The sequence below is a fragment of the Pinus tabuliformis genome, chromosome 2_2 (genome assembly GCF_031772625.1).
Source record: "Pinus tabuliformis cultivar Carrire ecotype Pingquan chromosome 2_2, CPIR1, whole genome shotgun sequence".
In the NCBI taxonomy this organism is placed as follows: domain Eukaryota; kingdom Viridiplantae; phylum Streptophyta; class Pinopsida; order Pinales; family Pinaceae; genus Pinus; species Pinus tabuliformis.
Window position 1 is genome coordinate 413386546 of NC_142300.1, and position 288358 is coordinate 413674903.

Consider the following 288358-nt stretch of genomic DNA (forward strand, 5'->3'; position numbering starts at 1 on the left):
TACACCATATCACCCACGGGCGAATAGGACAGTCGAAGCTTTTAACAAAATTTTGGAGAATGCATTGACAAATTTATCTAATGCGTAGTGGAATGACTTGCATGTGCACATACATGTAGTTCTATTGGCCTATAAGACAACTTGTAAGAAGCTGATAGAACAAACATTGTTTAGATTAGTCTATGGGGTTGAAGCAGTTGTTAGAGTCAGTATTTGCTTACTGTCGTCAATGATTATAATTGATCTTTTCATATTCCTTTTAGGTGTCCCACTCAGATTTTTTTATTATCATTCCACTAGGTCATGCAAAAAAATTAGTCACTGATGGTAGTCCTAGTCCAAATACATCACTCTTCCCTAAATGTGATTACTTGCTGGCATAGCTTCATATCTTGTTGAATATACATCATCCATAAAGTTATTTTTTATCATGCCATTTTTATCAGTCATGAGGTCATTATGTCATCTTGAAATTCAATCCTTCAAGGTCTCATTAGGTCTTTTAGGGTTTTTCAATGTTTCATTAGGTCGTTAGGGTTGCCAAGATTCCATTCCATTACATAAGACCCACAAGTAAAGGGTGATCAAATAACATCCCTTCAGCATGTGAAGATGATTTGTAAAGAGAAATGCTTATTTCATTGTGTAATTTTATGTCTTTCAAATGTAATACTTTCACCATCCCAAGCTGTTAACTCAGTGTTTCGAAGATTCTAGACCATCAAAAGATCAATTTTTCAAAGGAAATAGTCAAGTGAAAGGGTAAAGTTTCAAAGGGTTAAGTGCATGCCAAAGGGAGTTGTCTTTTCCCAAGGGTGTCCAAATCATCATTTTCCACAAGCACTAAACCATAATTTCCTCACCCATTGAGCTAGGGTTGGCTATGGAATCAGAGACATATGAGTATGTGACGCATAAGGGAGGTCATTTCAGCAAGTATGAGGCCATTCCAATTCATACACATCATGTATGCATCATTTTTCAATAAGTCAGTCCAAGAGACAAATCATTCGCCACACATAGGGCCAGTTTTTCTTCAAACTATGTTTTAGACCAAACAGGCATGAATTTGGAAAATGTGAGAGAGGCTTTTGTCAATAATAGGCCAAGGATGAAAAACCTCCTTCACTTTTTTCATGATTTTAGAGAAATGTCAAAAATACAGTTGCTACAAGAGAGAAGCTGCAATTCTACAGTGAATTTGGAAAAATCAATTTTTCTTCTAGCTAGATTGTCCAAATGACTAGAGATAAATATATTTTCAATGCAGTATCATGATCTCAATTTAAGGTTGAGGAAGACCTCCAAAAGTTTCCTGCAAGGCAACACTTCATTTTTGCACCCTCATTTTGCACTTTTTGACTAGTCTTGGGAGAATTGACTTTTTAGGGGTTATAATTGATCATTTTCAATGCTTGATAGGTCCATTTTGTAGCCAAGAGAGAGACCTTTCCAACGAGCTATCATGGTATCAATTTGGACACAGGGAAGGTAGTCAAAATCAACCTTCAATTTGGAGGGTGTGTTTAACCAGGATGTTGCACACTGGGTAGAGTCGCTGCATGCATGAGTGTGGTGCTACGCATTTGAAAAGTTGTCTAGTTTTTCACTATTTTGTCCCAATTTTCACTTTCACCTTGGAAAATCATGATTTTATCCTTGTAATTGATCAATTGAATGCAATTATGATGCTTCTAGATCTTACTAGGGTAGATTCATCAGGTGAAAAAAGTTCATGAGGTGTAATGTATCAATTTGTTTGGATTAGGGATGAGTCACTTTGACGACCCTATTTTCTTGTTTGCAGTTCAGATCTTGTTAGAAAAATCTCCTCTTCTCAGGGATTTGGCCCCTTGAGCTTAGGATAAGTTTTTTGGAGTCTATATGATGCTTTTCCTCAGTCATTGTATGGGTTGGATTGAGTGGAATTGCTTAGGCTTTGATAGACATCATTTTATACAAATCACAGCAGGAGATTAATGAAAAATTGCAGCTATTTCTTTGGGATACATGTGGTATGATGTTAAGTTCATTCTTCATCAATCATTTCATTGCTTTTAAGTGGATGTTTTCAAGTTGATAGGTAGAACCCATAACATTTATGCTCTGTTTTTGGGAAAATATTCACAGTCTATGTTTTCTTCAGTTTAGGAAGAATCCATGTTTGCTTGCATTCTCTTCCTAGCTCCTCACCTGTATCTTCACCTCAACCATCAAAACCTAAGGTTATGATCATTGTACCTACCTTGCCCCATCGAACACCCTACATTTTTGACCTAATTTCCTTGCCCTAACTGTTTGGCTCCTCCTGATTTAGCAAAACCCTCCAAAATCAAACCAAAACCCTGTGCTACTATACCTAGCCTAATATCAGTTTCTAGATCTAGTCAATTTGGCTGAGATACTGATGGAGAGAGCCCTCTCCTAGCCTAGTACGGCTAGCTACTTAGCTAAGCATGGTTTTTTGTTACCCTAGCATTGCCTTCCTTCAGCCTGAGGTTCAATCCAGGTGCTAACAACAGTCATGCCTATGGAATACATTGTGCCTAGTCTGTGCATAATATCTTTGATGGATATGGCTGATCCTGAGGCCTTGGAGGAACGGCGTGCGTAGAAAGTGGAGTTAGAGGAAGAATGTTTCCTAGCAGGATTCCACCAGCAAGTGCAGAAGGAATGCGAAAAAGCATGACATTATCTCCATATCAAGCTTCACACATTCAATGTAAATGATCTTGTGTTGTTATATGATAGTAAGTTCACTAAATTTCTGGGTAAATTCTAGATGCATTGGTTAAGACCATATATTGTCAAGGAAATTACAAACGATGGCGTAGTTCATCTCGCGAAGCTGCATGGGGAGCCATTCCCAGGAAGAGTGAATGGGGGTAGGCTGAAGCTATATACATGGGGATCTTGCACAATGACTATATGGTAGTAGGACATTCTTAGTGCTCCAGGCAGTTACAAGGGAGTGTGGGACTATAAACTACACTGCCCGATTTGGAAGAAAAAGCAGCGACCACACTGCGAGAGAATTGATTAGGGTGTACCAGTTGAAGCTATGCTTAGAACGTTGTGCCATGTAGGAGGGTGTCATGCAGCCCAACAAGAAAATGACCATTGGAGTTACTATTCATGATGTGAAGGTTAAAACACAGTTAAGAGGAGCGGTGAGGAGGCAATTAAGGCGAAAACCTTTGAAGATCTACCTACAAAGCAACATTTATTATCAGAATTTGGGGGAATGGTTGGATTTGAATTCAAATCCCCCTATAGATCATGCATGCTGGTCCAACTGAAAATGCTTTGCATTTTAAGAATTGTTGGAGCATTTTGTTGTCTCACGCATATGAATCGAACATTCTAGGAAGAATTTGTGATGCACCACTCATTTGAAAACCATTATGTAGTAGCCCAAGAGTGTTTAATTGAGAAGATGACTGGTACTAACCCCTTCAAAGCCCTAAGTTCAAAAGTGGCTATGTCTGACACGTCAGGCCCCAAGGTCACTAGTATGGAAGCCAAACCCATTGTGCCTATGATGCCAAGGTCACCTAGGCCGAAACAGACTGTGACAAAAGAAAAGAAGCTCACCATGAAAGAAAATAAATTAGGTGTAAAAGAAAAACAAAAGAATCTAGTGCAACGCGAATGCGACCAAGGAAGCATACAGAGGCACAACCGAAGGGGAAAAAGGATAAGCAACCAGAAAGAGTGGTGGATTTAGAAGAAGAAGAGTACCAAGGTGTTGAAGAACTCGATGCCGAGGGAATTGAGCCTATCTCTATGCTACCTGAATACATCCCTCTGTGGAAGGGAAAAAATAAAGTCACCAAGGATCCTTATTCGAGAAAATTTTGGGCATCCACTCCCCTGCTGCCAGAGCAGGTCACATTTGAAGGACCTCAGCTTGCACGCATCCTGCTGTTGAAAATGGAGGACTGGGACCTCACAGATATTGTGCCACATGATATTGATGAGCAAGAGTTGTCAGAGTAGGGAGGAGGCAACGGTGAGGAGCAAAGCACTCCTTCCATCCAAAAGAGGTGCGGGCAGGAACAGAAAGGTGGACAGTGAAAGAAACACAATTTTGATAAGCATACACATATTGATCCCATGGTGCTAACAGAGGGCGATCTTGATGAGATCATGGACAAGATACAGGACACAATGATGGAGGTGCTACAACAATTTTAGTATAAATACATTCAGACGTTAGGTAGTGTCCAGAAGTATCTACACAAGCTGTAGATCTAGGCACATAGGATTCAGGTGGATGTCAAGAAGGAGAGCAGCGCGCAAGAGAGTCTGATGTAGGGTAGTAGCACAGTAACAGATATTGAAAGGACTCTAGATCTTAGAGTCTTTCCTTTTCTAGAGGAGTCATTCCATGTGGAATTGGATGAGGATTGCTCTATGCTCAACACAGTGAAGGATATGGGACTGAACCTTGCCGCACTACCACTCCAAACCCTTCATGTGTTGCATCACGTGTTCTCATATGAGTTGAATATAAAATAACAATGCACGCTCACCATAAACATCTATCTAAACACCATATACTTGTGAGGATTCCTACCATAATTTGCAAGGGAGGAATTCTATGTCTTCAAACCTGAATTCCCTTAAGGCAAGGCATTGCCTAGATTTCCAATTCTCTAAGAATAGAGAACCAAAGTTGAGCGTGAAGCTTATAAGAGACCATAAGATAATTAAAGACTCTAGTAAACTTGCCTTATATCTTATCAAATTCTAATTAATGGTAGGAGTTGTCACCACCATCATATTATAGTATTATCAATTACCACGCTTCCCCTGGGAAGCTCAACATAATGCAATCTTATACATATGTAGAAAACCATAGGATTCTCACATTTTTATTTGAATACCAATTATCTATAAGTGAACCCTTGTTAGTATACAACACATGTATGAATTCCCTATGATGTGAAGTAATTTATATTAACAAGGCAATGAGCCATCATAATTATAATTGTATCAACTAACTAAGAAATCTCAATAATAGGTTAATAGAGGGACGTTAGGAAACCAATCACATTCATGTGATTAACCCTAAAATTCATTAAGACATTAATATGCACAAAATAAAGAAAATACAACACAACAATAATATTTTGGATCATATCTAACAAGTGAAATCTCATGGTATAATTTATCAACTATCAAAACCTTTGTTGGAAACCAGGACAATAATGAGAGTTGGGGTGAATCAGTATTGTAGAAATTTTACCAAATTAAAACTTTATTTTACTTCGTTTTCATCATTATATACTTCAAAAATAAATAAAATAACCATAACAAATATTAATGTCAGCAATAACAACAGAACAAACAAGAATAAGTAACTTTCATAACTACTATTCTATTCATTCATAGGGAAAGCTACAACTTGTTGTTACAATTTCTTTGGCTACAACTAGCAGGAAGTTACAACTCCTTGATTTATTAGCTACAACTAAATGGAGCTAAAGCCCTAACTATTCTCTAGCACCCACTAGAAGGAGCACCAACCCTTGATCAATGAGATAAAATTTACTTTAGATGCTCATTGTTCAATTTTTCATCCATTTTCAGACTAGGATCAATGACTACCTTTTTATTTCAAAAAAAAAAGTGAATCCCTTAAACACCAACACCTTCAAAAATATTTGATCACTGAGAAAGAAACACATTCAACAATTTTTGATTGCTAATGAAGACACCATACCAACACCTCACTACACCAGAAGCCCAATTTCAAAATGCTTGTTCTCTGTTGGCTTGATGGGCCTTAACCCAAGTTCAGCATTAGCCAGCCAAGAAAATCCCTACACTACTAGCACTTTTGGAATTAGTTTGCGAAGCGCGAACTAAAGTCTCACCCAAAGTAATATGGGGGGATGCAGGAACCAAGTTTCTGCACCCTAAGATGGTCGTGATGTCGAGCTTATACCTTAAACCCTTCCTTCACGCAGATCGATAAGCCTTTAGGGCTTATCGATGTACTTTCTCTTTGTCTCTTAGAACCTCCTCGAAGGTATACGATTGTCCTTCACACAACCCTAACTGGTGACTCGGGTACTTACACGCCTTTTTTATTGCATTATTGTATGATTTCCTAAATTATCTTAAGTGTTTGCCATATTTACCATGCAATTAAGATTATCTTCGCATAAACATAAGTTCTTATTTGCATTCATATAACATATAAAAACATATATATTCGCACATCAAATTAGCATTATAACATAAACCCGGAACTTAACATAACATAATCACATGTGATTCATAGAGGAAAAACATATAGTAATTTCAGAATACTTCTCTTTATTAATGATTCAGATCTCCAATATAGACTCTATCTACCCTGCGCACACAGTTGTAGGGGTCTACACACTCAATTGCGAACTTCTACCCTATGCCTCTGCGCACTCAACTGCAAAGCCTCTTCCTACACTAAGACTCTCACTCTTAGCTCTTCATAGACTCATCAAAATCTTCTACTTCACTGACTTCTCCCGTTAGAATCCTCTAAGACCTCCTTTTTATATAATCCTATGGTCCACGGACCAAGGGTAGATCTCTAAAACCGACACAACCTATCTAGACTAAGGGAGGAAAGACCCTTTTTACCTTGATATCTTCATGCTCCACGACCACAAAATGTGGAGACTCTACATTTATTTATACAACTTTGGGCCTTCTGCCCCAAAACTTGGGCTTTTAACCCCACAATTGACCCCGAAGGGACCCATTCCCAACAGGCCCCTAACACAAACATGGTGACTCACCCTTTAGTCACTCTACTAGTGCAGAGATCTTGTCACGAAGACCTCCTAGCTCGACTTAGGCAATTGCTACCTCGGTAGTTCACTATGTTGTCACCTACTTCATTTCCTCGACCAACTGCTCTATTGCTAGCCCTATGCTGTCTGACTTAATCTTCTTCTGAGTCTCCTGTAGACTAGCTAGCTTGCCTTCAATAGTGGCCGTGATCAGGTTGACCTCGTCCAACGAAGGCTTCAAGCGAGCCTTCAACACATCTTCCTTTTGCTTAGCTGCATCTACCTGCTCTTTCAATGCCTTGGCCTTGTTAGGGTCCCACCCCAACCCCCTTATTTATGTAATAGGATTGAGTCATAGTTATAGTTAAGTAAGGAGTCAATAAAGCTCATATTAATAATTGTAAGTGGTTAACCCGCATTTAATGACGGGACCATAGTTAGTTGCAAGTGGGCCATGGTATTATATAGATGGTATTAATAAGAACCATGGTATTGCATGTATGAATCCTATATAAAGGATGGAGACTCCCTGCGAGGAGCATCGTGTCTTATTTTGTAATCGAGCTCAGCTCTATTGGAGGTTGCCCCCTCGAAGAGGCAAGTGAACATTGCTTTCTGAATAATAAAATACTTGCTATTATTGCTCATTGTTCTATGTTCTGGGTATATTTCTTCACATATTTGGTATTCTGGTATCATCTTGCAAGTTAAGAGCATAACAAGTGGTATCAGAGCGCTTTCCAGGGCCAGTGGGGTCTCCAATTTTTAGCAATTTTTTTTATATCTAGAGACGTGTTTCAGCATCTCTAAACCACGGGATCTGTTTTTGAGCGCATAAACCTGCCAATTTGGGGAGGTATTCATGTAGGAAATACAAGAGGTGGTCACACTTGTTGGATTCCCGTGTAACCCCTATGGGTACCCCTTCGAGTAGTAGCACATTAGACAGAACCGTGCATGGACTATCTTCCAAGTACCCTCTGGGTATATCGGAAGCCCCCTAGCTCCCTTGGTAACCTTGCCATAGATAAACCATCGGCCGTCTTGCTGCTACAGTACACCGAGAACAAAACTCGGAGAGATTACTCACGTGTACGATAGGGTAGTCGAGTTGTACGGCTAAGGGTACGGTTGATCCTCCTTGGTTAGTGCCCTGAAAAATTGCGTTGAGTACTACTGTCAAACGCTTATGTATATTGCGATCTATAGCACCTGACACTCCTAGAGACCATAGTTACCTAATATATCTTTGGATCATACATAATCTTTGCCAGATTAGATCTTGCAAGTGGGGTTTTTGTCACCACAGTAGCAATCAGTTCTGCCATTTAGATCTACCAAATCAGCGATTCAGATCTCTCAAATCCATCATATCCGCAATAGTAATTAGTTCCATCGTTCAGATCTCTGAGATCCATCAGATCCACCATCCAAATCTAAGTAGTTGTGTGGGTTCCTATACCTGGGCATGATTTTCGCAGGACTTTTGGTAGCATTGACATTTCTGGGATTCGACTACTGCAATATTCCTAAGGAAGGAGTAAAACTCCATTCGGAGTATAAAAAAAAAAAATTCTAAGACCCCCCAGGGTGCTTATTGGTGACTTAGCCCATAAGAATTAGGACGACAAGCTGAGCAAGGTGATACCATTCAATTTTTAGTGCCAAAAAAATTCAGGCGGTCCCAAATTTCAAGCACATCACCTAGTGCATGGTACAAACTAGAGCTCAAGCAATGGCGAATGAGAGGATGGAAAGCCTTGAAACAGCCTTGAAAGACATAGTGTCGCACCTGAAGGAATTAAATGCAACACTCTCTAAGGGCAAGGCAGAGGCATGTGAGGAGGCATATATTGGCACTGAACACAGTGAGGGTGATTCTAGCCAGTCCCTTCACCTCTTTGGAACCCACCAACAATCCCATCCGTGACCACCCAAGTTGGACATGTATAAATTTGATGGCTCTCACCCGGCCGCATGGATAGCACAAATGGAAAAATATTTCAATCTCAATTACATCCTGGATAATGCCACTTAGCTTGGTGTGGGTATCATGTACTTGGACAATGAAAGATGGCAATGGTGGCAATGGCATCAACCTTGCTATGGAAGGCCCTTTACTTGGGAGACATTCAAAAAATCTCTTATGGATCGCTTTGACCATGAATCTACCTTTTTGGGTCATCTAACTAAGCTCCAATAGATAGGAACAATGGATGAATATATTACAGCCTTTGAAGCCTTAGCTTTCTGCACTGGAGGTCTACAAGATGAATTCTACATGGAATGTTTTGTCAGTGGTCTTAAAGAAGCCATACAAGCCCACATCCAACTGCACCACCCTAGCTCATGGATACAGGCTTGCAGGATAGCTCGTGAAGTAGAATGTGTGTTAGCGGACCAATCCAATCGCCCACATTTCACCGCCAAGGGTTGCCCCCCACAGGCTCAAAGCACTACCCAAACACTTAAGGTTCAAAAGGTGTCACCTGAAGAAATGGAAGAAAGAAGAAAGCAAGGATTATGTTACTACTGTGATGAAAAATACTCCCCCAGGCATAAATGCAAGGAGCCCAAATTCTTTCAAATTGATGCTAATGATCATAGTTCATCGGAGGATGCCACACCACTTGAGGAACCAAAGGAGGAAGAGGAGGAAAACCATCAGTACAAGGTACCTGAAGAACCAGTTATCTCGCTATACGGTTTGCCAGGGATTTCTTCGCCTCAAACTCTCAAAATCAAAGGTTTTATTAAGCATCACCCAGAAGTAGTCTTGTTTGATAGTGGAAGTACACATAATTTTATCCATCAAAGAGTCACGGAAGCAATGCAATGTTTTGTACTAGCAATTTCTATCTTCCGGGTCGAAATTGCTAATGGGGGAACAATGAAATGTGAAGGCCGCTATGAATATGTCAAACTTCAAATGGGGGATTATCAGTTAAAGACCCACATGTTTGTCATACACATGGGAGGGTGTGACATTGTCCTAGGTACTGAATGGCTTCACACACTTGGCCCAATCACAATGGATTTCCAGGAGTCATATATGAGCTTTAAGCACAACAAACACACACATACCCTCCGTGGACTCCAGGCAGGAACTTCCTCAATCATCAGCTCACATCGGATGGAAAAATTGTTAAAAAAGGGTCACCATGGAGTTATAGCTCAATTTAATGCCATCTAGGCCTTCGAACCCAATTCTCTTCAGATTCATCCTGAGATGCAACAGATCTTAAATAACCATCTGCCAGTCTTTGACAAGCCTCATGAGCTTCCACCCTCAAGAGGGAAACATGATCATAGCATCACTTTGGTCCCAGGGGCCCAACCACCAAATGTGTGCCCATATAGATATCCATTCACCCAAAAGAATGAAATAGAAAAAATAATCAAGGAACTTTTGGAAGTAGGCGTCATTCGTCCCAGCATTAGTCCTTATTCATCATCGGTGGTCATGGTGCTCAAGAAAGATGGGGAATGGCGTATGTGTCCAGAATTTAGGGCCCTTAATAAGTTGACTGTAAAAGATTAATTTCCCATCCCAGTTGTCAATGATTTGTTGGATGAACTAAATGGGGCTCAATTCTTCACTAAGCTTGATCTTCGTTCAGGCTACCACCAAATTTGCATGAAAGAAGTCGACATTCAAAAGACTGCTTTCCGAACTCATGAAGGCCATTATGAGTTCCTGGTCATGCCATTCGGTCTTTGTAATACCCCATCCACTTTTCAAAGCCTTATGAACCACCTGCTGTTGTGGGGAAAAGTATCCAACACGAAATGACCCTATCCCACTCTAAGGGTGATAGTTCCTTAGCAACAGCCGAAGCAAAGCTATCTAAGATTACTTCTTTATGACATGCAAAAGAGGAAAGGAAAAGATCCACTTACCGATGTCTTGCGCAAATGGTCGATCCAATCTTCTCTCTTTGCCGCTTGCTCCCAACTCCTTGTCTTCTCACGGGCCCAGCTACACAAGATCCTGCAAACAAGATGAGAAAAGGAAACTACAAGAAGCATGCATTCATAATTGATTCAAGGATTAGCATAAATCAAATACGCAAGTAAGACAACACATCATTGAAACACATGCGGATAGAAGAACCTCAAATGCTTTATTAATAGAAGAAAGTAAGGTTCAGGCGGTGATACAACCATAAGAGGCCCAATCCAGCATCACCTTCCCGATGGAAAGAAATCTCCTCTTCACCTCCCTCAAGCAATCACCCAATACTCTCAACTGTAAACCAACAACAATTCTTTGCACAAAATTCCGCCTCCAGATCCCATGGGATGAGATCCTTATATAGAGTTTTGGAGTGAAGATAAGTCAGCTTGATGTGTGACTGTTGTCCTCTTCAACCCCAGTTGTTCTTTAGTTCTTGAGTCCACTCGGAGATTCTACCTTCCACTTGGAGTTTTAGAACCTCTTTACTCATCATTAGGCGAATCTTCTGATCCAAGTGTCAATTTGGAAGCTTCCTGGGCATTGACACATTGAGGAAAGATTCCTCCACATGTCCAAATTCGCTCAGCGCAGGTAGCCTTTGATGAAGTTGACATTCAGCGCAGGTACACCATGGAGCAGTTGACATTCAGCGCAGATGCCCAGTGGAGCAGCTGCTTTGATCCAAAATTGACCTGTTTTTGAGTGTTTTTCAGTGGAGAACTGATCTGAAGTGCTGTGGTTTGCTGACCTTGTTCCTCTAGGGGTAGGAAAAACATGTTTAGGGACTTTGGATCCCTCAGATTATTGACATTTCATGCTCTATGCTGTAAGGCACAAAAATGTCTATAACAGTTGCCCCCTAAAGTATGAGGTCGTTTATAGGGTGAAATGCTTTATTAGGAGGATCCGAAGTTTATTCAATCGTCGGGAGGTGACCTGTAACAAAATACAATACAATACATTATTTTTCATACTGCTTTCATGATCTAGCTGATGCGGGCATTTCCCATGCTCAGCTTTATAAATACATTTTCTGTACATAAACAGACAATCGTCTGATAGTAGACTGATAATTCTCTGCTTAAATTATCATCCTTTTAGTAGGATGATCATCTGTTGCACATGTCTATGTCTTTATCTCCTGAATATATATCGCAGCCCGGATGGATGAAACTAGATCCAGGGTCTTCAAACTTGTCCGATCTTCACTCTAAGTACAGGTCGATCCATGTGAGAATTTCTTGGAGTCGAACATGGAAAGACATCGCTTGATTACCAGTCAATGATGTAAACTGTTAACAAGCGCGAGAGGAATCACCGATAATGATGATGACCCTCAAGGTACTGCAGCACAATTCACGTGGCATGAATATAGGATTTGGCGTCGAACACCACGCAAAGTCTCCCGGTCGAAGGTCATTAATGTATACCTGTCGCCGGAAGTGAGAAACTTGCCATTGAGGCATGCAAGCTTCAAAGTACTGAGGGGGTGTTCCTAGATCAACTTCTTGGATAATGAGCTGATGTCGACAAGAAGCGACCTGTCAAAGGAGGGCCTTAATGAATCCCACATCAGTGACACGGAACGGAGCTAGTAATTGTGATGATGGTGAAAACGATCTGTGAAATATGATTCAGGGTGGCGGTCATGAAAGGATGAAAGATGATGTATGGCAGTGGATGGGACCCGGTTGAAACTCTCTGAATGACATCTCTTGAAAATATAACGACATTGATGTGATGGATCGGTAGCATTACCCCAAATGTGGATGGTATGGCGAGACCATGGTGAAGGGACCGGTGAATGAAAACAACCCAACCCAATGTTTTTACGGAGGCAAAAGTGTCATGTTCAAGAGCGACTTGCTACCATTAAGCTTTGAGGTTCTCCCAATTTTTCCCCAGTCATTTCTGACCAGTACCTCTTTATTTTTGTCAAGCTTGAGGAGGATAACATATGCTTGTTCTATAACCTGCCCTTCGGGCAAGCCCATCGCTATGTTTTAACGAGCCTAGCGATAGGGAAACTCGTTCTCATCTAAAGACAAGTTTGTCGCTATTTAATGTTTTTAACGAGTCTAGCAACAAAGACAACTCGGTCCTTTTCATTTTTAGAGAGTCTAAAAAGGTACGTAAAGTTAACTCCAAAGGTCCTTTTTCGTCATCTAATCCCTTAAGTCCGAAAAAGTGTAAAATAATACAGAAGGGATGAGTGTTCGATATCTTTATCGAGCCGAACTAGACAAGCGCTCGATCTTTTTGTGCAATAATCCCTCAGGTCCAAAAAGATTAAAATTTAGAGGAGGGATAGCTCTTTCGGTCCTTTTAACGAGCTGGAAGGCCAAAACTCGGCAAACTTTTCATTTTTTACGAGTCAGTGAAAAGAGCTCAAAGAAGACTCGTATTTTGAGGAACGAGTGATAAACAGGGATAACAGCAGATTCTAGGTACAGGTTGGAATTTTCCAATCACGACAGTGTCACAAGGATGGCTAGGTGAAATCACTCTTCACAGCTGTTCCTCAAAATAGGTAAACAATCAAGTGGATGTGAATGATCGGCCAAATGAAAAGTGGAGGTGACGGTGCAAACACGACCAAGGCTTTTTATGGCTGATGAATTTACGGTCTCAAATGGTTATTTACCGGTTCATTTTTTCTGGATGAGCTTGAACTCTGGGGGAAGCTTGCTCACATGTGCATTTATTTTTTAACGAGCATGAACTCTTGCTAAAACTGCTCGGTTTTGCGTTTATTTTTTAACGAGCATGAACTTTGCCAAAACTGCTCATTTTTGCGTTTATTTTTTAACGAGCATGAACTTTGCCAAAACTGCTCGTTTTATAAGATCAAATTCATATTTTACCATGACTAGCCTTTTCTTTTTCAGAGATAGTACTGGTTCAGATGAAAGGCTAGTTGACCAAAGTAAAGGACGGGAAGCTGAAGAATTTTGGTTTCGGTTCAGTTCTGACTGCCTTCACTTTGGAGAAGATACCCCTGATGCAACCTCAGTACATTGCACTCGACTTGCCTTCTCCCACTGAGCCACGCATGCATAGGTGGGTTGAACACATGCCCAGACATGCAGGTCAATCTCAGATTACCTTTACTGACACCTTCTTTAGGTGGTTCGAGCGGCAGGATATGGCCTTTTCCGAGTATCCATATATTGGTATGGATTTCCGAGGTGATCCGGATTTGGTGCTACCGGATGGTGAGTAGTGGGGCGATCTTGGTAAAATCTTGACCTTATCACTGTTTACTGTTTCTTTATTTATAATGTCCCTGTGCTTTACTCTATCAAGACTCTAATCAAACTCATGTGTGCATGCAGATGTTGGTCCTGTCCGTCCAGCAGTTCGTCCGAGAGCTCCGGCCGCTACCCCAGTAGGGGAGGCTCCTAGGAGAGCTATTCTCCGTGACCTTGACTTGGCCGAGACTCTTGCAGCTGTGCAGGAACAGGTCGAGGGTCTTACCCTTGGGATTCCGGATGTACGGATCGACGAGTTGCCTCTACGATTGCAGCGACATACTGCTGGTGTTCCTAGACGATGGACTCGTCTTCTGCGCATGATTGCACAGGCCGTGGCATGTTATCATGAGCATCACTAGGCTAGGGTGCCCCCCAGCCGTTTTTGAGTTTTGGGGTCATATGACCGATTTTGTCTTGGTTACAGAACATTATATGTAAACCTTTAAACAATTATATATATTTTTGATTTTCGGGGTTTATTCCAGTTTTTATGTGATCCATGTATGAAACATCAATGATGCTTCTCTTTTTATCAATTTTGCAAATGTCTATCTAACACATAGTTTGCTAATGAGTCGGTTAATGTGTTTAAGTTTCTGGAAATGTGTTGATATTGGATAAAATCAAACTGTCTTTCCAAGATTTTAACTCTTAGGAACTTGTGATAAATAGCTGGATTTCGGACAGAGTAGGTACCATTGAGTTGTAGTACCACGAGCTGTGAGTCTAACCTGACGACTAGCCGGCGTATGCCATGGGTGATGGCATCAGAGAGGAGCTCTATCAACGCGCTATACTCAGCGATGTTATTCGTTGATTGACCAATACATACCCCCCTGAAACTCACTAACTCGCCGCTTGGGTCAAAAATGGCCCATGCTGCAGAGGATAGGTTCCTTGAACTACGACTCGCTCCGTCGGCATATCCAACCCACGGTTCCAATGGATTTGACATCTGCAATAAGTGTAAAAAGCGGATTACTTAAACCGAAACAAACGCTCTAGCGAAAACAAACATGTAACAAAAGCATACAGGTTACTATTAGGCATAGTAACGCTTAAGGTACAACCCGTTGCGGGGTTGTGCCAGTGGAATCCCGTCATAATCTACCAACTCGTAGGCTCCTTTTGCTAATACACTCTTAACAATATAAGGGCCCATCCATAAGGACTTAAATTTTCCAGCTCCCAATTTATCGGATTCTTGGTCATAAAGCAAGACCAAATCACCTTCTGAGAAGACACGAGGTTTGACATTTTTGTCGAACTGCGCCTTGACTTGTTTCTTATGGGCTTCGTTAGCCAAAGCGGCATCACGACGGGTTTCATCCAACTGGATTAACTCCAAGAAACGAGCCTCTTCTTCCGAAGTTCCGGGGAGGAGATCAATTGCGAGTTTAAGGGACGAAATTTCGCACTGGATTGGTAGGATCGCCTCCAGGCCATACACCAGTTGAAATGGTGTGAACCCAGTGGCATTCCTTACCGATGTTCGGTAGGCCCACAAAGCCGAGTACAGGATCAAATGCCATCTTCTTTTGTGAACCCTCACCATCCTTTGCAGCATGCGCTTCAGGACTTTGTTGATTGCTTCAACTTGTCCGTTAGCTTGCGGATAGTACGGAGTAGAGCTGTCGTGAGACAATCCTAGTTTGGCAGTTAATTCAACCATCATGTGATTGCGAAAATGCGATCCATGATCTGTTACTATGGCCTGTGGTACGCCGAATCTGGCGACTACATGATTAAAAAAGAATAGGGCTGCTGTTTCACCAGTGTTATCCAATGTAGGCATCGCCTCGGCCCATTTGGTTAAATAGTCAACTGCGACTATAATATACCCATGCCCCCCGGTCGAGGTGGGGTTACATTGCATGAAATCGATGCCCCATTTGGCGAAAGGCCCCACAGCTATTATTGGCTGTAAAGGAGCGGGGGGTCTTCTAGTTTTGCTATCAAAAATCTGACATGCATGGCAACTTCTGACTGCGGTTATGCAATCTTTGAACATGGTTGGCCAGAAGTATCCTGCTCGTAAGATTCTTTGTGCTGTAGCATATCCAGATTGATGCCCCCCACAGGTGCCGGAATGACATTCATTCAGGGCTTTTTCGGCCTCCTCATGGGTGAGGCACCTTCTCAGAACCGTATCGACACCACGACGGTAAAGCGTATCACCGACGATCATGTAGTCTTTTGCTTGGTATCGAATGCGTTTTTGTTCTAAGTGAGAGGTGTCTGGCCGAAACTTTTGGGTTTGGAGATAAACTATTATATCTCCATACCACTCATCACTCGTTGATATCAGAAACAAACTTTCGTCCACGATCGATTCTTTGGACGTTTCATCGTTGGATGATGATGGGAGATTGCATAATAATTCTGCGAAAACTAAAGCTTTCTTTGATTTGGATTTCACAAATTCCAGATCAAACTCTTGAAGGATAGCTATCCACTTTCAATATTTGCCCCCAAGCAACTGTCACGACAGTATATAAGTCATGGGGTTGCAATCTGACAATACGGTGGTCTTCCTGAAGAGGACATAATGCCGAAATCTCTGTATCACTTGAACAGCAGCAAGTGCTAGCTTTTCAACATGAGAATATTTACTTTCTGTATCATTTAAGTTTTTACTTAAATAATATATAGGGTGTTCAATTCCGTCGACTTCTTGAACTAAAACCATTGCAATGGTCGTATCTGCTGCAGCCAGATACAGGTTGAAGTCTCTTTGATAGTCCGGGGCGTACATTAATGATGCTTTTACTAGCGCTTCTTTCAGAGCATCAAAGGAAGCTTGCGCAACCTGGTCCCAGACGAAAGGTACATCCTTTTTCAAGAGATGGGTATAACCTTTAGCCAATTCTGCGTAATTTGGAATGAACCTCCTCAGAAAGTTTGCTTTCCCTTGGAGTTTCTGAATCTGAAGCAAGTTCGAAGGTGGAGGCAAATTAATGATTGCCTACACTTTGCAAGGGTCAAGACGAATCTCATCCTTGGAGACTATGAAGCCAAGTAAACGACCAGAACCGACGCAAAACACACATTTGTGTGGATTGAGTCTTATCTTGTAGTGTCGGCAACGTAGAAATATCGCTCTTAAATGTTGCGGATGATCAGTCCGTTTCTGCGAATGAGCCGGAAGATCGTCGAGATAAGGTTGAACGATGTTCTTGATTTCATGGAAAGCATAATTCATTGCTCTCTGAAACGTCGCTCCTGCGTTCTTTAAACCAAAGGGTAATTTTCAATAAGCGAATGTGCCCCACGGACAAATAAATGCAGTCTTTGACTGGTCCTGTGGGCGGATATTAATTTGATTATACCCGGAAAATCCGTCCATAAAAGAAAAGATTTCACATCCGGCGCATTCATCAATTATCTGGTCGATGAAGGGTGTAGGGTAGTTGTCCTTTGGACAAGCTTGATTCACATCCCTATAGTCGACGCACACTCGTATTGTTCCCTGTTTTTTCATCACGGGGACAATATTCGATACCCAATCGGTCAGAGGAACCGGATAGATGAAACCAGCATGGAGGAGTTTTTCAACTTCTGCCTTAATGGCAGCGGCTTTCTTGGGGTGCACCTGCCGAAGCCGTTGTCTTACTGGTTTGACATCAGGATACAAGGAGTTTGTCTTAATTTCATGTTCAACGATACTCGAGTCAATGCCTGGCATTTCATCATACGACCAAGCAAAGACATCTCTAAATTCGCGGAAAAGAGCTTTATATATTTCCTGTTCTGAAGGGGAACAACCCTTGCCAACATAAATATTCTCTACAATGTCTATTTTGGTCGAGATATTTATGGCTATAGTCTCTTCTATATTGGATAGGTTTCTCTCGGAATCCACCGTATTTACAGTATTTGTTAGGAATTCAAATACTGAAGGGTGATATAGGTCGCCTTGAGTATCTTCCTGAGGAAGGGAATGATGGTGGTTATCATCCCATGGTGCCCCCTCAATCAACATTGACTGCAGGATTCCTTCGTCACTTGCATGCACTTGTGAGCAAGGATCCAAAGGGGTACCACATTCTCCTGACCTGTCTACCCAAACGCTTGACGAGCGTTGATTTGGGCTCGCCTCCTGTTATCACTGAAAATTCTGTTGCTAAAATTTTTTTAGCCTAGCTTAAAGACAGGGTGTTTTTGTAGCGCATGAATTATTTTTAGCAGTTTCGCAGCGCTACCTGTTTAGCTGGTTTCGTAGCGTGCTACGAAATTGGGGATTTGTTCGAGTTTTCAGTGGAGGCCCAAATCCTAGCATGCCTATTGTACAGAGTTTTATTTCCCTCCAGGAATGCAGATGAAAGCAGTGACAGTGTTTTCAAGGAAGCACCTTATGATGATGCAGCTATTGTGGGATTGGCATCAAGTACATTAAGGGAGTTATCTCTGAATTCTGGTTCATGGGTGATTGTGAAGGATGTCCATACTAATGTGGGAAGACTTGCAAGAGTCTTTGTTTTGGATCCTATTGAATTCCACAAATCATAGAGAGTACTATGTTCTCAGCTGGCATGCTTGAAGCATATGGGCCTTCTGTCAGTGTACTGTTTGTCTGAAGATTATGCTTTAGTCATTGATCCACAGGTGGCGTATCTATCGCCTCAACTGGCCTTTAATATTGGGCTACATTTAGCATGCCTGAAAACCCTCATAGGACGTGGTAAAGGATCTTTTGTTTCTCTATTCTCTGAAAGTGTTTCTGCTGAAAATAAGTCTCTAAATGCAACTGCTGAAGTGGAAATCATTCCGTTTACTGTTCTTCATCAATCAACAAATCCAGTCCTGCTTAGACCCCTGAATCATAATTTTTAGGGTTCTAAACCTATTATGCCTAGATATGTTTCACACTTAAGAATATCTTTTGTAAAAATACCTTCTAGTGGAGTTCTTGATGGTTTAAAGAGCAGCATCTATTCTCTAGAAGAAAAAGATACGCACAGATGTTTATTGAAAATGGTTTAAGGGAAGCTGTCTGCCGTGTATCAGATACAGTCGTTGATGAATCTTTTGATTCTATTATTCCAACAACAATCTTATGAACTCCAAGATGGACAGGGCATTCATTTCGCGGGTTCCCCAGATGGTTATCGAGAATATAAATAAATGGGACGTGGATATAAGCCGAGAATTGTTTAGCAGCATTCTGCTTGCTGGTGACATGGCATCAATGCAAATTGCAGATGAAGAGAAACGTGCAGCATTTGGAAATGTTACAGCGTTCAACCGGATTTTGTTCTATTCTTTGATTGTCCCGAGCAAGCGATGTGAGGTGGCTTCTGAATAGGAATCAAGGCCAAGCTGATGACAATTGGAAAGGGAGATCATAAAGTAAATTTCAACACCTGGTGGCGTGAAGAGAGACATTCAAGGGCTAATATTTATGTGTAACTCGAAAATAAAGGAGGATTGTTTCCATTATCGTGTTTCTGTTTCCGTTATCGTGTTTGTGGGTTGCCTAAGGCGCACAAAGAGCTTGTTGAGAAGGTAATAGCAGTCGAGTTGGATCCTCGTTTGGTGCTGGAATTGCAGCGCAGGGTACAAGGCACAAGTAGTGCCATTCGGCTGCAGTTCATTCCAGGAGATAATCGGGATGCTGGTATCTAATTCCCATTTTGTTTTTAAAAAGAAAAAAACATAGCGTTAAACGCTAGAGATGATGTTAAGCTAATTCGATTTGATCTGGCATTAGAGAGGGATTTTCTGTATACAGTGAGCAATACATTAGTCTGTGATGGCCGTGAAGAGGATCAGGTTAATGTCAACAGAAACTTCCATGTATGCAGCCATAGCTAGCATTCGAATGGAATTGATGTAAAGATTGTAGCCAGATTAACTAAGGTTCCTGCCATGACAGCATCTCCCATCCGTGGATATCAGTATTGTTGAATTGTTGGGAATACTTCAGGAGAAGATCGTGATGCTTCCATATTGTTTTTCTTTTCAATTAAGAAAGGAGTGAAAAGTTTGTTTTCTTGCTTTCAACAAAGAGCTGGAGGCCTTTTGGTATTAACCTTGTTACAAATAACTCTTACTGACTGTCTTTTCCAGATACACAGTTTGAAGAAGGAGTATGGTGTCGTCTTGCTATTGTGCACAGTAAGTCGAAGGCCTTAGCTGGGCTTAATTGTATGAGAATGGAAAACTCAACAAACTGGAAAGCTGGACTATTCACCCTCTCCGACAAGGAAACCATTGCAAGCTACAAATGGAACATCACTTTCATCTGTAGAAGACACAGATCTTCTTCGGTTTATGCCTCATGAGGATTGTGGTGGTGATAGTTTGGCTATCCTGGAATTATCTACATATATAAATGCTCAACGTATTGATAGTTCCAACAAGCTGGGCATCAGTAAGCTAGAGGGTAATAATGTTATTTGGGACTGTAAAGAATAGGAAATGATTTTGGCATCTCTTATAGAAATTGTCAAAATGAAACCAAACGCAGATAGACAAATATCAAATTCAAACAGAGAGTACGGAGAAACTTGATGCATCTGCTGTGTCTGTGAAATTGACACACTATTTGTTCCATGTAACCACAAGCCTGGTATTCGGTGTATTTCAAGGAAGTAACCAGCACTGTTTTTTCTATAACTCCATTGTTTCTGAGGTTTGTTCTATGTCAAATATCCTTTCAACAGATGATAATCAGTATAGAGGCTCAAGTGGAACAGATACCTTGGTGATTTTTATAGGGGAATGTTAACTGCTTGGATGAAGCTGAAATGTCCAACCTCATCAGCGCCAATATTGCAATTTGAAGACATTGTAGCATCTGTTATGTTCTACAACCTTGTTTCAATGATTTCAAGCGGGAAAATGAAAGCTGTTTCAGGGTGATACAACAAACATGGAAAGTATTGGAGACATGCGGTGATAGAGATGAAGGGTTACAAAACCTTAGGAAGAAGTTTCGCATAGGCAGGGATCTCAAAAGCTCAGAGGAAGTACAAGACTGTGTTTTTTAAATCACACAGCAGTTTCGTAGCGCGCTACGAAACTGCTGTAGGTGATGTTTTCAATGCAAAATAAACAGTTTGACCGGGAATGTTAGAAGAGAGACACCTGTACATCAACGCAGACTACAGCTCAGCTGGAGACATGATATGGTATTTGGTAGCAGCGTTCAATACTTTGAGTTATTAAAGAGTTGGGAACATGCTGCTACACTTTCGGAGAATGTTGGGAGACAGAGACCGTTAAAATAGAGCACATCTTTTGGTCAATTAATGAGCCATCAGCGCTTTCAAGCATCCAAAGTCAGCGTTCCTTGCATCTGTAGCTCAGCCATTTCAGCCTAACTGAAGGAGGACAGCTGTCAAGGATCCAAGAAGAATCAAGCATACGAGGAGAATGGAATTAGTGTTTTAGTTTGATTAGGATTTTGTGTAATTACAGTTCAGCACTTTGTAATTAATGAATTAGTTAAATAGCATGTAGGAGTAGTTAATAGGGCCTTCGAGCCCATTCTAGAGAGAGAAGAATAGATTCCTATAAAGGGATCAGATTAGGATGTAATAGGGGTTGGAGATTTTATACAAAAACAGAGTTTATTTGGGCCAATGTAAAGACTTATTACAGTAATAGTAAAGCAGTGGTTGTTTCTTCTCAAGATTCTCAATGGATTATATTGTTCAAATATGATGGTGGTTTATTCTCTTAATGTTCTTTTACAGCCTTGTTATAGCATAATCACTCAGAATTCATTTTTAATGCTCTGACTTCCTGTATGTTTGGCAAGCTGTGGTTTATGTGAAATATGTTTGAACATCTGATGCAAAGAGCCTTGACTTCCATGAAATGACTGTGATTTGGTTTACTAAATGTGTGAGACTCCATAGCCCAATGAAGACCAATTTGATATGTGTCCAACCAGCTTTGTTTTCATAAATGTGTGAAGAGTTAGCCATCTGTTGTTGTGATTGATTTTTATCAAAAGTTGTGAGAGCGCCCTCTCTGACTAAGGAGGCTAATCCTTAGTCTAAAGTCTGGTTGAAAGAGTTACATGAAATCTTGCTTGGTTGCAGCCCTTAGTACTGATTTTGTGATAACACCTCCCATGCCTGAAACATTGATTGCTACAATATTTCGATTGGGCTCGGGTGCAACACCATTGCCCGATCCATGATGACTTTGTCTTCTGCGACTTTCATGGAAGATATCATGTTGCAGGTTGCTACCAATGGTACATTTCCTATGTACATAGGATTCGGTAGCGAGAAAGTCCCCATCATCGTGGGGTCCTTCAACAGGCCTACTCCGATATCTTGGATTGAACGGTCGTTCTCATGGATCATGGGAATGCTTCCCGTAACTTGTGAACCATTAAGGAGGAAGTTCTGTTGGTCGACGACCGTAATCCCTCCTTCAAACGGGAATGCGATCTTCCTAAAATAAGTCGACACGACAGCTGCCATGGCATAAATCCATGGTCTTCCCAGTAGGATGTTGTAATCCAGATTTCCATCTATGACTTCAACATCAATCTCTACTGTTTTTCCACCTAGTTCAACCTTCAAGTTACTTAGAATACCGTAAGGGGTATATGTCCTACCGTCGAATGCTTTTAGTGTTGTCGACGATCTTGACAAGGTTGGCGACCCTAATTTTTTCCAGCAACTCATCGACATAATACATGTAGATGCCCCCTCATCAATAATTGTTCGATGAACAGTTTTGTTGAGGGCTTTCACTTGAATAAGGAAAGCTAGTTGAGCTGGTAACTGAGGGTCATATCCTTTGTGATCAAAGGACACAAGATTGGAATCCTTAGGATCAACCCCCCCTATTGCCGATAACAACGCTTGCCTTTGGGATGGACAATTTTGTAGTACCTCTAGAGTCGACATAGCGGATGGCGATTGGGCCAAATCTTCTACTATGTTATAATGTTGTGCCGCTCTGGCGCGAGGATTAAAGGTCGACTTGTGTACTACACCCTTAGGCGGTTTTATCGTTAACTCTGGCATTATGGGTGGGACAACTTCTGTCAAAGTCGCTGTCGAACTACTAGGTTGATCTTTACCTTTTTCATTTGACAGTTGCGGATTCCCGTAATCTTTCTTCCTTGTCGAAATCAAAGCATCATTCTGCTGCTTGGAGATCGATAACATTAGCACTTGTGACGGGGAAGCATTTCCACTATCAACCATATTTTGACCTGGACTGGGAAATGGATCTGTCAACACAGCTGGGTTCTTTGGACTTTTAAAGAATCTCTTGAGCTTAGCTTTGTATGGACAATCTGTTGTCTTGTGATCTTCGTCACATATCATACAGGGCCATTTCTTTTTCCCTTTCTCAGGAGGGTTTGAAGAAGTTTTTTCAGGTGACTGATCGTCCTGTTGCTTCTTCTTCCCTTTGTTTTGCTTCTTCTTGCTTCCTGGTTGATTGGTTTCTTTGCCTTTATCTGCTGATATGGCATTTACTTCCGAAGCAAGAATCTCTTCATGGGCATTTTGATCTGAAGTCTTACGGGCTTTCTGGGATGAAGCCTTTTTCGATTTCGCGCTTGCAGTGCCAATCACGCCATCTCCGGCATGAGAGTCAATATTCGATTTAGGAGGTGGAGGAATTGAAAATTCAGGTCTAGGGGCGTCAGGTATTTTGTCGTAGAGCGTGCCAGACTGAGTATATACTAAGTCTAAATATTGAGCACGAACGATGACTTGCTCCTCTGTTACGACTCCCCCCTTGGCCACATCTTCCATTATAGCCGGAAGTAATGACTTTATAAACCATTCAGCTAATAGCTGATCAGGAACGTATGTTTTCACCATCCTACGACGGCGACGCCACTCATGTATATGATCTGATATGTGAGTAGCTGTCGTCTGTTTGAAGTTGGTCAGTATCTCGGTTCCTGTTTCATACCTGATTGGTAATTGAAAATGGGTTAAGAAAGTCGTGGCTAAGGAGCTAAAATTGTCGAAAGAGGCTCTTGGCAATTCTATATACCATTTGGCCGCTGGCCCTGTCAATGTCCTCTGGAAGAGGCGAAGTCTTATTGAATCATCATTTAGAGTGTTCGACGAACACCACAGATGAAAAGTCTTGACGTGATTCGACGGGTCTTCACCTGGATTTCCATTGAATTTAGGAATGTCGGAGGGAAGTTTGTGAGGAATCGCTGGCCACCAAGGGGCATAAGCAATCAGATCATTCATCAACCGATGTAAATCGGGTAACTCTAGAGTTGCCACGAATGGCAGCCATTGACTCAGATTAGGCGAAGTGTACCCAGGATACGATGGGATCGCCTGAGCAGTTGGTCTTTGCATACCGGCATAATGTAATTGATGCTGGTATGATTGATACGGTTGGTGGACTACCCCACTGTAGAGTGGTTGGTTTAGACCGTTTTGGATATACGGTTGTCTACTGTTCGCAAAAATCTGCTGCTCAGTACCTTGGTACACTTGCTGGAATTGCGGTTGTTGATACTGCACCAACCATGGTTGTGACACCATGGGTTGTCGTGCTATACTAACCACTGGACCAAGATGAGGGGTAATGGTACCCGTTTGTGCTTGTGCCGCCCCGTCAGCTGGCGATTGTGGTTGAGTTGCAGGGTCCAAGGGCTGTTGCATTAAAACCTGAGGAAACTGAGGTTGACATACAATAGGCATCGTTTGAACTTGCGACACGATTACAATCGCTGGTGTCGTCGGGATGTTCATCACAGCCATTTGTTGTTGCATAGAATACACAACTCTTGGTTACTGGGGTAGCATAGGTATCCAACCACTTGTAGTTATTCCAGTATAACCTGAATACGGTTGTGAACTCCCGTATGGGTAACCTCCCGGAGGGGGTAACGAAAAAGCATATTGCCCCCCATACGGTGGCGGTCCGGAACTGAAAGGATTTATCAAACCTTGAGGACCGGATTGCCCAAACTGATTTCCGAAAGGATCAATTTGTTGAGTTCCAACATAGGAGTTACCGGGTATTATCCCGGGAGAACAAACAGGAACAGACCATACTGTCGTCATGGCCCCCGAAGGGGTTCTCTCTAGCTGTTGAGAGCTGGGAACAGATGGTATGCCGGCGAACATTGTCGGAGTGACTGCAGGGGGTTCTGCCGTCGCTGTGTCATTTGGCACAGTCCTAGATGTTGACGGTTGTTCAGACATTTTGAGTCTATCCAGTAGATTGCCTAGTGATCCTCCAGGAACCTCCCTGGGTGATAGGCTAGCTTCTGATGCAGAAGGAAATAGAGTGATCCCTGCTCCAAAACGGGTTGGAGTAGTTGCTTGCGGATCTTCTACAATTTCCTCTATTGCGATCAGACCAGGTGGAAGGGGAAGACCGTCAGGTCCGTAAAATATTTCTGGTGCCGAAGAAGGGGTTGTTTCGACAGCGACAGTTGTTTGAGGAGCAAGACTCTCTGAACCGATCACCGATGGAACCGACTCAGTAACACAAGTATTTGCTCTCAGACTAGGATCAGTGTTACCGTCCTTCTGGGGCTGTTGAACTTCTTCAATAGGGGCAGGGTTTCCAGAAATGTTTGGAGTAACCGGAACCTCAGATGTCGTTGGAACACTTGTTCTAACTGTGACAGGAGATTTGGAACCAGTTGAACGAGTCCGCTTTGCCCGGGTTGTTTTCGATTCCGGAGACAAAGACGGTCGACTCGTAAGCCTCCGCGAATGACGGGTCATCGATTGACTTTCTTCCACGATTGTGGATTACTTGATCAACCAACAATACAGAGGGTAAAATGTATTTTCGAATTGAATTAATTTTAGATGCTTTTCAGACACAACTTGCTTTTTCACTTTTTAAGAGTCGAGAAAAAGCTAAAGATGACTCTAGTCTCCTTCGATGTATTAACGAGCCCGAAGTGACAAATGCTCGGATGGACTTTTTCAGTTATAGAGTTTAAAAAAGGCCAAAAGAAACTACTCTGGAGTTCTAGGCAGAGGGTGTGCCAAACCTTTCGCGAAACCACAGAATATGTTTTACGATACGAGTGGTCGATCTTCGTGAATGCTGTGTTCACTGCATCGCGATCAGTAGGGCGGCCGACACAGCTTCCTATGGATAAAGGCTTTGTTCCTATAGGGGTCTCCCAATATACACGACGGTACGCGGGAGCACAAATCCGTATTAGTGCTATCGTCCCTCAGGAGGAATCACCCACCTTCGTAGAGATCGACAGTCACTATGTTTAACGACGCCGGAACACGTCTCTACCTAGACCTCTACTATGTTTCGTTATGTTTCAAAGCGTTGTTATGTAAATTCAGTTCGTTTTAGGTTGATCTTGCTTAGCAGTTTGCCTTTATGGATCACCACGTGATGTATGATACAACTCCTAAATGCAGTCTAAGAATGATAAGCAAGCTTTTTTCAATTCTTTCAACTTATGAAAATCTTAACTACTGAGGGAAAAGAAAGACATCATCTTTTCAAACAGATCATAGAGCACACACTGATGCACTTTCCCTAAATCGACATGCAAACTGTCAAAATGCACATGCACAATGCAAGTACTTCTTTTCTCCTTCCTTAATGTTGATGTATTACAAAAAGAAAGCTGCTGTATGATTTCGAATTCAATTTCAAGCGAAAGCAAACAAGTTTTTGTCCAATAATCAAAAGAACACCTTAAGATTCACTCGTTTCAACACAAGAAATACTGAAATTCGAACCATATAACGAAAGAAAATGCTCAAGCAGCTATGAACAACAATAAACTAGCTCTTAGAATCACAACGACACTTTATCACAGGTCTAGATTCAAGAGGCCACAGCAAGACTAGTTCACTTTCGTTATGGGAAACTGTAAATGAATATAAGAAATACAACAAGAACAATCACAGTTTCTTCATACAACTGAGGCGGAATGATGGCAAAGAAAGATAGTTTCAGATGGGTATACAGGTTGACAACAGGCTGCAAAAACAATACTGAAAACTGGGCAACAGAAAGCAGGGAACCCCAGTTGCACAATGCAAAACTGGTTCAGCGCAGGTAGGACACTGTCAGTTTGACATTCAGCGTAGGTAGCCCCTTCGGGACCTGCGTTGCAGCGCAGGTAGCCTTCACTGCAGCTGCACTGAAGAGAAAACTCTCGTCTCTCTTTGGTTCCGGGTCACAGATTGCTCAAAAATCAATGGTTTTTGGCCAAATCAGAGGCTATCAGTCAAGTATACACTAGAGGATGATTAAAGGAAGATGAACACTATCACAAAGAGCTAATAAGAGTCCTTGTGGATCAGCTCTTCAAATCATAAACATGCCCAGAACTGAGCTAGAGTAGCTGCCCTCTACTTTGCCTTCGAATGATTCGAATGCAGTTCGATTCGGTACTCCCTTTGTTTAAGAAATGAATAGCAAGAAACACAAGCTACCAACAAGACACAATCCCCAGCGGAGTCGCCAGTCTGTTGTGGGGAAAAGTATCCAACACGGAATGACCCTATCCCACTCTAAGGGTGATATTTCCTTAGCAACAGCCGAAGCAAAGCTATCTAAGATTACTTCTTTATGACATGCAAAAGAGGAAAGGAAAAGATCCACTTACGGATGTCTTGCGCAAATGGTCAATCCAATCTTCTCTCTTTGCTGCTTGCTCCCAGCTCCTTGTCTTCTCACGGGCCCAGCTACACAAGATCCTGCAAACAAGACGAGAAAAGGAAACTACAAGAAGCATGCATTCATAATTGATTCAAGGATTAGCATAAATCAAATACGCAAGTAAGACAACACATCATTGAAACACATGCGGATAGAAGAACCTCAAATGCTTTATTAATAGAAGAAAGTAAGGTTCAGGCGGTGATACAACCATAAGAGGCCCAATCTAGCATCACCTTCCCGACGGAAAGAAATCTCCTCTTCACCTCCCTCAAGCAATCACCCAATACTCTCAACTGTAAACCAACAACAATTCTTTGCACAAAATTCCGCCTCCAGATCCCATGGGATGAGATCCTTATATAGAGTTTTGGAGTGAAGATAAGTCAGCTTGATGTGTGACTGTTGTCCTCTTCAACCCCAGTTGTTCTTTAGTTCTTGAGTCAACTCGGAGATTCTACCTTCCACTTGGAGTTTTAGAACCTCTTTACTCATCATTAGGCGAATCTTCTGATCCAAGTGTCAATTTGGAAGCTTCCTGGGCACTGACACATTGAGGAAAGATTCCTCCACATGTCCAAATTCGCTCAGCGCAGGTAACCTTTGATGAAGTTGACATTCAGCGCAGGTACACCATGGAGCAGTTGACATTCAGCGCAGATGCCCAGTGGAGCAGCTGCTTTGATCCAAAATTGACCTGTTTTTGAGTGTTTTTCAGTGGAGAACTGATCTGAAGTGCTGTGGTTTGCTGACCTTGTTCCTCTAGGGGTAGGAACAACATGTTTAGGGACTTTGGATCCCTCAGATTATTGACATTTCATGCTCTATGTTGTAAGGCACAAAAATGTCTATAACACCTGCTCAAACCATATCTCAGAAAATTGTCCTTGTTTTCTTTGATGACATCGTCATCTACAGTCACACTTGGGCCACACATCTTCAGCATGTAGATCTGCTCTTGCAATTGCTCTGCAAGCATAAATTATTTGTCAAGATGTCCAAGTGTTCTTTTGGCATGGAAGAAGTTGAGTATTTGGGCCACATTGTGGGGCGTGAAGGTGTTAGGGTGGACCCCAAAAAGATCCAAGCAATGCAGGATTGGCCTCAAACTAAAACCTTGAAGAGCCTGAGAGGATTTTTGGGTCTCACAGGCTACTATCGCAAATTTGTCTGCAATTATGGTCACATTGCAAGGCCCCTCACTCAACTCCTTAAGAAAAATTCATTCCTCTGGAATGATGAAGCACAACAGGCCTTTACAACTCTCAAAAATTCCATGTGTCCACTCAAGTCTTAGAACTACCCAACTTCACCAAATCTTTTGTCATTGAATGTGATGCTTTGGGTACGGGTATTGGGGCGGTCATAGTGCAGGAAGGCCAACCCTTAGCCTTCATGAGCCAACAAATAAGCGGGGAGAATATGGGACAATCTACCTATGAGAAGGAGATGATGGCCATCTTACATGCAGTAGATACCTGGCGACCATACTTATTGGGCGATGTTTCCAAATCCACACAAACCATCAAAGGCTTAAATATTTTTTGGAGCAACGCCTATCCTCACCACAACAAAATAAATGGCTCGCCAAACTGCTAGGATATGATTATGAGATAATTTACAAGAAATGGCACGAAAATATTGTAGAAGATGCATTATCCCGCCAATTTGAGGAGGAAAGTACCCTGCTCGCAATTTCCATTCCCATTCTAGAATGGATTGAAGAGGCTCAAAAGGAATGGTTTTCACATCCCTGGCTCTCCCAACTCATTACTGAATTGCAAGTGGATCAAAATTCCACAGAGGGCTACTCGTGGAAGGATGATATTCTTCACTACAAGGACAGAGTCGTAATATCACCAACATCCACCCTCAAAAGCTGCATTTTGGTAGAGTTGCACTCAACTCCCACTGCAGGACATTCAGGCTTTCAAAAGACGTATGCTTGCACTCGAAGCTCATTTTTTTGAGCAGGCATGAAAAAGGAAAATCTTACTTTTGTAGTTGAATGCGATGTCTGTCAGTGCCACAAAGGAGAAACAATCAAATCACCAGGCACATTATAGCCATTGCTCATCCTGGCATCAATATGGATGGAGGTTTTTATGGATTTCATTACGAGTCTTCCAAAGTCAGGAAACAAGTCAGTCATCATGGTGGTTGTGGACAGACTTTCTAAGTATGCTCATTTTTACGCCCTACCCCACCCTTTTACACTGAATTTGGTCACTCAATCTTTCATGGATCAGATCTACCCACTTCCATTGTGTCTGATCGTGACCCGGTCTTCACCAATAACTTTTGGCAGGAACTCTTCTGACTACAAGGTATCCAACTACAACTGAGTACTTTGTATCATCCACAAACTGATAGTCAAACTGAAGTAGTCAACAAATGTCTAGAAACCTACCTTAGGTGTTTCACTTCAGAAAAGAAACATCTCTAGGTGCAGTGGTTACCTCTAGCTGAATGGTGGTATAACACCAAATATCATGCCACCACCACAATGACTCCATATGAAGCAATTTATGGTAAACTCCCTCCTTCCCCTACTTCTTATATCAAGGGGTGCTAGAAGGTACAAGTAGTGGATCAACTCCTACAGAACTGCACAACCATGCTGGCCCATCTTCGAGAGAATCTTCATCAAGCTCAAAACTGCATGAAGTAACAGGTAGATCAACATGGCTCAGAACACCAATTTCATGAAGGGGATCAGGTATTTTTTAGGCTAAAACCATATAAACAAACATCACTCAAAGACAAGGGTTGTCAAAAACTATCTCCAAAATTCTATGGACCGTATCAAGTACTTCAACGCATTGGAGAAGTTGCCTACAAGCTGGCTTTGCCACCCACTACCAAAATCCATCCAGTTTTCTATGTCTCATGCCTCAAGAAAGTGATTGGGAACAATTGTAGAATTCAAACCAGTCTACCTGAACTGGATGAAGAAGGATCAATCTGGCTTCAACCTAAACAGGTCCTAGACACACGAGAACGACACCTGCGTGGCCGCATGATCAAGGAAGTCCTCATCAAGTGGAAAGACACCTCTTCAGAAGATGCAACCTGGGAACCAACCACTATTCTTCAGTAGTTTCCACAGCTTTAGCCTTGATGACAAGGCTATTCTTATGGGGGAGGGCATGTTAGGGTCCCACCCTAACCCCCTTATTTATGTAATAGGATGGAGTCACATTTATAGTTAAGTAAAGAGTCAATAAAGCCATATTAATAATTGTAAGTGGTTAACCTACATTTAATGACAGGACCATAGTTAGTTACAAATGGGCCATGGTATTAGATAGATGGTATTAATAAGAACCATGGTATTGCCCCATGGTATTGCATATATGAATCCTATATAAAGGATAGAGACTTCCTACAAGGAGCATCGTGTCTTATTTTATAATCGAGCTCAGCTCTATTGGAGGTTGCCCCCTCAAGAGGCAAGTGAACATTGCTTTTTGAATAATAAAATACTTGTTGTTATTGCTCATTGTTCTATGTTATGGGTATATTTCTTCGCATATTTGGTATTATGGTATCGTCTTGCAGGTTAAGAGCATAACAGGCCTCTTGTAGCTTAGCTAACCTCTGCGTGATGGAGACAGTGCACATTGTCCCTTTGACTTCGTCATAGCACTACTGCAGCTCCCGCGCTTCTATTTCCAGCTGTTGTATAGTAGGATCTTCTTGTAGGAAGGTGACTACCTCAAGTGACTGCTCAAAGAGCGTGGTACATTATGTTATCACCCTAAAATCTTTGTCTCTAAGCTTTGGAAAGTTGCCTTTAGTCATAGTCTTATAAGTTTTCAGTCATCTCATCACAATTAGTGTCATTCTCATTTACAAACCCTTCTTCTAGTCATGGTGTTAAAGGGTCTCTAGGTCATTTCATGCTTTAAGGGTTAGGTCATAAGGTTAGAAGTCTTTTAAGGTCATATCTCTTTTCCAAATAAAGTTTCACAGCCTCATTCCATGTTCTAGAAGCCTTACCAGGTGTTTAGAAGTCATATCTCACATCATTTTGGAGAAATTTTGAAACTAGCTACGAAATCACTGAACTAGGAGTTTTCGTAGCGCGCTACGAAATCCCTGAAAAAGCCTGTTTCAGCATAAAAAACTCTGCTTTCTGCGTTTACTAGTCAACTTCCAGAAGGGGTCCTGAGCAGCTGAGAACTCAATTTTGAAAATTGAAAGATTCTTTTCTTCCTAACATACCACACTACAAAAACCTATTTCAGTTTCTTCAAATTGATTCTGAGGTGGAAGTAATTTATGGTTAAACTTGCGCTACGAAACTACTGAAAGTCAAGCTTGGTCTTCTAGTTTTAGCAGTCTTTTTCAAGATCAGTTTCTGGTCACATGAAAAGGTATTTTGGAATTATGAAGGAGATTTATATTCCTCAACTCTCCATCTACAATAACCTATCTCAATTTCTTCATAAGTGTTTTCAGTTGGGAGATAATAAGCTTTCCTTGAAACCCAAAATTCAGAGAACGGATTTTTCCTGTTTGACACGTGTTTTTAAAGGATAGATTCTGGACAGCTGGAGAAGTGTTTTAAAACACCAAGAGAGGTTTTTGTTACAGAAAACATGGAATACAAAAACCTCCTTCAGTTTCAAAAAATGTCTCATGGATGAGGAGATAAAGGCTCTTTCCCACGTGCCATTTTCAGGGATCCTAAACCTAAAAACAGGGAAACATGTTCCCTAATTTCTAGGGTTTGTCTTCAGTAGTCAAATGACCACGTGGGAGGCTTCATCAAATTCGACTTCTTGAGATTGAAATTTTTCAAAAATGATTTAAATTCTTAGATAAGTTTGTTTAATCATAATAAGGAGTTACACTCCTAATTGTTTTAGGTCTCTAGGACTGCTAGTTAGTTGTCATTTGCATTTAATAGTTAGTTTTAAGTGTCAATAGGTGTCAAGTCAGGTATAATTCGAATTTTCCTCATCCTAGAGGAGGAATCTAAGTTATTTAAGGAGCTCTATATATATCAGAAGATCTGATGTACAAAGGGTTGGCAATTTTCAAAGAAACAAGCACATTGTGCTATTGTATATGACTGTATGTTTTCAGGTTAATGCAAAGAGCTGCTTTCACTACTCAGGATTCGGAAAGGGTTTCAATATTTGATTTTCCCCATGGCTTCCTTCATATACTTACTTACAGTGGTATAGACACATGTTACTTAGAATTCATTTGATGATGCTCTAACTTCCTTCATGTGTTTGTAGGTTGTGTTCTCTATATTATATCTCTGTTTTTCTTTTATGTTAAAACCCTCTATGCCCTGACTTCCATGTGAAATTGATCTTGCTGTTGCACTAAAACAAACTTTGACTCCATAGCCCAATGGAATTTCGTTAATTGGTATTTCAACCATTTATACATTGTTGTTCGAATTTTCCATAGAGTTAGCCATCTAATCTTCAAAGTAAAATCTTTAATCCAGTGAGAGAGCCCTCTTAGGTTGAGGAGGCTAAGCCTCAGCCAAAATTTTGGTTTGAAATAGTTACTCAAAGTCTTCCTGATCAGCAACCTATCAGGGTGGTTTTTTGTGATAAAATTTTGGTGGGTCTGCTGGGAGTCTGAAGATTATTCATTCCTGAAATCAAAAAGCTGAACTTCTGAAGGTAGCAGGAGCTCAGCATCTTTTTGAGGCTGCAAAACTACCTTGGTGACTCCACACATCAAATAAAAAATTAGAAGGTGACTCCACTGCTAGAAGATTAGTAGCTTGATGAAGTTTCAGAATGAGTTCCAATGCAAGAATCAATGCCAGGTATGCTCCTATGAATCGGTCTCATATTCCTGGTTTTCCAAATCCTATGCCAAAGGTTGATTGGTTAGATGATCTTCCAATATTCAAAGATGAAAAGAAAGACAATGCTACTCTTCATTTGGTTAGGTTCCATATGCATGTACGTAGTCTTAAGGTTCAGTTCCCTGAAGATTGTCTCATGAGGATGTTTATGACCACTTTAGAAGGAAAAGCATGGTCTTGGTATAAAAGCTTGGAAAATGGTTCATTATATTCTCTTGCTGATTTCCATGATGTATTCTATGACATGTATAAAGAGTGTCACCCCTCCTTATTGTTGGTCAAAGATTGTTGTAAACATTCTACGAGTTTTATTCAATATTTGGAGGATTGTTATGATGATGATGAGTTTATGGATGAAGAAATTTTAGAGGCTCTTCATAACAATACATTTCAAAAACAAGAAGAAAAGATAACATCCTATGAAATGCAGCATGAAGAAGATCAACAGGGGTTTACTTATGAAAATCATGTTATGTCCTCCGAGATTGATGTAGAGATGCAGCAAACTTTCCAGTCTTTTGATCATAAAGAGGATAAAAATGATTACAAATACCAAGAAGAAATGCTGGAAGAAATTTTTTATAACCCTCAGGCAGAGGAAAAGGTTGTTCATTTTTGTAATTCCTTGCAGCAGCTTGCATCAAAGAATGATATTTATAATGAAGAAAATTACATTGTTTGTGGGCATCATTCAGAAAGGCAGTTGGATAGCATATCAAATAAATTTTGTGTGACTAAAGATCAGTTGTTAGAAGTAACAAGATGTTATTAGGATCATCAAACTAACCATGTGTTTTTTGACCTTATAGCTGACTACATGGAAAATATTTATTGTTCAAGCTTCCAGTTATATTTTCATCTTGAAGAACAGTTACACCTCATGCTGCCTTGGGTATTTCAGTATCTAGTTTATTTTTGCTTCAAGCACAGTCAAGAGATTCAAGTGTCATATCAGATCGATGATTGGCTTCATTGGAAGTTTCATATTCCTTGAGCTACAAGTGGAGATTGCAGCTAATAGGGTAGGTAGGAATGTGCAAATAAGCTCAGGGTAGGTCGACTAAGTATCTGTTTCAGTAGGTTCAGTTTGAATTATTCGTTCAGAAATCATTAAAGGCTTGAGGAGAAAATTGGGCAGAGGTTCATAGTTTTATTCTAGAGGATGGATAGTGGCACTGGAGCTACAAGTTCTGAGTATACCACAAGGGCACACTATCCCTAGTGGAGCCACTGTTATCAACCTAAAATCTTTGTCTCTAAGCTTTGGAAAGTTTCCTTGTTTTTAGTCATAGTCTTATAAGTTTTCAGTCATCTCATCACAATTAGTTTCATTCTCATTTACAAACCCTTCTTCTAGTCATGGTGTTAAAGGGTCTCTAGGTCATTTCATGCTTTAAGGGTTAGGTCATAAGGTTAGAAGTCTTTTAAGGTCATATCTCTTTTCCAAATAAAGTTTCACAGCCTCATTCCATGTTCTAGAAGCCTTTCCAGGTGTTTAGAAGTCATATCTCACATCATTTTGGAGAAATTTGGAAACTAGCTACGAAATCACTGAACTACGAGTTTTTGTAGCGCGCTACGAAATCCTGAAAAAGCCTGTTTCAGCATAAAAAAACTCTGCTTTCTGCGTTTACTAGTCAACTTCCAGAAGGGGTCCTGCGCCGCTGAGAACTCCATTTTGAAAATTGAAAGAGGCTTTTCTTCCTAACATACCAAAATAAAAAAAACGTCTTTCAGTTTCTTCAAATTCATTCTGAGGTGGAAGTAATTTATGGTTAAACTTGCGCTACGAAACTGCTGAAAGTCAAGCTTGGTCTTCTAGTTTTAGCAGTCTTTTTCAAGATCAGTTTCTGGTCACATGAAAAGGTATTTTGGAATTATGAAGGAGGTTTCTCTTCATAAACTCTCCAGCTACAATAACCTATCTCACTTTCTTCATAAGTGTTTTCAGTTTGGAGATAATAAGCTTTCTTTGAAACCCAAAATTCAGAGAACGGATTTTTCCTGTTTGACACGTGTTTTTCAAGGATAGATTCTGGACAGCAGGAGAAATTTTTTAAAAGAACAAGAGAGGTTTTTGTTCTAGACAACATGGAATACAAAAAACTCCTTTAGTTTCAAAAAATGTTTCATGGATGAGGAGATAAAGGCTCGTTCCCACATGCCATTTTCAAGGATCCTAAACCTAAAAACAGGGAAACATGTTCCCTAATTTCTAGGGTTTGTCTTCAGCAGTCAGATGACCACGTGGGAGGCTTCATCAAATTCGACTTCTTGAGATTAAAATTTTTCAAAAATTCTTTAAATGCTTAGACAAGGTTGTTTAATCATATAAGGAGTTACACTCCTAATTGTTTTAGGTCTCTAGGACTGCTAGTTAGTTGTCATTTGCATTTAATAGTTAGTTTTAAGTGTCAATAGGTGTCAAGTCAGGTATAATTCAAATTTTCCTCATCCTAGAGGAGGAATCTAAGTTATGTAAAGAGCTCTATATATAGCAGAAGAGATTATGTACAAAGGGTTGGCAATTTTCAAAGAAACAAGCACATTGTGCTATTGTATATGACTGTATGTTTTCAGGTTAATACAAAGAGCTGCTTTTACTACTCAGGATTCAAAAAGGGTTTCAATGTTTGATTTTCCTCATGGCTTCCTTCATATACTTACTTGCAGTGGTATAGATAGATGTTACTTAGAATTCATTTAATGATGCTCTAACTTCCTTCATGTGTTTGTAGGCTGTGTTCTCTATATTATATCTCTATTTTGCTTCTATGTTAAAACCCTCTATGCCCTGACTTCCATGTGAAATTGATCTTGCTACTGTACTGAAACACACTTTGACTCCATAGCCCAATGGAAGTTTGTTAATTGGTATTTCAACCATTTATACATTGTTGTTCGAATTTCCATAGAGTTAGCCATCTAATCTTCAAAGTAAAATCTTCAATCCAGTGAGAGAGCCCTCTCAGGTTGAGGAGGCTAAGCCTCAGCCAAAAGTTTGGTTTGAAATAGTTACTCAAAGTCTTCCTGATCAGCAGCCTATCATGGTGGATTTTTGTGATAACACATTCCTTCACTGTGCTTTATACTATTTCTACCATGTATTTCACAGTGGTCTTGCACTGCTCTTTGATCTCTGGTGGAGTCAAAGGCTGGGCCTGTTAACCTTGTTGGCAAATGGCCCAAAAATGGATCCAAATATGCCCCAAAGTCTCCCAATTTGCCTAAAATCATGCCAATGGATCCAAATATTCTCTTGAAGTCTTCAAATATTTCTTAAGATCATCCAAAGATAGAAATAAGTGCAAGAGGAGAGCCCTTGGAAGGGCGGAAATACACTATCGGGAGGCAAAAACACTTGAAAACCATAAAAAAACCAAGTACCAGAGGCTTAGACTGAGCAAATGCACAGCAGCCATTAGATCTAGCTGATCAACAACCCAAATCTAAGAAACAAATTGTAATCGACACTGTAGAGATGATGAATTAAGGATGGGCGCAAGACACCGCCGATCAGCGATCTCTGACGATTTGATCGGTCGGTCGCATTGACGGAGTCATATCAGTGATTATAGTGTGGGCATTGCGATTGCAATTAGCGATTAAACGTGGACCATCGATCATCCGTGAAAATCAATGGCCCACGTTATATTATCAGATTACATTCGGTGGAAACATTAAGGAGTGCTAAACATGGGCCCAGTGCGACCTGATGACTGCACTCGACAGTTATATAGATAATATTACATAATATTTCAAGTCCGCAGGTTGGCCATTCTCAATGTATTTTCATGTATTTTTGTTATATAACGAAATACAAAGGGAGCACAGGGCAGTGCCGATGCGATAAGTCCTGGACCCGAAAGGGTTCGGGAATGAAAATATATATTATTTGAAGTCTGCCAAAGGCCAATTTTCATGTATTTCCTATGTTTTCAAGTATTTCAAAATACAAAATAATACAAAGGGACTCGGCTATCTGACAATGACCCAAAGGGCGAACTCGATAGATATATATGCCATGTTTAAGGACTTTTAAAGTCCAAAAGGAACAAATATTGGTAGGATTTTACAGTATTGTAGTGTTTTCTATGTAAAACAAAAAACGTTCATTAACAAGCATTTTAAAAGGAAAACAGAGGCCAAGAATAACTATCGGGGAACAAGGGCTGAGAAGCAGTCATGGAGTGACACAGCACAACACAGCACGCACAACACACCCAAAAAAATAGAATGGTCATGGAGCAGACAACACAACTTGACCAAAACAAACAGAAACATCATGGGCCACCGACAGCACTCAGCCTGAAAACAACAGAATTGATTATGGGGCATCTCTGGCATGAGAGAGCTCCCTGCCAGCACAGAAAACCACCTGAATGCGGTTACTCTTTTGTCAGAAGATGTAACCTCCGAAGCCCATGCTTGCCTAGTCAAGGCATCAGTCAGTTAACAAGACAGATAAGATAGATTAAGACTCCAAGCCTTTGAGAGCTCATGAGCATTGTAAAAAGCCTATAAAAGGCTAAAAACTAAATGTAACAAGGGTTCAACTTTTGGAGACTATTGAGACTTTGCTCCTTTAGCTTCTCATCTTCAGTCCAACAATATAAGCTTCTTTTGCTGTTACATGTTCAATTCCCATTTTCTTTACTGTTTTATGCTTGCACTTGAATAGGTTATTCATGTTTTTTGTTGTGTCTAATGCCAGATAACTGTCATCTTATCTCTGCATTGATAAACTAGATTTGTAAGTTTCATTTACTTCTTGTATCTATCCATTCATATGTGTTTATGTATGCATCTGCTGGTATAGTCAGTATTCTCCATCTATCCATTGAATCTATAAACTATTGAGCAGTAATGGTCTAAAGCCTCGTATTGTTGAGGGTGTTCATGCATGTCTTGAGTGAGAATAGAGCTGAAATGGTTACCTAACTTGATCCAAACCATCATCCATTACAATAGTTCAGAGAACAATATTTAAGTTTAGATGTTACCAGGCATCTCCGATCTACAACCTAGGAGAGTTTCCTGGAGTGATAACATAATTGGCACTGTTGCCAGGGAGAGGAAACTAAAGCTCAACTTCCTTGGGAAACAACAGAGATCTAGCTTTGATGATAGACAATGTCTGGGCACTTTTTTGGTTGTAATCATCTATCTGGCAACTCTACTAAAGGACGAATGTCTTGGCAATTCCACTTCATAGTTCTAGCTCAGTTTGTGAGGCATACTCGGAGAAATCCTTAGAAGCCACAGGCTGACCCAGTATCTGATCCTGAAAAAATCATCCAAGAGAGAAAGGTATTGCAGAAAGGAGCATCAAGTTGAGGTAAACCTAAACAATATTCTATATCTCTTCAAGAAAGGCCTGTGATAGAACAAATACATGTTGAGAGTATAGCATCTAATACTAGCAGTGAAGAAAAACTCTCAGAGATTCATAAAGCTCCTTACTCTTTAGGTTCTCCTCTTGTTGTAAGCCCAAAGGAAACCTCACCTCCTATACATCATACTCCTTTAGTCTAGCCAGTCACTCCTTAGCCCTCTATCATTCAGATTGCCAGTACTCTTTTAGCCACCACAGCTATGGCAGGTCCACAAGCACCCACCACAATGGGAAGAATCATAGCTGCTAGGTATGGACCTCTAATACTGCCCACTCCTTTGAATGCCATGCCTACTGGAGAATATAAAAAATATAGGCCTAAGTTCACTGGGACTGAAGGTGTTACTGCTAAAGAACATGTTGAGTCATTCTATAGCTATGTTGATACCCTGGACATTAGTGGAGATGATGTGTGGATGAGAGTATTTGTATAAAGCCTAGATGGAGAGGTTAGAAAATGGTTCATAGAACTAACCCCAAGATCTATAGCAGATATTGAGGCTTTAGATGATGCATTTCTAAAGCATTGGGGGGATAAGAAGGATCTCCTATACTACCACACTGAGTTTGGGAACTTAAAGAGGGAAAATGGTGAGTTGTTTTCCAATTTTAACAAGAGGTTGAACCGTATGTACAACAAGATACCAGCTAAAGTAAAACCCACTACTACCTTTGCTAAACTCACCTATGCCAGTGCTTTTGATTCTGACTTCTGCTTGTTGTTGAGGGAGAGGCGATGTGTTACTTTGGCTGACATGTAGGATGCATCCTTGGAAGTGGAATCAAACATCATGGCTGCAGAGAAGCTCAAGGGAAATGTTGAAAGAAGAAGATAGAGGGGCGAATCTTCATCATTTTCAGATCCAAAGATAGATAAAATGACCAAAAATGATAGATTCATTAGCCTCTGAAATCTCCAAATTAAAATTTGAGAAACACCTTGGGAAAGGAAGAGTTCCTAATACCTTTGCTCCTAGAAATCCAAATCCAAATCCATATAGAAGAACTAATGAGCAGTTGCAGATTTTGCAAAGAAGCAAAGATGCCAATGAAGACCAAAGGGTGAAGACCCCTTTCCAGAATGTAGTCATGGAAGAAGAGTACTTTGAAGAGATGATGAGATCCATTATTTGGAAGAAAAAGGAAATGCCTCCTTTTTTACCTCAACTGCTTATGAAAAGTCATTATTTAATGACCAGATTAACCAAGAATGGGATGGTAAAGTTGTTCTATAAACTAAAGATCAACAAATATATAATTTGAGGTTGAAGATGAATAATGCTAAGGAAACCCCTATTCAAAGAGCTATTGTCCCTGCAGTACAACAAGATAATAAGCAGAAGCAACTGACAGTTGATCCCATCATCATCAAAGCTCTAGCTCATGAGGTAAGAGGCCTTGACAAGTCTCCTTCTCCTTTTAGTTTTCAATCAGAAATTTAGAAACTAAGAATACATATTGTTGGAAATAATACTGAGAGGGGGGGATTGAATCAGTATTATCAAGTTCTTTTAACAAATCTTCCTTATTTATACTTTGAATTATTTTTGCATATCAGTACCATAAAATAATGAGCATGAACAATAAAAACAGATAGTCGCACCAAAGAACACCAGATATAAGGTGGAAACCCAATGTGGGTGAAAACCACCTGCTGCAATATGTCTCTATCTTCTTTCAAATTAGAAACTCCTTTTACAATGATTTTGTACTAGTGCAGTCCTTTACCAATACACAGGCTGCAACCTGCAGAGAGCTACAACTCTCTCTCGTTTTCCAGTCTTTCCTGGAAGGGAGCTACAACCCCCTACTTCTTTTCTTACAAGGACCACTTTTCATAAATTTTCAAACTAGATCCATAAGCATCAAATGATCATCAAGTACATGTAAATTACACAGTCAACTGCAGTAACCAGATCAACAATAACAGAACTAACCCAGAACACCTTATCAACAGAAAAATTCAATCAACAGAAGATCTTAAGACAGATACGCGGTTTTTCTTTCTCTGGCCTGCGTCGCTACGCACTTCACCTTCTGCTTCCCTGCGTATACCCGCAGAGAGCCTTCTACTGCACCGCGTACCCACGCATTGCTTCTTCAATCGTGCTACGTGTTGTTACTGTAGGTACGCACCCAGAGACACTATCGCACCGCGTACTGTTACTGAAGCCACGCACTCAAAGATACTATCGCGCCGCGTACTTTTACTGTGCGTACGCACCTGAACCTTTGTCGCGCTGCGTACCCACGCAGTTCTCCTTCTTCTGCTCTGCGTACCCACGCAGCTCTCCTATTTCTGCTCTGCGTACCCACGCACCTGTACCGTTAATCACCTGCGTACTTCTGATTAGGGCCGAATTGGCAGTCCACCAGTGTGCTGCAGTTAGTCAGATGCCCAGATCTAATCATGCGCTCGAGAGATCACCCTTCACAGATTCTCTTTCAACTTTACTTTCATATAGATCAAGCTATTAAAACAATAACCCGATATTTCAGATCTCAAGATATTCAATTTTCAAAAGATACTTAGCCAAGTGATCTCCTTTGCTTTATATAGGCAAGCTCCTCCTAAAATCATGGATCAATACCATAGATAACCAATATAAGGGGCCCAAAAAGATGGGGCTCAATAATAATAATAATATAAAAACAATACCACGGGCCAAAACCATAGAATCAAGAGCGGCGGGCTAAATACCACGGGCCAAACATAGGAAACCCCACGTGAACACGCTTCTCTGCCTTGAAGTAAGTGAAACTGGGGGTACGCACCTCCTAAATGGGTGACCTGCATGTCTGGTCGCGGTCCCTTCACAGTGTACCTGCGTGTACGCATCTTCTGAACTGTTCTCCTGCGTACTTCTTAATTTTCAACATTTTGAGAGCCCGATCAGAGCATTGGCACGGGTGTTGCCATCAAGTACAACATCTGTAACATAGAGCATCTGTAACATAGAGCCATACCAGAATCATAATGACAACAATCTCCCCCTTTGGACTTGATGGCAACCTCAAAATCTTCAGCTTCATTCTCCCCCTTTGACATCAAGGGCAAAGGGTTATGCTCCCCCTAAGAACATTCTCCCCCTGAATATGAACCGTGAAAGAGATAGAGACATATTGCAACTATATTTAGACCAGCATCCATGATCTCCTCCTGTACATCCTCCATAATGCCAACAATGCATTATATGCTCCCCCTGAACCTGTGCCATTTTATCTTCAATCAAACCGCAACCCAGCACATGTACGCATATACCCCAGATGAACCTTGCGTACAACCATCACTCAGAAGATTTTCAATAAGATGATGCATCAACAACCCCCAGATTTTGCCTGAGGTATTCAAAAGTCTCCCTGGGCAATGGTTTGGTGAGTATATCAGAAAACTTGTTCCTTAGAAGGAACATACTCCAACTTGACCTTCTGTTCAAGCACTTGTTCTCAGAGAAAATGATACTTGATTGGTATGTGCTTGGTTTCTGAATGCATGACTGGGTTCTTTGAGATGCTGATTGCACTTGTGATATCACATAAGATGGAGATAGGTGGTGTACAAGTGATTTGAAAATCCTACAAGGTCTGCATCATCCAAAGGAGTTGAGTGCAGCAAGATGCAGCAGCAACATATTCCGCTTCAGTTGTAGACAAGGCAATCAAACTTTGTTTCTTGCTGAACCAAGATACTAATCTGGAACCCATAAAGAACGCACCACCACTTGTGCTCTTCCTGTCATCCATGCTTCTGGCCCAATCTGCATCTGTATAAGCATGAAGTGTGAGATCGGTCTCTCTAGGATACCATAAGCCATAATTTTGTGTCCCTTGAAGATATTTGAAAATTCTCTTCACTGCTTGAAGATGAGTCTCCTTTGGATTTGCCTGAAATCTTCCAACTATTCCTACTGCATGCATGATGTCCGGTCGGGTACCTGTCAAATAAAGTAGACTTCCAATCATAGATCTGTAGGTTGGTTGATGTACTGCTGCAGATTCATCGTTTGCACTGAGGCTACATCCTGTGACCATGGGTGTACATACTGGTTTTGCATCTTCCATGCCATATTTCTTCAAAATCTATTTGAGATACTTGGTTTGAGACAAAAAGATTCCTCCGTTTCCTCCTTCTACATTGTTTCATATTTCTTCTTTTCGGCCGTATCTGTAGGAGTAGCTGAAGGAAAAGTGTAGCCTGTATCTATGATATCCCAAACTTCTGTACCAAGAGATTGAAGATAGGCAGTAACTCTTACCTTCCAATAATTGAAGTTTGTCCCATCAAAAATTGGTGGCCTGATTGATGCTTCCCTCTTGTAGTTGCTCATGATGAATGATCTTCCTTCAAGCGATCAATCTTCTCCAAAGGACCTGCTCTGATACCAATTGTTGGAAATAATACTGAGAGGGGGGGGGTGAATCAGTATTATCAAGTTCTTTTAACAAATCTTCCTTATTTATACTTTGAATTATTTTTGCATATCAGTACCATAAAATAATTAGCATGAACAAGAAAAACAGATAGTCACACCAAAGAACACCAGATATAAGGTGGAAACCCAATGTGGGTGAAAACCACCTGCTGCAATATGTCTCTATCTTCTTTCAAATTAGAAACTCCTTTTACAATGATTTTGTACTGGTGCAGTCCTTTACCAGTACACAGGCTGCAACCTGCAGAGAGCTATAACTCTCTCTCGTTTTACAGTCTTTCCTGGAAGGGAGCTACAACCCCCTACTTCTTTTCTTACAAGGACCACTTTTCATAAATTTTCAAACTGGATCCATAAGCATCAAATGATCATCAAGTACATGTAAATTACACAGTCAACTGCAGTAACCAGATCAACAATAACATAACTAACCTAGAACACCTTATCAACAGAAAAATTCAGTCAACAGAAGATCTTAAGACAGATACGCAGTTTTTCTTTCTCTGGCCTGGGTCGCTACGCACTTCACCTTCTGCTTCCCTGCATATACCTGCAGAGAGCCTTCTGCTGCACCGCGTACCCACGCACTGCTTCTTCAATCGCGCTGCGTGCTGTTACTGTAGGTACGCACCCAGAGACACTATCGCGCCGCGTACTGTTACTGAAGCCACGGACTCAAGGATACTATCGCGCCGTGTACTTTTACTGTGCGTACACACCTGAACCTTTTTCGCGCTGCGTACCCACGCAGTTGTCCTTCTTCTGCTCTGCGTACCCACGCAGCTCTCCTGTTTCTGCTCTGCGTACCCACGCACCTGTACCGTTAATCACCTGCGTACTTCTAATTAGGGCCGGATTGGCAGTCCACCAGTGTTCCACAATTAGTCAGATGCCTAGATCTGATCATGCGCTCGAGAGATCACCCTTGACAGATTCGCTTTCAACTTTACTTTCATATAGATCAAGATGTTAAAACAATAACCCAATATTTCAGATCTCAAGATATTCAATTTTCAAAAGATACTTAGCCAAGTGATCTCCTTTGCTTTATATAGGCAAGCTCCTCCTAAAATCATGGATCAATACCATAGATAACCAATACAAGGGGCCCAAAAACATGGGGCTCAATAATAATAATAATATAAAAACAATACCACGGGATAAAACCATAGAATCAAGAGCAGCGGGCTAAATACCACGGGTCAAACATAGGAAACCCCATGTGAACGTGATTCTCTGCCTTGAAGTAAGTGAAACTGGGTGTACACACCTCCTGAACGGGTGACCTGCGTGTCTGGCCGCGGTCCCTTCACGGTGTACCTACGTGTATGCATCTTCTGAACTGTTCTCCTGCGTACTTCTTAATTTTCAACATTTTCAGATCCTGATCAGAGCATTGCCACGGGTGTTTCCATCAAGTACAACATCTGTAACATAGAGCATCTGTAACATAGAGCCATACCAGAATCATAACGCCAACACATATGCCTCTGATTGAACTAGTGAATAATGAGTCCTTCAAAAGGTCCATCCTCGAGGCCCTTGAGCCTAAAGCCATCCAAGCCTCCACTGACTATGTAAGTCTGCAAGATGATAAACCAATTGTTATTCTTAGCCCAATGATTGAAAATTGTGAAGACAATTCCCCATCATTCTATGTCTCTCTTACTATTCATGAAAAAATCCTTCACAACTGCCTTCTGGACACTGGAGCCAGCCATAATCTAATGCCCAGGGCTTTCATGGATGAGTTGGGTCTTGACATTACCAAGACTTATCATGACCTGTTTTCTTTTGACTTTAGAAAAGTGAAATGTCTGGGATTAATCAAGGAACTAGCCATCACTTTGACTCAGCTGCCCATGAAGAGCATGATGATGGATATTGTGGTAGAAAATGTACCCCCCAAGTTTGGCATGTTACTTTCCAGAGGTTGGATCAAGAGATTAGGTGGATCATTACAAAATGATCTGTCCTACACCACTATCCCAGTCTTCGGAGGTGAGAGTAGGAGATTATATAGAGAATCTTATTTGGCTTATATCATCAGCAATGAAAGGAATCCCACTAATCATCCCATCTATGTTGTTGACACTGATTTTGGAGCCTGTATTCTTCATATTGAAGAATCCCAGTTGGCCTCCAAGCAACTTAAAAAACCAGTTTCCCAGATCACAGAGGAAGAAGGCCCACAGATTCGGGACATGTTCTTTGATGGGACTTGCTCTAAGGAAGCTGTAGGGGTAGGAGTATCCCTTGTGTCCCGCACATAGGAATAAATTCATTTATCTTTCAAATTAACCTTTCAGGTCACAAAAAACATAGTAGAGTATGAAGCTTCGATTTTGGGCTTAGGCGCTGCTAAAGAAATGGGTATCAAAGGCCTGAAAGTGTTTGGAGATGTAGACCTCATCATTCAATAGGTCAATAAAACATTCCAAGCAAAGCATCCAAGGTTGAAAGCATACATAGATGAGGTATGGAGGCTCAAGGATTCTTTTGATAATTTCAACATTTCTTATTTTCCGAGAATGAAGAATCAGATTTCCAACTCCCTTGTTGTGTCTGCTAGCACGTTTATTCCTCCTTTGCCTCCTAAATTGACATATGAAGTTCAAGTAAAATATAGACCGTCTCTGCTTGAAAATGTCAAATACTGGAAAGTTTTTGAAGACGATGAGGAAATTAACAAGTTTTTACAAGTCATTGAGGAATTTTTTGAAACGCACATTGACCAAGAAAATGAAACCATGGAAGAATGCGGCTAGTCCAAGCTAAAGGATGAGATTGGCAGAGGAAGCATTGTCCAGATACCTAGTAACCATATACCCAAGGGATTGGTGTCTCTAGAGAAGCTGTTCGATCATAACGATGTGCCTTATAAGCCTGCCAATAAAGGAAATGAGTTTTTTGTTTGTAAACATAATATAGGGAGCCCTAGCCATCCAAAATACATCAATCTGTCCACTCATTTGTCTTCTGCCATGAATTCCGAGGATTGCACCCTCATGAAGCAATTCCCTAATATTTTTGCTTGGGAATACAATGATCTTAAAACCTATGACATAAACATCATTCAACATAAGATTCCACTGGAAAAGAACACCACCCCTTTTGAGTAGAAATTAAGACCTATCAGCCCTCTCTTATTACCTTTGATTGAGAAAGAGATCAAGAAGCTGTTGGATGCCAAAATCATAGTTCCCCTAAGGTATTCAAAGTGGATAGCTAACCTTATGGTAATAAGAAAGAAAAATGGAGAAATTAGGCTTTGTGTTGACTTCAGAAATCTAAACAAATGCTCTAAAAAAGATAACTACCCCCTGCCTAAGATGGAACACTTTCTACAAAGAGTTTCAGGGGCTAGAGTCATGTCTTTCTTAGATGGATTTTCAGGTTACAATCAGGTTGTTGTACATCCATAAGATCGGGAAAAGACAGCCTTCACTACTCCTTGGAGCACTTTCATGTACTCCAAGATGCCTTTCGGACTGATGAATACTGGGGATACTTTTCAAAGGGCCATGGACATAGCCTTTGTGGGAGAGGTGGACAAGTTTGTCCTTATTTATCTTGATGACATAACAGTCTTCTCCAAACGTCACAAAGACCATTACAACATTTGAAGAAGATATTTCTAAAGTGCAGACAGTTTGGAATTTCAGTTAACCTAAAGAAGTCACAGTTTGCTCTTGAAGAAGGCAAGCTTCTAGGACATATTGTTTCTGCTGAAAGTGTGGAGATTGATCCAGCAAGAGTTCAAGCAATTTAGACATTGTCCATCCCAAGGTCAAAAAGGGACATTCAATCCTTCCTGGGTAAGATTAACTTTGTAAGGAGGTTCATTCCAAACTTTGCAGAGCTAGTAAAGCACATCACTTCCATACTGAAGAAAGGATCAAAAATAAAATGGACAGATGCTTCAAGAAGCTCTTTTGAAGACATCAAGCAAGATATCATGGACGCTCCCACTCTAATCAAAATAGATTACACTAACGAGTCTTGTATTTTCTCTTTTGCCTCTTATGATACACTTGCAGCAGTGCTTTTGCAGAAAAATGATGAAGGTGTAGAGCACCCCATGGCCTTTTTCAGCAAAACTCTAAGGGATGTTGAACTAAGGCATGACCTTATTGAAAAACAAGCTTATGCTCTCATAAAATCTTTAAAGGCATTCAGAATTTATATTTTGCATTCCAAAGTGGTTGCATATGTACCTTTGGACTCAGTAAAAGATGTCTTAACTCAACCAGATATTGATGGAAAGAGAGCTAAATGGATTGCAAAATTCATAGAGTTTAACATAGAGGTGAAGCCCACTAAGCTTGTCAAAGGCCAGGGCTTGGATAAACTTATGGCTGAAGAAAATTTCAGCTTGTTAGACATAAATTTCATGGGTCTAAATTCAGATGATGAGCAAACAAAGGGAGCAGCAGAAGAGAAAAAGTGGAATCAGTCTCTGGCTAAAAATATAGCCACCTGTGAATGGTATTCTAGCATAGTTCATTTTTTGTAAAAGCTAAAAGTCCCTCCAGGGCTTAGCTCAAGTCAAGCCCAGGCCATTAAACTCAAATCAGCCAAATTCTGCATTAATAAAAATTTTCTTTATTAGAAAGACCCATCAGGAATCCTCTTGAGATGTCTAGGTAAAGAACAATCTATGGAAGTCATACATCAATTCCATTCTAGAATCTGTGGAGGGCATCATTATTGGAAAACCATAGCCCACAAGATCCTGAGGGATAGGTATTATAGGCCTACTCTATTCTCTGATGTGTTTTATTTTGTGAAATCGTGTGACAAGTGTTAGGGCTTTGTAGGAAGAGAGCAGCTAAAATATCTGCCCTTGAAGCTAGTACATGTCAATGGTCCCTTCCAGCAATGGAGCTTGGACTTTATAGGTGAGATCAACCTACATTCCAGTGGCAAACACAAATGGATATTAGTAGCCACTGATTATTTCACCAAGTGGATTGAGTCTATACCCACTAAGAATGCCAATCACCAAGTTGTCATAAAGTTCTTGAATGAGAATATTTTCACTAGATTTGGTTGCCCAACCAAACTAGTCATAGATAATGCAGCAGCTTTCAAGGCAAAATAATTGGTGGACATGACTGAATCCATGGGCATTCAAGTGGTGCATTCTACCTCATATTATCCTCAAGTCAATGGCATGGTAGAATAATCTAACAAGAGTTTGGTAAGGGTAATCAAAAAACTGTTAGACGATAACAAAAAGAGTTGGGATTCCAAGATGAAGTTTGCACTATGGGCTGGAAGAGTTACCATCAAAAATTACATTGGGAATTCTCCATTTAAGTTGGTTTATGGTGTTGATGATGTTTTCCCTATCCAGCCGACTCTCCCTGTGGCTAAATTCTTGCAAGAAGAACAAGATGAAGAGAATGACATGGTAAGAAGAGTGAATAACCTGGTTGAACTACAACATATCAGAGAGCAACTAGTTGAGAATCCAAAGGCTCAACAGAAGGAAATCAAAGAAACCTTTGATAGGAAGGCAAAAGTGGACAATTTCCAAGTTGGTGACTGGGTCTTCAAATGGGATGTATTTAAAGAAAAGAAAGGTAATCATGGCAAGTTTGACTCCTTATGGATAGGTCCATTTGTCATTGCTCAAATTCAGTAGAATAATACATTCATTATGCACAGTCTGGAAGGAGGGGATACTTTTGGTAGCCCAGTAAATGGGCAGTTCTTGAAGCTTTATTTCGTTTAAGGCTTTAAAGCCTTGTTATTGTAAGTATGTTTTTTCTAGTTTTTATTTTCATTACAAAATAAACTCCATGCCCAATGGAACACTAGGAGGATGTTTTGATTTTTTTTCTTCAGAAAAGTCATTGTTTTGTGATTCTTGAAACCTCACAGGGAGGATTTCATCCCCAGAAGGAGCCAGTGTTAACCTTGTTGGCAAATGGCCCAAAAATGGATCCAAATATGCCCCAACGTCCCCAAATTTTCTTAAAATCATGCCAATGGATCCAAATATGCTCTTGAAGTCTTCAAATATTACTTAAAATCATCGAAAGATCGAAATAAGCGCAAGAGGATAGCCCTTGGAAGGGCAGAAATACACTATCGGGAGGCAAAAACACTTAAAAACCATAAAAAAACCAAGTATCAGAGGCTTAGACTGAGCAAATGCACAACAACCATTATATATGGCTGATCAATGGCCCAGATCTATGCAGAAAATCACAATCAATGTTATAGAGAGGATGACTTAAGAATGGGTGCAAGACACCGCTGATCAGCGATCTTTGATGATCGGATCGGTGGGTCGCATCAGCGGAGGCATATCGACGATTACAGTGTGGGCATTACGATTGCGATCGGCGATTAAACATGGACCATCGATCTCATGTGTAGATCGAAAACCAATGTTACATCAACGGATCGCAATCAGTGGAAACATTAAGGAGCGTTAAACATGGGCCCGGTACAACCCAATGACCAGACCCAACGGTTATATAGATAATAATGCATAATATTTCAAGTCCGCAGGTTGGCCATTTTCAATGTATTTTCATGTATTTTTGTTATATAAAAAAATATGAAGGGAGCACAGGGTAGTGCCGATTCGATAAGTCCCAGACCCAAAAGGGTTCGAGAATGAAAATATATATTATTTGAAGTCCGCCAAAGGCCAATTTTCATGTATCTCCTATGTTTTTCAAGTATTTCAAAATACAAAGCAATACAAAGGGACCTCGTTGTTTGCAATAGGTGATAGCGACCCAAAGGGTGGACCCGATAGATATATACGCCATGTTTAAGGACTTTAATGTCTGAAAGGAACAAATATTGGTGGGATTTTACAGTATTGCAGTGTTTTATGTGTAAAACAGAAAACGCTCATTATCAAGCATTTTAAAAGGAAAACAGAGGCCAGGAATAACTGCTGGGGAACAGAGGCCAAGAAGCAGTCATGGAGTATCACAATGCAGCACAGTACGCATAGCACATCCAAACAAACAGAATGGTCATGGAGTAGACAACGCAACTTTCCCACAACAAATAGAAACATCATGGGGCATTGACAACGCTCAGCCCAAAAACAACAGAATCGATTATGGGGCATCTCTAGCAAGAGAGAGCTCCCTGCTAGCACAGAAAATCACCTGAATATGGTTACTCTTCTGTTAGAAGAAGGAACCTACGAATCCTATGCTTGCCTAGTCAGGGCATCAGTCAGTTAACAAGACAGACAAGATAGATTAAGACTTCGAGCCTTTGAGAGCTCAAGAGCATTGTAAAATGCCTATAAAAGGCTAACAACTAAATGTAACAATGGTTCAACTTTTGGAGACTGTGGAGACTCTACTCCTCTAGCTTCTCATCTTCAGTCCAACAATATAAGCTTCTTTTGTTGTTACATGTTTAATTCCCATTCTCTCTATTTTTCTATGCTTGCACTTGAATAGGTTATTCATGTTTTCTGCTGTGTCTAATGCCAGATAACTGTCATCTTATCTCAACATTGATAAACTAGATTTGCATGCTTCATTTACTTCTTGTAGCTGGCCATTCATATGTGTTTATGTATGCATTTTATAGTACAATCAGTATTCTCCATCTATCCATTGAATCTATAAACTATTAAGCATTAGTGGTCTAAAGCCTTGTATTATTGAGGGTGTTCATGCATGTCTTGAGTGAGAATAGAGCTGAAATGGTTAACTGACTTGATCTAAACCATCATCCATTCCAATAGTTCAGAGAACAATATTGAAGATTATATGTTACCAGGCATCTCCGAGCTGCAACCTAGGAGAGTTTCCTAGAGTGATAACAGGGCCTTCAACTGTAACTCTGCAATTTTGAGGTTCAGATCTAGCTGAACCTTTGCCAATTTAGTTCGTATGTCACGCACTCTAGCAGGGAGCTTCCGAACCCTCACATCTATCATTTCAATGTCAGGAATGCCCAACTCTAGGATAGTCCTGCACGCCTCATCCAGGACTATGGCAATGTGCTGGTTCTTGTCTGTAATGTCTTTTACAAGGTTAAGGGTGGATACTTTCTACATGGTTAGCTAGGCGTTTTTGACCTTCTGTATGTTGATCACCTATAATGCATGTTGTTCACGGGCTCGAAGTTCCACGATCACGTCGTCATGCAAAAGGTGAAGCACCTCATTGGGAAGTGTAGCCAGGTTGAGTCCAACTCTCTTAAGGGCACTAACAGCGGGTATGTCAATTCCAGTTTCTATTGTCAGTGCTCCATCTGGTAACACTATTTCTCGGGGATCCCTTGCGCACAGCATCTTTGCGACTTCTGAGGTGTCAAGCACCAAACTGGTTGACGTCGTGCTGGTCTATATCTATGATGCGTGGATTTGCAACTCGTGCAGATCCATCTATATAACACCTAAATCTTGCTTTTGTTGCTACTTGAACTATTGTAGCAATTCTGTGGTGGCATCCCGCACCATATCACCTATGTCATTTAAGTCCCCCTCTGTCAGGGTGATCGAGTCTAGAGACATCTTTCTGGCCTTGGACTTCTTCTGAGTCCCTACTTTCTCTAGATCTTTGGTGTACTTGGTGTAGAATAGAGTTGTCTCCAAGTCCACTCCTTCCTGCTCCGTCTGCTTATCTTCTTCCTCGGTCTCTGGGGAAGGAGACTTCTGAGTTCGGTAAGAGTCGCACTCCTCTTCGCCTGCCTATCCACCCAACTACTGCGTGTCAGCGTGCTCTACCTTGGCCTTGTCATTGACCTCCTTTTTCCTCGTCACGACCAGTTGTTCCATCTTCAGCTTGACGTCTTCCTTCTTCTATTGCGTGGCATTCTTGCTAGACCCCACCGTCGAGTCTGTGGCATTGCACCAATCTTCCGACTAGTAGTTGAGGACTACTGATTTTGCTGAGTTTAAGTATGGTAGGTCATGGCATTTCTTCTCAGGGTCCTTCTGCACCCATATTGAGACATGGTGGAAGTCAGCCTTAAACTCCACATACTCTTGCAACTTTTCAAAATTTGTAGGTGTCAGTCGTGACTTGCAGTTGATGGCCATATGGATGTTCATCTCCATCAAGATCCAAAAGATCTTGTTGTCCTTTATCCACTAAGGATCCTTCCTCGCCCATGACGAAGCAAACTTCATTGCCTCGGGTAGGTCTAACACAACTGGAGGAAACTGGCTATCTTCAAGTAGCTCCCACGCAGCCAACACTATGGAGAGAAATAGACATGCATAGTGTAAAGTCTTATTGTGATCTTGTGCCTCGCATTAGTTTGCAAGGAACTCATAGCAAAGGCAGTGCGCCCAGTTAAATTGAACTCCCTTCGCGCATTGGGCCACCAAAGCTATCACGGGTGCCAGCACTTCATCTACGCAACACTTCCGCATGGCCTGCCCTGCCAAGATTTGCATCGCCACTTTGACTACAGGGTCAAAGATACTCAAAATCGTATAGTCGCACGGCTTCTTTATGAGCTTGAATTTTTCCTTCATCACCTCGGCAAGTGCATGCTCGCCAACCTTTCCACCAAATTCCATGGTCGTATTTTCTCCTATGTACGGCAGCTGCATGATCTTATGGACCAACATGTCAGTGATGGGTATTGGCTCCTCCAGCCACAAACATCCATCATGCACCAAGCACATCAGTTGCTTGATCACTACCATCGTTATAGGTGCGCGGTTGTAATACGGCACCCATAGCAGGTTTAGCAGTCCTACCTTGTCCATGCCTTTTAGCCACTTCCTCAGCTCCAAAGTGGTCACTCCAATATTTCTGTGGAAGAAACTGTGCATAAGTTGCTCTATCGCTAAATGAGGGAAGCGCTCCATGTCAGCTAAGTCCCGGTCTTACAACTCCAAAAAGGGGACACGCCCCAAGTGTGGTCCCTCAAAGACAATTTGGTTCGGTAGGAGGGGTCTGTGTAGGGTGACCTTACTCTCATCAATATATTTGGGCACCTTCATCTTGCCCCTGCACGAAGGAATGTATTCAGGTAGCTTAGAGATGGGATATGACTCCTCAATTTCAATGGCCTCTATTTCAACTGCAATATCCTCATAATCCACGGGGACTTCTTCAGCCTCTTCTTTTGGCTCTAGGTCAATCATTTTGGCCTTTTCTTACACGGTGGGTTTTCCTAACTATGGGTGCTTCCTAGGTGATGCACGCATTGGCAACCACATTTTCTGCTTGTCCTTCTTCAGTTTTGGACCCTCCTAGGTTGAAGTAGGCCTTGGCTTGGGTGTCCTAGGGGATTTAGGGACTTCTACCGATACTTCCATAGGCGCAACTTCCAAGGCAGCTCCCTCTGCTGCCATAGCTACCTCTAGAACATATTCCTCAGCTGTCACTACTTCAACGCTCATAGCTTCTGTGGGCATCAATGTGATGATATGCAAAAACTCTTGTGTCTCCTTTGGAAACGTCTCAAATACTAAACTTGCTATCAAAACTTCAAAGTTTTGACAATTCATGTGCGCTTGAGAGCTCAACAACTCAATTCTCAAAATGGCAAGTGTTTTTCGCTAGGTAGCCACCTATAATTTATGTGAATTTTCGAATTCAAATATGACTGTTCCCCTCAAAATCGATTCATTAATGTGATATTGGTGACATATTTTCAAATATCTGGTCCATAAAGTCTGACTTAAATGTTTCCCCCCCCCCTGCTCCATTTGGCGATTTTCTCATCGTGCAATCATGAATAGTGACTTTAATGGTCACTTTCCGACTATCCTACACGATGTTTCCTTTGGTAGTGTATCTCCCTACGCACTTCTGCAGGCTCTGTGACATTTCTTCATTTTGCATAGTTCTCCCCTTGCACAGCTCCCCAACCCGGGCAATGTAGTTTATAGTCTCGCGCTTCCTTTCAGCTACCTAGAGCACTAAGATTGTGCTTCCCTCATATAGTCACCTAGCTAGATCACCAGTGTATGGATTCAATCAGTTGCCATTCACCTTCCTTGGGAAGGGTTCTCCATTCAACTTGACCAGCTGGACTGCTCCACCATAAAAAATCTCCTTGATGACATATGGCCCTAGCTAGTGCATCCTAAATTTCCCTGAAAATTTATCAAACTTACTATCATATAAAAAGACCAGATCATTTACCTTGAAGGTGCACAGTTTGATGTGCTGATCATGCCATGCCTTTTCGTGCTCCTTTTGAACTTGTTGATGAAATCGAACTAGAAACCGATCCTCCTCAAGCTCTGTCACCTGCACAAACCTCTCTTCCAGGGCTCCGCGATCCGCCATTCCTATGATTTCCACTATGCAGAGACTAGGTACAATGTATTCCATTGGCAACACAACTTCTACGCCATACACAAGTCTGAAAGGTGTTTATCTAGTCAGATTCTTGCAGGTCGTTATGTGGGCCCATAACACCATGGGTACACACACATCCCGGTCATTTCTCTGAGCATTTCAAACCTTTGTTAGCACACTCTCTAGTATCTTATTGAAGTATTCCAACATCCCATTATCTTGTGGATGATAAGGCATAATTTTCTAATGATACACCTGAAATTCTTCTGTCAACGCACTGATTGTTTCATTAAGAAAATGCGTATCGTGATCGCTCATCAAGATATTTGGACAACAAAATCTTGTCGACACATATTCAAAAATAAACTTTGTTGTTGTTCGCCTGTATAGTCCTTTACAAGCTACACCTCCACCCACTTGGTCAAGTACTCAGTCGCGGTGATGATGTACCGCGCACCCATCTTATTTCCTTGAGGCTGAATTGGACCCACAAATTCAATCACCAATTTCTCAAATGGTTGTAATGTCACCTACGACATTAGAGGTAGTTCATCCCTCCGTGATGACCTGCTAGTATTTTTACATGCGTCACATGCCCTACAATATGCTTTCGAATCCTTATGCATGGTTAGCCACCATAACCCATCATCTAGAATCTTTTGCACTATTGCTTTCCCTGCATAATGTCCTCCCGCACCTCCTCATGAGCCTCAGTGAGGATGTTTCTTCATTCAAAGTCAAGCACATAATGTCATAATATTTTGCTTAACCCCATTTTGTACAAGTTCCCTGCAATGAGAGAAAAGTTGTTGTGTGCACTACTAGTTACTTCTTCTATTGACTTTTATAACCTTCCAGAGCTGATCTTGTCATCAAAAAGTGGATAATATCTTCAAAGTGACTGTCCATGACACGCACCGCAAAGATATGTTCATTAGGCAGTCCTTCCTCCAAATTAGTAGGTTCCTCTTCCGTTTCAATGCGCGACAAATGATCAGGTCCTGCATTCAGTCATTCTTACTTTACAATAACTTCAAAGTCATACTCCTAGGACAACAACAGCCACCTACATATTCCCCCCCCCCTAACAAAAGCTTGTTGACTAGGTACTTCAACGCAGAATGATCTGTATACATCTTAAAGTGTCTGCCCAAAAAATTAGTGCTTGAACTTCTAGAGCGCATACACCATAGCTAATCCTTCATGCTCAGTTGTAGAATAATTTTTCTCTGCATTAGATAGTTTCTTACTTGTGAACGCTATAGGATGATCCAGTTCTCCTTCACTTCCTTGTGTCAATAAAGCCCCTAGCACAATACATGATGCATCCACATGCACATGAAATTCCTTCTTCCAGACTGGGAAGACTAGGATCAACGCAGTGACCATTTTCTCTTTTAGCACATCAAGCTCTTCTGACATTCATCATTCCAACAGAACGTAGCATCCTTTTCCAACAATGTCTCCATAGGTGCGGTGATATGGGCATAGCTCTTGATGAACTTCCTATAGTTTCTGACATGCCCTAGAGTTGCATGCAACTATTTCACATTCCTCAGTGCCTCCAAGTTGATTATCATTGTGATCTTCGTGGGGTCTACCATCAATCCTTTTTTGCATACCACATGACCCAACAAGATCCCAAAAGGGACATAAAATAGACACTTCTTCAGATTGAGCATGATCTAGTATCTCCTACATGTATCTAGCATCAAGCGCAGACTAGCCACATGGCGCTTGACCAATCCAAACACTATCCAATCGTCAAAGTATACCTCTAGAAATTTATGAATGAAGTCTTTGAATGCCGTAATGACTATGCGTGAAAATATTGCTGGCACATTCTTCAACCCAAAAGGCATTATGGTGTACTGAAAACATCTCCATTCAGTCACGGAGGTTGTCTTGCTTCTATCCTCAGGCATGATTTTGATCTGATGGTACCCAGAGAACCCATCAGTGAACAATTTTTCTTCTTGGCTACCTAAATTATCTAGGACCTCGTTAGTGAATGGGGTCAGGAAATGATCGTGCACACAAGCGTCATTCAATTTCCAGAGACCTACACATATCCTTATTTCTTCCTTCTGTTTCTTTTCCTAAACCACTATTGGACTCACCCAATCAGATTCTTCCACTGGTTTAATAATACCTACCATGAGCACCTTATCTAACTCAATGTAGACCCTTTCCTTATACTTCGGATTAAAGTGGTAAGGTCTTTGTTTCACAGGTTTCGCATCCAGTTTCAGGGTGATCTTCATGACACCCAAGTCTCCTATTATTCCGTTCAGATCAGAAAACTTTATGGGAAACAAATACTGATATTCGCAGAGGAACTCAACAACCTTGTCTACTATCGCATCGTCCCAATAGTCCCCAATCTTTGCAAATTTTGGCTCCACCTTTGTGCCAAGGTTGACCTATTTAGTTTTCAGTGTTGCGGTTATGTCGGGATCCTCTATCTACAGTCCTTCAACCTCGTGGTGACCTTCAACCTCAGGAATATTAATCTTTCTAGGATCCTCGTCTTCTTCTTCAGTGGGTATGTTATAGCATTCTAGCGCATGGCTTAGCTGGGTAGTCCAATCAAGTTGAATCAGGTCTAAAGGATCCCGCGATATCCTAAAGATCACTACTTTAACCTATTGTAGTGTCGCATCAATACAGTAAAACCCATCCTCAAATTTGAACGTCATTATGAACCCCTGGTGCAAGATGTCCCATTCTTTAGTGCCATGGTAGAGTTCTGTTTCCAGGTACCAATTCATTGGTATGACATCCAGGGTATGACAAAATAGGTGCACCCATTCAGGCTGGGGCTCTGCTCCATAAGCCTTAGTCCATTTGGCCAGGTGATCATGCAGATCATTCCTTCCATCATACTTTTTTGTCATCCATAATTTCAGCTGTCCAAAACGTATTCTCATCATCCTCCTATATTTGCACCAATCACCAAAATTATCCTTGTGTGTACCCCACCATCTTGGGGGTATAGCACGTAGTGCCCAATCCAAGGCCTGGAAGTGATGCTTCTCTAACACTTCTTTTTCAAATGCATCCAAAAATATATCCACATCAGTTAACCCATCATAAGAAGGCAGATTCCTTACTTCTGATGACACGCAACGCAATGAATTGGTCATCATATTACATCAAAACGTATATACTTCATGCAGTTGGTTCTGCCAGTGCTCTAGTTCTATGTATGAATCTAACGTGCAAGAGCTCTCATGGTCCCATGCAATACGTTCGTCTACTATTGGATTTACCCAATCCTGGGCTCGCACCATTATCTTGTAAATCTGGTCCAAATTGTCATCACTTTCATAATCGCAGACCGGTTCTGTATAGCGCGGTCCTTCTACGGGATCTAGTGGAACCATTATGCGGAGTGATTTCTTTTCAAATATCATATTTCACTTCTTTAGGTTGATTACCCAATTCATGTCAGTGGCTCAATTGATCCCAAGGAGCATAGGGTAGGGATTTCTATCATCCACAATCTCTATTACTTCAAAATATGCTAGTGCACTCGTGCCTTCGATGTCAAATGTTACCCCTTGCAACCTCCCCATTGGGATAATTTTATGTTTATTCACGATCCTTAATTGGATCGGAGACCACTGGAGCACAGGTCTCCCCTTTACTTCCCATGTTTTTTTTGGCAAAACACTCGTGTTGAACCCCAGATCCAAGATAACTTGGTCCATTTCATATTCCCCTATCTGCGCAGTGAGTCTCATCTCACCTCCAATCCTTGGCTTATGCTTAACAAGATTTATGACTAGGCACAGTTTGCTAGTAGTGCCATCCTCTCCAGTGCATCGATTGATTAGTTCCTAAAGTCCCTTCACATCCTTACTATCGCAGAGCAGTTTCATGCAAGTCTCTAAGAACATGGTAATCATGGATGGGTCCATTTCTTCAACTAGTTTCTCCTGACTTCCTGAGGTAGAGGCCTCAACAAAGATTTTATTTTCTTCCATAAAGGTGTCTTTTGTGCGCTCCAGATCAAACCTAGTCTCTTTTTTGAGTGCTTTGCGGACCAACTCACCTTCTGTAGGTTGCTTCCCTTTATCCTCGTAAGTCATCATTCCATTCCGTAGCATAATGTTTATCTTAGGGTCCTCCTCACGAGGCTCATCCCTCATCATCTGGAGGTTCTGCATTGGCCACAGAGGTTGTTCCCCCTTTTCACGAATCTTAGCCAACAATATAGGGAAATCCTTAGTTGCATGGTCAAACTGAGTACAATAGTGGCATGATAGTCACATTGGATTCAAACAGTCTCTCGCGTAGTGTCCTAGTCCTCCATATTTGTAACAAATAAGCTACCCTCGACCTCTACTAGGCACCCCTCCACCTCAACCTCGGTCGCGCCCCTGATACTCACCTCGCATTCCCCCAACGCCTTGGTCCGGGGCTCACATTTCTGCCTGCACATTGTATGCAGGTGTCATGTCCATCATTAATTCGTAACTACAGCAATTGTACTCATCATGACCTACTGATTGACATAAATTGTAGAAGAGCTATTGTGGTGTCTGTACGAATTTCTATAGAAAATGGCAATTGTCAGTCGCATGTTTCCTAGCTACCTGGCATATAGGGCACCATAGCATGGGCCCTGCACTTGGCCTTGTTGTAGCCTCTGGCCTTAGAGGCATTGGTCCCCTTGCTGCAACATAGTTCTCAAATACTAGACAGTGATCATTGTCATGCCTCTCACCTTTGCATTTCAAGCACCAAACTTCTTTGCACGCCTCTAGCCAATTTGTTTTGTCTTTCTTCAGACTTTACATTTCAAGGCAAGGGTTATGCAACTGTGCGTGAATATGTTGAACCCCAATATTAGCATCTTACATTGTTGTCTCATGCAATCTCATCATGATTTCCAAAGCTTCTTCCTAGGTCCCAATATTCTGTTGTGATAGTGCAACCCTTAGGTGGGGCAGGAGCGAGGCCACATACCATTCATGGTGCTGGTCATCAGTTAGGTTCATGTTGGCTTCACGGATTGTACACTTCAATCTTTGAGCCAAATCCTAGGGAGTCTCCCTAGGCTTCATCATTATCTCCTTGAATCCCACAATTGATTGTGCTTGAGACTTAGGTCTACTAAATTCTCTATTCAGTGTAGTCTAGATAACTGCCAATGTGGACATTGGGCTATAAGTACTGTACTTAATGTACCATGTTAGTGTGTGGTCTTGTAAAGCACTAACCAGCATTTCTTTCTTCATTTGGTCATCTGTGATACCTTGAGCTTCCCATACAGCCTTCGTGATGAACCAAAGCTGATTCAGATCTTCATTTCCTATGCCCTTGAATACAAGTAGCTTTACGGAGTTCGCCATGTTGAACAATAGTGGAGGTGGCAGTGGTGTGGGGGATGGGGTAAGTGGTGGAGGTGAGGATGGGGGTGGTGTGGATGGATGGGATGAGGATGGAGGCGGTGTAGGTATTTGCGGGAACCCTTGTCTTATCAACTGAATAGCGCTCAGTGGAGAAGCCTGTGCTGCTCCTTTGTCATCACTCAAAGGAGGCTCAATCAGCGGGCTATACTTAGGACCTTTTCTTCCTCCATCCCCAAAATACCTTCCACTTCGCGTAGCTCCAAACATCAAGGTAACTGCATGAACCACTTTTCACACAAGGGCATCTCAATCCAAGTATTTATCCATTTCAAATACTTACCTCACGGTCCTTTGAAGAATCGACACTTTGCTTCGCTGTAACTGACCAAAGTATCGACCGTAAACTCTGCCACAAATCCTTCTATGATTTGGTTGAGCCAATGGTCGACAGAATGCATGCTATTATCTTTAGAGGCTTCCAGTCTTCACACTAACTACAGGGTCTAGACAATCAGATTGTCAAGCCTCCACCTCCCTTGGCCATCTTCCAACTTCATGATCCACTTGTATAATTCAACTACGAAGGAACAAAAGAAGATTTCATGTATTTCTATGTACAGATATCTGTCAAACCACTATTCTTTCATCAATCTAGATTCTTGTTTTCTTGTGCCATGAATTCATGGATCTTTCTATCCAACTAGTCTTCGATCTCTTTCTTAGTTGGATTCCAATGATGCGACATCACACATCTAGTTATGCAGATCTAGTCCCAGCAAAGGAACCATTTTTTGGCTTGATTTTCCCTGACCCAGGTTCAATGTTAGTTCGCCAAGCAAATCCCTACACTACTGGCCCTTTCGGCATCAGTTTGCGGAGCATGGACTGAAGTCTCACCTGAAGCAGTATTGGGGGATGCAGGAACCAAGTTTTCGCACCCTAAGATGGTCATGATGTCAATCTTATACAACTCCTTGATTTATTAGCTATAGAAAAATGGTGCTAAAGCCCTAACTATTCTCTAGCACCCACTAGGAGGAGCACCAACCCCTAATCAACGAGCTAAAATTTTCTTTAGACACTCATTGTTCAATTTTTCATCCATTTTCACACTAGGATCAATGACTACCTTTTTCTTTCAAAAAAAAGTGAATGCCTTAAACACCAACACCTTCAACAATATTTGATCACTGAGAAAGAAACAACTTCAACAATTTTTTATTACTAATAAATACACCATACCAACACCTCGGTACACCAGAAACCCAGTCTCAAAAATCTTGTTCTATATTGGCTTAATGGGCCCTTACCCAGGTTCAGTGTTAGTTAGCCAAGCAAATCCCTATACTACTGGCCCTTTCGGCATCAGTTTGTGGAGCGCGGACCGAAGTCTCACCCGAAGAATTATGGGGAGATGTAGGAACCAAGTTTCCGCACCCTGAGATGGTCGTGATGTCGATCTTATACCTTAAACTCTTCCTTAGCATAGATCGATAAGCCTTTAGGGCTTATTGATGTACTTTCTCTTTTGTCTCTTAGAACTTTCACACAGGTATATGATTTTCCTTTACGCAACCCTAACTAGTGACTCAGGTGCTTATGCACCTTTGTTACTGTGTTATTGTATGATTTCCTGAATTATCTTAAGTTTTCGCCAAATTTACCATGCAATTAATATTAGCTTTGGGTAAACACAAGTCCTTATTTGCGTTCATATAATAGATAGAAACATATATATTCACGCATCAAATTAACATTATAACATAAATCCAGAACATGACATAACATAATCACATCCAATTCACAGAGGAAAAACACATAGTAATTTCATAATACTTCTCTTTATTGATGATTCAAATCTCCAATATAGAGTTTATCTGCCCTGCGCACATAGCTATAGGGGTCCGTGCACTCATCTGCAGAGCCTCTTCCTACGCTAAGACTCTCACTCTTATCTCTTCACAGACTCATCAAAACATTCTACATCACTAACTTCTCCCCTTAGACTCCTCTAAGACCTCCTTTCTATACAATTCCATGGTCCGCAGACCAAGGGCGGATCTCTAAAACCGACACAACCTATCTAGACTAGGGGGAAAAACCCCCTTTGACTCTTGATATCTTCATGCCCTGTGACCAAGAAATGTGGAGACTTTACATTTATTTATACAACTTCGGGACTTCTACCCCAAAACTTGGGTTTCTAACCCCACAATTGACCCCCAAGGGACCCTTTCCCAACATTCTCATTATGCTTCATCAATCCTGCTTATAAATAATTTGGCTTGTCTTTATTTGCTTTGATTACTTCATGCTTCCTTATTTTTACCTTTTCATCTCGGCCTTCTAGAATTTTTCTCCAAGTTATCTAACCTCAACAATCATTCTCTGCAAGTTCAATTTATCTTTTATGCATATTTTTTTCATTCTTTGTTTTCACATAATTTAACAGTGCACCTGTTATTTTTATCTACAATTAGTTTGGCTTAACTACCAAATTTCACTACCAAAACTATCAATTCCATCAAATCTAAGCTTAAGCCCTTTTTGTTGGAACCCTTTTCTACTTCTTCCCCATAAGATCGGGTCTCCTCAACCACTAGCTTAGGCCCTGGGTGCTAAGCCCTTTTAAGTCTTGTCGGGAGACTATTTCCTTTGTTAATGGCTCTGCATTGTTGGTCATGCCTCTACGGGGAGTGATCACCCACCAACCCAAAGGCCTAAGATCCTAAGCTCCTGAATTTTCTTCTATTCGCAATTCTTTATAAGTTGCAGGATTCCAGGTTCTAGGGATGGCCAAACATTCTATTCCGTTACACCCTTGGTCATGTTTCTAGTCAAAAAACCAAGGAACAGGTCCAAGTCCTTGGCTCATCACCTGCCAAGAGCCTCTGCGACACTATTCTCTACGCCTTAGGTTCATTTCTACATGAAATGACCCAAGGGTTAGGTCCCATAGCTACCAAACCTCACTCCTTTTATTATCCACCACACCCCTCATCTCTAATGGCTACGTGAGGTCTTGTGTAGGTTCTTAGCCCGTAGCTCCCTTCCTCCTGGTGCATTCATTTGTGTGCACCACAATAACCCATCAAGGTCTAACATTTATGTTGATGTATCTATGGGGACTGCCCAACATTTTTCTGGTTGGTTTTTTCCATGCCACCATGGCTCGGTGCTGCTGCTTGATGCCTTTCAGTAAGCTCATTTAGCAATCCTATCATAGGTAAAACCTACGAGATGAGCTATCTCGTGGGTCCTAGTAGCACTATTTTAATTGGTTGTTACTACTAACAGTTCCAACCTATCAACTTCCAATGTGTCCAAGGTCCCACTGCTTGATGCTCTCTCTCTCTCTCTTAAATCTTCAAATCTCATCTTGTTGGGTTGACATCACCATGAAATCATGCCTACCATGTGTCAACCTGTGAGTTGTGAAATGTGTCACCCAGAAAGGAGCCACTTGGGTGCCCAAAAACACTGAATTCCCCTGCCACATGTTCATGTTGATGTCATCATCCTCTGTTGTATGAGGCAATCACGAGCTACAACTTGTCCTCCTAGAGGAAAGAAAAAAGATCCTTTGAGGCCTTGTTCTACAACCATTTTCCTTTATAATTTGCTTCTCTAAAAATGGTCAAGTTGAAGCCTTATGTCCTAAAAAACATTCCTATGTGGATTTTGGTTTTGGGAGGAGTGTCCCTGGAGAAAATCTTCGATGTTTATCTATGCGATCAGTTTCATGGGAAACCACTTCGTGTGATGATCAAGAACTCTACCTATGGTTTTATCAGAAAGTTTCCACATAACCCAATGTTTTCCTCCTGGTGGTTAGCCATGTGCACTCCAAAAAAAATTCGGGTGATCACTGCCAAGTGGGCTCCACTCACTCAATGCATCTGGGTGCTTTACATTTGTGCCATATTTGAATCCCTCGGGGTGCTCCCACTAGGGTGTCACCACTAGGATGGCATCATCCTTCTCCTCCTCTAGCCAATGAACATGATTTATGTTACTAACATGTTTTCCATGTCTGCTCAAAGCTTCGCATAGAGGCTCTGCCATATTTTTTTCTACACTTTGGCAATGTGCCAAACTTGGTTATGTGCCAAGGTTCCTCCACACTCCTTCTAACTATGTTAGGTTGGACTTGGGGTCACCAAATTTTTACTGGTTCTATATTTTGATCCGTGATGCCTTTTCAGAACTTCCATATATCATTGGAAAGACATTTCATAGCTTTATCCATCTGTGTGGCTTACATATACATCTCATATGATCTAGTGCTTAAAACTGGCTCCAAATCCACTACACTGATTTTGGTCTTTTTCTCTTCTTGTGTGCCTAGAACCTACTTCTTTGACACCTGCACCTCTTGTTGCCACCTCTTGACATCAATGACAACATATTTACAACATTCTCCCCCTTTGGCATTGATGGAAATAACAAAATCAAACAAAATACCTTTTTCTCTTCTAGGAACACCCTTAGCAAAACATGAGTGTTGTTCCCCCTGAGATAAGTTGTTGTATATTGTTTTTGTTCTTGATCACCATGATTTATTATTTTATTTTTTATATTATCCCTCAGGTTTTAATTTATTTTTATTCCATTAGATTCCCCCACTCCCCCCTTTTTATTTAAATGGAAAATACACCAACATGCTCCCCCTGTCACTATGCTTCTCTATTCATGTTGATCATTTTGGACTTGGTGGCTTCACCAATATATGTTGAAAAATATACTAGTTACCAGAATTCCTCTTGGAGGAGGAGCTAGTAAAGGGAGACAAAAGGAATGAATCCCAATCTTTTCCTAAAGTACCCAAACTGTTCTCTAGGAATTGGCTTGGTGAAGATATCAACAACTTGTTCTTTGGTAGGAACATACTCCAACATCAAAATCTGGGTTGCTACTTGCTCTCTCAAGAAATGATACTTGATGGACATATGATTTATCTTGTAGTGAAAGATTAGATTCTATGACATGCTTATTGCACTTGTGTTGTCACACATAATGGGGATCGACTAATCATAAAACACTTCTATATCTTGTAAAGTTTCCTTCGTCCGCAATAACTGAGTACAACAAGAAGTTGATGAAATATATTATGCTTCATATGTAGATAAGGAAATGGAAGTTTACTTCTTTCATATCCATGAGACTAGACATTTTCTAAGAAAGAAAGCACCACCACTTGTGTTTTCTATCATCCACATCACCTGCCCAATAGCATCAGTATAAACGGTAAATAAGAAATTTTTACCTCTGGGGTACCATAGTCCATAGTCCATTATTTCTCTAAGATATATGATAATTATTTTGGCTGCTAATATATGGCTTTGTCTGGGAGCTTCTTGGCATATTCCAACTATAAAAACAACATGCATGATGTCTGGTCTTGAAGTTATTAGATATAAAAGGTTGCTAAGGATGGATCTATATAAAGTTTAGTCCACTTCTAGAGATTCATCCATCTTACTATGTTTGCAACTTGTCCCCATTTGAGTGCTCACTAAAGAGCATTCTTCCATTCCAAATTTCTTTATCACTTCCTTCATATACTTTTCTTGAGAAATAAAAATTCCTTTATGGGTGTGTGCTATCTGCAATCCGAGAAAATATGAGAGCTCTCCAAGCATGGGCATCTCAAATTTTGCCTTCATATTAGTTGCAAATTCACTGGTCAACAATTATGAGTTAGTGGAAAAGATAATATCATCAACATATAATACCACCATGATAAGTTTTCCATCTTTTTCTTTGACATATAGGTTGATATCACTTCCTCCTCTTTTGAATCCACACTTTATCAGGTAGTTGTCTAGCTTGGAATACCAAGCTCTAGAGGCTTTCTTGAGACCATTTAAATCCTTCTTTAGTCTATAAACATAATTTGGTTGCTATGTGTTGGTTTAAGGGGGCTTGACCCAAGTTCAAAGCATGTTTTACACCAACAAAACCCTCAACCACTAGTCCTTTCGACAATGACCTGCAAGAAGATCGTTGTCTCACCCGAAGGAGTTATGGAAGGTTGCAGAACTAGGTTTCTGAAGCCAGAGGGGTATGAGCGTTGTTGCATCCATGTATTTCCTTATGTTTTCTATCTTCCTAAAACTTTGCATACATGGATAACTTTTCGCTGATGAATAATATTATAGAATGATTCTTAATGCATAGACATGACATAAAATAGTATAACATGTATTCTTTTTCATAATTTGATAAACAATATGCATAATGATATCAATAACAACAGAGAATGAATACATAAAGGTACATAATAATTCACAAAAACTTATTCTTTATTAATAATTATCTTCAATACATGATCTTTCCTAACTTGCATACCCAGTTGTAGCTGGTCTGTGCACTTAGCTATAGACTCTTCAAGGCCTTCGTGCACTCAGTTGTGGAGCCTTCACCAAAATACAAAATCAAGACAAATAATATGGACAATCTATGCTTAGTTCTTCTATCATGATATTATTTACAAGGTATTACATCTTCTTTAAGTAGACTTCCTTACTACAAGACCATGGTCCACATATCGTGGATCTGACAAAACAATGACAAAAACCCAATACTTGTTACAAAATAAGGAGCTTTGACCTGCCGTAAAGCCCCTAAAGCACCACACAATGAATATAACTTCATCGGATCCACACACTCCACTCCTTAAAATCCAAAGTCTTTGACCCAAAACTTGGACCAAGTTGGGCTACACCAATGATATATATAAACTTCCTCCTATATCTCTCCATTAATAGAAGAAGATTTAACATCCATTTGATATATTTTGAATTTCTTAAAGCAAGAAAATGGAAAAAACATTCTTATTGCTTCTTATCTAGCAATAGGAGCAAAAGTTTTATTAAAATCCAAGCCTTCTATTTGAGCATAGCCTTTGCATACTAGTTTGGCCTTGTTTCTTAGCACTTCTCCACGATCATTCAACTTATTCCTCAATACCAACTTTGTGCAATGACATTATTGTTTGCAAGTCTTGGAACAAGTTCCTAGGTATGATTTTTCTCTATCTGATCCAATTATTCATTCATGGCATTCAGCCAATATTAATCTTGACTGGATTGAACAATATCCTTTGGTTCCTCCATGGACAGTAGGGAAACATGTGCTTACATAGAGGCATTGAGAAAATTCCTTCTTGTCTGCACTCTATAATTTAATTCACCAACTATTTGATCAGTGGGGTGGTGTTTTTTGTACATAGCTTGAGGGATATCTAGTTTGAGGACTATAGGGATCTTCCTCGCTTTATTTAGGAGTTGCTTCATCATTTTCTTCACTAGCGTTCATTGGTTTATCAACCTTGGATTTTTTTGAGTTGTTTCACTTCTTGATCATCGTGCTCATCTACCTTTACATCAATGCAATCAATGATTCTCTTGGTGAATTTGTTGTAGCATCTGCAACCTTTTTTGTCATATGAATATCCTAGAAAAATGCCTTCATCTACTCTAGCATCGAATTTTCCAATTTTTTCATCATTTCTCCATATGTAGCATCTACTGCCATTTTTTTGAAGTATTTAACCATTGCAGGTCAGCCACAACATAACTCATAGGGATTTTTGTCACTTCTCGACATGATATGGGATTTATTGAGAGTAAATACTGTTGTATGGATTATCTCTGCCCAAAACCTCTATTGAACATTCTTTTCTGTCATCATTTCTCTGGCTAACTGCTACACCGACCTGTTTTCTCTTTCTGCTACACCATTTTTTTGGGGATTCTCTGCTACGGTTAATTGTCTCTTGATGCCATTCTTTTTATGGAATTCATCAAATTCCTTTGAAGTGAACTCACCTCCATTATCAAACCTTATGCTTTTGATTTTGTAGTTAGTTTCATTTTCATCCATAACTTTGAACTCTTTGAATTTCTCAAAATCTTATGATTTCTCTCTGAGGAAGGAAACCAACATCGTCCTCCCAAAATCATCAATTATTAGCATAAAATAAAACTTACCTATGGTTGGCTACATTCTATATGGTCCCCACAAATCCATGTGTACCAATTGTAATGGCTTTGCTGAAGAGATTTCCTTTTCCTTGAAAGGAACCCGAGTGTGATTTCCCAATTGACAGGATTTACAGATAATATTCTCAAGCTTTGATAGCTTTGGAAAATCCTTAACAATGTTTTTCTTGCTAAAATTGAAAATCTCGTCCAACTTTAGATGTCCAAGCCTTTTGTGACATAACCATCTCTCATCAATATTTGTCAAACATAATTTTTTGTCTTTTCTTTCAACACATAGACATTGTTATTCGTTCTTACAGCTTCAACAACTATTTCTCTTGTAGCTATGGACTTTATTTGACAATTTTTGGCTTTTAAGATCACATCATAGCCTTTATTACACATCTGAGACACACTCAACAAATTTTGTTTCATGTTGTCAACATATAAAACATTTTTGGTTTTACCTTTTCCATTTGATAGATTGGCCATTCCTTTTGCAATTATTTTTCCTGGAAAATTGTTGCGAAAAGCCACATTAATTTTTTCAATTGGTTTCCAAGTCAGAAAATTCCTTCTGTCTCTTGTCATGTTCCTGGAACATCCACTATCCACATACCTTTGGATCCCACCATTTTGAGCATACAACACAATATCACATTGCTCTGATTTTTCTTTTTCTTTCCAAACCTTGGGTTTTTTCTCAATTTTCTCAATTACTAGCTCTATCTTCTTCTCCTTTAGCCTACAATTGAATGTTATATGCCCAAAATTTTGACATTTAAAACATTGCACTAGATAATTTAGAGGAGAAAAAGAGTTATTGTACCTGGGTCTACTTTTTCTCTGTTGAATTCTTCTCTTCGATATGAGTTGTCTATAGGTGAGATTAAATTTGCAGTTTGTTTCTTTTTCACCATAGTTGGTGCATGTGAAACAATACCCTGGTAATATATTGTTGTTCCTAGAAGGCTGCATTCTATGCTGAGCTAATTTTTGAGCAGTTTGATTTTCATGAATAATGTACTCCCTTTGATGTTATTGATTTCTCTTTTGCTGAGAAATTGTCTCTTCATACTTTGCATTCCCTTCTTTTGTTGCAACAAAGGTAATTTCCTTTGTTTCTTTGTGGCAATGGTTGGTGCATGTGAAACAATACCCTGGGAAGATATCGTTGTTCCTAGAAGGCTGCATTCTATGTCGAGCTGATTTTAGAGTAGTTTGATTTCCATGAACTATGTACTCCCTTTGATGTTTTTGATTTCTATTTTGCTGAGAAATTGTCTATTGATACTTTTCATTCCCTTATTTTGTTGCAACAAAGGTATTTTCCTTTCTACCTTTTAATTCAGCTGTTGTACTTGACTCAAATTCATATCCTAGACTAGTTTGATATGAGGAGGCTCATTGTCCTTCCAGTATCTCACTCAAATCTTTAATCCCATTTCCAAATTTTTGGTTGAGACTGGGCTACTTTTTAGCCTTCTCCAACTCCTTCTTTAGCAATACAATTTGTCCTTCTATCACTCTCCTTCCAACTTCTCACATATTTGATATTTTTCATTTAGCTGTTGGTTCAATGTTTCTTATATCTTCTTACCTTCTTCTAATTGCAAAATAAATTGAACTATAGACTCAGCTTTTTATTTTATCAAGGATTCCTTCTGGGTTTTGTTTTTCTTTCTCAACCTATTTATCTCCTCAAGTGCACCTGCTAGTTCTCCTTCAATATCAACTTCTCCTTCATCATCATTAGAAATAGGCTTGAGTTGTAATTTTTCTATGGCCATATGCATGAATTCTTTAGAGATATCATCATCTATGTTCTCATCTGAGGATTGGCTAGGTTCAATTTCCGAGGAGCTACCTTCTTGAACATACAAACCTCTCCTATTATCCTTTTTTCTATCCTTTTGAACCTTTTTAAATTTATCTTTAGGATCATATTATTTCTTCTTCATTTTAGGACACTTTGGTTCATAATGACCAACTTTTCCATGATTAAAAGATTTAAATGTGCTAGGAACGGAATCCCCCAAGGATAGTTTTTGGGCTAAAAGCCCATGTTTTGGGTCAAATTTTGTAATAAAGTTGTAAAGTCCCCACATTTTGAGGTCGCAGAGTGCAAATGTGTCAAGAATCATAAAGGGTTGTCCACCCTTATTTTGTAAAGTGTAAAGTCGGTTGTAAAGATCTACCCATGGGCCGCGGACCATGGCATTGTATAAAAAGAGCTAAGTAAGTAAGCTCTAAGAAGTTAGAAGTCTTTTAGTGAAGAATAGAGTGAAGAGTCTTGGTAGATAAGTCTAAGTATTTCAGGCCTTAGTGTAGGAATACGCTCTGTAGCTGAGTGTGTAGAGGCCTAGGGTAGAAGTACGTACCTGAGTGCATGGACCCCTACAGCTGTGTACGCAAGGCGAATAGAGTCTGTAATAGTCTGAAGTTATCAATAAAGAGAAGTATTCTGCAAATTCTTTGTATTTATTTCCTGTTAATGCATCTTGTTATATTGCATATGGGTTTAATTTACAATTTTTATGTGATGCACAAATATATGTGATTATATTGGGTAATTTGATGCAAGTAAGAATATCATATTACATGGCGCTAACTATGATTGTTTAGTAAGATAAGTAAAACACTTAAGATAACTTGGGAATCTGTACAATACGATGTCATAGCAATGTGAAAGTACCTAGACCATAGGTTAGGGCTATGCAAAGATTAATCGTACTCCTTCACGGAGGTACTGAAGGGCAGGATAAAGGGCTAGACTGACAGAGCCCTAGAACTTAGCGATCTATGTGAAATTAGGAACAAAGGGTATAAACAGACATCACAACCCTCTCAGGGTGTGGAAACTTGGTTCCAGCATCCTCCCATACTACTTCAGGTGAGACTTCAATCCGCGCTCCACTGGCTGATGCCGAAAGGGCCAGTAGTGTAGGGATTTTTTTGGCTAACTAATAGATGAACTTGGGTCAGGGTGCATGCAGCCAACAAATGGTTCTATTGACAAGACCGAAATCTGCATAAGAGATGTGTGATGTCGTATCATTGGAATCCAACTAAGAAAGAGGTTGAAGATTGGTTAGATAGGAAGATCCACGAATTCACAGCAGAGGAGAACAAAAATCACGTCTGACAAAGGAACAATGGCTGAATAAGTACATGTATACAGAAATTCACGATAAATTTTTTTGTTCCTTTCCAATTGATCTATACAAGTGGATCGCAAAGCTAGCGGATAGCCAAGGAAGGTGGATACTTGACGGTCCTATTATTTGGACCTTAGAGTTAGTACAGAGACTGAAAGCCTCTGAGGATAAGGTCACTCGTGTTGTCAATCATTGGCTCGATCACATCATAGGAGGATTTGTGACTGAATTCATGCTCAATACCTTAGTTAGCTACAACAAGGTAAAGCGGTACTTTTTCAAGGGTCTGTGAGGTAAGTACTTAAAGTCTTTGAATACCTGGATTAAGATGTTATTGTGTGAAAAACAGGTTATGTAACTACCTTGATGTTTGGAGCTACACGAAGTGGAAAGACTTATAGGAAAGAAGGAAGAATGGGTCCTGAATATAGTCCATTGATTTCACATCCATTGGGTGATGAAGACGGAGTAGCACAGGCTTCTTCACAAAGTGCAATTCAGTTAATAAAACAAGGATTCCCACGACTGCCACCTCCACCCACACAACCTCCAACTTCACTACCATCACATGTGACTTCACCCATACCACCACCACCTCCATCGCAGTTCAGAATGGAAAATTCAGTGATGTTTCCTTTGTTTAAAGGCTTAGGAAATGAGGACCTGGACCAGTTTTGGTTCATCATGAAAGTTGTATGGGAATCTCGAGGCATTACAAATGATCACATGAAGAAGGAAACATTAGTTAGTGCTTTGTAGGATCGCGCACTAACCTAATACATCAAGTACTCTAATGATAACCCAAACGCTGGGGTGGCATATATCCAGATCGTGCTAAATAAAGAATTCAGTAGGCCTAAATCCAAGGCATAGTTGATTGTGGGGTTCAAGGAAATCATGATGAAACCAAGTGAGACACCTTGGGAATTGGATCAGAGGTTGAAGTGTAAAATCCGTGAAGCTAATATGAAATTTAAAAATGGATAGCACCACGAGAGATTCATGGCTTCACTCCTACCAAACCTAAAGGTTTCACTGTCGCAACAAAAGATATGACTCAGGAAGAGGCCTTGGAGATTGTAATGAGATTGCATGAAACATAGATACAAGATCTGAATCTGGGGATTCAGCAGATCCATGCAGAGTTGCAAAATTTTTGCCTTGAAATACAAAGTTTGAAGAAAGACAGAACAATTCGACTAGAGGTGCGCAAAGAGGTATGGTGCCTGAAATGTAAAGGTTAGGGGCATGAAAAAGACCATTTCCTAGTCTTTGTGAACTATATTTTAGGAAAAGTACCAATGCCTTGGAGGTCAGAAGCTCAAGCAGGATAGAGCACGGGGCCTGCATTGTGGTGTGCTATATGTCAAGTAGCAGGGAAACATACGACAGATAACTGTCATTTGCTGCAGAAGTTTGTACAAACACCGCAGCAACTTTTCTACAACTTCTACAGGTCGGTAGGGCATGATGAGTGCAACTACAGAAGTTATGAATTGATGATGGACAGAACACCTGCCTAGAGGGTTTAGGTAGCAATGCAACCCCCTGAATAGAGCACAGGGATGATGAGAATAGGCTTTTAGGGGCTCAGTCGAGGACGAGGCAGAGGAGGACCTAGCAGAGGTTGGAGACAACTAATTTGCTACAATTGCGGAGGACTAGGACACTATGCCCGTGAATGCACTAACCCTACATGACCATCGTGCAAATATTTCACCCTGTTTGATCATGAAATAGAGGACTATCCTATGCTGATAATGAGGATACATGACAAAGGGGCACTACCACCTTAGCTAGCTCAGAACCTGCAGATGATGAGGTCTGAGCCTCGTGTAGAGGATCTGAACATGAATATAGTGCTCCAAAGTGGAATTACAATGGGCAATGATAAGGGGAAATAGCTCGAAGACATAACATGGGTATGCAAAGCACCAATGAAGGAGGTGTTGGCATTATGGCTAAAGTGTTGTCCGTGATGGCAACCCATTCAGGTGATAGATCACGGTACTTCAAGTCAGCAGCAAAGATTGATGATCAGCTATCAAATATTGAAGAAAATAAGGGGTATGCAGGTACACCTTACATAAGGTGCGTACACGCAGGTCAGTGTTACATAAAGTGCGTACATACCCGCAGTTATCCCGTTCAGGAGGTGCGTACCCCCAGTGCACACATTTCAAGGCAAGGAAATTCACATGTGGGGTTTTCTTATGTTTTACTCTTGGTATTTAGCCGACGATATTGGGTTATTATGGTGTCGGCTCGTGGTATTGATCCATGTTTTAAGGAAGAGCTTTCCTATATAAAGCAAAGGAGATCATTTGGCTTGAGCATGTTTTGGGTTGAATATCTTATGAGGGCTAGATCTGGTCTAGATCTAAATAAGGCGAATCTATTGATGGACTGAGATCTCTTCGGCGCATGTTCAGATCTGTAGATCTGACTGGATGGGTTACTTCTGAAGTCTTGAAATCATCTATGCCCGAAGGTACGTAGGTACAGTGAAAGAAAAGTGCGTGCATACGCAGGAACGAAGCGTTTCAGGTGCGCCGGTACGCAGGCACAGAAGGGTTTCAGGTGCGCCGGTACACAGGCACAGAAGGGTTTCAGGTGCGCCGGTACACAGGCACAGAAGGGTTTCAGGTGTGCCGGTACGCAGGCATAGAAGGGTTTCAGGTGCACCGGTACGCAGGCACAGAAGGGTTTCAGGTGCGCCGGTACGCAGGCACAGAAGGGTTTCAGGTGCGCCGGTACACAGGCACAGAAGGGTTTCAGGTGCGCCGGTACACAGGCACAGAAGGGTTTCAGGTGCGCCGGTACGCAGGCATAGAAGGGTTTCAGGTGCACCGGTACGTAGGCACAGAAGGGTTTCAGGTGCGCCGGTACGCAGGCACAGAAGGGTTGCAGGTGCGGAGGTCCGCAGGCAGTTCAATGGACTCAGAGCGAGGTACGCAGGCGAACAGTTGAGCAGGGTGCGTACTGTAAGTAGGCAAGCAGTTGAGCAGGGTGCGTACTGTAAGCAGGCAAGCAGTTGAGCAGGGTGCTTACTGTAAGCAGGCAAGTAGTTGAGCAGGGTGCTTACGTAAGCAAGCGAGCAGTTGAACAGGGTGCTTACTTCTCTTGAAATATTTGTTTATCATTGCTATGTTCTGGGTTTGGTCCTATTATTGTTGATTTGGTTACTACAGTTGATTGGGTGATTCTCTTATACTTGATGATCATTTGATGCTTATGGATCCAGTTTGAAAATTTATGAAAAGTGGTCCTTGTAAGAAAAGAAGTAGGGGGTTGTAGCTCCCTTCCAGGAGAGACTGGAAAACGAGAGAGAGTTGTAGCTCTCTGCAGGTTGCAGCCTCCGTACTGGTAAAGGACTGCACCAGTACAAAACCATTGTAAAAGGAGTTTCTAATTTGAAAGAAGATAGAGACATATTGCAGCAGGTGGTTTTCACCCACATTAGGTTTCCACCTTACATCTTGTGTTCTTTGGTGTGACTATATGTTTTCTTTGTTCATGCTCATTATTTTATGGTACTGACATGCAAAACTAATTCAAAGAACAAATAAGGAATATTTATTAAAAGAATTAAATAATACTGATTCACCCCCCCTCTCAGTATTATTTCCAATAATTGGTATCAGAGCAGGTCCTTCAGAGAAGCTTGATCGCTTGAAGGTAGATCGTTCATCATGAGCAACTACGAGAGAGAAGCATCAATCAGGCCACCAGTTTTTGATGGGACAAACTTCAATTATTGGAAGGTAAGAGTTACTACCTATCTTCAATCTCTTGGTACAGAAGTTTGGGACATCGTAGAGACAGGCTACGCTTTTCCTTCAGCTACTCCTACAGATGCAGCCTAGAAAAAGAAGTATGAAACAAATGCAAAAGCAGTCAGTACTCTATTAGGATGTATATCTCAATCAGAATTCATGAAGGTAATGCACTATAAATCCGCAAAAGAGATATGGGACAAAATTGTCACGAGCTATGAAGGAGATGAACAGGTAAAGCGTGATAAACTTCAAACTCTCAGAATTCAGTATGAGACCCTCAAAATGTATAATGATGAAAGTGTGGCTAACTATTTTCTTCGGGTAGATGAGGTTGTTAATTGTATGAAAAATTTGGGTGAAGAAATAAAAGAGGCTATTGTGGTTGAAAAGGTTCTAAGATCATTGTCCCCCAAGTTTGAATTTAAAGTATCTGCAATAGAAGAAAAGGAAAATCTACGAATTCTTACTATGTCTCAGCTACATGGAATTCTAACTGCTTATGAAATGAGAAAGGGAGGTCCATCAGACAGAAGAGAAGCTGCTTTCAAGGCATCAAGCAAAGGAGATTATTATGAAGCAAGCCACGTCCCAGAAGAAGAGGAAGAAGAATCAAATTTTGTCAGAAATCTTCAAAGGGGTTCTGGAAGGTTCAGAGGTAAGTTACCTTTTAAATGCTTTGCTTGTGGAAGAGTAGGTCATTATGTTGCAAAATGTCCTTATAAGGATAAAGGAAAGGAACCTGCTAGATGGAACAAGAAACCGAATGCAAATAAGAAAAGCTACTACACTCATGAAGATAGTGATGGTCTATCAAACAGTGATGAAGATGAACAAGGTAATGAATATAAGTTGTTAATGGCATTTGAAGATGATGATTATATGGATGCTATAGATGTGGATAACCTTTATGATGAAATTACTAGACTCAAGAGATGTATAGAAGAAAAGAACATGATCATTGATACTCTACAATTTCAAATTGATAAAAAGGAAAAACATCTTGAAAAATTAGAAGGTGAAATTATTGGTCTTAGAAAAGAGATTGAGAAAACAAAAGCTATTAATCTCAAGTTTGTCAAAGGATCTGAAACTTTGGATGAGATTATCAATGTGCAGCGGTCTCCACTAAACAAGATAGGTCTGGGCTATAATGGAGAAACTTCTCAAGCATCCACCTCAAAAAGTTATCTTGATGCAGCAAGAAGAAATGAGAAAAAGCACAATGAAGATCATCAGGTAAAGCAGGGACGAATTACAAACAGAAACTATCAGGGGCAATCCATCTTAAGGGTGAACAAAAGCTACAACCAGCCACAGGTAAAATCTTCTCAATTTGGTTCAAGAATAGATGACAATAGAAATTACAATCAATTGGTTGGTAGATTCGATAACCGCAGAAGTTTCTTCAATGGATAATGCTTTTCTTGCCATAACTTTGGTCACAAAGCAGCTCAATGTGTTGCATATAAAACAATCATGACTAGGGAAGCTCAAAAACAAAGAAGTATGACCGGGATTACAAAAAGGACCTATACCAACTTTTCGGTTCTTGAAAATGAAGTTGAATGTTCTATTTGCAATAACTTTGGTCATGAAGACTCTGAATGCAGGAGCAAGTTTCAGCAGAAAAAGGAACAAGCCTCAAGCACCAAAACATGGAGAATAAAGGAACCACAAACAGAAATATGTGGGATAGCATTTTATGCAGAGGGACAAGAAAATCTATGGTACATTGACAGTGGATGTTTGAAGCATATGACAGGTGATAAAGAAAAACTTGAGTCATTTTCTGCTCTAGAAAAAGGAAAGAAAGTCTCTTTTAGAAATGATACTCCTGTAACTATAAAAGGAAAAGGCATTGCTCAGTTAAAAGAAAAGGTCAAGGCTGAAATGTTTTGTATGTTGATGGATTGAAGCATAATCTTCTAAGTGTCAGCCAGATGTGTGATCAAAGAACCGAGGTTATATTCAGATCAAATGGATGTCTTGTTCGTGATCTTGATACAGGTAAAACAGTGATCAAAGGCAAAAGAACTCCAAAGAATCTGTACATATTTGAAGAAGGACAACAACAACGCTATCTGAGCAAGGATGATGAGCACTGGTTATGGCATCGGAGGTTGGGACATCTAAGCTTTTCACAAATAAGGAAAGCATGCAAATATCAGGCAGTTCGCGATCTTCCAGATATCAAAATTCCTGACAACACCATATGCAAATCATGTCAGTTTGGAAAACAAACCAGAACTAACTTTCCAGAGAAAGAAGGTTCAGCTAGCATGCCTCTTGAGCTAGTACATACAGATACATGTGGTCCTTTCAGGAAAAGAACACCTCGAGGAGAAGAATACTTGATATTATTCATTGACGATTTCTCCAGGTTTGTCTGGTTAGGACTTATGAAGCACAAAGATGAAGCATTCGAAAAATTCAAATCCTTCAAAGCCTTGGTTGAAAATGAATCAGGTCACAAAATTAAGTGCCTCAGATCCGACAGAGGTGGGGAACTTACTTCAAATGAATTCTTTGATTTCTGTGAAGAACATGGGATAAGAAGAGAATTCTCTACAGCAAGAACCCCTCAGCAAAATGGAGTTGTGGAAAGAATGAACAGAACAGTCCAACAAATGGCTCGTGCTATGCTTGATGAGTCAGGAACTCCCGCAACTTTCTGGGGTGAAGCTGCACATGCTGCGGTTGTTATTCTTAACAAAACAAATGTCCGGGTGAACAGCACTCAAACTCCTCATGAGCTCTGGAGTGGTAGGACTCCTTCGGTAAAGCACTTCAAAATCTTTGGGAGCAAATGCTATATCAAGAATACTGATGAGCAGCTTGGTAAACTTGAACCTAGAGCAGATGAAGGCATTCTTCTTGGTTACTCTCCACATAGCAAAGCATACAAATGCTACAATAAAAGACTTGGCAGAATTGTTGACAGCATTGATGTAGTGGTTGATGAGAAGGGATACATTCCTAGGCAAGTACATCATGAAGACATCGAAGAAGATGAAGGCTACCCCCAACAACAGAATGATGAAGAAGAAGAACCTCAAGAAGAACCTCAAGAAGAACCAGAGGAGAAAACAAGAATAGAAGAAAAGACTCCATCCAGATATGTTCAGAAGAATCATCCAGAATCTCAGATTATGGGGCAGAAAGAAGCAGGTGTACAAACAAGAAGAACAGTTGCAGAAGCTTCAAGCTATTTGGCATTACTCTCCTCTACTAAACCACAAAATGTGAAAGAGGCATGCGAAGATGAATGTTGGGTGAAAGAAATGGATGAAGAACTTGAACAGATCGAAAAGAACAACACTTGGGAGCTGGTTCCTAGACCAAAAGATAAGAATGTTATCGGAACAAAATGGGTCTTCAAAAATAAATTGAATGAAAATGGAGAAGTAATTAGAAACAAAGCTAGACTTGTTTGTAAAGGGTATGCGCAGCAAGAAGGAATAGACTTTGAAGAAACCTTTGCTCCTGTTGCAAGACTTGAGGCCATCCGAATGTTCCTTGCTCTCTCAAGTTTTCAAAACTTCAAAGTATTTCAAATGGACGTGAAATCAGCCTTTCTGAATGGAGACTTGGAAGAAGAAGTGTACATTGAACAGCCAGATGGGTTCATTCTTGGAAATGATCCAAATCTTGTATGCAGATTGAAGAAGGCTCTCTATGGTCTCAAACAAGCTCCAAGGGCTTGGTACTACCATTTGGACAAATATCTTCATCAACAAGGCTTTTCAAAAGGATCAGCAGATAGCAATCTTTATATAAAAGTTGAAAATGACAAATTGCTAATACTTGTTTTGTATGTAGATGACATTATCTTTGGGAGCAATGAAGAAGCTATGAGTCAAAGCTTTGCCTTGGTCATGCAGAAAGAATTTGAAATGTCCTTGCTAGGAGAACTGACATATTTCCTTGGTTTGCAAATCCAACAAAAAGAAGGAGGAATCTTTTTATCTCAAACCAAGTATCTCAAACAGATTTTGAAGAAATATGGTATGGAAGATGCAAAACCAGTATGTACACCCATGGTCACAGGATGTAACCTCAGTGCAAATGATGAATCTGCAGCAGTACATCAACCAACCTACAGATCTATGATTGGAAGTTTACTTTATTTGACAGGTACCCGACCCGACATCATGCATGCAGTTGGAATAGTTGGAAGATTTCAGGCAAATCCGAAGGAGACTCATCTTCAGGAAGTGAAGAGAATTTTCAAATATCTTCAAGGGACTCAAAATTATGGCTTATGGTATCCTAGAGATACAGATCTTACACTTCATTCTTATACAGATGCAGATTGGGCCGGAAGCGTGGATGACAGGAAAAGCACAAGTGGTGGTGCATTCTTTATGGGTTCCAGACTGGTATCTTGGTTCAGCAAGAAACAGAGTTCGATTGCCTTGTCTACAGCTGAAGCGGAATATGTTGCTGCTGCATCTTGTTGCACCCAACTCCTTTGGATGATGCAGACTTTGCAGGATTTTCAAATCACTTGTACACCACCAATCCCCATCTTATGTGATAACACAAGTGCAATCAGCATCTCAAAGAATCCTGTTATGCATTCAAAAACCAAGCACATACCAATCAAGTATCACTTTCTCCGGGAACAAGTGCTTGAACAGAAGGTCAAGTTGGAGTATGTTCCTTCTAAGGAACAAGTTGCTAATATTCTCACCAAACCATTGCCCAGGGACACTTTTGAATACCTCAGGCAAAAGCTGGGGGTTGTTGATGCATCATCTTATTGCTGAACCTCTTCTGATTGATGGTACAGGTTCAGGGGGAGCATATAATGCATTGTTGGCATTATGGAGGATGTGCAAAAGGAGATCTTGGAAGTAGCTGCAATATGTCTCTATCTCTTTCATGGTGGATTATGGTTCTTCATTGCAGATCTGGTTCATATTCAGGGGGAGCATAACCCTTTGCCCTTGATGTCAAAGGGGGAGAATGAAGCTGAAGTTTTGAGGTTGCCATCAAGTCCAAAGGGGGAGATTGTTGGCATTATGGCTAAAGTGTTGTCCTTGATGGCAACCCATTCAGGTGATAGATCACGGTACTTCAAGTCAGCAGCAGAGATTGATGATCAGCTATCAAATATTGAAGAAAATAAGGGGTACGCAGGTACACCTTACATAAGGTGCGTACACGCAGGTCAGTGTTACATAAAGTGTGTACATACCCGCAGTTATCCCGTTCAGGAGGTGCGTACCCCCAGTGCACACATTTCAAGGCAAAGAAATTCACATGTGGGGTTTTCTTATGTTTTACTCTTGGTATTTAGCCGACGGTATTGGGTTATTATGGTGTCAGCTCGTGGTATTGATCCATGTTTTAAGGAAGAGCTTTCCTATATAAAGCAAAGGAGATCATTTGGCTTGAACATGTTTTGGGTTGAATATCTTATGAGGGCTAGATCTGGTCTAGATCTAAATAAGGCGAATCTATTGATGGATTGAGATCTCTTCGGCGCATGTTCAGATCTGTAGATCTGACTGGCTGGGTTACTTCTGAAGTCTTGAAATCATCTATGCCCGAAGGTACGCAGGTACAGTGAAAGAAAAGTGCGTGCATACACAGGAACGAAGCGTTTCAGGTGCGCCGGTATGCAGGCACAGAAGGGTTTCAAGTGCGCCGGTATGCAGGCACAGAAGGGTTTCAGGTGCGCCGGTACGCAGGCACAGAAGGGTTTCAGGTGCGCCGGTACACAGGCACAGAAGGGTTTCAGGTGCGCTGGTACGCAGGCACAGAAGGGTTTCAGGTGCGTCGGTACGCAGGCACAGAAGGGTTGCAAGTGCGGAGGTCCGCAGGCAGTTTAATGGACTCAGAGCGAGGTACGCAGGTGAACAGTTGAGCAGGGTGCGTACTGTAAGCAGGCAAGCAGTTGAGCAGGGTGCGTACTGTAAGCAGGCAAGCAGTTGAGCAGGGTGCTTACTGTAAGCAGGCAAGCAGTTGAGCAGGGTGCTTACGTAAGCAGGCGAGTAGTTGAACAGGGTGCTTACTTCTCTTAAAATCTTTGTTTATCATTGCTATGTTCTGGGTTTGGTCCTATTATTGTTGATTTGGTTACTACAGTTGATTGGGTGATTCTCTTATACTTGATCATCATTTGATGCTTATGGATCTAGTTTGAAAATTTATGAAAAGTGGTCCTTGTAAGAAAAGAAGTAGGGGGTTGTAGCTCTCTTCCAGGAGAGACTGGAAAACGAGAGAGAGTTGTAGCTCTCTGCAGGTTGCAGCCTACGTACTGGTAAAGGATTGCACCAGTACAAAACCATTGTAAAAGGAGTTTCTAATTTGAAAGAAGATAGAGACATATTGCTGCAGGTGGTTTTCACCCACATTGGGTTTCCACCTTACATCTTGTGTTCTTTGGTGTGACTATCTGTTTTCTTTGTTCATGCTCATTATTTTATGGTACTAACATGCAAAACTAATTCAAAGAACAAATAAGGAAGATTTATTAAAAGAATTAGATAATACTGATTCACCCCCCCTCTCAGTATTATTTCCAACAGGAGGTTGAGTTTCACTTAGAGCATGAATGCGAAATGTTCATGGAAGCAAAGAAGAGCTTCGCTGAGGCCTCCACCTAAGGGAGCAAGGATAAGCCTGATCAGAAAATGGACCCTTCTATGCTTACGACCTTTCTAGAGACCTGCATGAAGCTGCTGCGTGATATCAAGGCTGTGAATGGATTACAGGAGCTTATAAATAGATGAGCTGGAAACACTCCGGATTAACCATGCATGGTACAAAATATTGGTAAGCATAAAGCAAGGACATGACATGAGATGAGACTAACCGTGTAGATAGGAGAATATGAAATGGATCAGGTTATTTTGGATCTAGGCTCAGACGCAAATGTTCTACTAAAGCAGACTTGGGAGCGGATGGGAAGACCCACGCTACAGTGCTCTCCGATTCGATTAAGGATGGAAAATCAACAGAAGATCATCCCCATGGCACAGTTGCAAGGAGTAACTGTAGATATTGAAGGTGCAAGCAGTTTGGATGACTTTGAAGTGATAGAAATTGTGGATGATAGCAACCCCTACCCTGCACTCCTTAGCATTGATTTTACTACTAATATGAACGGGGTAATCAACCTAAAGAAGAAAATGATGATTTTTGAAAATAAATTTCTCCACATAATAGTACCCCTAGATCCTACGGAAGGATCGCGCTATACTGAACTAGTCTGCGATTATGAGGGCGATGACGATTTGGACTGCATATATGAGATAATAGTGCGAGACCAATATTGGGTGAATCCAACAGTGGGTGGATGAATTACATGGGATCATGAGAGTTCCTACACCTCATACTTTGATGAAGAATTAGAGCGCTAGCAGAATCAGCTACATGAAGTAACCACACTAAACTGTAACATGATGACTGATCGTTGTGTTGTGTGTCGTCATAGGTAAGAAGTCTACCCACTTATGATGGCTTGAATGATGTAGATGTATTTTTGGATGCATTTGAGAGGGAGGTACTAGAAAAGAAGTGCTTCTAGGCTTTGGATTGGGCCCTGCACTCTACGCCTACAAGATGGTGGGGTACGCACAAGGGTAGCTTTGGTGATTGGTACGAGTGTAGGATGATGATGAGAACATGCTTTAGGAAGCTGAAGGTATGAATGATCTGCGTGCACACTTGGAAAAATGGGTTAAGAATTATGGAGTGAAGCCCCAACCTGAATGTGTGCACTTGTTCTGTCACACCTTGGATGTCATCCCGATGAACTCGTACTTGGAAATAGAGCTTCGCCATGATACAGGTGAATGGGATAGTTTGCGTGAAGGATTCATAAAGACTTTCAGCTTTGAAGAGGGGTTTGACTATATTAACGAAGCGCTACAAGAAGTGAAAGAAGCAATCTTTAGGATACAGCAAGATCCTTTGGAACTAATTCAACCCAATTGGACTACTTAGCTAAGCCATGTGGTGGAATTCTATAACGTCACTGCTGAAGAAGAAGATGAGAATCCATGAAATATTAACATCCATAAAACAGAGGGTCATCGCAAGGTTGAGAGACTATAGATTGATTTGACTGTATTAACGAAGTGCTGCAAGAAGTGAAAGAAACAATCTTTAGGATACAACAAGATCCTTTGGATCTAATTCAACCCAATTGGACTACTCAGCTAAGCCATGCGGTGGAATTCTATAACGTGACTGTTGAAGAAGAAGATGAGAATCCATGAAAGATTAACATCCCTAAAATAGAGGTTCATCGCAAGGTTGAGGGACTGTAGATTGAGAATCCTAACATAACTGCGCCACTGAAAATAACATAGGTAAATATTGGTATGAAGGCAGAGCCCAAATTCACGAAAATTAGAGATTACTGAGATGACATGACTGTGGATAAGGTTGTTGAATTGCTCCACGAATACCAAGATTTTTTTCCTACCAAGTTTACAGAGCTCAAAGGGATAATAGGAGACCTGGGTGTTATGAAGATCACGTTAAAACCCGATGCGAAGCCGGTTAAGAAAAGGCCTTACTGTCTCAATTCGATGTATAAGGAGAAGGTCCTCTTAGAGCTAGACAAGATGCTCATGGTAGGCATCATTGAGACCATAGAAGATTGGGTAAGCCCTGTTAGTGCCTAAATCTACCTTAGGTTGAAGGAAGGCAGGTCTAGGGTAACATCAAACCACTCTTAACTTGGTAGCTAGCCTTACCAGGTCGAGAGAGGGCTCTCTCCTTATCAATATCAATTAGGATATTGGCAACTAGGGCTTGAGATGAATAAATTGTATGTTGATTTTAGGCTAGGTATAGTAAATTAGGGTTTCTGGTTTGATTTTAGGTTTCGGTTGCTGGATCAATTAGAGAAGGCTGCTTGGGTCTGGGAAATCAACTCAGGGATACAGTCATGTCCTGTGGGGCAAGGTAGACAAGAGTTTATGTACTAGAAATGGATTTGAGATGGTAGAGTAAGACAACTGAGGAGTTGAGGAGGGCATAAGAAACTATGAATCCTCTTCAAACAGTGAAAACATTGAAAACCAAATGCATTCCCATGACAAAGCACTGTAAATTAGTGTATTTTGTCTATTCACCTTGATTCATTTAGTTTAGAAGAGAGAGAGAGATGTGAATACATATAAAACATCAGAAAAAACTCATTACAAAGAATAAATAATACATAAACTCACTGTCACAAGAATCCCACAAAAATAGTTGTGAAACCTGGTTTTATTCCTTGCCAACTGCTGATACAAAATGTTCAGTGAGTCCAACCCTTCTGCCAAAGTCCAACCTTTACAAATGAATAAAAAAGTACATGATATAGGCAAGGAAACTACTCAAGCTAGCTATCAGGTTTGAATCCATGAGAAGAGGGGTGGTTTCAACCATATCTAAACTAAGAACAGGAATATAGGTAGTGGAACAGCTTGCCTCTAAAATCAAGGAAACCAATTCATTAGAGCTCAAAACCACTTGGAACTTGATGTATCTAGTCTATGAAGTGATTTTCAACCATACTAAATCGAATTCATCATTTACCATGCTTAAATTCACCAAGAAATGAGGAAAAAGTGATCTCCCAAAAAAACTAGGAAAAATATGGAAAATCAGGCAAAACTAGCAAAATTCATTTAATGCGCAGTGCCAAGATTTTAATGCAAAACGCTTTTTCTAGGCCAATTGTGGAAGGCTTCCCAGAGTCCAAATCAGGTGCAGGATAGCTCGTTGGAAATCTTGGTGAGTCTACTTTCTGGAACAACTTGAATTTCTAAGTTTGGAGTCCATTTGTCCCTCCAAAAATTGATTCTCCCAAGACTGCTTCCTGTGAGGCAAAAGAGTGGTAGAGAGAGAACTTTTTGGGTGTTTTTTGCCCTTTTGGAGACCTAGAACTAATCCAAATTTCCTAGCCATTTCTGAGCTTTCATATTTTTCCATGCTGATTCCAAAAATATAAACCTTTTTTCAAGAAAGTGTCCCCAACAAAAGCGTATCACCAATGGCACTGCGCACCTATTGGAAAAGCATGTTTTTCACATTAAAAATTTCAAAATTGACAAAAATTTCTCCAAATTTCTTGAAATTTGGCATGATTGACCCTTGTTAAGTGATTTTATGGGCCAATGATGCTTCAACCAAGATCTTGAGTTTATCGTGTTCTTTCTTGGCCCTCAAAGCTCTCCTTAGTATGGCTTTTCGCTGCTTAACTCTTATTTTGCAAATCTTGTTCCGAGTTAAGTAATTGTAGGCCATACGGTGCAGCATTGTCTTTTCTTTGTTGGATTTCTAAAGAAAATTCTCAAGGTTAATGTTCAACCTCTCCAACCATGATTCTCGGTCATCCTTAATTTCTTGCTCAAGGGAGGTCATCTTGATCTTTCTTTTCTTTGCCTCTTGCCTATTTTCCCTAATCATTTTCAGCTCCATAATAGCTTTCTTATCTGTCAGTTGATTGTTTTCCTGCTCAAGAAAGTTGATGATCCATTTGGCCCTCTCAAGGTTAAGTGATAAGACTTGTATTTCAACCTCCTTCACTTTGATAATCATGTCCTTGAGTCTTGAGCTTTGAGAGCCCAAATCAGTGACATATTCCTCAATCAAAATGAAATCTCTATCTTGCCCTTCAGGAAGGACCTCCTCATGCATCTTTTGTTTCCCTTTGTCTCTACTCTTTGACTGCTGGCCAACCTGTATAGCTGGAGAAGAAGGCAAAACCCATTTCACCCCTAGTGAAGATAACATTTGCCTGTGGTCTGGTGAAGAAAATGAGACCCCTTCCACCCCTGGTGGAGATAGTACTCGCTTGGCAGCAACAAAAAGCCTCCTTGTGCCTCTCTAATAAGTGACAAACATTGACACACCTGTAGTTTCGGTCTCATGAACACCTAGCTATCCTGATGGCCCTCCTTCCTCTTGAGGTACTGATGGAATCACCTGAGGGCCTTTGAAAACCTCATGGGCAATAAAGGTATCCCATGGTATGTTCAACAAACTTAGCTGATGCAAGACAACAATTTTAATCAATGAGAAGTGGTAAATGCTGTTGAGTTGTTAAGGAAAAGGTTTCCTTTGCACATAGTGAGCCATCTTCTCAATATTCCTGCATATAAAGTATGGGAGGTTCACCATCCTTACTCTTGTGAAATGCATCAACAACCTGATATGATATGTATATAGGCGGGAAAACCTTCCTTCACAGGCGAAATATTTGATGATGAGTTTCATGAGAGGAGCATAAGTGTTCTGCAAGTATTTGAAAGAAAAAACCCTGTTGATTTACCTATGATATCCAGCCTTAATGTAAGGATCATAATGTTCTCTGCCCACATACTGCCCATTATTCCATTGTTCACCTACATTAGGGATGTTTGTTGCTGTTGAAATGGTGGCAGGTGTCAAGGTGAAAGAGACACTAGCAAGGTTCACCTGGCAATTGTGGAGATGAATAACAAACAACCTAGCAAGCTCATGATGAAATTTCACCCTCTCTACCATTTCACAAAACTAATAACAAGACTAGTGTTTAAAGCTAGTTACAGTAAGAGGGCAAGCAAGTAATTTTGTAAGAGTGGTGGGCTCCTCCCGGATGATCTTTCCCCCTTTGTGTGGCTTTCTTGGCACATGAACTTCTCTGGAAGAATCACTGAGAGTTTCTTCTTCCCTCTCATAATCTGAATCTGTCTCCATGCTTATGAAATTTGAAGTGAAAGTAGATGAGTATGAAGAGATTTTGAAATATGAAGTAAGCAGTGTGTATAAGGAAGTGAATGCTAGGAGGAAGGGTTTCTTTTGGGAAATGAGGGAAGTGAATGGTGTTATGAATGTGAGATAAGGGTTTGATAGTGAAGTGGATGTAGTGAAAGAGTAGGATGTGGGAGTTAGGGTTTGGGAATAGGGTATAGGGCTAGGGTTTGGTAAATGGGAATGGGGTTTGGGGAGGGAATTTTGATGATTTAGGGAGAGGGAATGGAATTTGACAAACTCAATATGAATGGAGTGAGAAAGAAGAGCAAATGACCTTTAATAACTTGCAAGGGATGATTTAGCAATTAGCTAGGGTTTGTGTTAACCATTTAGCTAGGGTTTTCTCTAAAGGAAACCAAACACATCCAAGCCACCAAGCATAACTTTCCTGTGTAAGGAGGAGTGATCTACTTACTTGGAACAGTCATCAATTTGTGTTTTAGGAAATTTGGAGGTGTCTTGAGGCGATTCGGGCTCTTTTAATAGGTGCGCAGCACACTTTTAATGTGCAATGCTAGACCAAAATTCAATAGTAAACCTGCAACAGGTGCGCAGTGCCAGCAAGTTGTCTCGATTTTTCCCCTATTTTGTCTTCTTTACTCAAAATCACATTTTCTCCTTTTGGCTCTTTCAATTTCAACAATGAAGACATAAAACACATAAATTGGCTTTTATATCCCTTCTCATTTAATTTTTCACTAACCAAGACCCACTTTTGTAATGTTTTGCCAACTTTTGTAAAATGCTTTGTTTTACTTACATTCTGACTTTTGCCTTTTTGTAGGTGGACTTATACATTGACATTTTGTAATGGCAGGAGTTGACTTTGTCACCAGGTCACCAGGAATAGCTATTGAATATTTATTACATATAGAAACAATTAAATTACATGAAAATTTTACAATAATGGAAAAGACTCTGTTTTCACCTCAAAACATAGTTTTGAGGTAAAAAAGATTTATTGAGTATAACAGAAGTAAATTTATGATTTTATGAACCTCTTTATCCTTCTCATTTGCCTGCTGGCCTTTTTATTCCATTTTGGAGGACCATGATGACAAACCCTAAGACCTAATGAGACTAAACCCTAAAACTGGCTTTTTATAAATGAAATGAAACAGGATCATTGTGAATGACTAAAAAAAGTGTACAGGTCAACAAGTGAATGTCATGAGGGAAAATGACATGAAACCACTACCATCAATTGATCAATGACCTAATGGAATGTAGCTGATTGAATGAGACACCTAATATGCATGCAAAAGATCAATTTGATCACCGATCGAAGTGTGAAGACATTGACACTAACATTGGCTCCAATGGGGGTGGTAGCTCCTGGGAGGTGCCAATAACCATAGATATTTGGAAAAGCAAACTAGTTCCTTCATGCATTAGGCAATATGGAGTCAATAACTTCAAAACACCAAACAAACACCTTGACTCAAGACTCATAACTAAACCTACTCAACTGAGACTAACTCAACAACTGACACTAAATAATCAAAAACTGAAGCCAAACATTTAGCTTTATAGCCTTCATTTTGTGCCCCAAGCTAAATGAATGGTGACAGTGAAAACTTTGCAATGAAAGGAATAAAATGGTATGTACAATGACATAATGTGATAACATAAAAATCCTAAGAGATAGTACCGTTCTAGAATCTGACCATTTATTGGTCCTTCTAGAAAATCTTCCTCATTCATTTCTTTGAGTATAAAATCATTTTGCCCTCTATATGCAACAATTCTATATGGTCCCTTCCACAGGTTCTCAAACTTGTCGTGCTTGCCTTTATCCTTGTTTCTAGCATCCCACCGTAACACTATGTCTTCAATCTGAAATTTGTTCACCTTTGCCTTCCGATCATAAATATTTTTAATCCTCTCCTACAGCTTGAAGTTATTCTAAAAAACTTCCTCTCTCATGTGATATAAATGGATCATTTGGCTTATTCTGCGCTGAAAATGATCTTCCTCGCTGCCAACTTCCTGCAGAAGTTTAACAACCGGGACTGTAAGAGATGTTGGGAATACCATGTCAATACCGTATACAATCTCGAATGGAGACATTCCTATTGACTTCTTTTGGCTTACTCTATCAGCCCATAGTGCATTAACCAATTTTTTATGCCAGCTCTTCTTATTGGTTTCTAGCAGTTTTTTAATGATGTTGACCAATGACTTATTTGAAGATTTGGCCAATCCGTTACCTTGCGGATAATATGCATTAGAATGTCATAAGGTAATTTTGTATTTGCTACAAAAGTCAATCATCTTTTTGGACTTGAAAGAGGCTGCATTATCTGTAATAAGTTTGTTAGGACAGCCAAAACGCGACAAAATATTTGTTTCAAGAAACTTAATTATTACCAAGTTTGTGGCCTACTGAGTGGGGATTGCCTCAATCCAATTTGTGAAATAATTTATCATTGTTAAGATCCACTTGTGCTGAGCTGAATATGTGGGATGAATCTCTCCAATAAAATCTCGGCCCCATTGTTGAAACGGTGCACTAACTTCTACTGGCTTGAGAGGTAGAGGCTACAACTTTCTTCTTCCCTGAAAAATCTGGCATTCACGACAGCTTGTGACAGTTTTATAAACATCAGCAAACAAGGTAGGTCAGTAGTAACCTGCTCTCAAAATTTTGTTAGCCTTCGTCTTCCAAAATAAGTGACCTCCACAGTCTCCCTTATGGAAATCACTCATGACCTATTGGGCTTCATCTTCGGTTAAGAAATTCAGCAAAATGCCTCCAAGATCCTTCCAATAAAGTGCATTGTTCAGAATACAAAATCTAGCAGCCTTAAGTTTTAGAGTTCTACCTTTATTTTTAGCCATCCCTGGTGGTGGTGAAAGGTGTTGAAGCATGTACACAATATCTGAATACCAAGGAGATTGGAGAAAAATTTCAGATACCTAAATCAACGAACTATCTTCTTCTTCTTTAGACATGGCTGCAATCAGATTTATATCCAATGCATGTAGATTGGACTCTGCCATTAACTTTTCTAGACCCTGCCCCTTGATTAGCTTTGTTGGCTTTATCTCCAAGTCATATTCTAGCAATGCTGCAATCCATTTGCCCCGCCTTCCTTCCAGATCTGTTTGTACCAAAACATCTTTAACTGTTGTGTTAGGGATGTAAGCAAGGATATGAGAGTGCAAAATATATACCTGGAAATCTTTCAAAGCTTTAACTAAGGCAAGAGCTTGCTTCTCAATGATGTTATATTTCAAGGCTGCATCTCTTATTGTCCTACTAAAAAAGGCAATTGGTTTTTCTAGTTGATCTCTTTTCTGCATTAGAACTGCTACCATAGTATGTTCAGAAGCGAATGAAAATAATATGAAATCCTATGAATAATCCGGACTGATCAAAATCGGGGTTGAAGAAAGAGCCAACTTTACCAGGTTAAAAGAGATCATAACTTCTTCAATCCACTTGACCACACCATCCTTCTTCAACATATTAATTATTTCCCTCAGGTGTTCACCTAGATTAGGCACAAAATGATGTAAGAAGTTCATCTTACCGTTAAATGCTTGGATCTCTTTCTCATTACAAGGAAAATCTATCTTCTTTACAGCTTCCACCCTAGCAGGATCGATGCGGATTCCTTTGATATTGTGTGACCGAGAATCTTCCCTTCATCCATAACAAACAAGCTATTTTTGGGATTGAGTGATATTTCATATTTTCTGTAATGTTGAAAAACAATTTTTAGATGGTAAAGATGCTCTTCATCTGAATTTGAAAAGACAGTAAAATCATCAAGATACACTACTAAAAACACTTGTTTTTCATTTGCAAAGGCAATGTCCATGGCATGCTGAAATGTCGCTCCATCATTCTTTAAACCGAACGACATCTTGGCATAGTGGAATGTCCCCCAAGGAGTCATGAATTTTTTCTTGTCCTTGTCATCTTCATGAACCAAAATTTGATTGTAGCTGGAATATCCATCAAGAAGCGACATACGAGATGCTCCAACTACTCTCTAGAGAATGTTGTCCATTTTTGGCAAGAGGTAATTATCTTTTAATGACACTTTATTCAAATTTCTTAAATATATGCACAATCTGATCTCACCTGTCTTTTTCCTCACAGGAACCAAATTGGAGATCCAATCTAAAAATCTGATTAGAACGATTATACCAACCTTGTACAATCGATTTACCTCTTTTTCTATTGATGGCAACAACTTCAGATTTATCCTTCTCAGCTTTTGGCAAAATGGCTTCTGATTTGGCTTAATAGGAATTATATGTTGAATTATACTTTTGTTGTACTCCTTTAAATCTGTATAGTCCTAGGCAAATACATCAGAAAATGAAGCCAATAAACTAATGTATTTAGCTTTTACCTGAGGAGATAATGCCTTTGAAAACTTCACCATCTTTAGATTCTTTGTTGTTCTGATATTTACATCTTCAACACCCTTCTCGGTCAGCACTAAGCTTGGCTTTTGGGCTACATCATCTTGATCAAATAATTCCTCTAAAGGTATAAGGCCCTTAGGGATGACATTATCTTTCAACTGTAAGACTTCCATCTGATTTACCTCTATTTCCGATTCACCATCATCTTGCTCACCATCTATAGAAGTGTCTTTATATTTGCCTTCATTTTGCAGAAAATCATCAATTTCTTTGTCATCGTGAAACACCTGCCAATATCTTATATTATCAGGGACAACTAGGCGATGCTTCACATGAATTTCAAGCTTATTGTTTGAATTCATTGGGATCTTTAAATTACTTGTAGCTGTAGCAAGAGAATGTGCAATGACATTTTGTGTACGAGGGACACATTTCAAGGTATGATTTGGAAACAACCTCAAAATATCTAAAACTGCATTACGATGAGCCCTCATTCACAGATGTTTGGCTTGGTATTCACCCTTGACTTGTTTAATTACTAATTCTGAGTCGACATAAACTGAAATTCTCCTTGCATTCAACTTCTTGAGAATCTTCAACCTTGCAATCAGTGCCTCATACTTGGCTTGGTTGTTAGAACAATCAAAATCCAATTTATATGAATAAATTCTTACATTGCTCGGGACTTTATTTGGTAGGAAAACAGGGCTGCGTATCTAAATCCCAATTCCTGCACCATCCTTACCTATTACTCCATTGAAATCGATACTCCATAAACCAGCTTCTTCCTCCAAGTGCTGGAATTCTGTCTGCTCTTCTACCTTTGGCTACTGTCCATCAATTTTCTACTGTTGGCAGAACGTAGACTGATCAGCGATACTTGCCAGCTTTTGTCTCTCTTGATCAAGTACTACCCTGAAATTTTCTGTTATCTCTGGAACATCTTCCACTTCAACTAACTGGCTATTAACTTCATTAAAACCACTATTTGAATAAAGAACAAAAGATTCTAAATATGTATGTACATAGTTAATTGGATGATTCAAAGGTTTCTCCTTGCTTATGATCATATACTTCATCATCTTCTCTCTATATAATTTTCTCAGCTGACCAAACACGGGAATAGTGGCATAGGAGAAATCTAATTGCAATGTCCCTTTCATTTTTGCACCCCATGACCTAGATAGAAGCATTCCAAATCTAGGGGTAATGTCAGCCACAACTACATCCATGAGATGGCAACTCCATCGAAGTCGCTAGGAAGGCAAGGCAAATGGATCGCAGCATTGCTAGAATATGACTTGGAGATAAATCCAACAAAGCTAATCAAGGGGCAGGGTCTAGCTTAGTTCTGAAGGAAGCAACAAAGTTTCCGAGTCCTTAATATCTTATTCTGGGCAAAGCACTTACCTTAGGTAGTGGATTCATTTCTGGCACCTAGAGTAGCGAAACTCTTTGCTTTATTTAGTTTATTCATGCACAGTTAAAGGAAGCATTTCCCTAGTTATTAATTCTTAGCCTTAGCTATGGAAGCATGTTTCCATATCTCATATCATATTTAGTAGAGGCATACTTTAATTTTCTTGTCTATTTATGCAAGGAAGGTGCATTAGGATTAGGAGTTAAGAAAGCTGAGACATTATTTTACATTCTTCCAAATTCATTGTACCTTATAGACTAAAGGAAAAGTGAATAGTAGTGTTTTAAATTTTTAGTTATTTCCTATTTCAAAGAGTAAAAAATAGTGATGTGATTTGAGTTTCAAATCTATCTACTTGCTGTTACTTTCTTCAGTGGCATGTGCTTCCCTGTTCAGAACAAGGGGTTTTTCTATAGTATCTAGCCTCCAAATCTTCCTCAATGCAAACTAAATATCAAATCATGCCCTCGTACTCCAAATCATCTAAGGCATCACCCTACAGAAGCTCTAAAGTAGACCAATGAGCTTTGACAGGCCAACTCCAACCCATGTCACCATACAAGTGTTGACATCACTACTACAAAAAGTATTCTGAAGTGTTGCATCCTACACCGATTCCTAAGATGGATGCCCAAAGGGGTTCTAGAATGAGGCTCAACGTTCATTACCAAATTTAATACTTTTCAAAGGGATTGGTCCCTTTAAACCATACCAATTTTTACACGTTCACAATTTGGTCCTGTTCCTATGAATTTATATTGTGTATTGAAAAGTCAGTCTTATTTTACCTGTTTATTAACTTTAGGAACAATCATAGGTTAGATCCAACAAAATGTCAACAAATTTGTAGGTTAGGTTGGAATTTCTCCAAATTCTATCACACTTATATATAATCACACATTTTCCTTTTTAGATCTTGATTGGTTGAATAAAAAGGTTTGCTGCCTATGTAATTTTGTCTGATACCTCCACATCAACACTCATAGATAACAAATATTCTTAATTCTTCATCTGTGTTCATAATAAGGTCCTTTTTGGTTGCTATTTTTGATGGAGCAACCTTTGATAGTACACCTTTTACCACAGAGATGTTGTTATTGGATATAAATCTCCAGAGGAGTCTTACACTAGACACATAAATGGATATTGTATATCACAATAATAAGCATTAACATATGAAGATGTGACAGACCCTAAAATCTATGCATTCAATCTATTACTTTTTCTTTCATGGCAGATTTCGTTCTACATAGTAGATGTGTTGTGGCACTTGAGTGTGTTTGCATAAAAAATTCTAAGGCCAAACCCGGATTCTAATGCATCATGGAAATTCAACATATACCTTGTTCACCTAAGAACTAATTGTAAGTCATCTTAGGGTGCTCATGTACAATCTCAACTCATCCCACTTAACAAGTTACCAAGAAAAGGCTCATCACATCTAACCTTGGTCTAAAACAATTAAGCAACACAATTTACATCTTGACATGCCATAGCACTTGACATGTCTTAAAATGCCTTAGCACTATGTGGCATGAGTTAACATCCCCTACATTCCTTGGCATGCTTTGACACTCCCTAGCACATTGTGGCACTTCCTGACATACCTTGGTAGTTTAGCATACCTTGGAATTTCCTAGCATATAACCCTATCACTCCCTACTTAACACACCTAGAACTCATTGAAACTCCCTATCACACACTCTTATTCATTCATTTCCATGCATTTTGACCTAGTGCTTTGTTATGTTTCGCTGACACCCCCTAACGCTCCCTAGCTCACCCTAGCACCTGGCACATCTTGGCCTACCACCTTAACACTCTAGCATTCCTTGGCACTACATAGTATACCTTGTCACCCTCTCCTTAACACACCTAGATATCAGTGACACTCTTGGTCACAAACTCTTATTCATTCATTTCCATGCATTTTTACCTAGTTCTCCCTTTTGTTTCCTTAGCACTCCTTATCACTCCTTAACATGTGTTGTTACACAATAGCACCTATGACATCTTGGCATGTCACTCAAGCCTCTAGCATGCCTTAACACTGCCTAGCATACCTTGTCAATTTGTCCTTAGCACACCTGGAACTCACTGAAACTTCTAATCACAAACTCTTATTTGTTCATTTCCATTCATTTTTACATAGTTATCCCTTGTGTTTCCTTGGCACTCCCAGTGAAAAATTCCTTGCAGGCATTGGCACATCTCGACCGCATGTTGCCCTAGAACTCTAGAATTCCTTAGCATTGCCAAGAATGCCTTGTAACTCCTCCTTAACACACTTGGAACTCACTAACACTCCCTGCCACACACTCTTATTCCTTCATTTCCATGCATTATGACCTAGTGGTCCCTTATGTTTCCCTAACACTCCCTAACACTCCCTAACATTCCTTGGCACACATTGGCACACCATGGCACTTGTCACATCCTAGTAGGATTTCCTAGCACTCTATCATCTATTGGCACTGCTTATAATACGTTGTCACTCCCTCCTTAGCACACCTATAACTTGTTAACATTCCCTATCACACACGCACATTCATTCATTTACATGTAATTGAAACGAGTCCTCCCTTGTGTTTCCTTGGCAATCCCTAGCATTTGATGGTGCTACATCCTAGAACCTAGCACACTTTGGCATGCCTTAGCACTTGCCATGTCTTGACATGCCTAACATTCCTTGGAACTTTCTAACATGTGTTAGCACTTCTTGAAATTCCCTACACACCTTGGCACTCCCTAGTTTTCATGACCTCATAGATAACCTTACTTTTTTTGTGACTTGGGAACCCAACCAAGTCATTGACAAAATAGTGTTGTGCCTAGACCAAAGTTTCCCTTTGTCTCAAACTACTTTTTCCATCCTCTTATCACATGTTGGGTTGTGTAATATTCTTTCCACAACTAGCCCACGTAGTTAACCGGGGGTTAGAGGGGGGTTGGTCACAGGAGGTTTGAAGGGCACCCGTAACCCCACTTTATGGGGTCTGAGGCAGCGCCCCAGAAAATTTTGGTTTTGGACCCTATATTAGGTTGGGCGGACCCACCTATGGTTTTGTGCATGATTTCCGCAAATGTTTTTTTGACATGATGGTTTTCGTTCCATGGTTTTGGACGTGATGGTTTTTCAGTCCATGGTATTGGATGCTTCGACATGTATAAATATGTATTATAACATTGAAAGGAACATAATGAAAAATCAAGTTGGTAGTCCCATTTTGGGATCCAGGGGAAAATCTCTGTGTATATGTGTTTTATGTGTTATGCTATCGCATTGTTTATTTTCCGTGTTTTAGAATTCGTATGCAGGTAATTTATGTATGGGGTTAAAACCTACATTTGGTATCAGAGCTATTTTTGGCTTCAAGGGGATGACTTTTGTTGCTGAGGGGTTTCTCTCAGGCCTGTGGTAGACCTTGTTCAGTGGGAGATCTGCAAGATTGATTCTGGTGGTGAAAGAAGATGGCGAGCAGTGGAAAGATAGAGATCAAGAAATTTAATGGTCAGAGTTTTGAGTTGTGGAAACTCAAGATGGAGGATCTATTGATGGATATAGATCAGTGGATCACAGTAGATCTGGGTACTAAACCAATGGGAGTATCCAATGAAGAATGGAAGAAGTTGGATCGGAAGGCAAAGAGCATAATACGATTGTGTGTCTCCGATTCAATATTGTTGAACATATCAGGGGAAGCTATGGTGAAGGCTTTGTGGGACAAGTTAGGGACTTTATACCAATCTAAGTCTTTGGTGAATAAACTATTCCTGCAGAAAAAGCTCTATAACTTGAGGATGAAAGATGGAGACTTGCTGACAGAGCTTCTAAACGCATTTAATATTGTGGTAAGTCAGTTAGCATTTGTTGATATTAAAATTTTAGATGAAGATAAGTGCATCAATTTGTTATGTTCTCTACCAGATTCATGGGATAGTCTAGCTATTACAATAGGTAGCAATGCAACTACCTTGCAGTTTGATTAAATAGTCTCAGCCTTGCTGATGGAGGAGATGAGATGGAAAAATATGGAGAGCTAGAATGGTGATGCCTTGTCTATACGAGGACGGTCCTAGAACAGAAACAAAAATAAGTCATTGAGTGGGAGATCTAAACCTAGAGGGAGATCTAAATCTCCAGGAAAACCTGTAAAGGTGGTGTGTTGGAAATGCAGAAAGGAAGGGCACTACAAAAAGGACTATAAATCTAAAGCTCCTGATAAAGGAAAGGGATCTGATGATGCTCCTTCTGCAGAAGTGAAAACCACCTCAGATGAAGGTGGGGATGTGTACTTGGCTTCTTCAATTACACATGTAGATCATGAAGCATGGTTGATTGACTCAGGTGCATCCTTTCACTTCACTCCCCATAGAGAGTGGTTCTGCGAGTATGAGAAATACGATGGTGGTAATGTCTTCTTAGGGGATGATAGGAAGGCTAGAATCATTGTTCGTGGAAAAGTAAAGTTGAAGTTGCAAGGTGGAAGGGTTAGGACACTTCTAGGTGTTCTGCATATTCCTACATTGGCCAGAAATCTGATTTCCATAAGCAAGCTAGATGATGCAGGTGTAAAAATAGTGTTCGATAAGGATGCATGCAAAATGGTTCGGGGAGCATTGGTATTGATGCGGGGAGTTCGAATTGGAACTCTGTACAAGCTGCAAGGTAGCACTGTTATTGATGGGTGCAACAGTTCTGTGGTTCCTAAAAGTGGAGCAGAAAATCTAGTGGTCTTTTGAGAGAAGACCATGTTGTGGCATCAAAGGCTTGGACATATTGGAGAGAAGTGCCTTCGAATACTTCATGGTAAAGGTATGGTAGAAGGTATGAGTAATGGCTCTCTGGATTTTGATTTCTATGAAAATTGTGTATATGGGAAGTAGAATTGGGTGAGTTTCCCCTCTAGTAGTAAGAGGGCAAAACAGATATTAGAACTTGTGACTAGTGATGTGTTTGGACTTGTGAAGGTTACATCACTGGGTAAGCATGTGTACTATGTATCATTTATAGGTGACTTCTCAAGGAATACATGGATATACTTCCTTAAGAAGAAATCTGAAGCCTTTGACAGGTTTAAAGAATTTAAGGCTCTTATGGAAAATCAGACAGAGAAGAAGATAAAAGTGTTAAGGACAGATAATGGTGGATAGTTTTGTAGTAAGGAATTTGAAGAATTCTATAAGAAGTTTGGTATAGCATGACAAAAGAGTACTCCATATACACCTCAGTAAAATGGAGTTTTAGAAAGAATGAACAAGACGTTGATGGAAAAGGCAAAAAGCATGCTCAGTGGTGCAGGGTTAGGACAGGAATTCTAGGCAGAGGCGGTGGATACTGCATGTTACCTGGTCAATAGGTCACCTTCATCAGTGTTGGAGGATAAGACTCCATAAGAGGTATGGACTAGTAAGAAACCCTCTCTTTCACATCTGAGGGTATTTGGATGTGATGCATATGTACATGTTCCAAAGGAGAAATGAACCAAGTTGGACAGTAAATCTGAAAAGTGCATCTTTATTGGGTATAAGGATGCTTTATAGGGTTATAACCTTTGGAACCCAGTCACACGGAAGGTTGTGTACAATGGAGATGCGGTGTTCAGAGAGGTGAAAGATATTATTAAACATGAAGTCGATCCAAAGAAACCTGAGAAGATAGACTTTGAGCTAACGGAGGAAGAATCAGACTCTACAGCAAAGGAGGAATCAAAATATGAAGAGCCACAAACTCCGGGTCTGAGAAGATCAGTTCGAGAAAGAAGGTAGCCAGAAAGGTATAGTCCATCTACGTTCTGTTCAAACTTTGCTTTGTCTGTTACTAATGATGATCCCAGAACTGTGAAGGAAGTAGTGGATTCAGAGGATGGAAAACTCTGGAAAGAAGCCATGGTTGATGAAATGTTGTCTTTGCACAAAAATGAGGCTTGGGATCTAGTGGAGTTGCTGGCTAGAAGGAAACCCATTGGCAGAAAATGGGTGTTCAAAAGGAAGACAAATGCAGAAGGAAAAGTGGAGAAATACAAAGCTCAATTGGTAGCAAAAGGTTATTCCCAGGTGCTAGGAATTGATTTTGGTAATATTTTTTCTCCTGTTGCAAAGGTAACTTCTATTAGATTACTTTTATCTATTGTTGCTACTTTTGATTCTGAGGTAGAACAGATGGATGTGAAGACAACATTTCTTCACGGGGATCTGGAAGAGGAAATCTACATGAAGCAACCTGAAGGCTTTGCAGTGAAGGGTAAGAAAGAACTGGTATGCAAGTTAAAGAAGTCTCTGTATGGGTTAAAACAGTCACCAAGGATGTGGTATCAAAAATTTGATACGTTTATACGAGGACTTGGCTTCACTAGAAGCAAAGAAGATCACTGTGTGTATTTTAAATTAATTGGTGATTGTGTTATTTATCTGGTCTTGTATGTGGATGATATGTTTCTGGTTGGAAATGACAAAGAAATTATCTAGGATTTGAAGACCCAATTGTCCTCCAAATTCGACATCAAAGATCTTGGTGTTGCAAACTATATTTTGGGCATGGAAATTAAAATAGATTGGGAAAAGAGGAAGCTCTGGTTAAACCAGAGGAATTATGTCGAGACAATATTGCAAAGGTTTAATATGCAACATAGTAAACCGGTGAAGGTTCCTATTCTTGTAGGTGTGAGGTTATCTACTGAACAGTGTCCCAAGACACAAGAAGAGGAAGAGAACATGTCCCATGTTCCATATGCAAGTGCAGTCAGTAGCATGATGTATGAAATGGTCTATACTAGACCAAACATTGCACATGCAGTGGGAGTATTGAGAAAGTTTATGTCAAAACTAGGAAAGGAGCATTGGACAGCAGTGAAACGGGTTTTCAGGTATTTGCGTGGCACTAGTGATTATGGTTTGTGCTACCAAGGAAGACCGGGATTGGATAGAGTGTTGGATATTCATGGCTTTGTTGATGTGGACTGGGTTGGAGATCTGGGTCAGAGAAGATCTACAAGTGGGTATGTGTTTAACCTATTTGGAGGTGCAATCAGTTGGATGGGTAAGAAACGATCTGTAGTGGCACTATCAACCTAGAGGCATAATACATGGTAGCCACTCATGCAAGAAAGGAAGAAGTTTGGTTGCAGAGATTGTGTTCAAGTATGGGGTTAGTACAGGAATCTATAAGGATAGACTGTGATAGCCAAAGTTCAATTTTCTTGGCAAAGAACCCCGCATATCATTCAAAGACAAAGCACATTGATGTTCAGTATCACTTTGTGAGGGATATGGTAGAAGACAAAAAGGTGTTGCTAGTAAAGGTGGACACTTTGAAGAATACTACAGATGTATGACAAAATCTGTGAGCTCTGATAATTTCTCTTGGTGTAGAGACACAATGGGTGTTTCAGGCTCTATTGTGCCCCTTTTGGAAAGAAAACAACAAGTGGGAGAATGTTGGGTTGTGTTATATTCTTTCCATGACTAGACCACGTAGCTAACTGGGTGTTATAGGACAAAATGACCTCCTCATCAACTCAGAGGTGAAAGACAAGATGACTGAAGCAAAGACCACAATTGCATGCCTTGAATCAACACTAACACTAGCTTTACACCGCTAACCTGCTTTATAAAACTTGTTACCAAGCATAGAGGAGCGTTAGTCACCCAGCTAACTCAAGTTGTTAGACTAGGGGGAGTGTTAGTGAACCTAAGAGAAGTTCAATGAGTCAAGCCAATGAATCTACTCACAAATATATAGATATTTATCCCTAAATTTTCTTAAGAAAAGAAAGGAAACTCCAAAAAACAAGATATTTGGAGAAATTCCAATCTGAGAATGAAGGGAAATGGGAAAAAGCTTGTAACCAGGGTAGGTGCATAGCTTTTTCCCTAATGAACTCTAGGAGGAGCTTGGTAGCCCCAATTCAATTGCTACATAAGCATTGAGAGGGCCATTGTGAAAAGGGTCAGAGCATTTGGAAGGATAGCCCATTGAGCTATTGTGAACTGTCATAAACTTGAAGAAGTGAGCTAAAAGAGGGAGAGATAGAGAGAGGAAGAAGGGGTAGAGGAAGGATGATACAATGGATGGTTGTAATCACTCTTCCACTATAAATATAGAATTGTAGTTGTGTTCCCTATTCCATAGTGTCAGTAATGTTGTTCATTTATTTTTTCATTCTGATGCTTGTCGAGATGAGTAGTTAAGTTATACACTAATATATGTTTATTGTGCATTCTTACATTAGTTTTCAAAAGCGTATGCTATGATTGGTTTGCCTTGTCCTTTGTGCAGGAATTGTCTTGGAGCCGGTCTTGAAGGAGTTCATCTTGCTGCATAGAGATCTCCAAACAAATCTAGAAGGAACTAAAGGTGATCCTCTTTCCATACCTTGTCAATTTATGTTTGATAGAAGAACATGTGCGTAACTTGGTAGCTTTTGCAGATAATCTTACGGTCTGTCGAAGGTCCCCGGAAGGCCTTTGAGGGTATTTTTCATCCCATGCATTTTACCCAATAGAACCAAGGGTTAGAGGGGAGGAAGTCACAGGGGGTTTGAGGGGCACCTTAACACCACTTTATGGAGTTTAGGGCAGCGCCCCGGAAAATTTTGGTTTTGGACCCTATGTTGGGTTGGGCGGACCCACCTATGGTTTTGTGCATGATTTTTACACATGTTTTTTGGATGCAATGGTTTTTGATCAATGGTTTTGGACGCGATGGTTTTTTGGTCCATGGTATCAGATGCTTCGGCATGTATAAATATGTATTATAACATTGAAAGGAACATAATGAAAAATCAAGTTGGTAGTGCCGGTTTTGGGATCCAGGGGAAAATCTCTGTTTATATGTGTTTTATGTTTTATGCTCTCGCATTGTTTATTTTCCGTGTTTTAGAATTCATATGCAGGTAATTTCTGTATGGGGTTAAAACCTACATCACAATCATAGGCTTTCCTCCTACAAGTCCTAATATGAAATTCTCCTAACAAACTTTGTCCATGGGACACCTAAAATTTACTGACACTCCCTGGCATAATCTCTTATTCATTCATTTCCATGCACTTCGACCTAGTTCTCCCTTGTGATTCCCTAACACTCCCTTCCAAAGTCTAGCTAGTTACTTGTTCTTCACTAAGATATTAGAATTAAGTTTATTGTATAGTGTTCAATGTGAAAATATTACTAGGTGTTTTTATCTCATTTCTTGGAAGGTGGCTAACCCACAAGCATGATGGTAAGATTCCTGAATCTTAGATTGTAAAACTAACCAAAAAAATATATGACTATAAGATCTTTGGGAAATTGTAGTTCTCTAAAGATATTCATGGTAGTGATTTTCCCATTACGCTAGACCCGAGAACTTGATTGTTAATTACATGCAGAGAAGTGGTAGTTTGATGCTGTAAATGTCAAATGTACAATTCAACCACATGATGGAGTCTTACCTCTGACATCAGAATTCAATTTGTTATCTTCATGGTGAAAACCCCACGATTTCCAAGTGTGACACCCTCCTTGTAACAACACCCTTCGAGTAGTTACCCAGTGACTTCCTTGCCTTTGATTGCCCTCTCCTCATCTTGTTCACTCTCAGTTACTTATCCCTTACTCTCATCTCACTGTGCTCTTTTGCTTCCTATTCTCCTTATCCCAATTTCTCTTCTCTTTCTACTTCTCACTCCATACTTCTAGTTAGTTAGGGCTTGGCTAACTAGATTTTCCCTTTCCTACCATTTTGCCTCCCATTTTCTCCCCATCTATCATTTTCCCTCTTCCTAGGTTTGTTCTAGAATCGACAAGGTGTGAAGAAGGAGAAAAATCCATTCATGTGTGCTAATAGGTTGAAAAATATCTCCCCGCCCTCATTGAATACATCAAGGCCTATAAATATTATGCCTATGAGTGTCTGTGAATCTCTTCTTAGGTCTTGGGTCGAATTAATTTTGCTCTTTCAACTATATGAGTCGAGCTATCTCCTCTTTAACCCCCCCATTAATAGAGTTCCTTATACTTGTATCATGCCCCTGGTATAAAGATATATGTATAGGTTATTATGGTGTATGTTGAAATTTGGTTATTACCCTCACCTTGAAGTCATTGAGGTTCCATCTAACTCCCCTTGGTTAATGCAAGGTTCATTGAGTTAGAAAAATGTGCCATCAATAATTATAATTGGTTACCTTAATGAAGGACCATTGGTTGAAGCCTCATCAATGGAGATTGGGTCGATGGTTAGCGTTTTGATTCAGTTAGACACTATTCACTATTATATTTGTGGGCATAGATTAATTATGATCTTCCCCATGTACACAAGGATAACTGAGAAACGTTTCCCATAATCATGCAAGTGGAACTTCAACATGTACATCAGGTTAACCACAAAATATTTATCATATTTATACAATGTAAGGTGATATGAAAATATTTACATTATATACATGAATGTACTAAGATTAGGACCATTAGCATCATATCTACATATTTACCACAAGACAAGGGTCATTACAACCCCTTAAAAATAGCCATAAGGCCTTCCTCTTTTGCAGCCCCTTGACCATGAGGGTTTAATTGAAAAACACATAGTTCCTTTAAATATTTGTAGGTTGATGTAGCCACTTCAAGCCCTTGAACTTAAAGATAATCAAATATTTGCAATTTGTTACAATAATAAGTCCGTTATGCACACTTCTCACCTTAGAGTTGGGTAGAGAGGGAGAATACTTGATTGATGCCAACATTGTAAATGAAAAACTTTGCCTACTCATTGGTTGGACTCTTCACCACTAGTTGACACCACTAACACACACCAAAATTCCAAGACACCCATAATATGTTCCCTACACCCAAGGGTTTAGACTACACCTCCATAAAATGTACCTTCAAATTTAGATGTCCCAAAGCAATAATATCCTAACCCTGGCCTATTTGTTAGATTTTTGTAACTTTCTCCTTAACTAACATTTTTTTTTAACTATTTAATCCACTTACCATATACTCTCTCTTGTTTGCACCCACCTAGTATACAATAACACTTATGTTTTTAATACAACCAAGTTAAGAGGGCATGTTTCTTTCTTACACTTAAATGTTTTCAATACAACCAAGTTAAGAGCATGTGTTTCCTTTTCAAATTCCAAAAGTATAACATGTACATCTCTATAAACTAACAACAAAATCATTGCATAAAAAAGGTAAGATTAAAATTAAATTAAAATTAGATTATTATTATTATGATAAATACACAAAATATGGAAAAAATGTTTTCAAACAAAACCATAAAAAAAAGTGTTAGTTTATCAACTACAAACTTATTAAGCTAGCCTAGATCCATCTTAACCTAGATCTATCAAGCGCTGAGAGGGATCCAATCTCTCGATGTGAAAACCTCTTTTTTGGCGCTTGATAGATCCAGGTTAAGATGGATCTAGGTTTGTTATATAATACTATATAATATATATATGTGTATCTATGTGTCTCTTTATTATTCCCTCTCTCTATCTCACCCCCCAAACATACACAGTCTCTCTCCATATATATCTATCTCTCTCTCCCTCTTCCTCTCTCCCTCTCTCTCTTCCCTCTATCTCTCCTCTCTCCGTCGCTCCCTTTTCACTCCCTCTCTCCCTCTATGTCTTTCTTCTTCCTTTCCTCTCTTTCCCCCTCCAACGTCATCTCTCTCTCCTCTCTCTTAGTTTCTCTCTCACCTCCCTCTATCCCCCCCATCACTCTCTCTCTCTCCCCCCTCCATCTCTGTGCCTCCCTTTCTCTTTTCCTTCTCTCCCTATCTTTATCCCCTCCTATTCTCTCTCTTCCCTCCTCTCTTCTCTCCCTCTCTCTCTATCCACCTATCCCTTGTCACTCCCTCTCTCTCTCCACCTCTATCTCCCTATGCATTAGTTATTTCCTCCCTCTCTCTCCCCATCCAACTCCATATCTCTCTCCCCCACTCTCTTCTTCTCTCTCTCCCCTCTCTCTCTGTCTACCTCCTTCTCTCTATCTCCCCCCATCAGTCTCTCACTATCTCTCTCTCTCTCTCTCTCTTGCTCTCCCTCTCTCCACCCTCCATCATTGTCACTATCTCCCTCCCCCTCTCTTCCCTTCACTTTGCTTGCTATCACGACTTGGATCCTTAGTTAAGATAGATCTATGTTGGTTCTTACTAATATTCGTATTATATAAATTTCACATCTTTAAATACAAAAGTATTCTCATTTTTAATTTTATTAAAACCTTAATTTAATTTATATGGGAATACTTTTAGTAGTCGTGAGGATAGAGGGCTTATATATATCTCAAAACTAATTACAACCATTTTCCTATTAGCTTCAAATAAAAAATGTTATAAAATTAAATTAAATTAAATTATTTTTATTGTGAAATAAGTTATTTTTTTGAGCATGTTGTATGGATAAGCCATGGTATTGGCCCATGGTATCGTAACAAAGCCTATTTACAAGCTAATAATATCCATGGTAAAGTGGGGGTGAATATAGATGGTTAAGAATCTTGTCATATTATTATAAAATATTTAGATTGTGAAATAAGATATGATTTTTTGGCATGTGGTATTGAAAAGCCATGGTATTAGCCCATGCTATTGTAACAAAGCCTATTCACAAGTTCATAATATTAATGACAAAGTAGGGGTGAATATCCATGATTAAGAATCCTGTCATATTATTATAAAATATTTTGATTTTGAAATAAGTTATGTTTTTTGGGCATGTGATATTGATAAGCCACGGTATTGGCCCATGGTATTATAACAAAGTCTATTTCCAAGTTAATAATATCCATGGTAAAGTGAGAATGAATATCCATGGTTAAGAATATTTTCATATTGTTATAAAATATTTTGATTGTAAAATAAGTTATGTTTTTAGAGCATGTGGTATTGATAAGCCATATTATTGGTCCATGGTATGATAACAAAACCAATTTTTTACAAGTTAATAATATCCACTGTAAAGTGGGGGGTGAGTACCCATGGTTAAGAATCTTGTCATATTGTTATAAAATATTTTGATTGTGAAATAACTTATGGTTTTTGGGCTTGAGGTATTGATAGGCCATGGTATTGTAACAAAACCTATTCACAAGTTAATAACAAAATCAAAATATAACAAATTGAATTTTATTATTTTTATTATTAATTGAGCCAACATTTAGATTTTTGCACTCATCCCCATAATTTTGACTTTTAATATTATTATTTAACTAAGCCCATATTTAGAATTTTTTACATACGTTTCACCTACACATCTACTCTATACTCTATAAATATTTTATTTATATTAGGGAGGGAAATTTTAACATTTTTGAAAAAAATCAGCCTTAATTTTGATGTAACAAAGCCCTCCCAATTCCAATCTTCATTTACATTCTAAAACAAATAGTATATTTTCACTTTTCATAGGGAGGAGGGAAAACGAGTAGATATTTTCACTTTTCACAGGGTGGGAGGGAAAATGAGATTGAAGAGAGTTGTGAATTAAATTTTCACTTTTCATAAGGCAGAGGGAGGGAAAACGAGTAGCATATTTTCACTTTTCATAGGGTGGGAGGGAAAACGAGATTGAAGAGATTTGTGAATTAAGGGAAAATGAGTAGCATATTTTCACTTTTCACAAGGCGGGAGGGAAAATGAGATTGAAGAGAGTTGTGAATTAAGGCAAAATGAGAAGCATATTTTCACTTTTCACAGGGTGGGAGGGAAAACAAGATTGAAGAGAGTTGTGAAGTGACCCGAAGTTCCATTATCCAGACCTCATAGAATTCCCTTATGGCAGCTGTTATGAGACTGGCTATGCCCTTAAGGCTACTCCTGGCTATGGTCGACTATTACTAACTAGAGCTTCTCTAGCAATGAGCTTCAGGCTATGACTGTAAAAGCACAGACTAGAGGTTCATGCACTGACTGTCTACAACACTGCTCAGAGCTTCTAGCAATGACTATAACTTATTTCTAGCAATGACAAGAGTTCTAGCACTGACTACAGACAAGAGCTTCTAGCTATGACTGGAAATTCCCTTGCCCTCAGAAGCGCAAGCCCTCCGGACCTTGATTGACTATGTGTCCTGGCAATGAGACCTGGCATTGACACTTGGCATGTAGTACTGGTGTGGAATGAAGCCTGGCATCGAGTAGCAGCATCAACACCTAGATCGAGTACTGGCATCAACGCCTACCTGGATCGACTAGCGGCAAAGAGTCCTGTCATCGGCAGCACAGGTGTTTGTCAATGAGGTGTATTACCCTTCCTTCACAGGTGCATCGTAAGTAATGCATTGTGATGTCATCCAATCGAGGTAGGAATGATTGTTCCGTAGCGTTCAGTGAAATGCGGTCCTAATCAGTGGGTTCAGGCAGCTAGGCCTCTCGACAAGGCCTCCTTCGTGTCTATCGGCACCTTCTGGGAATGAGGGTTGATCGGCATCCTGTCAGTGACCATTTGGGAATGATTGGCAATCGGCTCTGAACCCTCTTGCAGTGCCTCACCCCTAGATAAGATGGGGCCCGTACCTTCCCGTGTTGGGTGATGTGGCATGTGGTGAGGGTGACTCGGATATGATGGGCAATGGGGGTATGATCAACTCTCGGCTGACTGGCGATGACCGTGTGAGAATGTATCTCGGGTATCGGCAACTGGGTATCGGCAAGTACCATCATTCAACGACTAGCGACTATCAGCAGCAGTGACCACCATCAAGCAAAGAGAACTGGCTATCAGCAATGACTACCGGTTGTTATCTCAAAATCAGGCCCTGGAAGGCTGCTGACCAGGAAGACTTCAAGTAACTATTTCAGACCAATCTTTTGACTAAGGCTTAGCCTCCTTAGCCTGACAGGGCTCTCTCAAAGGGTTATTGATTTTGACTATTAATAAGATGGCTAACTCTCTTGAAATAACATTAACAAATATGAAGGCTGGACAAACATTACATAAGTTTCCATTGGGCTTATGGAGTCAATCAAACCTCAGTAAATAATGATATTGCCTTTACATAGAAGTCAGGGCATGTGACATTTAGATGTTCAAAACACAACTCTTATAAAACCACAGTTCATAGATGAGTACAGGAAGTCAGAGCAGCATAAGTGAATTTTGAGTGATTACTCATCTAAGCAACTGAAAAAAGACATGAAGGACAAATTAAAATAACACATCTTGAACATAGAAATGCTTTATGAATCCTGAGAAGAAAAGCATATAACTTATATTACTGAACTCTATTTTTTACACAAGCCAAAACAGTCCTCTGTTTTATAAAATATCCAACCCTTTGTACATCAGATGTTCTTCTATATATAGAGCTCTTTACATGCTTGGATTCCTTCCTCCATCATGAGGGGAATTCGAATTTTCCATCAGTGACACCTATTCTAACCATAAAACAAGACTTTAAATGCATTTGACACCTAACTAGCAGTCCTAGAGACCTAATACAACTAGGAGTGTAACTCCTTATTATGATTACAACAAACTTATCTAAACATTTAAAACATTCTTTGACACCTAACACTCCATGAAGTCGAATTTGATGAAGCCTCCCACGTGGTCACCCAACTGCTGATGACAAACCCTAGACAAACCCTAGAAATTAGGGAACATGTTTCCCTGTTTTTAGGATTAGATCCTTGAAAATTTCAGAGCCTTTATCTCTTAATCCATGACATATTTTACGAAACTGAAGGAGTTTTTTGTAGCCCATGATGTCTAGAACAAAAACCTCTCCTGGTTTTTTAAAACATTCCTCCAGCTGTTCAAAATCTGTCCTTGAAAAACACGTGTCAAACAGGAAACTGTCCCTTGCTCTGTTCTGGCTGAAAAATAGGTCTTGGGACAGAGGTCATAAATTCTCGTGAAAAATGTATTTGGAAAAAATGAAGGAGGTTTTTGTGAACCAAGCCGTGCTTAACAAAAACCTCTCTTGGTTTTTTGAAACATATTTTCTACCGCCCAGAATGAGTCTTTGAAAAACAGGTGTAAAACAGGAGATGAAAAACTGCACCTACAGCAGTTTCATAGCGCAACTTTGGTCCTTCATTTCTCCCAGATCATAATGGATTTGAAGAAAGTGGAAGAGGTTTTTTTACTTTAGTATCTTAGGAATAAAAACCTCTTTCAATTTTCAGAGATAAGTTTTCAACTGCTCAGAAAAGCTTCTGGAAGTTAACTAGTAAAACAGTTTTTTCTGCTGAAACAGGCTGCTACAGGGGTTTCGTAGCGCTATGAAAACACTGATTTCGTAGCGTAAAACAGGATTTTTACACTGTCTGCGCTACGAAAACGTGGATTCGTAGCTAGTTTCAAAATTTCTCCGAAATTATGTGAGATATGTCTTCTAAACACATGGTGAGGCTTCTAGGACATGGAATGAGGCTGTCAAACTTTGATGGAAAAGAGATATGACCTTGAAAGACTTATAACCTTATGACCTAACTCTTAAAGCATGAAATGACCTAGAGACCCTTTAACACCATGACTAAAAGAAGGGTTTGTAAATGAGAATGACACTAATTGTGATGAGCTGACTCAAAACTTATAAGACTATGATTAGAAACAAGGCAACTTACCAAAGCTTAGAGACAAAGATTTTAGGGTGATAACAGTGGCTCCACTAGGGATAGTGTGCCCTTGTGGTACATTAAGAACCTGTAGCTCCAGTGCCGCTATCCATCCTCTAGAAGAAAACTTTGAACTTCTGCCCAATTTGCTCCTCAAGCCTTGAATGATTTTTTGTAAGAAGAATTCAAACTGCACCTACTGAAATAGATGCTCAGTCAACCTACCCTGAGCTTATTTGCATTTTCCTACCTACCCTATCAGCTGCAAGCTCCACTTGTAGCTCAAGCAACATGATATTTCCAATAAAGCCAATCAATTGTCCTTTCTGATATGGGAGGCTCTTGACTGCATTCAACCTCAAAATAACCATGATAGTGAGATGACCAAATCAACTTATAATGTACCTGATCTTCATAATGCAAAAGAAAATGAAATACTGGTGTGCAAAGCTTTGCCATGTATTCACTTATAGGGTCAAAGAAGACATGGTTATTTTGATGATCATAAGAACACTCTACATCTTTAGACAACTGATTCTCAACCACACAAAATTCCTTTGATGTGCTATCCAACTGCCCTTCTGCATGATTCTCATAAACAACGTAATTTTCCTCACTATTGTTATCATTCTTTGAAGTAAGCTGCTGCAAGGAATTACAAAATTGAACAACCTTTTCTTCTGCCTGAGGATTATAAGAAATTTCTCCCAATATTTATTCTTGGTGTTTGCAATCAATTTCATATTCTTTATGATCAAAAGACTGACAAATCTACTGCATCTTTTCATTCATATCAAAGGATGAAACATGGTTTTCACAAATAAACCCCTGCTGATCTTCATGCTGCGTTTCATGAGATGTTATACTTTCTTCTTGGTGCTGAAATGCATTGTTATGAAGAGCCTCTAAAATTTCTTCATCCATAAATTCATCATCATCATAACAATCCTCCAAATATTGAATAAAACTTGTAGAATGTTTACAACAATCTTTGACCAGCAATAAGGAGGGATGACACTCTTTATACATCTCATAGAATTCATCATGAAAATTAGCAAGTGAATATATTGAACCATTTTCCAAACCTTTATACCAAGACCATGCTTTTCCTTCTAAAGTGGTCATAAACATCTTCATGAGACAATCTTCAGGGAAATGAACCTTAAGATTGCGTACATGCATATGAAACCTAACCAAATGAAGAGCAGCATTGTCTTTCTTTTCATCTTTGAATATTGGAAGATCCTCTAACCAATCAACCTTTGGCATAGGATTTGGAAAACCAGGGATATGAGACCGATTCATAGGAGCATACCTGGCATTCATTCTTGCAGTGGAATTCATCTTGAAACTTCATCAAGCTACTGATCTTCTAGCAGTGGAGTCACCTTCCAATTTCTTATTCGATGTGTGGAGTCGCCAAGGTAGTTTTGCAGCCTCAAAAAGATGTCTGAGCTCCTGCTACCTTCAGAAGTTCAACCTCTTAATTTCGGGAATGAATAGACTTCAGGCTCCCGGCAGACGCACCAAAATGTTATCTCAAAATCAGGCCCTGGAAGGCTGCTGACCAGGAAGACTTCAAGTAACTATTTCAGACCAATCTTTTGACTAAGGCTTAGCCTCCTTAGCCTGAGAGGGCTCTCTCAAAGGGTTATTGATTTTGACTATTAATAAGATGGCTAACTCTCTTGAAATAACATTAACAAATATGAAGGCTGGACAAACATTACATAAGTTTCCATTGGGCTTATGGAGTCAATCAAACCTCAGTAAATAATGATATTGCCTTTACATAGAAGTCAGGGCATGTGACATTTAGATGTTCAAAACACAACTCTTATAAAACCACAGTTCATAGATGAGTACAGGAAGTCAGAGAAGCATAAGTGAATTCTGAGTGATTACTCATCTAAGCAACTAAAAAAAGACATGAAGGAAAAATTAAAATAACACATCTTGAACATAGAAATGCTTTATGAATCCTGAGAAGAAAAGCATATAACTTATATTACTGAACTCTGTTTTTTACACAAGCCAAAACAGTCCTCTGTTTTATAAAATATCCAACCCTTTGTACATCAGATGTTCTTCTATATATAGAGCTCTTTACATGCTTGGATTCCTTCCTCCATCATGAGGGGAAATCGAATTTGCCATCAGTGACACCTATTCTAACCATAAAACAAGACTTTAAATGCATTTGACACCTAACTAGCAGTCCTAGAGACCTAATACAACTAGGAGTGTAACTCCTTATTATGATTACAACAAACTTATCTAAACATTTAAAACATTCTTTGACACCTAACACTCCATGAAGTCGAATTTGATGAAGCCTCCCACGTGGTCACCCAACTGCTGATGACAAACCCTAGACAAACCCTAGAAATTAGGGAACATGTTTCCCTGTTTTTAGGATTAGATCCTTGAAAATTGCAGAGCCTTTATCTCTTCATCCATGACACATTTTACGAAACTGAAGGAGGTTTTTGTAGCCCATGATGTCTAGAACAAAAACCTCTCCTGGTTTTTTAAAACATTCCTCCAGCTGTTCAGAATCTGTCCTTGAAAAACACGTGTCAAACAGGAAATTGTCTCTTGCTCTGTTCTGGCTGAAAAATAGGTCTTGGGACAGAGGTCATAACTTCTCGTGAAAAATGTATTTGGAAAAAATGAAGGAGGTTTTTGTGAACCAAGCCGTTCTTAACAAAAACCTCTCTTGGTTTTTTGAAACATCTTTTCTACCGCCCAGAATGAGTCTTTGAAAAACAGGTGTAAAACAGGAGATGAAAAACTGCACCTACAGCAGTTTCGTAGCGCAACTTTGGTCCTTCATTTCTCCCAGATCATAATGGATTTGAAAAAAGTGGAAGAGGTTTTTGTACTTTAGTAGCTTAGAAATAAAACCTCTTTCAATTTTTAGAGATAAGTTTTCAACTGCTCAAAAAGGCTTCTGGAAGTTAACTAGTAAAACAGTTTTTTCTGCTGAAACAGGCTGCTACAGGGGTTTCGTAGCGCTATGAAAACACTGATTTCGTAGCGCAAAACAAGATTTTTACACTGTCTGCGCTATGAAAACGTGGATTCATAGCTAGTTTCAAAATTTCTCCGAAATTATGTGAGATATGTCTTCTAAACACATGGTGAGGCTTCTAGGACATGGAATGAGGCTGTCAAACTTTGATGGAAAAGAGATATGACCTTGAAAGACTTCTAACCTTATGACCTAACTCTTAAAGCATGAAATGACCTAGAGACCCTTTAACACCATGACTAAAAGAAGGGTTTGTAAATGAGAATGACACTAATTGTGATGAGCTGACTCAAAACTTATAAGACTATGATTAGAAACAAGGAAACTTACCAAAGCTCAGAGACAAAGATTTTAGGGTGATAACACCGGCAATGATCGACAATGACCTGCTGGCTATGATCAACTGTCTATCGGCTATGACGCCTGGGTATCAGCGACACCTGGCAATCCTAGAGAAACGTCGTGAAGGGGCATGTTTCAGTAAGAATCAAATCCACTTTAGTTCCCCGATGAGGGCTCGCGCCTCAGCCCCCCTAAGAATGCAATATTATGAATCAAAAAGAGCGAATGAGAATATTTTGAAAGATCTGGTGCAACGAGACTTTGTGCCTGCTCCAAACCTGCCTGGTAGGCCAATAATCAATCTCAAAATCACTTGTATCAAAACGGCGTGTACCTGCTCTCCCCTCCCTGACTGTCACTACCTGAGTAGCGTGAATGAAACCATCCATGTGTATGTCGATGATCATCAGGTGCATCGTACGCGTCATTCATTCCTTGCACTAGGAAGCGCAAGCCCCTCCGGGACCTTCAATCCATTCGAAGTAGGAACGAGCGTTCCGTATCGGTAAGTGAGGTGAAGTTCGAGGTAGAGGTCTAGGGTCGAGGTCGAGAGGTTAGAGGGCAGAGTTCGAGGCAGAGTTTGAGGTATGAGTTCCTATGGGAATGACCTTCTGTCTGTCTATGATCGTCTATGTGAGGTGCTCAATGTGACTTCCTGTCAATGAGTGTCTCCAGCCCGAGTATCCTAGCTGATTCGAGTAGCTGAGTCAATCGGCCGAGTAGCCCATCCCGAGTATCCCAGCCCAGCTATGACTGGCATCGACTGGATCGAGTACCGGCATCTACACCTGGCATTGAATGCTGAGTAGGACCGGTGCTACTTGGGAGCATTCGTTACTCACTCGCATCTTTATTTGTGATCATTGGGCCGACCCTAGAGAAAGCAAGCAGAATATGCCTGGAGAAGCCCATCCCTTTTATTCCTTTCTTCATCCTTATTTAGAACCTCCCATCCAGTGATTAGATCCTATTATTAGAATCCAGTTGGTTAATGGGATCATATTTCTACTGCATGTACCGAATGAAGCAACTAGAAGAGCATTCCAACCATTAGTGTACTCCGTGTGATGGATAAAGATAAGAGTTTTCAAAAAGCGATTATACAACCATGTTTCAGTAAAGAAAACCTACCTTTATGACCAATTCGGTATCGATGGTCATCAAGATTCTCTTTTTTCACTTTTGCTTAAGGTGCGAAGCCGCCAGAGGAGAAAAAGGAGAGGCCCCCTTCTTAATCTTCATAGTGGCAAGGAATACATTTCGTTATTGATAAGATCATGAAACTAAAGTCTAAATTAGTACATATAGATTTGTATAGATTGAAATAAGGTATTGTTGTTCCCTGTATCCACAAATCCTTAATTGTGTGTAAGACGCATAGGCAGGCCCCATGAAGCGCATGCTAGTCAGTGCGCTGCGTCTGTGTTTGTTGTGCATGCCCGTTGTGCATGTGCTTTTCGCGCCATGAGCTTAGCTGTGTGGTAATGCCCATTTGTTGGATGGACTTCGCCTTGCCAAGGAGTGTCAGTATGACATGTATAAGTCGATTCGTTGTGCATTCCCGAGAAGAAGGCTCAGAAGTTTACTCCCCGCATAGATGCTTTAAACGGAACGACCTTACTTGAATGGCTCCCGCGTCCTTTTTCTGTTTCCGACCCCGTCCAACTTCCTTCTACCAAATGCAGAGATGTTGGGCCCCCTGATCTAGTAGTCAGATATTGATGAATGGAACTGCTCTATGAAGGGATAATGGATACCAATAGATATAGATATATAGATTCATATAGATATAGATACATTGACATATATACTCGTAGATATACCTTGCAAGTGGTCTATTTTATAGTACGAACCCGGTCTAAGGATGGGCACTAAAGGAAGATAGCTCCCTGCCCGTAAGAGCCAAGCTAGGGACAAGAGAATGAACTGCCTGAAGCCAAGATTGAGGGAAATTATGAATAGCCAAGCGTTGTTACTCCGATTCCCGCCGCATCCCTGTTCCCACCACTTCCCTGTTCCCACCGCAATCAATCTCCTCCTTCCTTCTGTTACTGATGGGAACAAGAGCATGAGGAAGGCCAAGGATGGGAACATCAATGTTCCTCGCTGATACAGAAGATTCGGTGGTTTTCATGCGACCAAAGGCCCGGTAGGGTGAGCCTGCCGAACTCTCGACTATAAGGAGAGGCCCAGCAGGGTGAGGTACGTTAAGTGACTCGACCTATGGGAGAGGTACATTAGTGACTTGATTGACAAGGACCCTTTAGGGGGCTCGACTGATAAGGATGCGTAAGCAGGCTTGACTGTTAAGGAGAGGACCCTTTAGGGGGCTCGACTGATAAGGATGCGTAAGCAGGCTCGACTGTTAAGGAGAGGACCCTTTAGGGGGCTCGACTGATAAGGAGAGGAGAGGAGAGGAGAGGTACGTTAGTGACTTTTTTAGTTACTTATTTGATAGGGGCCACCCAATAAGTAAAATGAACGAACGCTCGACTATAAGGCCGCCATCGACTCACTCATTCCGATGCCCACCACCCAATAAGCATCAAGGATAGTACACTCGACTGTCAAGGACCCTTTAGGGGGCTCGACTGATAAGGAGAGGAGAGGGACTCACTATTCATATGGTGAGGGTGCGTAAGCACGCTCGACTGTCCAGGAGAGGGTTTTCCCTAAGTATTATGGCTCATTATGTTATTTGGTTGCTCATTGAGGTGGTGCATGGGTTTGCTTGGCATGTTGGCATTCATATTGGTCTTTGTGCACTATGGAGAGGAACACCCATAAACTTAGGAGTTACTAAGGTCTTGGCATGGTATTAGTTGAGTTGTGCACCTTTCCCCCGAAGGGTAAAGCTTCCAATTCCTCTCTGACCCCCAGCCCAGAGTTCCCAGAGAGAAATGCCTATAGGACGAAGGATGGAGGGACTAGAATTTGCTATTTTGCTTCGATCCGTGTGAGTAAACGCCTTATATATGATGTGGTGGTTTTCGTTGATCAGATAGCAACTCCCTTCTTTGTCGCCCAACAACCAACCCAACTACTCGCCAAGCAGCCTCTCCCCCATCCATCAAGCGAAAGTAGCGTACTGCCTCTCCCTCATCCAGCTAGCGTCCAGTCCAGGTAGCGTACTGCAGCACCGGATCCGATTGATTCTGGGGAAGAAGGCTGGGAGAAAGAAATCTCGATGTATGCACAAGAAATCTTATCTATTCCGACAGACACAGGCTCTTGGTATAAGGAACTGAGATAGTATTTGCAACACAGCATGGCTCCTAGTTATCTAAATTCGAAATAGAAGAGATCTTTACGACTCAGGTCCACTGAGTACCAACTGATCAATGGCATCCTGTTTTGAACAAACTACAATGGAGTACTTCTGAGATTCCTTGATAAACAAGATGCCCATAAGGTCCATGAAAGGCTCTATTCTTTCTGTCTAGTGGCCCATGTCTACCAGGAAGTCAATAAGGTCTATTCCTCTGGTAGATCTCTTACCTTACTCTTACATCTATATCTGGTAAGGGAAGTCAATAAGGGCTCTCCCTAATGGTCGAGAACTCCTGAATATTTGTTGAAAAAGGTCTATCCCGACGGTCGAGCGCTAATATTGAGCTTGCCTTTTAGGGGGATGGATATCTCTTCTCCTTACTATAGCCGGAAGGGCAGCATAGTCTTCTGTCACTAGGAACCAACTCTACCGGAGAATTACAGCTATCTGTGATCCATGGGCATCGGGTAGACTCGTAGGCCTTTCCTTTGGGGTGGTTTTGGTTATATTGGCCTGAATCGGATGTGAACCCCTTTCGGGAAGCAACAATATAATAAAGGAGCCAACTGTCTGCTCTCACGAACACTAAGAGCAAGCCAAGTTCCTGCCAACTAAATGGCTGGGGCTCCCATACCCAAAACCTATAGGCAAGTCAGGACAATTCCAAGTCCCGTTCAACTCTGAAAATAGATATCCTCTAAGTATGGAAGCACCACCTTTCGTCCCGCCTTAAACAAACTAAACCGACCTAGCACCGTGGCCCTTTCCAAGCTTGGCCTTTCACTAGCTTCCTCTCCGGGGCTACTGTCGTACTTCCTTAGCACCGTTCAACTCAACAAGGTCCGAAGGGCTTGCGCTTCCGAGGGCAAGGATGAACCTACTTTTAGCAATTTCTTTATCCCAAACCCCCAGGTCCAGCCCAGTAGTGGAAAAAAGCAAAGGAATCAGTCCCAGGTGAGCGATAAAGGTTGGGCCCCCTCGTCCAATAAGTGAAACCCAAGAGAAATAGTAGTAAAATAGAGCAAGCTCGTAACCTCACTTCATAGAATTTATCACCACTGATAGGGTGCGTTAGCACACTCGACTAAAAGGCCGCCATCACCCCTACTCCTTTATAGGGGTCACTCACTCATTCCAATGCCCACCACCCAATAAGCATCAAGGATAGCATGCTCGACTGCCCTTAGTTACTTATTTGAGAGGGGGGCCACCATCGCCCCTACTCCTTTATAGGGGTCACTCACTCATTCCGATGCCCACCACCCAATAAGCATCAAGGATAGTACACTCGACTACCCTTAGTTACTTATTTGAGAGGGGGGCCGCCATCGATTTGGAAGCTTGTCTGCATCGGGCAAGCGGCTTCGCTCCATAACAAACCGAAAAAGAAAAAAAATGATGATAAATTGCCCTATCTATGCCCGATAGGTGATCAGTATTATTGTCATTTCTCCTGTCATTAATCCTATCTGCCTGTGTGCCTATCCTGCCGATCCACCTGTAAAGAAATCCTTTTGCCTTTCTCTTGTTTTTTGATTGATGCACGCAACCTCTTTACTTGCTGCCAATGTCGACAGGTGAATGAATCCCCCCCATTCGGAAAGCAAAGGCAAGCAAGATATTATGCTAAAAACGCATAAGTAGTGAGGTTTCTCGAATCGGGGATCGGATGTTTCCGTGGGCAGTAAGCAGCAGGTCTCTGTCCAAGACCATTTAGTTGGTGAAGCTAGTGGTTTACGTGACCGGGCTTGATCCGTTCGGTAGATCTGGTCGAGGTGGGTGGTTTTTACCAGCGCGTGCACGGTAGAAGTCCCTATGAGTGTCTCTAGCCCCTGTGAGCATCTTTCCTAAATGTCTTGAAGAGGGCCTCTCTAACCGAGAGTGGTGGGTGTCCACTCATCACTCCAGCCATTCCTGGCTCGGCTCCGATAACGCTATTCCGGGAGGAGTCGGGATAAGGGCACTGGATCCCTTCGTCGGACCAGGAGGGATATCGTGTGATGCTGGGTTGGGGTTTGGTGAACCAACTGGTCACTCCTCTGGTTTTAGTATCGGGAACTCACTTTTTTTTGCACCCGCCGTTGCCTTGCCCTTGTTACACCTTCGGAATACCCCTCCAAGGAGATCCATTTCGCTCTACTCCCCCCAATCCGAACTTGATGCCGGGGATACTCTCCGTCGTGGGATTAGACCAAGGGGAATCTCTATAGAGTCCCTCATATTGTTTGTGCACGTAGGAGGGATATAGATCAAGACATAGCTACTCGTCGCCATCGCTGAAGGATGTTTGGCAAGGAGGGGAAATATTTTGGTAGATATACCCACCCATATATACCTAGACGTACCTGTATATACCAATACATATGTATCTATATAGAATCAAATAGATTCGTCCCCCCCCCCCCCCCTATTCATATATTGGCTAATATTGCCATAACGGATGGAAATTCTAATTTGATACAATATCCACCCATAATATAAGTCGTAATGTTTACAGGAATAACATATACCCATAATATAAGCCGTAATGTTGACGGGAATAAAATATATCGATAGTTGTCCGGTCGTACCCGAACAATGATATTCCAGGGGGAAATGCACCTAAAATCAAATATTTCGAGCCGGTTTCTGTGGGAAATTCAGAGTTCCTTTTTGATGCTGCGATCACGTAAAAACATGAACTTTGAGGCTCAATAGCTAAATACATGGCAATTGAATCATGAGCCGGGATCATAAAGAGCGTACTGCGAGTAGGAGGTAGAATTGATACGATGGATTCGAAAGCATTAAACCTCTCTTGTTCGAAATAATTGAAACACATCAGGATGGTACCAGCCGTACTAGTAGTAGGGAAGGAAAATGAGATTGAAGAGAGTTGTCAATTAAGGGAAAATGAGTATCATATTTTCACTTTTCACAGAGTGAGAGGGAAAATGAGATTGAAGAGAGTTGTGAAATAAGGTTTTACCAGTAGCAGACTTATAGGAACCCCACCATTGGATCTTCAATTCATTAATGGCACCCAAGTTTCACAGGGTAGGAGGGAAAATGAGATTGAAGAGAGTTGTGAATTAAGGTTTTACCAGTAGCAGACTGATAGGAACCCCACCATTGGATCTTCAATCCATTAATGGCACCTAGGTATGTTTCATTTCTAACCTCCTGCATTTCCACCCCACTTTTAGTCTTCTTCCACAAAGGGAGGAGTACACAAACCTTAGATATCTGGTTCAAAATTCACTATTTTTTTCATCCTTGCTTTTAAGTTTACTAGTATCATATTTTCACTTTTCACAGGGTGGGAGGGACAACGAGATTGAAGAGAGTTTTGAATTAAGGTTTTACCAGTAGCAGACTGATATTGAACCCCACCATTAGATCCTCAATCCATTAATAACGTCGAGGTATGTTTCATTTCTAACCTCGCTACATTTTCACCCCACTTTTAGTCCTCTTCCACATAGGGAGGAGTACACACACCTCAGATCCCTGGTTCAAAATTAACTATTTTTTTCATCCTTGCTTTTAAGTTTACGAGTAGCATATTTTCACTTTTCATAGGGCATAAGGGAAAATGAGATTAAATATTGGATCTTCAATCCATTAATGGTCCCTAGATATGTTTCATTTCTAACCTCACTTCATTTCCACCCCACTTTTAGTCTTCTTCTACACAGGGAAGAGTACACACACCTCAGATCTCTGGTTCAAAATTCACTATTTTTTTAATCCTTGATTTTAAGTTTATCCTTTATTCTCTATGTTGCAATTTTTTACTATTTGTAGGGATGGCATTGGCATTTGATGACTTTGGGAAGCCATTTATAATAATAAAGAAGGTGGGGTAGAAGAGCCAAATGAGAGGCTTAGATGTTAAAAATCTCTAACATTGTGGTCACCAGGGCTGTTATGAGAATACTGCACACCTCATTGGACTCCAATGGAATAAAAATGATGCTCTAGAACCCCTAGAGTGATGTGATGTCATCATCAGTAAGATCCTATTCTTTTTATTCATTCTCTATTTCTGGATCAGTGAAACCACCCTTAAATTATGAAAATTAGTAGAATTTATTTTAAAACTTGTATGATTCATAACTAAAAATTACTTAAATTTTCTGTAAAGGCTAAAATAAACCATTAAATTATGAAAATTAGTAGAATTTACTTTAAAACTTATATGGTTCATAACTAAAAATTACTTAAATTTTCTATAAAGACTGAAATAAGCCAATACTCTACGATCTACTCACTCACTCTCACAAACTCTAAGGCCCACCAAGATAGATGCTTTACATATGTCGATGCCTTCCTACTAAAGCTTTTAAAATTGGTGAATGGGTTTAGATGTCATTTGGATCATTGGACGTCTAATGTGCATTAAGGGCATTTCAGCCGCTAGATTTGTATGTGTCATACTCCATCATGTTGGTTCCATTTATAGGTGCATGTCTGTTTTCGTTGTTGGAGCTAGATTTTTAGGGCTTGCATGTCAAATATAGCTACATGCTACATGGTATTGGTCCATGCATGTAATATACCCAATAATTTATATACACTTTGAGGATGTGGTACTTCAGTTTAGCGCCAAAATTTACACAAAAACTGAACCTAAATTCACACAGATTTATGAACTAAATGAACTGAATAATTCACACAAAAAGTGAACCCAAATTCACACAAATTTACGAAGTAACTGAATTGAATTGTTTATGTTATTAACTATTTACTATTGACAGGCATGAAACTATAGATTTATGCAACCTAAATACACACAACCATTCCATTAATCACAAATCCATAAATCACAAATGCAGCTAACACAAGCAGTTAGAGAGGCAACCTAAAAATTAATTCAGCAATGAAATAAACCATAAAAAATTAGTAATAATTCAATACAATTCATATATACATTTAGGAATACTTATCTATCTGGAATTGTTCAAAAATTAGTTGCAGAAGAGGGAAGTAAGATCACAACCATATAACTGAAGATCAATCACAATTCATATTTTACTCAATCACTCGCTTCATCATTGACATTAGCACTATTTCACTTGATCACAAGATCCATTGTTAATAAGATCTTTGTTTTACAATAGACCACACATAAGGGTATGCAGGCGTATTGTCTTACTATTCATAAACATACCTCAAATATAATCTCTTCATGAGCATAATTGATGGCCTTTACTATATTGGAGCTAAGAAGTTTGATGGCCCTTATTATATTGGAGCTAAGTAGTTGCTAAATTGAAGATTATTTTTTGCAAAGGATAGTGAGTAATTTCACTACCTTTTTTTATATAAATCTTGCTCCCAGACCTGTAGTTGTTCCTGGATGATAGGTATAGAAAAAACAACATGATGTACTTTTTGTCTTCACATTATTGTTTTTCAAGTCTATTCTTCGAACAAGACATGATAGCTCTTTTGACGATACAAAAAAAACACTTAATACTTGGTGAATAATTTGAAGAAGTGCATTGGTGGTGTTGTGCACAAACTTATGGAAAAGAACAAGAAAGTGAAAGAGAGATGTAAAATTGGTTAGAAAATAGATTTTCTACTAATCAATAGATCCATAATTGATGATCCCATAGTGTTAGTAGATAATCATTCCTTCAAATAGTGATCCTCATATGTCTCGGGTTATTTTTGTTTTATTCCACCTTCCATGGCACTGACCTGTAATGTGGAAGAAATTTTATGATGAAGGCTATGTTGAAAATGCAACAAGATGATAGAGCTTAGTGAAAAGAAGTCGCCTTCACTAAGTGGGCCCGTAGGCTATTTTTGGTGCAAAGTCTATTTTTAGACTATGTCTATTTTTAGACATATGGATCATGGTCTATGAGTTGCAGGATGCTATTTATGGATGATTGGTCATGTTGGTAAAAATAGATGGACCTCTATTTTTAGACATATGGGCAGAGTCTATTTTTAGACTGCTAGTCAAAAAATAGAACAGTCGAATATTATTAGCTCTTAATAATATTTGGACTATAAACATTATCTTATCCTCTTGCAGCACTTAAATTCAAGCTACGGATGTGGCACATGCAACTGCAAGAAGGAAATATATTTTTCCTATGGGTTAGTTGAGCTATTGCATGATGGACTTTAGTTAGAACTCAAGTGATTGAGTTTGGTGGAGTTGATTGAAGAATTGATGGAGTTGTGTTCAGTTTGACTTAGTTGAACTAGTTGTATTTAGTCTAACTGCCAAATACACTAGTGATGAGTGATGTGAATTAATTATTAATTAATTCACTAATTATCAACTCATAAATCAACTAAAGAATACATCAGTTAACTCAGTGCATGGACAATTCAGTGGAGACAAGTGTTAGAGGTGGGTGAAAGGGTGAGACTACTATCAGTTGTGACTATAGCTATGCATGAATTTGCACAATCATTGATTGAGATTGCCAATGAGGATTGCGCAATACAAGCCAAGGGAATTCGAACTTGGATCTAATCTATTCTCAACTTGGATTGTGCAGTAGAGGCAGGCAAATAGTGGAGGAGATTTGAAGACTTGTTCAAATCTGAGCTAGTTTGTGTGTAGCATGTGGAGAAAGTACTGAGCACTTGTGAGGAGTATTGTACTATGTATTGTTACATGTTCTCTATCATTATAATATACAGATAGTTGGGGGTTTTCAGCTGTGTGCTTTCCCCATTACATACTGTGTTGATATGTGTGATTGATGTTTCAATGTGCGCATGTGATTGGTTTTTTAATTCCGCAAATTGATGATCAATGGTAGAGTAGGTTATGTATTATGCATGCATTCCGCAAATAGTGTATAATCAAGATAATATCTCTGAATAAGTGTTATATTATTCAAATTTCTACATGGTATCAGAGCGAAGTTGATCATTAGATCTATTATTCAGAAAGTGATTACATTTTTATTTCTTCAGGAAGAGTCTGTAATCGGGCGAGGTAGCCTCTGGATTCATCCTTCTTTTGGAAGGTGAGATATCCAGTAAATGCCCATACAATCAATCTTTGTACAAGAAATCATTTTTTCTCACAAATTTTAGATCAGAAGCGGTTGAGTTTTGAGCTGGTGGAATTAGAATTTGCAGCAGTGTTTTCTTGGTGTCGAAGTTGAAATGTCTTTCAACGGATTGCGATTGGAGTATGCCCTTGAAGGAAGCTCGAATTGTATTGCATGGAAAGACAGGATGAAGGTGGTGTTAGATGACAATGGGTTGAAGGAGTTCATAGAGGCTGAGGTCCCAAAGCCTACTGATGCTGCTCAAGTTGAGGCTTGGCAAAAGAAGATAGCAAAGTGTCGAAGGATTCTGTTGGAGGGCATGAAGGATCACATTGTATCTAGCCTGCATGGAAAGGCTTCTCCTTAATTGATCTAGAAAGTGTTGACAGATTTATTCCAAAGCAAGAGCGACCAAAGGAAGTTGGCGCTCAAGGATAAACTCATAAACATTAAGTGTGAGAAAGGAGACAGTATGCCCAAGTATCTCACGAAGTTCACCCAATGCCAGGATGAGCTGGGAAGTGTGGGGGTGACTGTCGATGATGAGGACTTGGTGATCTTGGCTCTCCTTGGTCTTCCAAAGAGTTGGAATTCCTATTAGGACTCTGTCAATGGTCGGGAGAAATTGTCAGGATGGGAGAGACTTTGGTCTGATCTTGTGCAAGAGGAGATCAGGCAGAACACGAGGGACGGATCTTCATCAAAGGCATCTGATGAAGAAAATTGCACTTTGGCTACCAAAGCGAAGAAGGGGAAGAACAATAAAGCTTCTCATTCAGGTGCAAAAGTCAAGAAGCAGGACATGTCTAAGGTGAAGTGCTTTCACTATCACCAGCATGGACATTATGCCACAAATTGTCTGTAGAAGAAGAAAAATAAGCAAGCTGCTGGATCTGCAGCGAGAGAGGCCTTAGACTCGCAGTTTGAGCTGGATTTTTCGTTGATCGCATGCTTGGTATCTAGTGTGATGGGATCAGTATGGTTTTTGGACAGTGGTGCGTCTTTTCACATGACAGGAGATCGAGATTTGTTTTCTGATCTGGATGAGAAAGATCTTGGAGTGCACATCGAGATGGGCGATGATGGTAGATACAGTGCGACCGGTATCGGTACCATTTCCTTTGAGAGGGAGTCTGGTAAACCCTTCGAATTGAAGGAAGTGATGCATGGTTCATGATTGAAGAAGAATCTTATCTCTGTGGCGATGTTAGAAGACAAGGGATATGATGTTGTCTTCAGCGAGGGAAAGGCTTTCCTGCGCAGTAAGAAAACTGGAGAAACCCGAAAGATAGGGGTTTGAGTCAAGAACCTTTATCAATTGCATGTAGATGGCTGTGCAACAATGGCATGCAAGGTAGAAGGATTGGTGAGCCGGGATGATGGCAAGCTGTGCCACTAGAGATTGGGCCACCTTCACCATGGAGACTTGAAGATACTGCAGTAGATTTCTACTGGGCTTCCTAAAGCCACTCTTGCGCAGTCAGATCAGTGCAAGGAGTGTACTTTGGGAAAATTTGTGAAAGCCACCTTTCATGAGAAGGATAGTTGTGCCATGACGATCATTGAGAGAATTCACACAGACGTGTGTGGACCTTTCTCAGTAGCTTTGATAGCAAAGCACAAGTACTATGTGAGCTTTGTTGATGATTTCTCTCGAAAGTGCTGGATCTTCTTCATGCAGAAGAAGAGCGAGACATACTCAAAGTTTTGTGAGTTCAAAGCACTAATCGAGAAGGAATCGGGGAAGAAGGTGAAGGCTCGTAGGAACGACAATGGTGGTGAATTCATCTCTGGCGAGTTCAAGGACTTCTACAGCACAGAAGGGATTCGAAGAGAGCTCATAGCTCCCCATAACCCACAATAGAATGGGGTTGCTGAGCGGAAGAACAGAAGGATCGTGGGTGCTGCACAGGCAATGTTGCATGATCAGGGCCTACCCCTTCACTTGTGGGTAGAGGCATGCAATACTGCAGTATATGTGCAGAACCGTTGTCCTGACAAGATACTTGGCATGAGTACACCCGAGGAGGCTTATTCTGGTAAGAGGCCTGATATTTCCCATTTGAGGATTTTTGGTTCTCCTGTTTACATGCATGTGACGAAGGATGCCAGGAAGAAGCTGAATCCGACCGCGGAGGTTGGGATATTTGTGGGGTACATTGATACGCCCCACAACTATCGTGTGTATTTTCCAGACAGTCGCAAGACTGTTGTGCGACGGGATATCAAATTTCAGGAGGAGAAAGCCATGAAGTGTTCGCTTGAGAGGGAGCCACACTTGCATGTAGATGAGGAGCTATTAGTTCATAAGGATGAGCTTCAGGATGTGGATCAGCCACAAGATGAAGTTCATGGAGTGGAAGAGACCACTCATGCAACACCAACCATCAAAGGGCGAAAGCGCACTACAGAAGCTGAGCGACTGGCTCAAGATGTAGAGAAGGTTGTAGGACCACCTACAACATAGCGCAGACAGAGACAGTCACCTGATCGGTACACTGGATACATGGCTCTTGTGAGCAAATGTGTCGTGACTGAGCCATCCTCTTTCGAGGAAGCTATGGAGGATCCCGCATGGGTAGATGCCATGGTGGAAGAGTATGATTCAATTGTCAGAAACAGTGCATGGGAGATTGTCCCAAGACCGGAGGGGAAATCAGTGGTGGGTTCGAGATGGATCTACAAAGTGAAGCAGGTAGCTGATGGGAATGTGGAGAAGAATAAGGCAAGATTTGTTGCCCGAGGATTCTCACAGATATAGGGGATTGATTGTGAGGAGACCTTTGCACCTGTCGCAAGGTATTCTTCCATACGGACGATTCTTGCTCTCTCAGCATAGATGGGGTGGCACATTCATCAGATGGATGTGAAGACTGTGTTCCTCAATGGAGTCATTGAGGTGGAGGTGTACATAGAGTAGCCCAAAGGTTTTGAGATCTTCAGCAGCGAGTCGCATGTGTGCAGGCTCAAGAGAGCGTTGTATGGGTTGAAACAAGCACCTCGTGCTTGGTACACACGGATAGACAGTTATTTCACCAGACTTGGATTCTCCAAGAGTGAGGCGGATCCTATCCTATACCAGATTGTGGTGGAGGGTAAGTTGCTGATCATTGTACTTTATGTAGATGATTTGATTTTGATGGGAGATGAGCTATTGATACTTTCATGCAAGGAGGATCTTTCTAGAGAGTTTGAGATGAAGGACTTGGGCCTCCTTCATTATTTCTTGGGATTGGAAATTTGGCAGCGCAGTGATGGACTATTTGTTTCTCAGGGTAAGTATGCCCGGGAGATACTAGTGAAGTTCAACATGCATGGCTGCAAGCCTGTTGATACTCCTCTTCCTGGAGGTTGGAGGAAGGAGGATGCTACTTTAGTGGAGGTAGTGGATGCCACTGTTTATCGACAGTTGGTGGGGTCGCTTGTGTATCTGGTCAATACACGACTCGATATATGCTATGCTGTTAACCAGCTTTCACAAGCTATGGTTAAGCCAACCAAGCTCTTCTGGAATGAAGGAAAGCATGTATTGTGTTATCTCAAAGGCACATCGGGATATGGATTATGGTACAGACAGGAGGATGAGGTGAAGCTATGTGGATTCACAGAGGCAGATTGGGCAGAGAGCCCAACGGACAGAAAGAGCACATCTCGATGGATATTTAGTATCGGGTCGACAATAATTTCTTGGTACAGCAGGAAGCAGAGATCCGTGGCACTCAGTTCAGCAGAGGTTGAGTATATGGTAGCAAGTTTGGCTGCATGTGAGGCTGGATGAGGAAGATCCTGGTCGGGTTGTTTGGGTCACACTTGGAGCCTACTGTGATTTATTGTGATCACCAGAGTTGCATTAAACTCTTGGCTAATCTAGTATTTCATGATAGATCCAAGCACATCGACATCAGGTACCATCATATCAGAGATTGTGTGCAGCGGAGAATCATGTTACTTTCATACATTCCCACAGAGGATCAGGATGCTGATATCTTGACGAAGGCGCTCACCAGGAGAAAATTCGAATACCACAGAGGTAGGATAGGGGTTGTAGATAATCCATATCTTGTTGAGAGGGAGTGTTGAAAATGCAACAAGATGATGGAGCTTAGTGAAAAGAAGTTGCCTTCACTAAGTGGGCCCATAGGCTATTTTTGGCACAAAGTCTATTTTTAGACATATGGATCATGGTCTATGAGTTCCATGATGCTATTTATGGATGATTGGTCATGTTGGTAAAAGCAGATGGACCTCTATTTTTAGACATATTGGCGGAGTCTAGTTTTAGACTGCCAGTCAAAAAATAGAACAGTCGAATATTATTAGCTCTTAATAATATTTGGACTATAAACATTATCTTATCCTCTTGCAGCACTTCAGTTCGAGCTACGGATGTGGCACATGCAACTGCAAGAAGGAAATACGCTTTTGCTATGGGTTAGTTGAGCTATTGCATTATGGACCTCAATTAGAACTCAAGTGTTTGAGTTTGGTGGAGTTGATTGAAGAATTGATGGAGTTGTGTTCAGTTTGACTTAGTTGAACTAGTTGTATTTAGTCTAACTGCCAAATACACTAGTGATGAGTGATGTGAATTAATTATTAATTAATTCACTAATTATTAACTCATAAATCAACTAAAGAATACATCAGTTAACTCAGTGCATGGACAGTGCAGTGGAGACAAGTGTTAGAGGTGGGTGAAAGGGTGAGACTACTATCAGTTGTGACTATAGCTGTGCATGAGATTTGCATAATAATTGATTAATATTGCCAATGAAGATTGCGCAGTACAAGCTAATGGAATTTGAACTTGGATCTAATCTATTCTCAACTTGGATTGCGCAGTAGAGGCAGGAAAACAGTGGAGGAGATTTGAACCCGTGACTTGTTCAGATTTGAGCTAGTTTGTGTGTAGCATGTGGAGATAGTACTGAGTACTTGTGAGGAGTATTGTACTATGTATTGTTACATGTTCTCTATGATTATAATATACAGATAGTTGGGGGTTTTCAGCTGTATGCTTTCCCCATTACATACTATGTTGATTTCTGTGATTGATGTTTCAATGTGCGCACGCGATTGTTTTTTTAATTCTGCAAATTGATGATCAATGGTAGAGGAGGTTATGTATTACGCATGCATTCCGCAAATAGTGTATAATCAGGATAATCTCTGTGAATAAGTGTTATATTATTCAAATTTCTACAGGCTACTAAATTAACCCACCAACTTCATAGGGCTCCAATTGATGTTCTTATGTCCAACTTCTAATTTCTAGCCTTTAAGCTCTCTGGCAATGGTATATATATATTGATGGGCCTTTCTACATTATCTATATAAGCATTTGATATTTCAAAAGATAGACAATGGAGTTAGCAACCTAAATTTTTCTATCACATTTTTATTTTTAAAAGAGAGTCCTTTAGTTCTTCTCTTAGGGTTCCTTTCTGCCCTTCATGTTCACTTCCATCGTTTACTTTGGCTATAGTTTTCTCAGTTGGGCTATTTCTATGGTTTTAGTTTTGTAGTAATTGTTCTCAACATCTCCGTAATGTTTGCATTTCTTCAATATATGCTTCTCCAATTCACGTCCACTCCTCCACATACCATGATTTTTATATTTTTGCAACTGGCTTCTAGACATCATCTTACTAGTCCTCATCCTAGATTTTCTTCTCTCTCCTGAATCTATTTTTTTGGATTTGCAACAAAGGAGGGAGAAAAAAATATGTGTTGTTGGATTTGCCTCACTGCAGGTTCTTCCTACTTTAATACCAATTGATGGGTGTTGTAAAATACAAAAACTGAACAAATTCACACCAATCTATTGTAGATAGATAAGAAATAAAATTTACTACCCATCTCCGTGGATGGTGTCAATCACAATCAATGTACTTCGCTAAACAGAGGCCAAACAATTCCACATGACGATTTTATAATTAAACTTGTATTATAACATTCAAGTAAATTAGTGAAATAATAGTGATGCTACTCAATTACATTCACTCTACAACAGAAATTGATCCTCGTGCACAGGATTAAGAAAGGATAAATAAAAGGAAATACTTTGTTTCTCATAGAACAATGGGTTGCACGATTTCTTGTTTAGGCAGAGATTCAATGCTACTTCTCTTTCGAAGAGTTTACCCTTCTTGTTGCTCGATGATTATTCCTTAACAATATCATTCATTTTTAGTGGAGTGATCTTCCTCAATTTCCTAGTGATATGCCTCAACTAATCTAAGGATCATCTTGCCCAAAGATTGTGCTCAATTGTAGTTGTGGAGAGTACAGAAGCCCTCTATAGTAACATCATCATACATGAGTACCAAATACATGACATTTCCATTCTCCAGCATAGCTTTGGAAGCAATTTCCACTTCCACCAAAGCTATAATTTGGCTCTGCTTCAGAGATATGCCAAGGGAATAACCAACATCCAACTTATACTTTCCTAGCCTTGTATTTTCCATGGTGATGGCCTTGTTGGACTGACCACAGTATCTTTGAGTGGTTTTCCACTAGTTGTATAGAGAGGGCTCTAGGGTCTTGCTAGCTTCCAAGGACTAAAAAAAATCTCCCACAATGGAATGTTGAGCAGGGTTGAATCTTCCATATCAAATCAGATGAACATCCACAGTAGGACTACTGGTGAGCAGGGAACCATTATGATAAGTTAAAACAAGGGGTTGCTATTCAACCAATACAGAGGAACACTAGTCAATAATAAGAAGCAGACATATAATAAACTTAAACCCTCCCATTCCCAAAATCAAAGAAACCCTACAAACCCTAGTGCTGTTGGGTTTTGCCTGACAGACAAGAAACGCCTAAATTTTTTTCTCCCTCCTTTGTTGGATTTGCCTCACTGCAGGTTCTTCCTGCTTTAATACTAATCGATGGGTGCTGGAAAACACAAAACCTACACAAATGCATACTAATCTGTTGTAGGTAGATAAGAAATAAAATTTACTACCCATCTCAGTGGATGGTGTCAATCACAATCAATGTACATCACTAAACAGAAGCCAAACAATTCCACATGAGGATTTTATCACTAAATTTGTATTATAACATTCAAGTAAATCGGTGAAATAATAGTGATGCTACTCAATTACATTCACTTTGCAACAAAAAATTATCCTCCTGCACGGGATTAACAAAGGATGAATAAAAATAAATACTCTATTTCTCACACAGCAATGGGTTGCACGGTTTCTTGTTTAGGCATAGATTACATGCTAGTTCTCTTTCCAGGAATTTACCCTTCTTGCTGCTCAGTGATTATTCCTTAAAAATCTCCTTGATTTTCAGTGGAGTGATCTTCCTCAATTTCCCAATGATATGCCTCAACTTCTCCAAGGATCTTCTTTCCCAATTATTGTGCTCAATTGCATTTGTGGAAGTTGCTTCCTTCTTCTCTAGAGATTCTATTTCTTCTCTTAATTTGATTTCCTCAATGAATTATTCCACTATAGCATAGTGATTTCTAGTCTATGTTAAAATTTCTTTCTCAGTGCTCTCCTCATTTGCAATGAATGTCTTAATTATTGTTGGAGTTGATTTATATTTCATCATACAACAAGATATTTTTGGAAAAAGCAAGATCCATGATGCCATGCCATTGTACCCTGTAGTATTTCTTTTAATTCGGTATCTCTTTGTTTTTGTCTTATTTCTCCAGTAGCAACAATACATCATCTCAACTCCTCTTGTTTTTATTTGTGGTTCCAGTGTAATGGGTGAATAAACTAAGTACACTCTATCATTCCTTTCCTGCCAGCTATTTTTAGAAATGTCATGTTTAAAGTGGGAGTCGGTGAAGCTAAGAGTCATCTCCTGTGGGCTCATGTAAGTCTCACAAGCACAAATTGATGATTAAACATGAACGAGATGCTAGAATTTAAACATTTTTTTGGTTATAAAAGAACACTAATGGACTAGGGATGCTCCTGCATCACTCATTCCAATGTCCAGCAGATAGCCTTCATTTGAAAATATCTTTTGAAGCTATAATTTACTTATCATGTGGCACCATTTGGTGCAGTTATTACAAATTGAGTAGACAAGTAGATGAATAGATTCAATAGAGAAGTGGATCCAAGCCTAAGATTCCAATGGTAGTTTTCTTGATTTCAATGATAGAAATTGGATATGCAAAATGCCCCTGATGTTTTTAACTGCTTTCAACTTTTCCATTTGACATGTTTGTGCCCTTGTTTGAATGCTAGAATTTAGTTATTTTCCCAATAACTATTTGGAGTATTTTATGTTCTATTTTCAACAATAATCTTTATTTATTAGGGTTCTTTGAATTTATAGGTTCATGTTTAAATACATATACATTTGAGTTCCCCTGGGTCTAGTTCATTTTATTTCATCCTTTTATTCTATCAATCCTTGTGTTTGTTGGTGATTTACAATTTGGTGATATTAGTTTCTAGTTGCAACACCTTGTTGGATTTCTTAAAGATATTTACTTGCCTTTATCTTACTATCTTTCTTACGAAGCATGATTATTTATTTGCATATGTAGGGTTGAAGTTTAAGAAGTTGGTTCTACATTTGAAGGATGATTTGCTTATATGATTTGGTTCTATTTGGCAAGTATATCAACCTTCAGAAGAAGAAGTAATGGGATTTCTTGATCCCTATGTAAATATAGTTTGCTTAGATTGTAATGAGGTTGGTGATGGTGATATTTTATTATTGTGTGATCACTATGATTCAACATATCATACATATTGTGTTGGCCTTGGAAGGGCTATCCCTAAAGGAGATCAATATTGTCAAGGCTATCAAACATATATGCCTGGATAGTTCAACACACATGATGAAGATGTTGAGGGTTTTGTGCTTGATTTTGACAATGGGGATGAAGCTTAAGAATCAGAGGATTTGTGGAATATGCTCTAGTTGGGATGGTTGTAGAAAGAATAAACTTAGAGCTCAATTTATCACCACCTTCTTCTTCTTCTTCTCCTCTCACAAAGACAAGGCCAACTCATGTAAGAACAATTGACAAAAGGATTTTGCGACGAAGCACTCCAAATCCATCACCTAGATTTCCAAATACAGTAAGGTCTTCACTTAGGAAAACTGAAGTATCTAGGACTACATCTCAAGTATCCATTGTACAGACAAAAACTATCTCAAGTCAGCACATACTTCAGGAGCGTGTACAGGGTTTACATGACAATTGGTCTGTACCAGGAAAAGGCTTTTAATAGTTTTCACCTAAATCTTCCCTTGAAATATTTGGGGCCAGAGATAGGACTAATGCAATTTTACAAACCACACCTAATAGCAAGTCACTTCTCTTTCATGAATCAGCTCAGAGAAGTAATTTAGCCCCTGTTTTAGAGATGGAAAATTATACAGTTAAATCTGATGTTGATTAGGTGTGGGCAATGATGGAGTGTACTCTAACACCAAGAGAAGATAATATAGGTCTGGATAATTCTCATAATGATGGAAGACATTGGTAAGGATCACCTTCTGGTCATAAAAAAATGATTTACAAGAATTGATGGGGAGTGCAAGGTCAAGTGTTGTGAGTGGAATCATCTTAACTACTCATGTATGATCAAGAACTAGCTATGGTCAAGATAGACACATTCCTGCAACTGTTAAATATTTGGAAAATCCAAAAAGGATAACAGAGGAGATCTCATGTATGGATGTTGGAAATAATAGGCTTTCAGCACCTAGTGTTTCTAATAAGATATTGGGTATAACATTATCTGAAAGAAATAATAGTTTACATCATCGGGTAAACAATGGCACTTCATTTAGTAAACCTCATGAAAAATGGAGTCCGCATGTTGGGTCCCTATAATACTAGTGATTACCCCATTACTATTGTAATTGTACCCCTTATTAATATTGTTGTGCCCCTATTATCCCCGTATTGTTATTACTGTGCCCCATAAAATCCCTCTATTGTTATTTTTGTGGCTTTATATTATTATTGTTAGGTCGGCTGGGTTATATTGTGACTCCTTAGACTCCTATATATAGAAAGGAGGTTTTTTCATTTGTATCATCCAAGAATTTTTCATTTATGTAATGTAAAGGAGGTTGTCCCCTCGAAGAAGCTGAATTTTAAGGCATTGATCCCTCTTTTCTATCTTTTTCTTGAGCCGGTTTCATAACATTTGGCATCAGATCTTTGGATTCTAGGGTTTCGCTGCTCCAAACAGGTCATCGTAGCATCTTCGCTATAACTTTGTTTCTGGGACATTTCAGAAGATAAAAAAAAACCCATTTGAGAAGACATCGCGTTGAAGCTCGAGTCCAAATTTCATAGCTTTTCGCGCTATATTGCGGAGATATGATCTGAGGAAGTTGGTCTTTTTGCAAACTCCTGGATTACATTCCAAACAGGTGACCTGGGGAAAATCGTCATAACTTTCTCTCTGAGCATCGGATTGAAATTTCATAAGAAGTTATAGAAAGAGGGCGTACTGTAGTTTCTTATATATATTTTACAAAGCCAAAGGTCAAAACAGTGACTCGTGGCACGTCGTACAAGTTCGCTCTACGGAACTAGTCTATAATCAGGTCACTATGGGAGATTTTGCATAAATCTTCCTTGGAGAATCCAATTTGGATCAGACTGGTGGCATTGGAAAGAGGACAAAGAGGGATACAGTAGGTCACAATTTTAGAACTGGATTATTTGAATGTACAGAGATACATCAGAGGCAATATCGAGCTCCTAGAAAGTGAAAAAAGGTGTGTAGATTCTTTTAAATTTTTTATTAAGATTGGTTTGAAATTTATTTTGAAGGAATTCAAAGGGCATAGTAGAGAATTATTATCGGTAACTGATGCCCCAAGGAAAGAAAATGCAAACACCTAGTAAGGAACCTGAAATCTCTAGCATGACTCATGAAGAAGAGGAAGAAATGCAACATGATATATCAAAATTACAAGACCAGGTGCAACAACTGTCCCTTGCACAAAAAGGAACAGAATCTAAGATGGATGGTTTAAAGAAAGATGTAGAAGATAAGATGGATGGTTTAAAGGAAGGTGTAGAAGCTAATATGGACTATTTAAAGAAAGGCGTAGAAGCTAAGATGAATGACGTGGAAGCTAAGATGGATGATTTGAAGGTAGATTTGAAGACAAACATGGAAGATTTGAAGACAGGCATGGAAGATTTGAAGACAGATTTAACAAAGTTTCTATAAGAAATGCTTACTAATGGTGAAATGGTAGTAAAGGAAACTCATGATGAGAACAGAAGAAATGTTAATCATGATTTCATAGACTCTAATGTTGGATCGAAGACCCACCATATTCCAAAAATCAATATGAGGAAGTTTGATGGCAAGGATCCCGCAACATGGATATTACAGATGGAGCAAATTTTCGATCTCAATAATGTGCAAACCACACAAAAGGTACATATTGCAACTTTATATTTGGAACCAAATCAGTTTGTATGGTATCAATGGCTTTGCTCTCGTAAACAATTTATCAGTCGGGCAATTTTTAGGGAAGAATTGATAGCACATTGTGAGGATACAAAAAGCAACACTTTCTTTAGCCAATTGATAAGTCTCAAACAAAAGGGTTCAATAATGGAGCACAGTGAGGAGTTTCAAAAATTGAACATAAGGGTAAAAAATATTCTAGAGGAGCATAGGATTGATGTGTTCATAGGGTCTTTAAAGGATAATATCCAGCATGATGTTCGCCTTTGGGAACCTAATTCATTAGAGAAGGCATTCAGGTTAGCAAGAAAAATGGAAAGCAAAATTATGGCAACCAAGAAGCATACCACTCACAACTATAAAGATGGAAGTGTTGTTGCCCCTATTCTTCCACAACCTATATGGTTGACACCACAAAAATTGGAAGAAAAAAGAGCAAAAGGGCTTTGTTACAGTTGTGATAGCAAATACACTAAAGGTCATAAGTGCGTTGAGAAGAAATTATTCTACATAGATTGTGAAGAGGAAGAAGAAAAGGAGCAAGAATGGTCAAAAGAAGAGGATATACTACAAGAACAAAGCCTAGAAAAAGAAGAAATGAATCTGACCATATCTTGTAATGCATTGGCGAGAATTACCACTCCTCAAACCATCAAGATAGAAGGACAAATCAAGAAGAAAAAGGTAATAGTGTTGATTGATTCAGGAAGTACCCACAATTTTATTCATTGTAAGGTAGCAAAAGAATTGAATTGCTTCTTATATCCAGCACCAGAGTGTCAAGTGATGGTTGAAAATGGAGGAACAATAAATTTCTCTGGAAAGTGCCATAATATCAAGCTATCCATGGGAGAATATGTATTGACTAGCCCAATTCTTTCCATTCCAATGGGAGGTGCTGATGTTGTACTAGGAGTCCAATGGATACAATCCTTGGGTGAAATAGCTTTTAATTTTCAAGAACTTTTCATAAAATTTTCTACGGAAGGAAAGGAAGTTGAATTAAGGGGTATTGCAAGGAAACTGGGAAAGATAACCAGCTCTAATGGTATGACAAAGCTTCTAAAAAAGGAACAAAGAGGTGTAATTGCACAATTATGTTCGCTAGATGTTTCCACACCGGAATCATCTATTTCTCTAGATCTCAAAAAAGTCCTAGACATTCATTCCAAGGTATTTGAGACTCCCAAAGGTCTCCCACCTATGCGTGATCATAATCATGCTATTCATCTGATTCCAGGAAGTGTTCCTCCAAACATCAGGCCGTACAGATATCTCTATGCCCAAAAGAGTGAAATTGAATGTATGGTTGCAAAAATGCTAGAGGATGGTATAATTCAACCGAGTCAAAGTTCTTTCTCTGCTCCAGTAGTATTGGTGCACAAGAAGGATGGATCATGGCGCATGTGTCTGGATTATAGGGAGTTCAAAAAGCTCACTATTAAAGATAAGTTTCCCATTCCTGTCATTGATGAATTACTGGATGAATTGCATGGATCAATTTACTTCACCAAGTTGGATCTTCATTCAGGATATCATCAAATCATAATGAAGATTGAAGACATTCCAAAAACAGCATTTAGAACTCATGAGGGTCACTATGAATTTTTGGTCATGCCTTTTGGCCTTACCAATGCACGTTCAACATTTCAAGGTTTGATGAATTCAATTTTCAAACCATTCCTTAGAAAATTTGTGTTAGTATTTTTTGATGATATACAAATCTACAGCAAGTCTTGGAAGGATCATGTTGAACATGTTGACAGGGTGCTACAAATATTGGAGGAAAAACAATTATATGCAAAAAGATCCAATTGTTTCTTTGGAGTCCAAGAGGTGGAATATCTGGGTCATATTGTATCTCATGAAGGGGTTAAGGTAGACCCTAGCAAAATTAAAGCCATTAAGGAATGGAAAATCCCCACATCCATAAAGCATTTGCGAGGATTTCTCAGGTTGACAGGGTATTATCGCAAGTTTGTTAAGAATTATGGGAGAATAGCAGCACCTCTAACAACATTATTAAAGAAAGATGCATTTTCATGGATTCCGGAAGCAACAAAGGCCTTCGAACATCTTAAAGATGCAATGTGCCAAGCACCGGTCTTAGCTACACCGAACTTCACAAAAACCTTTATTGCGGAATGTGATGCTTCAGGAAATGGAATTAGTACTGTTCTAATGCAAGATGAAAGATCCATTTCTTTTGAAAGTTGTCCAATCAAGGCAAAGTTTTTACACAAAGCTATTTATGAGAAGGAAATGTTGTCAATACTCCATGCACTTAAGAAATGGTGACCCTACCTAATGGGAAGACACTTCAAGGTAAAAACGGATCATGATAGCCTTAAATACTTTTTAGAACAAGGATTATCCTCTGAAGAGCAACAAAAGTGGGTCACAAAGATGTTGGGTTATGACTTTGAAATCATATACATAAAAGGGAAGCAAAATGTGGTGGCAGATGCACTCTCAAGAAAGGATGAGGATGTGGAAACATTGTTGTGTGCCATTTCTATTATCCAACCAGATTGGATAAACGAAGCAAGGGAGGAATGGAAGAATGACGAAGAAGTGTGGGAACTTATTCAAAAGTTACAACAAGATTCCAATACGTCTGATACATTTAGCTGGAAAAATGATTCGTTATGGTACAAAGATCGCTTATACCTCTGTAAGAATTCCCAGCTAAAACAAAAGATTCTTATGGAATTGCACACTTCTCCCTTAGGAGGGCACTCAGGATTTTTAAAAACTTACCACAAGGTTAAGAAGGAATTTTTTTGGGATGGCCTTAAATCAAATATTCAAAATTTTGTGACGGAATGTTTGGTTTGCCAACAAAATAAAGTTGAAACAATTAAGACACCGGGTCTATTACAACCTTTATCCATTCCAAGCCAATGTTGGGAGGAGGTTTCAATGGATTTTATCACAGGTTTACCCAAGTTTGAGGGAAAGAGTGTCATCATGGTGGTAGTTGACAGACTTACCAAGTATGAACACTTTTGTGCATTATCACATCCATTTAAAGCTAGTACAGTTTCTACTGCATTTATGGAAACAATTCAAAAGCTACATGGAAACCCAAAGATTATTGTAAGTGACAGAGATCCCATTTTCACTGGAAATTTTTGGACAGAATTATGTTCTTGTCTTGGTACTCAGTTAGCTCATAGCTCATCTTATCATCCTCAATTTGATGGACAAACTGAGATAGTAAATAAATGTTTGGAAGGATATCTTCGTTGCTCTGTATCTGATAAATAGACACAATGGGTCAAATGGTTGCCTCTGGCTTAATGGTGGTATAACACTTCCTTCCATACAACAACAAAAATGACCCCATTTATGGCACTTTATGGGTATCAGCCACCATCCATCACATCATATTTAAGAGAAAATTCTAAGGTTCAGGCAGTGGAACATGACATTGAACATCAACAACAAGTCCTCCAACTCTTAAAGGATAACCTCGTGTTGGCACAGAATAGAATGAAACAAAAGGCGGATCAACATCGCAGCGAAAGAAGTTTTGATGTAGGTGATTGGGTATTCCTATGGCTACAACCATATAAGCAAATTTCCCTCAAGCAAGCTAAGAAGGATAATAAATTATCACCAAAGTATTATGGTCCATACAAGGTGTTGCAAAAGATTGGTACTATGGCATACAAATTGGAGCTTCCTGCAGCGTCTCGATTGCACCTAGTTTTCCATGTTTCATGTTTAAAGAAGGTTATAGGCGACAAGCTCGCAGTTCAAACAATATTGCCAGAACTTGACGAGGAAGGAAAAATTATATTGGAATTGAAAGCAGTCACAGAAACGAGAACTCGACAGCTACGAAATCTATCAATTTCGGAGTATCTTATCAGGTGGAAGAACTTATTCGCTAAAGATTCCACATGGGAGGATGAGAATTTTATGCAGAAGTATCCAGAACTACTCAAGCATTGAGGAAAACACTTTTTTTAAGGAGAGGGGCATGTTGGGTCCCTATAATACTAGTGATTACCCCATTATTATTGTAATTGTACCCCTTATTAATATTGTTGTGCCCCTATTATCCCCATATTGTTATTACTGTGCCCCATAGAATCCCTCTATTGTTATTTTTGTGGCTTTATATTATTATTGTTAGGTCGACTGGGTTATATTGTGACTCCTTAGACTCCTATATATAGAAAGGAGGTTTTGTCATTTGTATCATCCAAGAATTGTTCATTTATGTAATGTAAAGGAGGTTGCCCCCTCGAAGAGGGTGAATTTTAAGGCATTGATCTCTCTTTTCTATCTTTTTCTTGAGCTGGTTTCATAACAACGCAGAGTTGAAGGTTCAAAGGAGAAGGTGATATCCATGTTAAAATCTCACGTCAAGCGCACACTCACAAGGGAAAAGAGGTAGAAGAATTTGTATTTTTCCTTCTTTTATGGTTTGTCTCTATAGAGCTGATTTTACTGGGTGTACACTGTATGCATCTCAAAATTTCTCTTTAGGAAATCCTATTTTTATTCTTTCCAAGAAAAACTCTCTGGGGAATCCCAATGGATGTTTCCCCACATTCATGGATGGCATCCCTGGTAAACCCATTGGCATTGACTAGTGCACCTCACCCAAGGGATTTCAAACAGGGCACCTACTAACACAGAACTAGCCAAATACCCAGTAACATTAATGACATTCAGTTGGGCTAACCCCTTGGGCTCAATAAATCATAATCAACTACACTATTTTCCATATTAACATATTGATCCTATTTAACATTTTGTTAGAGTAACCATAACAATCCAAGCCTATTCCTATTTTTATTTTGGTTTTTAATTCCTTTTTTGGTGTGGTGACAACTTTATATGATTGTATAGATGTTTATTTTTGTTAGAGTATATGTTGAAAAGTAGATCCTCTCTTACATTCTACCTTGTCTGTTATGTATTGATGGAGTTCAACTTCATTATTTGTGACCAAAGAACTGTGTCAGGCATGAATACAAGGATCCTTGTATCACTATTTATAAACTAAACATTGTCCTTAAACAAGAAAAGTAGATCCTTAATGCTACATGTTTGCATATGAGGGAACTTCCAATCCTAATAAATGAGGTGAAATTTAAGTGTTTCCAGAATCTAAATCGTAGGTTTCATGAATTCACTCATATATGATCCTGGAAAAGCGAAGTGAAATTTAATTATTTCCAAATCTTAATTTCTGTGAATTCACTCATATTTGGTGGTGGAATCATTTGAGCAAACGTGAATAATTTCTTTTAGTTGCATTCAAATTTTCCAAAAATAATACTAAATTTCTCCCTGACTAAAATTCTCCCTAAAATGGCTTTGGGATTGAAAAGTTTGTAAATATTTTTAGGGAAACAACCCAAAATACTTTTTCCAAATTATAGTTTTATAACACTAGCTACTAAAACAATCTTCTATTTTCTGTTGCAAATGTATGATAGAGTCTTCCCAGAAACTGATCAGAAAATTAGGTAGATGCACTGGATGGACTAAATAATTTTGAGTGAATAATCACTGAACATAAATGATATATTAGGTTGCATAAATATATAACTTAGAAGCATGAACTGAAGAGGAAATCTCAACGAGATTGACATATTCTTAATTGAGTTGAATGAGGCCAGGAATAAATTTGACTAGAGGGCGTTGAAAATGGCATAATTTTGTTCTAGTTGGATAGATTTGGAACTAAAAATCAGCAGTTTTCTTTCTTGCATAACTTGGGAATATTTTTGTATCTCAAGTCTCAACCTTATTGAACAGTATGATTTATGCCTTGCAATGTTGAGATATATTGTGATACCACTTGCTAGTAACCTAAACACTTTGGATGAAAAATTAGTTGTGAATTTTCTTTGCAAAAGATATAAGTGAAAATATAGATTAATTCTCCCTTGTGTATAATTTCCTTGAAATTATGCTACTACTTGAATGAATAAATCTGAAACTAATTGTTGCACGAAGACAAAAAATATCTCTACCAATTTGTAGTGGAATAGAACAGAAATAAAACATAGTCACACTATAGAAAAAAACAAACTTTTATAGGGAACCCAACTGGGAAAACCCTCTGCTAGTTGTAGAAATTTAAAATACGATCCATATTAGACTTTGATACACCTTCTTCAAGACTAGGTTCATCGATGATTATTTCTTTCCATATTCATTTTCATAAGCATTAGGGTTGTTTTTCGTCAAGTCAGAGTAGCTAGAAAGTGTCTCTTTGATTTCAGAAAGCAGATCAGGATCAACTTCGTCCAAGAATCCCCTATAAGGCTCATCAGTAGAAAGAAGAAAGGTCTTTTTTTTTTCATCACATGCATCCATCATAATCACTGATTTTTCCTCATTTCTTTCACAGTCATTTTCAATGTTAGATGCCAAACATAATTTAGTATGATATAATCCTTAGGTAACCAACCTTAGACATATTGTTGGTTAATTTATGTTGTTTGAAGTTTATTGAGTTTGAGTTTTATCATGAAGCTACTAGAAGCGTACTAGCATGGGTGAGTTGATTATCTTGATAACAATGTTATGGTTTGATCTAGTCATTGAAAGGAACTTATAGTTGATGGTCAAAATTTCACATTCCTTTCATTTTTTTATCTTCACATATAACAAATATCTTTATGTTATATCCTCTAGCTAGAGATATACAATAATTTCCACTCAGAAGTTGGATGCCATCATTTTGGAGCTTGAGCTTACTCAACTTACCTTTGTTTGAGTTGAAAATTTCATTAGATCTCATTATATCATCTATTGTAGAGCATGAATCCAATTTAACTTTGTTTCAGTTAAAAATGTAATTAGATCTTGCTATAGAATCTTTTGTAGAGAATGAATCCAATTTCACATAGTCCATTTGCTTGAGGTATAATAAAGCTACATTAATTCATTAAACTTAATTTTCATATTCTATTTGCTGATTGTGATTCTGCAGGCCACATTTGCTTTGGAAAAGGGGCATATTTAATGAGGTGTGGAAGGAGAGGGAAGCTTCAGTTATGTCCTTTCAAACTTTCTAAGGTATGTGTTGTTGGGAAAAGTATCCAATACGGAATGACCCTATCCCACTCTAAGGGTGATAGTACCTCAGCAACAACTGAATGCAAAGCTATTCAAGATTACTTCTTTATGAGATGAGAGAGAGAAGAGAAAAGGGATCCACTAACCGTTATCTTCCGCTAATGGTTGATCCAATCTTCCCTCTTGCTACTTGCTCCTAGCTCCTTGCTCTTTCACCGGCCCAGCTACACAAAGATCCTCTAAAAGCACAAAGAAAGGAAACTACAAGAAGCATACATCCATAACTGATTCAAGGATTAGAATAAATCAAATATACAAGCATCAATTCACCATAGAGACACATGCATATAGAAGAACCTCAAATACTTTATTAATAGAAGAAGTAAAGTTCTGAGAGTGTTACAACCATAATAGGCCCAATCCAGCAACACCTCCCAGCAGAAAGAAATCTCCTCTTCACCTCCTTCAAAGCAATCACCCAATAGTTCTATGCACAAACCAACAACACTTCCTTACATTCACAAGATTCCAGCCTCCCTAGACCTCATGAGAGAGCTCTATATATAGGAGTTTTGGGGAAAGGATGAGTCAACTTGAGGTTGGCATGAAGCTGACTAGTGTCCTCTCCCACTTCAGTTATACTTCAGTTCTTGAGTCCACTTGGAGTTTCTTGCTTCCACTTGGAGATCTAGATCCTCTTACTCATCACAAGGCGAATTCCCTGATCCAAGTGTCATTTTGGAAGCTTCCTGGGCATTTGACACCTTGCAGAATGACTGTGCCACTTGGCCAATCTCGCCCAGCGCAGGTAGCCTTCATTGCTTTTGACATTCAGCGCAGGTACAGAGTGGAGCAGTTGACATTCAGCGCAGATGCTCAGTGGAGCAGCTGACATGATCCAGAAATAGCTTGTTTTTGAGTGTTTTCAGGTGGAGAACTGATTTTCAGTGCTGTGGTTTGCTGACCTTGTTCCTCTAGGGGTAGGAACAACATGTTTAGGGACTTTGGATCCCTCAGATTATCGACATTTCATGCTTCATGTTGTAAGGCACAAAAATGTCTATAACAGTTGCCCCCTAAAGTATGAGGTCGTTTATCGGGTGAAATGCTTTATCAGGAGGATCCGAAGTTCATTCAATCGCTGAGAGGTGCCCTGTAATAAAATACAATACAATACATTATTTTTTCATTCTGCTTTCATGATCTAGCTGAGGCGGGCATTCCCATGCTCAGCTTTATAAATTCATTTTGGTACATAGAACAGACGATCGTCTGATGGTAGACTGATAATTCTCTGCTGAAATTATCATCCTTTGAGTAGGATGATCATCTGTTGCAATGATGTACATAACAAATGTCTTTATATCCTGAATATATATATCGTAGCCTGGATGGATGAAACTAGATCCGGGGTCTTCAAACTCGTTCGATCTTCACTCTAAGTACAAGTCGATCCATGTGAGAATTGCGCTAAAGTCGAACATGGAAAGACATCGCTTGATTATCGGTCAATAATGTAAACCGTTAACAAGCGCGAGAGGAATCACCGATAATGATAATGACCCTCAAGGTACTGCAGTACAATTCACGTGGTGTGAATAAAGGACTTGGCGTCGAACACCACGCAAAATCTTCTGGTCGAAGGTCATTGATGTATACCTGTCGCCGGAAGTGAGAAACTTGCCATTGAGGCATGCAAGCTTCAAAGTACTGGGGGTTTTGTTCCTAGATCAACTTCTTGGATAATGAGCTGAAGTCAACAAGAAGCGATCCGTCAAAGGAGGGCCTTAATGAATCCCACATCAGTGACACGGAACGGAGCTAATGATTTTAGTGGAGGTGAAAACAATCTGTGAAATATGATTCAGGGTGGCGATCATGGGTGGATGAAGGATAATGTATGGCAGTGGATGGGACACGGTTGACTCTTTCTGAACACATCTCTTGAACATATAACGACACTGATGTGATGGATCGGTAGCATTACCCCAAATGTGGATGGTTTGGCGAGGACCATGGTGATGAGACCGGTGAATGAAACAACCCAACCCGATGTGATACGAAGGACAAAGTGTCATGTTCAAGAGCGACTTGCTACCATTAAAGCTTTGAGGTTCTCCCAATTTTTCCCCAGTCATTTCTGACCAGTACCTCTTTATTTTTGTCAAGCTTGAGGAGGATAACATATGCTTGTTCTATAACCTGCCCTTCGGGCAAGCCCATCGCTATGTTTTAACGAGCTTAGCGATAGGGAAACTCGTTCTCGTCTAAAGACAAGTTTGTCACTATTTAATCATTTTAACGAGTCTAACGACAAGGAAAACTCGGTCCTTCTCATTTTTAGAGAGTCTGAAAAGGTACAGAAAGTTAACTCCAAAATTCCTTTTTCGTCATCTAATCCCTTAAGTCCGAAAAAGTATAAAACAATACAGAAGGGATGAGTTTTCGATAACTTTAACGAGCCGAATAAAACAAGCGCTCGACCTTTTTGTGCAATAATCCCTCAGGTCCAAAAAGATTAAAATCTAGAGGAGGGATAGCTCTTCCGGTCACTTTAACGAGCTGGAAGGCCAAAACTCGGCAAACTTTTCATATTTTACGAGTCAGGAGAAAAGAGCTCAAAGAAGACTCGTCTTTTGAGGAACGAGTGATAAACAGAGATAGCAGCAGATTCCAGGTACAGGTTGGAATTTTCCAATCACGGCAGTGTCACAAGGATGGCTAAGTGAAATCACTCTTCACAGCTGTTCCTCAAAATGGGTAAACAATCATATGGAGGTGAACGATTGGCCAAATGAAATGGAGGTGGCGGGTGCAAACACGACCAAGGCTTTTATGGCTAATAAATTTACGATCACAATGGTTATTTACCGGTACTGGGTTCATTTTTTAAAGAGCTTGAACGCGCCAAAACACTGCTCAAAAGCTTATGTTTATTTTTTAACGAGCATGAACTATGACGCTAAAACTGCTCAGATCTCGCTTTTCTATTTTTTAACGAGCATAAATTCCGCGGTAAAACTGCTCGATATACCAGTCATAAGATAAGAAATTTCTCCTGTGAGATAGCTATTTTTTATGGAGCTTTATCTCACGAAGCTATGCTCCTCATTTGGCAAATTTTGACCTTTGCCCCACATCCTTTCTTTATGCAAGTTCGGAAACGACTAATCCAAAAAACAGATAAATAACCGCTCTTTGCTTGCACTCCAAAAGGTTCGCGTGCCCCCAGGTATAAAGTACAATTTCAAGGCTGCCCCTACTTATCCTTCAAAACATTTGTTTTGATGGGTGAGGCTTGCCTCTTTCAGGTTATCCAAAAAATGGTTTTATTTGCTGCCGCAAATGAAACTCTTTCTTCAGCGATGTCTATCATTAGGTTACTCAAAGATGGTTACAATTTGTTGCAGCAAAGGAATCTCTTTCTTTGGAGGCTGCCCCTACTTATCCTTCAAAACATTTGTTTTAATGGGTGAGGCTTGGCTTTTTACCCAAAGATGGTTACAATTTGTTGCTGCAAAGGAATCTCTTTCTTTGGTATTTCCTACCTATTTAGACAAAGGTGAATGACTAGAAATCATCAAACACATAACTTTGACAAAAGAATCTTATTCTAGAACAACCCTCTCTTCCTTTTTCCGGACGGGGTACGGACTAGTCATATTCTTTCGCGGAAATTCTACCTTATACCCAGGGTTTCCTCTGCCCGAAGCAGACCAGGATGCATGCCCCCTGGGTTCCAGTCCCATCTTTCCGAATCACTCGAATTCATCGGGAAGGAGGACTGGGGGTGGAGACATTTCTTGGGTGAATAGACCATTCAGGGTTGGTATTTGACTGTTTGCGATGCGTGATCCCGGAAATGAAAGTTGGTCTACGAGCTTGACCATTCTTCCTTCGTGTGGAAAACACATTACTCTAAAGAGTGAGGAGACTATAGCTCCCATGCAATATATATAGTCTCGTCCAAGGAGTAGGTTATAATCCAAGGGTCCTTGAACGACCATCACGTTCATTTGAACGGTCTTCCCTTTCAATGTAACAGGTACATTGGGGAGGATCCCTAACGGTCGACTGGTTCCTTTATCAAAACCCGAGAGATTTCTTATCTCAGGTAAAAGCTCTGGGGAACCCAGTGCTTTCCAAGCAATAGAGGAAAGGATACTCACAGATGCCCCTTCATCAATGATAGTTCCAGCCATTACCATTCTGTAGATTTGGACTATGATTTTGAATGGTATACTGGCTGGTAACCGGGGTCTGCCTAGTTGGTTCCAATCAAAAGACACAACCAGGTTGCTTGGTGGTGGGACCGAATACACGGCCGGATACGATCCTGACGATGTTCCTTCCTGCGATAAAGGAATGGGCGCATTGCCCAGATGCTCATCAGATTCGGTGTTGACGAAAAGAATCTAGATGGTGTCATCCTTATTCTCTTCAGTGAGGGTGTCATTTGAAGATGAATCTTCAGTGACGGTGTCATTTGAGGATGAAACCTCTGAAGGAAGAACCGGGTCAACTGCCGTATCGACCTTTAGACTTTCGTCTGGTCTGGATTCAGTAGGTTCATTTTCAATGACTGACGCTTCAGCTGACCACTTGGACGGGCCAGCTGTATTTTCAACCAACGAAGGACTTGGCACGAGTTTTTTGTATCCAGGAGGAAGCCCCAATGGTGAAACCGGGCGATCTTCCAAAACTCTCTTCGCTTCGTCTAAGAAGGGACAACGGTGGATGGCGTGATCGCCTTCATACAGTCTGCAGGGGGATCTTGCTCCCCCTCTTTGTCTTGAACCTTCACTTTCACTGGTTGACGGTATGCAATCAACATGGCTATCAGAGGTTGATGCTCCCGAATTGTGCAAACGAGGTGACCAGTCCTTTAGTATCCGGGGAATACAGGGACAATCTCTATGGAAGTGGTCTTCGCTACATATGACACATGGCGATTTAGGCCTGGTCTGTGCTGTGTGTGGGTTTTTGTCAGATGTCTTTTGCTTGCCCCCAGTCGCCTTAGGTTCCTTCTTCTTCTTCTCCTTCTTCTCCATGGGAGCTTGGCTTTTGCCGGCTCTACCCTGCGAAGATGAAGGATTGGAGGAAGAGTTATAAGAAGTGGAAGGCTGGTGGGCAGCTCTAGACTGATCTAACTGTTGACTCGACTGTTCAGGAAACATGGTGGTCTGAACTACATTAGTTGAGAAAAGCCAAATAGGCAGGCCAATTGTCAGTCCTGGAAGCGACAATGTGGCCATGTGGGGCGCACCAACTTCTCCCCAAGAGGATAATGGACTAGGATTTCCATCATGTGGAGTTCCTTGGTTGGGGCATTCCATGTCCTCAACTTAAGATCAACGCAGGAATAGGAGGTGATTATGTTCCGTTTAAAATAAATTTTATAATGACGCTTAGACACAACTTGCTTTTTCACTTTTTAAGAGTCGAGAAAAAGCTAAAGATGACTCTAGTCTCCTTCGATGTTTTAACGAGCCCGAAGTGACAAATGCTCGGATGGACTTTTTCAGTTATAGAGTTTGAAAAAGGCCAAAAGAAACTTCTCTGGAGTTCTAGGCAGAGGGTGTGCCAAACTTTTCGCAAAACCACAGAATACGTTTTACGGTACGAGTGGTCGATCTTCGTGAATGCTGTGTTCACTGCATTGCGATCAGTAGGGCGGCCGACACGGTTTCCTATTGGATAAAGGCTTTATTCCTATAGGGGTCCCCCAATATATACGCGACGGTACGTGGGAGCACAAGTCCGTATTGATACTTATCGCTTCACCGTGGAGGAATCACCCAACCACTCAACGCTAAGATATAACGTTTAACGACGTCGTAACACGTCTCTAGCTTAGACCTCTATGTGTTTGCGTTATGTTTCAATGCGTTGTTATGTAAATTCAATTTATTTTAAGGTTGATCTTGTTTAGCAGTTTGCCTTTATGGATCACCACGAGATGTATGATAACACTCCTAAATGCAGTCTAAGATGATAAACAAGCTTTTCAATCTTTCAACTTTGAAAACCTTAACTACTGAGGGAAAAGAAAGATAACACCTTTTCACACAGATCATAGAGCACACACTAATGCATTTTTCCCTAAATCAACATGCAGACTGTCATAATGTATATGCACAATGCAAGTATTTCTTTTCTCTTTCTTAATGTTGGTGTAATGCAAAAAGAAAGCTGTTGTATAATTTTGAATTCAATTTCAAGTGAAAGCAAACAAGCTTGTCCAAAATCAAAAGACACCTTAAGATTTACTTGTTTCGACACTAGAAATATATAAACTCAAACCAAATGACGAAAGCAAAAGCTCAATCAGTTATGAACATCAAACAAACTAACTCTTAAGATCAATACGACACTTTATAACAGGTCTAGATCTAAGAGGTCACAGCAAGACTAGTTCACTTTCGTTATGGGAAACTGTAAATGTACAAGAAATACACAAAGAACAAACACAGTTTCTTTATACAACTGAGGCGGAATAGTGACAAGGAAAGTTGGTTTCAGATAGGCCCACTGACTGGTAACAAACAGCAAAAACCAGAGTGAAAACAGGGCAAGAAACAGCAGGAAACCCCAGCAGCACAAGGCAGGACTGGTCTAGCGCAGGTGGAACACTGCATGTTTGACCTTCAGCGCAGGTAGCCCCTTCGGGAACTGCGCTGAAATGCAAACAGCCTTTGTACAGCCTGCACTGAAGAACGAAACTTTCGTTTCTGGTGGTTTCTGGGTCACAGATTGCTCAAAAATTCACAGTTTTTGCTCAAATCAGAAGCTATCAGTCAAGGACACACTAAGGGATGACAAGGAGGATGAAAAGCTATCACTAAGAGCTTATTAGAGTCCTTGTGGATCAGCTCTTCAAATCATAAACTTGCCCAGAAACTGAGCTAGAGTAGCTGCCCTCTACTTTGTATTTGAATGATTCAAACACAGTTCGATTCAGTACTCCCTTTGTTTATGAAATGAATAGCAAAAACACAAACAACCAACAAGATACGATCCCCAGTGGAGTCGCCAATTTGTTGTTGGGAAAAGTATCCAATACGGAATGACCCTATCCCACTCTAAGGGTGATAGTACCTCAGCAACAACTGAATGCAAAGCTATTCAAGATTACTTCTTTATGAGATGAGAGAGAGAAGAGAAAAGGGATCCACTAACCGTTATCTTCCGCTAATGGTTGATCCAATCTTCCCTCTTGCTACTTGCTCCTAGCTCCTTGCTCTTTCACCGGCCCAGCTACACAAAGATCCTCTAAAAGCACAAAGAAAGGAAACTACAAGAAGCATACATCCATAACTGATTCAAGGATTAGAATAAATCAAATATACAAGCATCAATTCACCATAGAGACACATGCATATAGAAGAACCTCAAATACTTTATTAATAGAAGAAGTAAAGTTCTTGTTATCACTTGGAAATATAGTTCATGTATATAAGGTTGTCCATAAGTTTTATATAAAGTCTTGAAGTCTTGTGTATAGGTTTATTAGCATATGTCAATTTCAAATTTGAAATTCAAGAGCTATTGATGTGAATTCGTGTAAAGGAAAAATCATTAGACACCCTCCATCATTGTTAGTTAAAGCATGTCATGTCATTGGTACTTTGCGCAGTTTCACAGCGTGGGTATGATGTCTTTGGTACTTGCGCAGTTTCGCAGCGCGGGTGTGATTGGTCAGTTTAGCTGCAAAATAATGTTTTCGTGTTTTCGCAGCGCTCTGTTTGTCAGCGATTTCGTAGCGCATCCTGTTAAATTTGAACTGCCCGCGCTACGAAATCGGGGTTTCAGGGTTTTTTGCAGCGTTTTTCTCTGAATGTCAAATCCGAGAGTAGTGAGTCACAAGTCCGTTCATGATTGTCATTTCACACCCTCTCCATGTCATGATAAGCCATTATTTCGCCATAAGGTCCGAAGTCATGTAGTTGTGTGTCAGTTTAGGGGATGTTATAAGAGGTGGTCATTTCATAATGGGTTCTTCATATCATATGAACGTGTTTGCTATATGAAAAGCTCAAGCTTTTATTTAAACGGACTACTGCAAGCGAGCCTGCTCTCCAAAGCTGAAGTTTGTTTTCGTGCTACAAGCCACCATTAGTCCTTTGTGTTAAAATACTCAAAGCAGCATGGAAAGAAAGGAACACCGTTCTGGTAAATTTGTGAGGACAGAGCCGGAGGGGTTAGATGTTACTCTCAGGGATGAAGAGGTAGCAAAGGCATTTCGAAGTGCTGGATGCTGGCGATTTTGCGAAAAATTGAAGGGAGGACATGCAGAAGTGACCAAGGCTTTCGCTTTAAACTTCACTGGACTGAATTCGAAGGTGGCCATGTTGGAGTTTCCGGTGTCCCCTGAAGTTATTTCCACTGTCACAGAAATCCCGAGGGGTGGCCAAGAATGGTTCAAGAACTTCAAGTTTGACATGGGTCCATGCAAAGAGTTTTTGAAGGCACCTTATGTAGATGAAGATCTCACTAAAGCAGTCCCAAGGATCTATCTAAAGGAAAATTATGCTATGCTATTGACATGCATCCAGAAGTACTTGACATGTGAGGGTAGGTACAATAAAGTTTACTCCTACCACTTCAAACTTCTGTTACACTTCACTGGTAAGAGTTCAATAGACATACCTTTCTATTTGTTCAGGAGTATTAGCAAAATGTGTGATAAGATTCAGTTAAAGAAAGATGCTTATGAAACATCCCTTTTTCATCATGGTCTAGTAAAATTGCTGGTGTTGGATAGTTTACAAAAAATTGGTAAAGACTGGGATTCATTTGTGTTTATGGCCGGTTTCCCAAGCAAAATAGGCCTCACTCCATTACCTGTGAGAGAAAGAGAAGAAAGGAGTGAGGAACCTACTTTGGCTGAACTTAGAAGAGAAGTGACAGACCATAAGAAGCCTAAAGCTAAAACAAAGAAATCAGAGAGGTCTGTAGCAGTTAAAGAAGCACCGGAAGCATCAATGAAGAAAACTCCTAAGCCAGCAGTTAAAGAAACACCTGAAGCATCAGTAGATAAAACTCCTAAATCATCTAGAGTATCTGAAAAGGAAACCCCTAAGTCATCACCTAAGGAAACACCTCAGTCATCAAAGCAGAAGACTCACAAAAGGAAAGATGAAACTAAATCCAGTGAAGTTGAAAAGGTTTCAAGGGTGAGAACTAGAAGCCAACTAAGCAAAGAGAAAGGAAAGTCAGTCCCTGTGGAAGAAAGTCCTATTTCAAAGGGTAGTTTAAATGACTTACTTGAAGCCATTGAACTAGAGCAAGATCATCCAATACAAATTGAACCACTTGAACTTGAGCAAGATCAATTGGTACCACCAATGCATATTGATCTAACTCAGTCTTCACCTGAAAGTTCTAAAAAATCAAGGGCTTCTAAAAGGTTAAAGTTTGAAGAACCAAGTGAAGAATATGCCTTTAAACCACGCAGACCAGTGACTAGAAGGCAAATTAAAGAAGTGGAGAAAGCTCAGAAAGAGAAAGCACCTTTGGAAGTGCCTAGGACAGAGGCACTTGAAATCTTCTCTGAAACAGTTCAAGCAGCCAAAAGCAAGAACAAGGATAATAAGGTTGTTATTAGTCAAAGTGGAAATGTGGTTGCTATTAAGAAACAAGCTGGAGCAACAAAGGAAGAAATACCTCAGGTTCAAAATGTTTTTAAGGAAAAGGCAGTAAGATATACAAGTTATAAGAAGGCTGTAATGAAGGGCAGAACAAGTTTGATCAGTCAAGCTGACTCAGTATCTGATGCATATGTGTGGACAGTGCCAGCTCTGAAGCAGGCAAAAATCATGAAACAAATGAATGCAAGTTTAAGAGCAGAAAACAAGATGTTAAAGGAAGAAGTCAGCAGCTTGAAAGGGAAGCTAGACAAACTAGCTAAATGATCCAAGGACAAATGTGCTTTCCAAATTTTGGTATATTTTGGCTGTCAACATTTTAAAGCTTTTTGAGACTTTTTGATGTCCTTACACCTGTGTAGAATGACTGAAGAAATCACTGAGTTAAGTTATTGTTGCTTTAAGGTTTATATGCTTAGTTTTGATTACCTACAACAGTTTCGTAGCGCGCTACGAAACTGCTGTAGATGACTGTTTATATTGAAAACTTGAGTTTGAATGCTGAGGTCAGCAAATATTTAAAGGGATGACTTAATGCCAGCATGGAGACTATAGAAAGTCAGTCAGATGTTTAAAAAGGATGCCAGGTGTAAGTATTCGAAGAAAAGGTGAAATTTTGTCTTTTGTTGAAAGTTTTCACTTTATGTCCGAATTTTTAGGGTTTTGATAGAGCTGCCGAGGTGTTGAGTGGTACACATGTTCAGTTATGGGATGGCCAGGTCATTAGTTTTCTTCAGTCATACGGGACTATCAGGGGATTAAATGGCTTGAAACATGATCATTAATGCATAAACACTAATGGGAGGCAGAAACCGTGAATGTAGGGTACATATTCTTATTGGTTGATGAATCATCTACACATCAGGCATCCGAAGCTGCTCATCCATTGAATGTGTTTTCAGTTTGTTTTGGCTATTATTGAAGTGCCACAAGTGTCAAGTTTCCAGAACACAGCAAAGTACACGAGGAGATAGACTTGAAGTGTCAATGTAATGGAGTCCTCTGTTTTCGTAGCACAATATCTCTTGTAATTAATTAGTTTGTTTATGATATAGATAAGGTCATTAATGACAGAGTTCCGAGCTCCCTTCATGCTTGTTGAGGAGTCTCAGGTAGTAATGTTTTGATTGGCTATATATAGAAATGACTCATATGTAAAAAAGGTTGGACATTTTATAGAAAAACAGAGTTGTTTTGGGCCATTGTAAGACTTTTTTGACAGTAATAGTAAAACAGTGTTGTTCTCTACTCAAGATTCTCGATGGATTGTTATGTTCAAATATAATGATGGTGTTTTATACTTTATGTTCTTTTATAGCCTTGTTGTAACACAATCACTCAGAATTCATAATCTTATGCTCTGACTTCCTGTGTGTTTGGCAAGCTATGTTTTGATGGAGTATGTTTGACATGTAATGCAAAGAGCCTTGACTTCCATGAGATGACTATGTTTTCCTTGTTTACTTAATATATTAGACTCCATTGCCCAATGAGAACCAGTTTGATATGTTTCCAACCAACTTTGCTTTCATGAATGAATAAAGAGTTAGCCATCTATTGTAGTGAAGGATTTTATCAAGAGTTTGTGAGAGAGCCCTCTCTGATCAAAGAGGCTAATCTTTGATCTAAAGTTAGGTTGAAATAGTTACATGAAATCTTGCTTGGTTGCAGCCCTCAGTAGTGATTTTGTGATAACAGTTCTGAGAGTGTTACAACCATAATAGGCCCAATCCAGCAACACCTCCCAGCAGAAAGAAATCTCCTCTTCACCTCCTTCAAAGCAATCACCCAATAGTTCTATGCACAAACCAACAACACTTCCTTACATTCACAAGATTCCAGCCTCCCTAGACCTCATGAGAGAGCTCTATATATAGGAGTTTTGGGGAAAGGATGAGTCAGCTTGAGGCTGGCATGAAGCTGACTAGTGTCCTCGCCCAATTCAGTTATACTTCAGTTCTTGAGTCCACTTGGAGTTTCTTGCTTCCACTTGGAGATCTAGATCCTCTTACTCATCACAAGGCGAATTCCCTGATCCAAGTGTCATTTTGGAAGCTTCCTGGGCATTTGACACCTTGCAGAATGACTATGCCACTTGGCCAATCTCGCCCAGCGCAGGTAGCCTTCATTGCTTTTGACATTCAGCACAGGTACAGAGTGGAGCAGTTGACATTCAACGCAGATGCTCAGTGGAGCAGCTGACATGATCCAGAAATAGCTTGTTTTTGAGTGTTTTTAGGTGGAGAACTAATTTTCAGTGCTGTGGTTTGCTGACCTTGTTCCTCTAGGGGTAGGAACAACATGTTTAGGGACTTTGGATCCCTCAGATTATCGACATTTCATGCTTCATGTTGTAAGGCACAAAAATGTCTATAACAGTATGTAATACAATTTTTAAAAAATTCTCCATAGAATGTTGTGCTTTAAATTTTTCTTTTGATAATGGATTATTTATGTGATCTCCCCTCTCTTACACACAACCAGAGTCTAGGCATACATGGTTTTTTGGGATATGTGGACAATGGACAGATTTACACTAGCCATTTATCTAGAAATTTACACTGTAGAAGATGAAGCATTTACAGTTGAATATTTCCTTTCCACTAAATTAGAGTTGAAGAGTCAGACTCCTATTTGTCAGGCATATACCTCACTTTTAAATCAATTTATTGTTGAATCCGTATAGACCTTCCATAGGAGGGCAAAGAGTGATCATTACCATTGCTTAATCTTTCTGCAGACCAAGTAAAGATTCCAAATGTGTATAAATTAGTGGTTCCTAGGAGAATCCCAAGAGTGGCACTATTGTAGCAACAAGAAATTCATTTATTTTGAGTTCTTCATTAGTGAATTGATAATATTGTTTATTCCATACAATACCTCAACAGTGTATGATCAAATTACAGTTAAGCTTGTCATAATATTTTGACTTACCCTCTTTTAGAGGGAAACTAGAGTGTGTGTCAAGCTTGCACATCACAATTGTATCATGCAAAGTTTACCTGGGACAAGTTTGGTGTATCTAAGTAGCAAGATACCTGTTGGAATTCAAGAGGCAACAATACTACAAAGTGGGAAAGAGGTTTCACATTTTACCTGGCTTTCACATTATGGTTGGAGTCGGTTTGTTGACAAGATGCTGGATACCCCAGCTTCCTTTTTATGACTGAGTGCAAGATTGAATCCTTCAACATATTCCTCGCTTAATTATCATTAAGTGATGGGTTTTCTCAGAAGTGCTTCACACCTGTAAACTTTACTAGAGTTTTTCTTGAGTCTTTGGAGGTGGTTAGCTTTTCAAATCACACACGTACAAGAATAGGAGAAATAATATGCCCGGCTAATTTGAATTTATCTACCTGTGAATAAGGTGTTCCCATTCATAAACCTGATGTTTCGCTCTACTTTTTTCTAGTGAACAACTTTGGGACTTACCCTGAATTGTGAGACAATTCCAACCCCATAACTATAAATTTCTTATTTAAATCTATACCCAATAGATTAGAATTTGCACAAGGAGAACTCCATTATTTTTTCGAAAGAACCTGCAATCGACTTGTACCATGCTATTTAATCTTGCCTATATTTATTCGCATCCTTGGTCTATGACATAAGGATGCAACATGCTACCTTGCATTTTCTATACTAACACTCCTAAAAAATAATAAAGTATGCCCAAATATATCATTTCAAATGATCTATGTATCTCACCTTTTGGTTTTTCAATTATCGAAGTTGTTACCTATATTGACAAGATCTTCTACAACCGATACCATAGTGACAATATATGTTACAGTTTTATCCGTGTTTCCCTTAAGGTGTTTCTCCTTCAGTTTAGTAGAAATACACGGTAGTTTCCATTTAGGGGAGAAGTGTACCCAGTAGCAACCTTGGCCTGTGTGAAAATGGGTTGAATGCACATTAGAATCTATCTATTGTTTTAAAGGTGTTTCTCCTTTAACAATACTTCATCTCAGTAGGTCCTTTCGGTCTTCACCTTTAGTAGATGCATCCAGGCTTGGGATACATGTTGTAGATTATAGTTTTCCTATGAGGTTGTAGCAGTGATGAAAGAAGTGCATCAATTTTAGGCATCTTTTGGTTGATGTATGAAAGCATGTTTGTTTAGTGTTTCCCAAACTTAGATACAACCATATTTAGTATACTTTTATAGTTTGACTTAGATGCTCTCTTTTCTTAATTTAGGTGTTTTTCTTAGTTCTGTTTTATGCAGATGTTTATCTTTAAGAAAAGTGCACAGTAGAAAAGGGTTATATATTTTGAGCAGGGGACACACTTTTAGGTAGGAGGTACTCTATTCTAGGAATCTTTTGCCATGTAGGTTAGGTGCTTTATCCGAGAATCCCAAGAGGCGCTATTGTAGCAATAAGAAATTTGTTTATTTTGAGTTCTTCATTAGTGCATTGATAGTATATTGTTTATTCCATGCAATACCTCAATAGTGTATGATCAAATTACAGTTAATATTGTCATAATATTTTGACTTACCCTCTTTTAGAGGGAAACTAGAGCATGTGTCAAGCTTGCATGTCACAATTGTATCATGCAGAGTTTACTTGGCATGAGTTTTGTGGATCTAAGCAGCCAGATACCTGTTGGAATTCAAGAGGGAACAATACTAAAATGTGGGAAAGAGGTTTCACAGTTAACCTACCTTTCACATTATGGTTGGAGTCGGTTTGTTGGAAAGATGCTCGATACCCCAACTTCCTTTTTATGACTGAGTGCAATATTGAACCCTTCGACATATTCCTCACTGAATTGCCATTAAGCGATTGGTTTTCTCAGAAGTGCTTCACATCTATAAAGTTTACCAGAGTTGTTCTTGAGTCATTGTATGTGGTTATCTTTTCAATGCACACATGTACAAGAAGACAAGAAATAATATGCTCAACTAATTTCAAGTTATCTTCCTGTGAATAGGGTGTTCCCTTTCGTAAAACTGACGATTCGCTCTGCTTCTTTCTAGGGAACAAATTTGGGACTTTTCATGAATTGTGAGACAATTTCAACCCCATTACTATCAGTTCCTTATTTACATTTATACCCACTAGATTAGAACCCACACAAGGAGAATTCCATTCCCATTTCAAAAGAACCTGCAATCGACTTATACCATGCTACTTAATATTTTATGTATTTCTTCTCATCCTTGGCCTATGACATAAAGACGCAACAGGCTACCTTGCATTTTCTATACTAACACTCTTAAACAGTAATAAAGTATGCCCAAATCTGTCATTTCAAATGATCTATGCATCTCACCTTTTGGTTTTTCAATTATCCAATTTGTTACCTATATTTATGAGATCATAGACAATCGAGGCCACAGTGACAATATTTATTAGAGTTTTATTCGTGTTGCACTAAAGGTGTTTTTTCTTCAGCAGCACTACAATACATTGTAGTTTCCATTCAGTGGAGAAGTGTACCTAGTAGCAGCCTTGGTCTATCTACAAATGGGTTGAATTCATAATAGACTTTATCTATTGTTTTGAAGGTGTTTCTCCTTCAATAGTACTTCATCTCATCAGATCTTTTCAATATACACCTTCAACAGATGCTTACAACCTTGGGGTACATGCTATAGATTCCAGTTTTTTTGTGAGGGTATAGCAACGATGAAATAATCACATCAATCTTAGGCATCTTATTGTTTTTGTATGAAATCATGCTTGTCTAGTGTTTCCCAAACTTATATAGATCCATATTTATTATACTTTTATAGTTTGAATTAGACACTCACTTTTCTTAATTTAGGTGTTTTTCTTAGTACTAGTTTATGCACAGATTTATTTTTAAGAAAAGTGAAGAGTAGAGAAGGGTTCTATATTTTGAGCAGGGCACACTCTTCTAGGTAAGAGGTACTCTATTCTAGGGAGCTTCTGTCATGCATGTTAGGTGCTTTATCCTAGATAGAGTTCCAAGTCCTTGCCTCCTTGACAAATTCCCTAGTATACAAGACACCGGTGGATAGAGTTCCAAGTCCCTAAATTTTCCAAAAACCCACCTGAGCCTAGCTATCTAGCCTAAAGTCCTTTACATTCCAGTCATCTCTTAATTGTTATTTCATAGAGAGAGCCCTATCTGGTTTGGTAGGGTTAGCTACCAAACTAAAATCTTGGTCTGTGGTTACCTCCGTCGATCTCCTCATCAGCCTGGGACATTATGGATGATAACGAAGGGCATGACAACTAGGGAGTGCCAAGGTGTTCTAGTGAATGTAAGGTTCCCAAGTCATGCAAAAATGCAATGCTAGTTGTGAGGTCATGACTACCAAGGTGTGTTAGGAAATGATAGGGCATTCTAAGATGTGCCAGATAGCATAAAGACATGTCAAACAAGCTAATATGTGCCAAGTGCTAAGGCATGCCAAGATGTACAAGGGTTCCAAGTCTCTGCCTCCTCTTCTTCCATATGTTATCCACTTATGACATTTCCTTTGCAATATTTGGTGCATTTGATAGTTATAGGTCATTTGTAGGTTATAAATGTCTTCAATGTCTTCAGAGTTTCACTTCTAATTGAGTATTCAAATGAACATATTGATTCTCTTATACATAACTATTTTTCTCTCCACCCAATTTTCATAACTTCAATAACCATTTGGTAGGGACCTATAGCTTTAATGTTGCTTTGCTTGTTTGGTAAAATATTTCCGAGACTTTCATTTATTGAAAGTTCTAAAATTTACAATTTATGAAGTTTCAAGGTCTAATTTTTAAAAATATAATTCTTTAAAGGGTGCTAGCTCAATGCAAGAGCACCTGTTTTACAAGCAGGAGGTTGGTGGTTCGATTCCATCGTGCCTTGTCATCCATATGGAATGATGATGACGATCAAGTTTTGGTGATGGAGGCTCTTTTGACCATCACCAATGAGCTTTGGTGACATGTTTAAAACCTCACCAAAAATATGAAATGGTGACAGTCAACGAATGCCACCATATATACGCATCAATAGTGATGACCCTCAAAGGTCCGTAACCATAAATCGTTGTTGTTGATATGAAATGGTGATGGTCATTGTCCGTCATTATAGTCATTATTCGTGACGGACCATGAATGTCACCACAACAGCTATACTTCTAGTGATGCGGCTTTTGGTGACGATCAATGAACGTCACCATATATATACACCAATAGTGACGGACATTAAAGATCCATCACAATAAATTATTATTGTTCATATGAAATGGTGACAATCACTATCCGTTATTATAATCAATATTTGTGACAGACCTTCAATTTCACCATAACACCTATACTTTTGATGACGCCACCTTTGGTGATTGAGGCTATGGTCCATCACCATTACTCATATGCAATGGTGACAGTCACTATCCGTCATTATAAATCATTATTGGTGACGAACTTTGAATGTCACTGGTGGGCTCCAGTATTGTAGCAATAATGCTACAACTCCTGGAGCTCCCTTCTTTAATTTTATCAACCTGGTAGTTCGTAACAAACTTGGAAGCGACGGTGTTGTATGCACAAGTACTAGCTCTTGCCGCAACTGTCACTTGGTCAGCTGGCACAAGTCCACTAGGGGCTTAAACCAACTTCTATGAGATTTTAGAAGAAGCTTTTTAACTGATGGATGAAAGCTCACTCAAAGGAAGCTAATCTACTTGCGGAAAGAAACTGAAAGCCAAGAAGTAACGCAAACCCTAGCAAACCCTAATTCTACCAACTAACCCTACTGGTGCAAAGGAAAGGATGCAAACTATTGAAAAAGATGCCATTACTTCTACAAAGGTAAAATGCACATGCCTATGCTATATCTATCTGAAGAACACGTCTTTTTGTATTTTTGAATAAGTTTTTGAATTATCATGCGTGTGCTTTTAACTGGCTTTTTACTGTGCAGGGGTGGATCGAGGAGGAGAAAGGCATGGAAAAGGTTGGGAAGGCTAAGAGGGGGTCTAAGGAGTCCCGAACACCCTTCCAGAGAGTGTCACACAGTTTGGCTGTCAAGAAACCTCATTTGTGAGCTTCTACAGGAAGTCTGCAGGGGTTCTACACGATGTTTCAGAATTTCTACAGGATGTTTAGAAATTTCTACAGGATGTTCTACGATTGGATTTTGGATGATGGGTGAGTGAAAGAGGATGCATGAATGGATAGGGAGGTAGGATAGGGGTCTGTAATGACTTAGTGACAGAGGGATGAAGTGATGAGAGGGTGTGGAAAGCTAGCTTGTCTTAAAGAGGGCTGAGGCAATGGAAGGTCAAGAAGGTAGGGTGACGTGGGCAAAAGAGTAGTTGTGAGACGAGGGACCTAACTTGGAGGTGGAGCAGTTGGCCTGGACGAAGCTTAGATGGACGAGAGAGTGATGGAGATGCATCGCACAGTGTATACTTAACCAAATCAACCACGTCCTGCACACAATCAAAACATTAACTGATCTATCCTAACTGTTAATGAAACCAATGAACAACATCTTTATTCCTAAAGAGAACCATGTACATCACTTAAGTAAAGAAACATTCCAAAATATCTGAACGCATGACTAACTCCTACAAACGAAAACATTTCACCAGAGATTGCATGAGTGAGCAAACTAGTGTTTTTGTTGGGCAACACTGTCTGCAATTCAGCCCCTAGGAAGAGGTGAAAATGAGAGTGCAGGCAACCATTTTCTAGAGATTTTATCAATTCTTATCTCATTACTCTATTCTAGACATCTGAAGCAACTCTATTTTTCAACAATGACCTACTTAACCACACAACAAAATCTAACTCAACAAACTGCGTTTCAAATGCATACAAGGAAAATCATAATGTTGAAAGGAAAGATATCAATACAAAGAAGGAGGCCCTAGGCTCTCAGGTTGGGCCCAACCCCGAGAGCTATGGCTCCTCCAGAAACTCAGAGCTGAGATCAAATCTGACTGCTTCCCATTAAAAAATAATAATCATAAGTCAAGAGTTATGCCAATAATGGCTACAAAAGAACAAAACAGAGCTGGCAGCTTGTAGTGCAGAATGTGCAAAAGTTTTTCAAAAGTCCTCTTCGAAGGCTGAAGCCTTATCATTTATACATCACGAGGCCCAAGCTGGCCTCCTAAATCTATGGGACTTGGCTGACCAAATTGGGAGTGAACAGCTGCTTCCACAAAATCTGTTTGGCTGCCTTCTAGATCCAGTTTTGGTGGCTTTTGGAGCTCGGAGTTGGGGGTGAAGATCCCGAGGAAGGCTATTTAATGTCGTAGACAACCCCCCTACGAATCCTCAACCCCAGCTTGTCTGTCTCCTAGTCCTTGTATGCTCGGTTTTTCTCCAACATGTGTCAAAAAATCCTGAAATGAGCACGTGTTAGCCACCTAGGAATAGTGACTACCTTTATTCGTATAAATGACATAAACATACTAAAAAATGATGCATAAGTTATGAAAAATGAAGGATTGAGCAAGGGTAGTTAGGCCAAATGAGCCCAAAATGTTACCAAATTTGGGGCTCATCATCACCCCCCAGCTAAAATGATTGCTCATCCTTGAGCAACTAATCCTCCTCCTCGTCCTTCATTGTTTTCACTGCCACTCTCACATCCCAGGCTTCTGAAGTAGTATCCTCCTCACTAACATGGAACCCAGCCTTCCTTTCCACTTCTTCCCACTGCTTATGCTCTTCTTTCTCTGTGCTTCCTTCCATCAATCCCAAAAGCAAAGGTGGGCTTATCTTGAGGCCAATCCAGCTGGCTTGGAGGTTCTGTATGGACTTCTTGTAGAGGGGCACCCGTACTAGAGCTTCCCTCATTCGAGTTGGAGTGTGATATTCCCTGATTTTGAGGCTGTGGGACAATGTGTTCCACCGGCGGGTGCAAGCATGAACACAATTGTCCCCTAATAATCGCTCCATATCCTCAAAATGTGCTATAGCCTGAGCCTGCTGATCCATGTATTTCAATAAAGCCTGAGAGTCGGTTGCTAAGTGTTGGTGGGCTGATATCAATGCAGTGGGGTCCCCTGGCTCTGCCCTAATCAGCAGTGGTTCATGTAACTCTCGGTTCATGACCTCTTTGACCTCTGCTGCTCTCTTTTCTTCATGGTTCAACCATGAGGCAAATGCCATCAACTGCATATCTCCCACGACTGTGTTGGGATCCCATGAAGTCACATTAGGAAGGGCCAAATTATGGAGATAGAACTCCGATAAATTGGCCTTGTCCTCTATTGAACTGCTATTGCATGACTCTGTGAACTGCTGGGAGTCTTGGATTTGGGAGATACCCCTCTGTTCCAATGCATTAATTTGGAATTACAGCCACTGGTCCCGTAGGTATAGGCCATAAGATTTGGCCGGTTGTCTACATTGTAGAGCATCCATGGCCCAACTGGACATGCAGGCCAGTTGTGCCTCTTTTTGTTGCAACTGCTGTTTGAGAGCTTGTGTCTCGATTTGTGCTTGCAATTCCCTTTCCTGTAGATGCTGGTTTAGTTCCCCAAGACCAACTTGCAGTCCTTCTTTGCCTTGAGGTTCTGTTGTAGTGTCCTCTGATGTTGTGCCCCTTTCTTTCCTCTATTCCTGTAGTTGCAGTTTGAGTTTCTCATTCTCTTCCTGTAGGAATACCCGCTGGCAGTTTCCCACGTGTTTGGCCATAGCTAATTCTCTTCATGCCTCCTTGAGTTGTTCCTCCAAGGGGCCTATATCTGCTACTCCTTTAGATTTAGCTATCCTCATCCACGTGTGGGTTCTCACTCTTTCTTCCTCCAACGCAAAGAAAAGCGGCACTGTGAATTTTTGTGGAATAATTTTTCCAGCCTCCAAAAAGTTATAATATGAGCTCAAGCTTGGCTGGGGGCTAGGTTCTGGAATGTGCTCTACCTCTTCTTCCCTCCGTGGCTCTCCTCCATCTTCCCTTGGTGGTGATGTGGCTGCCTCTCCTTCCATTCTTTCGGTCTCCTTGAGCTTGGCCAATGTTTCCTGTAGAACGGCCTCAGCATCCTGTAGTGGGGTTTTTGAAGCCAACCTTTCCATTCTCTCCTTCCAGGCAGTTGTCTTCGGGCTCCCCCGCTCATAAGTGACTGATATTTTTGAGGGGGACCTCTACCTTGGCGAGGTAGGGGTGTCTTCTATGGTAATTGGGTCGCTGGATGGAGGTTGGGGCTTGCCTATTTTGATTCTTACACTTCTCCTTGCTTTGAAATACAGAGGGGTCTCCCTCTTTCGTTTTTCCTTTGGCTTGGGAGGGGTACTTAGGGTGGCCAGCATAGCTGCTGCCTCCCTAGCAAGGATTTCGGCCGTCTTCCCCTTCTGTGTTCCTTTCTCAGGACTTCCTGTAGAAAGCCTTGTAGCGGCTAATTTCTGGCTTCCTGTAGAAGCCATTTTTGATTTTCCTGTAGAAACAGGTGGCACCGTTTTAGCCTGCTTGGCTGAGGGTGCTTTGTCTTTTGACTTTGCTGAGGCTGCCTTAGAGGTGCCTTCACTGACGTGGACTTGTTCAGTCCTTCCCACCCTGCTCTGTAACCTTTTCTCCCTGGGTGTTAATGTGGGTTTGTCATCCTCTGTTTTGGCAGCCTGGTGTTTCTCTTATTTCCCCTTGTGTTCTTTCTTTGGTGCTTTGGCCATGGTTTCTTGGCCTTTTCCTTTCTTCTCTGCTTGAATTGGTTCCTTCTCCTCGCTGCTGGAGGAGGTGAGCTCCTCAGCCAAAATTTTGATGTCATCATCCTTAGTCAAGTTTTGAAAGGCTTCCCACGAGAGAGGGACGGTGTATGTGTGGAGTGCATCCTCCATGAGGAGCTTAATGAGCCCATGATGGGCTACCTGGTCTGGCGTTCCCTCTCGTAATTTGGTTGCACATTCAGTCATGGACTGCAGGAGTAAGTAAGGAATACTCAACTTGTTTTCTGAGGGTAGGTCCATTTGGTGCCTAAGTTCTGTGAGCAGCCGAAAATGGTATCCATACACGATGTTGAATCGCCCCTCGCACGTGATATACTTCATAATTTGGAGGCTGACCTCACTCCAGAGCGGTTGTAGGCTGGCTCTTCGAACTCCATTCTTGTCCTCTGAGAATTGCTCCTCTGGTAGAAAGAACTCCTTCTTAGCCTTCTGGCCCAGTTTTCTCTCCTCCTTATCCCACGGTACCCCCATCGGGAGATCAGTGACTCTACTGATGAATTGTGGGGTGAGTCTGAGGTTCAAACCTCTGAAATTGACAACGACCAACGTTTTTTATTTTGGCTTCAAATCTCGCAGGAATTCTTCTGCCACCTCGTCATCGTAACCTTGAATCTTGTCACAGAACGACATCCACCGTGCACGAGAAAACAGGTCTACCACCTCAGGGTTTTCCCGTAGCTTCTTTGAGTCTGTCGGCTCTTTCCTAATGAACCCACCCGGCATGGTGAAAGCTTGCTGTGTTAGCCGGAGCTGGCTGGCGCGTATAAAAAGATGGACCTTTGGGATTTCCTTAGACAAAGCGCAAAATTACGCCTCTTTCATGCACACAGTTTGTAAATTCATGACTGTCTACAGGTGAGCCTTGATAGTGGCTCAATTATGAACCAAACCCTATAGAAAACCCTACATACACACTACGACGACAATTCTCATGCAGAAGTAAGACGACGCTTGCAAATTCATGCACAGACTGTAATTCTACTCTTTTAGGACGTCGACTTTGCCACCCTTCGAACCAATTGCATGAGAGGACTAGGTTCAGGCTTACCTCGTTCCAACTTGCCACATTTGACGTGAATAGATTAATTTCCTTCGTAGCGGTGAGCTTCCTTTAGCGCAGCTTCCTGTAGAAGTCGTGCACGGGTTCTGGAGAGCGTGTCAGTGGTTCTGGGCCTTCTGTGCAACCACCGGGCATTTGAACAGGCCGAGGACTCGGAGTAACAGTATTCAGGAAATTTTGGATGCTTACTCGACTGCAAAGCGGTTGAGGATAAATGAGTGGAGTGCCATACATGATCTAGCCGGTGGATTTGAATCCCTGCGGAACTCGTGGCGCGAGGGTGAGCTGTCCCTGCCGGACTGTTGGACGACGTCACCTGTTATCATTCCACTGTAAGTCTGCCTGACCACCGAATCATTCCCTGCATATCTACCGCCGCCATTTTTGTTAGATCGCCGCTTCTCCCCGACCGGACGCTTCCCACGTGTCCATTTCCTGTCTTGTTTGACACAACCAACGCTTTCCGGATCGGACGAGACCATCGGACTGGTCGTGGTGGCTAGTTGAATGGCTACCCGACTTGCTCAACCCATTCCTTTCCATACTTGCACACATTTTAGAGCATTGTTCATTTAATTTGACGAAACAGGGTGAGGCACTTACCTGTGCAGCCGCGACGTTATTTTCATGCTTCAGGACGAGGGTGACGGATCCGCTTGCTGCTGCTTCATGCACAGGCACGGGAGTTCCTTCTTGTCGATTGCTACTGGTTACGAGACCATTTCCTAGCTGTGGATGGTGCATGCACCAGCTTTATGAGTTACAGGTGCATTCATGGTGTATGCTCTAGCCGGATCAACTGCTACAGGATTCCTGTAGGATATCCTGTAGTCGTTTCTCCTCCTAGGGTGCATGCCGAAATGGTGGAATCACGGTCACGGTTGTAGGGTCCTCAGATTGCCTTGATAAGTAGCGCATTGGGCCTCTGCATACTTTATTCCATTTGAGAATTGTTTCTTTTGAGAATCCAACGTTCTAATTTGACTGTGCAGGTATTTCCATTGTATGGCAGCAGGGGTGGTAGAAGGAGGCGACAGCAGTGGGTGATGGAGAAAAACAGTGGTTGCATGCCTCCTTATTGGACTTTGGGCTTCAAATTATTCCACACAGTTGGTCCTGGGCCATCCAAAGATTCTACAGGAAGTTTCCTGTAGAAATAAAAAACTTCCTATAGAAAGTTCTGTAGCTTCCTGTAGAAGGCTAAACTGTGATCAAATCATGCCCAGACCTTGGAAGAGATGAGTGTTTCTGGAGGGAGTGCTAGTGAGGTCACCTGGTAGCATAGTAGGGACCTTTGTCCTTGAGTTGAGAGGCCTCCTTTCCAGCATGGAATACCTGCAACCTGCATGAATTTCCAAATCCTGAGCCTGTTTTCCTGTTTCTGCCCCCTTCTTTTTCTGTTTTCTTTTTCTTGGTTTTTTTCTTTTTTTTCTTTTTTTTCTTCAGAGAGACAGCAGGGGCGCCTCAATGAGGTTTTCACCCCTACCATCTGCCTTGGGAGCCTCAGAAAGTTTTTCACCCAAGGATCTTTATTTTTCTTCTTTTTTCTTTTTTTCAGAGAGACAGCAGGGGCACCTCAATGAGGTTTTCACCCCTACCATCTGCCTTGGGAGCCTCAGAAAGGTTTTCACCCAAGGATCTTTATTTTTTCTTCTCTTTTTTTTTTTTTGATGTTCAGGGTATGCCCAAAGCAGAGGTAGAACCCTTCTCTATGACCAGCACTGATTTTTCCACAGTTTTGATGAATTCGTGCCTCGAAAGAGGTTTCCTATAGATCTTTAGTCAATGCCCATTGACGAGCATGGGGATGGCTTCCTCATCAATGGTCCGAATAAGAACAGACCCATTGTCATTACACTTCTCCACTGCATATGGTCCCAGCCATCTTGTTCTCAGCTTCCCCTTAAAATCCTTATGTCTGGAATCGTACAACAGTGCCCAATCTCCCAGCTGGAATTGCTTGTCATTGAGGTGCCGGTCATGCCATACCTTCCTCTGAAGTTGAACCACCTCTGAGTGGAGAAGGGCGTACATTCGGTGTTCATCCAGCCCATTCAGCTGCAATAACCTTTCTTGTTGGGCATGGCTGAGATCTAGGTCCAGCTGAGCTGCCATCCTCAAGGTATTGTACTCAAACTCAATTGACAGCAAAGATCTCTTCCCATAGACCAGCTCATAAGGTGTGAAGCCGGTTGTGGTCTTCCAAGTGGTGTCGTAAGCCCAAGTGGCCTCAACCAGGCGATCTGCCCAATCTTTTCTACTGCTGCTCACCACCTTAGTCAAGATCCCTTCTAATGCTCTATTGCTGACTTCCACCTGCCCATTTGCTTGAGGATGATAGGGGGTGGAAGTCCTATGCTTGATTTTGTGATGAGCGAGTAGGTCTTCGATTAAGTTGGAGGCAAACTGGCTTCCTTGATCGGTGACTAGCTCTCTTGGGTAGCCAAATTTGTAGAAGATGTTTTCTCTTAAAAACTCAGCCACCTTTTCTTTTGTCGCTGCTTTGATTGCCTTGGTTTCTGCCCACTTTGTCAGGTAGTCTGTGCACACAATGATGTAAGACCTTTGCCTTGAAGGAGGATTGATCGGACCCACAAAATCCATACCCCACTTCTTAAATGGCTCAAGAGTCACTTGAGGTTGGAGAGGCATTTTGTCCCTTGGAGTCGGTTTCCCCATCCTTTGGCATCGGTCACATTGGCTGATATATCTTCTGACATCTTGATGCAGCGTGGGCCAATAGTAGCCTGCCTGTAAAATTTTGAAGGCAGTTCTTTTGGCTGCAAAATGTCCTCCACAAGGCTCGTCATGACAGGATAGGAGGATGTCAAAGACTTCCTCCTCCCTTACACAATGCCTTAAGATCTGATCGGGGCCAAGCTTGAACAGGTTGCCCCCGATCCAAGTGAATGAGGCACTCTTCTTTACAATTCTACTCTTCCCTTTTGAGGATAGGTGCGGAGGGAACTGTGCTGAGACAAGGTAATTTGCTATATCAGCAAACCATGGAGAGAGTACTGAGATAGCAAACAGATGTTCATCTGGCATCTGGTCATCCACTATTCCATCCTCACCTGTAGGTAAATCCAATCTAGACAAGAAGTCAGCAACAACATTTTCTTTACCTGGTTTGTCAACGATAGTCAAATCAAACTGCTGCAAAAAAAGTAGCCATCTAATAATACGAGCATTCACATCCGGTTTATTCATTAAATATCTAATTGAAGCATGATCAATATGTACAAATGTTTGATAGCCAGTGATGTAATGTCGGGACTTGTTCAGTGCATGGACCACGGCCAAGAATTCTTTCTCAGTTATAGTATAATTCAGTTCTGCCTTGGATAAGTTTTTGCTGACAAAGTATATGGCGTATGGAAGTTTTTGTTCAACTTGTCCTAAGGCTTCCCCTATGGCTTTGTTCGAGGCATCAGTGTGGATGTGGAAAGGTAGGGCCCAATTTGGACCTCTCAAGATTGGGGCAGACACCAACTTATCCTTTAATTCATTCAGAGCCCTCTAACAATCGTCAGTCCATTTAAACTCGACATCTTTTGCTAAGAGGCCAAACAATGGCGAGGCTAGCTTACCGAAGTCTTTAATGAATCTCCTATAATACCCTACTAAACCTAAGAAACATCGAACATCTCTTACCTTCTGAGGAGGTGGAACCTTTTTGATGAGAGCAATTTTGTTAGGATCCACCTGTAACCCTTGGCGAGAAATGGTATGTCCTAGCACGGTCCCTTCAGTCATCAAGAACTCACATTTTTCAGGACTAAGGGACAGGTTCATCTCAATGGATAGGTTCATCTCAATGCACTTGGTTAGGACTTTTACCAGATTGGACAATGCTTCCTGGAAGTTGGACCCATAAGGAGTGAAGTCATCCATATAGATTTCCACCGAGTCATGGACCAGCTTGGAAAAGATGCTCAAGACGACTCTCTGGAAGGTGGTAGGAGCATTGCATAGCCCAAAGGGAAGAACTCGGTAAGAAAAGGTACCCCAAGGACAAGTGAAGGTGGTCTTATCTTGGTCTTCCGGGCTGATTTGGATCTGATTATACCCGCTAAACCCATCTAGGAAAGAGAAAAACTTCTTTCCCGCCAGTCCATCCAACACTTGATCTATGAAGGGTAGAGGAAAGTGGTCTTTCTTGGTGGCTTTGTTCAGTTCTCAGTAGTCCACACAGATTCTCCACTTCCCATTTTTCTTGGGAACCAACACCAGAGGGGACACCCACTCGCTATCCGAGATGGGGTAAATGAATCCTGCATCCAACAATTTTTGCAATTCTTCTTTGACGATGTCCTTAAGGGCTAGATTCATTCTCCTTTGGGGTTGCCTGACTAGTTTACAATCTTCTTTGATGTAGATGTGATGGGTACAGACCGAAGGATGGACTCCTTTCATCTCCTTATAGCTCCAAGCAAAAGCATCTAGATGACTGGCCAACAAACTACACAGCTCCTTTTCCTGGGAAGGAGATAGGGAGGAGATGATCTTTAACATTCTCTCGGGGCCAAACTCCACATTTTTGACTCTGGGAGTGATTGGATTGGTCACACAAAGGTCCACTAAGGTGCTGGCTTGGGTATCCTCCACCAATTTCTCTAAGGACAATGCACTGGGAGGTGGATTCTGAATCAAGGTCTCAATTAAATCATCCTTGGTTTGAGGACCTCCCCTGGTGGTTTCTAAGGTGCACAAGGGTGCATAGTACACCTCATCCTCTTCTCCTTCTTCCAACCAAAATGGTAAGTCATGCTCTAATAGAGGTTGGGCAGGAGTATATAGGACTAGCTGCTTGGACATAGGACCATTTTTGATGGTCATGTTTCCTGCACGGTAGCTTATGTAAGCATCCGCAGTGGCTAACTAAGGCCTTCCCAAAATAAGGGGGTATCCAGTAAGCTTTGCCTTTGGTTGAAGAACCAAGAAGTCTGCAGGGTACTCCCAAGAGTCAACAAAGACCAAGACATCCTCCACAATCCCTTCGGGAGTCACGGTGGAGCGATTTACTAGCTGCAAGACTGTCGAGGTCTTTCTTAAGGAACCCTGAAGGTTGAGTTTGAGCATGGTATCTCTAGTCATCACATTAATGGTAGCCCCTAGATCAATCAAAGTGTGGGGTATGATGGTGCCATTGAACATCAAGTACAGGACTCCCAGGATCCAAATACTTTGGGCAGATTACTTGCCCCAACATAAGATCAGACAGTTGTCCTATGACGTTGATGGTTGAGGCATCTCTTTTTCGCCTGCCTGGGTGTCTGAAACACTTTTCATTAACCAGTTTGTTGTATATCGGTACATCTTTGATGGCTTGGAGAAGTGGTATTTTCACACACAACTGTTTGAGTTCTCCCAAAAGCTCATCCTCCTCTGGGTTGGGTTGTGTGGTTTCTGTTAGTCTCTCAGGAAAGGGTGGAATGGCTTTTGGTTCACTTTCCTGTTTATCTTCCTCGTCCTCTGGGGGAGGAGGTTGGCAATCCGGAAGAGTCTTTCCAGATCGCAGGTTGATCTCCTGGATCTCCACAGCATAGGTAGGGCATGTTGTTTCCCCAGTATATACCTGCTGGGCCTGTCGGTTGTTGGGATTCGGGTTCGGTTGAGCAGGAATTTGGGGTTGTCTTGGAGGAGCAGGAGGTAATGGTTGTGGTTGAGCTGGTGGTGGAGGCAAAATGGCGAGAGGAGTATTGTACTGGGGCCTCCACCCCGGTTGAGGTGCATTCCACTAAGGCTGTGGCTGGGCATGTGAGTGAAACGAATGAGTAGTGGGCTGAGTATGGTATTGAGGTGGGTAAGACCATGGGGGAGGTACAGACCAGGAAGGATGAGCAGGGGGACCCCAGGAAGGCATAGGAGCAGATTGGTTGGGGCTATAATAAGCTTGGGATGTCCCTTGCATCCCCTGCTGGTAAGGTCTAGGTCCATGTGGCCTCCTTTGGTTGAGGAAATAGAGAGGTTCAGTGGGTGCCTCCGTTCCTTGGTACATGGATTTAAGCCCAGGTAAGGTTGGGCATTGGTTTGTGGGGTGGTCCTCCTCACAAACGAAACATACCTCTACCGAATGTAATGGGCACTTGTTCTTAGGGTGCTTCCTTGTACACCTAGGGCAGAAGACAGCCAAAGCCCTCTCAGCTTCCTCTTTCTTCTGCTGGATTCGGAATGTATCAAGTTGCATGGAATGGTCTGTCTCACCTCACTCTTGAGGTCCTCTAACTGATTTGCAAACTCATGTTTGGAGAAAGGAATACTAGCTAAGAGGGGGTTTCCTCTACCTATTTTCCGGGCTGCCCTAGAGTGGTTTCTAAACACAGTCTTTATATCCTCATAAGGTAGTTGGTAAATATCTCCTCCAGCTAGCATGTGAAGGGTATCTAGAAGGTCTTTAGGGACTCCTCGGAGCAGGACCAACTTGAGAGATTCAGGGTCAAGTATGCACCTGGCCCGTTTATAGCTAAGTTGGAACCTTTCCTCGTAATCTTCTAAAGACTCCTCATTTCCCATGGTCATCCGAAAGATTTCTCCCTTAGCTTCCTTGGACCTACAGTAGTCCCGGTATTTGGTATTGAAAGCTTGCTGCATCTGAGCCCAAGTGGTGATACTGTTCCCAGGTAAGCCCATGAACCAGCGTAATGCTACATCCTTAAGGGTAGAGGGTAAGAGTTTCAGTTTTTACTCATCTTCGGTATAGTCATAGGTTCGACAAAGGACAAAAAACTCAAACATGAAGGTATCAGGGTCTTCAGTAGTCAGTCCATGGAAGTGAGGTAAAGCGGAGGGGCTTATGTTTTTCATTTTCATGTCTCCATTGGTCTCTCGGATGGGAAAGGCACCTTCTATTCTCTCATCTTCTCTTCTATTGTCAGCCATGGCTTCAGATGGAGTGTTCTCTAACTCTTCTTCTGTTATAGGATCTTCGTATATCTCAGGAGGCTCGCCTATAGGTTCTTCTGGATCACTGTCACCAAAGAAGAGAGAAGGGCGACTCAGTGAAGTGGTGGGGGTGTTGGGTAAGAATTTGTCTGTTTTATCTTGATTTCTACGAGGCATGAAATAGAAAGAATTTTGATTGCTTTTGTTTTTTTTTTCTCTGGTACCTGCAAAACTAAAATAGATTGAACTGCAACTAACTATCTTGCTGAAATGGAAATGCGGAATTGAAATTCTAATCTACGCTTGCAGAAATGTAATTGCAGAATTGAAATACTAATCTATGAAAGCAGGAAATGAAATTGCGGAATTGAAATGCTAATCTATGAAAGCAGGAAATGAAATTGCGGAATTGAAATGCTAATCTATGAAAGCAGGAAATGTCTCCGCTACTTTTGTGGAAATGAAATTCCAGAATGGAAATGAAATAAACTACTTAGCAGAAGGTTGTAGTAGAAAATAGAAGAATAGCAACAATCACCAATGCTCTGACGCTTCCCTGGCAGCGGTGCCAAAAAGAAGGTGGGCTCCAGTATTGTAGCAATAATGCTACAACTCCTGGAACTCCCTTCTTTAATTTTATCAACCTGGTAGTTCGTAACAAACTTGGAAGCGACGGTGCTGTATGCACAAGTACTAGCTCTTGCTACAGCTGTCACTTGGTCAGCTGGCACAAGTCCGCTAGGGGCTTAAGCCAACTTCTATGAGCTTTTAGAAGAAGCTTTTTCACTGATGGATGAAAGCTAACTCAAAGGAAGCTAATCTACTTGCGGAAAGAAACTGAAAGCCAAGAAGTAACGCAAACCCTAATTCTACCAACTAACCCTACTGGTGCAAAGGAAAGGATGCAAACTATTGAAAAATATGCCATTACTTCTACAAAGGTAAAATGCACATGCCTATGCTATCTCTATCTGAATAACACGTCTTTTTGTATTTTTGAATAAGTTTTTGAATTATCATGCGTGTGCTTTTAACTGGCTTTTTACTGTGCAGGGGTGGATCGAGGAAAAGAAAGGCTTGGAAAAGGTTGGGAAGGCTCAGAGGGGGTCTAAGGAGTCCTGAACACCCTTCTAGAGAGTGTCACACAGTTTGGCTGTCAAGAAACCTCATTTGTGAGCTTCTATAGGAAGTCTGCAGGGGTTCTACAGGATGTTTCAGAATTTCTACAGGATGTTCAGAAATTTCTACAGGATGTTCTACGATTGGATTTTGGATGATGGGTGAGTGAAAGAGGATGCATGAATGGATAGGGAGGTAGGATAGGGGTCTGCAATGACTTAGTGACAGAGGGATGAAGTGATGAGAGGGTGTGGAAAGCTAGCTTGTCTTAAAGAGGGCTGAGGCAATGGAAGGCCAAGAAGGTAGGGTGACGTGGGCAAAAGAGTAGTTGTGAGACGAGGGACCTAACTTGGAGGTGGAGCAGTTGGCCTGGACGAAGCTTAGATGGACGAGAGAGTGATGGAGATGCACCGCACAGTGTATACTTAACCAAATCAACCACGTCCTGCACACAATCAAAACATTAACTGATCTATCCTAACTGTTAATGAAACCAATGAACAACAGCTTTATTCCTAAAGAGAACCATGTACAACACTTAAGTAAAGAAACATTCCAAAAGATCTGAATGCATGACTAACTCCTACAAATGAAAACATTTCACCAGAGATTGCATGAGTGAGAAAACTAGTGTTTTTGTTGGGAAACACTGTCTGCAATTCCAGCCCCTAGGAAGAGGTGAAAATGAGAGTGCAGGCAACCCTTTTTTGGAGCTTTTATCAATTCTTATCTCATTACTCTATTCTAGACATCTGAAGCAACTCTATTTTTCAACAATGACCTACTTAACCACACAACGAAATCTAACTCAACAAACTGCGTTTCAAATGCATACAAGGAAAATCATAATGCTGAAAGGAAAGATATCAATACAAAGAACGAGGCCCTAGGCTCTCAGGTTGGGCCCAACCCCAAGAGCTATGGCTCCTCTAGAAACTCAGAGCTGAGATCAAATCTGACTGCTTCCCATTAAAAAATAATAATCATAAGTCAAGAGTTATGCCAATAATGGCTACAAAAGAACAAAACAGAGCTGGCAGCTTGTAGTGCAGAATGTGCAAAAGTTTTTCAAAAGTCCTCTTCGAAGGCTGAAGCCTTATCATTTATACATCACGAGGCCCAAGCTGGCCTCCTAAATCTATGGGACTTGGCTGACCAAACTGGGAGTGAACAACTGCTTCCACAAAATCTGTTTGGCTGCCTTCTAGATCCAGTTTTGGTGGCTTTTGGAGCTCAGAGTTGGGGGTGAAGATCTCGAGGAAGGCTATTTAATGCCGTAGACAACCCCCCTATGAATCCTCAACCCCAGCTTGGCTGTCTCCTAGTCCTTGTCTGCTCGGTTTTGCTCCAACATGTGTCAAAAAATCCTGAAATGAGCACGTGTTAGCCACCTAGGAATAGTGACTACCCTTATTCGTACAAATGACATAAACATACTAAAAAATGATGCATAAGTTATGAAAATTGAAGGATTGAGCAAGGGTAGTTAGGCCAAATGAGCCCAAAATGTTACCAAATTTGGGGCTCATCAGTCACTACAACACCTATACTTTTGGCGACACCACCTTTGGTGACGTTCAACTTTTGGTGACAGAGGCTATGGTCCATCACCATTGCTCATATGAAATGGTGACGATCGCTATCCGTCATTATATATCATTATTGGTAACGGACTTTGTATTTCACTACAACACATATACTTTTGGCGATGCCACCTTTGGTGATGAATGCTCTTTTGACCATCACCAATTAACTTATGGTGACATTTTTCACCCCTCACTAATGTCTTTTTTTCTTGTAATTAGACATCCAGGTGGCACTGAATAGAGAATTTAGTAGTCCTAAATCTGAGGTGCAGTTGATTGTGGGATTCAAAGAAATCGCGATGCAACCAGGTGAGATGCCTTGGGAACTAGATTAAAGGTTGAAGTGTACAATCTACGAGGCCAACATGAATTTGACAGATGGACAGCATCACGAGTGGTTTGTAACTTCACTACTACCACACTTAAGGAGTATGTTGTCGCAAAAAAAGATAAAAAATCAGACAGAGGCCTTGGAGATTGGCATGAGGCTACATGAAACCCCGATGCAAGATCCAAATATAGGAGTTTAGCAGATCCATGCATAGCTAAAGAACCTATGCCTTGAGATGCAAAATTTAAAGCAAGATAGGACGATTTGACCAGAAGTGTGTGAGGAGGTATGGTGCTTGAAATGCAAGAGTTAGGGTCATGACAAAGACCATTTCCCAGTATTTGCTAACTATATTGCAGGAGAAGGAACAATGCCTTTAAGGCTAGAAGCTCAAGCAGGACCTAACACAGGAAAACATGCCACAGATAACTATCACTTGCTATAGAAGTTTGTAGAAGCACCGCAACAGCTGTTCTACAACTTTTGTAGGTCGGTAGGACATAATGAGCATACTTGCAGGAGCTATGAATTTATGATGGATAGAACTCCCCCTATAGGGTTCAGTCAGAAAGACAGCCCCTTAACTAGAGCACAGGGATAGCGTGGACAAGATTTCAAGGGTGTGGAGGAGGCCAAGGTAGAGGAGGACCTGGCAGAGGTCGAGGATAGTTGATTTTCTACAATTGCAAAGGACTAGGACACTATGCCCAGGATTGTACTAATCCAACGCATCCATCGTGCAAGTGTTGTATGATGTTTGATCATGAAATGGAATATTGTCCTACATTGATAGCAAGAATAATTGACAAAGGGGCGCTACCACCTTCGTCGACTCAGAACCTGAAGATGATGAGATCTGAGCCACGCGAGGAAGATCCAAATGTAAATATAGTGCTGAAAATTGGAATCGTGACAAGAGATGATAAGGGGAAACAACCAAAAGATAGTACATGGGTTCACAAAGCTCTGGCAAAGGAGCATGAGTTTGATTTGGAGCACACATGTGAAACCTTCATGGAAGCTAAGAAGAGCTTCATTGAGGTCTCCACCTCAGGAAGCAAGTATAAGCCTGAGTAGGAGATGGACCCCTCTATGATCACAACTTTCCTGGAGACCTATATGAAGTTACTGCACAATAGTAAGGCTATGAAATGGTTACAAGAGCTCATCAATAGATGCGGTAGAACTGCGTCGGGTGAGCGGTGTGTAGTACAAAAGATTGGTAAGCATAAAACAAGGACAGGACGGGAGATGAGACTGACCACGCAGATAGGAGAGTATGAAATAGATTAGGTGATTTTGGACCTCGAGTCAGATGCAAACATCCTACCAAAGAAAACTTGGTAATGAATGGGGAGACCTACGCTATAATGGTCTCTAATTCAGCTAAGGATAGCGAATCAGCAAAAGATCGTCCCCATGGGGTGGCTGCAGGGGGTGACTGTGGATATTGAGGAAGCGAGCGCGCTGGCCGATTTTGAAGCAATAGAGATAGTGGATGATAGAAATCCCTATCTTGTGTTCCTAGTAATTGAGTAGGTTACTAATCTGAACGAGGTAATCAATCTGATGAAGTGAAAGATGATCTTTCAGAAGAAATCGCTGTGTGTAATAGTACCCTTCGATCCTGCTGAAGGATCGTGCTATAATGAACCAGTATGCGATTATGAGAGTGATGAAGACCTGGACTATATCTATAAGATAACAGTGTGAGACCAAGATTGGGTGAATCCCACCGCACATGGAAGGATTACATGGGATCACGAGATTTCCTGCATTTCGGACTTTGATGAAGAAATAGAACTTTGGCAGAATCAATTACATGAAGTAACTACGCTGAATTGCAACATTATGACTTGATCAATGTGTTGTGTGTCATCAGAAGTAAGAAATATGCCTACTTATGATAGTCTGAATGAGGTAGATATCTTTTTGGATGCATTTGAAAGGGAGGTACCAGAAAAGCAGTGCTTCCAGTCATTGGATTGGGCACTGTGCGCTACTCTCGCAAGATGGTGGGGTATGCATAAAGGAAGCTTTGATGATTGGCATGAATGTAGGAGGATGATGAAAACATGATTTGGGATGCCTAAGATGAAACTGTTAGACAAGTATGATGGGTAGGCTGATCCGCATGTGCAATTTGCCAAAGCGGAGAAGAACTATTCCACCACTGAGCGTGAAGGGCTAGATATGGTGTATGCGCTCTAGAAGTATAGGCACTAATTGCTGGGAGGCCATTTCAAGATGTATACAGATCACTCTGCATTGATGTACCTGGTCATTAAGCCTGTGTTGGGGGGGAGAATTTGCAGGTGGCTCTTATTGTTCCAGGAGTATGATTTTGAAGTGGTTGTGAAGCCTAAATGCTTGAACGTGGAACCAGACCATCTATCGCGCATCGAAACAGGGGAAGAACCTACTAACTTGGAAGAAGGATTACCTAAAGTGAAACTATTTGCAGTGCGTGTCACGGATGGTCATTTTGAGGATATAATACACTTCCTAACAATAGGAACTTCATCGGAAGGATACACTATCCAGCAAAAGAAGGAATTAGTGGTGCGCACAACAGATTTCTCTATCATTGTCGGGCATCTGTACAAGATGGGGACTAATGAAATATTGTGATGGTATGTACCTGAGTTCAAAAGAAGCAGCATCCTCATGAACGCTCATGGGGGTGCTGCTGGAGGCCATTATGCAGGGAGAGCAACTGCGTAGAAGATTCTATGCATTGGGTTGTGGTGGCCAACCCTTCATCAGGACTCAAAAGCATATTACAAGGCATGCGATGTGTGTCAAAGGACTGGCAGGCCATCGCAGGGGGATGATATTCCTTTTAGTCCACAGATAACTTTACAACCCTTTGAGAAGTGGGTGATATATTTTGTGGGACCTATTCAGCCACAAGGAAAGACGGGAGCAAGGTGTATTATCACCATGACAGAGTATTTGAATCGTTAGGCAGAGGCACGGCCTGTGAATGATTGCACAGGCGTGACCGTTGCAAAGTTCCTCTTTGAGCATGTACTGACATGATTTGGCTCTCCAAAGATCTTGATGAGTGATCGTGGTACGCACTTATTTAATGAGACAATTAGTGTGCTGATGGAGGAATTTTAGGTATACTAGCAGAAGAGTACACCTTATCGGCCGCAAGCTAATGGGGTGGTGGAAGCATCCAACAAAGTGCTTGAAAATGCGCTAACCAAGGTTTGTAATGCTCAACAAAGTGATTGGGACCTACACGTAACTGCAGTAATGTGGGCTTATCGAACGACATGCAAGACATTGACTGGAAAAACCCATTTTCGACTTGTCTATGGTGTTGAAGCAGTAATTACTATGGAATACATCATGCCTAGTCTACACATAGTAGCACTCATAGGTATGAAAAATCATTGAGCCCTGGAGGAGAGGCTCACATAGCTGGATGAACTGGAGGAAGAAAGATTTTTGGTTGGATTTCACTAGCAGGTCCAAAAGATGCGCAAAAGGGCATGGCATGATCGACACATCAAGTTGGACACATTTAAGGTAAATGACCTGGTTTTGCTATATGATATTAAGTTTGATAAATTTCTAGGAAAATTTAGGATGCACTGGTTAGGGCCCTTTGTCATTAAGGAAATTACCAAGGGAGGAGCGGTACAACTGGTCAAATTAAATGGAGAACCCTTCCCAGGAAAGGTGAATGGAAGTCACTTGAATCCATACACTGGCAGTCCAGACATGTGACTAAATGAAGGTAGCATAGTATTAGAACTCCAGGTAGCTGAAAGGAGGTGCAGGACTATAAACTACACTGCCCGGGGTGGGGAGCTGCGTGATTGGAAGATGGTGTGAGGAAAGGATGTGTCACTAGGTCCGCAGCAGTGCGGAGGGAGCTGCACTACCTAGGGAGAAATCATGCAGGTCAGTTGGAAAGTGACCGTTAAAGTCAATATTCATGAAAAGATGCTAGGAGTGAGGCCAAATGGAGTGGGTGACCGACATTTAAGATGAAATTTATGGCTTAGATCCTTGAAAATCTGCCGCTAATCTGGCATTAATGAACTGATTTTGGGGGGAATGGTCAGATTTGAATTTGAAATGCCTTATAAATTACAAATGGCTGTCCAATGAAAAACAATTTCCATTTTGAGTATTCAACTGTTGAACTCTTAAGCACCTATGAATCATGAGCAATACGAGCTTCTGATAGTTTCTCGGGTATTTGCAACTTTTCCGGCAGACACATAGGAATTCTTGCGAAAGATCATGTCAGTACCCCTAGAAGATATCAATACACAACAAGTAGTAGAGGAACCGACACAGGAAATGGAGAGAGAGGCAGAAGTAGCTACTCCAGAAGTGGCCGAAGTATTGGCGGAGGTCCCTAAATCACTGAGAACACCAAGACCGAAGCCAACCCAAACGAAGGAGACCGCGAAGGACAAGAAGGGCAAGTAGCCTGCCATACCAGTGTGCACATCGCCAAGGAGAAACCCACCAAAGCCCACTGAATAGGAGATGGAAAAGGCCATAAACCTAGAGGCAAAGGAGGAGGACATCGAAGACATCCCGATGGATGATGAGGATGTCGGGGTTGAAGTGGAGGAGGTTGAAACCTAGGGTGCAGACCCTATTAAACGGTTGTCGGAGTATGTACCTCCACACAAGCCTAAGTCCAAGGTCCCCAAGGACATTGATGAGAGTAAGACTCCCCTACAAACCCCTCTTCTATCGAGTGAAATTACTTTCAATAGTCCACGCTTGGCCCGAGTGCTGATACTGAAGCTTGAATATTGGGACTTGGTGGACCACGAGAAGTTCCTGCACCTGGCAAACGAACATCTGATGTGCCACATCATAGACACAAACATGGGAATGACCATGTTGGCATTGCAGAGGTGACTCAAGGGGGTAGAGAAGGCAAGATTGTTGAACCTACTATGGGTGTCGCACTATAACTGCACCTCGGTGACAGTTTTGGTCATCAAGCAGCTACTGTGCTTGGTGCATGATGGGTGTCTGTGGCTGGAGGAGTCGATACCCATCATAGATATGTTAATCCACTAAATAATGTGCCTGTCATATACAAGAAAAAATCTAGCTATGATCTTTAGCGACAAGGGTGGCGAGCAGGCGCTCACAGAATCAATGAAGGAGAAATTCAAGCTAGTAAATAAGCCGCACGGGTACGCTATCTCCAACATCTGTGACTCTGCTGTGAAGGTAGCAACGTAGATCCTTGTAGGGAAGGTGACGTGGAAGTGTCACGTCAATGAGGTGCCGACGCCTGTCATCGTGCTTGCACAATAGTGTGCGAAAGGAGTCCAGTTTAACTGATCAGACTACCTTCGCAGAGAGTTCCTAGCGAACTGCCGCAAAGTTCAAGAGAAAAGTAAGACCTTCCACTACACATGGCTCTTGTTGTAGATTGTGCTGGTAGCATGGGAGCTACTAGAGGAGAGCCAGTTCCCTTCAGTCATGCTAGACCTTCCTGAAGTAGTGAAGTACGCTTCGTTTTGGGCGACCAAGGATGCGGAGCGAGTTCGAGACAACAAGGTCTTCTGGATCTTGATGGAAATGAATATCAAGATGGCCATTAATCGCAAGCCATGATTTTCACCCATGGTATATGCTAACCTGGAGAGCTATGCCAAGTTTAAAGCTGATTTCCATAGCATATCTATCAGGGCAGAGAAGGGCCCTGCGCAGAAGTGGTACGACTTTTCGTATCTGGCCACAGATGATACCATCGATGCAGTGCTTGATAAATGGTTGGTGGAGTGGCACACTACCACGGACTTGGAGATGGGTAGAAGAAAGTTCATTGCATAGAAGAAAAAGGAGGCCAAGCTGAAGATGGCGTAGTTGGTCGAAAAGAGGAAAAAGGAGGCCGCTGAGAATACCTAGGCGGGACAAACAAGAAAGGACGTAGGAAAACATACAGGTGGCATAGAGCGAGGCTCTGACAAAGGCGTGTGGTCGCCTTAACATGAGACTGAAGAGGAAGACACAGAGCAGCACGGTGTGGACCCTTAGGAGACGTCCGCCCACATTAAGCACCTAAGAGAGCTGGAGAAGGGAGGGTCTAGAAAGAAATCCAAAGCGACCAAGACCTCGCTGGACCCTATCACATTGACAGAGGGTGACTTATATGACATCAGTGACATAGTCAGAGATGTCATAGCAGAGGCCCTCCAGCAATTTGAAAAGCAGCAACAAATCATACTAGAGGTTATCCATACCGGGTTACAAGAGTTGTAGACCCGTGCATCACAAGCTAGTACCCAGCTTGGCTATCGACACATTAGAGGTTGTCGATATGCTATGCATGATGGCTTCCAGTGCGCTAGTGCTACCGGATGTAGCACTGACAATAGAAAATGAGGCTGACAGGCCCACTTTCAATGCCTTAAAGGGAGTTGGGCTGAACCTGGTAGCGCTTCCGCACGAAGCAATCCACCTCTTGCAAGATGGAGTAATTGCAGAGCTGAGGGCCCATGAGCACCACGCCCTCCAGAGATGGAGTAATTGTAAAGTAAAGTCAACTGTAAGAGACCTACCCATGGTCCATGGACCATGGGATTGTATAAAAAGAGCTAAGCTCTAAGTAGTTTAAGAAGAAGAGAGACAATGGAAGATTATGTAATAGGGTGATAGCTTTGAAGAAGAAGACTAAGTATTGGGTTGTAGCATAGGTAGAGGCTAAGCAGCTGAGTGCATAGAGGCCTAGGGTAGATGTATGCAGCTAAGTGCACAAACCCCTACAACTATGTTTCTAGGGTGGACAGAGTCTGTAAACACTTGGAAGATACTAATAAAGACATATATTCTGCAATTTCTATGTCTTTGTTTTATTATTTCATCTTGATATGTTATGTATGAATTTCCTTTATTATGTTTATCTGATGCGTAAATGAATGCAATTACATTGAATAATTGAATGCAATTATGAATATCTGGCTATGCGGGGTTAACTATAATTGTTTAATAAGATAAGGATATCACTTAGATTAATTGGGGAATTTGTATGGCACGTGGCTCTAGCAGCGTGAAATTACCTGAATAGCAAGTTAGAGCTATGCAAAGATCAATTGTACCCTTTCGCGGAGGTAGTGAAGGTTGGAATAAAGGGCTAGTCTTGCAAGTCCTAGAGTGAAGTGACCTGTACAAAGGTGGGGATAGAAGGATTCAAACAACATCACAACCATCTCAGGCTGCACAAACTTGGTTCCATCATCCCCCCATACTAATTTGGGTGAGACTTCGGTCTGCGCTCCGCAGGCTGATGCCAAAAGGGCTAGTAGTGTAGGGATTTGTTTGGCTACTTAACGTTGAACCTGGGTCAAGCCCCCTCAAGCCAACAAGGATTGTAAGAAAAGATTGGATGTATTGAAAGAAAAGATGGTCATTGTGCCGATTTTAGTCTTACCAGATTGGAAGAAGGAGTTTCATATACATTCTTATAGCATTCACAAGTCGAAGGTTATCCAAGGTGGAGAATAACTATTCCACCATCGAGCGGGAAGGTTTAGCCATGATATATGCACTACATAAGTTTAGATATTATCTGCTGGGTGGACATTTTAAGATGTATACGGATCATTCTGCATTGAAATACCTGGTCAATAAGCCTGTGTTGGGGGGGATAATTTGTAGGTGGTTTTTATTGTTCCAGGAGTGTGATTTTGAAAGTATTGTGAAGCCTGGACGATTTAAGGTAGGACTAGACCATCTGTCACACATCGAAATAGGGGAATAGACCACTAATTTGGAGGAGGGGTTTCCTTGCACGCATCAATTTGCAGTGCGCGTCATGGATGGTCATTTTGAAGACATCATACACTTACTAATGACAGGAAATGCCCCAGAAGGTTACACCGTCCAGCAGAAGAAGGAGTTAGTGGTGTGCATGACAGACTTTTTTTCATTGTCAAGAATTTGTACAAAATGGGGTTTGATGAAATATTGCGACCATATGTACCAGAGTTTGAAAGGAGTAGCATCCTAGCGGACATTCATGGAGGTGCCATGAGAGGAAATTATGTAGGAACAACAATCGCGCAAAAGATTCTATGCGCAGGGTTGTGGTGGCCAACCTTCCATCAAGATTCAAAATTTTACTGCAAGGCATGTGATGTGTGTGAAAGGATAGGCAGGCCATTGTGGAGGGATGAGCTACCTCTAAATCCACAGATGACGTTACAACCCTTTGAGAAATGGGTGATAGATTTTGTGGGACCCATTCAACCCAAGGGAAGAAGACGGGAGTATGGTACATTATCACCGCGATTGTGTATTTGACTCAATGGGTGTAGGCACAACCTGTGAAGGATTGCATAGGCATGACTGCTACGAAGTTCCTCTTTGAGTATGTAGTGACGTGATTCGGGTGTCCAAAGATTTTGATGAGTGATCGTGGTACACACTTTCTAAATGAGATGATCAGCTCACTAACGAAGGAATTTTAGGTATATCACCAGAAGAGCGTGCCTTATCACCCATAGGCTAACACGATGGTGGAAGCATTTAATGAAGTGCTAGAGAACATGCTGACCAAGGTTTTCAACGCTCAATGAAGTGATTGCGACCTGCACATACGTATCGTACTATGGGCCTATCGGACAACATGCAAGAATTTGACTGGACATACACCCTTTAGGTTTGTATATGGTGTTGAAGTAGTGATGCCCATGGAATACATTGTACCTAGTCTGTGCATAGCGGTACTCATGGGTATGACGGATCGCAAAGCCATAGAAGAGAGGCTTGCACAATTGGCTGAGCTTGAGAAAGAGAGATCTCTAGTTGGATTTCACCAGCAGGTCCAAAAGCAATGCAAAAGAGCATGGCATGATCGACACATTGAGTTGTGCACATTTAAGGCAAATGATCTAGTTTTGTTATATGACAACAAGTTTGATAAATTCCCAGGGAAGTTCAGAATGCATTGGTTAGGGCCCTATGTTATTAAGGAGATTACTAATGGTGGAGCAGCTCAGTTGGTTAAATTTAATGGAGATCCCTTCCCAAGAAAGTTGAATGGCAGCCGATTGAAGCCATACACCAGTGATCCGGCTAGGTGACTATATGAGGGTAGCATAGTTTTAGCGCTTCAGGCAGTTGAAGGGAGGTACAAGACTATAAACTGCATTTCCCAAGTTGAGGAGCTACACGATTAGAGGACTATGCAAAGCGAGGAAATGTCACAGGGTTCAGGACAGCGTGAAGGGAGTTGTGCTACCCAGGGAGAAATCACGCAGGTTGGCCAGAAAGTGACCTTTATAGTCACTGTTCATGATTTGACAGTAGAAATGCGGCCAAATGGAGTGGGCAGCCAGCATTTAAGACAAAATTTATGGGTAAGATCACTGGAAATCTACCACCAATCCAACATTAATGAAGCGCATGTGGGGGGAATGGTTGGATTTGAATTCAAAATGCCTTATAAATTACAGGTGGCTACCCAGCAAAAAACACTTGGCATTTTGAGAATTGAGTTGTTGAGCTCTGAGGTGCACATGAACTGAGAATTCCTCAAAGCTTTGATAGCGATTTCGGCATTTGAGTAATTACCAGAGGCAACATGAGAATTTTTGAATAGCATCATGTTGACACCTGCTGAATCTATGGACACTGAAGTAGTGACAGTGGAGGAGGATGTGTCGGAAGTTGTTAGGGAGGCAAAGGAAGCTACTCTAGAGGTTTTCGAGGTATTAGCTGAAGTTCCAAAATCAACACAAACACCTAGACCAAAGCCGACCCCAACCAAGGAGATTCTGAATGATAAAAAGGGAAAGAAACCTGCAATACTGGTGCATGCGTCGTCGAGGAGAAACCTACCAAAGGACAAGCCCACTGCACAGGAAAAGGGAAAAGCCATCAATCTGGACTAGGAGGAGGAAGAAATAAAAGACATCCCAATGGATGATGAGGAGTTGGGGATAGATGTGGAGGAATTTTAAGTCCAAGGTGCTAAGCCTATCACTCGGTTTCCTGAGTACGTCCCTCCATGCAAGGGCAAGACCAAGGTGCCAAAGGACATTGATGAGAGTAAGGTCCCCTTAGAAACCCCTCTGTTGCCGAATGATATTTGCTTTGAAGGACTGCACTTGGGGCGGGTTCGTCTATTAAAACTAGAATATTGGGACTTAGCTAACCATGAAAAGTTCCTGCACTTATCAATGGAGCAGCTTATGTGCCACATTATTGACACAACCACCGGAATTACCGCATTGGAACTGTGGAGGTGGCTTAGAGGAGTAGACAAGGTAGGTCTGCTCAACATGATATGGGTGCCACACTACAATGCACCCTGATTACAATCTTGGTCATCAAGCAGCTGCTATGCTTGGTGCACGATGGGTGTCAATAGCTGGAGGAGCCAATACCCATCACCAATAGATTGATCCATAGGATCACACAGTTTCCCTACACAGGATAAAATCCGGCCAAGATGTTTGGTGGAAAAGGTGGCAAGCAGGCCCTTGCATAGGCCATGAAGGAGAAATTTAAGCTTGTAAAGAAGTCGTGAGGCTGTTCCATCTGAAGTATCAGTGACTGTACAGTTAAGGTGGCCATGCAGATTTTGGCAGGTAAGGTGATGAGGAAGTGTCGCGCAGATGAGTTGTCGGCACCTTTGTCACACTAGCATCCCAATGCACCAAAGGAATCCAGTTAAATTGGGCACATTATCTTTGCGGTGAGTTCCTTACGAACTATCGCAAGGCATAAGATCTTAGAAAGACCTTCCACTATGTGTGGCTCTTGTTGTCTATTGTGTTGGTAGCATGGGAGCTGCCAGAAGAAAGTTAATTCTCCTCAGTTGCACCAGACCTACCAGAAGCCACAAAGTACGCTTTGTTGTGGGCAACCAAGGATGCGCAGTGCATCAAAGATAACAAGATCTTCTGAATATTGATGGAGATGAACATCTGCATGGCTATCAATTGCAAACTGTGGTTATTACCTACTATGTTTTCCAACCTGTAGGGATACACAGAGTTCAAGGCAGACTTTCACCATGTCTCAATTAAGGCACAAAAAAACCCTGCACAGACATGGTATGACTTGCCTTACTTGGCAATGGATGATGCAATTGATGCAGTGCTTGATCATTGGCTAGCAAAGTGGTGCACTACATCAGACTTGGCAGTGGGGGTGAGCAAGTCTACCACACAATGTAAAAAGGAGGAGGCCAAGCTCAAGATGTCGTAGCTAGCTGAGAAGAGGAAGAAGGAGGCCGTTGAAAAGGCCCAGGTTGAGCGTGATGCCACCCAGCAAATGGAGAAGTAGACAGGCTGAACAGAGCGAGGCTCTAGAAAAGGTGCAAGGTCGCCTTCACCCAACACAGAGGAAGAAACAGATGAGCAAACAGAGCAGCACGATGCAGAACTGCAAGAGATGTCTACCCGCATCAAGCATCCAAGGAAACAAGAGAAAGGAGAGTCGAGGAAGAAATCCAAGGCCAACAAGATGTCGCTAGACCCAATCACCCTCACAGAGGGTGATTTACATGACATTGGAGACACAGTGTGAGATGTCACTGCAGAGGCACTACAATAGTTTGAGCAACAACAAGAACTAATATTGGGAGCCATCTAGACAAGTCTGCAGGAGCTGCAGACCCGCGCGTCACAGGTTGGCACGGTGTCCACCAGCCTCGCTATCGGCACTTTAAAAGTTGTTGAGATGCTGTGGGTGAAGGTCTCCTTTGTGATAGTGCTGCCAGATGGAACACGACCACAGAGAATGAAGCTAACATGCCCACTGTCAACACCCTCGAGCAAGTGGGGTTGAACTTGGCAGTGCTCCCTCGCAAGGTGCCCCACTTATTGCAGGATGGAGTGATTGTGGAGCTAAGGGCCGGTGAACACCATGCTTTATAGGTGATCAACAAGTAGAGGATTAACAATGAGCAGATGGCCCTACAGTGAAACTTTGGCATTGTTGTTGTGACCAAGGTAACCGACCAAAACAAGCATATGATTTAAGTCATGGAGGAGGCATTCCAAATGGTCCTGGAGTTGGCCATTGCTGAGGAAGAACCAATCAAGGTGCATGCCCCCAAGCTTGCAACAGGGATGCGCCACGCTTGTACAGAGATGGCTAGGGTTCAACTAGAGTTGAACCTACAGATTACAGAATTACATTTGAAGGCCTAGCCTTCAACTCCACCATAACTAAATGAACAATGTGAAACCATTGTCAAAGAGGCGATAACGATAGTCGACAGTGCAGTAGCAGATTGCACACAAATTTTTGAATAGTCATTCGAGGTCCTGACAAGCCTAAGGACCCTAATGGGCAGTGTCTAGAGAACAAAGCACGAGAGCTGCATTAGCACTATGATGAGGTAAAAGGTATAGGGTGAACCATCACTCTCACACAGAGACTAGAGAAGATGTAAGAGGCCAAGCAGTTGAAAGAACAGGTAGATGCACCGCAGCACAAGGAGATAGTGCTGAAGGTGCACTTGAAGCCCTGGTTGGATGAGGCTTATGCGATCATGGCCTCTATTGAATGAAATCTTGTGAATCTACAAGCAACTTAGCAAAAGCTTCATGCCGATAGTTTAGGAGCAGTGACCGAGCAGATGGTTGAAAAAGCGAAGCAGGCGGCCACACAGTGCACTACCGAATTTGTGGTCATACAAGTCAAGCTGGGAGGTGTTGCCGGCAAGATCTCCACACCTGTAGAGTGACTCAAGGGTGAGTCATGTTGTTTGTGTTGATGGCCTGTTGAGAATGGGATCCTTGAAGGATAGTTTTGGGGTTAAAAGCCCATGTTTTGGGTCAAATTTTGTAATAAAGTTGTAAAGTATCCACTTTTTGTGGTCACAGAGCACAAAGGTGTCAAGAGTCATAAAGGGTTTTCCGCCGTTATTTTGTAAAGTTTAAATTCAGCTGTAAAAATCTACCCATGGTCCGCAGACCATAGGATTGTATAAAAAGAGCTAAGTAAGTAAGCTCTAAGAAGTCAAAAGCCTTTTAGCAAAGAATGGAGTGGAGAGTCTTGGTAGAGAAGTCTAAGTATTTCTGTTGGGCATGGGATCCCCCCAAGGCAAGTTTTGGGGCTTAAAACCTAAGTTTTGACTAAGTCCATTATAAATACTTCGCGATTTGTGGGCACAGAGCACAAAGTTGTAATAGATTCATAGGGTTTTCTGCCCTCATATTTGTAATGTAATGTCAACTTGAGAGATCTAACCATGGTCTGCAGACCATGGGATTGTATAAATAGAGTGAGGCTCTATGTGTAAAGAAATCTAATATCTATGGAATGATGATCATGGACTAGAAGAATAGTAGAGTATCTGAAGTGTAAAGTCTAGTTTTGGGTCATATAGTAGGAGAAGGCCCTGCAGCTGAGTGCGCAGAGGCCTAGTAGTCTGCAGCTGAGTGCGCAGACCCCTACAACTCAATGCACAGGGCAGGTCATGTCTATAACTGTTGGAAGCATTAATAAAGAGAATTTTTACCATATTTTTGTGTATATTTTCTTGTTTTATGCATTGAAGTATATTTGGTATGAATTGCAAGTTTACTGTTTATCTACTGTGTGAACTTATATAAATGTGTTGAGTAAGCGAATATAATATAAGGTATCTATTTATGCGAAGATAACTAACTGTTATAAGAAGATAAGTAAGATCCATGGTGTGACTTGGGGAAATAGTGCAGATCGTTGCTACAGCAACATGAAAGCCCCATAGCCCCTAGTTAGGGCTGCGCAAAGGCAAATATAACAGGGCGCGAAGGCCCCGCAGGTCACGGAAGGCGCGAAGGTATTCATAGTTGGGCTAAATCAACCCCTTAGACATCTCAAGGGTGCAGAAATCTATTCCCGGCTTCCCCCCATATTGCTTCGGGTGAGACCTTGGTCTGCACTCCACGGACTGTTGCCAAAAGGGATAGTAGTATAGGGATTTGTTTGGCTAATTAACTCCGAACCTAGGTTAGGCCCCAACAAGCCAACAAATGGTTCTGTTGCCAAGTTCGAAATTTGCATAGAGATGTTTGATGTCGTATCATTGAAATCCAACTAAGAGAGAAATTGAAGGTTGGTTGGATAGGAGAATTCACAAGTTCACAGCACAGGAGAATAGGAATCCTCGACTATCAAAGGAATAGTGGTTAGACTGCTACCTGTACATAGAGATCCAAGAAATTTTCTTCACATATTTCCATACTAAGTTGTACAAATGGATTGTGAAGTTAGTAGATAGCCAAGGAAGGTGCAAGATCGACAGTCCTATTCTATGGACCCCAGAGTTGGTGCACATATTGGAAGCATCAGAGGATAAGATCACACGCATTATTGATCACTAGCTCGATCAAATTATAGGAGCATTCATTACTGAGTTCGTGGTAAATACTTCAGTCAGCTAGAGTGGGATAGAGTGACGCTTCCTCAAAGGGTCGTGAGGTAAGTAAGTTAAGTCTCTGAACACTTGGATTAAAATGCTACTATGTGAAAAGCGGATTATGCGAATACATTGATGTTTGGGGCTACGTGAAGTGGGAGAATTTACAAAAATGAATGTAGTGCAAAATTAGAAACTAGCCCCTTGATTTCACCTCCGTGAGAGAATGAGGAGGAGCTCATGAAGGTCTCACCAAGAAGTGCTATCAATTTGATAAGGGAAAGGATTCTGCGCATAGCACTCCCACCCACACCACCACCAGTTTCATCGCATTCACTCCATCTTCACCTGTACCACCTCCGCCACCACCGCGAAGCAATATGGCAAGCGCGATAAAGTTGTCGGTGTTCAAGGGAGTAGGAAATGAAGATTCAGACCAGTTTTGGTTTGTGATAAAAGCTTTATGGGAAGTGTAGGGAGTTACAGATGACAATATAAACAAAGCGATGTTGGTCAGCACTCTACAAGATCGTGTGTTGAGCAAGTATATTAAGCATTCTAATGACAATCCAAATGCGGGGATCGCGGATATCCAAATTGTGCTGAACCTAGAATTTAGCAAGCCGAATTCAGAGGTGTAGTCGATCATTGGGTTCAAGGAGATCATGATGTTACCCAGTGAGACCCCCTAGGAATTAGATCAGAGACTGAAGTGCATAATTCGCGAAGCCAATATGAATTTGAAGGATGGACAACACCGCGAATGGTTTGTAGCATCTCTAACACCACATTTAAGGAACACGTTGTCACAACAAAGGTTAACGACTTAGGCAGAGGCCTTGGAGATTACGATGAGGCTGCATGAGACCCCGATATAGGATCCTAAACTAGGAGTTTAGCAGATCCACACGGAGTTGAAAAACTTATGCGTTGAGATGCAGAGCCTGAAACAGGACAAGACAGCTCACCTGGAAGTGCGCAAAGAGGTATGGTGTGCTAAATGTAAGGGTTAGGGTCATGACAAGGACCACTGCTCATTGTTCACAAATTACCTCATGGGAGGGGGACCGATGTCATTAAGACCAAAGCCACAAGCATGACCTAGTGCGACACCTATTTTGTGGTGTACGATTTGTTAAATAAGAGGAAACCATGCTACGGACAACTGCCATTTGTTGCAGAAGTACACGCAGAATTCACAACAATTGTTCTATAATTTTGTAGATCGGTTGGACATGATGAGTGCACCTATAGAAGCTATGAGTTGATGATGAATAAGACTCCCACCTATAGAGTTCAGGCTGAAACACGACCCCTTGACCATAATGCAGGAGTGGCACGAACTGGATTTCAAGGGCACGGATGAGGTTGAGGTGGGGGAGGACTTGGAAGGGGTTGCACATAGCTAATATGTTACAATTGTGAGGGGCGATGACATTATGCCCATGATTGTAAAAATCCTACGCAGCAAGGGAGCACTCCAACCTCCCCCAACTTAGAACCTATAAATGATGAGGTCTGAGCCGCGCGAGGAAGATGCTAACGTAAAAATTATGCTTCAAAGTGGAACTACAATAGGGGATGATAAAGGCAAGCAACCAGAAGATAGTACTTGGGTTAGTAAGGCTCCGACGAAAGAACCAGAGTTTGATTTGGAGAGCACTAAGGAAATCTTCATGGAAGCTAGGAAGGTCTTCACTGATGCCTCCACTTCAAGAAGCAAAGACAGACCAGAGCCAGAAATGGACTCATCAATGCTCACAACGTTCCTAGAAATGTGCATGAAGCTACTGCGTGACATCAAGGCTATAAACAGATTTCAAGAACTCGTCAATAGATGTGTTGGGACCGTGCTAGGATAACTGCACGTAGTCTGGAAGTTTGGAAAGCATGCGATGAGGAAAAGAAGAGAAATGAGATTGATCGCACAGATTAGAGAATATGAGATGGACCAAGTGATTCTAGATTTAGGATCAGACACGAACATTCTATCCAAGTAGACATGGGAGTGCATGGGAAAGCCTACGCTACAATGGTCTCCTATCTAGCTGCGAATGGTGAACTAGCAAAATATCATACCTATGGGGAGATTGTAGGGAATCACCATGGATAATGAAGAAGAAAGTGCACTAGAAGACTTTGAAGTGATAGAGATTATTGATGATAGCAATCCATACCCCGTGCTATTAGGAATAGATTGGGCCACTGACATGAATGGAGTGATAAATCTGAAGAAGCGCAAGATTATTCTTTAGAAAACGTCTCTGTGCGTAGTCGTACCTTTTGACCTTGCAGAAGGATTGCACTACATGGAGCTAGTGTGAAACTATGAAAATGACGACGACTTAGACTGCATCTACAAGATAACTGCATGAGAGAAAGACAGGGTAAATCCCATTGTGGATGGATGAATCTCATGGAAGTGCGAAAGCTTCTGTACATCGAATTCTGATGAGGAAATAGATCGATGGCAGAACCAATTGTACAAGGTGACCACGTTGAACTATAATATTATGACAAGATCGTTGCATTGTGTATCGACAGAAGTGAGGCATCTACCTATTTATGATGGGTTAAGCGAGGTAGATGGTTTCCCGAACAAATTCGAAAGCGAGGTGTTGGAACAACAACTTTTCGAGGCTTTGAAATAGGTACTACATGCTACGCCCACGAGGTGGTGGGGTACGCACCAAGGAAGCTTTGAGGACTAGCACAAATGCAGGAAAATGATGTGCATACGTTTTTGGAAGCTTTAGATGCATCTAACAAACAAGTATGATGGACAAGCTGATCCACGCGTGCACATCGCCAAGTGGGTAAAGGTCTATGCGGAAGAGGCACAACCTGAGTGGGCACACCTGTTATGTCATACCCTAGATGTTATACCCATGAACTGGTATATAGAGATGGAGCTCCACCATGGGACAAGTGAATGGGATATCTTACATGAAGGGTTCCTGTTAACCTTCATGTTTGAGGATCGTTGGTGGGACACTATTGATGACGCACTACAAGTATTAAAAGCAACTATCTTTAAGATACCCCAGGAGCCAATAGAATTGATTTAGCCTGAATGGGTTACTTAGCTAAGCTACACGATGGAGTGTTATAATGTAAATACTGAAGAAGACAATGATGATCAGTGAAAAGTTAACATTCCAAAAAATAAAGGCCATCATGAGGTTCAAGGACCACTAATTGAAGACATTGACATAACCGTGCTAGTAAGGACAAAGTAGGTGAACATTGGTATGGAAGTTGAACCTAAGTATGCAATGCTGAGCAACTACTGGGATGACACGATGGTGGATAAGGTCGCTCAGTTACTCCATGAATAGCAGGACCTATTCCCGACCAAGATCACAGACTTAAAATGAATCATCAGAGATTTAGGAATGATGTGGATCACATTAAAGCCCAACCCAAAGCCAGTTAAGTAGAAGTCTTACTACTTGAATCCGAAATACAAGGAGAAGGTCCATGTAGAACTAGACAAGATGCTTGCAGTCAGAATCATTGAGCCAGTGGAAGAATCCGATTGGGTAAGCCCTATGGTGGTGCAGGGAAAGAAGCAGAAGGGTGAGATAAGAATATGCATGGACCTCATAAAATTGAATGACGCATGAGTGCATGACCCATTCCCAACTTCGTTCACAGATGAAGTATTGGAAAATGTCGATGTGCAGGAAGCATATTCTTTCACTGACGGATTCTCAGGGTATCACCAGATCAAAATCACATGGGAAGGTAGGAGTAAGACAACCTTTGTGACTGAGTGGGGCTTCTTTCAATACAATGTTATGCCATTTGGATTGAAGAATGCGCCAGCCATCTTTTTGCGCATAGTTTTTAAAACATTTAAAGAATATATCCACAAGTTCCTGGAGGTTTATTTGGATGATTGGACTGTATTTGGACTGGTTAAGCACCATGTAGCGAGCTTATACTTGATGCTAGATACCTACCGAAGACACCAAATCATGTTGGACATCAAGAAGTGTACATTCCTTGTTCCTCTTGGGCACCTGTTGGGACATGTGGTTTGCAGACAGAGACTGATGGTAGACCCCGTGAAAATTGTGGTGATTCTAGATTTGGAAGCGTCGTGAAGTGTGAAACAGTTGCGCGCTACCCTAGGACATACGGGGTACTACAAGAAGTTCATCAAATTCTATGCACAAATCACTGCACTGATGGAGAAGCTATTGAAAAAATATATCACGTTCTACTGGAATGATGACTGCAAGAAAAGCCTGTATGTACTAAAAAGAAAAAATAGCCTCTCGATCCTAGTCTCCCGAAATGGGATGAGGAGTTTCATGTCCATGTTGACACGTCATGTATAGCACTGGGAGAGGCACTAACATAGGAGGGTAGAGAGGGCTTGGATCACCCTATCGTGTTCGCGAGTCACAAGTTGTCTAATGCAGAAAAGAACTATTCCACAACTGAATGTGAGGGTATGGCTATGGTGTACGCACTACAAAAATATCGGCACTATTTTCTAGGGGACACTTCAAGATGTATACTGATCATTCCACACTGAAATACTTAGTCAACACGCCTGTGTTGGGGAGGCGCATATGCAGGTGGCTTTTATTGTTCCAAGAATATGATTTTGATGTCGTTGTGAAGCATGGGCACCTGAATGCAGGACCGGATCACCTGTCACGCATTGAGGCAGGAAAGGAACCTACTAGTCTAGAGGAAGGATTACCTAACGCACAACTTCTTGTTGTGTGTGTAGCATATGGACACTTTGAAGACATAATCTACTTTTTCACGAATGGAACTACGCCGAAAGTGTACTTCTTCCAACAGAAGAAGGAACTGGTGGTGCGCATGACACATTTTTCTGTCATCCCAGGGCACCTATATAAGATGGGCAATGATGAGATACTGCAAAGGTATGTACCTAAATTTGAATGAAGTAATATCCTCGTGAATGCACATGGGGACGGTGCGGGAGGACATTATGTAGAGCGAGAGATTGCGCAAAAGATTCTTCGCGCAGGGTTGTGGTGGCCAACCCTTCATTAGGATTCAAAGGCACATTGCAAGGCCTGTGATGTATGTCAAAGAATAGGTAAACCATCATGGAGGGATGAGATGCCTTTGAATCTGCAAATGGCATTGTAACCCTTTGAAAAGTGGATGCTCAACTTTGTATGACCTATCAAACCTCAGGCAAAGACGGGTGCGAGATACGTTATCACTGCGACAGAGTACCTAACTCGTTGGCCAGAAGCGCAACTGGTAAAGGATTGCACGGCCACCACGACCGTGAAGTTTCTACTTGAACATGTATTGAAACAATTTGGACGTCTAAAGATGTTGATGAGAGATCGGGGTACACATTTCCTGAACGAAACAATCGGCACGCTAACAAAAGAGATTCAGGTGTATCATCAGAAAATCACACTGTATCACCCACAAGCCAATGGGACAGTAAAAGCATTTAACAAAATACTGGAGACTGCGCTGACCAAAGTATGCAACGCCTAGTGAACTGCTTGGGACCTATGTGTACCTACAATATTATGGGCTTATAGAACAACCTACAACAAACTGATGGGATAGACACCTTTCTGGTTGGTCTATGGAGTGGAATCCATAATGCCAATGGCATATATTGTGCCTAGTCTACGCATAGCAGTGCTCACAGGTATGATGGACTGCAGAGCCCTAGAGGAGAGGCTCATGCAATTGGAGGAACTAGAAGAGGAATAGTTTTTGGCTAGATTCCATTAGCAGGTACAAAAGCAATGTGAAAACGCTTGGCACGATCAACATATTAAGTTGCGCACCTTCAAGGTAGACGATTTGGTGTTACTACATGACAGTAAGTTTGATAAATTCCCGGGCAAGTTTTGAATGCATTGGCTAGGACTGTATGTTGTTAAGGAGGTCACAGAAAAAGGTGCAGTGCAGCTGCTAAAGCTAAATGGAGAACCTTTCCCAGGAAAAGTGAATGGTAGTCGATTGAAGCCATACACAGGTGGCCGGACTATCCGACTAGCTGAGAGAAGCACTATCTTCGCCCTATAGGTAGCTGAAAGAAGGTGCGTGACTATAAGCAGATGCAAGGGATGCAGGAACACATACAGAGTGGCAGTCCCAACACAGCGGTCTCGAAACAACACGTACAGGAGATACAACAGGCAGTGGCTCAGTGCACTGCCAACCTTACAGCCGTCCGAGTAGAGCTAGGAGGTCTCTACGTGAAGATCTCGGCATTGACAGAGTGACTCGAGGGCGAGTCATGATGTTTGTGTTGCGGGAGTGTTGGGCGTGGAATCCCCCCATGGACAGTTTTGGGGCTTAAAACCCAAGTTTTGACTAAGTCCATTATAAAGACTCCGCAATTTATGGGCGCGAAGCGGGAATTTGTAATAGAGTCATAGGGTTGTCTGTCCTCATATTTGTAATGTAATGTTAGTTTGAGAGATCTACCCATGGTCCGTGGACCATGGGATTGTATAAATAGAGTGAGGCTCTAAGTGTAAAGAAATCTAATATCTATGGAATGATGATCATGGAATAGAAGCATAGCAGAGTATCTGAAATGTAAAGTCTAGTTTTGGGTTGTAGAGTGGGAGAAGGATCTGTAGCTGCGTGAGCAGAGGCCTAGGCACAGATGAGTGTGCAGACCCCCGCAGCTCAGTGCGCAGGTCAGGTCGAGTTTGTAATCGTTGGAAGCATTAATAAGTTACCATATTTCTGTGTATCTTTTCCTATTTTATGCATTGAAGTATATTGGTTATGAATTGCAAGTTTACTGTTTATTTACTACGCGAACTTATATAAATGTGCTAAGTAAGTGAATATAATATAAGGTATCTATTTATGCGAAGATAACTAACTATTATAAGAATATAAGTAAGATCCATGGTGTGACTTGGGGAAATAGTGTAGATCATTGCTCCAACAGCGCGAAAGCTCCACAACCCCTAGTTAGGGCTGCGCGAAGGCGAATATAACAGGGCACGAAGGCCCCGCAGGTCAGGGAAGTGTGAAAAGTAACCTATGCAAAGGTATTCACAATTGGACTAAATCAACCCCTCAGACATCTCAAGGGTGCCAAAATTTGGTTCCAGCATTCCCCCATACTACTTCGGGTGAGACCTCAGTCTGCACTCTACAGACTATTGCCGAAAGGGCCAATAGTACAGGGATTTGTTTGGCTAATTATCTCTGAACCTGGTTTAGGCCCCAACAAGCCAACAATTTCAGGTCTTAGTGTAGGTAGAGGCTCTGAAGCTGAGTGCACAGAGGCCTAGGGTAGAAGTCTGTAGCTGAGTGCGCAGACCCCTGCAGCTGTGTGCGTAGGGCTGATAGAGTCTTTAATAGTCTAAAGATATCAATAAAGAGAAGTATTCTACAAATTTTATGTATATATTTTCTATTAATGCATCTTTTTATAGTGTGTATGGGTTTAATTTACAATGTTTATGTGATGCATGAATATATGTGATTATATTGGGTAATTGGACGCAAGTAAGAATATCAGATTGTGCATCGCTAACTCTGATTGTTTAGTAAGATAAGTAAAACACTTAATATAACTTGGGAACCTGTACAATACGTTTTAATAGCAATGTGAAAGTACTTGGACCATAGGTTAGGGTTGCGTGAAGGTCAATCGTACTCCTTTGCAGAGGTACTGAAGGGTGGAATAAACGACTAGACTAACAGATACCCAAAACTTAGCGACCTACATGAAAGTAGGAACAGAGGGCATAAAGAAACGTCACGACCATCTTAGGGTGCGGAAACTTGGTCCCAACATCCCCCCATACTGCTTTGGGTGAGACTTCAGTCTGCACTCTGCGGGGTAATGTCGAAAGGGATAGTAGTGTAGGGATTTGTTTGGCTAACTAATGCTAAACCTAGGTCAAGCCCCACACAGCCAAAAAAATGGTAACTTAGATTTATACTTTCCTAATCCTCACTTGAGATTCCTCACAAATTTGGACTCTTCTTCATTTGATTCACAACGTGAGTCATCATGCTCATTGTTGGCTTGATGGGCCCTGACCAAGGTTTAGCTTTAATTAGCCAAGAACATCCCTACACTACTGGACCTTTCGACATCAATCCATGGAGTGAAGGCTGAAGTTTGACCTGAAGCAGTATGGGGGGATGTAGGAACAAAGTTTCCACAACTAGAGATGGTAGTGATGTAATTTTATACCCTAAACCTTCCTTCGTGTAGGTCGATAAGCCTTCTAGGGCTTATCGATATACTTCTCTTATTCATCTTTTAGACCTCTGCGAAGGTCTACGATCATCCTTCGCGTACCCTAGATATGCGAATCAAGCACTTACGCACCTTTATAATTACTCTTTACTTCTATGTTTTACCCAGAATAACTTAAGTATTGAATGACTTCACATGCGTTAAGATGATCTTTGCGTAAACAACTATTCTTACTTGCATTCATATAACAAAGCAAAACATATGGATTCGTGCATCAATACAACATTAAAACATAAACCCAGTATTCTTTATAACATAATCATATGCATAAGTAAAACAGATTATACATAGATAATTCTAGAATAATTCTCTTTATTGATGTTCAAATCCTCTTTACAGACTCCAACTACCATGCAAACATAGTTGCAGGGGTCCACACACTCAGCTACGAACTTCTATCCTGGGCCTCTGTGCACACAGTTGCAAAACCTCTTTCCTACACTAAGACTCTTCACTCTTAGCTCTCACAAACCCATAACAAGACTCAAATGAACTGCCAAAAACTGTCTTAGACTTTTCTAAGAATTCCCTTTTTATACAATCCCATGGTCCAGTGACCATGGATGGATCTCTTGAATCCGACACAAGTTACATAAACTAAGGTCAGAAACCCTTATTGACTCTTTACATCTTCACACTCCACGACCACAAAATGCAGAGACTTTACATTTCTTATGCAAAACTTGGGCTTTTAACCCCAAAAATGACCCTGGGGGACCCATTCCCAACACTCATCCTTGCACTTATTTTTTTCTTTGAAGGTTTATTCTTTGGCTGTAGACTTGCCTTTCAAAATTCTCATGTCATAGGTAGTGAGTATACCAAATAGTTGATCTAGAGTGAGAGTGCTTAGACTTGGGAATTCTTTAATGGATGACACCTTAGGATTAAACCTCTCAAGAAGAGATCTCAGTATTTTTTGAGCTACCACATCATCATATAGCTTTTCATCAATCCCTTTTATGGTGTTCACAACTTCATCAACTCTTAGAAATTAATTTGCAATATATTCATCATCATGCATGCTAAAAGATTCAAATTTAATTCTACAACATTGGAGTTTAGCTTTCATTACATTGTTTTCTTCTTCATAGAAACTACTCAGGTTGTCCTAGATTGATTTGGTAGATGTGTAGTCCATCTCTTTGACACTTTTTTTATTAAAGTAGGCCAGCAAGTAGGGCATTCATTTCTTTAGGATTGCATGTGAACTCTAACTTCTGATCTTTGGTAACCACTGTTGGAGGTATTTTATATGCTTCTTCCACAACATCCCACACATCAGCTCCAAGTGATTGAATGTAGGTATTTATCCTCACTTTCCAAAACACATAGTTTTTTCTATTGAACATAGGTGCCCTGTGGGTATGACCTCCTTCTTTGTTTTCCATAGCCCTTGATCTTTCTTTAAACTTTTTAATTTTTTTGAAGTAACCTGCTTTGATACAAATTGTTGGAAACAACAAAAATACTAAGAGGGGAGGTGAATCCGTATTATAGAAATTTTACCAAAATAAAACTTTCTTTTACTTTGTGTTCATCATTAAATACTTCAACAATAAATTAAATAAACATAAAAAATATTAACGTCAACAATCATAATGGAACACACAAGAACAAGTAACTTTTAGAACTACTCTTCAATCCATTCATAGGGCAAGCTACAACTTCTTGTTACAATTTCTTTGGCTACAACTTGCAAGAAGTGACAACTCCCTAATTTATCAGCTACAACTGAATGGATCTACAACCTTGTTGGGTTGTGTTATATTCTTTCCACGACTAGCCTACATAGTTAATGGGGGGTTAGAGGGGGGGAGTCACAAAGGGTTTTAGGGGTACCCATAACTCCACTCTATGGGGTCTGAGGCAGCGCCCAAAAAAAAATTGGTTTTGGAACCTATGTTAGGTTGGGCAGACCCACCTATGGTTTTGTGCATGATTTTCGCACATGTTTTTTGGACGCGATGGTTTTCGGTCCATGGTTTTGGACGCAATGGTTTTAGGTCCATGGTATTGGATGCTTCAGCATGTATAAATATGTATTATAACATTCAAAGGAAAATAATGAAAAATCAAGCTGGTAGTCCCAGTTTTGGGATCCAAGGGAAAATATTTGTGTATATGTGTTTTATGTGTTATGCTTTTGCATTGTTTATTTTCTATGTTTTAGAATTCGTATACAGGTAATTTTTGTACAGGGTTAAAACCTACATTTGGTATCAGAGTTGTTTTGGCTTCAAGGGGATGCCTTTGTTGCTAAGGGGTTTTGCTCGGGCCTATGGTAGACCCTGTTCAGTGGGAGATCTGCGAGTTCGATTTTGGTGGTGAAAGAATATGGCGAGCAGTGGAAAGACAGAGATCGAGAAATTTAATGGTTAGAGTTTTGAGTTGTGGAAACTCAAGATGGAGGATCTATTGGTGGATAAAGATCAGTGGATCGCGGTAGATCCAGGTACTAAACCAACGGGAGTGACCAATGAAGAATGGAAGAAGTTGCATCAGAAGGAAAAGAGCACAATACGATTGTGCGTCTCAGATTCAGTATTGTTGAATGTATCAGGGGAAGCTACGGTAAAAGCTTTGTGTGACAAGTTAGGGACTTTGTACCAATCTAAGTCTCTGGTGAATAAATTATTCCTACAGAAAAAGTTGTATAACCTGAGGATGAAAGATGGAGACTCGGTGACAGAGCATATGAACACATTTAATACTGTGGTAAGTCAGTTAGCATCTGTTGATATTAAAATTTCAGATGAAGATAAGTGCATTAGTTTGTTGTGTTCTCTACCAGATTCGTGGGACAGTCTAGTTATTGCAATAGGTAGCAATGCAACTACCTTGCAGTTTGATGAAATAGTCTCAGCCTTACTGACGGAGGAGATGAGATGGAAAAATATGGAGAGTCAGAATGGTGATGCCTTGTCTATACGAGGACGGTCCCAGAAAAGAAACAAAAATAAGTCATCAAGTGGGAGATCTAAATCTAGAGGGATATCTAAGTCTCCAGGAAAACCTGTAAAGGTGGTGTGCTAGAAATGCGGAAAGGAAGGGCACTACAAAAGGGACTGTAAATCTAAAGCTCCTGATAAAGGAAATGGATCTAATGATACTCCTTCTGCAGAGGTGAAAACCACCTCAGATGAAGGTGGGGATGTGTACTTGGCTTCTTCAAGTACACATGTAGATCACGAGGCATGGTTGATTGACTTAGGTGCATCCTTTCACTTCATTCTCCATAGAGAGCGGTTCTGAGAGTATGAGAAATATGATGGTGGTGATGTCTTCTTGGGGGATGACAGGAAGGCTAGAATCATTGGTGGCGGAAAATTAAAGTTGAAGTTGAAAGGTGGAAGGGTTAGAACACTTCCGGGTGTTCTGCATATTCTTGCATTAGCCAGAAATCTGATTTCTGTTAGCAAGCTGGATGATGCAGGTGTAAAAAATAGTGTTCAATAAGGATACCTAGAAGATGGTTCGGGGAGAACTGGTATTGATGTGAGGAGTTCGGATTGGAACTCTGTACAAGCTACAAGGTAGCACAATTGTTGATGGGTGAAAAAGTTCTATGGTTCCTGAAAGTGGAGCAGAAAACCTAGTGGTCTCTGGAGAGAAGACCATGTTGTGGCATCAAAGGCTTGGACATATTGGAGAGAAGGACCTTCGAATACTTCATGGTAAAGGTATGGTAGAAGTTATGATTCATAGCGCTCTGGATTTTGGTTTCTGTGAAAATTGTGTATATGGGAAGCAGAATCGGGTGAGTTTCCCCTCTAGTACTAAGAGGGCGAAACAGATATTAGAGCTTGTGCATAGTGATGTGTTTGGACCTGTGAAGGTTCCATCACTAGGTAAATCTATGTACTATGTATCATTTATAGATGACTTCTCAAGGAATACATGGATATATTTCCTTAAGAAGAAATCTGAAGTCTTTGACAAGTTTAAAGAATTTAAGGCTCTCATGGAAAATTAGACAGAGAAGAAGATAAAGGCGCTGAGGATAGATAATGGTGGAGAGTTTTGTAGCAAGGAATTTAAAGAATTCTATAAGAAGTGTGGTATAGCATGGCATAAGACGTCTCCATATACACCTTGTTACAGAAATAATGAACAAGGAGTTGATAGAAAGGGCAAGAAGCATGCTCAGTGGTGTTGGGTTAGGACAAGAATTCTAGGCAGAGGCGATGCATACTGCATGTTACCTGGTCAACAAGTCACCTCCAGCAACGTTGGAGGATAAGACTCCACAAGAGGTATAGACTGGTAAGAAACCCTCTCTTTCACATCTTAGGGTATTTGGATGTGATGCATATGTACATGTCCCAAAGGATAAAATAACCAAGTTGGATAGTAAATTTGAAAAGTGCATCTTTATTGGGTATAAGGATGGTTTAAAGTGTTACAAGCTTTGGAACCCAGTAACAAGGAAGGTTGTGTACAGTCGAGATGTTTTGTTCAGAGATGTGAAAGATGTTATTAAACATGAATTCCAACCAAAGGAATCTGAGAAAATAGAGTTTGAGCTAAAGGAGGAAGAATCATACTCTACAATAGAGGAGGAATCAGAAGATGAAGAGCCAAAAACTCCGGTTGTGAGAAGATCAGTTCGAGAAAGAAGGAAGCCAGAAAGGTATAGTCCATCTACTTTCGGTTCAAAGTTTGCTTTATCTATTACTGAAGATGATCCCATAACTATGAAGAAAGCAGTAAATTCAGAGGATGGAAAACTCTAGAAAGAGGCCATGGTTGATGAAATGGCATCTTTGCACAAAAATGAGGCTTGGGATATGGTGGAGTTGCTCGCTGGAAGGAAACCCATTGGCAGCAAATGGGTGTTCAAGAAGAAGACAAATGCAAAAGGAAAGGTGGAGAAATACAAATCTCCGTTGGTAGCAAAAGGTTATTCCCAGGTGTCGAGAATTGATTTTAGTGATATTTTTTCTCCTGTTGCCAAGGTAACTTCTATTAGATTACTTTTATCTGTTGTTGATGCTTTTGATTTTGAGGTAGAACAGATGGATGTGAAGAGAACATTTCTTCACGGGGATCTGGAAGAGAATATCTACGTGAAGTAACCTGAAGGTTTTGTAGTGAAGGGTAAGAAAGAACTAGTATGCAAGTTAAAGAAGTCTTTGTATGGGTTAAAACAGTCACCAAGGATGTGGTATCCGAAATTTGATACATTTATACGGGGACTTGGCTTCACTAGAAGAAAAGCAGATCATTGTGTGTATTTTAAATTAGTTGGTGACCGTGTTATTTATCTGGTCTTGTATGTGGATGATATGTTGCTGGTTGGAAATTACAAAGAAATTATCTAGGATTTGAAGACCCAATTTTCCTCCAAATTCGACATGAAAGATCTTGGTGCTGCAAACTATATTTTGGGCATGGAAATTAAAAAAGATCGGGCAAAGAGGAAGCTCTGGTTAAACCAGAGGAAGTATGTCGAAACAATATTGCAGAGGTTTAATATGCAAGATAGTAAATCGGTGAAGGTTCCTATTCCTGTAGGTGTGAGGTTATCTACTAAACAGTGTCCCAAGACATAATAAGAGGAAGAGGACATGTCCCATGTTCCTTATGCAAGTGAATTTGGTAGCTTGATGTATGCAATGGTTTGTACTAGACCAGACATTTCACATGCAGTGGGAGTATTGAGCAGGTTTATGTCAAAACCAGGGAAGGAGCACTAGACAGAAATGAAGCGGGTTTTCAGGCATTTGCATGGAACTAGTGATTATGGTTTGTACTACCAAAGAAGACTAGGATTGGACAGAGGTTTGGATATTCGTGGCTTTGTTGATGCAAACTAGGTTGGAGATCTGGATCAGAGAAAATCTACAAGTGGGTATGTGTTTAACCTATTTGGAGGTGCAGTCAGTTGGATAAGTAAGAAACAATTTGTAGTGGCACTATCAACTACAGAGGCAGAATACATGGCAGCCACTCATGCAAGCAAGGAAATAGTTTGGTTGCAGAGATTGTGTTCAAGTATGGAGTTAGTATAGGGAGCTATAAGGACAGACTACGAAAACCAAAGTGAAATTTTCTTGGCAAAGAACCCTGCATATCATTCAAAGACAAAGCACATTGATGTTCAATATCACTTTGTGAGGGATATGATAGAAGACAAAAAAGGTGTTGCTGGTAAAGGTGGACACTTTGAAGAATAATGCAGATGCATTGACAAAATCTGTGAGCTCTGAGAAGTTCTCTTGGTGTAGAGAAACAATGGGCATTACAGGGCTAGATAAATGACTAAGCTCTCTTGTGGCCCCTTGTGGAAAGAAAATAACAAGTGGGAGAATGTTGGGTTGTGTTATATTCTTTCCACAACTAGCCCATGTAGTTAATGGGGGGTTAGAGGGGGGGGGTCACAAGGGGTTTGAGGGGTACCCATAACCCCACTCTATGGAGTCTGGGGCAACGCCCCTGAATTTTTTTTTTTGGAACCTATGTTAGGTTGGGTGAACCCACCTATGGTTTTGTGCATGATTTTCGCACATGTTTTTTGGACGCGATGGTTTTTGGTCCATGGTATTGGATGCTTTGGCATGTATAAATATGTATTGTAACATTGAAAGGAAAATAATGCAAAATCAAGCTGGTAGTCCCGATTTTGGGATCCAGGGGAAAATATCTGTGTATATGTGTTTTATGTGTTATGCTCTCGTATTGTTTATTTTCTATGTTTTAGAATTCGTATGCAAGTAATTTCTATACAGGGTTAAAACCTACAAACCCCAACTATTCTCCAACACCCACTGGAAGGAGCACCAACCCTTGATTAACAAGCTACAACTTGATTTAGACAGTCATTATTTCATTTTTCATCCATTTTCACACTAGGATTAATGGCTGCCTTTTCCGTTCAAAAACTATTGAATCCCTCAAACACCTACACCTTTAGCAATATCTGATCACTAAGAAAAAAAATCCTGCACCAATTTATGATTTTTGATAAAGACACCATACCAACACCTCACTACACCAAAAGTTCAGTCTCAAAAAGCTTGTTCTCATTCTAGTTGATCAAGCCTACTAATAAAGAACTTGGATTGATATTTTTGGCTTGAATTTATTTTCTTTGATTGTTGCATGCTTCCTTATTTTTTCCTTTTTCCTGTTCATCGCAGTCTTCTGGACTTGTTCTCCAAGTTATCTTACCTCAACAGCCATTCTCTACAAGTTAAACTATGTTTTTCTGCATATTTTTTGCATTCTCACATTTTATAGAATTTAGGAGTGCACCTATTATTTTTATCTATAGTTAATCTTGCTTAACTGTCACATTTCACTACCAAAACTACCAGTTCCACTGAATTTCGGCTTAATCCGCTTTCACTAGCACCTTTTCCTACTTCTCCTCCATAAGACTAGGTCTCTGCAACAACTGGCTTAGGCCTTGTACACTAAGCCCTTTCAAGTCCTGTCAGGGGCCTATTTCCTTTGTTAATGGCTTTTTTCCATTGGTTGGACCTCTATGTGAAGTGACCACCCATCAGTCCAAGGGCATAAGCTCCCAAGATCCTGGATTTTTTATTATTTTCAACTCCTTACAAGTTAGAAGATTATGGGTTCCGGGGATGGCCCCACATTCTATTCCATCACACCCTTGGTCGTGTTTCTGCAAAACAACTAAGGGACAAGTCCAGGTGTAGGAGGAGATCATAAGGAACACCAGAGATGGTTCCTCATCAAAGACTGATGATGAGGAAAACTATGCCTTAGCGGGTAAGGCAAGGAAGGGGAAAGGGAAGGCTTCCCCTTCCAAGTTTGATTCTTATCATGGATGCAAGAAGAAAGACATGTCAAAAGTTAAGTGCTTTAATTGTCATGTGTTGGGACATTTTGCTACAAATTTCCCGCTCAAGAAGTCCAAGAAGAAGTCCTCAAGAGGAGCGATGGGTGAGGCTTTGGCGTCTCAATTTGAATTGGACTTTACTTTCATTGCATGTATGGTGTCATCAATGATGGGTAGTGTATGGTACCTTGACAGTGGAGCTTCATTCCACATGAATGGTGACAAGGAGATGTTCACTGACCTAGAGGAGTAGGATCTCCATATGCATATCAAGATGGGTGACAATGGGAGGTATAATTTTATTGGATTGGGAATAGTTACTTTTTATAGGGAGTAGTGTGATCCTCTCACCTTTAGAGATATTATGTATGTGCCTGGGTTGAATAAGAACTAAGTATCGATCGCCATGTTGGAGGATAAAGGCTATGATGTGGTATTTAGCAAAGGAAAGGCATTCCTTTGACACATAACCATAGGTCAAGTAAACAAGATAGGGATTCGAGTTAAGAATCTCTATATGTTGGGTCCCTATAATACTAGTGATTACCCCATTACTATTTTAGTTGTATCCCTTATTAATATTGTTGTTCCCCAATTGCCCCCATATTGTTATTACTGTGCCCCATAGAATCCATCTATTGTTATTTTTGTGGCTTTATATTATTATTGTGAGGTCAACTGGGTTATATTGTGAATCCTTAGACTCCTATATATAGAAAGGAGGTTTTGTCATTTGAATCATCCAAGAATTGCTCATTTATGTAATGTAAAGGAGGTTGCCCCCTCGAAGAGGCTGAATTATAAGGCGTGGATCTCTCTTTTCTATCTTTTTGTGAGCGGGTTTCATAACACTATAAGTTGGAGGTAGAGGATTTTGTTGCTTTGAGCATGAAAGAAAAGAAGGTGCAGAGTGATGATGTTGGCAAATTGTTGAATAGGAGATTGGGTCACTTGCATTATGGGGCTTTGAAAATCATGCAACAGATCTCTGTTGGTCTTCCCAAAGGTATGTTAGAGAAATTTGATACATGCAAGGGGTTTGTTTTGGGAAAATACACCAAGGCTTCCTTTCACGACAGAGACAATCGAGCATAGGTGATTTTAGAGCGACTCCATGTAGATGTGTGTGTACCATTATCGACAACATCCTCACTCAAACACAAGTATTATGTTATATTCATTGACAAATTTTATCGTCAATGTTATATATTTTTCATGCAAAAGAAGGATCAAAATTTCACAAAGTTTTGTGAATTTAAAGCATTGGTTGAAAAAGATTCTGCAAGAAGGTTAAATATCGGGGGAGTGATAACGGTGGTGAGTATGTCTCAAATGAGTTTAAGAACTTCTGTGCATCAGAAGGGATTAAATGGGAGTTGATGACACCCCATAACCCACATTAGAATGGGGTGGAAAAAATTAAGAACAAAATCATTGTAGAGGCATCATGGGTGATATTGCATGATCAGGGCCTATCACTACACTTGTGGCCTGAGGCATGCAAAATAGTTTTTTATTTGTAAAACAAAATCCCGCATTGGACACTTGGGATGAAGACACCAGAGGAGAATTTCTCCGGTAAGAGGTCAGATGTTGGTCATTTCAAGATTTTTGGGTCATCAGTATATTTCCATGTGACCAAAGATGCACGAAAGAAGCTTGTTCTGACAGCAGAGTTGGGGATATTTTTGGGGTACACTAATACACCTCACAACTATCAGGTGTATCTACCAACAAACAAAATGACAATGGTTCACATGGATGTCAAATTTGATGAAGAGAAGGCCATGCGAAGTTCCCTTGAGAGGGATCTTCAGCTACATGTGGTTGAGGAGCTTTTAGCTCCTAAGGTTGAGGAGCCTCATATTGATGTGGAGAAACCACATGAACAGGATCCAGGAGTGGAGACATCCATTCAGGCATAGTCTTCAAAATATTCAAGAAAGTGGATCAAAGAGGATGATAGGTTATTACACGAGGCACAGGAGAATGTGGGAGCACCCACATCTCACCATAGGCAGAGGAGGTCAACTGAGAGGTACATTGGATACATGGACCTTATGAGCAGATGTGTTGAGACAGAGCCATCTTCCTTTGAGGAAGCAATGCAACAACCAGTTTGGGTTGATTCCATGGTGGAGAATGACTCCATAGTTCGTAACAGTGTTTGGGATGTGGTCCCGAGACTGGAGGAAAAGTCAGTGGTGAGCTCCTGATGGATTTACAAGGTAAAGCAAGCTACAGATGGTAGTGTGGAGAAGTATAAAGGTAGGTTTCTGTCCCATGGATTTTCATAGGTACAGGGGATTGGCTATGATGAGACCTTTGCTCCCATTGTAAGGTACTCATCAATCAAATCTATATTTGCACTATCAGCATGAATGGGTTGGAATATAGATTAGATGGATCTAAATAAAACCTTCCTTAATGGCATCATTGAGGAAGAGGTGTACATAAAGTAGCTTTAAGGTTTTGAGACCTTCGACCATGAGTCAAATGTGTTCCAACATAAGAGATCATTATATGGGCTAAAGTAAACACCCCGAACTTGGTAAACTAGGATCGATAGCTACTTCACCAAGTTGTGTTAGGAAATTATATATTACAAAGTAACGAAACACATAAAATATTACAAAAATATAAACACAAAAAAACACATAAAATAAGAGAGACACAGATATACACGCTTTAGCCAATTTGTGCTATGTCCATGGAGAAACAACCAGCCCTTCCTTTCTATTATCCAGAAAAATGAAGAGATACAACCTATAGCAGATTCGATGTAATTACCCCTTCGCTCTCACATAATCTCCTCTTTCTTTCTCACTCATAATACACATATATCTAGTCGATTACAATTCCCTCATATATAGTGATGGTTTTCCTTCTAGGGAAAAAACCATAAATTAAACATAACTTCTACTGTCATATCATCCGCCTAATGAACTACTCATATTGACTACAAAATTACAATATTTTACAAGGGTCTTTGCACCCCTTGGACCCCCCTAGTGGTGAAACAACGAGTAGCGTTATTGCCCCATTATGAACCGGGGTCCAATGTAGCGATACCTATGAATAAAGAAGATAATCAGGCTCCACACCCAATAATATCCCACTTGAAGATTGATTATAACAACTCCACCGCTACTTCATTTGCTGGAAAATGACTCCACTTTGGACCTGGATTTTCCTCATCTTCATCATCATACTTGAAGACCAATTGAAACCGAGAAGAATCTTAGTTTCTCCAGGGTTACAAATTTTGTTAACGTATCTGCAGGATTCTTGCTAACATGTATCTTTTCTAGCTTCAACTGTCCACCTTCCAACATTGATCATATGAAATGGTACTTGAGCTATATATGTTTAGTCTTGGAATGAAATGCATAGTTCTTTGCAAAATGAACAGAACTTTGGCTATCACTGTATAAGCTGCCCAATTCCTGCTTCTTACCCTATTCATCCAGAAACCTTTGTAACCAATTCATTTCTTTACTATCATCTGTAGCAACAACATACTCTGCTTCTGTTGTTGAGAGTGCAACAACACTTTGTAATTTTGAAACCCAACTGATAGTTGTTCCACCTATAGTAAACATATACCTTGTGGTGCCCCTCCTGTTACCTCTATCACCTGCCATATCACCATCAACATATCCCTGTAGAGAAATTTTTGAACCACCAAAGCATAATTCTTTATTTGTGGTACCTCTCAAATACCTGAGAATCCACTTCACTGTTATCTAATGTTCTTTTCCTAGATTGTTCATGTACTTTCTTACAACTCCCACTGCATGTGAGATATCAGGCCTTGTGCAGACCATTGCATATATTAATATTCCAACTGCTAATGCATATGGAACTTTAGACATATAAGCCATCTCTTCCTGAGTCTTGGGACATATCTCCTTACTTAGTTTGAAATGGCTAGCCAAAGGTGTAGTAACTAGTTTTTCATTCTACATATTAAATCTTTTCAACACCTTTTGTATGTACTCACTCTAAGACAATGTTAATTTGTGATTTTTCCTATCTCTAGTTATTCTCATACCAAGGATTTGTTTTGCAGCACCCAAATCCTTCATTTCAAATGAATTTTCTAATTTTCCTTTGAGCTCATTTATTTCATGCATGTTACAACATGCAACAATCATGTCATCTACATACAATAGCAATATAATATAGTTGTCATCATTTTCCCTTTTGAGATAAACACAATGGTCAGAGTGACATCTAGTATAACCTTGTTGAGACATTAACTTGTCAAATTTTAGATGCCACTACCTTGGAGCCTGTTTTAATTCATACAATCTCTTCTTCAAATTGAAAACTAGTTTCTTCTTCTCTTTGACCTCATATCCTTGTGGATGCTGCATATATAGCTCTTCCTCCAAATCCCCATGGAGAAAGGCCATCTTCACATCTAACTGTTCAAGATGAAAATCTTTTGTTGCTACTAGACTTGAAATAGTTCTGATTGAAGTCATTTTAACAACAAGACAAAATATCTCATCAAGTTCTATACCTTTTTTTAGTGCAAACCCCTTCACCACAAGTCTAGCTTTATACCTTTTTATACCTCCATATTCTTCCTTCAACCTATAAATCCATTTATTCTGCAATGTTTTTTTACCTGCAGGAAACCTGACTAAGTCTCAAGTCTGGTTATGTACCAAGGATTCCATTTCTTCCTTCATGGCTAGCTCCCACTTCTTCCTAGTTTCTACATGCACTACTTCTTCATAACATTTTGGCTCACCAGAATTAGTCAACAATACATAATATAATGAAGGAGAGTATCGTTCAGGGGGTCTACTTATCCTGGTAGATCTTCTAACACCACTTTCATGTGTTTCAGGTGCTTGTTGCTATTGTGGTTGTTTTTATTGTTCTGGTTGTTGATCATTATGATTTTCAGGCACCTTTACTTTTTATTTGTTCTTGTCAAGCACTATGTATTCTTTGTTTTCTTTTTCCTATTTCTTTTCCTGCAAATGTTCCTTATACAAAACCTTTTCATTAAATATGACATCTCTACTCCTAATGATTTTTTGTTTTTCATAATCATAAAATAGATAACCAAAATCATTAACACCATATCCAATAAATATACATTTCTTTGATTTTTCCTCAAGCTTTGTTATATTTTCTTTATTAATGTGGGCAAAGCCTTCACAACCATTTTTTTTTTAAATTGAGTAGTTTATCATTTTTCCTATCCATGCCTCCTTTGGAATACCACCATCTAAGGAACTTGAAGGCCCTTCGTTTATTAAATAAACAACAATATCTACATCTACCCAAAATTATAAAGACAATTATGCATGCAAGCTCATGCACCTTACACGCTCCATGATTGTCATATTCATCCTTTATGACACACCATTTTCTTGTGGTGTTCCTTGAACTGTCTTCTCTCTGTGAATTCCATGTTATGAACAATACTTATAAAACTCTTTGCTGCAATATTCTCCTCCATTTTCTGATCTGACATTTCAACCTTTTTCCTGTCTCATTCTCAACCAAAGTTTTCCATTCCTTGAAAGTATCAAATACATCAAATTTATTTTGAATACAATAAATCTAGGTTTTTCTGGTTGCATTATCAATAAAGGTAACATAATAGAAAGAGCCACCGAGAGATGATACCTGAGTAGTTCTCCATACATCTATGTGCACAAGCTATAATTTTTCACCCTTCTTTTCTTTCACAACTCTAAGGAATCTGACTCTATTTTTTTTCCATAAACACGATTCTCCCAGAATTCTAAATCAACATGCTTCAAACCTAGCAACAAATTTCTTGAGTGAAGAATCTGCATCCCCTTCTAACTCATGTGCCCAAGCCTATGATGACACAATGTTGTATCTACTCCTGTAGAGGTTAAATCATTAACAGAATTAGAAATACCATTTCATATATACAGAGTACCAACATTTTCTCCTTTTGCTATTACCAGGGCTCCTTTAGTGACCTTCTAGGTTTTATCTGTAAAAGTAGTTACACAACCTTGACCTCCCAACTGCCCTCTTGAAATTATATTTTTCTTCAGATATAGAACATGCCTTACCGCCTTCAATAGCCATTGGTTTCCATTATGTTGTTTTATGAGAACTTTACCCATTGCAATGATTTTATAGGGTTTATCATTACCCAAACGAACCATTCCAAAATCTCCTTGAACATAATCATGAAAATGTTTCCTATCAAATGTGGCATGGAATGAGGCCCTTGAATATACCACCTAGGCATCAATAATATTTTCTAAAGAAAGAATCAAAGAATCTTGCAACACATTGTTGAGCCTCAAAGTTACTCTTTCCCTAGCAACTCTTCTCATTCCTTTTCTTTGTTTTTCCATAAGAAAGATGCATTCTCATCACTAATAACTGGTATATATTGTCTTGAAGAGGACATTTAGTGATTTACATGTTATGATTTTTATGTTTTTTTGTTTGAATAATTTTTTGTATATTAGCTATGGAACATAGCTTATTCTGCAACTAACCACCTGTTCCGTAGCTACCTCCATGCTCTAACAGGTTCTAGTTGTCAGAAGGAGAAACTAGCCACATGGGCAGCTTTGAAATCATCATGACATGGACCCTATCCTATTCATTCAGCCCAGGTTGACAAAGAAGATGGCATAAGACTACAGTCAATGGATAAGTCAAACAAAAAGAGACCGAGGGTAATAGGACCATGTTTCATGGTTAATTAATTTGTTTCACAGTGATGGGAAGCATTATCCAAAGTAACTATCTATACCTACAGACTCCAACAATCACTTGTACAAATGAATCCAACAGCCACCATGTCTTGGATTTATTTCTCCTGCGGCTGAGGAAGAAATTCTGCATATCTGTCTTCTATGTGTTTGGTTGTAGCATGCTTTTCTCCACAAACAGTTATATGATTTTTCTCATAAATACCTATGTAAGGGACAGAAGAAGTTAGTAATAGTTTTAATGTGATATCAAAGTTCTAGACACTGTAATTTTTGGGTGTTTTGTGTCCCTATTTTAATATGAGAAGGCCGCATGTTTTTATGAACATCTGAAGGAGTTTCCTTGGAGTTGATTGAGCAAGCGTAGCCTAATCAGTTGTAGAAGGCCCCTGCACTGAAGAAGGTTTCATTTTATTTATTTTTCTTCTTCTTATTAACTGTAAATTCATCATTTTCTTTCTAAAACAATGTTTATAATCATTTTCTTACTAACAATGTCTATAATGCAATCTCTATCATTTTCATACTAACAGTGTTTATAATTTAGAGTAGTTCCCATTAGCTTGATTTCTTTTTAGTTCGTATTAGTAGTTTAGAACATAGAACTCGATAGTGTAATCTTGTTTCTTCAATTAAAAAATAACCTTGTTTCAGGATGAGAGTAGGATTGAAGAATGATAAGGATACATTGTTGGATAGTTTACTTCATTCACTATTTTGCTAGTTTAAATTCTCATAAAACTGATTAGTGTCATTTACAGTCTTTGCCATTTCATTTTTAGTTTAAAATACTAACTCATGGTGTTAATGAATGTTTATGGAAAACCCTTCAAGTTGATAATTCATCCTTAACTAAGCGGTTGAACATTTCATCTATGCAATGAGTTATTACTGCATCTTTGTATTTGCTTTCTCTTAGATTAATGAAGTACAAAATTACTTAAATGTCATCCCAAGTAGACTTTCTCCAAAAATTGAGAGGCAGAGTAACCAAGTATTCCATTTAGTTTTATTTATGTAATTAATTAGACATCAATTGCAAATTTCACTTTTAGTTTTACTTCATGATTTGGAAATAATGGTAAAATAAGAATAGAAACTTTGTTTTCATTTTTATATTTTGAGCAGTCTTTAAGAAAGTTAGATTTAGTTTGGATAATTTAAATTGTAAATCATTAGGAATTAAAATAGCAAAAACCCCCAAAACAACATAAAACATAAAAACAATGAAGTAAGAAGGGTTAGCTAGCACAAACAGTGCACTACACTTCATTAGTTTACGATACCCGGATTGATAATTTATGTAGAGAAATTTAGGACACTAAATTGACCAAACATTTTGGCTCTATTTCCGAAGAAGTGTAACTAGGTAACTTTATCTCTTACATTAAAAAAAAATGACATGCATAGTGAAAGAGACTCTAGGGGTAGATTTATAGCTAGAGGTAGGAGTTCAATTCCTACAACACCACCTACTCCACCAAGAACAAGAAAAGATACACCTTCATCCGAAACTCATACTCCCAGTCATAAAATTCCAAAAATTCCAGGGGCGTAAATCCAATCAAAAGAATCTCCTACTTCATCTACCAAGTCAATCCTCAGGGAGAAAAATCTTTAATCTCCAACAGCAAGAGTAGCCTTTTTCACCTCCACAAGGGAGCACATTTTAGTTGAAGAATTAGGAATATCTAGTGAGGAAGGAGAAGTAGAACCTCTCTCCCATATCCCATTAATAGAAGAACCAGAGGAGGAGAAAATAACCTTGCAGGTTGAACCCTATACTGACGCTGAAGAAACAATAATGGGAGAAGAAGAATAGGATGGAGAATTCACACTGTTTGGAGGAGGGGGTAGAGGAAGAGGTAGAGGAAATAATGGAGGAGGCAAAGGAAATAGGGAAGTAGATCATTCTTTTGGATTCCCTATACTGGGTGAAGAAACAAATGCCACAATGAAAAATATCTCACCTTCTGTCCTCCCAAACTTCCATGGGTTAAAAAGTGAGGATCTTGAAACTTTTTTATTTGAGTTTGAAGTCTTGTGCAGAACCTATGATTATCTAGAAGACTCTCAAAAACTTAAGTTATTCCCTTCAATGTTGGAAGGAGCTGCTTTGAAGTGGTTCATGGGGTTAGTCACTCAGTCCATTAGAACATGGAATGACATGAAAAAAATGTTTTTGGATAGGTATTTGGATTATTGCATGCCTACCAATCACAAAGATGAAGTGTTGAAAATGATGCAAAGAGAGGATGAAAACTTAGAGGATTTGATTGAGAGATTCAACTATAATTTGAAAAGAGCAAAGATGGACAATTTAGATGAAGATACCTTGAAAGATCTTTTATTAAAATCCATTAGAGATGAGTGGATAGATATCCTTAACATGATGGGGAAGGGAGATATCTCTCAACTTCCATTAAGTGACATAGGAGAATTATGTGTTCATCTCTCAAGAGGGAAATCTAAAACTAGGAAAGGTCCAAGAGATTCTTCTCTTGTTAGAGTAAACAAATCTGCAACTGGATTTGTAATTAGGGAAAAAATTGGTAATATTCTTGATGAATTTAAAACTGACATTCTAGGGAGTCTTAGTAAGAAAATAGACACCCTTAAATTACAAAACAAGCAGAAAACCGAGGTTGATGCTTTAGCTATTTTTTGTCCAAAATGCAGAAAAAAACATGCTCTAAGAGAATGCCCTTTAGATGCAAAAGTTGTAGAAACATGTATGATTTTCTCAGAAAGCCATGAGACAAAGGGTTGTCCTTCAATTCCAGGTCTTAAGGCTGTCTTTCAAGAGGAAACAGTCCCAAATTCTGCAGAACCTCTTTGTTTTATTTCTAGAAGACCTTGGCAGGGGCCACAAATTCAAGGATTTAACAATCAAATGTATCTTCAGCCCTCACCAAATTGGAATTCTTGGCAGCAACCTTGGCCTCAATCTCAAGCTTGACCTCAACCTCAATCTCTATCTCAACTGTGGGCACAAGGAGTAAAAAATCCTTATGGGAGATTTTCTCAGTATTACCAATATCCTCCATCATATCAGAATTATCCTCCCCCACACATTCCACACAAAATTAGTAGCCACAACTTCAAAATTAGAACCCTCCACTTTCATTACCATTTCCACAACAAAACCAAAATCCTCAACTCTTACTGCCATTTCAATAGAAACCAAATCAGCTACCTGCCCAACCATTACCAAACCCCAACAATAAAAGTCCTCAAAATGCTTACATGGTAGAAGGACAACAATTTCCAACATATATGATTACTCCTCTAGATCTTAATGACGTTCAACTAAGATCTGGTAGGATATTAGAAAAGGAAAGACCTTCTATAGTTATTCAAGAACAAGATAATTCTGAGGAAGATTCTCTAAAGGTCAATAAATTTTTTGAGGTAATATCTCTCCAAAACCAAAACATTGAAAAAGAAAAACAAAAAGAATCAGTGAACACAACTCCTATCATTGAGCAACCAACATCTACTTCTACACCTCTTTTTCCTGAAACATTACAAATTGATAGAGTAGAAAAGAAAATTATGTTGCCCAATTATGATTTTCTAGATGAATTGAATAATGTATGTATCAAATCCCCTTTGCTACAAGCCATTAACGAAATTCAAATTCTAGCCAAAACAATAAAGGAGCTGAGCATAAAGAAGCCAAGAAGAAAAACAAAGGAAACAAAAAGAATTCATCTAGTAGGAAAAATAACAGACATAATGATGGGAAAATTGCCATTAAAAAATATGTGGATCCAGGAAGTCAAATTGTGAAAACGCATATCAATGGAGTTGAAATTCCAAATACATTGATTGACTTAGGGGCAGCAATAAACATCATGAGCAAACAAACTATGGAGCAACTCAAGTTTCCTAATCTTCTTTACACACCTACCTTACTGCAACTAGAAGATAGATCAATAATCAAACCAGATGGAGTGTTATAAGATATTTCAGTATCCTTAGATTCTTGGGAATATCCTATTGATTTCATGATCTTAACTCCCAAGAAAAATCTAGGATGACATCCACTCATATTAGGAAGACCTTGGCTGGCCACAGCTGATGCTTTTATTAGCTGTAGATCTGGTGACATGTATATTTTTTATGGTAATTCAACAAAAAAAATTACTCTATATCCTCCAGCAAAAGAAATCACAAAAATAGATGACAAAGAATGGATTGATGATGAAGATGATATTCAGCCTCTCTTTACTATTTCAGATAGTAATGAAGATAGTCAAATTTTAAATACATTGGAAAATTTTGAATCATCTTCAGAATATGACCATGTGCAATTTCAAGAAAAAACTAATGTTGAATATTTGTCATCTAGGTAGATGTATCTCTATTCTATGGAAGAGTTTGGTAGCTCTACAATTGAAAATTTTCAAGGTAGGACATTGAACATAAGCAAAAACCTGGAGAAACTACAACAAGAAAAGCTAATCAAAACATTACAAAAAAATTCTATTGCATTTGCATGGGAATACACTGACATGAAAGGCATTAATCCTAAGACTTGTATCCATCACATCTACATTGAGGAAAATTGTAGACCTATCAGACAACCTCAGAGAAGGATGAATCCAAATCTTAGAGAAATTGTGAAAGAAGAGCTCCAAAAATCATTGAATGTAAACTTCATTTACCCAATTTCAGATAGCCAATGGGTTTCTCCTTTGGTAATTGTGCTTAAAAAGAATGGTAAATGGAGGGTGTGCATTGATTATCGAGAACTGAATAAAGCAACCCTTAAATATCATTTTCCTTTTCCTTTTATAGATCAAGTGTTAGATACATTAGAAGGTAAGAAGTATTTCTCATTCTTGGATGGTTTTAGTGGTTATAATCAAATTCAGGTAGCATCTGAAGATCAATATAAAACCACATTTACTTGTCCATGGGGAACATATGCCTACCGAGTACTTCCTTTTGGTTTATGTAATGCACCTGCAACATTCCAAAAAGAAGTACTAGGGATTTTTTCTGATCTAATACATGATTGTGTAGAGGTATATACGGATGACTTTACAGTCTATGGCAATACATTTGAAGAAGCTTTGGGGAATTTGGAAAAAGTTATTAAAAGATGTAAAGAAGCAAACCTTTCACTAAGCCATGAAAAATGTTTTATGATGTTTATGGAAGGCATTGTTTTAAGAAATCACATTTCAAGAGATGGGCTTAAAGTTGACAAATCTAAAGTTGAAGTCATCTCTAAATTATCAATTCCAAATTGCCAAAAGGATGTTAGAAGTTTTCTAGGATTTACAAGATACTATAAAAGGTTTATAGAAAATTTCACTATAATAGCATCCCCACTCTTCAAATTTCTTACCAAAGATTGTCAATTCAATTTGAATTCTAATTGCCAGTTGGCATTTGAAACCTTAAAAACAAAAATTTCTGAAGCACCCATTTTAAGAGGTCCAAATTGGAAACTCCCTTTCCATATTTCAACAGATGCTTCAGATACAACTCTAGGAGTTGTATTGGGACAAAAATATTTTATTCCTTATGCCATTGACTATACAAGTAAGAATTTGACTCCCACTAAGTTAAATTATATTGTGACTGAAAAGGAATTTTCAGCTGTTGTTCATGCAATTAACAAGTTTAGACACTATATAACAAGCTATGAAGCTTTTGTTCATACAGATCACTCTGCAATTAGATATTTAATGAATAAACCTATTACTAATGGCAGAGCTACAAGATGGCTTTTACTTTTGAAAGAATTCAACATTACTGTGCTAGATAGACCTGGAAAACAAAACAGAGTTGCTGATTTCTTGTCCAGGCTTCAGAATATCAAAGAAGATTCTCTGGTTGAAGATAAGTTTCCTGATGAATATCTTTTTGTAGTAACTACTCAAAATCCTTGGTTTGCAGATATTGCTAACTATTTAGTCATAGGAAAGTTACTTTCACATTTGTTTCCTAGAGAGAAAAGAAAAATTATTCAAGTACGTGCAAGATATTCATGGATCACTAACGAATTGTATAAAACAGGCCCATATCTTATGATCAGAAGGTGTTTCAGGGAAGATGAAATGCTCGAGATTCTTAAGGCATGTCATGATGAGCCATGTGGTGGACACTTTGCTGACAAGAGGACAACCTATAAAATCCTTTCTTTAGGATATTATTGGCCATCCATATTCAAAGATGCTAAAAAATATGTCAGGAGATGTGACAGCTTCCAAAGGGTAGGGAAACCTGCTCCCTCAAATGAAATGCCATTACAAATTTAGGTACTCATCAAACCTTTTGAAAAGTGGGCCTTAGATTTTATTGGGCCAATTAATCCTCCATCTAAGCAGAAAAGGTATATATTGGTATGCACTAATTATGTCACTAAATGGATAGAATCTAAAGCATTACCTTTTGCTAATGAAAACTCTGTAGTGAATTTTCTTTTTGAGGACATATTTACTTGTTTTGGTGTTCCAAGAGAAATTGTGATAGATCAGGGATCTCAATTTACATCTAACATGGTGGAAGGGCTTGTGGAAGAATACAAGATCAAACATAGTAAATATACTCCTTATCATCCACAAGCAAATGGTAAAGTGGAATCCACAAATAAAGTGATTGAAGGAATCCTCACCAAGACTGTGCATCTACATAGAAGAGATTGGGCAGAAAGGATTCATGAAGCCTTATGGGACTATAGAACTACATGGAGGAACAAAATGGGACATACACCCTATGAACTTGTTTATGGGAAACAAGTCCTGTTCCCTATAAAGTTCCAAATCAGAACTTTCAAGATGGCAGTCCAACTAGGACTAGATTTATCAGAGGCACAAAAGCATAGACTAGAGCAATTAAATGAACTTGATGAAATCAGGTGAGAGTTAGTTCAAAGGACTAGTATAGTCCAACAACAGAGGGCTAAATGGCATGACAAATATATCAAGGACAAGAGGTTTCAAGTGGTAGATTGGGCGCTATTGTTTGATTCAAAGTTTAAAGATTTTCAAGGGAAGTTTCAAACTCATTGGCTTGGGCCATATGAGATTGAAAAAGTCTTTAGTAATCGAGCAGTGAGGATAAGAACAATAGATGAAAGTAAAACTCCTCTTCTTGTGAATGGTCATAGATTAAATATATATCAGAAACCAATTTCAAAAGAAGAGTTCATTAAGATTTTCCAAGACAATTCTGAAATGAAGCTAGTGAAGAAGAATTCTTCTTCTCCACTAACTTAGTCTTTATTTTTCCTATAAAATAAAAATAGAAAAAAAAAACAAATAAAAGAAAATTGTATAAGGTTGAAAACCAATCATTGATTGGCATACTTATACAGAAAATACTAGGTGAAAATCAGAGGTTTATGACACCCTATATTTTCCATTTTCCTTCTATAATAAGTACTAACAAAAAGCTACAGTCACTATGCAGTTTAGATTCTACAAATTCATCATCTCATCTCACCTCACTTTGTTTTATTTTTGCAGTTTCACTTCATCTCATTGTCATATTTCATCAATAAATTTTTCAATTTTTCCTTTTACAACTTTCATTCCATTTTTCATTTCATTTATCATCTTGTCTTACATCTCATTTCATTTCACTTACATAGCCACTTCCATTTCATTCATGATCCATAAGCCATATTTCACTTTCTTTTTCACGTTTTGCAGCTGATTTTGTGTTGCAGCTAATCTGATTCTGCAGCTACAATTTGTTTATCAATTCAGGCATAATTGTACAACTCATAATAAAATCATGTATGCAGGGAATTGAAAAAAAAAAAATCAATTTTTGAAGACCAACCATGCTCAAGGTACTTGTGGATCAACATCAAAAAAATTAGCAAGCGAAAGGTAAAGGTTCCAAAGGTAAATGCAAAGATTTATTTCAAAAAGCAATTTGAAAACATAAGTTTGTATAGTATGTATAATCACATGTCTCCTTAATCGAACATCATTTTATTTGACTACTCCACCATATCTTCCATCTTTAATGACAAACGGTTTCAATGATTCTTTCATAACAAATCTTCGCTTCAAACTCCATAACCTGTGCTCAAACGGTCCTCCACAACTCTACCTGTTAACAGTCAAGATGACGATGTGACCTACCTATCTACGACTCTCTAAACCCTTTCCATCTATTTATTACACACAAACCCTTAAGTTTATCTCTCCTATAACACGCAGTCATTCTATCACATAAATAGCAGTCATTCCATTTTCATATACACACAGTCTTTCCATTTTCATATATATGCAGTCATTCCATTTCCATACATAGTCATTCCATTTCTTAAATAGCACTCGTTTTATAGACAGTAAGAGTAATTTTGAAGGTTAACCCGAAAACAGGGGATATGGGTCTTATTGTCAGGACAAAGCCCGTAGGGGTAAAGTATATGGAGGGGTATCCACAGCTTAAAGGGATGCTATAGAAGGCCAGATGGTTAAATTTTATTGAGAAATTTGACGGCTACCACAAGGAAATTACCAAGTCTTTTGCAAGGTCATTTGATGGCACAGAAGTGGAGATAGGAGATATTAAATTTGCAGTCACAAAATCCTTCATAGTAGAAGCAACAAAGATGCTGGGACAAGGAGAAAGATGGTTTAAAAAAAAAGGAATTTCATGGTGAATCTTGGAAAGTGATCCTTAGAAACCCAGGTATGGATGTTATAGTATTTAGGAAGGGAATTCCTACTTCAACACTCAAGAACAAATGGGGTAATATGTTGTTGATATTGCAAAAATTCATTACACGTGAAGGAAGATTTGCATTTATGTATGTTTACCATATATGCTTATTAATGAATTTCTTAGAAACTGGAACCATCAACCTTCCCTTCTTCCTTCTAAACAGTCTAAGAAGAATGGCTACAAATGTCCAAAATAAAATTGAATCCATAGAAACAACTATGTATCATCATGGATTAGTGAAAATACTAGTTGAGTTCCATTTGAAAATTATAGGGGATACTTGGGAAGATTTCTTGGTAAGAAATTTTTTCCAGGATGCTCCAGAGTCACCTCAAGAGAGTCATGTTAAGAAAAGTAGGAGGAGAAAGATAAGCATTAACATTCAAAACAAATCTAGAACCTCCTCACAAAATAATGATGCAGAGATAACTTCTAAACCAGAGGTTAGAAAGAAGACTAAACAAAAAGGAAAAATGAAAGAGAAAGATGAAGAAATTCCTGAACCTTCATCACCACAATAAGATGAACAATTACTCTCTAAAACACTAACCAAGATTAGGGAGAAAATCAAGAAAAAGAAGGAGATAGGGAACAGGAAGTAGGACACAAGAGAAAAAACCATAAGCTTCCAAAACCTGAGAAGGAGCTCTAGACTCTGAGGTAAGGTGAGGAAGGTAACATCAAAAGGAGCCCAATTCATAAGAAACCCTAGTTCAATCTCCTCACAGTATTCCACCTGAACACATTCCACAAAAATTTCCTCCACGGGATTTTGAAGGCAGCCCAAGTAGAGCTTCTCCTGACATAGATCTAGTACAGCAGCAAGTCTATGACTACATAGAGTCATTAGAGAGGAAGGATACCTCAATGGATCCAGGATCCTCAACCAATCTAGAGCAGCCTGTCAATCCACAAGAACCTCTAACTAGCTCTCTCAAACAAGAAATCTTTGAGTTAGAGATTTTGAACAGGCATATTCAAAAAGAAAATGAAACCTTGAGGGAACAGAACAATCTGGATAAAGCCATTCATGACAACACAATGTTGCACCTAGGATTATGGTACAAGAAAAATAGGAAGTTGAAGAGGAAAAATAGGAATTTGAGCAGAACACTTATCAACCTCAAATAGAAACTTCTTATGAAGAAGCCTAGGATGGCAGTCACTGCAAGGAGAAGTAAGAAAAGGAAGTTGGATGTGGTTGCGGAAGTGTTAGAAAAGATGCAATAGGAGAAACAAGTTCACATTTTTTAAAATTGCATGGAGACATGCAATGATTTTGTAGTGGGGGTATGTTGAGCCTCAAAATTACTCTTTCCCTAGAAACTCTTCTCATTCCTTTTCTTTGTTTTTCCATAAGAAATATGCATTCTCATCACTAATAACTAGTATATATTGTTTTGAGGAGGACATTTAGTGATTTAGATGTTATGCTTGTTATGTTTTGCTGTTTGAATAATTTTTTGTATATTAGCTATGGAACGCAGCCTATTTTGTAGCTAACCAGCTGTTCCGCAACTACCTCCATGCTCTAACAGGTTCCAGGTGTCAGAAGGAGAAACTAGCCACATGGGAAGCTTTGAAATCATCCTGACATGGACCTTGTCCTATTCATTTAGCCAAGTCGACAAAGAAGATGGCATAAGACTACGTTCAATGGATAAGTCAAACACAAAGAGACCGAGGGTAACAGGACTTTGTTTTGTGGTTAATTAATGTGTTTCATAGTGATGGGAAGCGTTATCCAGAGCAACTACCTATACCTATGGACTCCAACAACCACCTGTACAAATGAATCCAACATCCACCATGTCTTGGATTTATTTCTCCAGCAGCCGAGGAAGAAACTCTGCATATCTGTCTTCTATGTGTTTGGTTGTAGCATGCTTTTCTCTGCAAACAGTTATATGATTTTTCTTATAAATACCTATGTAAGGGACTGAAGAAGTTAGTAATAGTTTTAATGTGAAAAAAAAGTTCTAGACTCTGTAATTTTTGGGCATTTTGTGTCCCTGTTTTAATATCATAAGACTACATGTTTTTATGAACATCTGAAGGAGTTTCCTTGAAGTTGATTGAGAAAGCGTAGTCCAATTAGTTGCAGAGGGCCCTGCACTGAAGAAGGTTTCATTTTATTTATTTTTCTTCTTCTTGTTAACTATAAATTCATCCTTTTCTTTCTAAAACAGTTTTTATAATCATTTTCTTCCTAACAATGTCTATAATGCAATTTCTATCATTTTCTTACTAACAATGTTTATAATTTATAGTAGTTTCCATTAGCTTGATTTCTTTTTAGTTCTTATCAGTAGTTTAGAAGATAGAACTCAATAGTGTAATCTTGTTTCTTCAATTAAAAACTAACCTTGTTTCAGGATGAGAGTAGGATTGAAGAATGATAAGGATACATTGTTGGATAGTTTTCTTCATTCACTATTTTTCTAGTTTAAATTCTCAATTAAACTGATCAGTGTGAGTTACTGTCTTTGCCATTTCATTTTTAGGGTAAAATACTAACTCATGGTGTTAATGAATGTTTATGGAAAAACCTTCAAGTTGGTAATTCATCCTTAACTAAGTGGTTGAACATTTCATCTATGCAATGAGTTATTACTGCATCTTTGTATTTGATTTCTCTTAGACTAATGAAGTACAAAATTACTTAAATGTCATCCCAAGGAGACTTTCTCCCAAAATTGAGAGGTAGAGTAACCAAGTATTTCATTTAGTTTTATTTATGTAATTAGTTAGACATCAATTTCAAATTTCACTTTCAGTTTTAATTCATGATTTGGAAATAATGGTAAAATAAGAATAGAAACTTTGTTTTCATTTCTTTCTTAGCTTTGTTTCCATATCTTTCTTAGCTCTATTTTTATTTCTCTCTTAGCTCTATTTTCATGTTTAGATTTTGAGCAATGTTACACAAAAATATCATCACCATGATTATTTGTAGTCAGTATGGGTCTATCATCACTTGTACTGTCCTCCTAAACAAGTCTCAGACCTCAGCTCTTCAAATCAAGCTTTGGAAATGAGAGAAAGACATTCAAAATCAATGTAACTCTGGTTCCCCGCTTTCTCTCATGGTCGCCTGCAGTCCCGCACCTTCTGTGTATAAAAGCTGCGGACCTGCCCACTCTGTCCCTAACAGTGTAGGTGCGGACCCCTGTGAAAGTCAAAAGGCACAAGTTTTATCTTTAAAAACTCACTTTGGGTTAATTCTAGAGGTTTCTAGAAGGAATTTTGACGTGGATTGTTCGCCCTGTGGTGGTTCATGCATCTCAAAAGAGAAGGAGCTAATCCCTTGATGAGAGGAGCTATCCCTTTGAAGGAGGGATTTATCCCTTTGAAGGAGGACCTAGTAACCTCCCTCCATTGCACTATAAATACAGGCATTAGGCTGGTTGTTAAAGAGGCTAGAAGCTGAACATTTTTAAGGGTAAATGCTGGTGAAATCAAGACTTCCTAGTTAAGCCTAAAGAGGAGAGATCACATACCCTTTTTGGTTTCATTGGGGAGTGAGTGAAACTTGTCAAAGTAGAGGAGACTTCTTGCTGGACCCTGGAGGAGCTTGTACATCGTCAAGGCAAAGGTTGTAAGGTTCTTCTTCTTTTGAATTAATACAATCAAACTCATTTTTCTCAACTAGTATCTTATGTTATTTGTTTCATGGACTCCTTGACTTTCATGTTAAATATGTTTTATGCAATTGGCTTTTCAGGTGCTATTTAATTTGTTTGCCTTGTTTGTGTTTGCAGATTCGCGAAAAGGAGCTCATTTGGATCAAAGGAGCGAGGGCATCCACAAGCTAGCGTTGGACCTAAGGTAGGCCCTAAAAACACTTGTTTGCTATTGTTTATTAAAGCATATTTAGAGAAAGATAGTGTCTGGTTGGCTTGCTTTTCATTAGGTCTTCTTTAGATTCTAGGAAGGTCTATCTTGTTCGCAAGATCGACTTATTCCGCGTGACAAGCAGTCTTTAAGACAGTTATATTTTGTTTTGATAATTTACATTGTAAATCATTAGGAATTAAAATACAAAAAACCCCCACAACAACATAAAACATAAAAACAATGAAGTAAGAAGGGTTAGCTAGCACAAACAGTGCACTACACTTCATCAGTTTATGATACCAAGATTGATATTTATGTAGAGCAATTTAGGACACTAAATTGACCAAACACACATCACCTATCACATTCAATTCATGATTATTTTCTTTTTGCGTGTCTCCTTCATTTCCTTTCTGAAACTTACAATATTTCTTCAAGTGTCCTTTCTTCCAACATTTCCAACACACTATCCCTAATTTTGACTTGGATCTTCCTTTCCTTGACTTAATACAATACCCTGGGCTCTTTCCACTTTCCATTTTTCTTCCCCTAGTCTTTGTAGTCAAAGCATTACGTGATGTCTCACCGGAGCTTTTCTGTCACATTTCCTCACTAAGGATTGCACCGACGACGTCATCAAAATTTAAAGTACTAGATCCAGAGATAGAGTTATTAATGGCCATAACTAAACCAACCCAACTTTCTAGTAATGAGCACAGAAATAATAGAGCCCTAAATTCATCATCAAAATCTACCCCTATAGAACATAGCTGATTGGTAACTGTATTAAATTCATTTAAATGATCAACAACAAATCCACCTTCTGACATCTTCATAAAATAAACACTTCATAAGAAATACCTTATTTGAGGCTTAGGTTTTTTCATATAGTTTGGCCAATGCCGACATTAAACTCTCTATTGTCGTTTCCTTTGAAATATTAAAGGCTACCAACACTGCTAGGCACAGCCATACTGTTCCAATTGCCTTTCTGTCGAGAATATCCCATTATGTGTATGTCATACTCATCGACTTCTTTGCCTTTCCACTCAATGGTAGGTACATATCTTTCTGATACAAATAATATTCTAGCTGCATCTTCCATAGCTGGCAGTTATGTCCATTAAAATTTTAAACCCTAAACCTACCATCTTCAGCCATTGCTCCCACTTGAACCAGCAACCCTTATCTCCTATAAGTTTATCAGCCAAATAGACCTTCAACTTTCATACGAGTTGTTAGAAAATTATATATTATAGAGCAATGGAACACATAAAATATTGCAAGAGTATAAACAAAGAAAATGCATAAAAAAAGAGAGACAAAAGTATACTTGGTTCACCCAATTTGGGCTACATCCACGGAGAAACAATCGGTTCTTCCTTTATATTATCTAGCAAAATGAAGAGATACAACCTACATTAGATCCATTGTAATTCCCTCTTCGCTCTCACAAAATCTCCTCTCTCTTTCTCGCTCAGAATACACATATGTCCACCCACAATACAATTCTCTCATATATAGTGAGGGGTTTCCTTTTAGAGAAAAAAAACCCTAAATTAAACATAACTTCTACTGTCAGATCATCTACCTGATGAATGACTCAGATTAACTATGAAATTACAGTATTTTACAAGGAAATTTTACATCTATTTTTAGCTTTTGGGGCACTTCCCCCAAACCCCCTCCAAGGAGGGGCTCATAAAATCATCGTTGCCCACCTGGATCCCCCTGGCAGTGAAAAAATGGCCAGCATTGCTACCCCATTATGAACTGGGGTCCAATGTGACAATACCTCTGAATAAAGAAGATAATTAGGCTCCACACCCAATAGGTTGGGCTTCACCAAAAGTGAAGTGGATGTGAACTTGTACCACATAGTGGTGGAAGGTAAATTGTATTGCTTTATATGTCGACGATTTGGTTTTGATAGGTGATGATCAAATCAAGTTTTGCAAGGAGGATCTTGCAAGAGAGTTTGAGATGAAGGACATGGGGCTCATGCATTACTTTCTAGGCATGGAAGTATGGCAGGGTGATGGGGAATTGTTTGTCTCATGGAAAGTATGCCAATGTGATACTCAGGAGGTTTTGCATGGAGAGAAGAAAACCCATGGAGACTCCTCTAGTAGGGAACTGGAGGAAGGAGGATGCTACTTCAAGGGAAGTAGTGGGAGCTATTGTTTATAGGCTTCTTGTGGGTTCACTCATGTATTTGGTTAACACTTGACTAGATATGTGTTATGCATTTAACCAGCTTACTCAAGCGATGGTTAGGTATACTAATATATATTGGAAGGAGGCAAAGCATGTGTTGAGATACCTCAAGGGAACTACTCAGTATTGATTATGGTATAAACGGACAGAGGGAGTGAAGCTTCAACACTTAACGGATGTAGATTGGGGAGGGAGTCCATCTGACAGGAAGAGCACATCAAGAGGGATCTTCAGTATTATATTAGTAGTAGCTTCTTGGTATAATAGGAAACAAAGATCGGTTTCACTCAGTTCGATAGAGGCAGAGTACATGGCTGCAAGCCAAGCAACACGTGAGGCCATCTAGATGAGGAAGATTCAAGTTGGCTTGTTTGGCCAACAGATGGATCCAACTATGATTTAATGTGATAATAAGAGTTGTATCAAACTCTATGAAAATACAGCTTTTCATGATCAATCCAAGAATATTGATATCCGATATCATCATCTCCGAGATTGTGTATTGGGGTGGATTATGTTGTTGGAGTACATTCCCACAGAGGAACAGGATGTTGACAGTTTGAAAAACGCATTGTCAAGATGTAAATTTGAGTTTCACATAGACAAGATCAGGGTAGCTTATAATCTCTTTCTTGCTGAGAGGGAGTGTTGATAAATGGCAACAATAAATTCCAGTCTAATTTGTCCTTGAATTAAACTATGAATTGAAAATCAAATTCTATTCCCACAGCAAATTGTAAATAGTTAATTAAGTTTAATTAACTTAATTAACGTAGGAATTTTGATTTGAACGTCTTTCTGTAGTCATGTATATGTTCTCCCTAAATTTTAGGGGTCCAGGACGAGTTTATATGAGTTGTAATTAGATAACTCGGTTTGACTAAGTTATGGTCAGTTAAACTAGTTATAGCTATTGGAGGAACTAGTAGAGGTTTAATAATGAGTTGGTGCACTAGTGCATCCTCAGTGCTACTCCATCTAACTCAAGATTCCCTCATGAGAAACTCCTACATGTCGGTTCACAGAAAGACCCAGTTGAGACTAGAGTGTAGGGATAGTGTACTATCAGTTGTAGAATGATCCAAGTTGTAGAGTTCATGCCTGCAATCATAGAAGGACCTAGTTTTCGATTATGTAGTTATGGAGAAAGGATTTCCCAATTAAATATGCGTTGATCATCACAAGAATTTCACAAGGAAATAGGGTCTTATCAGGCAATAGAATCAGCTAAGTGTTGGACAGAGTGGGCTTGTGAGGCAAAGAGTTGATCATACTTGTGCAAGAATTGTTCTTGTGAGAACAAGATTTGTATTATCACTTAGATTTCTGATTAATGCAATAGATAGTTGGGGTTTTGAGCAATGGATTTCCCTAGAGAAAAAATTGTGTCATGTGTCTTTGATTATCTTCCCTTTGTGGACTATTGTTTTCATCAATCATTGGTTTTTGTTGTTTAAAGAGTAGAGTAGATTCTTGTCTTATGTTTTAGTACATTACATGAGTTGTGAATCTACAGGAAAATATACACATATGTGCCCCCAATTTTTGTATGTATGATAGTACCATGATATGGGCATGTTGAATGGACCCTAAACACTTGTATGATCTTGAATTATTATGCATGTTATTTTGTAGTCACCATTTATTATTGTGATTGTCGTTTTGTGGATGCATCTGATAAATGCCAATCTAGAGTGTTAATTGCAATGGTATCTACATAGTAATTTTGGGCTCTATGAACATGATTGAATGATATGGATTCAAATTCACTTGCCAAAATCCTAACTTATAGATATTTTATAAATAGGATAGGATTACACACATAATAAATGTCATTCAAATGCATGGCGAGAAGCGAGAATTAAGACAAACATGAAGGTTAAGGATGCGATGAGTAAGGGAATTGACTAATAAACATATTAGTGCATCATATTCAACCTGGTTATTGGTGGCAGGTCCGATGCATATGCCATTGGAATGAAGTAACGAATGCAAAGGTGTAAAAATGTCCCAAGTTTCTGAGGCTAGATTCCTGGAGAAGTGACTCGCACCATTGGCATAGAAAATATACATTTTGTATGATGGATCCATATAAATGGTGCAAAAAGACAACCAATGAGATGATGAAGGTTGCAACCTACCAAATGAATTAAAAAAGAAACAAAAAAACTCATTCTATGGGAAACTTCTAAGGGTATAATTTCTTAAGATAGAGTGCATAATGAGGGTTGGGGAGAAGCTCTCTTTTTGGGACCTCTAAGATATATGCCCCCTAACCCAAATATTTTTTGATAATTTAAGGGCCATTCCTTAATGGTTCGACTTTTCCACACCCCAAAATATCATCAAACTAATCATATACAAGGACTAAATCACCTTTGTGGTAGGTACGAGCGTGGACTTTATGGTCATACTAAGCATTGGTGTGTTTCTTGGCCACTTCAATGGTTGCAAATAAACACAATGGTCTTCATTAGCATGTTCTAGCGTAATGATCCTCTACTATAAGGGATAAGTATTGGGGAAGAGTTTAGTGGCAAGGTCAAGTGAGGGAATTTGACACTCAATTGGTAATATTTCCTCCTCACCATAGACAAGGTGGAAAGGAGTGAACCTGGTGGTAGTCTTAACAAAAATTATATTTACCCACAAATTAGGTAAGATAATTAAATTTCTATTGGTCTTGTGCTTATCCATCATCCATTGAAGCATAGTTTTAACAATTTTATTAACAAATTCAACTTATCCATTCCCTTATGGCTGATAAGATGATGAATATTGGTGCTCAAAACCTAATAGTGAGAATATATCATTCCATATCTCATCTTCAAAGTATTGGTCATGTTCATAGACCAATTCTTTCAATACCCCAAAATGAGTGATGATGTGATTAAATAAGAAGCAAGCTGTAGTAGTTGCAGTGTTATTGAATATGGGCATGGCCTTAACCCATTTGGTGAAATATTCAATGGCCACAATAATGTATTTATGACCATTGGCCAATTTAGGTTTGCACTCCGTAAATTTTATGGCCCTTTTACAGAAAGGGTCGGTTGTGATAACAGAGTGAAAAGGAGTAGGTGGAGCTCTTTCCTTTGGGGAAAAAAGTTGGAAATTTGGGCAATGTTTGATTGCCTCAATGAAATTACTAAAGAGAGAAGGAAAAAAGTAGTTGGTGTGCATGATTTTTTTAGTAGTATCCATTATAGATGGATGTCCATTTTAGACACCACTATGACAAGCACTAAGAACTTTCTCTCTTTCAACATCGATGAGACAATGATTCAAGACAGTATTGACTCCAAGAAATTAAAGATCACTTCCTATAAGAAGGTAGCAAGGGGATTAATGATGATTATGTCATCAATAATTAATATGGAGGTGGGCGGGGGGGGGAACTTTTGGGTTCACAAATACGTAATGATTTCACCATACCATGGATCATCTGAGGATATGGACTGGGCGCGGGATCCCCCAAGGGCAGTTTTGGGGCTAAAAGCCCATATTTTCATTCAATTTTGTAATCCGAATGTAAAGACTCTACATTTTGTGGTCACGGAGTGCGTAGTGTTAAAGAGTCATAAGGTTGTTCGCCTTTATTTTGGAAATGTAATGTCAACTGTAAAATATCTACCCATGGTTCGCAAACCATGGGATTGTATAAATAGAGCTAATGTCTAAGTAGTTAGAGACAATAAAAAAATAAAGCATCGACATGTATGAGAGATAGTTCTAAATTAGAAGTCTAAGTTTGGGTTGTAGTGTAGGTAGAGGCTCTGCAGCTGAGTGCGCAGAGGCCTAGAAGTCCACAGCTAAGTGCGCGGACCCCTGCAACTGAGTGTGCATGGTGGGTCGAGTCTGTAATTGTCTAGAATTATCAATAAAGAGAAGGATTCTATAATTTCTATGTCTTTATCTCCTGTTTATGCATTTGTTATATTGGGTATGAATTTCACTTATAATGATTATATGATGTGCGAATGTATGTAAATGTGTTGGTTAAGAAAACACAAGTAAGAACATATGTTTACGCGAAGCTAACTAAGATCGGTTAATAATATAAGTAAGACACTTAGCCTGGTTCGGGAGATATCATAGTTCGATACCCTAGCAACATCAAAGTATATCAGCCCCAGGTTAGGGTTGCGCGAACGTCGATTCTATCCTTTCACGAAGGTACTGAAGGGTGGAATAGATGGCTAAGAAACCTGTGAGTAGGCAGGTATAGCTGGGATAACCCGACAACACAACCATCTCAAGGGTGCGGAAACTTGGTTCCAACATCCCCCCATACTACTTTCGGTGATACTTTTGTCCGCGCTTTGTGGGTTGATGCCGAAAGGTCTAGTAGTGTAGGGATTTTTTTGGCTAACTAACTCTAAACCTGGGTCAGGCCCCCTCATGCCAACAAATGGTTACGTTGCCGAGACTGGAATATGCATAAGAGATGTTTTATGTCGTATCACTGGAATCCAGCTAAGAAAGAAATTGAAGGCTGGTTGGATAGAAGGATTCACGAGTTCGTGGCACAATAAAGCATAAACCCGTAACTATAAAAAGAACAGTGGTTGGAACAATACCTGTATACGGAGATCCATGAAATCTTTTTCGCTTACTTTCCTACTGAGCTATACAAGTGGATCATGAAGCTAGTAGATAGCCATGGAAGGTGGAAACTTAATGATCCTATTGTGTGGACCCCAGAGCTAATGCGAAGGTTGGAAGCATCAGAGGATAAGATCACCCACGTTGTCGATCATTGGCTCGATCGCATCATAGGAGGATTTGTGACTGAATTCATGGTCAACACTATAGTCAGCTATAGTGAGGCAGAGTGACACTTTTTCAAAGGACCATGAGGTAAGTACATAAAACCTTTGAATACCTGGATCAAGATGATGTTGTGCAAAAAATAGGTTATGCAGCTACCTTGATGTTCGGGACTATGCGAAGTGGAGGATTTTATAGAAACAAAGGAAATAAGGGTCTAGAACATAGCCCCTTTATTTCACCTCTGTGAGGGGATGAAGAAGGAATCACGAATGTTTCTTTGTGAAGTGCTATTCAGTTGATAAGACAAGGATTCCCACAAATACCACCTCCTCCCACACCACCACCGACTTCACCGCCATCACCTCCAACTTCACCCGTACCACCTCCACCTCCACCGCAATTCAGTATGGAAAACATAGTGAAGTTTTTGTTGTTCAAAGGCTTGGGAAATGAGGACCTGGACTAATTCTAGTTCATTGTGAGGGCTATATGGGAAGCTCAAGGTGTTATAGATGACCATATAAAGAAAGCAACACTAGTTAGTGCTCTGCAGGATCACACCCTGACCTGGTATATTAAGTACTCCAACGATAACCCGAATGCTACAATAGCGGACATCCAAGCAGCAATAAATAGGGAATTTAGCGGGCCTAAATCTAAAGCACAGTTGATTGTGGGATCTAAAGAGATCACGATGAAACTAGAAGAGATTCCTTGGGAGCTGGATCAGAGGCTGAAATGTACAATTCACGAAGCCAACATGAATTTGAAAAATGGACAGCATCGCGAGTGGTTTGTGGCTTCGCTACTACCACACTTAAGGAGTGCGATGTCGCAGCATAAGATAGGCACTCAGGAAGAGGCCTTGGAGATTTCCATGAGATTACATGAGACTCCGATGCAATATCCTAATCTAGGAGTCCAACAAATCCATGTGAAGTTGAAAAATCTGTGCCTTGAGATGCAAAGTCTGAAGCAGGACAGGACAATTTGACCAGAGTTACACGAAGAGGTATGGTTATTGAAATGTAAGAGTCAGGGTCATGACAAATACCACTACCTAGTCTTCACAAATTACCTTGCAGGAGGAGGACTGATGCCTTTAAGGCCGAAAGCTCAGGCAGGACTTAGCACAGCGCCTGCTTTATGGTGCGCTAGCTGTCAGGTAGCTAGAAAACATGCCACAGATAATTGTCACTTGCTACAGAAGTATGTGCAAGCACCGAAATAGTTGTTCTACAACTTTTTTGGGTTGGTAGGACATGATGAGTGTACTTGTAGGAGTTATGAATTTTTTATGGAAAAAACTCCCACCTACAAGGTTCAGGCTGAAACATGGCCCCTTGACCAGAATGTAGGGATGGCACGGATAGGATTTCAGGGGTGTTGGCGAGGCCGAGGCAGAGGAGGACCTAGTAGAGGTCAAGGATGCTTGATTTGATACAATTGCAGAGGACCAGGACACTATGCCCATGACTACACTAATCCAACACGTCTGTCGTGCAAATATTACACGTTGTTTTATCATGAAATAGAAGATTGTCCCACAATGATAACTATGATACATGACAAAGGGGTGCTATCACCTCCCCCGACTTAGAACCTGCATATCATGAGGTTTGAGCCACGCGAGGAAGATCCGAATGTAAATATAGTGCTCCTGAGTGGAATCGCGATGGGAGATGACAAGGGGAAACATCCAGAAGACAGTACATGGGTTTGCAAGGCCCCAATGAAAGAGGCTGAGTTTTATTTGGAGTGTGCTCGGGAAGCCTTCATGCAAGCTAAGAAGAGCTTCACTGAGGACTCCACTTTAGGAATCAAAGATAAGCCTGAGCTAGAAATGGACGCCTCTCTGCTCACAACTTTCCTGGAATGTTGAAAATAATACTGAGAGGGGGGGGTGAATCAGTATTATCAAGCCAAATATTCCCCTTTTAAAATTCAAAGGATATATGCTACTTCAGTTAGTAAAACCCGTATACACAACTATGTAGAAGGAAACCCGTGTATACAATGCAAAGCTATGATTTACTTTATCTTTCAGATGTTGATTATTAATCTGTGTATCTGAGTGAAATAGACAGTAACCAGACCAGTAAAACAGAATAGAAGACAGTCACACAAAAGAACACAAGATATAAGGTGGAAACCCAATGTGGGTGAAAACCACCTGTTGCAATTCATCTCTATCTTTCTTTAATTAGAAACTTCCTTTTACAATGTACTGGTGCAGTCCTTTACCAGTACGCAGGCTACAACCTGTAGAGAGCTACAACCCTCTCTCGTTTTCCAGCTTCTCCTGGAAGGGAGCTACAACCCCCTTAGCTCTTCTACTAGCCAAGATACTAGTACGTAGGTGCTGGCCTACTGAAGGCTACAACCTTCTCTTTCTTCCAGGGACCACGTCTCATAAATTTTCAGACTGGATCCATGAACATCAATCAATCATCAAGTATATCTGCATCAAACAATATCCTTTTCCCCAATTAGCACTGAATCAAGTAAACAATTCTCTGACAGCTGTACCTAGAACACAGTAACAGTAACCACATACCAAATTCTGAACCCAGAATACTGCAGCAATAAACAGAGGTAGCTAGATCATAATTTAAAAGATATACGCTACTTCAACAACCTGAAAACTGCGTGCATACGCTCCTGTGTTTGGACCAACTTGCGTATACGCCGTTTTCATTCACTGAACCAACATGTATACGCTCTTTCACTTCATTGAACCTACGTACAGATCTATAAAGAATAATTCATTCTTTCAAATATTCAAACACTAATTAACCCATATTGTCAGATTTATAGATCAAGCATGCGCCTCATATAACAAATCAAAATCATACAAAGATACTATTATTCAAGCTTAAAGATTATGACCCATCAATAGAACTTATCCTTCTTTATGCGCTAAGGTTCCTCCTTCATTCAAATCCAGATCTGCACCATAACCCCAATCACAAATATTTCAGATCTAGCACTTATTAGATATTCAATTCATTCAGATTGATTGCCTTGACAAATGATCTCCTTCCTCTTTTATAGTCTTAGGCCTTTCACAATACCACGGTCCAAAACCATAATAACAGAATACCATGAACCCAATACTTGGGGTCAACACTTTTGGATGCAATACCACGAACCAAAACCATAGGATCAAAAACTGTCGGACTAATACCATGAGCCAACCATGAAAGTGCATGAACTTTTCTCTTCATGAAAGGAACTTTTCTCTGCACGAAAGTGCGTGAACTTTTCTCTATATGAAAGAAACTTTTCTCTACATGAAAGTGCGTGAACTTTTCTCTACATGAAAGAAACGTTTCTCTGCATGAAAGTGCATGAAATTTTCTTTACATGAAAGAACTTTTTATCTTCATGAAAGTGCGTGAACTTTTCTCTACATGAAAGAAACTTTTATCTTCATGAAAGTGCGTGAACTTTGCTGCACTATAATTTATCATCTTAGATGAGTGGGTTGCCATCAAGTACAACATATGTATCATAATGCCAACAAGGTTTAGGCTGAAATGTGGCCCCTTGACCAGAATGTAGGGATGGTGCGGATAGGATTTCAGGGGTGCAGTCGAGGCCGAGGCGGAGGAGGACCTAGTAGAGGTCAATGATAGTTGATTTGCTACAATTGCAGAGGACCAGGACACTATGCCCATGACTACACTAATCCAACACGTATGTCGTGCAAATATTACATGTTGTTTTATCATGAAATAGAAGATTGTCCCACATTGATAACTATGATACATGACAAAGGGGTGATATCACCTCCCCCGACTCAAAACTTGCATATGATTAGGTCTGAGCCACGCGAGGAAGATCCGAATGTAAATATAGTGCTCCTGAGTGGAATCACGATGGGAGATGACAAGGGGAAACATCCAGAAGACAGTACATGGGTTTGCAAGGCCCCAGGAAAAGAGGCTGAGTTTGATTTGGAGTGTGCTCGGGAAGCCTTCATGCAAGCTAAGAAGATCTTCACTGAGGACTCCACTTTAGGAATCAAAGATAAGCCTGAGCTGGAAATGGACCCCTCTCTGCTCACAACTTTCCTGGAAACCTATATGAAGTTATTGCGTGATAGTAAGGCTGTAAAAGGGGTAGAAGAACTCATCAATAGATGTGTTGGAACCATGCCAGGTGAACTGCGCTAGTGTGAAAGATTGGCAAGCATAAGACAAGGATGGGATGGGAGATGAGGCTGACTGCGCAAATAGGAGAGTATGAAATGGATTAGGTCATTTTGGACTTGGGGTCAGATGCGAATGTCCTACCGAAGCAAACATGGGAGAGAATGGGGTGACCTATGGTACAATGGTCTCTGATTTATCTAAGTACGTCGAATTAGCAGAAAATCATACCCATGGGACGGTAGTAGGGAGTTACCGTGGATATTGAGGGAGAAAGCACACTGGAAGATTTTGAAGTAACAGAGATTGTGGATGATAGTAATCCCTACCCTACGCTCCTGGGAATTGACTAGGATATTGATATGAATGAGGTAATCCATATGAAGAAGCAAAATATGATCTTTGAGAAGAAATCACTACGAGTAATAATACCCTTGGATCCTACTGAAGGATCGCTCTATACGGAACCAATCCATGACTATGAGAGTGATGATGATTTGGACTACATCTATAAGATAAAAACGTGGGACTAAGATGGGTGAATCCCACCGTATATGGATAGATTACATGGGAGAGAGATAGTTCCTGCACTTCGGATTCTGACGAAGAAATAGAACGCTAGCAAAATCGATTACACAAAGTAACTACACTGAATTGCAATATGATGACCTAGTCACTACATTGTGTGTCATCTGAGGTAAGAAATCTGCCTACTTATGATGGTCTAACTGAGGTAGATACCTTTTTGGATGCATTTGAAAGGGAGGTGCCAGAAACGCAATGCTTTCAGGCCTTAGACTGGGTACTATGTGTTACGCCTGCAAGATGGTGGGGTACGCAGAAGGGAAGATTTGATGATTGGAGCGAATATAGGAGGATGATGAGAGCATGATTTGGGAAGCCTAAGATGTGGATAACAGATATGTACAATGGGCAGGATGATCCATGCGTGCATCTGGCCAAATGGGCATAGGCTTATGGAGAAAAGCCTCAACCTGAGTGGGTACACCTATTTTTTCATACCCTGGATGTTATCCTAATGAATTGGTATATAGAAATAGAGCTCCACCATGGGACTAGTAAATGGGATATCCTACGCGAAGGATTCATGATGACATTCAGTTTTGAGGATGGATTTGACAGTATTGATGAAGCGCTACAAGAGGTGAAAGCAGCCATCTTTAGGATACCGCAAGATCCTTTAGACCTGATTCAGCTTGAATGGGCTACTCAACTGAGTCACGCACTGGAATGTTATAATGTAACTGTTGAAGAGGAGGACGAAGATCCACAGAAGATTAACATTCCAGAAACAGAAGGCCACCGCGAGGTTCAAGGGCCATAGATTGAGAACCTTGATATAACCACGCTGGTGAAAACTAAACAGGTGAACATTGGTACGGAGGCAGAACCCAAATTTTCAAATATTGGAGACTACTAGGACGATGCGACGGTGGATAAGGTCATTGAATTACTCCACAAATATCAAGATTTATTCCTGACCAAGTTTACGGATTTGAAAGGAATAATCGGAGATCTAGGAGTGATGAAGATCGCATTAAATCCCGATGCGAAGCCAGTCAAGTAGAGGCCTTACCGCCTAAACCCGAAATACAAGGATAAGGTCTGCTTAGAGCTAGACAAAATGCTAGTAGAAGGCATCATTAAGCCTTTGGAGGAATTTGATTGGGTAAGCCCAATGGTGGTGCAAGAGAGGAAGCAGAAGGACGAGATAAGGATATGCGTGGATCTCAGAAAACTGAATGATGCTTGTATGCACGATCCTTTCCCAACTTTGTTCATGGATGAAGTGTTGGAAAATGTAGGTGGTCGAGAAGCATATTCTTTCCCTGATGGGTTCCCTAGGTACCAAAAAATCAAAATCACACTAGAGGATAGGAGCAAGACAACCTTTGTGACTGAGTGGGGTTTCTTTCAATATACTATAATGCCGTTTGGATTGAAGAATGCACCTACTATATTTTCGCACGTGGTTGTTGCAGCATTCAAGGAATTTATTCATAAGTTCCTAGAGGTCTATTATGATGACTAGAATGTATTTGGGCTAGTTAAGTGCCATGTAGCGAGCTTGCACTTGATGCTGGATACCTGTCAAAGATACCAGATCGTGCTCAACCTCAAGAAGTATATGTTTTGCATTCCTTTTGGGAACCTATTGGGACATGTGGTTTGCAGAAAAGGGCTAATGGTAGACCCCGTGAAGATCTCGGTGATTCGGAACTTGGAAGTGTTGAGGAGTGTGAAACAGCTATGTGCTACTCTAGGACACACGGGATATTACAGAAAGTTTATCAAGGGCTATGCCCAGATCACTGCACCAATGGAAAAATTGTTGAAGAAGGATGTCACGTTCTGCTGGAATGATGAATGTAAGAAAATCTTGGATATATTGAAATAAAATATGGTTACCGCACTGATTCTAGCCTTCCCGAACTGGAAGAAAGAGTTTCATGTACATGTCGACGTGTCATGTATAGCGTTGGGGGTAGTACTAACACAGGATGGCGGAGAAGGCTTCGACCACCCTACCACATTTGCAAGTCGTAGATTATCCAAAACAGAGAAGAACTATTCTACCACTGAATGCGAGGGGCTAGATATGGTGTACGCGCTCCAGAAGTACCAACACTACTTACTAGGAGGCCACTTTAAGATGTATACGAACCACTCCGTGCTGAAGTACATGTTCAATAAGCCTGTGTTGGTGGGGTGAATTTTCAGATGGCTCTTATTGTTCCAAGAGTACAATTTTGAAGTTGTTGTGAAGCCTGGATGATTGAAAGTGAGACAAAACCATCTGTTGCGCATCGAAACAGGGGAGGAACCTACTAATTTGGAGGAAGGATTACTTGACGTGTAGCTCTTGTTTGTGCACGTCGCAGATGGACATTTCGAGGATATAATACACTTTAATCTGTCCAGTAAAAGAATGAATTAGTGGTGCGCACGACAGACTTCTCTGTCATTGTTGGGCATCTATAAAAGATAGGGAATGATGAAATACTACGAAGGTATGTACCCAAGTTTGAAAGAAGCAGCATCCTCACGGACACTCATGGGGGCACCGCGAGAGGACATTATGTAGGAAGATAAACCGCGCAGAAGATTCTACGCATAGGGTTGTGGTGGCCAACCCTTCATTAGGATTCAAATGAATATTGAAAGGCATGTGATGTATGTCAAAGAAGAGGCAGGCCATCGCAGAGAGATGAAATGCCTTCGAATCCATGAATGACATTGCAACCTTTCAAAAAGTGGGTAATATATTTTGTAGGACCCATTCATCCTCAAGGGAAGACAGGCGCGAGGTACATTATCAATGCAATGAAGTATTTGATTCGTTAGGCAAAAGCATAGCTGATGAAGGATTGCACAACATGACTATCGCAAAGTAAGTGTATCACCAAAAGCGCACACCTTATCACCCACAGGCCAACGGGATAATGGAGGCATTCAACAAAGTGCTTGAAAACGAACTGGCCAAGGTATGCAATGCTGAGCGAAGTGATTGGGACCTACGCATACTTGCAGTGTTATGGGCTTATCGGACAACATGAAAGAAGTTGACGGGATAGACACCCATTAGGCTGGTATACGGGGTTGAAGCGGTGATGCATATGGAATACATTGTGCCTAGTCTACGCATAGCAGCACTCACAGGTATGACAGATTGCAGAGCCCTGGAAAAGAGGCTTGTGTAGTTGGATGAGCTCAAAGAAGAGAGATTTTTGGCTGGATTTCACCAGCACGTCCAAAATTAGTGTGAAAAAGTGTGGCATGGCCGACATATTAAGTTGCGCACCTTCAAGGTAAACGATCTAGTTATTATGTATGATAGTAAGTTTGATAAATTCCCCAGAAAATTCAAGATGCACTAGTTAGGGCCATATGTTATTAAGGAGATTACCGACGAAGGCACGGTATAGCTGGTCAAGTTAAATGGAGAACCCTTCCCAGTAAAGGTGAATGGAAGTCACTTGAAGCCATACACTGGCAATCTGGCCATGTGACTATATGAAAGTAGCACAATCTTAGTGCTCCAGATAGCTGAAAAGAGGTATATGACTATAAACTACACTGCTCGAGTTGGGGAGCTGCACGATGTTAGGACTGCATGAAGCAGGGTAGTGTCACGGGGTCCATGACAGTGTGAAGATGCGCTGCTGCGTAGTTCTGCCAGAAAGTGACCGTTAAAGTCACTATTCATGATTTGATGGTCGGTTTGAGGCCAAATGGAGCGGGTGACAGGCATTTAAGGTGAAATTTATGGGTTAGATTCTTAAAAATCTACCGCCAATCTAGCATTAATAGGCCGAATGTGGGGTGAACGGTCAGATTTGAGTTCAAAAAGCCCTATAAATTACAAGTGGATTGTTGGGCGCAGGATCCCCCAAGGGAAGTTTTAGGGCTTAAAGCCCAGATTTTGACTAAATCCGATGTAAAGACTCTTCATTTTGTGGGTGCAGAGTGCAAAGTTTGTACATGAGTCATAGGGTTGTCTGCCCTTAATTTTGTAATGTAATGTCAGCGATAGAGATCCACCCATGGTTCACGGACCATGGGATTGTATAAATAGAGTGAGGCTCTAAGTTGTAAATCACTTAAGTTAGAGATAGAATTGGATAAAAGAAGGATGAAGAATTAAGTCTTATCTAAGTGTAGAGTTGAGTCTTGGGTCGTAGAGTAGGAGAGGGCTCAGTAGCTAAGTGCAAAGAGGCCTAGTAGTCCACAGCTGAGTGCACATATCCCTGCAGCTAAGTGTGTAGGGTGAGTTGAGTTTGTAACCATTGGAGAAGTAATAAAGAGAAGTTTCATATCATTTCTATGTATCTTTTTCCTATCTTGCGCATTGAATGTATTGGGTATAAATTGCAATTCCACTGTTTATATGGTGCACCAACTTATATGATTATGTTGATTAAGTGAATATAAGATAAATTATCTATTTACACGAAGTTAACTAAAAGTTATAAGAAGTTAAGTAAGATTCGTGGTGTAACTTGGGGAAATAGCGCAGATCGTTGCCTTAGCAACGTGAAAGCACTTCAATCCCTGGTTAGGGTTGCGCGAAGGAAATTATAAAAAATCGTGAAGGCATCGTAGGTTAGGGCAATGTACGAAGTGACCTGTGTGAAGGTATTCACAGTTGGACTAAATTGACCCCTTAGACATCTCCATGGTGCAGAAACTTGGTTCCAGCATCCCCCCATACTGCTTTGGGTGAGACTTCAGTCCGCGCTCCACAGGCTAATGCCAAAAGGGCTAGTAGTGTAGGGATTTGTTTGGTTAATTAACTCTAAACTTGGTTCAGGCCCCCTCAAGCCAACAAATGGTTCTGTTTCCAGGACTGGAATCTGCATAGAGATGTTTGATGTTGTATCATTTGAATCCAACTAAGAAGGAAATTGAAGGTTGGTTGGACAGGAGAATTCATGAGTTCGTAGCACAAGAGAAGGGGAATCTATGATTAACAGAAGAAGAGTGGTTAGACTACTACCTATACACAGAGATCCATGAAATTTTATTCGCATATTTCCCTATTGAGTTGTACGAGTGATCGTGAAGCTAGCAGATAGCCAGGGAGGGTGGAAGCGTGATGGTCCTATTATGTGGACCCCAGAGTTGGTCCACAGATTGGAAGCATCAGAGGATAATATCGCATCCTTTATTGATCACTGGCTCGATTGGATTATAGGAGGATTCATCATTGAGTGTTGGGTTGTGTTTTATTCTTTCCACGACTAGCCCACATAGTTAACCGGGGGGTTAGAGGGGGGTAGAGCCCCCCCTTCGTTGCACCGATTGTGTAGCGGGGAAGTGGGGGGGTCATAGGGGGTTTGAGGGATGCAAGTAACCCCCCTCTATCGGGTCTGGGGTAGCACCCTGGAATTTTTTTTTTTTGGACCCTAAATTAGGTTGGGTAGACCTACCTATGTTTTTGTGCATGATTTTCGCACATGGTTTTGGACACGATGCTTTTCGGCCCATGGTTTTGGACGCGATGGATTTTGGTCCATGGTATTAGATTCTTCGGAATTTATAAATATGTATTGTAACATTGAAAGGAACATAATGAAAAATAAAGCTGGTAGTCTCGGTTTTGGGATCCAAGGGAAAATCTCTATGAATATGTGTTTTATGTGTTATGCTCTCACATTGTTTATTTCCTATGTTTTAAAATTCGTATGCAAGTAATTTTTGTATAGGGTTAAAACCTACATTTGGTATGAGAGATGTTTTGGCTTCAAGGGGATTCCTTTGTTGCTGAGGGGTTTCGCTCGGGCCTATGGTAAAACCTATTCAGTGGGAGATCTGCGAAATCGATTCTAGTGGTGAAAGAAGACAGCAAGCAGTGGAAAGATAGAGATCGAGAAATTTAATGGTCAGAGTTTTGATTTGTGGAAACTGAAGATGGAGGATCTGTTGGTGGATAAATATTAGTGGATCGTGGTAGATTCGAGTACTAAACCAACATGAGTGTTTGATGAATAATGGAAGAAGTTGGATCAAAAGGCAAAGAGCACAATACAATTGTGTGTCTCAGATTCAATAGGATGAAAGATGGAGACTCGGTGACAGAGCATCTAAACACATTTAATGCTATGGTAAGTCAGTTATTATCTGTTGATATTAAAATTTCAGATGAAGATAAGTGCATCCGTTTGTTGTGTTCTCTACCTGATTCGTGGGATAGTCTGGTTATTACAATAGGTAGCAATACCACTACCTTGCAGTTTGATGAAATAGTCTCATCCTTGCTGACGAAGGAGATGAGATGGAAAAATATGGAGAGCCAGAATGGTGATTCCTTGTCTGTATAAGGACGGTCCCAAAACAAAAAAAAAATAAGCCATCAAGTGGGGGATCTAAATCTCTAGGAAAACCTATAAAGGTGGTGTGCTGGAAATGTGGAAAGGAAGGGCACTACAAAAGGGACTGTAAATCTAAAGCTCCTAATAAAGGAAAGCGATCTAATGATGCTCCTTCTACAGAGGCGAAAACAACCTTAGATGAAGGTGGGGATGTTTACTTCGCTTCTTCAAGTACAAATGTAGATCATGAGGCATGGTTGATTGACTTAGGTGCATCCTTTCACTTCACTCCCCATATAGAGTGGTTCTACGAGTATGGGAAATACAATGGTGGTGATATCTTCTTAGGGGATGATAGGAAGGCTAGAATCGTTGGTCATGGAATAGTAAAGTTGAAATTGCAAGGTAGAAGGGTTAGAACACTTTTGGGTGTTTTGCATATTCCTGAATTGGCCAGAAATATGATTTCTATAAGCAAGCTGGATGATGTAGGTGTAAAAACAGTGTTCGAGAAGGATACCTACAAGATGGTTCAGGGAGCAATGGTATTGATGTGGGGAGTTCAGATTGGAACTCTGTATAAGCTACAAAGTAGCACTGTTGTTGATGGGAGCAACAGCTCTATGATTCTTTAAAGTCGAGTAGAAAGTCTAGTGGTCTCTGGAGAGAAGACCCTGGTGTGGCATGAAAGGCTTGGACATATTGGAGAGAAGGATCTTTGAATACTTCATGGTAAAGGTATGGTAGAAGGTATGAGTAATAGCTCTCCGGATTTTGATTTCTATGAAAATTTTGTATATGGGAAGCAGAATCAGGTGAGCTTCCCCTCTGGTGGTAAGAGGGTGAAACAGATATTAGAACTTGTGCACAGTGATGTGTTTGGACCTATGAAGGTTCCATCACTGGGTAAGTCTGTGTACTATGTATCATTTATAGATGACTTCTCAAGGAATACATGGATATATTTCCTTAAGAAGAAACCTGAAGTCTTTGACAGGTTTAAAGAATTTAAGTCTCTAGTGGAAAACCAGACAGAGAAGAAGATAAAGGTGTTGAGGACAAATAACGGTGGAGAGTTTTGCAGTAAGGAATTTGAAGAATTATATAAGAAGTGTGGTATAGCACAGTAGAAGACTACTCCATACGCACCTGAGAAAAATGGAGTTATAGAGAGAATGAACAAGACATTGATGGAGAGGGCAAAAAGCATGCTCAGTGGTGCTGGGTTAGGATGGGAATTCTAGGTAGAGGTGGTGGAGACAGCATGTTACCTGGTCAACAGATCACCTTCATCAGCGTTTGAGGATAAGACTCCACAAGAGGTATGGACTGGTAAGAAACCCTCTCTTTCACATTTGCGGGTATTTGGATGTGATGCATATGTACATGTTCCAAAGGAGAAACGAACCAAGTTGGATAGTAAATCTGAAAAGTGCATCTTTATTGGGTATAAGGATGGTCTAAAGGGTTATAAGCTTTGGAACCTAGTAACAAGGAAGGTTGTGTACAACTGATATGTGATGTTCAGAGAGGTAAAAGATGTTATTAAACATGAATTCCAACCAAAGTAGCCTAAGAAGATAGAGTTTGAGCTTAAGGAGGAAGAATCAGACTCTACAACAAAGGAGGAATCAAAATATGAAGAGCCACAAACTCCAAGTGTGAGAAGATCAGTTTGAGAAAGAAGGCAGCCAGAAAGGTATAGTCCATTTGCTTTTTGTTCAAATTTTGTTTTATCTATTACTAACAATGATCCTAGAACTGTGAAGGAAGTAGTAGATTCAGAGGATGGGAAACTCTAGGAAGAGTCCATGGTTGATGAAATGGCATCTTTGCACAAAAATGAGGCTTGGGATCTGGTGGAGTTGACAGTTGGAAGGAAACGCATTGGCAGCAAATGGGTGTTCAAGAAGAAGACAAATGTAGAAGGAAAGGTGGAGAAATACAAATCTCGGTTGGTAGCAAAAGGTTATTCCCAAGTGTCAGGAATTGATTTTGCTGATATTTTTTCTCCTATTGCCAAGGTAGCTTCTATTAGATTACTTTTATCTATTGCTTCTGCTTTTTATTTTTAGGTAGAACATATGAATGTGAAGACAACATTTCTTCACGAGGATCTGGAAGAGGAAATCTACATGAAGCAACTTGAAGGATTTGCGGTGAAGGGAAAGAAAGAACTGGTATGCAAGTTAAAGAAGTCTCTGTATGGGTTAAAACAGTCACTAAGGAAGTGGTATCAAAAATTTGATACATTTATACGGGGACTTGGCTTCACCAGAAGCAAAGCATATCACTATGTGTATTTTAAATTAATTGGTGACTGTGTTATTTATCTCATCTTGTATGTGGATGATATGTTGCTAGTTGGAAATGACAAAGAAATTATCCAGGATTTGAAGACCAAATTGTCCTCCAAATTCGACATGAAAGATATTGGTGCTACAAACTATATTTTGGGCATCGAAATTAAAAGAGACCGGGAAAATAAGAAGCTCTGGTTAAACTAGAGGAAGTATGTCGAGACAATACTGCAGAGGTTCAATATTCAAGATAGTAAACCAGTGAAGGTTCCTATTCATGTAGGTGTGAGGTTATCTGCTAAAGAGTGTCCCAAGACATAAGAAGAGGAAGAGGACATGTCTCGTGTTCCATAAGCAAGTGCACTCGGTAGCCTGATATATGTAATGGTCTGTACTAGACCAGACATTGCACATGCAATGGGAGTATTAAGGAGGTTTATGTGAAAACTAGGGAAGGAGAACTAGTAAGCAAAGGAGCGTGTTTTCAGGTATTTGCGTGGCTCTAGTGATTATGGTCTTTGCTACCAAGGAAGACCAGGATTGGACAGAGTGTTGGACATTCGTGTCTTTGTTGATGCAGAATGGGTTGGAGATCTGGATTAGAGAAGATCTAAAAGTTTGTATGTGTTTAGCCTAATTGGAGGTGCAGTCAGTTGGATGAGTAAGAAATGATCTATAGTGGCACTATCAACTACAAAGGCAAAGTACATGGCAGCCACTCATGCAAGCAAGGAAGCAGTTTGGTTGCAGAGATTGTGTTCAAGTATGGGGTTAGTACAGGGACCTATAAGGATATATTGTGACAGTCAAAGTGAAATTTTCTTGGCAAAGAACCCTACATATCATACAAAGACAAAGCACATTGATGTTCAGTATCACTTTGTGAGGGAAATGATAGAAGAAAAAAAGGCGTTGCTAGTAAAGGTGGACACTTTGAAGAATACTCCAGATGCATTGACAAAATCTGTGAGCTCTAAGAAGTTCTCTTGGTGTAGAGAAGCAATGGGCATTGTAGGGCTAGATAAATGACTAAGATCTCTTATGGCCCCCTGTGGAAAGAAAACAACAAGTGGGAGAATGTTGGGTTGTGTTATATTATTTCCATGACTAGCCCATGTAGTTAATCGGGGGGTTAGAAGGGGGGTAGAGCCCCCCCTTCATTGCATCGATTTCGTAGCGAGGGGGGGGGGTCATAAGGGGTTTGAGGGATGTAGGTAACCCCCCTATATGGGGTCCAGGGTAGCACCCCAGAAAATTTTGTTTTTGGACCCTATTTTAGGTTGGGTGGACCTACCTATGGTTTTGTGCATGATTTTCGCACATGGTTTTGGATGCGATGGTTTTCGGTCCATGGTATTGGATTATTCGACATGTATCAATATGTATTGTAACATTGAAAGGAACATTATGAAAAATTAAGCTGGTAGTGCTGGTTTTGGGATCCATGGGGAAAATCTCTATGTATATGTGTTTTATGTGTTATGCTCTCACATTGTTTATTTTCTGTGTTTTAGAATTCGTACGCAGGGAATTTCTATACTGGGTTAAAACCTACACTAAGTTTGCAGTAGACACTTCAGTTAGCTACAATGAGGAAGAGCGAATCTTCCTTAAGGGACCACGAGGTAAGTACGTAAAGTCTCTAAATACTTGGATTAAAATGCTATTGTGTGGAAAGAGGTTTATGCGATTACCTTGATGTTCGAAGCTATGCGAAGTGGAAAAACCTACAGAAATGAGGGAAGGGACTAGACAATAGCCCTTTAATTTCTCCTCCATGAGGGGATGAGGAAGAGCTTGCGAAGGTCTCTCCGTGAAGTGCGATCCATTTGATAAGGCAGAGGATTCCATGCATACCACCCCCACCCACACCGCCACCAGCTTCACCACCATCACTTCCATCTTCACCCGTACCACCTCTGCGACCACCATGAGTCAATACGGAAAGCACGATAAAGTTGCCTATGTTCAAGGGAGTGGGAAATGAGGATCGGGACCAATTTTGGTTTGCCATATGAGTCGTATGGGAAGCGGAGGGAGTTACAGATGACAATATAAATAAAGCGACAAAAGTCATTGCTCTACAGGATCGCATGCTGACCTGTTATATTAAGCATTCTAATGACAATCTGAATATAGGAATCACGGATATCAAAATTGCGCTAAATAAGGAATTTAGCAGGCCGAAGTTAGAGGCGCAGTCGATCATTGGATTCAAAGAGATCACAATGCTACCAAGTGAGACTCCTTGGGAGCTAGATCAGAGTTTGAAGTGCACAATTCACGAAGCTAATATGAATCTAATGGATGGACAACACCAAGAATGGTTTGTAGCATCGCTAACACCACATCTGAGGAGCGCACTATCATAGCATAATTTAACGACTTAGGTAAAGACCTTAGAGATAACGATGAGGCTGCATGAGACCCTGATGCAGGATCCTAACTTAGGAGTTTAGCAGATCCACGCGCAGTTGAAAAACTTATGCCTTGATTTGCAGAGTCTGAAACAGTACAGGACAGCTCGACCAGAAGTGCACAAGAGGTGTGGTGCATAAAATGCAAGGGTCAAGGTCATGATAAGGACCACTACCCAGTGTTCGTGAATTACCTCGTGGGAGGAGGATCAATTTTGTTAAGGCTGGAAGCATAAGAAGGATCTAGTGTGGCACCTTCTTTGTGGTGTGCGATTTGTCAAATTGGGGGAAAGCATGCTACAGACAACTACCATTTGTTACAGAAGTACACGCAGATTTCGCAGCAATTGTTCTGTAACTTTTGTAGGTCATTGGGACATGATGAGTGCACTTGTAGGAGTTATGAGTGATGATGGATAGAACTCCCACCTACAGATTTCAGGCCAAATCGTAGCCCCTAGACCCAAATGTAGGAGTGGCGCAAACCAAATTTCAAGGGTGGGAACGAGGTCGAGGTGGAGGGGGACTTGGAAGTGGTCATAGACAGCTAAAATGCTACAATTACGCAGGGCCGGGATATTATGCCCATGATTTATGAACCCAACACATCCATCGTGTTTGTACTATACCTTGTTCGATCATGAGATGGAAGATTTTCCTATGCTGATAGCTAGGATACATGACAAGGGAGCACTACCACCTCCCCTGACTCAGAACCTGTATATGACGAGTTCTGAGCTGCGTGAGGAAGATCCAAATGTGAACATTGTGCTCCAAAGTGGAATCACAATGGGAGATGACAAAGGCAAGAAGACCGAAGATGGTACTTGGGTTTGCAAAGCTCCGGAAAAAGAATCAGAGTTTGATTTGGAGCGCACTCGAGAAACCTTCATGGAAGCTAAGAAGAGATTCGCTGATGCCTCCACTTCAGGAATCAAAGATAGACTGGAACTAGAGATGGACCCATCTATGATCATGATGTTCCTAGAAACATGCATGAAATTACTACGTGATAGTAAGGTTTTTAAAGGATTGCAAGAACTCATTAATAGATACGTTGGGACCACGCCAAGAGAACCACACATAGTCCGAAAGATTGGAAAGCATAAGACAAGGACAAGGGAGAGAAATGAGGTTGATCGTGCAAATTAGAGAATATGAGATGGACCAAGTAATTCTAGATCTAGGATCGGATGCAAACGTTCTGCCAAAGCAGACTTGGGAACCCATGGGGAGGCCTATGCTACAATGGTCTCCTATTCTGCTACGAATGGCGAACCAGTAGAAGATAATACCCATGGGGCGATTGCAGGGACTCACTATGGATGTTGAAGGAGCTAGCGTGCTAGCCAACTTTGAAGTGATAGAGATTGTTGATGACAGAAATCCCTACCCCGTGCTCTTAGGAATTGATTGGGCCACTTACATGAACGAGGTGATTAATCTAAATAAGCGCAAAATGATTTTTGAGAAGAAGTCCTTGTGCGTAGTATACCCTTGGACCCTGCTAAAGGATCACACTATACAGAGCCAGTGCACGACTATGAAAGACGATGATTTGGACTACATCTACAAGATAACTGTGCGAGAGCAAGACTGGGTAAATCCCACCACAGACGAACAAATCTCATGGGAGCATGAAAGATCCTGTACTTTGGATTCAGATGAGGAGATAGAGTGATGGCAGAACTAGTTACATGAGGTAACCATGCATAATTGTAACTTGATGACAAGATCACTATGCTACGTATCAATAGAATTGTGAGATCTCCCTACTTATGATGGGTTAAGTGAGGTATATACTTTCTTGGATAAGTTTGAAAGGGAGGGACCAAAAAAGCAATGTTTCCATGCCTTGAATTGGGTACTATGCACTACGCCTGCGAGGTGGTGGAGTATGCACAAAGGAAGCTTTGAAGACTAGTGCGAATGTATAAGTATGATGCGCGCATGGTTTGGGAAGCCTAGAGTGTGATTGGCTGATAAATACAATGGGCGAGATGGTCTGAGCATGCATCTGTCCAGGTGGGTACGGGTATATGGAAAATAACCTATGCAGATGCACATTAACTTTGCATTGGGAGATACGGTCAATAATCATGTGTTTGGGGGGGGGGGGGGCGATGAGCCAATGGCTCCTCAAGTTGGAATGACAGAATGTGGAGAGAACGATTGTGCAGAAGGTTATCCACACGGAAGCATTTAACAAGGTGTGCAAAGCACTAAACAAGGTATGTGGTGCGCAGCAAAGTGATTGGGACCTACACATACCAGCATTTTTATGGGCTATAGGACAATGTGCAAGAAACTGACAAGATAGATGCCTTCTAGGCTGGCCTATGGAGCGAGTTCCATAATGCCAATGGAGTATATCATGCCTAGTCCGTGCATAACAGTGCCCATGGATATGATGGATCGCAGAGCCTTGGACGAAGGGATCGCGCAGTTGGAAGACCTCGAAGAAGAATGCTTGGGACCTCATGACAGGATCTAGTAGGGTGATCTTAGGCTCCAAGAACTCATGAATGAAAGAGCTCAATTGAGGGAGAAAAGTGTCCTGGTGGAAGTAGAAGTCCAGAAGCTTGAGGAAGAAATAGAGAGGGACTTTCCTGATAAAAAAATCGTGGTGAAAGAACAGGATGAGCGCAATTACATTGACAAACTTGGGGACTACTGTCGAGAGTTTATTTATTTAATGCATTGGATGGGACCATATGTTATTAAGGAAATCACAGATGGTAGTGTGGTGTAGTTGATGAAGCTAAATGGTGAACTCTTTCCAGGAAAAGTTAATGGTAGTTGGTTGGAGCCGTATACAGGTGGTTCAACCACCTGACTAGCCATGAGAAGGATAGTCTTAGCACTCTAGGCAGCTGAAAGGAGGCACGGAACTATAAACTACTTTGCCTAAGAGTTGTACAATGTTAGGACTATGTGAAATAGCAAGATGTCACAAGGTCCGCAACTACGCAAGGGTAGCTGCACTGCTGCGTGGTTTGCCTGGAAAGTGACCATTGCAATCACTATTTAGGATGGGATGCTTGGTTTGAGACCAAATGGAATGGGCGGCGGGCATTTAAGGCAAACTCTATGGGCTAGATTTGGGAAAATCTACCACCAAGGGAGAATTAATGGACCGTATTTGGGGGGGACAGTCGAATTCAAATTCTAAAGGTACTATAAATTGCAAAGGGTTTCCCAACAAACAACACTTGGCCATTTGAGAATTGAGTTATTACGCATCTTGAGATTCAGTAACTCTGATCCGTTTGATCCTTTGAAGTCGAAGGCATTGTTTGAGCACCCAACTAAGTAGTTGAGAGATTTGTGGAACATAAATATGGCAGTATTTGAAGAAGCCAGGGATATTGGAGAGATGACCGTTGAAGAGGTCGTGCAAGCCATGATGGTATGAGATTCCCCAAAAAGCACCGGGATAGTCGCGAAAATCCCTAAATCACCTTGCACACTGAGACCCAAGAAGGATAAGAAGCCTATGGTTCTGGTGCACATGTCCCCTCGAAACCCATTGAGAACTAAACTAACCATGGAAGAAAAGGGGAAAACAATTAATTTGGAAATCGATGAGGAGGAGGAAGACCTTGAGGAAATCCTGGTCGAAGAGAAGGAGGATGAAGAAATGGAGGAAGAAAATGAGGGCGTGGACCTTCTGACCAGACTGCTCGCATATGTTCCTCCGTGGAAGGGGAAGGAAAGGGTGCCCAAGGACCTAGATGAGAGTAAGAGCTCTCTACAAACTCCACTACTACCTGATGATATCATTTTTGGAGTGCACTTGGGATAGGTGCCAAGTCTAAAGTTTGAAGACTAGGATCTCGTGGACCACAAGAAATTCCCACACTTGGCAATTGTGCAGCTCATGCGGCCAAAGAAAAACACTGCGATAGGAGTCATAGAGTTGGAGCCGCACAAGTGGATGCACGGAGTAGATAAAGTAGGGTTGTTAGACCTGCTCTGGGTGACACATTACCATCATGCCCCAGTAACTATCTTTGTCATCAGGTAGCTACTCTGCCTGGTGCATGATGGGTGCTTGTGGCTAGAGGAGCCCATCCCCATCACGGACCACCTAATTCATAAAATTACCTGACTCCCTTGCAAGGGGGAGGACCTAGTGGATATTTCAGAGGGTAAGAGCTACGATTTGGCCATCGCAGAGGCCATGAAGAAAAAATTCAAGCTAGAGAAGAAGAAGAGAGAGTACACAATATCCATTATCAACAATAATGCAGTCACAATTGCAACCTATATATTGGTTGGCAAGGTTATGTGGAAGTGTTGCTTTGATGAGGTGCCCACGCCGATGGTAGCACTTGCTGCACAGTGCGCAGAGAGGGTCCAGATTAACTGGTCAAAGTACTTGTGCAAGGAGTTCCTGGAAATTTTCCGCAAGGCACAAGAACAGGGGAAGACTTTCCACTATGCATGGCTCCTGCTATCCATAGTGCTAGTGGCTTGGGAATTTCCTGAGGACAACTAGTTACCCACGATTGCGAAGGATATTCCGTAGGCAGCGAAGCATGCTTTGCTGTGGGCAACTAAAGACACGTAGAGGATCAGATATAGCAAGATATTATGTGTGTTCATGGAGATGAACATCAGAATGAGGATTAACCGCAAGCTGCGATTATCACCCATTGTCTACAATAGTCTGCAGAGCTTTGTGGAGTTCAAGGTGGACTTCCATCATGTATATATCAAGGCACGCAAGGACCCCATGAAGAAATGGAACGAGCTCCCTTACTTGGCCATGGACAATGTCATATTCGTCGTGCTTAAGTCGTGGTCGTCAAAGTGGCACACTCCAGCCAGTTCCGCATTTGAATTAGAGAAGTCTACTCCACAAAGGAAGAAAGAGGAAGCAAAACTACGAATGGGTGAAATTTCAGAAAAGAGAAGGAAAAAGCAACAGTGGTGAAGGTCTAGGTGGTGCAGGACGCTACGAAGGCAGCAGTAGAACAACAACAGGCAGCAGAGAAGGAGTGCAAGGGCCAAAAGTCACCCTCGCCTAAACAGGAGCCCGAAATAGAGGAAGGTGGCACGGACCGACATACAGTGTCCACACAGCTGAAGTGGTAGTGCCCAAGAGAGTAGGTGGGGCAATGAAATAATTCAAAAGCCTCCAAGACTTCTTTCGACCCGATCATCCTCACTAAGGGGGATCTACATGATATAGGGGAGACGGTGCACAATGTCACCGCGGAGGAAAATCTGATCATGTTGGGGGCCCTTCAAGCATAGATATAAGAGTTGCAGGTGCACACTCCTCAAGCTAGTACTCTATCAACTAGCCTCGCAGTAAGCACGACCACAGCTGACTAGATTCTGCGTGCCTGCATGACCAACACTATAGTGCTACCAGAGGGGGCACTGGTTACAAAAAATGAGGCCGACAGGCCTATAGCCAGTGCACTGAAGGGAGTTGGGATTAACATGGTTGTGCTCCCTCGAGAGATGCTCTATGTTATACAGGACAGAGTGACTACAGAACTGCGAGCTAGGGAGGGCCGCACACTCCAGGTGATGAGTGAACAGTGAATTAACATGGAACAACTAAGCCTGCAGCGCAACGAGGTAGTGGTGCAGAACTGGAAGATTGTGCAAGTGGTTGAAGAAGCCTACCAGATGGTCCCTGAGTTGGCCATCCCAGTAGAGGCATGCATCTAGAGGCTTGTTGAGAGATTAAATTTTCAAATTAAATCCCTTAATATTAATTGTCAACCCAAGGTTCGTAAGCACGAATTGCCTTGTGCTTCCTCTATTCAAGCTATGTCAGAGTTTAATGTTTTCCTTATTAATGATTTATGAAAGAAATACTTGCAAATCTTATCGTCTAATGAGCAAACCCAACAATCAAATTTTACCTAAAATCTTCACAAATCCCAATATTCAAATCTACACTTAACTGAGTATTCCTAGTAAAAATGAACTTCTATTCACACCAAACCCTAATCAAACTTTGCATGTTGGTACCAGACTCTATATGAAAAATCACTCAATCGTTTTCAACAAGCATTCTATAATGACAATTCTTTGAAAGAAATCAAACAACCCTATGATAATCGCCACTCAGCTTATTAAACTATTGATGCCATAATCATTCGTTACCAGAGCAGATAATGATAACTATTCTATAACAATCCAATTACTAATTCAACAAGTGATCTATCCTGTTAATGCTTCAATCAACCAATTATTCTGTACTTAAGGGTTTATGTCCAAATCAAGGTTTAGGGTTCAAGTACCAATTGGAAGAATTACTCTGTTTTGCTTTATCTTGTTGTTTTGTATTCAATGGATCACTTACAGAATTTTAATAAATGAAAACAACTATGATACTTATCTCACTTAATGCTCAGCTATCAATCCTGAAGGCTATACCTAATTCTATGCTACAATCAAACAAATCACTATGTTGTTGTAAGTTAGAATGATGATCTATTCATGGAGTAAACACCCTAATGTATGAACTGAGAAAGGAGTCATTCATTCAAAGGAGATTGTCTTTTGCATAGAAGTGAAGATGATTGTTTCGATTTACCACTAGTATTAACAATTGAATGAAAAGAGGAGATAAATGGTAACTATAGATTGGGTCTTTTGAAAATGTCCCTGTAATGTTTATATCAGTTTACAGTGCATCAATCCACAGTAAAACAAGTCAATTAATCATTTGTGCAACCCAGGCATACTTGTATTTAAACTACCAATTCAATAATTTAATTAAGTTCATTAAGTCTCTTTAATGATCTAGCTAGTGCCAGCCTATCTTCAAATGCCTATGTAATGCTACAATTGGGATTGATTTCAGTCAATTCTCTTCAATGAAACAGAGGTTGATTTAGGGAAAATAGATAAAGCCTATTCGATTCAATTGAAATCATTATTCATATAGATCTATTTGAAAGAGTTAGGGACTCTGATATCCACTATGGGTGACAATTCCAATCAATATATTAATGACCATAAATGCATTCGAGGTGATGGAAAACAAAGCAATGGGGTGGCTCTGGTTTGAAAGGCATGAAATCACACCAAAATCCAATTGCAATTCATAAAAGTGACAAAGACTTTTGCATGCATAATTACTAATCAATCACTCAATAACAATCCACGCAACAAAATTGTAAATGGAAATGGAAATTGAACGAATCTAAGTTCGCAGTGTCACTGCTGATACAAATAAAAACAATCCCAGATGGGTGGGCCCAGCCACACCTGGGGCTGATAACTTACAGTAACTAAACAATTTGGTTCACAGTCAAAACACGAACTTCATTCCAACCAATGCATCTGAAAACAACCTCAGAACAAGAACAACATCATGATTATATTCAAACTGGTTGTGATCATACAGTAAAATGCTTCACAATTTTGGTGCTGCCTCTCCCCTGGCATACATGTAGAGCTTTGGCTTTATACAGAGCTACTGATGAAAAAAAACACAACTATTTGCCAAAAAAACATAATAGGAAACTAAAATATGCAATATTTAATTCTTCTGGAGAGCCTTCGAATAGCTAACGGTTGACATTGATGTTGATCAATGCATGAATGGAGGACATGAACTTATCAAACCGTAACTATGGCATCAAAATAGGCAAATCCAAATTTGGCTTTTATGTACAAATCTGGACATTTTATATAAATTGGCCTCAGAGAACTCCGCATATCCTCCACTTCGTAAGGAATTTTAGAAAAATGTTTGAGGGTTAGTAAATTGGTTATACTGGACCAAAACCCATGTTCCAGATTTACCTCATTCTCCTTCACTTGCATGAAAATCGAGGTGGAAGTTGGTAGTTTGAAAATTATTGCAGATTTGGGAAAATTTATGAATTTCCTTCTAGAGACCCACATGAGTGACCTGGGTGCAATCCAAGTTATGGAAAAGTATTGAAACCTCATTTTTGATGATAACCTCTCTTGGTTTCTCCGGAAACATTCCGAAAGTGTCGAAAGCCCCAAATTGGCCATCTCTGTACTCTACCTTGTAGTAACTAGTTAAATTTGACTTGTGGAGACTTTTGGCAACCTGTAGCAATAAATCACATTATTAAACCTGTAATGATTAGTTAACCTCAAGGATCTAAACATGAAACATCTAATCTTTGAGTTATAAAATAGTTAAATAACACGGTTATAATACTTTTACCATTGGATTGGATCTGTCACTATCCATAGAATAATGAGGATGAAAGGGTACAAAAGGGTCTTAAATAGGGATCAAAATGTGGAAAAAAGATAGTAAAGGAGGTGAAATACAGAGACAAAAAGTGGGTCCAACAAGGCTACCAGCAGGGGTACACGAGGCGAAGGAAGAGATGGCTAAGGTTCAGCTGGAGCTGAACCTTCAGATAGTTGAGCTGCAGTTGAAGGCGCAACCTTCAACTCCACCAGAGGTGAGGGAACAACGTGCCAGTGCCATTACAATGGGAATAGAGGAGATCAGCAGTGCAGTGAAGGACTGCACCAAATTATTTGAAGAGTCGTTCGAGGTCCTCACCACTCTGCAGGAGGACCCAAACATACAACGCTTAGAAATAGAGGCATGTGAGCTGCAGCAAAAGTATGATGACATAAAAGGGACCGCACAAATGGTGGCCCTTACATAGAGGCTTGCATGGATGCAACAGGTAAAAGCACTCAAAGAGCAGGTAGACGTGGCGTGACATAAGGAAGCGGTTTTGAAGGCACATGTACAACCTTGGATCGATGAGGCATTCGTCATTACAACCTTGATCAAAGCCAAGCTCACGCAGATGTAGGGAACACAAGAGTAGATGCAGGGAAGCAGTTCAGGTACTGCGGTCTCTGAACAGTGCATCCAAGAGGTACAATAGGTAGCTGCTCAGTGCGATGCTGACCTTGTAGTGGTCTGGGTAGAGTTGGGAGGTCTCTATGCGAAGATCTCTGCACTGACAGAGTGACTCAAGGGCAAGTCATGATGTTTTTGTTGGGGGCCTATTGGGCACAGGATCCCCCAAGGGAAGTTTTGGGGCTTAAAGCCGAGATTTTTACTAAATATGTTGTAATGGCTCCGCATTTTGTGAGCACAGAGCATGAAGTTTGTACATGAGTCATAGGGTTGTCCGCACTTAATTTTGTAATGTAATGTCAGCCTTAGAGATCCACCTATGTTCTGTGGACCATGGGATTGTATAAATAGAGCGAGGTTCTAAGTTGTAAATAAGTTAAGTTAGAGATAGAATTGGAGAAACGAAGGGTGAAGATTTGAGTCTTATCTAAGCGTAGATTCGAGTCTTGGGTCATAGAGTAGGAGAAGGCTCTGTAGCTGAGTGCACAGAGGCCTAGTAGTCCATAGTTGAGTGTGCAGACCCCTGCAGCTGAGTGCACAGAGGCCTAGTAGTCCATAGTTGAGTGTGCAGACCCCTGTAGCTGAGTGCGCAGGGCGAGTCGAGTCTGTAAATGTTAGAGAAGTAATAAAGAGAAGTTTCATATCATTTATGTGTATCTTTTTCCTATTTTGTGCATTGAATGTATTGGGTATAAATTGAAATTTCACTGTTCATATTGTGCGCGAAATTATATGATTGTGTTGATTAAGTGAATATAAGATAAAATATCTATTTACGTGAAGTTAACTAACAATTATAAGAAGATAAGTAAGATATGTGGTGTAACTTGGAGAAATAGCACAGATTGTTTCCTTAGCAGCGTGAAATCACCTCAGCCCTAGGTTAGGGCTACGCGAAGGCAATTATAACAGATCGTGAAGGCCTCGTAGGTTAGGGCAGTGTATGAAGTGACTTGCACGAAGGTATACAAAGTTGGACTAAATCAACCCCTCAGACATCTCTAGGGTGTAGAAACTTGGTTCCAGCGTCCCCCCATACTGCTTTGGGTGAGATTTCAATCTGTGCCCCTTGGACTGATGCCGAAAGGCCCAGTAGTGTAGGGTTTTGTTTGGCTAATTAACTCCAAACTTGGGTCAGGCCCCCTCAAACCAACATAGCTATCCAGCAAAAAAAACTTGGCATTTTAAAAATTCAGTTGTTGCGCTATCAGTTGTGTATGTACCTTTCAAATTTTGAGGCTTTGAAAGCAAGTTCAATGTTTGAGAGATTGTCAAAGGAGACGTAGGACCTCCTCACCAAAATGATGTCAACACCCAAGGAAGTCGTGCCGGAAATTGCGGTAGTAGAAGCCCCAGAGAGTGTCGGAGTGATAGATGAGGTCCCTAAATCACCCAAAACATTGAGACCTAAGAAGGATAATTAGGCTATGATCCTAGTGCGCATCTCATCAAGAAACCCACAGAGGACCAAACTCACCTTGCAGTAAAATGGGAAGGCCATTAATCTAGAGGCTGACGAGGAAGAAACTGAAGATATCCTGGTGGATGAGGAGGATTTGAAATGGAAGTTGAAACCCAAGGTGCAGACCCTATTACCAAGTTATCTAAATATGTTCCTTCGTGTAAGGGAAAAGCCAAGGTGCCAAATGACATAGATGATAGCAAGAGATCCCTGCAAACTCACTGATCCTAGATGGAATTTTTTTAGGGGCCACACTTAGGGTGAGTTCCTGTACTGAAATTCGAATATTGGGACCTCACAGATCACGAAAAAATCTCGCATCTAGCGACTGAGCAGCTAATGCACCAATGGATTGACGTGATTGTTGGAACAATTGAATTGGAGCGATGGACCTGGCTCAAGGGTGTAGAGAAATCTGGGTTACTTAACCTGCTCTGGGTGCTGCATTACTGCCGTACCCCAATAACCGTCTTCATCATCAGGCAACTACTCTGCTTGGTGCATGATGGGTGTTTGTGACTAGAGGAGCCCATTCCCATCACAGACCACTTGATCCATCAGATTACACGGATGCCTTACTCAGGGGAGGATCCAGCCAATATTTCAAAAGGAAAAGATGGCAGGTTGGCCCTCGCAGAAGCTATGAAGAAGAAATTCAAGTTGGAGAAGAAGAAGCGAGGATGTGCCATCTTTAGTATTAACAACCATGTAGTCAAGGTAGCGACACAAATACTAGCAAGGAAGGTGATGCGGAAGTGTCACGTAGATAAGGTGCCCATTCCTATGATTGCACTAGCGGCCCAATGCGCTGAAGGAGTCCAGTTCAATTGGGTGAATTATCTTTGCGGCGAGTTCCTTGCGAACTATCATGAGGCATAGGAGCAGGGCAAAACATTTCACTATGAATGGATCCTACTGTCAATCGTACTTGTGGCATTGGAGCTGCCAGAAGACAGACAATTCCCTTCGGTTGCACTGGACCTTCCAGAGGCAACAAAGTATGCTTCGTTGTGGGCGACCAAGGACACACAGCGCATAAAAGACAACAAGATATTTTGGGTCTTAATGGAGATGAGTATCCGAATGGGTATCAATCGTAAGTCGCAGTTGTCACCCACAATATATAGCAATTTGCAGAGCTTTGCAGAGTTCAAAGCGGATTTCCACCATGTTTTTATCATGGCATGGAAGGACCCCATGAAAACATTGCATAACTTACCATATCTGGCGACTGATGATGTGATATTTGCAGTCATCAAGTCTTGGTCATCGGAGTGGCATGCTCCAGCAGACCCTGCAGTGGAAATGGACAAGTCCATTGTGCAGTGTAAGAAGGAGGAAAAAAAGATTCGAATGGGGCACCTAGTTGAGAAGCGCAGGAAAGAAGAAGCAGAGGCTAAGGCCCAGGCAAAGCGTGACACCGTGAAAGTGGTGGAACAGTAGAAGACAAGAGAAGAAGTGTGCAAAGGACAAAATCCACCTTCATCCAGGGCTGAGGCAGAAACAAAGGAGCCAAAAGAACAAGGTGGCGTAGACCCACAGACGATGTCTGCCCAACTCAAGCATCTGTTCCCGCAAGAGAAGGTAGCATCGCAGAAGAAAACAAAGGCTTCAAAGAAATCCTTGGACCCAATCACCCTCACGGAGGGGGATTTGCACAATATCAGTGAAATGGTGAGGGATGTCACTACAGAGGCCATCAAATAGTTCGAAGAACAACAATAGTTAGTATTGGGGGCTCTCCAGACAAAGCTGCAGGAGTTGCAGGCTCACACTCCACAGGCTGACACAGTGTCCACCAGCCTCGTGATCGGCACTTCAGCTACCAAGGAGATGTTGCACACAAAGGTCACCAATGCGGTTCTACTACTAGATGGGGCATTCACTATAGAAAATGAGGCCAACAGGCCCACAGTTAGTAGTCTGAAATGGGTAGGATTGAATATGGTCATGCTCCCTCAAGTGATGCTCTACACCTTACAGGATGGAGTCACCACAGAACTTTCATCCCAAGAGAGTCATGCTCTATAGGTGATGAGCGAGCAGTGCATCAACATCAAGCAGTTGGGCCTGCAGTACAACGAGGCAGTGGAGCATAATAAGCAATAATGCAGGTAGTGGAGGAAGCCTACCAAATGGTCCCGGAGTTGGACATTCAGGTAGAATAACCGGTAGAGGCGCACATCGAAGGGTTAGCCACGGGGGTGTGCAACACTCGAGCAGAGATGGCTAGGGTTTAGCTGGAGCTAAACCTACAAATTGCAGAATTACAGTTGAGGGCTCAGCCTTCAACTCCACTATAAGTCAAGGAACAACATACCACCACTGTTATAACAACAATAGTGGCGGTCGATAGTGCAGTAGAAGAATGCATGAAACTTTTTGAACAGTCATTCGGGGTCCTAACCACCATGTAAGAGGACCTGAATGTAGAGCACCTAGAGACAGAGGCACGCGAGCTACAACAAAGGTATGACCAGGTCAAAGGGACCACACAGATGGTCTTCGTTACACAGAGGCTCGCATAGATGTAGGAGGTAAAGGCACTAAAGGAACAGGTGGATGCCACTCGGCACAAAAAAGCAGTGTTAAAAGCATGCCTACAGCCATGGATAAATGAGGCTTATATGATTACAACCTCCATTAAAGGAAAGCTCGTGCAACTGTAGGCAAATCAATAGAAAATTAAGGGCAACAGTTCAGTGGCAGTCACTAAACAACGAGTGGAAGAAGTCCAGCAGGCGGCCTCTCAGTGCGCTGCTGAAGTTGCAGTGATCCAAACAGAGTTGGGAGGTCTTCACTCTAAGATCTCTGCACCTGTAGAGTGACTTGAGGGAAAGTCACGATGTTTGTGCTGGGGTCTCGTTGGGCACGAGATCCCCCAAAGGCAGTTTTGGGGCTAAAATCCCATATTTTGGTCCAATTTTGTAATCTGAATGTAAAGACTCCGCATTTTGTGGTCGCGGAGCTCGTAGGTGTTAAAGAGTCATAGGGTTATCTGCCCTTAGTTTGGAAATGTAATGTCCACTGTGAAAGAATTACCCATGATCTGTGGACCATGGGATTGTATAAATAGAGCTAAGCTCTAAGTAGTTAGAGGCAATTAAAAAAGAAAGCATCAACATGTATGAGATATAGTTCTGAAGTATAAGTCTATGTTTGGGTTGTAGCGTAGGTAGAGGCTCTACAGGTTAGTGCGTAGAGGCCTAGAAGTCGGCAGCTGAGTGCGTGGACCCCTGTAGCTGAGTTTGCATGGCCGATCGAGTCTGTAATTGTCTGGAATTATCAATAAAGAGAATGTTGGAAATAATACTGAGAGGGGGGGGGGTGAATCAGTATTATCACATTAATAAAACTTTTTGATTTCCATAATCAGATTCATACATGCTACTTCCATAACTTCTTATGATTAAGTTAATTGATCTTCAATGAGTGCATTAGGACATTATCAACCATATTATCAGTTAACAGATGCAGTAACATAGAATAGATCATCACACATAAGGCACACACATGAACACCATGATATAAGGTGGAAACACAATGCGGGAGAAAACCACCTGCTGCAAGTCATCTCAATCTTCTTCTTAATAAGAAAATCCTTTTACAATATTTGTACTGGTGCAGTCTTATACCAGTACGGGAGCTACAACCCCCTTTGCTCTTGTACTAGCCGATCCATTTACTAGTACGCAGGCTACTACCTGCTACAATGCTCCGAAGATTTCCTTTAGCTCTTGTACTAGCTTAGATACTAGTACATAGGCGCCGGCCTACAATCTTCTCTCCTCCAAGTACCACGTTTCATCAATTTTCATATTGGATACACTAAAGCACAACACATAATCTGAAAGGCCACATTTCATCCAATTTTCATACTGGACCCAACAACAACATAAACAAGCTTCTGAATCACCCAAGCACTAGATCCATACATATACAAGTGAGTCATCAACCAGATCTAGTCCATCAGATCACATGAAGATAAGTCATTATGACCCCGATCCATTCATCTATCCAAACTAAAATATACTCTATCACTTCTCAGAATACTGTCACAATATCAGAAACCAGACATCACTTCAAAACCCAGAACATAGCAATGATAAACAAGGACAGCTAAATATATTTCAAGAGAAGTACGCAGCTTCACCCATGTAATGCCTGCGTACAAGTACGCACTGTTCTTCTGAGGCGCCGCGCACCTCTGCACTGCGCCTTCTGTGGCGCCGCGTACCTTTGCAGCTGCGCCTTCTGTGGCGCCGCGCACCTCCGCAGCTGCACCTTCTGTGGCGCCGCGTACCTCCGCAACTGCGCCTTCTGTGGCGCCGCGCACCTCCGCAGCTGTGCCTTCTGTGGCGCCGCACACCTCCGCAGCTGCGCCTTCTGTGGCGCTGCGTACCTCCGCAGCTGCGCCTTCTGTGGCGCCGCGGACCTCCGCACCTGCAGCACTTCTGCACCTGCGTATCTCCACGCTTTTCTTTCACTGCACTTGCGTACCTGTGGATATAGGTAATTTCAAGACTTCAATAATAACCCAGACTGTCAGATCTACAGATCTGATCATGCGCCGAAGTGATCTCAACCCCTCAGTAGATTCGCCTTATTTAGATCTAGACATTACTCCAAGAGATCATAGTATTTCAGATCTAGCTCTCATAAGATGTTCAACCCCAAACACATCCTCAAGTCAAATGATCTCCTTTGCTTTATATAGGCAAGCTCTTCCTCAAATCATGGATCAATACCACGAGCCAAAACCATAATAACACAATACTGTCGGCTAAATACCAAGGGTTAAACATAAGAAACCCCACGTGTGCTTTTCTCTGCCTTGAAGTAAGTGAACTGGGGGTACGCACTTCATGAACGAGACAACTGCGGGTATGTATGCACTTTATGTAAGATAGACCTGCGTGTACGCACCTTCTATAAGGTGTACCTGCGTACCCCTTATTTTCTTCCAATCTGAGAGGCTACTCATTAATCTTTGCTACTGACTGGTTGTACTATGATCCATCACCTGTATAGGTTGCCATCAAGGACAACACTTTAGCCATAATGCCAACAATCTCCCCCTTTGGACTTGATGGCAAAGCTTACTTGTGAACTGTCATCTGATGCCTTGGAACTGTCCGGTAACCCATGCACTCTGTCACATCTGATATTTCTTCTGTAGATTCATCTGAATGTATACAAGTGAGATGATCTTCTATGAGAGGGTTGCCATCAAGTACAACACATGCATCATAATGCCAACAATATCCCCCTTTGGACTTGATGGCAACAACACCAAATCATTCTCCCCCTTTGACATCAAGGGTAAAGGGTTATGCTCCCCCTAAGAACATGCTCTCCTTGACTATAAACCAGATCTGCTGAAGTCTCTGAATGAACTCCCGCTTTGTATATGCCATGGTGCTCCAATCTGATAATGCTCTTTCTGAGAACAAGCTGAGATGTTTGCTCTGCTATATAGTGTTGTTCATGCTCAAACTCCCCCTGACTGCAAAAAGATGTTCTACAAGAAGAACATGACTCTACATATCCTAAATGACCTTCCTATCACCAAAAGACTCAATACATACATTCATCACAATGGTGATACATCAAAAGTTTACATATGATAACATCATTCATCCCAGGCATAGTGGGGAAACATAGGCCGTTACATGACCTGAAGAGATAACTACAAAAGAGACACACTATTACATAAAGACCAATCACCTAAGATAAATATCAGCAACAACACTGTATGATCTGCTTCATAGTATCTGTCAACAGCAAGGTACGTCTGCATCAACTCATTCTAACCATCCAGATCTACATGAGCCAAGAGTCATCAAATGGAAGAATCTGCATTAATCAGCATATGTACAAAACAACCTATCATCATATAGGTAAGATCTCATCATCATCATGTTTCGAACAATGCAACTTTGAATAATCATCCATGTATCCAGCCAACAATCCTCATCCATATATGTGCCAAGAACAATAAAGACTCCATGCAAGCACCATTAGAGAATCAACCACAAATCTGATCCAAGAACCATGTGAACAACTCATAACCATAGCAAGATGAATCATAAGCATTGTCATCAAGGACCATAATGCCAACAATGCATTAAGAACATATGCTCCCCCTAAACTGGTGCCATCTGTCAGATCAGATCATGCATATCAATAAGAAGAGTCAGCCAATAAATGCCTTAAGACAGGTACGCAGTTTTTCTTTATCTGCCCTATGTAGCTACGCACTTCACCTTCTGCTCCCCTGTGTATAACCACAGAGAGCCTTCTGCTGCAACGCGTGCCCTCGCACTGCTTCTTCAATTGCGCTGCGTACTGTTACAGTAGCCATGCACTCATAGACACTATCGCGCCGCGTACGTTTACTGTGCATACGCACCTGAACCTCTGTCACTCTGCGTACCCATGCAGTTCTCCTTTTTCTGCTCTGCGTACCCATGCAATTCTCCTTTTTCTGCTCTGTGTACCCACGCAGCTCTCCTGTTTCTCCTCTGCGTACCCACGCACTTGCACTGTTAATCACCTGTGTACTTCTGATTAGGGCCGAATTGGCAGTTCACTAGTGTGACACAGTTAGTCAGATGCCCAGATTTGATCTTGTGCTCGAGAGATCATACTTCATAGATCAACTTTACTTTCCCTACTGCCTTTCTTCAAACAATCATATACGCGATTGTGCAGTATCCAACTCGCGTATATATGCGACTTCCCTTTATGGAGTTTGCATATGAGATTCAGGACACTGAAGTTTTGTACTTTCAGCTCCCTCTGATTCTGGTATGTCTGTACATTGTGCTGTGCCACCTTTTTCTGACTGTACTTCCTTTTTCCTCCATATCTTCAAGCGTGATGATGACATTTTCTCCTTTTGATATGGTGCCCACACTTTGTTCCTGCATTCCTTAGCTATATGTCCAAGCTTGTTACATGCATAACATCTTACGTGTTTCATATTCCTCCTGTAACAATCAGCAGCTTTGTGACCAAACATATTGCAAGCAAAGCAATATCCATAAAAGTACCTTGATTGAGATGACCTTTTTGCATAATGATCTTGAACCCTTCTTCTTCTACATCTAGCTGCAACATGTCCAAGGTTATGACATACATAACATTCAACATTATTCATAGGAGGAGTAAAGGATTTTCTTTGAGGAATCTCTTTCCTTGGTTGATGATGAGATTGATCTTTCATTTCTTCGTTGATCATTTTAGATTTCTCTTTAGAGTTCCTTGCCTCACCTTGTGAACTAGATTCACCTTCAACAGATTCATAGAAACCAAGACCAGTCTTTATAGCAGGAGACCTTTGACTACTAAGAATATCATCCAAGACTTTAGAGCTATCTTGAAATCGTAAAAGCTTATCCTTTTCTTCTATTTTACCTTTCAAGATATTTACCTCAACCTGAAGCTGTTCTTCCTTTTCAAGAGATTTCCTTTTCAAATCTTCTTCAGCTTTTCTTCCTTCTTCCATTTGTTCTCTTAGTTTGAGAATCTCCTTTTCTTGTTCTTCATTCAGATCCTGCTGCATTTGACGAACTTGGAAGGCACATTCCAGCTGGGATTTTAAGTTGATGACTTCGTTGTCTTGTTTTTCAATTGCTTGATGTAGATCTTCATTATGCTTCTTTGATTCTTCAAGATCTCCCTTTAGTGAGAGGATTGTAGCTTCAAGAGTTTCATAGTAGCTGGATCTATCTTTGAGTTTCTTGATGGTTGTGCTTCTTTCGTTGACTTCTTTTCTTAATGATATCACTTCATGCTGCAATTTTTGACATTGGTCTTCCTTGTCCTTGAGTAGTTTTCTTACCTTGTTTCCTTCTTCTAGTTGGGCCTTTAGTTTGGTAGCTTCTTCTTTGAAGTCACATTCCCTTTTGTTCAATAGATCTTGTTGATCTCTAATTTTGTCTGTCAGCCTTTTAAATTCTGCCTCTATTTGATATCTTTCTTGTTCACCCATAAGAGAAAGTTCAGTAGTTTCACTATCACTTCCATCTCTTTCACAAGGAAATATAGCTGGAACATCAGAGGATAACACATTCATACCTGATAATGATTCTGAATCTGATTCTGAGTCTGAAGAGCTTCTTATGCCTAATCCCCAATCGATTCTCCCACTGTCATAGTTCCTCTGAGATGACTTCTTTTTCTTAGATGCTTTCTTCTTAAGCTTCTTTCCCATTGTTCCACGGATCTCCTTCAAGCGATCAAGCCTCTATCGAAGGACCTGCTCTGATACCAATTGTTGGAAATAATACTGAGAGGGGGGGTGAATCAGTATTATCACATTAATAAAACTTTTTCATTTCCATAATCAGATTCATACATGCTACTTCCATAACTTCTTATGATTAAGTTAATTGATCTTCAATGAGTGCATTAGGACATTATCAACCATATTATCAGTTAACAGATGCAGTAACATAGAATAGATCATCACACATAAGGCACACACATGAACACCATGATATAAGGTGGAAACCCAATGCGGGAGAAAACCACCAGCTGCAAGTCATCTCAATCTTCTTCTTAATAAGAAAATCCTTTTACAATATTTGTACTGGTGCAGTCTTATACCAGTACGGGAGCTACAACCCCCTTTGCTCTTGTACTAGCCGATCCATTTACTAGTACGCAGGCTACTACCTACTACAATGCTCCAAAGATTTCCTTTAGCTCTTGTACTAGCTTAGATACTAGTACATAGGCGCCGGCCTACAATATTCTCTCCTCCAAGTACCACGTTTCATCAATTTTCATACTGGATACACTGAAGCACAACACATAATCTGAAAGGCCGCATTTCATCCAATTTTCATACTGGACCCAACAACAACATAAACAAGCTTCTGAATCACCCAAGCACTAGATCCATACATATACAAGTGAGTCATCAACCAGATCTATTCCATCAGATCACATGAAGATAAGTCATTATGACCCCGATCCATTCATCTATCCAAACTAAAATATACTCTATCACTTCTCAGAATACTGTCATAATATCATAAACCAGACATCACTTCAAAACCCAGAACACAGCAATGATAAACAAGGACAACTAAATATATTTCAAGAGAAGTACGCAGCTTCACCCATGTAATGCCTGCGTACAAGTACGCACTGTTCTTCTATGGTGCCGCACACCTCCGCACTGCGCCTTCTGTGGCGTCGCGTACCTCCGCAGCTGCGCCTTCTGTGGCGCCGCGCACCTCCGCAGCTGCGCCTTCTGTGGCTCCGCATACCTCCGTAGTTGCGCCTTCTGTGGTGCCACGCACCTCCGCAGCTGCGCCTTCTGTGGCGCCGCGTACCTCCGTAGCTGCGCCTTCTATGGCGCCGCGACCTCCGCACCTGCAGCGCTTCTGCGCCTGTGTATCTCCGCGCTTTTCTTTCACTGCACTTACGTACCTGCAGATATAGGTAATTTCAAGACTTCAAGAATAACCCAGACTGTCAGATCTACAGATTTGATCATGCGCCGAAGTGATCTCAACCCCTCAGTAGATTCGCCTTATTTAGATCTAGACATTACTCCAAGAGATCATAGTATTTCAGATCTAGCTCTCATAAGATGTTCAACCCCAAACACATCCTCAAGTCAAATGATCTCCTTTGCTTTATATAGGCAAGCTCTTCCTCAAATCATGGATCAATACCACGAGCCAAAACCATAATAACACAATACCGTCGGCTAAATACCAAGGGTTAAACATAAGAAACCCCACGTGTGCTTTTCTTTGAAGTAAGTGAACTGGGGGTACGCACTTCATGAATGGGACAACTGCGGGTATGTACGCACTTTATGTAAGATAGACCTGCGTGTACGCACCTTCTATAAGGTGTACCTGTGTACCCCTTATTTTCTTCCAATCTGAGAGGCTAATCATTAATCTTTGCTACTGACTAGTTGTACTGTGATCCATCACCTGTATAGGTTGCCATCAAGGACAACACTTTAGCCATAATGCCAACAATCTCCCCCTTTGGACTTGATGGCAAAGCTTACTTGTGAACTGTCATCTGATGCCTTGGAACTGTCCGGTAACCCATGCACTCTGTCACATCTGATATTTCTTCTGTAGATTCATCTGAATGTATACAAGTGAGATGATCTTCTATGAGAGGGTTGCCATCAAGTACAACAAATGCATCATAATGACAACAGAGAAGGGTTCTACCATTTCTATGTCTTTATCTCTTGTTTATGCATCTGTTATATTAGGTATGAATTTCACTTATAATGATTATATGATGCATGAATGTATGTAAATGTGTTGGTTAAGAAAACGCAAGTAAGAACATTTGTTTACGTGAAGTTAACTAAGATCGATTAATAAGATAAGTAAGACACTTAGCCTAGTTCGGGAGATATTGCAATTTTCTACCCTAGCAGTGTGAAAGTATATCAACCCCAGGTTAGGGCTGAGCAAAAGCCGATTGTATCCTTTTTTGAAGGTACTAAAGGGTGGAACAAAGGGCTTAGCAACCTGCGCATAGGCACGTATAGCCGAGATAACCCAACATCACAACCATCTCAAGGGTGCAGAAACTTGGTTCCATAATCTCCCCATACTACTACGGGTGAGACTTCAATCCGCGCTCCGCGGGCTGATGCCAAAATGGCCAGTAGTGTAGGGATTTGTTTGGCTAACTAACTTTGAACATGGGTTAGGCCCCCTCAAGCCAAAAATATGGAGAAAATGTGTTCATACAAAATTTCATCGTTCAGCGACAAGTACTATGCACTAATAGGAAATTCATATGTAAACTCAATAAGGTGTTACAGAACCATTTGGGCACATCAACCCCAACTAACATATCAATACTATTAGGGCCCATCAACCCCTAATACAGTTGTTACATGCCCTAAAGAATTCAACCATCAGAATGCCTAGCCTCCCAAGAAGTTCCATCACTGAAATCATCCAGAAACTACCTCTAGGAAGATCAGCGCAGGTAGGCCTTCATTAGGGTGCACTGCAGTGCAACCAATACACTGTCAGTGTGCATTGCAGCACACTTGATCCGTCTTTGGCCTATGCTGGGTGAATTTGAGTGAATTTCCATGCGGGTTTGAAAGATTCCTTATCCATTGGGTGCCTCTAGAAGTTTCTTAAGGCTATCCACTCCTTTGAGTTCATATTTGGATGAGGAAGGGAGTTAAGGAACATTAGTCCCTTTATCCCTTCCTCCATGGAACTAAATTCTAAGTTTGTGAGGGCATTCATTATCACCATTTATGGCATAACTTCCTTCATCCACCTATAAAAAGACCACTCATCTAAGTGATCAGGGGTTGGCTAGGCTAGAAATCATTAAATTATAGCAAGATGGTCTCTTCCTTTCATCGTGCTAGGGGCATGTAAACCAATCTCAAGCATAGTTTTTATTTCAAGATTGTGTAAAAATGAAACTAAATCCAAGCATAGTTTTTCATTTTAATCTTGTGTAAAAATGAAACTGAATCCAAGCATAGTTCCCTATGATTCAAGCTTGTGTAAAAATGAACCCATTTCCAATTTAACCCTTGTGATTGCCATTTTATCAGTATTTAATATCATATGAGCCGTGGCTGTTTCATTCCATCACCACCATCATTTTATCCGATCATATGCTTTCACTTGGTTGTTTTACCTTTTTTGAGGAACAGTTGCAATGAGTGGTCTTATTAGCCAACCTCTTCACATAAATCAACATGTTTTGAGAAGTTACAACATCACCGGAACCAGTTGTTACCCTAGACACCACTTATTCCTCAAAATGGAGTCCTCTTTAATCTCTTTTCAGACTCTCTAAACATGAAAAGATTGTTGAGTGCTTGTCCTTTCTAGCTCATTAACGGATTGGAAATGATATCTCCCTTGTATTATTTTATGCTTTTTTAGACTTGAGAGATTAATTTACAAAAAAGAACTTGTGGAGTTTTCTTTTTGTCCCTTTTCAAACTCTCTAAACATGAAAAGGATTGAGTTATCCTTGTCGTGAAAATGATTAAAAACATCAAATAGCGACAAACTTGTCCATCTAGATAAGACCGAGTTTCACCTTCACTAGACTCATTAAAGCATCAAATAGTTATGGATTCACCCAAAGGGTGATTTATACAACAAGTATATGTTATCCTCCTCAAGCTTGATAAAAAATAAATATGTAATGGTCAGCAATCACTGGGGAAAATGGGAAAAAGGGAAGAACACTTTATGGTAGCAAGTCGCTCTTGAACATGACACTTTCACCTCATCACCATGACTATTTGGATTGGGTTATCTGCTTGACGGTTATCATACCTATGGTCTATCACACCATCCATCACTTTTGTTTTGGGTCAATGCTGCCAATTCATTCAGACTATTTGGGTTGGGTTATCTTCTTGATGGTTATCACACCATTGGTCTATCATACCATCCATTACTTTGTTTTGGGTCAATGCTACCAATTCATCTTAGTGTCACCGGCATGTTCAAGAGAAGTCATTCAGTTCAAACTTCATCCTTTGCAATACCATAAACCTTCATTTTCATGAACACCATTCTTGAACCTTCTATCATCAGTTGATCTTTTCATCTCCAAAATCATTTACCTCGTTTCATTGATGTGGGATACATCAAGGCCCTCCTACGATGAGTCACTTCCTATCGACATCAGCACATTATACAAGAATTTGACTTAGAAACACCCCTTCAGTACCTTGAGGCTTGCATACATCAATTGCAGGTTTCTCGCTTCCGGCGATAGGTTGACATCACTGGCCTTCGACCAAAAGACTTCGTATGGTGTTCAACATTAAATCATTTATTCACACCATATGAAATGTACTAAAGTACCTTTAGGGTCATTATCATTATCAGTGATTCCTCTCGTGTCTGTTAACGGCTTACATCATTGGCTGGTATTAGATGATGTCTTCCCATGTTCGACTTCATAACATCTATTCACATGGTTAGACTTGTACTTGAGTGAAAGGTTGAACGAGATTGAAGACCCCAGATCTAGTTTCACCCATCTGGGCTGCGATATTTTCAGGAGTACCAAATCAAATTTATAATGGCCTTACATTCATGGTCATCCATTCATGGGTCTATATCTGTAGACGACTATATTTATACATGTAATGAAAGTTTATAAGCTGAGCATGGGTATGCCTTCCCTCAGCAAGTTAATGAGAAAATCAAATTATCATGATAGATGTATTTTAATTGATGCAGGTCACCTTCCACTTCAAAACCTCCTCTCCTCATGATAAAGCATTTCACTCGAAATATATATTTACAACTTCATGCTTTAGGGGGCAATTGTTACAGATCCATTTGGGCACATCAACCCCAACTAACAGATCAATACTATTAGGGCCCATCAACCCCTAATACAGTTGTTACATGCCCTAAAGAAGTCAACCATCAGAATTCCTAGCCTCTTAAGAAGTTCCATCACTAAAATCATCCAAAAAATGCCTCTAGGAAGATTAGCGCAGGTAGGCCTTCATTAGGGTGTGTTGCAGTGCATCCAATACATTGTCAGTGTGCATTGCAGCACACTTGGTCCCTCTTTGGCCTGCGTTGAGCGAATTTGAGCGAATTTCTGTGAGGTTTTGGAATATTCCTTATCCATTGGATGCATCTAGAAGTTTCCCAAGTTTATCTACTCCTTTGGGCTCGAATTTGGATGAGGTAGGGACTTATGGAACATCATTCCCTTTATCCCTTCCTCCATGGAACTAAATTCTAAGTTTGGGAGAGCATTCATTATCACCATTTATGGCATAACTTCCTTCATTCACCTATAAAAATACCACTCATCTAAGTGATCAAGGGCTAGCTAGGCTAGAAATCATTGAATTATAGGGAGATGTTGTTAGTATGAGACTTGAGTTGATTTTAAGTATTGTAATGATGTCAAAATTTCTTGCTTGTTATGAGGAGAGGATGGGATTGAACTGGAGGAGTGATATTGAATCAAGCAAATTGGGTTGCAAATCTTCCTTTTACTAATAAAGTGTTCAAAGCTTTTTCCATATGCTTGTATTGTCCATTGATGCTTTCATATGTTTATCATGTACTTGAATCCATGCTATGTTTAATCAACAGATCATTATCATATGATTTGATGGGTTCTTGTTTCTATCTGTGTGTAGGTACTTTTCAAGTGTCTTAAGTACAGAAAGGAGCAATAGAATCAGTCAAGGGAGATAAGGAACAAGCGAAAGCTACAAGTAGGTTTCTCTGCTATCTTATTTAATCTATTGATTATAGAAAAGGTAGAGAATGCTTTGAACTGTTGTTCTAGACTTAGCTACTAGTCTAGGGGTTTAAGCATTTATCCATAGACACTAAAACTTCCCAAAACATAAGGGTTAATCCTTTATTACTTTTATGCATTACAAATACCAAGTCAAATTCTTGGACGATGACAATCCAACAGACATACTTCCCATTAATGATTCATCGACTCAAGAAGAAATCCATGGGATTGGAATTAGGAACAACTATTGAAGAATGTATCTAGTGTCAGTCTTCATAATTGTAATTTGTATTTATCAAAATAAATAAAAGAAAAATATTTATAAAATAAATTTCTATTTAATTATTAATGCATAAGTTTCATGCTTGGGTCAATGTTTAATAGGTCAAAAGCATGCATTGAGTGCTCTAGGATTTTTGTTGAGTCAAAGTAATTTTTGTAAGAGACCCTTCTTTGGTTCCTCAAGGTCAAGAAAGAAAACTTATTTTCTGTCTATCCTCCACCAATTCAACTTCCTTAAAATTTCGCCTCAATCTCATCATGTGGGCCTCAAACGTACAAACTCCAACCACTATATATAGCAACCATAATTGACCTATTTTGGAGGCATTAGATTCATGAAGTTGATATGAAATTGAAGTGTGAAAATGTGGTTTTTAAGAGAAGCAGAGAAGGATGAAATATGAATAGAAAGAAAGCATATTCCTGGCCAAATTTTTTGTGACTTTGCCACCTATTCGAATTACAGGACCAAGGGACCAATGTTGCAGTAAAGTTCAATGATTCTAACTAAAGCAGAGTTATGTTGTCATAAGGAGGTTAACTTGGTGTATTAAGAAGAGTTCTTTTCTTATTCAAGACGTCTTGGTTGTCTCATCTTCATTTGAATCTATAATGGAATATTTTGACTACGTTTTCCTCTAGGTAGGGGTTGTACCCTAGTTGAGTGCCTACATCTTGTCTCCCATGTTGTGATGTTATTTTTTTGGGATTTGTCTTGATGAAAGGAATATAATAAATGAAAAGAAGAACTAATAATAAGAAAAGAGAAATCACAAGAAAATTTTAAAGTCTAAGGGAAATCTTCCTGAAGAACCTAATCTATATAATGCTCTTGATTTCTCAACACGATATCATATCTTGATTCACTTAAGGGTAAAAACAAGGTCACTTAGGCTTCAAAATTAGCAAGGAAAACAATCATCCAGGACCGAGCTCCTTAAGAAAAGAGAAATTTCTAAATTATGGGCATAATCACAAGGCATAGTTATGGTGATTAGGATAGGAAAAGAAAAGTTTGTTGAAGGGAATATAAACCCTATTATGAATGGCCAAGAAACTAATTTATTATCCTACATAAGGCTGAGAAATCTGCGACAAAAGTGGTAGTCTTGTAACACATATATATGCAAAGGACCGTGTCTATAAATGGAAAGAAACACTAACCTAAAAGAATGGCTATAAGATATGTTATATTGAAGAATAGGCTATAGAAATTCTTCCTTGAAAAACATGTGGTGAAATGATAGTCAGTATTTATTGTGAGGATCTATGTAAAGAGCCATAAAAATATTCAAAAGGCAACCAAAATTCAAGAATTAGAAGATTGGTGGAGACTATTATATGAAATTGAAGCAAAATAAGTTACAAATTGAAATATTTCTGAAAGAAATCTTCTTACCTCGGCATCTTGTCATGACACCTTGGAGATCTTGCTTAAAATATCAAGGTAAGTAACTTGTAAGGTATGTATAATCACTCCTTTATAAAATTTGATTTAACTTTACTAAGGTTTTGAAATCTAATTCTAGGGTGTGTAGACTTCATTGTTTGAAGGTCTTTGATTTCTAATATTTTTTATTAATCGTTAATGTTGGTATTGATATCTATAATTATAAACCCTAAATGGAACATGATAACCCTTGTCATATAGAAACCCTTACCCTTATCTTCACTTCTAAGGTTTGTAGGTAAGTTGGGGTGCATAGTAAACCCTAGTAATGATTGAAGTAGAAGAAAATTTGATTTTACTAGATTTGTAGCTTGTACTTAGAAACCCTAGGATTCCATCCTCCATTGTTTCTTAGAAACCCTATATTGACAAATTGATATCACGCTTTTGGTATTACATATTTTACTTGGTTGTACTTGTCTATGAGTATTGCAGGCATAAAGATTATGGATAAATTCAGAGGGAACACTTAAAGAAAGGAAACCCTACAAGGTTTGTAAAAGGAGCATATCCAGGTATGTCTAAAACTATAATATTTTCAGCAAAACTTCTTCGTTATAGTATTTTTGAATTTTTTGTTACATTAATAACATCTTTACATCTAGGGTTTTGAATCATAAAGATTATTGTTAAGGGTGATTAATCATTGTATTGAATCTACCCTCATTATACTATCTCTTGTCATTTTGTGAAACCCTAACATTTACGGTTCATTGTGCAACCCTATCCTTTCAATGCTAAGGGTATGTCGATATTGGTTATGAAACCAAAGTCTTCTTAGGGTTGTTGATAAAGTCTAGTAATCCTATTCTTTTTAAGTTTAGGGTTTTGATAAAGTAAAAACCCTAGTCCTTTGGGGTTTGATGTTAATGTCTATGTTATATAATGAAACCCCAGTTTTTTAGGGTTTGGTGAATTAGGTTTTATAACAAAAATAGTTGTAATTGTTATAATAATATTTACGAATGAAACCCTAGGTGTATATTCGTCTGTATGATCAAAACCCTAGCCTGGTCAAAATTGTTGTATATCAAACTTTGATGTATCAATGTTTTTATCTAGGGTTTACCTAATAGATATTGATATGAGATGATAATGCATGATAATGAAACTCTAGATATGTATATGCAAGTATGCTATCTTGATTGATATTGATATTCTAGGGCATGATGATATTGTTTTCGATTATTGATATGATTTAGTTTTGATGATAAAATCTAGGGTTTGCAACAAACCCTAGTATAGTATGACATGCAATTCTAAAAAAATTTGTTGAAAGCTTAGATGTATATGATTTGATTTTTATTTGATTATATCTAAGGCTTTGTGTCTCGGAGATGGAGTCTAAGGTTAATGATAAAACCCTAGCAAGCTATTGAACACTAGAATATAAATTATGTGACCATTTTTAACCTAACTAGGTTTAGGTATTTGATGTCTAAATATTGAATGTTTTGATGCTTCCATGCTTATGTATGTTTGTATTTAGTTTTACCTATTATTAAAGTTTTCCAAGTGCATATTCACTAAGATGTTGAATATGTTCATAATGATGAGCATGATCAAGGAAGCTATAAGAATTATGATGATCAATATGACCTTGATGCCATGAGAAAGTATGAAGCCTTGAAAGGTTGAAGTTTCTCAGATGTTATAAAATAAAGAAGTTGTTGATCTACCTATGTTGAGAGGGATCTTGGATAGAAGAAACATATATCTCCCTAGTTAAGAGGGAGGGCATATTATGACATTCATAATGAATACCTTAAAGAAACTGAAACTAAATAATGAAAGTAATATATATAGATGTTCATGAATTCATGAAGTTGAAAAATACTTGAGAAGTACTTATGTTTTATTTGATGCTACTAAAGAAATGAAAGAAGAAAGCTTATGAACAGTTTTGTTTGAATAAAAGTAGAATTTAGATGATTTAGGACCCTAAAGGTTTGTGTTTACTTGTATTTATATTTAAAGGTTTATTACTAATTGGGGTTGTGATTGTGCAGGATCTCTCCATAAAAAGGTTGAAAGTTTGAAGCATACTTGGAGTGGTGAATATATATCTAATCTAGTTGTAAAGGGGAGTTGAATCATCTTGTGGCAACATGATGCTTGGGAGGACATCTGTCTGACCTATGTGTTGATGTCTAAATCTCAAAGTAGGGAGGTTGGTGTTGGTTAAGGGGCTCTGACCTTGGAAATGCACCTAACTCCCTAGGTTGGTGTTAAAGTTTAAAATCCTTACGTTACCTAGAGAGGCTAAATATTGAGTACACTTTAGTCCCACTCAATTAGAGTACCCTAGTCAAGTATCTAATATGTACCACTATGTCTGATATAAATCTTCATAAGTCATATCATTTTGAGATCTTCCATATACATGTATCAAAGTACGAATACCTTCCTAGTTAAGAGGGAGTGTTGAAGAATATAACTAGTGTCGATCTTTATAATTGTATTTTGTATTTGTTAAAATAAATAAAATAAATTATTTATAAAATAAATATTTATTGACTTATTAAAGCATGGGTTTCATGCTTCGGTCAATGGTCAATAGGTAAAAAGCATGAACTGAGTGCTCTAGGATTTTTATTTAGTCAAAGTAATTTTTGTAAGAGACCCTTCTTGTGCTCCTTAAGGTCAAGAAATAAATTTTCTTTTGTGCCTATCCTCCACCAAGTTGACTTCCTCACAAGTCCTCCTCAATCTCATCATGTAGGCCTCAAAAGTATAGAGTCCAGCCACTATATATAGAAACCATACTCAACCTATTTTAGAGGCATTTGATTCATGAAGTTGATCTACAATTGAAATGTGAGAAAGAATGAAGTTTGAAGTACAAAAGTGAGGTTTTGAAAAGAATCAAATAAAGACGAATTCTAAGTAGAAAGAAAGAATATTCCTAGCAAATTTTTTTGTGACTTTGCCACCTATGGAAATTGTGAGACCAAGGGAACATTGTTGCAGTGAAGGTCGAAGATTCTAATTGAAGTATGTTTATATTTTCATAAGGAGGTCAACTCGGTGAACAGAGAAGAGTTCTTGTCTTATTTAAGAGATTTGGGTTGTCTCGTCTTTATTTGAATCTATAGTGGAAGACTTTGACTAGGTTTTCCCCTATGTAGGGGTTTTTCCTTGGCTGAGTGCCTACATCTTGTGTCCCTTGTTGTGATATTCTTTGTTTCACATTTTTCTTGATGAAAGGAATTTAATAAATTGAAAGAAGAACTAATAAGAAGAAAAGATAAATCACAAGAAAATGTCAAATTCTGTGAGAAATTTTCCTAAAGAACCTTATATGTATAATGATCTTTATTTATCAACAACAATATTGGTGGTATGGGTCAAGATATAATGATGAAGTTTCTGAATGGAAAACACGACAACCAAAGCCAAATTCTCCTCATGAGAGTAAGCCACAGGGGGTCCATTAAGGTTCTTTCTCACATAGTAAATCACGTTTTCATTCCCAGCGCCATCCTCTTGCATTAAGACCCCAAAAACCACATAGGTGGAGGATGAGGTGTACAAGATAAAGTCCTTCTAAAGTTTAGGCAGATTAATCTGAGTAGAGGTGATGGAATGCTTGAGCGCATCGAAGGATTATTGTGCTAGATCATCCCATAAAAATGAAATGTGATATTGAAGGAGTTGAAGAAACCTATGAGCGGTGGTGGCATAGTCCATAACGAATCCATGAAAGAAGTTAACTTTACGATGGAGGCTCTATAACTAGCGTAGGTTGTGAGGCAGAGATGATAGGAACACAAAAGACACACTTAAGAGGTTTGAGAAAAATATTAAAATTGCGGCATTATAAGAAGATGGTACACAAATATTCTAGGCGTTGCAACTCTTTTTTATAACAAGCGGAGATATTTCCAAGATAACCAAGGATAATGTGAGATAGGTCATGCAAACATCATGACATGTAAAGCTAAAATTTGGCTCCAACATTCTTTAGCCCAAAGGGCATGACCCTATAAGTGAAATTTCCCCATGAAATTGTAAGGGAAATTTTATGTTGATCTGCAAAGAGGATACTAATCTGGTTGTACCCCAAGAATCCATCCATGAACAAAAGGACCTCATGCCAAAACACTCGTCGATAATTTTGACAATAAAAGGTGTGAGGAATTTTTCCTTGGGACAAGCTTTGTTCAAATGTTGAAATTTTGTACTCACAGGAATGGTGCCTTATTTTTTCAAAAATGGAACCAAGTATGAGACCCATGACATGTAGTCAACATGGTAGATAAAACCTACTTGTTTTATCTTATCTATTTTTGCCTTAATGGACTCATGCTTGGAAGGGTGAATGGGCCACTATTTTTGGAAGATGGGAATGGCATTGTTGGGTTACTAAATAGCTTTAAAATAATAATCAAGTATCAACACTAATATCAACCCTAGATCTCGCCTTTTATATCAAGGTAATCGGAAAAATCTATGGAAGACATTAAATTATGAATTGGTACTAGTATTAAAATTAATTATCCACTTATCCAATGATAAAAATCAACATCTAAATTGAAGAATATGCTTATCAAATTAATTTTGAACTAACAAGAACTATAATCAAAGTGTACAAGAAGCTAGGATCATATTTGAAAAGAACTCACATTAATTCAATTAGAAAGTAAAACTAATCTAATCATTCAAGAACTAACCTTGTGTGCATTAAAATAAATTATATTCTCAGAAATAGAAATTGGAAATAACAATCGTAACTAAGGAAACAAAAAGCAGTAACTAAGGAAACAACGTAAAATAAATATCGTTCTCGTAGGAAATAACAAGCATAATAAAACTCTTTTTAATATTCTAACATAATCAAATCTTAAAGAACAATACCACTTGATTTACTTAAGAGAAAATAGTAAGAAAATCTATGAAACTAATGATACAAAGAAGACAGTGCCTCATCGGGGAAGCGGCACTGAACCCCAGGAACTAGATTGTCTAAGAAAAAGATCATATCAACAGAAAAATTGGTAAATTGAAATAAACATAAATGAAGGACTTCACATTAAATTGACTGAATAATAATATCAGCCATTGTTTTGTTCTCAAAATTACAATACTTCTCTCTTTTTGTTTTTTTTATCTGCACAAGACCAACTTCTCTCACTTTTCATAATAAAAAAACATAACAATTACAACAGAAAATATCTGGAATAAGGATCAATATGAGAATATTCTTTAATTAAAATCTATCCAATATGTTTTGGTAAAGTTGAGAATGTCATCTTAAACTAACTTCTTAATTTAAAATCACCCTCATTTGAATCTGCCACGTATGCTTCTTTGAATACCATCAAACATCGATATGCTTTTATAACCCATATTTTTAATAAAGAATCCAACAAACACATTAACGATGAATTTTATAGATAAAATAGATTTATTTAGAATGAGATTAAGAAAAATTCTTAACCCATTTAAATCTTGAACTTTGCTAAGGGATGAAACACAAATATAAATAAAAAGGTAAGAAATTAACAACAAAGTTCAAGATTCTAAGGAAAATACATGAACTTTGCTAAGGGATGAAACACAAATATAAATAAAAAGGTAAGAAATTAACAACAAAGTTCAAGATTCTAAGGAAAATACATGATAATTACAATGCTCAACACCACCCCCTTTCTAACCTATTGCATGTCCTCTTGCAAAAATATTTTATCAAGAAAATAAGTAATTAACGTGCAACGCAATTATAGAGTAGGCTTCATATGTCTCCTCTCCCTTGTACTTGAATCCATACATATCTATAATTTCTTAGAAGGATTCTTATAGTCCATTCTCTGATAATTCATAATTATCCTGATAATAGATTTGTGGGCAACAAATCATGGGGCATCGATAATTGCACCCCATCCATAAGATCCTTGTTTCCATAACAATGTTAACATAGGTGCCGACCCTGGAAAGGGCTTGCTGTAAATTGTGGATTCCAAATGGCTCTGTATTTTTAATTTTTTTTTTATGGTCTCGTCCATTTTAACTTAGCAGCACTTACTACTTATCTTTCTATATCTTCTAAATACTCAATCCCTGCAGCCAACACCCCTACATGAATGCCCCTAAGTTTGTCATCAACATTTCCTCTATTCATAAATCGATTATGTCTAAGATATATGGCAAAGGAATTTTTTGGTTCTCCTCTTATCCACAAATTACAGTTTCACTCATTTCCTTCATAATAATTACATGTTTTTTTCCACTTTATTTGGTTTAAGGAAAATGATATGAATTCTTGAAACTACACATCCCAGACAAAAGGGACAATATTCTCATTCCCCTGTTCTGAGAGTGGAAAATTATGCATGTAAAATTCGCATAAAATAAATTGTGTAGGCTCATCCTGTTTGTGAAAAGAATTTATAAAACCAAAAATACAAGTGAACTCGTAGGAATGACCATGATATATAGCCTTAGACTTAAGCATCAAGTATTGCTCTATCAAGAACAAGGAATAACAACAAAATGAGGCTCTGCAATACATGATATTTGGGATCATTGCATAGATTATATCCTTCTCCTTCATTAAATTATCAATATTTTTCCTTTATAATTCATATTCCCTTCTAGCATCAACCAAATCCTCTATTGTTTCTATCTTTTTATGTGTTAGTGCCTGAAATCATTTGAAGAACTTTTGATGTTCCTCTAGGGACACTGTATCTATTTTTTATATAACTATGATTTCCTTTAATACCTTTATCTCAACTTCTACAATCGGTGGATTATAGAGGGCCATGGCATCTATTTGTACCTTTGTTTCCATTAAAACTATTTTTCCAGTTTAAGTTTCAGCGATTTGAAATTTAGAGACCTTCCCTTTCTTATAAACCTAAAGTAGTTTTCATGTCTTCTTCTAAGATTATTTACCTGTTGCTAGTTAATTCTGCAATTTTTTCACCTTTAGTTTCAACACAAAATTTTCCTTTATTAGATCAATAATTCTTGCATGTTAGAAAATCAAAAAGGTGAAAATATTTTCTTATGTTGATAATTACTTGTGAAATCTTAGTGATCTTATTAAATTCTTTATATTCTTCCTTTATCTTTGTTTCATCAAGAAATTACCAAAAGTAAAACACAAATATCAATGGACACCAAATGAAGGCACTCAACCAGGGCTAAAACCTTGTTATAGGGGAAAATCGAGTCATAACTCTTCCTTCAGTAGATTCAAATTGAGATAGACCAAGACCCTAGATGAAAAGGTCTTCCTCCTCTACCAAGTCATCTCTTAATTTTGATAGCTTGTCTCTTCCAAATTTACCAAGTGTCAGCTTCAACTTATAATTTCAACCCCTAGCTTCAGAAATTCGACCTAGATTTAGGACTGCAGTTTTGATCTAGAAAATTCAATAGCTTCAACCTAGAAGCTTCACAACTTTGACCTTGATACAACTTCACAACTTCGATGCAGCTTCACAGATTCGACCTTGATGTAGCTTCATAGCTTTGATGCAGCTTCACAAATTTTTTGCACATGAGAGAGAAAGAGAGAGAGAGAGACCCAAAAACTTTGATTCCAACTTCCTTCTTGAACTTCACACTTTTTCCTACTCCCATCTACTACAATTCAAACGTGTGAGAGATGTGCTTCCAAATGAGTTGATTTTATCCAATATATAGTGAGTTTGTGAGATCGAATTCCCTTTCTGAGGCTGACCTGTCCTTTCTTGAAGTTGACTTGGTGGAGGAGGCCTAATTAAACTATTTTACAATAAAATAAATTTCTTTCTTGACAAATAAAACCCAATAAGGGTCTTTTACATTATTAAATGGATAAGGAAACTTGAAATTAACCCTAGTAGTCTTCAATGAATACTTTGACCTAAAAACATTTGACCCAAGCACGAAACCCATGCTTTAATAAGTCAATTTCTTCAATAATAAAATTTGTTTTTCTTTCTTTTGACAAACAAATGACTTAAATAAAATTATGAAGATTGACACTAGTTGCATTCTTCAAAAACCCTGTTAACTAGGGAGGTATTCATAATCACATATATATAGAGGCACATGGAAGATCTCCAAAATTAAATACAAAGAGTTCTATCACACTCAATGTTGCGAACTAGAAACCTAACTAGGATATTCTATCCGTTTGGGACTACTAAGGACTAAATCATTCAACCACTCTACGTACCATCAGGCTTACTTTCTAACCATCAACCTAGGGATCTAGTGCATATCCAAGGCCTGAGCTCCATGACTAATGCCACACTCCCTCTTTTAGATCCATACATCAACACATAGGCTACCCATATATCCTCCCAAGCATTCACCATTAGATTCTTCACCTCTCCCTAATAAACTAAACAGATATACCCATTTGTCCAAGCATGCTTCTAAAGTGTCAAATCTTCTTTTCGAGAGATTTTCCTATAAAAACAAAAACCCCAATCAACAATAAAATTTCAAATATATATACAGGTAAACACAAAACTTTAGGGTCCTCAATAATCTTGATGTTGCTTTAATCATCAATTTATTCATATATAATTTGTAGGAAGCTTTCTTCTTCATTCATTTATTCTGTAGCGCTAAATACATCCTCCGATATTTTGTTTGCAACTTCATGAAAATTCATTGATAATACTTTTTCTTACTTCAATGTATTCATTGTCATAATATTCCATCCCTCTCAACTAGGGAGATATACCTTTCTTATATCTTAACTCCCTTTCAACTTAGCAAGATCAACCACTTCCTTCTTCTATAACACCAAAGAACCTTTCATGGCTCCATCGCTTCTTACGATATCAAGGTTATATTGATCATCATTACTTATATAACTTCCTTCATCATACTTATTAATATCATTCAAGCATCTTCATCATCTTGAAGATTATGTACCTACAAAACTTTAATATCAAGTAAAACCAAAAACATATAGAAGCATGAAGTTAACTATATCGAAATTATGTCAATATAATGGAAGCATCGAAACAATAAGATACTTTAGACATCAAATACCTAAATCTAGTTAGGTTCATAATCAATAAGGAACACATACAATACTTCAACCTCTTGCTAGGGTTTTGTCACAAACACTTAGACTCCATCTTCGAGACACAAAGCCTTAGATATTAGCAATCCAATCAAATAACAATCCTACTATACATCTAAGGTTTCAACAATTTTAGACTCTACTAGGGTTTGTTACAAACACAAGTTTTTATTATCAAAAATAAATCATATCGGAAAATAATATCATTATACCCTAGAATATAAATTTCTACTAGGGCTTTGCTACAAACCTTAGAATTCATAAAATATAAACAATTAGGTTAGCATACTAGCATATTAGCATATACATGTATAGGATTTCATGCACTATCATCTCATATCAATATCCACATCTACTAGGTAAAACCAAGCCACAAACATTAATACATCAAAATTAGGTATACAACAATTTTATTCAGGATAGGGTTTTGATCTGAGGAATGCACACTTAGGGTTTCATTCCTATGATCTTACTTACAAGGGTTTTGTTCACAAACATTAATTTACCAAACCCTAAATATCTAGGGATTCAATACATGATTTATAATTAATGGAAAACCCTAAATGGGTAAGTTTTGTATCATAACAATACCAAAACCTAAAAATCAAAAGAATAGGATTTCCAGATTTCATCAATAAGCCTAAGTAGACTAGGGTTTCATAATAAATATTGACAAACCCTTAGCAATAAGAGGCTAGGTTTTTGTAGTGAACCCTAAAGGTTACGGTTACGCAAGAATGATCAAATAATATCATGAGGGTAGATTCAATCTAATGATTAATCACTGTAACAAGAATCTTTGTGATTCAAAACCCTAAACATAACAATGCCAGTAATGTAATGCAAATTTCACAAGAGAATGAATGAAGAGAACTTTATAATAAAAGTTATAGTCTAAGGCATACCTTGAGTTGTTCCTTAACAAACCTTGTAGGACATCAATTCTTGAAGGCCTTCCTTTGCAATAGAACTTCTACCATGCTTCAAGTATATCCTATGAAGCCTCCTCGATAACCTTTGTGTATTCTACAATCTTTTCCTACCAAGTGTTGTGGGGAAAAGTATCCGACTCGGAATGACCCTATCCCTACTCTAAGGGTGATAGTTCCTTAGCAACAACTGAAAGTAAAGCTTTGATATTTTTCCTTTATGAAAGTACAGAGAAGGAAGAAAAGATTGACCAACCGATGTCTTTCGCTTTTGTCGATCCTGTCTTCTCTCTTTGCCTCTTGTTCCCAGCTCCTTGCTCCCTTTGCCGGCCCAGCTACACAAAGATCCTGCAAAAACAAGAGAGGGAAACTACAAGAAACATGTACTCATAACTGATGCATGGATTAGGATGAATCAAATATACAGATAAAAACAATACATCATTGCAATACAAGTATATAGGAGAACATCAAAGCTTTATTGATAGAAGAAAAAGGTTCTGAGAAGGTTACAACCATAAATGGCTCCAATCCAGCAGCACCTCCCCAGCAACAAGAAATCTCCTCTTCCCCTCTATAAAAGAAATCACCCAATAGCTCTAACTGTAAACCAACAGCACTTCCTTACTTTGCACAAAATTCCAGCCTCCTTAGACCTCATAGAAGAGCTCTATATATAAGAGATTTGGAGAAAGGATGAGTCAGCTTGAGGCTGGCATAAAGCTGACTAGTGTCCTCTCCCACTTTAGTTAATCTTCAGTTCTTGAGTCCACTTGGAGAATCTTGCTTCCACTTGGAGATCAAGACCTTCTTACTCATCATAGGGTGAATCCCTTGAACCAAGTGTCAGTTTGGAAGCTTCCTGGGCAGTTGACACCTTGCAGAATGACTGTGCCACTTGGCCAATCTCGCCCAGCGCAGGTAGCCTTCATTAGTTTTGACTTTCAGCGCAGGTACAAGGAGGAGCAGTTGACATTCAGCGCAGATGCTCAGTGGAGCAGCTGACATGATCCAAAAATAGCCTGTTTTTGAGTGTTTTCAGGTGGAGAACTGATAGGAAGTGCTGTGGTTTGCTGACCTTGTTCCTCTAGGGGTAAGAACAACATGTTTAGGGACTTTGGATCCCTGTAATTATCGACATTTCATGCTCCATGCTGTGAGGCACAAAAATGTCTATAACAGTTGCCCCCTAAAGTATGAGGCCGTTTATCGGGTGAAATGCTTTATCCAGAGGGTCCGAAGTTCATTCAAGTGCTGAGAGGTGCCCTGTAATACAATACAATACAATACATTATTTTTCATTCTGTTTTCATGATCTAGCTGAGGCGGGCATTCCCATGCTCAGCTTTATAAATACATTTTGGTACATAGAACAGACGATCGTCTGATGGTAGACTGATAATTCTCTGCTGAAATTATCATCCTTTGAGTAGGATGATCATCTACTGCAATGATGTACATGACAAATGCTTTTATATTTCCTGAATATGTATCGCAGCCCGGATGGATGAAACTAGATCCGGGGTCTTCAAACTCGTTCGATCTTCACTCTAAGTACAAGTCGATCCATGTGAGAATTTCGCTGAAGTCGAACATGGAAAGACATCGCTTGATTACCGGTCAATGATGAAAACCGTTAACAAGCGCGAGAGGAATCACCGATAATGATAATGACCCTCAAGGTACTGCAGTACAATTCACGTGGCGTGAATAAAGGACTTGGCGTCGAACGCCACGCAAAATCTTCTGGTCGAAGGTCATTGATGTATACCTGTCGCCGGAAGTGAGAAACTTGCCATTGAGGCATGCAAGCTTCAAAGTACTGATGGGGTTGTTCCTAGATCAACTTCTTGGATAATGAGCTGAAGTTGACAAGAAGCGATCCGTCAAAGGAGGGCCTTAATGAATCCCACATCAATGACACGGAACGGAGCTAATGATTTTAGTGGAGGTGAAAACAAACTGTGACACATGATTCAGGGTGGCGATCATGAATGGATGAAGGATAATGTATGGCAGTGGATGGGACACGGTTGACACTTTCAGAATGACCTCTCTTGAACATATAACGACACTGATGCAATGGATCGGTAGCATTACCCCAAAATGTGGATGGTTTGGCAAAGACCATGGTGATGAGACCGGTGAATGAAACAACCCAACCCGATGTGGTACGGAAGAAAAGTGTCATGTTCAAGAGCGACTTGCTACCATTAAGCTTCGATGTTCTCCCAATTTTTCCCCAGTCATTTCTGACCAGTACCTCTTTATTTTTGTCAAGCTTGAGGAGGATAACATATGCTTGTTCTATAACCTGCCCTTCGGGCAAGCCCATCGCTATGATTTAACGAGCTTAGCGATAGGGAAACTCGTTCTCGTCTAAAGACAAGTTTGTCGCTATTTAATCATTTTAACGAGTCTAACGACAAGGAAAACTCGGTCCTTTTCATTTTTAGAGAGTCTGAAAAGGTATAGAAAGTTAACTCCATAATTCCTTTTTCGTCATCTAATCCCTTAAGTCCGAAAAAGTATAAAACAATACAGAAGGGATGGGTGTTCGGTACTTTTAACGAGCCGAACAAGACAAGCGCTCGATCTTTTTGTGTAATAATCCCTCAGGTCCAAAAAGATTAAAGTCTAAATGAGGGATAGCTCTTCCGGTCCTTTTAACGAGCTGGAAGGCCAAAACTCGGCAAACTTTTCATATTTTACGAGTCTGAAAAGAGCTCAAAGAGGACTCGTCTTTTGAGGAACGAGTGATAAACGGGGATAGCAATTGATTCTAGGTACAAGTTGGAATTTTCCAATCACGGCAGTGTCACAAGGATGGCTAGGTGAAATCACTCTTCGCAGATGTTCCTCAAAATGGGTAAACACACAAATGGAAGTGAATGATCGGCCAAATGACGGTGGAGGTGACGGTGCACAAACACAACCAAGGCTTTTATGGCTGATGAATTTACGATCTCAAAAGGGTATTTACCGGTTCATTTTTTCTGAATGAGCTTGAACTCTAAAGGAAAGCCTGCTCATAAACTTATGTTTATTTTTTAACAAGCATGAACTATGCGCTGAAACTGCTCGGATCTTGCGTTTATTTTTTAACGAGCATGAACTATGTGCTAAAACTGCTCGATTCATGGTCAAATTTGATTTTTTACTTTTACTAGCTTTTCTCTTTTCAAATGTAGTACTTCACCTTCAATTGCTACAACAAACTTTGTTAGAAATGGACAATATTTGCATGAAAATGAGATTATAACCCTAATATTTAACTTTAGACTGTGTAAAAAATCATAAAAAGGTGTTTTTACCTCTCATTTACCATTTCATTTGCATTTTGCTTGTTGGAGCTCTGGAGGTGCCTCTTCTTCCTTGATTTTCACCAGCTGATTCCGGGAGATTCTGTGGACGATTTTCGGCGCCGTTTGGACCAGGTAGGAGCTAAACCTTAGCCCTTCACTTTCATGGTTTCCTTTTTCAGTTTCATGCACATTTTTCAGGGTTTCTGAGCCTCAGGGGTTTCATCAAGGCGCCCTGGCATCAACGCAGGTTCTCCTTTCGAAACCTGCGCTGCATGCCAGGTTGTCTTAAGGCAGACTGCGCCTCAGCGCAAGGGAGAGACTCTCTGCCTGCGCTGGGCCTAGAAAAACTGATCCTGCATGTGATTTTTGATGATTTTTCGCCATTTTTTCATCAAAATTAGGAATTTACTCCTTCTCTTGTTTGCTTGCAGGGAACTTTGAACAAAATGTCCCTTACATGGCGAGAACGAGAACATGAAGCAGAGGACATGGTTGCACTCCATGACCCGGTCACGGTGAACGCGCTTCGGAACTGTGGCCTACTGAAGTTCTTCCGTATCTCTAGCATGAGAGCACAGATTTCTTTACTGCAGTATATGCTTGATGCTTGGGATCCTGTTAACCAAGTATTCCAGATTAGGGGGAAAACCATCCCCTTGACCATAGAGGACATGTACTTCTTGACTGGGTTGTCAAGGCGGGGTGCCCCCATTTCTTTGTCAAGTACGGCTCGAGGGACTAATTCCACCAGAGACTATATCCGTCAGTATTGCCGGGAAGGTTCACAGCCGAGCAAAGACGGCAAGATCAATATCCATGACATCACTGACAGGTCTCTTAGGTCCATTCTGTTTACCATTGGTAGGATGGCCGGTAGCGCAGCTTTACATGTTGCCAACAGATCTTACATGCAGCACGCCTTGGAGTGTCTCCAACCGAAAGTGTTTAACTGGTGTGATGCAGTACTTGTTCAGATGAAAAGTCAATTGACCAAGGTAAAGGACGGGAGGCTAAAGAACTTTGGATTTGGTTCTATTCTGACTGCCTTCGCCTTGGAGAAAATCCCATTGATGTAGCCTCAGTACATCATACTTGACTTGCCTTCTCCGACCGAGCCACGCATGCAGAGGTGGGTTGACCACATGTCCCGACATGCCGGTCAACCTCAGATTACTTTCACTGAGGCCTTCTTTAGGTGGTTCGAGCGTCAGGAGATGGTGTTTTCTGAGTATCCATATGTGGGTATGGACTACCGAGGTGATCCGGACTTGGTGCTACCGGATGGCGAGCAATGGGGCGCTATTGGTAAAATCTTTGACCATATCACTGTTTATTGTTTTTACTCATGATGTTACTATGCAAAACTAATCAAACTCTTGGGTGCATGCAGATGTTGGTCCTGTTCGTCCAGCAGCCCGTCCACGATCGCCAGTTGCTGCCCTAGCAGCAGAGCCTGCTAGGAGAGTTGTTATTCGCGACCTTGGTGATACTGAGACACTTACAGCTGTGCAGGAGCAGGTTGAGAGCCTTACTCGTGGTCTTCCGGATGTACAGATTGACGAGCTACCTTTACAGTTGCAGCGGCACACTATTGGCGTGCCTAGACGATGGACTCGTCTCTTGCGCATGATTGCACAGACCGTGACGTACTATCATGAGCACCACTAGGCTAGGGTGCCCCCTAGCATCTTTTTGAGTTCTAGGTCATACGACCAATTTTGTTTTGATTACAGCACATGATGTACAAACTATAAACAGCTTTATATATTTTGATTTTCGGGGTTTATTCTGGTTTATTTGTGATCCACTTGCATAGCACCGATGCATCTCTTTTTATATATGTCGTAAATGTCTATCTAATACATAGTTTGCTAATGAATCTGTTAATGTGTTCAAGTTTCTGGAAATATGTTGGTATTGAATTGAATCAAACTCTCTTTCCAAAATCTTAACCCTTAGAAACATTCGATAAATAGCTGGATTGCGGACTGAATATATACCAGTGAGTTGTAGTATCACAAGCTGTGAGTCTAGCCTAACAATTAGTCGGCGTATACCATGAGCGATGGTATCAGAGAGGAGTTCAATCAACGCACTATACTCAGCGATGTTGTTCGTTGACTGCCCAATACACACACCTCTGAAACTCACTAACTCGCCGCTTGGATCAAAAATGGCCCAGGCTGCGGAGGACAAATTCCGCGTACTACGACTCGCTCCGTCGGCATATCCTACATATGTCTCAGAAAAATTCGACATCTACAACAAACGAGAAGGGTGGATTACTAAACCGAAACAAAACACTTTAGCGAAAACAAAATACAACAAAAGCACTCAGGTTACTATTCAGGCATAGTAACGCTTGAGGTACAACCCGTTGCGGGGTTGCGCCAGTGGTATCCCATCATAATCCATTAACTCGTAGGCTCCTTTTGCTAACACCCTTTTAACAATGTAGGGACCCATCCATAAGGACTTAAATTTTCCTGCACCTAATTTGTCGGATTCTTGGTCGTAAAGCAAAACCAAGTCACCCTCAGAGAAGATACGAGGTTTGACATTCTTGTCGAACTGCGCCTTGACTCGTTTCTTATGGGCTTCGTTCGCCAAAGCGGCGTCACGACGGTTTTCATCCAACTGGATCAATTCCAAGAAACGAGCCTCTTCTTCTGAGGTTCCGGGGAGGAGGTCAATTGCGAGTTTAAGAGACGAAATTTCGCACTGGATCGGTAAGACTGCCTCCAGGCCATACACCAATTGGAATGGTGTGAACCCAGTGGCGTTTTTTACCGAGGTTCGGTAAGCCCACAATGCTGAGTACAGGAGTAGGTGCCATCTTCTTTTGTGAACCCCGATCATCCTTTGCAACATACGCTTCAGGACCTTGTTGATTGCCTCAACTTGTCCATTGGCTTGTGGATAATATGGGGTAGAGCTGTCGTGAGATAGCCCTAGTTTGGCAGCTAATTCAACCATCATGTGATTGCGAAAATGCGATCCATGATCTGTCACTATAGCCTGCGGAACGCCGAACCTGGCG